This window comes from Strix uralensis, chromosome 17, assembly GCF_047716275.1.
Source record: "Strix uralensis isolate ZFMK-TIS-50842 chromosome 17, bStrUra1, whole genome shotgun sequence".
Classification (NCBI taxonomy): domain Eukaryota; kingdom Metazoa; phylum Chordata; class Aves; order Strigiformes; family Strigidae; genus Strix; species Strix uralensis.
In genome coordinates, this window is record NC_133988.1 from 7971335 (window position 1) to 8197486 (window position 226152).

A 226152-nucleotide genomic window follows, 5' to 3' on the forward strand; every position below is an offset into this window, starting at 1 on the left:
CTTCACAGCAGTTTCCAGGCACGCAGTGGCCCTGATTCATCCTTTCATGGCACCAGCAGTGTTATCATGTAATGTAGGTTATCAGGTCTCACCAAAGTCAGTGGAGATTTAAGGGTGTGAAGTGGTGTAACCATCCGGGAAATGAGACCATAACATATACTAGAAAGTGTCTTAAGATGGAAGTTGTCTAAAGCAATTGAGCTTTTGCAGCAGTTTCCATATGGAGAGATACACTTTCTAGTGTGCAAAAATAAGGGACTGACTCTTCCCTGCAGGTAAGTGGCTTGTGTTTCTGTTTACACCTGCAGGTAGAGAGCGATCACAGTTACCAATTCAGGCAAATGACAGCTTACAGACAAAGCAAGGGTATGAAAATGAAATAAAGAACTGGGCCCTGAAATTCCCAGTTTAGTCTGTGCACTGTGAAGATCTTGGCCACACATATCCTCTGCTTATGCCAGCTTTGCACTTGGAAAAAATTACTTTTCCATAAAAGAGATTCACTCTGCAAGTGTAAGCAAGTAAGTGGCAGTGTGTCAGTGTGAGAGGGAAGGGGATGCAGCAGGTTTCCTTAGGACACCATTTTGGGTTTGATCTGACAGCAGCCACAAAATGGGAGTCACTTGGACAGTGTTCCATAAATGCATCAGATAGATACTGGCTACAGACCAGGCTGGATCTGAAGGAGTATTTTAAAGTATTGCAATTGGGTGCAATTTCCCAGCAATCGTGTACACCCCAGATACCACCTGCTGAAACTGAACCACGAGGAATGGCCATCGCTGCTTTAGAAACATGCACAGCTGTGCTCTGGCTGCTTGACATGCAAAAACTAGCACAGGGGTGTACTTTAAGTGTGGGAGGAGGATTTATTCCATCAGCAGGTTCCTGCAGGATTTGTGCATAGCACACATTTAATGTCTGGTGATTAGAGCATTCACTAGCAGAGTGCATGCAGCGAGAATGAAGCACATCTTACAAACATTCCTTTATATTAAAGATATAAGACAATGTGTTTGGATGCAAGCCCGGGCACAGTTCTGTGTAAGATCTTGTTTACTCTTTTATCATGAGCATTCTTGCAAACTGCTGTTTTCTCACATATGACTAGTTTTCAGTTTTACATGGGGGGACTGTAAGGCGGGTTTCTGAAAACACGGAGGTGAATCAGTGACCTCGTAGTATGCTGTAACTGCCAAGAACCCTGTGGAGAATATGAACACAATTAACCATATAAAGAGAGATATTATAAGGGAAGCTGCATGTAGATATATGGCAAGGGAGTTAGCAAGCTGTAAAACAGGGACTTGGGAAAAGCCATCAAATGGGAGAGAATTCTTCATTTTCTTGCTCACACCTTTTCATCAAGAAATGGTGTGGCACCACAAAGAGGCAGGTAGCACAGGGCAGAAGCAAGCTGGCCTGAAAAATGATGGCAGGAGCTTCCAGCCTGCTCCCCAGGTCCCAGTGCTGAGTGCCCTGGCAGCACAGCAGCAGAGCAGCAGCAGCAGAGCAGCAGCAGAGCAGCAGCAGAGCAGCAGAGCAGCAGCAGAGCAGCAGTCTCCTGACATCTTGTGGCTTCGCTGCAGAGTACAGCGATCCCTTCCCCCACAGCCTCAGGCACGGGTGTCAGCTGGAGCTGACCTTGGCATTAACCGCAGGCACTGGAGATCCTTATATATAGCTGCATTCCTCTCACAAATGCAGGGCCGCTTCTTTTTCCCTCCTGTGCAAGAATGAATGTGTTTGGATGAGCCAGTGTTTTCCCAAGTGCTTGTGTATGAGGTTTACCCTGATTTACACCAAAGAGGCACCTAAATCTATATCGAATACAGATGAAGTCTACCTAAACTGGATCCCAGATTCTGCAGCTGTCATTCTCCCTTTAACTGGTGGAACAAAACCCACATACAAACATCCCAAATTTGCTATGATCTCCCTCAGTCCCACCAGCTCACTGATGCTCAGATCGGGGTCTGCTGATTGCAATGAGTCATTTCTTTCAGTCGCAATGGCCCAGCTCAATGCTAGTCATGCATGATCTCTAGAGGAAAGGACAGGAATTTTAAGTATTTAATAAGGTGTATTTATTTTTAAACAGCGATTTCATTTTTAAGAAAACATGGCCATGAAAAATGTTAAATTTACACAAATACAAAAATCCATGCAATGAAGTCCCAACCTCTGTCATCTAAAAGTATTGCCTGGTTCTTGAAATTTTCATGGAAGAGTCTTTTGTCTCCTCTAAGTAGATGAGGCTGACTCTGGTATTTGCTTCAGTTACTCCATTTCAAAACTGGGAAGATGATGAACTACACTTGATTTTATAAGCAGAGAAATAAAGTCATTTTCCTGGTGGTGTGTCCCATGGAATCTCCCCCCAGGTTACTCATTACACCGGGCTCTTGCTCTGTGCTGAATTTGCAGTGGGAGGGCAGAGGACAGAGCTGGAGCTTTTGAACACCGTGACTGGGATTGGTGTTCTAAATTCCAGCTCAGGCTGGAGTTTTGGAGGTGCTGAGTGATGAGGAAGGCAGAGGAAATGAGCTGCGTCTCGGATATTTTTTGCAAGTGTATTTCACACATTATGTTCCACACATTGGCAAAATACTGTGCCAAGGCAAAATACTGTGCACAGCCAGTAGTGACCATTCATTCTCTGGCAGCCCTGCATGAAGGAGTAACTTCCACACCCCACTCCCTTCCCTCCTTCAGGAAGTGTGGTTCAAAGGGGGAAGGAAATTAGTTGGAAAAGGGGCAGAGAGAGCTCACTTACTCATGTGGAGCAGTTCCCCAAGGGAAAAGCTGTGGCCAGCAGTAGGGCTAGAGAAAGATTATCACTGTTTACCAAGAAGCTTAGCAGGAAATACATGGAGAAAGTCATATGGTCAGTTTGTAAGATTTTAGCCACATTCCCATTCTCCTCCCATTATTTCACAGTCTGGAAGTTAACCTCTGAGAAGACCATGCTGCAGGGATGGCAGCAGAGGAAGACAGAGCGGAGTGGCTGGGAAGCCCTTTGGGAAGCTGAAATTTCATTTTTCTTCATGTCTGTGGGAATCCAGGCAGATCTGCATCGTAGGGAGGTAGGCATACTGCTTCGGTTACCACCGAGCCCTTCCGCTTTGCCATTTGGATGCACACATCTCCAACAAGGGCTGTTATGGGAAATTCAAGGTATTAAAAAAACCCAGCTGGACAGTTTCAGTTTGGAAAAGTATGAAATGGATGAAGTGGCACTAACACATGGGAGGTTTCTCCCAATCCTCACTATTTTTCAATGCACTTGAAGCTTGTAATTTAAGAAACAAGCAAAGGAGCAAACTTTCACACACTTCATACAACGTCTTTGAATTTGTCATGGTCTTGGCTGAAAATAGAAATGGAACTAATGGACAGATGCTATATTCTGTGACTAAGCTATATTCTTGCACGAAGATTTTATAAGATAAATTGCCCCTCACTTTGTGTTACCAAAATTATGGTTGTGGTTACTCTAGCAGTGACTGCAGTATAGACATACCATTTCCAGTTCAGCTCTATCAGTCCCTTTGTTAAAGTCTGCTGCAAGTAGACAATTGACTATTTGTGGCTTGTGGCTACTCTCTCAAGAGAAGTTATAAACTGAAAGTGATACCAAGTGTTATACAAGGGGGAAACAAGGCACAAAATGAAGGCATTAAAAACCTAAAACATCCCCTTTCAAATATATGTAATTATATATGAATGTGTGTGTGTACACACACCCACATGCAGAACCACACATATGTGCAAACAGGTTTCATTTAACAAAAGAAATTACATTTTTTAAAACATATATTCAATATTTTGTTGCTGCAAACCAAAGTCATCTGTTTATCTTGAATGCTAAAGAGGGAGACAGCAGCTGCAATTTGAGCTTCTCTGCACTGGCCAGCTGGTAGCTTAAAGCCAGCAAACAGGGAGGGGGAGGTGAACTATCCCCACTGGTTGGTCTTAGAAGTGGTCACTGTACAGGATAGCTTTGAAATTACAAGGGTTATCATTCACATAGGAACTGCTGGGCTAATACTGTTACATACTTCCTTAAGCCCGAACGGTGGCTGTAAGCTCAGCATCAGGTAACCTCCAGCACCACACACTGATTCAGGGCCACCTGTACAGAAACAAACGCATCGCTTTTTCTATACCTCCCATTTGTTTCTCTCAGTTGTCTTTGAATCACTATAACTGTCAAGATGCTGTAAGTGGTATTGAATTACACCAGGAGTATGGGATCATCATTAGAAACTGGAAACATCAAGCAGGTCAGGTCCAACTCCTTATAGCTCCAGAGTGTCTTTAGAGGATGCCCTACACTTCATGTGTATAGGGGAGCGAGAAATGTTACCTTGCTTCAGCAGCTGCATGTGGAGAACTGGCACAATGGCATGTATAGGGGGCTCATTTGAATGGGCAACAAGAAGAAAGAGAAGGGAGGGGGGAATGTGATTTATATCCATTTCATTATTTTCAGAGACAAAATGCTGAATATAAGCCGGCTACAGCTGGATTTCTTCAGTGAGCCCAAACCCCGGTGTGTACGCAGCTCCCAGATTACCACGTGCAATACCTGGGTGTGTGAGCCCTCGCATATCTGTGCGCTTTAATAGCAGCGTAAACTGTTTGTCACCACTCTGAATTGGCTGTAGTGATTTCTACATTCGTCCTTTTTCTGCACCCAGATTTTATGATTTCCAAACCACAACGTAAAAGCTGTACAGCTCTTAACCAGCCATGTGGAAAAGCAATGTTGAATATATATGCATGCAGCGTGTCTGGAAGCATTGCCATATTTTTCTCTGAAGAATTTGTTTAGGTTACATAAAAGAAACAGGCAGGAACCCGTGGGTTTTCATTTGGTGGTTCTCCCTCTGTTCTGCTTGGCTTCTCAGCTTTCAATAGATCCCAAGGTCAGGCTGTTATTTGTTGCTAGGCCAAAGTGGCAACCTCCCACCCTAACAATGCTACTATCTTCATATCATCTGAGCTATAGGGGCCACATTGTGATGCTTTGGCAGTGTTGCTAGGGAGGTTGCTAGGTTAGATTGATGTCACTATGTGGGTTATAAATTGCCTTTACCCTGCTGGCCCTAACTTGGCCCCTAACACAATGATCTAGTAGATGGCATCGAAGTGTTCAAATGATACATGGGAGCAACATCTTCGGACCCTGAACTTGGCAGCAAACACATGTTGTAGCTATTCAGCAAAGGAACCCACTTGTAATCTAGAGAAGAAAATAAACAATTGCATAAAGTGAATTCTTTCATGTCCAGAAATTAACAAAACTGGTGAAAAGTACGTAGTTTCTGACCCACATACATGCACTAAAAACAAGGCTTTTCCTTAACACAGTGTGCCCTCTATGTGCCCCACTGTTGAGAAAAGGAAGGAAGTTTTATAAAAACGAAAGTGAGAGCTGAGGAAACAAGGTAGGTGAGCTGAGAATTTCCCAGCTTTGAGTACCACATGTCACAATCTCAACTCTGCTAAAATATACCACCAATGCCTTTATTATCACACCTGTTTATTCTAGCACAAAAGTGCCATTCCACATAGTCAAATTACTTGCATGTTTCTGGTTTGCGACCTCAAGGGACATTTTAATCTTGCCTGTTGCAAAAAATAATAATAGCTGAAGAATCAATATATTAATATACAAACATTTAGAAATTCTATGTTCTACAGAATATAGATGCATGTGTGCATGTGCGTGCGTGCGCCTGCACACATGTGTGCATTTAATTTCTTTTGAAAAGGAATAAATAAAAATAGATAAACATGCATGCCCTTCAGAGCTGTTCTGGTTTAATAAGTAAATACATCATTAGACAGGCTTTTCTTTATGCATGATGTCTTGATATGCAGGGCTTTAGCTGCACACCTCTCATTAGTGCTAATGAAATTTATGTAGCTGAATCCCCATGCATTGTGTTGAACATACACCTTAGTATATTTGTAATTATTTTTTAAAGACTGCCTTCATTTCAAGGCAGACCAGAACACAGCTCCTACAGTGCCATGTGAATCCATAGGGTGTATACATATTTATAAATGTTTTAAAAATGCATATTATATTTCGCCCACAGAGCATAACATGTCTGCTGGCTGGAAACATGTATTAAAGAAGGTAACAAAAATCCAGAGGAAATGTCTTTGAAAAAAATAGTTAATACACATGGGCTACAGCTGCCTTTTAAAGATTAATTTCTTGGCCATTTACAATGTGGTTTTTATTATCAAAAGCCAATGGACCATATTACAGAAAATCTTGCTTTGTAAATTCCTTTTGCGCTTCTTGGGCCTGATTCTGTTAGACAGAATTCAGTGCTTTTCTTTGCAGACTTACACTATAGTTTGCTCAAAACTGGACTTGGATTGTCACAGGGTTACTACTTGTCCTCCTTAGCTGTCACTAGAGTAAGCAGCATTCCCTGTGCATGTACTAGAACAGTTAAAGGAAGGTAAAAGACAGAGATCTGAGTCTTCATTTAAAATGTGGCTTGCCATGCTGCAAACATGAGCATAACTTTGCAAAGGTAAGCCATACGCATGGGTGTAGATACTTGCATGCATTAAATATGTGGAAGAGTTTAGAGAGCTGTAATCATACTTTTAAAAATGTGGTCTTATTGAAGCTGCACTAGTTCTGACTGGATTATTTATAATTTCTTTCAGTTGTTGATTTCCTGTAGCATTTGAAAATGAACTGAAGACTGTCTCAACAACACTTACGCCTGTTCTATATCTTATTTTTCCTTCTCCTGGCTTTCCCTTTTTTTTCCTCAAGACATACAGAGTTTAGCTTAGTGCCATGTGCTCCTCAGTTTCAATATGAGACTGGACAAAATGGAAAAGCACACACCTCTGTGTACACAGCAAATCCTGGCCTGTCTCTGTTTCAACCTATAAGCAGCAAAATTTCTGATACACAAAGGATTCAGGGAGCCCATACATGGGCTCTCTAGACTTCCCCAGAGCCAAATCCAGACCTTTTCAGTCTCTTATTAAACCCATAAAAATCAAGGGTGGAAGTGGGTGGGGAGGATGAAGCTAGTAACTGTTAAATCTTGCCAAGTAGTAGCCCCACGAAGACAGAAGAAACCACAGGCTCAGAGCTGTGTTAAGGATGATAAATTGCTGTTACTCCTTAGCAAGCCATGAGAGGATGGAGAATCTGCTAGGGTGGATCCCAGGCATGGGCATGAGTGCCTTTCCCAGAGCGGAGGCTTGTCCCTTGCGACCTTGGGCAAATCATTTAACCTCTCTCCGTATCACTGTTCTGTTTCTGAAATGAAAATAAACGGCAGTAGTGCACCAGGAAAGCTAAATGTGCTGGTGATTATGAGGGGCTTAGATGAGGATGGAGGTGAGATAAATATTTTAGACAGATAAAAATAATCCTTACTCAACTCCTATAAAACCTTCATACATTAAACTCAGATTCTTGGTATGAGAGACAGGATGTATCCTTCAACAAACAGGATGGCTTGCATTTTAATTATTGCAGTGTAAGTAGATGAGTTTTTTTCAGGGGACTTTTGTTCTTATTTCTGTGGTAGCACTCAGAGTGACGTTTCCATATTTGCCACACAGGAGTGCAGGGCGCTACAAGGTGACATTTCAGTAGAGGACTCACGCTGACTGGAGCCATTGGTTTAGGTCTTTATCTGATGATATTGTGTCTGCATTAACACTGAAATTTTCATTTCTTGGAAAGTGTTAAAATCTAATACGTAAATGTTGATTTTTTTTTAATGTGCTCCTGGGGCTTTTTCATCTATGCCAGAATTAAGTGCAAAGGGAATTTTTACAGCCGACTTGTAAATTCCTGACAAGAGGAGTTTATAATAGAAGTGTTGACATAACCTTAACTACAGTGACAACTGAAGCTGGTTTGTTAGGAAAGCAGCAAATAATTTTCTTGCAGAAAGGCAGGAGTTGGGCATAGGAGGTGAGGCAGCTAAATTTTTTCCCCTGAGAATCCCTGGAGGCTATTGTGTGAGACAGCACGTGAAATGAAGCTGAAGCAAATCGCATAGCAGGCAGAAGAAACACTCTGGAATTTGCTCATTTTCATGAAGGAGAAGGTGCAGTTATCCTCTTATAATTTTTTTTACAAGCTGCGTTTCTCCCCTCAGAGGTAATCACGAGGGTCTGATAGCAAGTCAGTGCTCGCTTTTGGCCTTACAGCTGGCTCTTACTTCATTCTTTGTCCCTGAAAACCTAAAGCAGTCAGGAATGAACTCTGGTGCCTCAACTCCATGCCTTCAACAGGAGCAGGAACCAGCCCTTTGTTTGCAATCTGTCTGTGTCTCTTACAAGCAATAATTTTTTTAAAAGTCACTAAATCAGATTTATTTCCTTGAGTCACCTGCAAGAATTCAAAACCTGAGAACTTAAACACCCAGCAATAGATGCATCAGCCTTTGTGCAGTGAGGTTGAGCCACAGTCTGAGCTATTGGCCCAATAGACATTGCTGTCACTTAAACGAGAACCAAACTCATCAATAGAAAGAGGTGATTTTAACTGAAATCTGAAGCCAAAGGAGCATATGTAGAGCTGATTTTTAATGCCTTTGTTTTTGCAAAGTCAGCTGGGCTTTGTTTCATACCTGTCACTTCTCTCCTGTGGCGAGGGGAAGGGAATTTTTTCAGCTCTTCTTGCAGGCATAAAATTATCAAGACGAAATGGAGATTGTATGTGCATCTCCATCCTGCAGCACAGTTCTACACACAGACCCAGGCCCCGTGTTACTTAGGCTGGGTAAGTGTGTGTCTCCCATCCACTCTCCCTCATCCTTCTGCTGGCCCCGACCCTCCTCGAATCTTTGGGATTAACTTCCAAATGACATCTTATTTCCCAAAACATTTAACAAAGTCTTTCCTACATCTTTGTTGTGATGTTTGTGTGTGGAGAGGCAGTTAGCTCACTGGCAAGCAGCAGGAAGATTTATTGTGTGCTGGCACACTTCAGAGCCACGGGTGCTGGGAAGGAGGTGCAATGCCTGACTTCCTCCCTGCCCAGCCTCTGCCCTGCCCCGGCATCTTTAGCAAAATCCTAAAGTAACTTTCCTGGAAAGGTAGAAGGTCCAGGAACAGAGTATTCAGCATAGAGTAAATAGAATATTGAAAGCAGAGAACAGGACAGCTCTGAAATGGGAAAGCCAGAACTAAATCCCCGCAGTACTTCCTAATTATTTAGGGGCAGCTATGGCCTGTGGAGCTTGCAATCAAAGCGCACAAGGTATTGATGAGGGACAGTACAGTCCAGGCAGAGGTGACTGGGCAGCACTGCTGAATGCTTTCTGTGAGCGCTGATGGATTTTTAAACCTTAGCACTGCAGTATGGTTGGAAGGGCAACATGAGCTGGTCTGGCAGGATGGCAGAGAGAGATCAACCAGTAAGCAAGCAGTTTGCACAGAAATGGAAAGGAAAGGCTGCAGATTCCTCATTTGCCTTCTCCCTTCCCATTAAAACAAGATTCTTTTACCCTTCCCTATATTCTTTCTTTTAATAAATATTGAAATATAATCTCCAGCTCTTAGGCACTGCCAGCAAACGTGGCGGAAATACTGCAGCTGGAGCCACAGCCGTGAGCTGGAGGACATGGAAAACTATCACTTTTTCCCCTGGCAAACCAAACACACATTGGAGAGCAACGAGCAACGTGCCAATGAATGTCTCTGCTTTTTTCCCAGAAAGCTCATTTTCTGTCAGGATTTCCTCTCTCGCTGAATCCCCCTGTGTGAGTGGAAAGCGAGCAGGCCAGTCTTTGAGCCGCAAACCGCCAGAGCGAGATCCCAACGCGGCCTCGCCCCAGCCACCCAGGACATCTCCTGGCGCTTGTTTAGGAGTGCCCTCTGCCGGGTTCCCAAACGGAGCCCGGGGCTGGCCTGGGGCTGGAGCCATGGTACAGGTTAGCAACATGCTGAGCTGCTGCAGAGCTTGGGTCTTCTGCACTGCAAGTGCACAGGAGGTTGCTGCACTGCAGGCTCGAGTGCCTTTATGCTCTGTGCACCATTATGCTTTTCTCAGGGCTGTTAATGGAGATGGCATTTGGCTGTGTGCTCTTATCTCACTGCACTTCAAAACGGAGTAATACTTCCTTGCTCAGATTCAAGGCTAAGGGATGTGTCTCAGTGATATTTATATACATTTAGCCCCAGGTCCCTGCCTCTCACAAAAGGATATAGCATGTAGAGTAGATTTATACCAAAAATTAAATGACACACGGAGCAGAGGCTACTGGAGATAAGTAGGTATTAGGACTGTGTTTTCCATCCCGTATTCTTAAACGAGGGTAGTGACACAAAGCATAGTCAGCAACAAATTGGCAACATCCAGCACTGCTGTGTTTTGATCTGTGCTTATGGGACTATTGGGACCGGTTTCTCCAAATAGTCTTTTAAATTTTGAAAGGGCCTGCCTCTATAGACAGCTGCTGTGTTTTGAAGCAGTTATCTCAGGATACGGAGCCAATATCTGGCATTGTTACTTAGAAGTATTTTCCTTTTTCGATTGCCTTTTAAGCTTCTTTCTTTATGTTTCTCTAAAACTGTCTTCCGTACCAAGCTGATGCAGCAGCAGTGTGTGGAGGAAGGCAAAGGCTTAGGTGGCAGCTCTGGGTTTGCCAGGGGGTGCTGAGGCATTCCCTTGATAGAGGTTTTCAAGAACAGATTCAAACTCAAAAATCACTCACTGAGGAAAATGTAGATACATTTGAGTCTATCTCAGAGTGGGATGGGCTACCATGAGTCCTCTTCCAGATCTTTGTTCTGAGGCGCAGGAACTTTTTATGGAAAAAGCTTTCATGTTCTGTCCAGACACTCACTTTCATGAAACATATGGGAACATCATAGCTTTGAAACAGTTTTCCTTCAAACTGGCCATCCAGTTCAAACATTACTGGGACAAGGAACAGACAGATAATGTGGCTGCACAATCCTCATTTTCTTTGGAAGTCAAATACTGAGCGGTCATTGGAGTCGCCATCCCTGGAGGTGTTTAAGAGTAGGGTCGACATAGCGCTGAGGGATATGGTGTAGTTGGGAACTGTCAGTGCTAGATTAACGTTGGACTAGATGATCTTCAAGGTCCTTTCCAACCTAGATGATTCTGTGATTCTGTGATTCATTGCAGGTTTGATTTAAATAGGACAGGAACTCTGCAGTTTGTGTCTGTGAGTTTGTCATATGCACTGGCATGTTGTATCTGCTGATGACAGGGAGAAGGGAGTCTGAAACGTTCTTGGCATTTCCTGGTAATTCTGTGTTAAGTTCTCCCATGAGAGTTTTCACAAACTTCAGTTTATGCTCCAGTTATGGTAAGGCCAGCACAGCCTGGGTCCGCTTCTTCAGTCCACTCTCTGTTCCCACAAGTCAAACCTGTCTCCAGTTCTTCTCCCCACCTCTGCACATGTGTTTGCTCCTTCCGCCACCCCAAAAGCCATTGGGAAGGAAGCAATGGGAACATTGACCTGCAGAACAGAGCAGCAATGGGGGCCTGGGAAGGCATGCAGGTGATGTTGTGGATATGTGAAGAGATGGAAGTAAGAAAGAGACTGGAGGAGGAAGGAGGGGGAAGGAATGTTAAAAAAATTCATTAAAACAATTGTTTGTGGATTTGACATTTGGCTGGAAGGATCAGGCACCAACGTTTGTACAGAATGTAGCTCTGTGGGGTAGATCTGACAGCTGAGCAGTTCCGTCGGAGGGCACGCTCTTTGGTTATACAGTGGAAAACAAGAAGTATGATTTCTGCACAGACTTGATCACTGCTCCCTTTTTTGATTCTTGGCAAGCTACTTCAGCTTCTCTACGGCACCACTCCTTTGTGTAAAATGAAGACAGTGCAACTACATGGATAGGAATGAGAGCAGAGACTGTTCCAGACCGATGACAAATCATAGAACCATAAGGCTGGCAGAGACCTGGAGAGATTGGCAGTCATCGATTTTTTTTTAATCAAAGGACTGCCCTGGAATTTTTTTTAAAAAAAACTGTTCCATTGAACAGTGCCAGCACAATGGTTTGAATCTAAAAGTATCCAAAAACTTTATTTTCTTCTTTAAATTGGAGAAAGGCCCATGTTGAGCGAAAGTTTTCAAAAAAATTAAAGCCAGATCTACTTATACTTTAAAATAGGCATAAGTCCCTTTGCTCTGATTAGTTTTATCCTGACATCACTTATTTTCATAGATGCTTATAAACATTTTCCTTGCTAGTAAGTCCAACTTTGTTGAAATGTAGTGGAATCAATGTGTGACCTGGAAGCAGCGGGATTCCCTAGAGATCTCCCAGCAACACTACCAACTCCATCCTGATTCCAAACATTGCTTCCCTTATTAGTCACCATCATGATGTTAGCATCATTTTTTCCTCCATTTATTTGGATGGTCATACAAAGTTCCTCCATCTGACCAGACCTGCAGTGCAAATAACAATAGCAATTATAGCTCTGTACTTTAAAAAGCATACTGTTATTGGGAGCAACAGTAGAAAAGAAGCCCTGTTAAGTGAGGGATATAATTACAGAAGAAAATACCAATCAAAGATCATACTTTTTCATAATTAATCCCTATGTGCCTGAGCAGAGGGTTGCATTCGTCTACACCTCTCTGGCTCAGTCTGTTGAAATGTGCAGAGTAACACACCACCACAGCTGCTCCACAGGCAGCAGAGCGCTAATACAGTTTTGTAATGATGATGCTATGTGGTCATCTTCTTCGTATTAACTGATTCATATCCTGTACATCCAGGAAGCACTGAGCATTTTACTAGAGCTGATGAATGTACATTGACCACTCAAACACAGTATATTCACAAATGCATGAGTTACTGTGGTTTCATTCTGCTTGAGAGACTTGAGAAAGGTAAAGGGGTAAATAGACAATATCTGTTGCACATAGGCAGTTTGTGCCATCCTAGATTCTGGTAAAAGATCTGCCTTTAAAGCAAGAAATAATTACAGCCTTCTTTTGAATAGAAAAAGACTGGATCCTCCTGTGGAAAAAAAAGAAGTTCTGTGAATATCAGTTTGTCAAGTAAGCAAGTAGTTAATCAAGTTACCAAGTAATTGATAGTGTTCAGGATTCTATATTTTAGTCCCACTAAAACTTTAACTTGGTAGTCTGGGAATGACCAAGAGAAGACTGAAAAAAGTGTCAGTTTCTGAGTTATAGAGCATAAAAATAAACCTGAGTTGTTACTTCATTTTTATCCTGAGCTTCCCTTGATGTACCTCTGTTTTTCATAGGTGAAAGAGCCATACTTCTTTCAAAATGTGACTCTCAAGTATGTTCAATTTATGACGCAAAGGGAGAGTATTCTCTATAGCTGTTTATATTACAGATGTTATAAGATACTCCGTCTCTGGAAACATAGAAAAAAGTCCATGCAGGATTGAGCGTTATTGACAAGTAGGATACTGCAGTACCTGGAATAACTCCGGTCATTTAAGTTTGCTATAGCAAAAGGGGATGACAAGTCTTAAGTGTCAGCTGAAGTTCCTATAATTCAGAAAATGTCATTTTATCAAGGAGTAATAGAAACTGAGAGAAGTTACTGAAATCATGTCACACATGAATGTATATACTCTATCTGCACATTTCCCCTGTGTTCCCCCATAAGAGCAGTGGAAGGCACATATCTGTGGTAACCACTCATCAATTTACCTGGGCTTATCCCCATATAAAGTACAAGACCCTAAACCCTGAAGAAGGTCGTGGATTGTGAATTGTCTCCCATTTCTATGCTGTACATGAAAGTCGGGGTGAGTTTTCTTCTCCACAAGCCAGCTGCCAGGAGGGAGAGCTGGCTGGATGGAGAAATCCTGAGTTAGTGGGAAGCTGAGCAATCCTTATGTCCCACATGCCAAAATTCTGAACCTCATCAGGTTACTTAAAAAAATCAGTTTCAGACTATACTTTTATGATTACTATTTTTTTCTCCTTGAAATGTACACTTGATCCCCCCACCCTTCCTTCTAATCATATATCACAGAGAGGGGAAAGCAATAATGTTTTGTCCATACACACCAGCAACCAATTCCTTCTTGAAAGCTCCAATTAAGGATGAGGTAGCCTGAGTGCTTCTTAAATACACTGCCCTAGCTCAAAAAAGATTTACACCAAGATTCATGGGTGTAATTTATCTGGAAACAAAAATTAAAAACCCAAACACATCAAGCGTGCATGTAAGCAAAGCCTCCCTTTGTGTGCTCTCAGAGGGTTTTTCCCCCCCCAACACATGCACACATGCACACGCACACACCGCCCCCCGCCGTAAGAGATCCATTTTATAGATTCAAGGACAGCTCTTTCCAAGAGAAGAAGAGACGTTGCCAAGATACCAGATGCGGTTCCATTCAAGACCACTCATAGGAGCAATTCAAGATGAAATCAAATTAGATGTGTTGGTTATACATAGCGCAGCCTGCTCGGGATACTAAATGACAGAGTTTGCCAATAATTAAGTGAAATCTCAGAGATGATGAGTCCCCAGAGCTCTCTAGGTTATGTCGGTCTAATTCTAAGTGTCATCATTATAGCAGCAGAGCAAAATACTCTGCATAGGCCACAGAGCTGGAATTTTTACTGTGGATATTAGTTTTTCATAGTCAGTGCTACAGGGCAGTACTGAGCTTCATTACATGTCTTCTGCTATTACACTTGCTTAACCTTTCCCTGTTATAAAGCTCCTGAAACCTGACTCCCACTTAATAATTGATAGTTAGCACTTGCTATCCATAGCAGTATTCATATTCAAAGCACTTTACAAAGAGCTCATTAATCTCTCTGAACCCCCTCCCCCTTGAGGTGTCCAGCACAATTACCCTAATTTTGCAGAAAGGGAAACTGAGGCAGAAAGGTTGTGACTTAGCCTGGGGCTAGAGGACAGAGTTACAGCTGGCACTAATGCTCAGGTGCTTCTTTATGGGAGAGCTGGCTGAACTTCTAATGTTAGGAAGCAGATTGTTTTCAAATTCGATGTGGGGACAGAGGTGCAAGGAGCCTTCCTCCAGCCCTGGAGAAGTCCGCAGGGAGCTGCTGAACGTTCCCATTGCCTGCAGGCAGTGAGGAGCCAAAGCAGCCTCTGCTGTTGAGTGCTGCAGCCTGGGTGAGCCCCGCTGCCGGTCTGCCTGGGTGGGTCCTGCGCTGGGAGGAGGCTGGAAGACTGTTCAGATGAAAAAAGTGCTACCTCCTAGCATATTGTCCTGCAACTTGAGCTTCCCTGGGAGCCTTACCAGAGACCATCAGGATGGACCCACTTAACACTGTTTGTATCTTTGCCTAACTCCATCCTTACAGTTAGGGGTGAGCAGATCTGCTTACGGAGCACAGTGGACCCACTTTGCACAAGGATTCAAAGCACAAGACAGGCCAGGATTGGACCCAAATGTTTCCAAAATGTGCTCCCAAGGAGGCCATTCTTCACAGCCCTCCCACAGCAGGACTGGGCCCTGATGGAATCAGGTTACCAGGAGTTTTAATGTTTTAATGGTGCCCGCTTCATTATTACCCCTTGCTCTGCTCCCAGAAAACTGAACGCCACAGCCAGGTTCAGAGGGCTAATGGCTGTTTCCAGCTTTGCAGGCATTCACTTCAGATTGCTTGGAGTTGAAAATGTTGCACTGAATTTGTGATTCTGGGAGATCACTGGCTGAACAGAAACCCTCCTGAAACACGGGAGCTGATTTAAAAAGAAATAACCTAAATATTAAAAATAAAGTAGTTAATGGAGGGCAGATATAAAAAAAGTCAGTCTGAAGCTAAGGCTTCCAGGAATAGGTTGCTCAGAATTTAACACTTGTTATGTACAAAGAGAGGGAAAAGTCTTGGGGACTGTGGCATCAATGTTGCTATAACCACTAACAGCAACACAGGAAGGCAAAATCTGCACTCGGTTAGCCCCCGGCTATAGTATTAAAAGTGGCAGGGGTAGCACCAAATCCTGATTCAACAGTGCTGCAGTACCTCTGTTGGCCCCACTTGGCCCTGGCTGCAGACGCTTCTTCGATCTCGCTGCCGAATGACGCCTGCAGCCCTGGCCACCCTCCCGCTGGCACTACACTGTTGCTTGAGAAGGTCTGCAGAGCTCAGCTTGCCATCAGCTCTGCGCCGTGCTCCTGACAGATTGACAGTGCAGAGAGCTGGGTTTATTCACAATGGAAAACAGCATCTTCAAGATGACTAGGAGGAAGTTATAAAATTTATAGAAGGTTCTGATAAAGATCTTGGATAGATCTGTTCATATTGCTAAAAGATTCAAACCTAAGAGGCTTTTAATTAAAGACTGGGGCACTCAGAGATATCTTACCAAAGAAGTAATAAAATTATTGACTAAATCACTAACAAAGGCAACTGAAGCAAGGAGTTTAAATGATTTCCAGAGACTGTTCTCCAAGTGAAGGTTATAGTGAGAGAGCCAGCAGTGCAATTAAACCAAATGAGGTCAAGCATGTTGGGCCTTAAGGCCTCTGCCTGCTCCTCAGATTTCTTTTGTTCTTATAATTCAATTATAAAGACCCCCCCTCAAGAACCATTTAACTGTCTCGTAAACCAGTTTGTAAACTTTTTTATTTTTCTGTAAATTGTCTCCTAAAAGTGGCTTTCAGCATTTCAGGCAGCATGGAGCATATACGGGCTTCACAGTGCCTTTTGTTCTCATTTGTGCATTGCATGCACATGGGTGTTCACACAGGCCAGAGCTCTCCCAAAGCATCCTCAGCCCATGCAAAACATCCACGGCTGGAGGTGGCAGCTGGTAAAAACTGTGTGATGGAGAGCTGGAACAACTGTGTCTCTCATTCTCTCTTGTTCCGTCCCCTTCCCCCCCAAGTTTTCTTTATCCTGTTTCTATGTGAGGCAGAAAGAGGGAAACTTTTGTGTGTGTGCCTAATTTCCTGCCCACTAGGTCATGTATCCCAACCCTTAACATCATAAATGAGCAGGAAAGTCTGCTGGCCAGCAGATGCCTATGTAGATCCATGCACATATAATTAAACACTTTTAAGGTGTAGGGATTTTTTTTCTTTTTACCTTTTTTTTTTTTTTTGTAGAAATACATTTGTAGAACAGAGTTAGGTGGAAGTTAGGTAGCTTCTAAATGCAAAACTTTTGCAGACTGCAGTCCTGTTGTTCACAGTGTTCACTGACCATAAGGGAAGCTCCCATAATTTTGAGAGCTTGTAGAACTGGGTTTCATGGTGCAATTTTTCCTGTGTAGAGGTAAAACCCAGTTATTTACTCCTTTCAAGAAAGAGAGCATTTGAAGAATGAAACCATTCCTGATTCACAATAGCATTTAAGTACTTATGGGAAGAGGATAGAAGTCCAGAAGGGATTAAAAAATTTTCTAAGCAGTTTAAGCACAAAACTCCTGTTCAGATCATGGCTTTAGAGGCTTACATGACTCAAGGGTCTTGGATTCCTGTCAGCATCATGAGGGGCCTTGATATCTTTGTAAATCAGATCCAGGGTGGTTGTCTTCAAATGAGACAGAAGTGAGAGGCTAAACCTCATGCCTAGAAATGTTCTCTTTTAAAAATGCAGACCCACAAGTGGCAGCATCCTTTCTGTCCTGTGAAGTTCCAAGTGACAGATCTCTGCTCACAGATGAATTGAATGCTAGAAGTGACTGTAGCAGGAAGAAAAATATTTATTTTTCCTCTCTATTTCTATTTAATTACAACTAAGACAATTTGGTTGAGACATTGGAAGCAGGACTGACAGCTCTACTTTCTCAGGAAGAAAAGAGAAAGTGAATGTCTGCGAGGTCCTGCAGAGACAGTGTGATCTGTTCCCTCACTGCGTCTCAACAGGAGCTGGGCAGCTCAACGGTCTGAAATCTGTCAGCCTCTGCTCTGCGGGTCCTCACAGATTTGCCAACCTCTGTTCCCCTAACTGTACAAGAGGGGGTTTAATTGGGTGACTCCTCATTTCCTGGAGAGAGGAATACTTACCCTGTTAGCAGCGATACTGAAATGACCACAGGTGTTCGAGATGAACTCAGAACTCACTCTGTGACTGGTTACAAGGTTAACGTCTTCTTTTTCAGTTCGTTAAAATCTTGTGCCTTCTTCCCCAAAGGAAAGAAATGTCAATACATGAAAGAGGAAGATAAGTTAATGCAACTTTCAGGTTGCAGAGCTAGAGATTTTGGAAATGCTGAGGTAAGATGCCTGTATCAGTGCTAACTCAGCCACATTGCACACAGACAGTATAGCAGCCTTGTTTCACTGGGGACGTGCATAGATTAATGTAATTACCTTTATTAAAATATATCCCAAAGTATTGCTTGTTACTAATCTGTCAAATTCTAGATGTGGCCAATGATTGTACTGTGGTGGCATCTGTCAGCAGTCATGTAGCACAATGCCCAGAACTACTGTTCTCTCCAGTCATGGGACCTAGAGATTTACTCGTATGCGTCTAAACTAGCTGCAAGCCCGGTGGCACTTGCTGGATGGCAAAGGAGATTTTAGCTGAGAAAGTGCTTTTATTACTGTAAAAAATTAATGCAAAATGTCAAATATTTCACACCCAAGCCGATACTGGCAAAAAGCCAGAAATATTCTGGTTTCGCTTGGGGTGTGAATATATTTGATCATCTGTAATTCAAAAGCTTTTATTTCAAAGGAAAGAGACAGTGTGTTGCAATAGACTTTGTAGTGATAAATATCAACTGTGCCACTTCTCTTCCAAAAGGGGTTTCCCACAGTTCTATAGTAATATACAGTTCAAAAGGCCATACTGAGATTTATAGAGCTATATATTCAAAAAATGGCATACGAGTCGCTTTGCTCAGCTAAAGTGGATTTGACTTGCAGCCTTCACAGTTCTGCACAAGTGAGAAAGCAGCCACAGGTCCAGGGTGGCAGCAGGCCCGAGTGATTAGTGAACATGTGGCAGTTGGGTCACTCAAATTTGTACAAGCAGTTAATCTAGCAAGTCCTCAGTTGTGTGACTAGATATTCTGGAAGCTTGCAAAAGTATTTGGGCAGGAGATCTGGTCGGGTTGGAGTAAAAGGACAGAAATTCATTTAAATCAAGAGAGTGAGAGCAGCTGATGACAGCAGTGAATTTGTCCCTCTTCATGCATTTATTATTATTGTTATGAACTGCTCTTACATTGTCTAAAGAACATTTCTGTTCTATTCTATTCTATTCTATTCTATTCTATTCTATTCTATTCTATTCTATTCTATTCTATTCTATTCTATTCTATTCCATTCCATTCCATTCCATTCCATTCTATTCCTTACTCCATTTAAAGCCTCACCCCAGTTCTAACTCAATGGTATAGCAATAGCTTTTTCTTGTGAATGTCCATTGAATGCCCCAAAATGCTTTCTCTGAAGACAGTAGGAAAATTTCCACTGATTTTATTAGGGACACTGTTGGGCCCTTAATGAAGGGAATTCATACCAAAAGACTCATTCTATAATAACCTTAGCAAGTGTTTGAAGCCTCTGGATGAAGAACCCTCTGTAGACCATGTTCTGAGTCATTGCCCATTCAGAGATCAATGGAAACTTTGACCGAGTATGAACCAAGCAAGGACTGCTGGCGTTGGCCTTATGTTGCATTGTTCTAACCTAATATACCTTCTCTGTATTTGAAAATGCAAACCTCTCATTTTCTTGGGGGGGGAAAAAAGAGTTTTCTCAGCTTTAAAAGCATATGGATATTTTAAAAATATTTCATTAAAATCCATTACTGACCTGAAAGTTATTCTTGCTCCTGTACAGTTTAAATCTTTGGTAATGGGATTTTCTCCTACCAGCAACCACTATTTACAATGTTGCTTTTTACAGGGTTCTGCAAAAACAGAGAAAATTACAAAGAAAAACAACTTTATAGACTTGCCTTCATTCTCAGCTTCATATAAAGAATATACATTGATCCATTAGTGTTCTACATATCTTCTATTGTTTAAAGATTTACCCTTACAGATAAATGCAGTATCTGTCTGCATCATTTACAGACTTCCAGTCCAATTTTAACTGTGCCCCCTGAAGGACCTTGAAGTGCAGGACTTCAGGAGCCATATGGAAATATTAGATTAGTTAAATGGATTGAAATTACTGGCAGTAAGTTTCAATAGCAAATGTCTGAATTCAAGTATCTGTAAACAAAAGCACCTACATTTTCAGTCTGTAGGTTTTCAGACATTGGAACAACATGTGTAAGAGCAACAGAAGTTTTGTTATTGAAGAACTTCCCAAAAATTTTGTACATAAAAGACAAGACATAAACCAGGACTGCATAACATCTGACCCATGAGTTTATGTAGCCTGCCAAGAACTTTCTTTGACCCATCATAATACTCTAGTAAACAGACTTCTCTGGACTGCCTTCTTACACTTACCATAGTACACAGCTGGAATGATGGTGAGCCTGCTTGGGGTTGGGACACATGGAGATTTTCTAACTCTCAGCCATTTAATTAACTTTAAAATCAAGAATTATTTTTCCTCTTGGTTACTTGTGGCAATACTTCAATTCTCCGTGAGATAAATGCACAGGAATGTAGTGGATCAGTAGCTGGATGGCATGAAGTGTTGTCATCTATCACAGACTGAATGTGTCTGCAAAAAGCACATATGGAAATAGAAGGTGATTGCTCTGCTCAGTTTAGCGCTTGTGAGACTCGAGCCAGATTGCTGCATCTAGTTCTGGACTCCGCAGTTTGAAGAGAGCAAAACCAGGGAGGGGCCAGGGAGGCAGCAGGGGAGAGAGAGAGGAAGCAATAAGAGATTTAGGAAGCATGACCTGGGAGGAAAGGTTGAAAGAACTGTCTTTGTTAAATTTAGAAAAGTAATGAGGGAAGCTACAAATCTCCAAAAATGTAAATGATGCTTTTATTTTATATTTTAAAATATTAATCATCACTCCTTAGGTTCACTAACAGGGAATAAGAGATAGTTGGCTAGTTTACAGCAAGGGGTATTAGGTTAAATAGTAGGGCTTCATTTCTGAGTGTGTTGATAGCACACTTGAGCAGTGGAACAGGTTATCAGTGGAGGATGTGGAATCCCAGAAAGGGAAAATGTTTAGACTAAACCAAACAGTCATTTTCCAGGTCCAAGCTAACTATTATTTTTATTACCCTGTTTCCCCCCACTCTCTCTCTGTTTGTACAGGTAGGTGGGATATGGAAAACCTCTTCTTGTGTCTCAAGAGTCACCACTGATCATAGCTTACAGAGAGCTCAGGTGATTGATACATCTTGAGGATTCGTCCAGCCCTATGTTTTTAGAAGTCTTTGAAAAATGCCCAGACTTGTGATTCACAGGATGGGATATGTGGAAGAATCAACAGAGGTCTGCAAAAAATTTGCTGATTGCTTAGTACTAAAATAGTTACTTGAATCATATTCTTGGGAAGACTGAAGTTTCATGACCAAATCTAGCCCACCTGAAATTAAAGGAAAAACTCAGTGAGACTTAAGATTTTAATACATACAGTTGCCATTGCTTTTCCTCTCATGAAAGAAGAGAAAAAGCAAAAACAAATAAACAAACCCAAACTGCTGCCTTGAGCCTGAATTTAGACACAATCCTTTCTATGGTTTGCAGAAGATAAGCACGATCTCCTATTTCTGTTTATATCTTTGCCTCCTGAAACTGGTGAGATCTTGATGGCTTATTAATGGCCTCCCTGAAAGTGGCCTCAGCCTTCATGGACTACCCCAGAATAACTAGAAATTAGTTAATCAAACATCCCCAACTGATCTAGAATAAGAACAATTGGCATCAGACACAACAGATAAAAGTGCCAGTCATAGTTTCAATATTAAAAATACTTTGGAAATTCAGGGGTTCTGAGAGTAGGTATCACCCACCACAAATCTTTAAGTATTTTATCTTGAGAAATAACCAATTAATAGTGGGGGGTTTTAAAGCTGTTTCATATCTGTTACAGAATTCCTGTAAAGAGATGTGGGTGACAATAGATAAGTCAGCACAGCAAAAAACAATTTCAAAGTGTCCAAATTCCAGCAAGAAATGTTTCAGGCTAGTTTCTCTTTGGTAAACAAATAGTAATACTCTGAATCTACCATGAATAACACAGTTAAACTAATTTTTACTTGTTGACTCTCAGGTTTCCTAATTTGGTTCTCCAGGTTATTTTCAGTTTACATGTGTAGAGTTTGATATCCAGAAAAGCTGAGCATCACCAGCAGAGAGTGAGATGTGAAGCACTTCACAGTTTTCATCTTTGTTTATTTTTGGATGTTGCCATCTTTCCATTTCACTTAAGATGGCACCCAGCACAATTCCTGTTCTTTCAGGGGTTTTGAAAAGCTTGCTGATGCTCCAGCATCCTGTTTTCTAATGAAGCCTGTCATGAAAACTCCAAAGCAATGAGACAGTTGATGTTCAAAATTGTGCTTAGAAAGACATTTTAGAGACACGTGTCACCCTCAAAACCACAGTGAGCAATGCTTTGTCTACTGTTGGCAGAAAAATGAGATTATTTGATTATTTTATATGAGTGTCAGTGTCATGCCGTTCCACCCCTAGATGCAGTCACATACCTATTGGCTTGGCTGCTCTATTCTGATTATGTCCTAACAGAATCATAAACATACTGTATTTACAACATGCCACCACTTGAAAGCATACACACTGATGTTGGGAATAATGTATAAAATGGTTATTGCCATAAAACCTGAGCTTATTCCCACTCCTCATTAAGAAACATTGTAAAAAGTACTTTCAGAAAGTAGTCTATCAATCAGCTCTTTCACAGTGACTCTGAACATTTGAAGTCGGTAATGGAAATAAAAATTCAATTTCTTACAAAATTTACTTTACAAAAGAAGTTTGTCATTTTTATTCAGAGTATCTTGGATTTCCAGAGCTATCTTTAATAAAGGCCATTCAGACAAGTACCAAAAACCTAACATTGCAGGATAAATCATATTGGGCACAGATGAGTAATGCATGAGGATTAAAACAAATTTGCCACTGTTCCAAGCACTAAGGACGAATCCTGGTCTGACTGAACTTGCAAGTAACAGGCCCCTGGATTTCAATGAGATAATAATTTGATCCATGCGATTGCTTCTGTCTCTTTCTTTGATATTGCTGTAATTGCCTCTTCTTCTTTAATCCAAAACAACTGAGATAGAAAGGAAAAGCCACATATGTTTTTATAAGAAAAGGGCAATACATAATGTTAAAAAAATGTTTCATCAAAGGTGCAACCATTTAAAATGCAAAACAGATACTAGAGAGGTGACAAATTCAAGTTCTTAGTGTTTTTATTTAAGATCTTTCAAGTATTCATTTGCCAGGAATACTTGTTTAAATTTTTTAATGTATTCAGTTAGTCATATTCAGTTCTCTTTTATGTCCACTTCTCATGAATCACTTGACAGATGGACTTCTACAAGCACATCCCTTTGGGAAAAGTAAATTTTAAGTCATAATAAGAACATAAGACCTGCCATACTGGATCAGAGCAAAGGTCTATCTAGTCCGTAGCCTGATTCTGGCAGTAGCCAAAAGCAGTATATTAGATTTTAACAGTAATGGCTTTGATCTTTCAGTGAGTATTAAGTTGGTGACTAAGCAGAAAATGAAAAGAAATCCCAAGAGCAGAGCATTCCAAAACTCAGAAGAAACAGCAAGTGAAACCATTTCTCCCTGTGCCTTAAAAGTCCCTGTCTCACAAGAAACAGGTATCAGGCTGCTCAGCTGCAGCAAAGGTGTTACCCTCACAGGGAGCACTGGCGTTGCTCAAACTTAAACATAGTGTTGTGTACCAGTGGCATTTATTTGGTTTGTTCTCTTGCCTGCTAGATACAACTGCTGTGGGGTACTAGGGCCAGTTTTTCTGTTACAAAATGGAAGTATGTAATTAAACTTTAGCAACATGAATGAAACACGGAGGGAAAAGAAATGGCTGGAAGAAGGTAGAATGCAGAGCAGACATCAGGAGATAAGTGCCGGTGCAGTTTGACTGTGAGTAGTGGTGAGTAGTTCTACCAAAAGGCATAGTTTGGGTTTAGAAATTTGGACTTGCACATTGGCAATATCTAAAACCTGTTCTGCTCTCATTTCTAGACTGAGAGTTCCATTTGTTCCAGTGAGTTTGTAGTTAAAAGTTCTTAGGATTTAGCTCGTCTTTTTAATTGCTGCTGTCTCAATTAAATTGCATCTGTGATAACAACAGCTCTCCTGGAGACCCAACAGGAATTTGAACACATTGTGAGTAAATTAAATAATTGTGTGAATTATAAAGTTTACATCTACTGGTTATTGCATAAAAAAATTACATATAGAGCACATACTTTTCACAACCTTCTTGCTTTAGGAAATCTTAGAAAAAAAGTGTTTAACCTGCCAAAAATCTACAAGGATCACTGATAATTTGTTGATCAGCATTAGGTTCATTAAATCTATGCACTTCATTATCTGATTAATTCAGAGGCAGGTTTGTAATCAGCGATGAAATGTTTAAGATTCTTCTGCTCTGGCCTCTACAACCTCCTGCAGCTCATTAGAAAAGCTAATCAGATTGAATTTTCCACCATGCTGTTTATTGTAGCTCTAATGGAAGACAATCACTTTAAAATTACACACTTGGCAGGTAATTTCTAAAAGCTATAAGCCATGGAAACTGCGTTCTCCCTTGACTCTTTGTCTTTCTTTACTAGGATAAGGTAAGTAATAGTGATTTCTGCTAGAATTTGGAGGGCTATTTTGCAGTATAGAATACAATGTAAATACTGCTGAAACAAATATTTGTTTTTACCATGTTTCTTGTCACCTGGCTGCTGTTTCAGAGATCATCAGTAAAGTGTGATGAGTTTATTTTAAAACTTAGATGTGTTTCCTACTTTGTGATTTGATTACTCAAAGCATTAAGAACTTTATGTGCTCTTATCTTGGGATGAACAGCCTTAGTAAAAAACCTGGGACATGTTGTGTTTCACAGGTCAGTTAAACCTTATTATGCTAGAACATTTAGTGAAGAAAAACTAGAAATGAAGGTGACCTAAAATATCGAGTATTCTTAAATTTTTAATAATTGAATGTCTGTGAATTAAGAGAAGAAGTGACAGCAGAAGTTGATAGTTACCTCTTGTTCTATCAATGCTCCTGCCACTTCTCTGTTTTTCTGAAGGGTAGATGAATTTGGGAATGCAGCAGGGATAGTCAACAGCTGAGAGGGAAACACTGTTATTCTACCTATTTTTAGAAAAGATCCTCTCAGTAAAGCGAGTGTGAAGAGCCACAGACTGGGAGCCAGATCCAAGGTGGCAGAACAATCCCTCTGGCCCTCTCTACTGCTTTCTCCATCATGTGGATGAAAGTCCACTTGTGGTTCAACTGTCATATCTGTTAATCTCTTCTCTTAATACATGAAAGTCACATCTCCTGTGACTGGATAGGCACCTGTGGAGACATGGGCTGAAGGCATTTGTCCCCTAGCATGTAACCAGAAGTGAACCTATTCTACAATGAAAGATGCCAGCATTTTGGCTGGGGATATGCTTTGGGTCATAATGTGGGGAAGTAAGTGACATAAGGAATAATTTTCTTTAGTGATTTATCATAAGAATATCCTAATCTAAATCTTCCCTGCCAAACCACGTTCATCACATCTTTACCTACAGGCAGCAAGGGATATGCACCATGAAGAAGGTGCATACCTAATACAGATGAATCTTTTTGTCCACTAGCATGCTCTAAATGTGCCAGCCTCAAGGGCTGGATCCTACTTTTGGGATCTGTCTTCCTGTCACAGGCCTGACTCAGTGAATAAGCAGCAAGTTGCTAATGCCAGCCCTACTTCCTCTTTCTACATGGATGTGACAGCTTGAATAGCAAGCACCAGTTGTGCTTGGGTCATGAGAATGAAATGTGCTACACAGGAAAGGTCAGGGGTAAAAGTCATAGCAAAATAGATCCCCTTCAAGTGGATGACACTTCTGCATTTCATTGGTTAGAATAATATTAGGATTTTTGAAATACTGAAATCTGATAAAATTGGGCTTGGCTTAACGTGATGTTATTCCACAGAGTCTGCTCCATCAAATGTGTACAGAGGTAACTGAGCTAAGAATAGAGGAATATTGTAAGCTTCGCTTTGGAGGGGCACCCAGCAGTGCATCTCCAGCCTGTGTCAGCTTTGCTCTAAAAGAGTATTTCTTGTGGTGAGGCAAGCATGAGTGTTCTGGCTCCGTTTTATGGGGTTACCTTGTGGACCACCCTGTGGGCTGCTCTGTGTGTGTCTGGCAGCGCCCCTCATCCACCAGTCTGTATACCTGTGTGCTCAAAGGGCTGAACTTCACCCATGCCTGAGCCCATGCTCAGAACCTCACAGCCTGTACAGTAAACAAATCTAGTTTTGAGGGTGCAGGTAAAGCCTCAGTTTAGGGGTCTGGACCATTTTCTCTGATTCGGGCAGGAAGTGTGGTTCCTGAGAGAGATGCCTTTCTTCAAAGTTGATTTATTAAAAACTGTGTTCAGCATTCTGGTTCATTCTATTACCCCTCAATAGTTCTTCAAGTTAAAATCTGGATATGAATGAAATACACCTTATATAAAATTGGGGGTTTACAGCCTTATTTAAACATAGAAGTTAGACATGAAAATAATAATCAGTCATCTAATGCCACCTCCCTGTGAACATGCAGTTGCTTTTGTAGTATTTTGAGTCCTTTTGATTAGTCTGGCTTTGTGCATCTTGAGGAAATTTCAGTCATTTTAATTAAAAGCAACACCTCCTGGAGTGTAAGACCTGCCAGTTATCCTTTCAACACCCTTGAAGTCCATTGCCAAATGATATCATCTTTGTCCTTCATCTGCCTAATCTTTCAGTGAATTTGCAGGTCACATGTGGGTGGTGATATCCAAGACAACTGTACTTAGTGATATTTATGATGCCATGGAAAAGTCCAGTGTTACATCTATTACTATATTACTTTCTGTTTCAGCCTGGCTCAGGGACCACTCTGTGTGATCTGTGTCTGATGAGCCAGGATGTGCCCTCCACAGTGGCAGGCAGCCAGTTCACAGCTAATCCTCACCAGAACAGAGCCACCTCACTTTCCTGCTAGTTGCTGCAAGCTGGTACCTAACCTGATTTGTAGCTGATGATCCATAAGGTCATGGCTGATCCGGGCTTTCTGCAACTGTAGCGTGCCCTCCCTCCTTCCCAGAGGTGCTGCTAAACACGTTGGCTCCTACCATCCCCATGGCTTCCCCACAAATGGCACAGAAGCCACCTCCAAACTGGCCCTGATACTGCCCCCTTGCCTTCACCAAGCCCATCTTCAGGGGGCCACTAGATTATTCCTGTATCTGTTGTTTCCCAAACTTCTAGCTATACAACTAGACAAACAGCCTTTTGACAGTCCCCTCAGCCTTTCTATATCACTTGAGCTCATACTATCTTTATGTATACTTTATCTTTAGTGAAGTTTATTGTGGTAAAAGATGATGTCCTCTGCCAATTAGGGCAGTGAGATTTCAACTTTTTTTTGGTCACAATGAAACATACTTTATAGTAGTGCGAGGAAGAATTGAAGTATTTTAATGATTTGAAACAATCTCTCTAGAGCTTATTTGCTGTAAAAAGAACTTCACTTTTGCTTTTAAGTGCCTGGAGTCTTGTAATCTGGTCCCTTCCATTATGTTCAAGTTTAGATATTTTTTTGTAACATTGCAGGCAGTCAAAAAAAAAACAACCCAAAAAACAAAAAAACAACAAAGCCACACACCAAAACAAATAAACCCCCCTAAAAAACAAACAAACAAACAAAAAAAAAACCCAAAAACCTTTTAAGTACAGTAACATTTTGGTAATGAAGTATTCCTAAATAGACTTGTCTGAGCAAAGAACAGTAGAAAGTCAAGTTTGGCTCAAAATTGAGGCTTGCTTTTAAATAAGCTTTTCCAAACTGGAGCCAGATCTAAAGGTGTGCATAAACTAAAAGAGAAAAAATCACTTCTCATAAAATAGAGATCTGATTACTGTTCAGACTATTGCAGCTGTGAGAAATGCAAAAAGTAATGTAACACATCGATGAGGAGCAAGGGTTTCGCTTCGAGTTCTCCCTCCCCTCCGGCGGAGGCGCCCCTGGAGCCGCCCAGGGCAGCGGGGAGGCCCCGCCGCCGGCCCGGCGCCGTCCCGCGGGCTCTGCCGCCATCTCATGGCTTGCTCGGCATTTCCGCACGCAGTCAAGAAATCGGTTGCTCTCTGCGTGAGCAGCACTACTTTGATAGCAAGTGTTTTGTTTTGTTTTCTTTTTCGTTTCTCTCATTGATTGAAGAAGTCTAGAAAATGACTGAAGGTTAGAAAGAAATATCGTTTCTTCTGATCACAGAGTGGATCATTTATGTTAGAGCAGGGGGTTATGGATTACTTCTAAGATCACAGAATCATAGAATGGTTGGGTTGGAAGGGACCTTAAAGATCACCTAGTTCCAACCCCCTGCCATGGCCACAGACACCTTCCACTAGCCCAGGTTGCTCAAAGCCCCGTCCAACCTGGCCTTGAACACTGCCAGGGAGGGGGCAGCCACAGCTTCTCTGGGCAACCTGTGCCAGTGTCTCACCACCCTCACAGGAAAGAATTTCTTCCTTAGATCTAATCTAAATCCACCCTCTTTCAGTTTAAAACTTTTACCTCTTCTCCTATCACTACCCTCCCTGATAAAGAGTCCCTCCCCAGCTTTCCTGTAGCCCCCTTTATGTCCTGGAAGGCTGCTGTAAGGTCTCCCCAGAGCCTTCTCTTCTTCAGGCTGAACACCCCCAACTCTCTCAGCCTGTCCTCACATGGGAGGTGCTCCAGCCCCCTGATCATCTTCGTGGCCTTCTCTGGACCCGCTCGAGCAGGTCCATGTCCTTCTGATGTTGGTGCCCCCAGAGCTGGACACAGGACTCCAGGTGGGGTCTCATGAGAGTGGAGTAGAGGGGGAGAATCCCCTCCCTCGACCTGCTGGCCACACTTCTCTTGATGCAGCCCAGGACACGGTTGGCTTTCTGGGCTGCGAGCGCACATTGCTGGCTCATAGGCAGTTTTCGACCCACCAATACCCCCAAGTCCTTCTCTGCAGGGCTGCTCTCCATCCACTCCTCGCCCAGCCTGTGTTTGTGCTTTGGATTGCCCCAACCCATGGGCAGGACCTTGCATTTGGCCTTGTTGAACTTCATGAGGTTGGCACAGGCCACTTCTCCAGCCTGTCCAGGTCCCTCTGGATGGCACATCCCTTCCCTCCAGCGTGTGACCGCACCACACAGCTCGGTGTTGTTGGCAAACTGGCTGAGGGTGCCTCGATCCCATTGTCTGTGTTGCCAAGATGTCTAGCAGTAAATAAGGAAAGCAGTCTTAGGCCAGTAGAAAGCTTGAGTTTTCTGTACTCTGTACCTTCCTGTAAAACTAGCTATAGCTCACAAATTGAAAAGATTAAAAAAACATATTCTAAACTACTGATGGGTCTTTGGGTACTTATATAGGCAGGACAAGAGTCAGAACAGTTCCTCAGACAGTGTTAATGTATAAGATGTAATCGGCCCACAACTGTCCCAGAATCTGGGAGGTACAGATTGATTTCTCCACAGAACCCACACTAGACCTGTTACCTTACATCTGCAAAATCCTCTTCTCGTCAAAGAGATTCATTTATGAGTTAACTGTGGAACTAAATACAATGCAAGGGCAAAAATAAGGTTTTACACATTTATCCTTCACTAAACAGTGGTTTTAAAAGCAAGTGCTGAAAACCCACAAGAAACTGCATTATCTAGACATAGAAAAGAACTGGTACATTAATCCTACGCTTTAGGAGTCAAAGACTACTTAATTGAATTGGAACAGGAAATGGTGCACTTCTTTGTTTTTCTAAATACAGATAAACACTATACACATCTAATGGGGGAAGAGACTTATCTGTGTTAACAGTTGAAGTCAGAGAAAGTTCTGTTTTGTTTTTTAATTAAATAGTACAAATTTCCTAAGTTCTGTCCAGATAAAATGAAATTTAGTGATAACAACTGTGTGAGGTTTTCTTCTCTTGGTTGAAGAAAGGAGTGTCTTCCGTAATATTAAACTCTCAGATAAACCACCAGGGTACTTCCAGTGTTGGAGAGGCAATTTCTGTCTCTCTTTGTCCTCTGATATCCACAGCAGTTGTATTCCTTTGGAGGATCCTCCAGGATTGACTGTCCCTGCTTGTCAGCTGGTAAGCAAAACATCCACTGATGGGCCGGGCTCCACCTGAACATCAAGTAGAGCATGAGGTACTTGTGCAGATGGAGTAACAAATCTCATTGTTGCTGAATTTTGCTCCTGCTTCTCTTGGTTAATGTGCCATTTCATGTCTCTTTAGGCCACACTTTCACTTTTGCTTCTTGCTGAGTGTTGGGTTGCAAGTTTGGAAAGTAGACCGGTAGACTTCTGCCTTTCCCACATCACAGTCTGACTAAAAGGTACACAGCTTGCAAATAATTGCTGCTTGGCATCCAAATGACCTCTGTTGAAATAGGAATGATGTTCCTAAGTTTCAAACATTTTGGAGCTATTTGGAAATCTTTCCCTACTAGGATAGTATGCTGCCTCTTACCTGAATTTCCTTTTTTTGTTACACTTTGAACTAGAATTTGGTAGGTCTGATTTTTTTTTTAAGTCCAAGTCTTCAATCACTGCTTGTGTCTGAGCTGAATCTCACATTCTGGCTATATAAACTACATTTGGTATCTACACAGCTAGCACAAGTAGAGGCTCCTGGCCAATAATAATACTTCTTGCAAATTATTTGATTAGAGTGAGATTTCTTGGATAAGGTACTGCTGCATGATTAAGAGGAATCTCTGTGTCTCCTAGTCTGTCAGCCAACACAATGACACAGATTCTTTTGTCAAGACCATCCCTTTTTCCTCCATTGCTAACACTGCTGCATAATCTCACTTTATGATCTGCATTCTGCAAGAGCTCTCTTGGCTCTGGAGGCTCAGTAGTCATGTCATGCTTTGAAACTTCTATCATGTTAGAGGGGACCTGTTCTCCTCTGCCATCAGTCAGCTCTCCCTCAAAGAAACCATCCTCATCCATTTCTCAGAAGATATAAGCCATATTCTCCAGTATTTAGAGGGAACCCTGCTTCAGGATACTTATTAGGACCACCAAAAGGGTCATAGCTATGTTGAGCTAAGGATACTCTAAATTTTGCAGATTAGTGTCTTGAAGACTCTAGGATTAAGGAACATTTGCCCATTACTGATTCCTATGTCTCATTTAGTATCCTCATCTGAAAGAAGTCCAAGACCTGATTCCCTTGAAAGTGGTCTTGTGTAGTTGCCTGGATCTTTCTTCCAGCTGCTTGGAGTGGAAGCAGTTTAGCATTCTTCTGCTTGAGCTGCTTTGTCTCCTGCCACACTGCCAGAGATCTTCCCTTCCTCAGCAGGCAGTTCTTATTTTGAACGGCATTGCAGAGTCTCTCCAGGCCCTTTAGGGCACTCTGGGGGTGGCTGTCCCTGCTGCCAGGCAGCCAGTCCTGGTGCTGCCCTCCTGCCTGCTGCCCTCTCTCCCACAGACCCACCGCTTACTCCCTTTCTTCTGGCAGGGAGTCCAAGCCATGCAGCACCACATCTTCAGCCACAGTCTCTGGCAGAAACTTCATGCTGTTCCCTTCCTTTCGGAGGTGAGCATCTTTTAAACCCTTGCAGGTTTTCTTTTGCTCTGCACTGTAGCTTTTGGGGAGGAAAGAGTATTTTCTGTAGCACTGGTTGGGAAGACTGAGGCTGCTGGCCAGGCTTATTTTTTTCCTTCCTCTTTCCTTTGATTATTAAACTGTCTTTATCTTGACCCTGGAGCTATCTCTCTTTTTCTCTTCCTATTCTCTCCCCTGTCCTGCTGGGGAGGAGGGAGCAGCTGTGCAGGCTGCTGTGTAACCCTCAGCAGTGGCATTTCCAGGCCCAGACCCACCAGGGACAGAACCGGCACAGAGCGGGAGCAGAGGTGGGGTGTGATGGTTCCTTAACAAGCGCAGGTAGTGCATGGCCGTGGGAGTCTTTGTGCGCCTGGATATTAAGTTTAGCCCAGTATTGGTGAACTACCAGATTTGCTGTTGTTCAATCCAGATAAATGTGCTACTGATTAGTATTTGTTACTGTACTGTTATTTAGAGATAATCAATGTATCTGTGAAGCTGTTGGTCTGGTGTCTGTTAACTGTATCCTGAACTGTAACTCAGCAGGGCCACCAAAACCCCTTACATGAGGACAGCCCTCCCACCCCCCAAACTAGGGCAGGGGAGCAACTCCTCAGGCACTGGGACCTGCCTGGCCTCAGCATTCAGAGAAGGCCCCAAGATAACTGCCGCAACATGCAATTAAATGGTCTTCCAAGAAATGGCACACATTTATCAGCTGTCCTGTCTCCTGGGTTATTCTGTGAGGGATGCACCACTGGCTTCTCAGGGGTTTTTTTGGTGAGAGACAGTCTTTTTCAATGCAATATTCAGAGTTTCTAGCACCATGAGACCCTATCTCTGGTTCAGGCTAACAGAAGCTAATGCAGCATGAATAGAAAACTCACATACTTGCAGCATAGAGTTTATAGTATAGTTGCTGTAATTGTACATTCCCCTCGCCATCTGTACATCAGTTTCCAGCAGCACACTTAAACAGTTGCTGTTGAAACACAGTGTAATTTGGCAATGATTTTATTAAAGATATTTTTAAATGTCTTTCTACCAAAATCTTGTTAGCACAGTTATGCAGTTATGAGAGAATGTTTTTCAAATTGTTTCGTAGCACTGAGGAACTGTGGAGATGCTGGGGCCAGGTGAGGTCTGAGCTGAGCTCTTGCCTGCTGAGGAGTTCTCTGTATTTTCTCTGCTTTGTGCTCGTTTATGCAGCGCTGACCAGGGCCTGGGTGAGAGTTCGCCCTTTCTTGCATGCTGCTGTGTTTTGTTGCAAGGCAGCTAAAAACAGTGATATGCATGACTCCTACATAAGCAAGTTCCTACATAGTCCATTAGGTGTTATGTGATTATGGATGGAAGGGGAAGCGACTCACAAAGTTAAGAATGAAAGAAATCAGCTATCAACTTGTATTTCCGTAGTACTAAAAGAGCTTGAGAATCTACTAGGGCTTGTGTGGTGTTAACATGAGCTGCAGTCTGTTGTAGGTTTACTGTTAGTACAAAGGAAATCAACAGAACTCCCTTTTTTTTTTTTTTTTTTTTCTTGGAGGCAAAGGGGACTTAATGTATTTAGTTTTTCATAAACAGTTAAGAAATACTGCATTCAAGTGGAAAGGGGTCTGTTAGGACAGAATCACTTTAATAAAATACGTGACATACAAAATGCAGGTGGAAGAAAATGAGTTTATAATTCTATGGTGGATGCTTACCTGATAGAACAAATGTCAGATAACAAACATCATACGTAATTAATTGCTTTAAATGCTTGATATTAGAGAGCTAAGAGACTGAAGGAACAAGAAAACCTATATAAAAACTTTAATTTGTTGGCAATTTTACAGAATGTAGGATGGAGGATTGTCAAAAAAAAAAGCATGTCTTTTTTTTTTAATCCATCTTAGCTTTAATGGTTACAATGGAGAGGCCTATAATGATTTAAGGCATTAATTATTTTTATGATTTTTTTTATCTTAGTTGCTCCTGGAGATGAACTTTGCCCTGGTGGATTACAGGTAGATCCCTTTAATGTGTTTTGAATTAATTAGAATCTGTTTGAAATCTGAATTCTGTCTATATTCTGCAAACCAGCATATCCAAGGAATCCTGAACATAAGAAGTGTCCTGTTGGACCAGAACAGCGGTCCACCTAGCCCACTACTCTCTCCTTGTCCATGGCAGTAGAGGATGCTCTATTTGGGGACCAGCATGCAAGCCCATGGTCTGTTCATCTCATACTCCCAAGCATCCATAGTTATGACTAGGCATCAGTTAGAGATGTTAGATGATGATTCCATGCCTATTCTCTTTCTTTTTTTTTTTTATCTGTTTATAGACCTGTTACCCAGTTTGACTAGTTTCTTTTTGAACCTGCTGACTATTACCTTTACTACAGCCTGTGGTAGGGAGTTCCAGACACTAATTACCTGCTGTGAAAAAGGGTACTGTCTTTTGGCTGTTAGTCGTGCCTGATTAGTCTCACTGTGTGCACCTTCATTCTAGTATCTGATAAATAACAACTTCGTATTCACCTTAGCCGCTGCCTTTATGATTTCGTAAGCCTTGATCATATCTTTTCTCAGCCTTCTCCTCTGCAGGTGAAGGAGCCCCAGCCATTTTAGCCTCTCTTAATATGGCGTTATTCCACACTCTTGACCATGGCGTCTGCTCTTCTCTTTACCTTCTGTAATTCTGTTGTATTTTCTTGAGGCGTATAGACCTGTCCCTCTTGTAAGTAAGATGTGGGGGTACTAGGGCTTCATACAGCAACAAAATTATTCTTACTCTTTCCTCCTTCCCTTCAGTTTTCGTGAGTCTTTTTATTTTATTCCAAATGGCTACTTCATAATGGTAAAGAAGCAAGGAAATTTTTTTTTTCTAAAGTTTTCAAGGGTTGGGCTGTGTTGTGGCTAACCTGTTCAGAAAGTCTGTTTGCACAGTTTCTTTTTTTGAAGTTGAACAGTTATGTTCCCTAGAACAGTGGAAATGTGATAGAAAGTTATTTTTGAGAGTGGACAGGCATAAATGTAGTGTCCAGTCGCTTGAAGACATCACAGGATAAACACTAAAACCTGTATTCTGGACACTCTTAATTGTCAAGTAAAATAATGGACACAACCTAGAAATCACACCAAAAAGAGGTTAAAAAATGCAGAACCGTCTGCAAAACTCAGTATAACTCATAGGCTGGGTCTTGTTGCTAACAGGAAAGTAGGAGGTATAATTGATGAAATTCTGTCTGAAAGGAAATTCCTGTTGCTTCTTCAAGACGGTATGGCAGCACATCATGACTGTCAGTAACCAGCATCCAGGTGAGATCCAGCAATATGAGCATGGTTGCACAGCCCCTGTTCATAAACAAGGTACACATCAGTGTTAGTACCATAGGATCTGCTCTGGATCCGATCTGAAACTGGATGCTGGAAGGATCCAGGATACTGGGGGCAGGTACATGAAATGTGCCTAGTTCTGTGTAAACTTCTCGAACACCCTGCTGTAATAAAGGATTTCAACATTAAGTGGCAATTTGTGAGAACAGCTACACTCAACAATGATTTCTTAAGAACTGGCTGGGCTATTGTTATACTGTGGGTGGTATTTTTTTCTTGTCAAAGGAAATGTGGATTATCTCATAATTATCCCAGATACTTCTGACACTCTCTTACAAGCTATAAATTCATGGATTAAAATTACAGATAGTAAATTCAGAATTCCCTGTGGTGCTTCCAGTACTGTCTCTTGTGTGTGGTGGCTATGTGTCTCAGCTGTATTTTGGAGAAAAAAAGTGTTTAGAGAATACTCGGAGACATGTGGTGGTCTTGGAAAAATTATGCAGTCGAATAAAGATGAGATGAAGATATGAATATAGTTTTGGCAAATAAGGAAATCAAGATAGTATCTGAAGCAGCTTGTTTTTCATATTTGTAGACATCTGGAAAATAAGTTGTAAGAACTGTTCTTCCAAGTTACCATGGTATCAGATTTAGGTATTTCTGCATTTCAGAATCATATAATCTGAACTAGCCCTTTTATCAGAGTAGCCCTTTTATTATTTTTAAATCTTGACCACCAGCATCCCATTTCAGCAGCACATCAAGAAGCCTCAGAGAGCTTCTGTTTTCACACAATGTGTACCTGCCTGGCACGTGTGTATCCAGCCAGCTAGCACACATGCTTGCTTTACATCTCTCTGCTGCTTCACCAGGAGGGTCTGCCTCTTTCATTTCCAGTTTCCTCTGATCCATTTTCCTTGAGTAAAACAGAATAATCCTTACATATCTAATAGAATAAAGTTATCATGATCTTCAAATATGTTTAATTTTATAATTATTTACAAACTATTTAATAATACCCATATGAAGTAGGTGAGTATTAAGTTGGTTCCTGTACGTGTTGTAGAGCTTACTTCATTAACAAACATTGAGTTTTGGAGCAATAAGCACTATATTAATGCAAAATATTGATTATCAAATAGCTGTTCAGAGAATAATTTTAAGATAGTGTACTAGAATCCTGTGCTTCATAATTAACAACTTTTGTTGCATTTTTATGAGTTTTCAAAAGCCTCTTGTAATAACCACAACATTTCCTTTTTCAGGCTGTCTGAGTCTGTAAAGCTTATTTTAGAGCTTAGAACTTTTTCAGGTGACTTGTTCTATAGAACCAGTGTTAGATCAAGTGAGGATGTTAACTGACATGAGGGAGGGGGAAAGGGGAAATAAGGCCACACATTGGCAGAGCAGATCTTGGAGTGATTCCCAAGTACACTGGGTCAACGGAGAATGTTTTAGGAAGCAAGTCAGGTGCCTGGACACAGATGTCATATAATATAGTGACTTACGTCCCGTGCCATATCTGCTAGCCCTGTGCCTTGGATACCTTAGGGCACCTGAAATGACACTGGGTGCCTACGGCGAGACATCTGAACTGCTCCTACAGTGGTTGCTAGAGGCCAGCTGGGGAGGATCAGAGCTGGAGAGCAGTTACAATTAGAGCTCCATTAAAGAGCTAAAAAGCATATGGCAAATTACAGTCTTGATTAATACTGACAGTGACTTTATCTCCTCTTCCACAGCTTTCTTTAGGAGACTGCGGCAGGGCACCACAGGCTGGAAGCTGGGGGACGAGGCTGGGCTGAACTGGTCGTGGTAAGGTAAGGCCAGTGATGAACTGGGGAGATGGCTGTCATCGGACCAGCGGGTCTGGGATATGGTTTCTGGGAGGCAGGTACCGCTCCTGGAAACTCCCTCCCCTCTCTTTTCAGAGTATTTTAAGAAACTGAGAAATAAAGGTTATGAAGGGCTCTGAACATAATGTGGGCTTATTGATAAAACCTGTAACTACAGGTTGTCTTCTCTTTCCCCACGAGGAAGATGATACCTCGTTTGCGGTGATGCCCAGTAAATAAAGTAAGCCGCACCAGCGTTTTAAAGCATGGATCGATGATTTAAAAAATACGCTCGGAAAAAAGCCATCGCCGAGTGCTGGGGGCAGGCAGGCAGGCAACCAGCCTTCGGGGTGAGGATGCTCCAGGAGCCCTCAGCCGCCGGGCCGGCTCGCAGCGCTTCCCGCCGCCTCCCCCCGCGGGGCGAACCCGTGCGCCCCGCACAGGCGCTGCCCGAGCCGCCGAGAGGAGCCCGGCCCGGCCGTGGGGGGGCAGCGCCCCGAGGAGCCCGGCGGCGGAGCGGAGCGCGGCAGGGCGGGCCCGGGGCGGCCCGCGGGCAGCCCGAGCCCCGGCGGTCCCGCCCCCGCCCACCGCCCCAGGAAGCGCAGGGCTTTAGCGCCCTGCCCGCCGCCGCCATGCATTGTGGGGCGGCAGCAGCAGAGCCAAGATGGCGGCCAGCAGGAGGCTGATGAAGGTAACAGCCAGCGCCGCGCCGGGAAGGGCCGGCGGGCGGGCGGCGGCGGGCATCCCCCCCTCCGCCTCGGCGCCCCTCCGGGCGCGGGGGCGGGCGCATCCCCTGCCGCGGCCTGGCGGGGCGGCCTCCTGCCCTCCGCTCGGTGGCACCCCGGGCTGGAGCGACCGGAACGGGAGCAGCCGGCACCTAGGCCGCGGCCGTGAGGGGCCTCGCTGGCTTCCCCGCCGCCGCCCCGGGTCCCGGCAGCGCTGCGCGGCCCCCGGCCGCCGCCCGGGGCTGGGCGGGGGCGCTCGGCGGGCGCCGCGGGCCGCCCCGTCCCCCTCCCTCGGGGGGGGGGGGGGGGCTCCTGCGGTGACTAAGCAAAGAGGAAGGGCTGGGGGGGAGGAAACGCCGCTGCCGGGACGCCTCGGCTCCCGCCCGGGGCCGGGGCAATCCCCGGGGCGGCGTGAGGGGTCGCCCCGCCGCCGGCGCTGCCGCAGCCGCGGCGCGGTCCCCGGCCCTGCCCGCGGGGAGGGCTCGGCCGGGCGGCGGGGAAGCGCCCTCTCCTCCCTCCCCCCTTCCCCGCGGGTGGGGGTTCTCCGCTGCCCCCGCTCTCTCCTCGGTGAGGAACCCTCCTCAGATGCACCGGGATGAAATAATTTCGTTTTCGTTGTTTCGGAGAGTAACCTCTTCCTCGTATGAGTAAGAGGTTTATCACACTGAAATATGGACCTGGGTTCAGAAGTTTCCTCATTCCCTGCAGACGTGGTAATGTTTTTGTCTTCGCTCTGTTTATTCTGAAGTGTGGATGATACTTGTAAACTAGCCTCAGTTCGGTTTTAACCGAGAGCACATACAGTTTAATGTAAAACACCGCTTGGGATCGTTTGTCATCATTTTGCTCGAGGATTAAGGTGGTACTTAGAAAGAAAATTATAACCGTTGCCCCCAAAGCATACAAGTTTATTTTATGTGTTGTATGTAATTGCCGATTAACATCACAAACTGCATGCGGTGGGGTTTGCCTAGGACATGTATACGTAGTGGTGTAATATTTAGTCATCTATAAAATGCTATGGCAATACCCTACAGTATTTGCACGCAGAGTGCCTGTAACATAAATCAATGAACTTCACAGGCTAGTCCTGCGAAACGTAGGGGAGAGACCCTGTAACTGTCAGGTGATGTTTCAGCCTGATTAAAAAGCCTGTCCCTGTGGGGTGCAGTGTAACCGTGCACTAGGATTTGACAGATACATAGGCAATTCTGTTAATCTTTTAATATCAGTTTTACAACTGGCTTCAATGATGTGAACCCCTCATAGGGCTGGGAGTTCACTAGGATGTGTAGATCGTGGGTTTTGAAGTTGCGTTTCCTTAATTGTGCAGATACATAGTTAACCATTATAACTTGGTTAGTTTTGAAGAAACTAATAGCTCAGCAGTTCTTTCATAAGGCTAGTTTTGTTGTTTTAAATGTGCTGTGGAGCGATTAAAAATTAAATAGTAGATACATTGTGTGCAAAGTCATTCATATATATTAAATCAGTAGGCATAAACCATTAATCATCCTTAAGGATCCTGATGAGATGGCATTCATTTTTTATTTCATTTTTGATAGCTGTTGTGTTTTCTCACAGCTTTAGTATCATGATCAATGTGTCTGTTGCTTTATACTCAAATAAGGTTCCCCTTAGTTTCAGATAGTAAACAACCATTTAATTTTATATTTTTTGTAAGGCAACTTTTCTGCCCGTTCTGAAAAAAATGCATTAATTGTTCAAAAGCACATCATTACTACTTGGATAGGAAAAATTATATTTCCAATTATTCCTTCTTTTTAAGTTTAAAATAAAACATAAAAATCTGAAAGGCAAGAAAAATTGTTCTTAATATCTGCAGTGCCTCTGGCTTTTCAGCCCCCCTCCTCAGTTTCCTTATCCTCCTGAAACGTTAGTACTTTAATCTTTCACTAAAATGATAAAAATTATTTTTGAAAACGTGACCTCCTTCTTTTCTAGAAAAACGGTGTGGCAGTTGCTTTTCAGAGGGAGTGGTGTAGGAAGGAAGGAGACTGATAACTTCCCTCTTACATTTTTACTTTCATTTTTACTGCCTGATGCTTGTGGGTTGTGCATGTTCTGTGCATCTTTTATGCCAGGTCAAGAGCTGTGAGATGCTGTATCACACGACTTGTAAAGGCTATTAAAAAGCAGCTACCTTTGTGTGTTTTGGAGAGTCGCATCAGCCCAAATGGCTTTGAGTTTTGCCATTCATCTCAGTAGGAACACAGTACAGCTCTCGGACAGATGATGTAATCTGGATTGCTGCAGCATGATGTTTCGAAGGTCCAAACTCGCATGTGTATCGACCTAATACCATTGTTTAAGTTCCAAATTCAAAGATTCACATCTAGAAGTCTTTCACTGTCGAAGTTTTGCAATATAGAAGAGTCTGCGCTGTGTATTTCTCAGGGTCATAGAATGATGAGTGATTAAAGGAAATAAGAGTTTTTCAGTGTGTCACTCAATTATGTTTAAAATAATTTAGGATAAAGGTTAAATGTCTTTTATTTGAGCTAAATATCAAGTTTCTCTTTGGTAAGTGAGAATAAACTTTGAACCTTTTATAGGTCACATAAAATAAAGCAATTCTCATTTCCTTAAGGTCTTGCCAACATTTTGAAGTACTGCATTTTTTCTGGACTCATGTCATGCATCATAGTTACTCATATTAATCACAGCAGCTCAAAGAGACTGGATGGAGTAAGTTCATAATAACATGCTGTCTGCCCATAGAAAACGGGGAGTATGAATATAGTTTCCACCTTCCAGGTGGAAATGGGCATCCTTTTCAGATTGTGGAAGCCATTTGTATCTTCAGTTTGCAAACCTCCTTGTGAAAGAAGTATTACAAATTTTGCCATTGTACTTGCACAGTTCAAATTTAAACATGAAGTCAAGTTACAACAAGAATAAGATTGTTTTATTATCTCAGGCTCTATTTGAGCAAATTACATTTCCGAGGCCAAAGACCTTATTTATGGCCTATTTTTGCAGAGCTTTATACCATCAAGTAGTCTAACTGCAGTTTACTCTACTGATTTACAAAAAATCAGTGGAGGTGAGCCCTTTCCAGGAACACACCTAGGTTAGCAGAAATGTGAAATAAACATAGCTAGTGAATCATATTCTAGCGACATCTGAGGTGGAGTTTTGATCTATGAGCCACCATTACACCTCTTCAAAGAGCCACAGTTGTCAAATCTTGACTTCTCATGAAATGTGAGAGGTGGGAATAAAGCAGTCTTTGTCAAGGATATGTTGTTATGGATGATCACTCAGGGTAAAAACAGGCAAATACGGAGTAATTATATTTAGGAAAGGACATAAGGCTTCTCTTTTAAGGGAGTTACTTTGCTTCATGACCCTTTCTCGTAAAAAAACAAATGGTCTCCAAACATGTATGATTGGGAACATAGATCTCCAAGAGACATGCCAGAGATTTCAATGAAATGCTTTTCACAGTTGCCACCCACTAATGTAAAACAAGCCGTTTTCCAGGCGAGATCCGTAGCTAAATGCTGTGCAGAGAGGTAGTGGGTAGTTGCAAAAGGAAGGCTATTTCAGTGCTGGAGAGTCATAGTGCTTACTTGGTGGTGTAGTAATGTGTGGTACTGAGCTGCACCTTCAACAGGCGTTTGTAGGTAGCGATTGGGAAGGCTGTCCTGTCCCATGCGTGGAGCTACTCCTTCCTGTGTTCGTCTGAGATATGATTGAGCTAAGGTGTCTGCAAGATCCACGCTTTTGTTCCCTGTTTTTCAGATGTTCTAAAGTATCATTAATATTAAACACTGAAAATAGACTTAAAGAGTAAATAATACTTTGCGTATTAAGTGAGGTACAGAGACAATTATTCTTACTGTTTTTACTCTGCTTTCATAATTGCATAGTCAAACGTTTGTGCAACTGTTGAACTCCATGATAAAATACAAACACAAGGCCACACCCAGGCACCTGCTGTAGATGGCCTGCCATCTCCAGCATGCTGTGGTCTGGTAAACACCATAGCCCTTCCAAATAAAGGGGTTTTAAACAACTTTGATATTTGAAAAACAGTTCCAAATAGCTCCAAACACAGTTCTCAGTAACAAGGGAAATAGGGTTTTGAGCAATGTATGATTGTCCTTACGCGGAAGTGAGAGTACAGATTCATTTTCCCTTTTTGAAACTGAGAATTGACAAGAGGTTTTTTTAATCAAATGAAAATACTTTGCCAACAAGTAGAATTACTCAGTAAATGAAAGACATGTGAGTATACGGGGTTGTAATGCTGCAGAGGAAACTTAATAATAGTTCTTATAAGAGCTAGAAACTATTTGGGGTTTTGGCTGGTTTTGTGGGTTTTCTTGTAAAATTGCATTTTATTTTAAGGTGTTTTAACAGTTCTCTGTACTGTATGAGATTCAGAAAGTAAAACTGGCCAGTTCCTCATCAGTGTCTTGGAGTGTCACACTTCTTTCAGAGTATTTGTAAACAGGGAAACGTAAGTTGTAAACAGTAGAGAATCATGGGTTAGAGTTATTTCAGTAGACCTTTGTTTTTCTTTGTGCATTTAATAGCATTTTGGGCTTGATGTAGAACTTACTGAAGTCGCTATGAGCTCTCACACTTGTTCCCATATTCCTGGGTTGCACTCTTACCAGCGTTCGTCTTCACTGCATTTTCCTGTCTGGCTTGTTTCTTGAAAGATGCATGGGCAAAGCAGTTGCAGGGTTTTTAAAAGACTTAAGCTGATGCCACTTTTATTTTTAATTTCAAACATTTAATTTTTGCTTTGGACAGCACAACTGATTACACAATATTGAAAATTTTAAATCCTTATTGATTATATATGAGAGGTAGTATGTACTTCTGTGACTGCCTTCAGCATTGTACTTGAAGATCAGATACCATCTCTGAAACGATGTTTTCTCCATTTCATGTGCTGTGTATAACACTTTCTCTGAACATATCCAAACAGCAAACATCACGTCTCAAGAGTGTCCTGGGAAATAAGACATCTCTCTTTTACAAATGGGGAAACCAATGCAGCGAGGTCATGGGCAAGGTTGATGAGAGTGGGGAATGAAGACCGATTGAAATTCTTACTGCAGTCTTCTAACCTTTAGTTACACTCTTCCTGTGCTCCTTTAATTATGTTACTTCACAAAATTAAGGGGTGGAGGACAAGAAAAGGAATTACTCTATTTTACTGTCTGCCTAGAGTCTTAAGTATTGCATTGAAATAAATACCTGGACTATATCCTTTTACCTTGTGAAGTAATTTTTGTCCCTTTGGAGTTGCTCATCCCATGTTAAATGCAGTATTAACTTTTAATCTGTGCTGTTTGAAAGTATTTAGTAGCTCATTCACGTTTTTAACAGTACCTTTACACTGTAGTTGTGCTGCCTCTAACTCTGAGACAGATCTTTATTATGGGTTTTGGCAGGTGCCAGAAAAAAAAAACCAAAACAACCCCCACACAACCCTTAAATTGTGCATGGTGAATCTCTTGCCGCTCCTAATGCACTAGACACAAAAACCCTGAAAGCATGACTTGTGAGTATAGTATTAAATTGTTTGTGGGGATAGGAGTATGAAGAAAAAAAAAGTCTATTTGTAAATAAGTCTAACATGGGAGCTGATTAATTTGGAGTGACTTATGCAATCCTAAATACTTCTAGTATAAGAAAAGTAACTTCTCTTACAAATTGGAATCTGTCTTGAGCACATTTTCAGGCAAGTCCTCTGCTAAGGTAGGCTTGATGACCTCTGCAGTCCTGCCTCTGTGAGTAAAAGAATTGCCTGGTTTATCCTCATCTATCTCCTTTTTCGGTTGTCAGTTACGACTGCAGGACCAGAGGCAGCAGTACAGGGTATAGTCCTGATACACTGTAGTAATTTACCACTTTTTTTGATTTTGAGAGTGAATTCCTGAAAAGGCTTCACATGTCAGTTTAAAGAGGAAGATGTCCTGAATAATTTTCGGCCAGTTCTTTAGTGTCTTCTAGGCTGTTTAATTCCCTCTCTCATGTGGTGGACTTGAGGTGAAATGGGGAGCTATCTGCATATTTGTTTTAAACTTTTCTTTGCTTTCATATAAAGTTTTACAATTTTGTAATGATCTCTGTACTGAATTCTTGCATTTCTTAATTCAGCATCCAATTTTTTAACCTGAATCTAATTATAAAATGTAGGTGTTTAATTTTCCAGTAATGTGAAGCCATGCTTTTCTAATTTGTGTTATTAGCTTAATAACATACCTGAATTATAGAGTCATAGTCCTCCCTTTTTCTGTGTCTGGGCAATTGTTCTCTGGGCCAGAAGCGTGTAATGCTATCATCTGAACCTTCTGCATGGAAGCTGCTCTCCCACTGGGGCATTATGGGGGATATTTCTGTCGTATGTATAATGTTTTTAGTATAGTAACTAAAATATTGTCTAAACCCATTTTCCTTTCCTTGTTTTAGAGTGAAGGCACTTGTGATGCATGTTTATCATGCTTAAATACCTACAGGTTAATTAGCTGATTTTATTCCCAATGTTTGATGTGTTACATCTAGTGTGGAGCAGGATCTATCCCTTTTACATGCTGTGGAGTAGTGGTTTGTCAGGACTTCACGGTTCTGCACGGGCAGAGTGAGCTGCTCAAAACACTGTTCTGAGTTACTCTGCTGACCCTGCGAGGGCAGAGTCAGTCTGGTGTCAGTCGGACTCTCCCGGAGCTGCTGCTTTGTGCTCTGAGCACTCAAAGCCAGCTGTAAGGCACTGTGTGGGTTTGCAGTTTCAGTGATCGTAAAGGATCTCTTATTGCTGCAATAACAAAGGTTATTTTATTTTGAATATTTTGGTTTGCTTTGTATCCCTATAAATGTGCTTCATGGGATTATTTTTGTGTGATTTGTATGTTTTCCTGCTTTAAGGAAATAGGATAATCCTCTTACCCTTTTTTCCAAAACCACCCAAACTGTCTGTGATGTTGTATAAATCTAGCAGTGGTGGAATTTGGGGATTAATCCACAGGTCTAGACTAAATAGTTGGGTTTAGTGTCATGAAAACTGTGTTGGGCATCAAGTCACTATCGAAGACTCCAAGGTTAAACTTCTGTGTTCTGACTGCTCTTGCTTGTAGGTGCAGTGGGTGGGAATGTAAATGTTCATCTTCTGATGTGTGACTGTCACGTGATTTTTTACTACATTTGCATTTGGAAATCTCGTTTTCCCTTTGGGTTTGCATTTTATCATGATGCTAAGTTTATGCAAGAGAATACTGCAAGTGTTAAATCTCTGCCAGTTAGATGCAAAAAGGTTTGATCTAAGATGAATGTAAAGCTATTTTAGAAACAAAAAACTGAAATAATAATAACAACAACAAAAAAACCCATCAACAAAAGAACCAAACTAGGGACAGTACAGCACTTGTACCAGGAAAACTGATCTTTTTTGTTTTTCAGTGTATAGTTCCTTTGCTTGTAGTTGTGTGTTTTTGTCATAATAATATACAGTCTAGTTTTGCAAATATGCTAGCACCCAGTGAAGAACTGTGTGCTGCCAGAGTGCACCAGTGTTGCTGTATAAGCAACATTTTTCCTAACCTATGTAGACACGCAGGCATGTGCTTCAGTATTGAAAGCACTGGAAAAGTTTTATATTTCACTGTGGATGACTTGACTTTGAATTCAATTAAATTCTCTTTTAATGATAAAACTGTTGAATTAAACAGCAAAGGACTATAATGGGGGGGGGGGGGGGGAAGTGGAACCTTGAGGTGCTTCTTTTTAGGTGTTTTGAAATATTCCAGGAAACAGTTGCTACACTAGGGTTTATACATAATTTTAAATATAAAAATGCTTAAATACTTGTTTTGGTGATACTTGGATCACTAACTGATCAAAAATGGTTTGTCTGGTGATTGACTGGTGCAGAAAGATACCTTGTTCAAGAGTGAGACAGCTATAAAAAGAGGCATCTTAACATAAGATGTTACTTTTGAGGTACAAAATGGAGATAAAGCTGTATCCTCTGGAGTTATCAATCTAAATAAGGCTAGTTTGGATTAGATTTTTTTTTCCCTAGGTTTGCATCCATTAAAGTTGGTCATGCAGGAATTTGTTAGTTTGCAGTTAAAGTAATTGGCCTGTTCAGTGACTTTATTCATGTTGAAAATTGTTACGAAATAATTTTTCCAAATCACTTTTCTTTCAGACAAGTCCTAAGATGCACTTTATTTGTTTCACAGTTACCAGTAGTGTGTTACCAAAGGCACTGATTTGCATTTGAGATATAAAAACATTTTAAGTGTGCTTTTGTAATACTTCTACTTCGTTGTGTCTGTAATGATGTTTATAACAAGGCACTTCTGTATTTTCCTGACATACCAAAAAATAAGGGGTTTTTAATACCTTGTCTCAGAAGATTTTACTTCTCACAGGTGGGAATTTTTATTTCTTATGTGTGTGGGTTGCCACCAGTAAAACCTCAAGCTTCTTTAACATTAAAGAAACCCACGTTGACCTCTAAGCATTTTGAAAAAGAAATGTGAGCATCTAGCTTAATACTGTCATTAACTTACACTTTGCTTGCTTTTCAGGAGCTTGAAGAAATCCGCAAATGTGGAATGAAAAACTTCCGTAATATCCAGGTTGATGAAGCTAATTTATTGACCTGGCAAGGGCTTATTGTTCCTGTGAGTATAGACTACTCCTTATTCTAATGAGCTTTAAAATAAAATGAGGATCATTTGTATCTCATAAATCTACAGTTTAGTAGCGCTGCTGGTGACCATGAGATAATTTTTACACCCTGACAAGCATGTGTTTTATAAAACCTGGCTTTCAAGAGTTGTGGGTTTGTGCAGAAGCTAGTTGTTTATAAATAAAATGTAAATTTATACAGACTATACCACAGCATCTTAAACATACTCTGGACAGTGAATTGTGCTCCTGGATTTAATTCTTGAGTCTCTGCAGACATCTCATGTAATCTTGGACAAATTTTTCCTGTCTTATTTTTATTTTGAGTGTCTTCTGTGTTTTGTTTTATCAAAGTTTGATAATGTTAGTAGATGTTTCTTATAACTAGTCTGAAATAAAATCCATACGTAATTGAAAGGCGTTCTAGACTTCTCTGATCAATACCCACCAGGATGCTCCATAATTGTAGGCCTGGTCCAACATGTGGCTGTGGACTCAGTGATGGCACTGAGTTACTTGGGAGAGTTGGTGGTGGGGACGGCAAATGGAATTTGTAGTTTATTGAATTAAGCTTAAAGTACAAAATCTACATCATCATAAGAAAAAAAACCTGAGGTATGAAATACTTTGTTTACTCCTTAATAGTGGGTTTTTTCTAAATCAACTAGATTTATTACTAGGATAAAATTGAGTATTGGCAAAAGTTTGATGCAAGGAAAAGGTTTGGATTTTCAGAAGTGAGCTCTTTAAAAGAAAGTCTCTTTATTCAGGCATTAATTAATGCCAAAAAAAACCCCACGAAAAGCACTTTAATTTTATAAAAGCACTACAATCTTTTAAGGGAACGTTTACTAAAAGTAGGTAACCACTGCATAGTCAAATAGAGAGGGATTTGTTACGAAGGGGAAAGCAGGGAATCTAGTATGTTGAATTCCTTGGTTGAAGTCACTTGGATTTTCACCTCCCTTATTTTCCACTGCCATGGCCCCTGCTCCCTTCACTACATGAGATACTTTTAAGTTTGCAGCACTAGAAGCTGTGCCACTAGGGCATCAGTTCTGCTTTCCCTCGGGTGCTACCTAAAAGGTCCCCTGACCAGTGTAAACCTGTCTTTTTATTATAAGACTTTGAAACACCTCTTGACCTGTGTCTCAGTTTGTTAGTTGGAGGCCATTCCCAAATTCAGATCGCACAGACTGAGATAATGGCTGGGCCTTTGCACTTTGAATACTGCAGAATACGTTTAGTTTACTCTATGTACTTATATTCCTGCAAGTAATTCCTCTGAGTGATTGAGGCTATTCTTGCAAATAAAGCAAGCAGGATTTGACATTAAAACTTGACAGAGCTGAGAAACAATACACTTTAATGAGCCACTCTGATATTTGTGGTTTGTGTGTAACAGTTCACTGCTTTGATAATACTTTGAAGCAGTGTAAGGCTGGTAAATATGACTAATAAAGCAAAACACCAAAATACTTGTTTATGCCTGTTAAAATTAGCAATATGTGGTGTACAGCATCTATTTTTAACAGTTTCTGCTCACAAGAGTATGAGCTTAGTGTTTATATTGCAAAGGTTCACACCACCACGAGTGTTTAAACATTGATGCAGTGAACTGTGCTTCATACCTGCCTTCTGGTTTCTAATATGCCCCGTTACAAGGGAAATAGCCTTAAATTCACTACTGGTATAGTTAAGAGGGAATTTTGTCATGGAATTATACTTCCTCTAGTAATTAATAAAGTGTTGTGCTGTACAAGCTCAAAGAGTAGTACAGTTTATTGTTTTGAGAATGAAGTGGATGGCTTAATCTAACATACAAGCTGGTTACAAGTTTGATTTTTTTTTTTTTTTTGCTGAGTTTTGCTTTTGAAGCTTTACATGGTGCTTCCATTTTAGAAAATGTTCTTGCTTAGGGTTTAAAGACATATTACTCATACTTCAGTAGGACTAACCAGTTACTGATTATTATACTCTATAACTAGGCATTATTTAGTCATCTTAAGGTGTGAAAGATACAAAGGTTAATATTTTTAACAGTGTTCACACAGAATTACTGTGAAAGATACTGCTTTAAAAGTTCTTATTGTACATAACATTTTATTCTTTGGAACAACTTGTTGTTTGTTTGCTCAGTTGAGAGCAAATTGGAGATGGCTTATCAACTTCTTTTCCTGTTCTGAATCGTAGAATAAGATAGTTTCTGTACAGCATATTGGAAAAGTACACTATTTGTTTGATTTCAATGTCAAAACAAGATTATCTCCCCCAGGCTCCTTGTTCTTGTAAGAGGTACTGTTGGAGTATCATGAATTTCATTTTACTTAATCAAAACTGCTTGCTATGGACAAACTTCTGCAAAGCAAAGATACTCTGGGTGAATGAGTCATGTTTGCCACTTGTGTTTCGGTCTTTAGAATTCTCGTTCTTTCCTTTTGTGAGTGTCAAAATAAATATAACAAATAATTGGAAATTAATTGCTTGAATATTCTGTGTTTTGTCTATTTAAGACATGAGAAACCCTTTACATACATTGGTAAAGGGTTTATTGGTGAGTTATAGTGAAGAACTGTTCTGACTGAGAGTCAAGCAGAATACGGATGTTTTTAGGCCAGGTCAGTTCCCATATCAGTTCAGTGAACATCCTCACAAATCATGGCACATGGCGGAGGCAAGAACAAGCGAGCCATGGGGGGAGAGGGCACTAACTGCTTAAGTTGTCACCACCACCAAAAGTTATTTGTTAAACTTCCAAAGCTTTTAGGATTGCTTGGTTAAAAAGTGATTTTAAAGCCACCTTGGTTACCTCTTCCCTTGACTGCAGAAATTGTGCTGTGTTTCTTAAGAAATGCGCAACCAGACTTCTCCATATGGATGAAACTAAAATTAAATGTTTTCTGTTGAAGGATACTTTAATAGAACACTCCCCACCCCCAAATATTGGTAAACCCTTTTTAACTTCTGGAGTGGGTTTGATTGCAGGGGATGGCCAGGTTGCTGGTGAAGAATGTGTGATTATACTTTACACCAACTGGAAACTCTCATCCTTTGATTCTTGTTCCCAGAGTGTTTGGAAAGGCTTCATGCCATAGTTACTGTTTTCAGTGCAGAATGCTATTTTCATAAGCTTTAATGTAGCAATGGTTTATTTTTCTTCTGCCTTTCTTCTGCAGTTAGTATTTGAAGTGGTATCAATAGTCTAGCAGCTTTTCTGGGCATTGTTTTTTCTGTTTCAGCATGAAGAACTAGTTTGCTTACTTCACGGTTCTCTCACCATGCTCCTTCAAAAATGATCTGATAAGAGTGGGTGCTAAAACTGCATACAAATTCAGAATGTTCTGATCAGCAGACGCAGTGAATATCTATCTTTAGTACCAATGAATGCTCAGCAGATTTTTGTGTAGTCAGCACAAAAACATTCTCAGCACATATAGGGAAATCTGACAAATCAAATTGCTTTGCTGTTCGTACCACCATGTTGCGAGACACGTAAAATAACTAGGTTCAGAGAAACCAATTTTCCTTGTCAGGCTTCCTGTTTGTATCTCGAAAAGTATTTACAATGTTTTTTTAAATACAAAGTCAGGAATAAAACTACTTATTAGATAGGACCTTGAGTTTGGAGTGAAGGGGATTGGATGCTTTCTTACCAGTAGGAATGTCAGCCAGCTTCAGAACAATGGTAATCTGCTTTTTCCAGGATGAATACAAACGTTGCAGAGGTTGTATGGCGCCTCTCTTACCAAATAGGTTTTGATGTTTCCTGCCACACAGCAGTATGCGTTGGAAGAAGGTGCCTTTAGAAAACGTCATTTGCTAGAGCAAAGTCTGGACAATGCTTTTTCTTAATCCATTAGAATATGCCAGATTCCTGACATTCTCCCTTGTTGTTGCAGGACAATCCTCCGTATGATAAAGGAGCCTTCAGAATCGAAATCAACTTCCCAGCAGAATATCCATTCAAACCTCCCAAGATTACATTTAAAACAAAGATCTATCACCCTAACATCGATGAAAAGGGGCAGGTTTGTCTGCCAGTAATTAGTGCTGAAAACTGGAAGCCAGCAACCAAAACTGACCAAGGTAGGACTCCATGTGGAGAAAGAACTGGATATCGAGAAACTTTGTGTTGTGTTTCAATTTAAAGCTAACAACATTGCAGCTTGTCAGCTGGTCACTGCTCTTATGGTATGTTTGTTGTCATAAGGTTTGTGTCATGAATCACAAGTTGTGAGCAGTGTGCCACTCTCTTGGAATCTCATTTTGTTACTGGAGCGTAAGGTAATGACACTGACGCGTGGCATTTCCACCTCCAGGAAACCACAGAACTCTTGGTGACTGAAGAGTTTATTCAGGTAGTGTCCTTGGCATACTTAAAACTTCTGGTGGTAGTTTGTGTAGGGGTGTTATTTTGTGTTTCTTTTCAAACAGTGACTTTATAATCCAGAGGTGTTCAGTACACTCCTGGATGTTTGAAGGAAAAGGTCTAAAACCTCAAGACTGTATATTTTATAATCTCTGCCATGTGGTTCAGTGATTTGAACATATGGTTTGAAATATCTAGGGAGTCATAAACAAAACCTGAAATCATAACACAAATTAACTCCTAGTTCTTAAAAGATCATTGCTGTGAGACTTCCTGTGTAGAGTGTCTTTGGATAAGTATTTAAATATTTTAAGGAAAAAAGTTTCATCAGGTTCTGTGGCAGACTGAGAGTGTGATCTGAGTAGTTTTTTTCTGTAGTTGCTCCCATTAGTTTTTGGGATGAGAATTCCACATTTTCTGGCAGGTAACGATTAGTTTAATATTAAGCATTTATTATTGTACATGAAGAGCAAACATCCTTGCAAAACCTGTGTATTTTTTAATACTATTTCAAATGAGTAGTAGTTTAGTCCAGTGCAAGAGCTTTACTGACACTGAAATACCTTGCTCTGTAGGAGAAAGTATTTCCTTCTTCCAGACTCTTTAAGGTTGTTTTCACTTGAACTGTGTTCCTGATAGTAAACAATGCTATATTTAAGATTTCTTTTTTCTGTGTACTTCTGAATGCTAATAAAACTACTTACAGTTTGCATGATCTTGCCCCAAAGACAAAATAGGAAAATTGCTGTAGTTGTTCTGGAAAAGCTCAAGCAGTTGAATCTTCTGGGAAAGATCAAGCAGTTGAATGTTAGGGAAAGCAGAGATGGCAGCAGAAAGAACCTGTTAAATAGATCAGTGAAGGTCTTACAATTTGTTTATCCCAGATTATACAGGACAAAGATCCCTGGAAGAGATGAAACAGAAACAACGTGTAGAAGGTTTCTGTTAACCTTAGCAGTTGTCTTAATCTGACGAGCCTTCCTGAGTTAAGTAAAGGAACCACACGTCTCTACCTAGCCTGAAATGCAAGGTGGCATTAGTTGGAACTATTGAAGCAGTTGTTTGCATGAAGGAAATAGTCCGTGTCTCCCTGAGAAGTAGCAATTCCCTCTTTATCTGAGAGAGGGAATAAAAACTATACTAAAATCAGAATCTGGAACAAACTCTGGGTACCAAAATATTGCAATATCTCTCAGTTTCTGCTGTTTTGTGGTCTGTTGTCTTTTAACGCTTTCTTCTTCAAGAAGTTGTTTTAGTGTCAGTGTCTGTTGTTACAACATTCTTGTATGAACCTCCTACAGTCTTATTACAGCCCTGCTTAAGTGTCTTTTCCTTTTTCTCCAGAACTCATCTGCACTGAAAAATAAACTTCAGTCTGTGTGCTGCTTGGGCCTTTTTCAAGGAAATAATGCAACGTTATTAGTACAGCATCAGAGTGATTGGTTTTGATCAGTCAGGTGTCGAGAAAGTAGAGAGAATAGGTTTATCATAAATCATTAATTCGCCTTTCATGTACTAAATGTGCATCTTACTGGTGTACTTATTAATTTATGCTTAATATTAAACTGTTGTGACAGAGTAGTTTTAAAATGCTGTGGATATTGAGGCAGCTCCTGTTATGACAATCTAGGGTTTTCTTCTGGCTTGTGTGTTAAATAAGCTTAATAACACTAACACTTTCTGTATGGTGTTTTAGCATGTTTTACTAGTGAAAAGGGATTGTCACGTGCAGTACTGATGCTAGTTTTCTAAGTAGTCATTAATATGATGGCAGTTGTCGTAAGTCCAGGACTGGTGAGTTCCTGTGAAGTAAGCTAATATCAAGTCTACATTCCTTAGCTGGCTTGTTCAGTTTAAACTCTTTGTGGTAAGAACTGTTCCTGCTTAGCAGTAATAGTGACAAGTGTGCTTCTCTGGATTTTGAGTATTTGTGTTGAGGTATGTTCCCTGTTTCTACTACAGAATCATAGAATCATCTCGGTTGGAAAAGACCTTGAAGATCATCCAGCCCAACCATTAACCTCACACTGACTGTTCTCAACTCCACCAGATCCCTCAGTGCTGTTAAACCTGACTCTTAAACCCCTCCAGGGATGGGGACTCCACCACTGCCCTGGGCAGCCCATTCCAATGCCCAACAACCCCTTCTAGAAAGAAATACTTCCTAAGAGCCAGTCTAACCCTTCCCTGGTGCAGCTTGAGGCCATTCCCTCTTGCCCTATCGCTTATTACTTGGTTAAAGAGACTCATCCCCAGCTCTCTGCAACCTCCTTTCAGGGAGTTGTAGAGGGCGATGAGGTCTCCCCTCAGCCTCTTCTACAGACTAAACAACCCCAGTTCCCTCAGCCGCTCCTCGTACGACATGTGCTCCAGACCCTTCACCAGCTTCGTTGCCCTTCTCTGGACACGCTCGAGTCATTCAATGGCCTTTTTGTAGTGAGGGGCCCAAAACTGAACACAGTCATCGAGGTGCGGCCTCACCAGTGCCAAGTACAGGGGCAAGATCCCTTCCCTGTCCCTGCTGGCCACGCTATTGCTAATACAGGCCAGGATGCCATTGGCCTTCTTGGCCACCTGGGCACACTGCTGGCTCCTGTTCAGCCGGCTGTCAATCAACACCCCCAGGTCCCTCTCTGACTGACAGCTCTCCAGCCACTCCTCCCCAAGCCTGTAGCGCTGCTGGGGGTTGTTGTGGCCGAAGTGCAGCACCCGGCATTTGGCCTTATTGAAACTCCTCCAGCTGGCCTTAGCCCATCGCTCCAGCCTGTCCAGATCCCTCTGCAGAGCCTCCCTATCCACGTAAGGGTGGAACAGTGTATGAGCATGAAAAGGTTGATGCTCTGAAAGAAGCCACTCCAGTGTTCTAGCATCTGCTGGAGTGATATGTATTGTAAGAACTTATATTGCAAAACTAGAGAGAATCCGGTTAAACTGCCAAGTAGCAGGTTCAGAACAAACAATAGACTCTGACTTTGGGACCGTGTGTAGCTGAGTTGTGGAACTCCCTGCCGCTGGATGGTGTCACTGGTTTATGTGAGTTCAGGAGGAGGCAGCTGGCTCTAGTGTGCAATGTCTGAAGTTCAGAGTTTCGTTATGCTTGCTTTAAAAACTCTTGGGGTGCTGCTTTATATTCCCATGGTAGCCCAAACTTACCTCCAACAGAATGTTACTAATATTGTCATACAGGGAGATGCTTTTTCTGTGTACCCAGTTTCTGTGGACTTGCCCAGTTACACATTTACCTTTTAGTGGATGGATATGAGAACAACTGATTGTTGTGACCTGTCTAGCTTTAAATGGTCGTGAGAATGTATACGAGGAAAATGTAGCAATAAATGCCATTGTAGTGTGTGAAGTTCACTGTGTAAATGTCAAGTACAGTTCAGTTATTTTAAGAATGACATTTCCTTTGAAAGTGATAGGGGAACAGTGATGAAATGGCTGTCAACACTGGGGAGAGAAGTGTCTTGCAGTTCTTACCCATTTGCTTGCCTGGTGTGACTCTACCAGTGGATGCATTTGGCAGTTTAGAATAAATGGCAAAATTGTCTGCTGTTTATAGGGGAAGTAAGAGTCACAGAAAAATAAAGCTGAAAAAAACATTTCCAAAAGCAGGCCCAGTTATAGCTGCATCATGGTGACAGGTGTTAGGAAAAAATGTTTCATGATGGAAATTCCATCTTTACACAGGCCTTTTTAGATGAGCTTGTCTGCGAAACCTAGTTCCTTTCTTAGCCATAGGAGAGAATTTCAGATAGGATGCCAGTTACATGGGAAATAATTTGTAGTGTATTTTGGTCTCCATTCAAGTTGATTTTGTTTACAAATACAGTTTTCTGGTGTTCATTCACGGTCATTGAACTAAATCTTGGCATATTGCTATAGCTTATTCATGCTCTGCTTTTGAAAAGACCCTAGATTTATGGGGATGTATTTAAATGCAATTAAAGCTCTTTTCTTACTGGAGAATTTTGCTTACATTTTGATTTTTAAAAACTAACCATCTTTAGTCTCTGACGGTATTTATACTTCTTTTGACAGTAATCCAGTCCCTCATAGCACTGGTGAATGATCCACAGCCCGAGCATCCCCTTCGGGCTGACCTAGCTGAAGAATACTCTAAGGACCGTAAAAAATTCTGTAAGAACGCTGAAGAGTTTACAAAGAAATATGGTGAAAAGCGACCAGTGGACTAAAATCTGACACAATTGATGTCAGCAACGTATGATAGAAGATCGGAGCAGTGCATTTGAGACACCCCGTAAAGCAGGACTCTATGGAAAATTGACAAGTGCCACCTTTCGGTGTTAACTTGTGGCTGTTACTAACTTTCTACAGTTTTCTTAATCAAAAGTGGGCTAGGTAACCTGTAAAGAAAGGATTAAAATTTAAGATGTTCTAGTTCTGCTTTCTTTGTTTAAAAATCACTGCTTCAATATACTTTAAAGTATGCTGTTTTCTTTTTCTTGTCAGAATTTATCAAAAATATCTTAGACTTATATTCTGCCCTTAAATTGAAAAGGTTGTGGCTGTCATTTCTTATTTTTCCTTGCAGTTCCCACTATCTTGAGTTCATTTAATTCTTCATTGAATTTTATCCCCCTCCTCAAACTGATGTCTTAGAAAAAATATCCCAGTTCTGGCAGAAAATGATTGAGTGTTTGGCAGTTTTGTTTACTTTTCTTTTTAAATGTTGCACTGTGCTTTGTGGGACTTGTTGGCAAGTTCCCCTTAACTTCAGTTTGTAACATATTAAGCAAAAACCAAACAAACCCCACAAAAACAATCAGAAATAATGTCCAGGTCTTATGTAAATCTGGCTGATGTTACCACAAAATGTTTATTAAACGGGGAAACCCAAGTTTTTGTGTGCGTTGTTGAATTAAAATATGGCTTATGTCCTGCTTTTGGAAAACTTTGGAAAAAAAATTCTGTAGCAAACGAGTAGTGGAATGTGATTACAAACTTCTATCATGTCTATTCTTAAGAGCTATGCAGAGTAGCTAGGGAAACGTGCACAGAACAACATTGCAACCCGTTTAGAAGAGTTTCAGAAATTGGGGACCAAGAGGTACCAAAGTGATAAACTGTTTTTTGAGTTAAAAATCGGTATTTTGGAACTGTTGATTTTGAATTCTGGTACTAAATCTGACAGCACTGCTAAATCTGACAGCACTGCTAGTCATCTTAGAACATTTTTCCATCAGAATGCGTAAGAAACATCTGTGTTTTATGGGTCGGCACTCGTGCCACTTCCCAGCCCAACTGCTGTACAGTTCTCACTGAAGATGGTATGAGACCAGGATTAAGCAATAACCTGTAACAGAGAACGCCTCGCTACTGCTCTTCCTATGTTTTAAAAACACACAGGTTAGATGATTTAATGAGTACTTCAAGTATCATTCTATCATTCTAACTTAATCAGGCAGCGCACTCTCCCCGTTGCTGCAGGGCACACCTACGCATGCTGAAGGCGGCCCTTTCTGTTCAGAACTGAGCATCCTTTACTGCGGCTCTCTTGCTTTTCCCCGACTGCCTGTCTCTTTTCCCCAGTCTGAAGCGTGATCATAGCTCCACAGTCAAACTGCCATACAATCAAACTGCCGTCTCCTCCCCGCCTGTCGAACTTGGGTATGTTATTGAGCAAACAGATTTATCTCCCGAAATCCACAGGTATCTGGGAGCACATATCATTTTGATGTGCAGGAAGCAGAGTTAGAAAATCCCTCACACCCTTGGGGTTGTCTGTACTCCTCAATTCAGTTTTAATACAGCCTCTGCCTTTGCAACCTTTCAGAACTAGTGTGTCGAGCGGTAGGTCTCTTTTGGTTTTAATGTCTTGTATATTTGCTATTTCTTCATTCGTCCCTCTCATCCAGCTTTCATTTCCAATTTAGTGTAAACAATGACAGCCCAGTACCTCACCTCTGTTGAAAGTAAATTTTTTTATAAGTTAGGGAGCTAAGAAATTTTATGTTTAAGTGTTCTTAGACAGATTCTTTGGCAGGTAAATAAAGTTAAACCACGTTCACCTTATTTACAGAAATTTGCATTTCCTAAGTGTTTTCAGGCTTGTGAGAGCACTGTCTATTACCAAATTTTCACATCTTTGTGTCTTCATTTTCAGAAAGTTGGTACTGATTTTGTTTCATTCACGCTCACTCGGATTCATAATAAAATAATGCCAAATTATCTGTCAAACTGAAGTGTGTAACTTCCGCATCACATGAGTCACTGTACCTTTTGATCATGTCTGTTGGCATGGAAACTTGCCATTCTCTAAATTTTATTTGAAACAAACCTGTAGCACTAGTTTGCTGCCCTTGTTACTACTAACTAGTCTACTTTCTGGTTGTAAGCCTCTCAGGGCAAAGACTGCGTTTATCTGAATCGGTGTGACTTGGATGCTGTCGGAAGGGAGCGGGAAGGGCTGTGCGATTCCAGGAGCTCCACTTGGTGGGTACAGGCCTGCGGCAGCGCTGCACCGGCCCTTCCCCTTTCATCTGCAGAGGTCACATAGAAGACAGATACTGCTGTCGGTTCTCTTGGTGTGTTCTTCATAGTTCAATTTCTAAACTACGAGATGTGAAACCTAAATGATGGCTTTTGTTCATAGGCAGCCCTCTGGAAAAAGACAGATCAAATCCTGTACTGTATGGTTGAAGTCTGAGGAGAAAAAAAAAATCAAAAGCGCAAAGTCCTATGTTAACTCAGGAAATCAAGCTCTTGTTCTCTCTGGTTCCCTAAGCCATGCTGAATTCTAAACGTGCAGTTTAATGTCCAAAATAAAAACAACGTACTGGTGAAACTACACCCAGGAGTACTGGTATAGGCTTTCTGCAATTCCATTCTGCTACCCTAATAAAAATTGCTCTCAAAGGCTTTGTGGCATGGATTTATTTTCAGAGAGAGTTGGGGTTTAGACTTCTTAAATAACCTGGTGCAATGACATTTGTAGGTAGCGGTCTGAAGGTGGTTTTAATTTGAACTCAGTGTTGTCTTTAAAGCTTTCACAGAACCACCGAGAAACTTCCTTCCTTACCTCCGTATGTCTTACGTAATTGAAAGGTTCCCTGTTTAGTAGTCTTTTGGAAATTCTTTACTAATTTCTTCACTTAGAACTCTCTTGCATTTAAAAGAAAATTTGGGGTTTAAGGCTGTTCATTTAAAAATACAGAATTTGCAAAATATATTTTTTCTTCAATACAGAACTCGGGTAGAACTGCTGTCATGTTTCCAGCGTTCAGCCGGCAGAAAACGCAGACAACTGTCAGCAGGTGTGTAACGCCCCGATGGGTGTGACCAGAGCAAATTCATCGGTTAGAATATGGAGCAATTTAAACGTTAAAAATAAGGGTAAAAAATATCCATTCATATATGGTCACGTTACATAAAATGCTGAGATCTGGTATTAAGTAACTGGTGTTGCTGTCAGGCTTATCCCTGCATGTGAATAAAATATCATCGGTCACTAGATGGCACTCACGGGTCTCACTGTGCTCTGGAACTGCAGCCGCTTCCTGCAGGTCTAGTGTCTCGGGGTTTTTATTCTCTGTTATCACACAGCAGGAACTTTGCCGCCAAATACCGCTGGGACGAGCTTCAGAAACCGAGTTGTTGCAGCCGGTGACCCCTGCCTGCTCCTGTCTCACTCGGCCGGGGGGCGCAGCGCTTCCCCAGTACGCTGGGTGGGGACTTTTAGAAACATCAAATTAATTCTGTGACAGTAATTTAGGAAGGAACCTGGAAAAATGTTTTCTAAAGCACCCTTGATGTTGGTTTTCATATTTGTACAGAACAAAAACTTCCTCAGCTGTTTTACAGGGAAGGTCAGACGGTTCCCGTTAACGATAGGAAGAGCCGCCCTTTCAGCGCCCGCGGGCAGCCGCAGGAGGAGCAGGCAGGTGAGTGGGTTCCTTTGCTCTCCAGCTCTCACTGAAACCAAAACTCTCCTGAAGCATTACAGTAGAAAAAGGCCTGAGTTTATTTTTCACTTAAAAGGATGATGATCATACTGAAATGTTTAATATTTTTAAAAAATTATTAACCAAAAATGATTACATTAAACAGAGCGCTTTTGCACAGAAAATTAGCACAATTAATCAAAAATATTTTTTCCCATGTGAAAGTTATATGTGACAGGGCTACAGTTAAGAACGCAGTTAAACGTATCCTAGTGTTACCAGGGCTTGTTGGAAGTTTGAATGCATTGATGACAGGAATAAAAATGGACAAATACAAGGACCTTGTGCACTTGAAACTTGCGCAGAGTTGGTACACAGCCGTCCCACGCGTTTTTTGTGAGCAGCAGTGGGCAGCGCAGGAACAGTTGCTGGTGAGCTCTCATACGCAGCAGTTCCTGAAATAGCAGATGGGCCAACAGTTGCTGTTCTTGCAAAGTCATCCAAAAAAAACAAAAAAAAAAAAAGAAAAGCCTCTCTGAAAGGGCTGTGTCTGATGTTACTTTGCTATGGTGGCTCAATGCCAAGAGGCAGCGTCAGTAGGAAGAGCCGTGACTGCCTCTGGCTGAGCGATAGGTGGAATACGGCAGCAGAGCCCACCGCGCTCAACCCGCGACCCGACTGCTCCAAGCAGAGAAACGCTCTGCGGGTAACGTGCCCCTGTGCCCCTGCCACCGATGGGCAGGTACGAGCGCAGGGGAAGGGACCGCGACCGAGTGCTTTCAGAAAACCACGTGCAGAAGGTTGCCAGGCCTCCCACGGGCAGCCTACACCGAGCAGTTGCTCCAAAGCAGCACTTGCTCGCCAGCGTGGGTTTTTGCAGTCAAGTCCAAAAAGAGAAATGATCAGAACCCTCGGGGCGCCCCTGTGCTCCTCAGTCTCGCAGCAAAGTGTGTCTTCGTGCTGCTCGCCATCGTGTTGGCAGGAGCTGAGCCCTGGGAGGAGGGCCGGCCCTCAGCTGCTGTGCTGCACCGGAATGGTGTGCGAGGGGGTGACACAGAAGAGGTTTGTCGTGTTCAGAGCAGATGCTGTGGCCTAAAAACTGCCACTCGGGGCTCTGGGGCACAGCCTGTAGCTGCTCACAGTGTGTTGCTCGTCCATGAACATCCTGACACCGCCCCCAGGCTGTTCCTGGCCCCTCTGAGCTGTACCAGGGGTGTCGCACTGATAACAGCGGTCTGGTTTCTCGGGACGTTAGCAACTGCCTGTCTTCAGAGTAGGATAAATGTACGTACATACGCTTGTTTACTTAAAGATCTTTGAACGAACAAAGCTGAATGTTCCTGGTTTTGTATTGGCTCTGCAGCTCTGGCTTAATTAATGTCTGGAGTTCATGGAGGCGCTCCCAGGACTGAGAGAAATCGTCTGGTCCTTCCCCACAGCCGCCGACAGGCGGGATGCTGGGGTACCCTGGGTGCACCATCAGTTCAATCGTTACCGTCCCGCGCTGCGGCGTCGGGGGTGAGGGCTCCTTGCTGGCGAGCTGCGCGATGGCAGCGTCGATGGCGCTCCAGATGTTACTGACGGACATGTTCTTGCCCATGGTGCTCAGACCTATGTAAATGTCTGGCCACCTGCAGCCGGAGGAGGGAACACTGATATTAATGCTAACGAGGTGGTTAGAAAAGAGCGTGTTAGGTCCAGTGGATCAGGAATCAAAATTTACCTAAAACTTAAGATAGAAAGGTGAGGGTGGATTTTAAAGCTTTTAACTATAAACAAAAGTAAAACCAGAACTACAAGCTGGCAATGCTCTTTCTTTCCTTGTTGAAACCAGGATACTATTTCAAGCAGCTGTCCTTCAGCCTGACAGAAAGCCCCCGCAAAGCCCCAGTACCAGCACTGCTGCTGTTACTGTATCTACGTGTGCTGTGTCACAGCACAAGGGTTGTTCAGCATCTGTGAGCTTGCAGGTGCATTTTGTTGGCACAAAAAGGAAGAGCAGAGCTAAACCGAGAAATGCCACCTGTCAAAACAACTTACTATTGCTAGGCTAATTAAACCCTGAATAATAACCATCTCTAGATAATGACCCTCGGCTATTTGGAAACACAAAAAGTGACTGAAATAAAATGGAAACCCCTGCTAACAAAGCATTCTGCTAGAATGTATCAAAGAGCCATAATAAAGACAAAACACTGGACCAAAGATGAGGCAGTGAAGAGGACACCAGCTAGAGGCTGTTTCCTATGTAGCTTCAACACAATTCTTTGTTCAAGTCTGGCTACAAACCTCAATTCTTCCAGCGTGGCAACGTACAAGCCCAGGAGGGCTGTGCAAGTGTATGCAAGGGCAGAATGAGAAAGTTCTTGGAAGAAACCAAGGCTGGAGTCTTGACTTGCGTGATCAAGGAGGAGCCCAGCTGAACACTCAGCTCTTCTTGAGAAGAGTTTGTAGGACTTACTTAGAAAAAGAAGTTTTTACTTTTTTTAACAACTGACTCAGCTTGCCTTGTTGCTATGCAGTAAGCACAGTCTTGCACTCTCCCATGTTATAAATTAACTCGTGGGGCTCAGCGTGGTACCTCTTTGCACAGATGCTGAAATTGAGTTGCAGAGTTGGGTTCCCTGTGACTTCAGCTGACCCCACTCTTCTCGTTTTCCTGGGTTTCCCCGTGTTACACATTTCTTTTGTAACAGTCTGTCCCTCCTCGCCTCCCCTGATGCCAGGGGATGAGGTGGAGTGTGGTGTGTGTCCGAGCAGCAGCGGCTGCAGCTGCAGGCCTGGTGTGGCAGTGGGTGTAAACGCGAAGGTCCCGGGGACGGCCCCACAGGTTCCTCCCTGTGCCCCCGCAGAGGTGGATCACCGGAGCAGCGGCTTCTCGGAGGTAAACCGACACCACCCCTGCCCCTTCGGTAGCGTGGGCAGCCCTGGAGCGTGCGGGGCTGCCACGAAGCTCCCCTGCAGCGTCCTTGTTGTGAAAGCCCTGGAAGGAGGGTTACTCTCTCCTGATGAACTGCTCTGTGAGTTGCTGTGCCCGTCTCTCCCTCAGAAATGGGCTGTTCTAGTACAGTCTGTGTGCTCCGGCGGGAAAGAGCACGGTGAAATGCCCGCCTGCTGCTAGTGTTCAGAACAACAGATACCAAAAAAATCCAAGAATTTTTTCAGTAGATTTAGGAAGTAATAAAATCTGCCCCAAAGGACAGGTGACTGCAAGGGTGTCAAATGAAATGTCTTTAATCCATAAAACACTGTCTGAGATTTTAGGAAAAATATATTACTGGGGGAAGGGCTGAGCTTTTTGGGTTTGGCCCCTGAGGTGCAGGTCACTGGCAAGACTTTGCTTAGAGCAGCGATCCCCTGCTGGGGCACCGAAAGAACAAACAGTTGTTTCTAATTAGTCTCTTTCCTGCTACTTAAAACCCTTTCTCCACTCTTCCAGGGAGATGAAAAGTTATTTCTTGAAAACTTTCCCTCGATCGTACTTTTAAAATTCCAGTGGTGATGCAGCACTTCAGCCTCCTCCCATCCCAGCTGCCAGGCTAAGGCAGCTTCACTAGAAAGGCTGAAAAACACACCCCGAAAAGAGCAATCCCTTTCAGGTGGGAAGTGAGTCATCTCTTCAAACAGAACTTCTTACTAAACCCTAGTGCCCCCAGCACTTCTGTACTCCTCCTGAACTTCCTTGTAAGCCCCAAAGTGGAAGGAGAAAGGTGGTGTTCCATTCTGAAAAGATGCTATCAGGAACTGATAAGATCTTAAAGCTTTACTACAGAAAGGGTGAGTAATGCCTGTCTTACCTTATTCCATGCCTTGTAAACACATCGACTGTGTTAAAAGAATCTTCTTCTACTCCCAGATAAAAATCCATCAGGGACTGTGGAATCCAGTCACAGTTATGAAGGCCTGGCTCTATTGGGACTCGTGTGTACTTAATCCCATATTCCTCTAACACCTCTGCAAATACGTGCCTGACCTCTGTAAGGAAGAACAGAGACGCTGTAGTCAGGAATCAGATAACCAGCTCAGCATGTCCCCTGCAAGCTGTTAGCACAGAGATGTCTTTCCTTTCCATGTTTTAAGCAAATATAATCCCATTTGTCTTATCTTCTGCTGAAATGGTTTTCTTCACCTGGCCTGGAGTCCCCTTCTATACCAGGAGCATTACTCCCTCAACATCTGCTAGAAGTGCCTCGTCTTCCCTTCAGCACTGAGCACTTAGTCCAGCAGCCCCTGCTAGGTTAGTGACTCTGGTCCTAGAGTGCACCAGAGGTGACTGCACTGTCAGAACAAGTTCTTCATCAAGTCCCTGCACAGCCAGATTTGTTGTGAGGGTAAATCGCTAAGAGCAATGTTGTCCAGACCGCTGGAGTGGGGAAATCTGGATTTTTTTTGCTCCCTTTTTGCTCACTCTGTACCACAATGACCTTATTTGCAAAACAGAGACAAAAGATACATGTCCATCTCTGTAAAGCATGCTGAGACCTGCAGAGATTGGTCTGGAAACATGACAGGGTGGTGTTCTTGTAGCCCCTGAAAGAGCTACCAGCTTTTGCAAACTCAAGCATTCCAGTTTAAACTGGCCAATCTGCTGCTGGCCCCGGTCTGCCTCCATCACTGTGGGCAGCAGCATGGAATTTAGGATGCTGGGGTGAATTCTCAGGTTTATTGCCTAAACAGGGAGCCGTGGCGAAGCGAGTCCCCTCTGAGCTCTCTGACTCTCTCACCTGCTCAGCGCCAGGAAGAAGAGGACTCCCTTCTTACCTGGGAGGACGTGGATGTGCTGGTGCCCGTCCATGTGAGGAGGTAGGTGACCCGTCAGCTCGCGGAACAGCTCCACCTGGGCCTTTAGCTCCTGCTTCACCTGCGTGGCAGAGGAGGGTCAGAGCAAGACCTGTCAGCAGGCCGGGATCAGGAGAGCATGGGGGGGCTGCTGGAGGCCTCGCTGGCCGCTACTCGGGACCTGGCCCTGGGAGGCACAGAGTGCTGTGATGTGTGAACAGACATGCAGTGCTGCTGGGTGCCCAGAGCCTCCCCTGGGCGTGGGTCCTTTATGGTGCTGCTTACATGGATGGTGATGATACTGGCATTTTCTAAAATGCATAGGATGTTTGAATACTCGTTTCCCTTTAAAATGAACGGGGAAATGGGTGCTCGTATTCCGTAGACAGTTTTGATCCCCTGAACACATCCATCCTTGCTCATGGGGCAAAACCAGCCATCTCTCTCGAGAACGGAAGCCTCTCACAAGGTGATGAAAAGCCTACTGCCTACTAAGCACTTCTCTGGAATTTTCCCTTCACCGATCTCTAGGTTCTCTGTAAATATCTGTTCCAATGCCAGTTCTGCCCCCTCAGATAAGTAGTTAACAGGACGTTAGCATGTGCAGGCACTGAAGCAGGGAGGAATGAGTACTCAAAGGCTGCAGAGCCTTTGGCAGAATTAGGCCCAGGACCCAGAAAGTCAGCTCCAGGTGCCCAGGCAACACAGCAAAGATTCATCTCTAAGCTTACTCACAGCTGGAGCGGGGAAGGATCTGCAGCTGTTATGCACTGGCATAAGTGCAGGCTGGTCTGTATCAGGAAAGCAAGTTGCACAGTTGTATGGGGCTTTCTCCTACCTCTGACATATTCAGGAGACCTTTTGATAGGGCTGTTCTGAATCCCATTTTCCCGTGGAAGAATCCATCTTGGTTGAGCAGAGAAGAGTTTGTCTTAAGCACCTCACATACAGGAGAGCCCTCGGAGAGGTTGGCATGCAGGCCTATTGGAATGTTGTGTCTGTAACAGGAATGAAATATCTGTTAAGCTTTGCACCTCCCTTACTGTGGCCAAAGGGGGAGATTTCAGTGAAAGATCTAGACTGAGCTAAAAAGTGGTGGTGTACTCACTGGAGTAAATCTTTGTATCTCTGCTCTTCTAGAAAGGAAAGCAGAACGACACTAACCAGAGCAGAATATCTCCAAGTAACAGCCCTGTGCAGTCTGCCAAGGGCCAGTCTGTGAGACTCCTCCAACTCTGTTCCCACCCTGACTCATGTGGAGAGAGCAGCCACGAGGTATCTTGGGCTAAATTCTGTAACTGCACTAAATGCTATAACTGCATGCTACTAGCAACTGCCCTGCAGTCACTACTAACAGAAAAATCTGGACCTTGCAACCCTTTTCTAAAGCACTTCATTAGCCCTTGCTAGGTATTCCTTTGAGTTGTTCACCCTACTAAAGATGCTACATTTATGAGACATTTGAGTTTTACTTAAACTTCTAAAGCTGCCCTTAAGTAGAATCCATATATAAACAGTGCCCAAGTCAGCTGTTATGGCAACAGCATAGGCTACAAGTGTAAACACTGTCTGAGTTTAAGGGTTTCCTGGTCCAAGAGGCTGCAGCTGAAATTGCCCGCAGTGGCCAAGTTTCTGTCTACTGGTGCAGATGATCCCTTGCTGAGTGACAAGGCTAAGCTGTACCAAGTAGCATCTCTCCCGCACAGACGAAGCATTACTGCAGGGAGGTGGGCAGTGGAAGTGTAGAGCCTTGCTAAGGAATCACAAGGGTACAGTTTATTAACTAGTTGTGCTCTGCAACATTAAAAAAAACAAACAAACAAACTGGAGCTAGTGTATCTGCAGAGCTCCTCTCAGCCACGGGGCTTTGCAGAGTGCTGGTGTTTCCTTCTTGGTCTGTGCTGTGGATTCCGCTACAATAAAAACAGGACCTGTGAGTGCTCAGATTTGTGCTGAATTTCGTTAGCACTTCTGGAAGTCCTCAGAATCAGTGGCCAAAATGATGCTTTGAAACTTTTTCCAAGACAACCCCTGGCCTCTGGCTGACCCAGTAAGTAAATGACAGCACTGCAATGTTCCTTCTGCGCTGCCCAGTCTGAGTCATGGGGCAGAGTTAATTTCAAGGCAACAAGTCTGTGATGCTTTAAATCCTTCCTGGAACTTCTGCATGGAGCTGCTAAAACTGGGCCTAGTCTGTCCCTGTTACATCCCTTGTATCACAAGGAGGATAACGAAAGTAATCTCCATTTAGGCATCTTCCCCTTCTGTCTGCTGCCCTGAAGCTGACTAGTGAAGCACCACGTTACTGGAGACAGAAGGGTTGTGGATGGATTGGCCCGCGTCAGAGTCACTGAGCTCCTTCAGGTCCTAAGGCTTTGGCCCTTGCAGCACTGAAAGTCTTTTTTCCTGGCTCCTCCATGTCTTGTGCTCCAGGTGGATGGTGTAGTCTGTTGCTAGGTACTGCTGCTTCTCAAAGACATAAATGTTATGAGTCAAGTTGTATGGACAGCTCTGTGAAACAAAATGAGTCCATGTCTTTCCAGTCCACTCTGTGATTAGGGAGCTTGAACATTTTCTTAATGGAGGAAAACTGCTTCTGGAAAGAAAGGTCCTCTCTGGCTTTTCTGATTTGGTGATTTCTCTGCAGCAGGGCCTGATTGTATAATTGGTGATAAATGTTCATCTGGTTTCATACATGGGGCCTGAGCACACAACATGTGCACACTAACTGCTTGCTAACACAGGCACTGGAAGATGCTGTCATTGGGAGGGGGGGCCCTTAAGTGGGCAGCTGATGGCAGGGCAGGAGGCAGCTACAGTGGAGAAGGGGTGCTGTGGCAGGAGGGCTGCCCCTCTGCCCCGTGACCTGCTGTGTACCCTGCATGAGCCCAAAGGCAGAGGGGGAGCCTGTGGTTCTGTTTTGGTTTTTTTTAGAAGCCCACCCCAGATTCTTTAACATGTCTCTGGGAAGCTCTGACTGCATCAGCTGATAGCGCTGTTTGTACCACAGCCACTACCATCTGCAAGAAAAAGGATTCATGTCTTACCATGAATCAGCAGATGGGAGACACTTTTTTTTGTTGAGCGCTCTCCTTCTCATGTGTTGTGGGAGGGCAAGAAATGAACAGCTGAGCCTCTCAGTGTTGTCTCCCAGGAGCATCGAATGAACTACCTCCAATTGTGCCGTGCCTCAAATGCTGCGAGGGAAGCTATTTCCAGGAAAAGGCAAACCCCTCCGACAGGTGTGGGACACCGCGGAGCCAAGCACTGCGCTGCGTAACATTAGAGCCGCTCCTCCGCCTGAGCTGAAACCAGCCCCAGCGCTGGGGAATGTGCAGAATGTGGAAGTGCAGAGAGAGACGGCCTTGTTCTCGCTGTAAGGGGAGACTCTGACTGTAACATTAGAGAGTGTTTCAGAGCTTTGGCTAACACCAGCTGAATATCTTAATAGTTTTCTCTTAGAGTTAGTCCTGGCTGGTTTGACAGACTGTCCATGCTGGGGCATCTGAAGAGGAACTGCTAGTGTTTAACGGCTCTGGGATACAGGGACTGAAACCAAACCTCAAAATGCAGCACGTGAGAAACTTATTCAGAGATATTCATCTGTGGGAGATGCACAGAAGCAGGCATGCTGGGAAGGCTGTAAGGATATGGGAAGGAGGACAGCGCAGCAGGCACAGCAGGGTTCGGCTGCTAGCTAACATTCTCCTGTACCTAAATACATGTTTCCTCTGAATGCAATGAGCCAGATGATGCTCCTATTCAGCACCAAATGTCCTGCTGCCCAGTGTTCATTCCTAACACTCATGCAGTGTCAGGACTATCTGAAGTCCTAAGTGCAATGAGATGAAAACATGAGCAAAACTTAAATCATGGTAGTAATTAGCTAGGCTGTACTTCAGGTGAGAGGGCTCTGGTCAGGCTCTGTCCTGACCAGAGGCTTTGGCTTTAAGACTGAACCAACAGGCTTTTTTCCCCACTAACTGCTACACACACTGGACTAACTCTTGCTCCTGCGTGCCTCTCACCACCAAAATGTAGCTTCGGCAGCCAAAGAGCAATGCCAAAACATGCTGTACTGTAAAAAAGGCAGGAAGAAAAGTCAAGCTCTGGGAATATCCTGGAAGGGCCCCTTTTTCAGAGATCAGATGATTGTTTCTGCTACACAAACATACTTTATCATTGCCCACATCTCTTCAAAGACTGTAAAGTATCTGCAATTTTACTGGCTGAAATACTGCAGCAGAGGCCAGCAGCTCAAGCAGCTTATATAGCATGTGATGCCTCACTGGGAACAGAGCTCAGCTGTGTGGGTTTGACCTCATACCTGCTCCTCTGCCCAAGTCCTTTATAGATGGGACAGGGTGAGTCCTGCTGGTCATTGCCAGTCACATCTAACTGCCAGTTGCTCCACCCAAGATTCAAAATAAAAGGATTGGCATTGAGCTTCAAGCAACAGTTTAGTTTCTGCGATAAAAGCACTGCAGTAACAGCTACGTTGCCAAAACAAAATGATGCTGAGGAATCTGCTTGGTGTCTCTCAACTCATTTTGGTAGTTGTTTTAAGCAGCAATGACCCTTCCACAATCTGTCTGCAGAGGCCTGCATCTGGGTGTTTGCAAGTCTGTCCCACTGCCCTGGAGAAAGCACAGATGTGAAGCAGGATTTAGCACAAGGGTTCAGTTCACTCCTGATAAAGCCAAAGGACAGTGTCTACAAATGTGTGCTCCTACAGTGGAAGGAGCATTAGGCTGGGCTGTCTGTGAGCTTGCTGAGAAGAGGTAGCTTCTGCAGTCACTAAGGTTAGTCCATTAGTGACCTGTTTCCACTGACAGTTGGCTGTTAAAGCCAGCCTGGCTCTGCGGTTCTCTGCTCAGCATCCCCTGTAGAGGTAGGGGAAAAAAGGAAGATACCCTTTACAACAAATGCTACAAGGGGCAACAAGGAATTCAGTCTGGAAAGATTTCTGAGTCAGAAGCCCAGTCCAGTTATCAAATAGAGGAAATAAAATCAACTAAACTGCTTCCTTTTCAAGTAGTTGCTTCTTTTGCCACAAGTGCTCTGAGCAAATGTCTCTGCTGAGGCAGTGAGCTTTTGTGCGGTTGCGATCCCTGTTCATTCATATCCGGAGCAGTCAAGGGTCCCTGGAGACCGTTACTATACTGAGTCACTCTTTAACATGCCCCCAGCTTTGCACATTTCTGAGCTTGGTGGATGCATGCCCCACATCCTGCCTGGCCACAGCATGGTCCCTGTGCAGCCCCTGTGTTCCTGGGAGCAGCTGCGGTGGCTGTGGGAATTAAGGGCTTTGCCGAGCACAGTCCCAGTTGTCTTGCTGAAGGCTGCGTGCTCTGGCACAAGCATGGCACCTACCCTGCTCCTCCATGGGCAAACAGATCCCACCTTCAACATCCTGTTTGTATCCTTATCCCGGACATTACTGGTTCACCGGGTTTCAGCTCAAGTGTGACACAATTAAGAGCCTCGTGTAAATATCTGTATCTAGACATCCTGCTTCAGTAATCATCCAAGTGTCTGAAGCCAGACAAAGCAAGGCTGTGCTTTGTGTGAAAAAGTACACTTCTTAGTTTTTCCATGTGGGCATTTGCATACTTTTTTTTCTTTCCCCCCACTTTTACCTTTCAGCAAACTGTAAGATCTAACTGTCTTTCATCAAATAGCATCTTGTCTTGCTCCATTACCACTAAGGACTTATTTCTGCTGGAAGAAACACTCCAAAGCCTCTACAGTGTTAAGAACTGTTACTGTAACATAGTTTAGGGACGTGACTTTCTCTTTAATTACATCTTTCTATCAAAAATGTATCTGAAGCTCCTGTATCCCTGATCAGCAAAAAGTGCTGCTGTCAGTAAAGTTCTGGGGTTCTAGTTTAAGGCCTCAGATTGGGCCCCACCCCTAATCCAAATACAGTTCAGCAGTGGAACTGTCTGCTATGTGATTAACAGTCGGATAAAACAGTGATGAGAAAGCAGGAGAGATTTCTAGATTAGTCACATGTTGACTGGGAGGGTCAGAATTAAGTCACAATTTATACACACATTTTGCAATTAGTGTTGATGGGAAAGGAAGTGAAAACATAGACAGCAATTAAATGTGGTTTTGTTAGATTCTTCTGTTAAATGTACCCAGATGTTGTGGGGGCTTCAGCTTTTGTGTAGCTGATGTGCAGCATTTAAACTGAAAAAACAAAACAGGAAGACTGAGATTGTGTTCTAAAAATATGTCACTCTTCATCAAGTATTTCGATATAATCATCTGGAAAAGGGTCCTAATACTCACAACTGAGCTGGTTGACAAAAGTTGGGAAAAATATGGCAGCAAACAATCTTAGGTCTCTCTCTGCTTATTTCTAAGGAAAAATTAAGGGACCTATTCATTTCAGGTAACAAAATAACCCTTCCGATCTCTGGAAAAGGCTCTGGAATAATCACCAGGAAGACTAGCTGACTTCAAGGTGGAGCCTGTTAAGTAGAAAATCAAGATTATATTATATGGATAACCAGGAAGTCACAGTCAGTCTATGTCCCATAAAGAGAAAAGTTTTGAGTTACTGAAAAAAAAAAACCAACCCACAATGGAAGTCTGTTCTCCCGCCTGCTGTTCTGGTTATGTACTGCTCTAGCAGTTGCTATCAATAGGTTTGTCACTTGGTGATGAATCAGGCCTCTGCTGAAACTTCTCTTTTGCCTGAAGTGAGTGGGTCCCTTCTTTTAGCCCAGTTGTGACAGTGAATGAGAAAAACCCAAGATCCAGAACCTAGATGTAAAGGAAGGTGTATTCTTTACTGCTTGGTTCCGCTGTTTTGCAATTAGTTTGCATTAGAGCTGGTACAAAGATCTGCTGACTACTATTGCATTTCTGCCAAGGCTTCTAATCAAAACACAGGACAACAGATGGTATACCCAGAAGCCTACAGAGTTATTGTGAAAATGAAGGGAAGAATGAAATACCAGAAGAACTGTGTTCCTTTCTGAAGGATGCTGAGTCCTAACATTGCAGGGCAGCATGAGGTGCTTAAGAAGGACTATCCTGCAAGAAAAGTTGTCTTGTTACTAATTAGCTTGCCTGTGTCCAATTAACTGAAAACCAGGTGAGGAGAGAGAGCTCAAGACCTGCAGTGACATGGTTATGTCACAGACAATTAAGAACCACCCAGATAATCTCCACAAGCCATATAAACAGTCCAGCACTCTGACAATCCTGGCACCATGTGTGCAAAAGTCCACATACCACAACACTGGAAAGTACCACAGGAAAGAAGAAGCTACTTGCTTCACGCCTCTTCCCTCAGCTGGTGAGAGATCCAGTCTCCCTGCGTACACCACTGGTCAAGGCTGAAATGTCTGCTATGGAGTTAAGCCTATATGCACGTGTGTATATGTATTGTATATATATAGTACTTGCTTAGTTGGGTGTCTGTGGGGGAAGACAAACATGGGGAGAAAAAAACAGAGCAGGGTTTAATCCCATAAAACACAAAATGTTGCAAAGCCTCAATATTCACAGTGGGATGGGAGACAACACCGACCAGGGGGAAGAGCAAGTGACAGTGGTAAGGCAGTCAAGCAACTGGGATACTTTCCCATTTTTGCACCACAAGATGAGGATGACTCAATGACATTTCTAGTAAGTCTGACTTATCTGTATCTAAAAAGAAGTTTGTATGAACCTTTGCAATAGAAGAACAAATATCTTAGGGGTGACACGAGTTTGTTTACATGCACGGGTGCCAGTTAAGTGCACATGTACTAGCAGCACCTGGGCTTGCATTAGAACACGACCAACCCTTTCCCCCAAACCTGAAATGCCTCCCCCATGCTGAATACAGTAGGGCTGAATACAGCTGCAGAGGGTTACACAAATGAGGAACTGCAGAACCCGGGCTGTTGAGCTTCAGTACTGACAGATGTTCCCAAAGTCACCCTGCTTATATTCTCAGAAACACATATAAAACCATTTCATTCACATTTACAGTTCAAAACTACTCCCCCCCCAAAAGATGAAACTGTAGCAGCAGGTTGCAGCTTCTCCTGTCACCTGCCCTCCAACCTGGCTTTTCACACCTGTATCAGCTGTCAGCACAAGTGTTATGACCTGGATTCAAAGATGTTTTTTAAACCTCTGATTACATGGCCTACTTTCTGGCTATGGAAATGAGGCCAGGTGGATTCTATATTTAACTCTGCTAAAGACCATGGCTAAAATAGCTGACAACATTACCAGAGCATTGGGACTCAAAGGGTTTCACGGTGCCTCTGTGTCTGAGAGAAGGGGAGGCTTTATCTCTGTGTTTTACATTTCTTTTGTTTCATTTACTAATAGGATTTTAGGCATCTCAAGAGTGTTGTGTCCTTCTGCCTCTCCCCTTATCATCCCAGAGGCAGTTCTCTCAATGTTTGTGTGTAATCTCTAACCTTTTAACAGAAGAACAGTTTGCCACTAATGCCACACCCTGGCTTTTCTGTGCCACCCAAAACCAAAGAAGCTACAAGCAATTTCCAAGTACCCCTAAAATCACAGCCAAATGGGGAAAGATGTTCAAGGAGAACAAGGACAGCATGACTCTCATGAAACTGTCCCCTGCAGCAGCTGTATTTGAAGCATAAGGTCTTAGTTCTTCTAGTACCAGTACAGCTCCTTTCCTTTTCTGCTTTCCTAAATTGTTTCTCAGTCTTGCTGCTCTCTCTTATCAGGACATACTTCTGCTTTCAAGTGCCTGCCCACACTGGAGCTGATGCATTAGCTGAGTTTTACCTTCTAAATGCAAGTAATGCTTCCTATTAAAGGATTTGATGGGCAAGTCCATGAAAACAACACATAGCACTTGATTTGCTAGGGTGCTAACTGTGCCAGCAACCTCTGAAAAGTTTGTGGAGTAGAGGTGGTAGGTACAAGGCATTGTCCATCTCTTTATGTATGCAGGTTTTTACAAATGGATTTATCAAGCTTAGAATTAATTGAAATATTGAGGTGCTTTTTAAAAAAAGGTTTCCACTGCCCAGACTTATAATTTAGCTGTCACAGAATCACACCTTTCCCTGATTCTGCAATGAACCTAGCTGACCCTGTGTTCAGCCTAGCTGAAATGCATCAAATTAGATGAGATTTAAAGATTTGTGCTTCTATGCTCTAACAGTTTAGGGGTAGCAGCTTGGTCTGGGTATATAGCATGGACTTTCATTCTGATGGTGCATCTTTTAGAAAAGATGTGGGAAGAGAAAGTCCAACGAACCCAAACTCTACTAGTCAAATTATGTTAGTGGCTTTCTATCCTGCGGAAAAAAAGGGGTGCCTTTCTATTCCTGAGGAAGAAATTAGCAGTACAGTGGCTAATACTAGAGAAAGAGCCATCATGGGTATGGTTGGCAGGTCACTTGGTTTACTATGAAGAGTCTTAGTAAATCTGCCTGGAATTCAGTTTACTTATACCAGCCTGGGCTGTGATACAGTGTTTATACTGGGGCTTACAAAATACTAAATTTTACAGGCTTAGCTTTCCGCGGATAGCCTTTGGAGGCTGTCCACAAGGGAGCTAAAGAAAGTAGCTTACCTCCTTGCCAGCTTGGCTGCATCTGCTGCAGCACTTCCGTTGACTAGAAGGGACACGTTAGATACCGCACCGGCCAGGAAACAGTCCACGATGCCTTGGTTTCTCCGAGGACAATAGCCAAAGTCATCTCCAGTTACTATTAGCTTCACCTGAAGCATCCTTAGAGGTCATCCCTAGCAAAAAAGTAAAGGAGGGAAAATCGGAACAATCAGCAGTCTGCGGATGATGGGCAAACAGGAAAAGACGGGCTCAACAGGGGCGAACCCCGTCGTGACTCAGCCCCTGGCTAACTCCTCCTGCTCCACCTCAGCCTGCCGCTGTCTCGCAGCTCGCACAGCAGCCGGATTTGCGTGCGGCCGCCTGGCTCGCCCCGTACCTGCCCGCTCCTGCGGAGAGCGCCGGAGCCTGCCTTTCTCTGCGGGGCAAAGGCCGGCCCGCCTGCACTTTGGACTGTTGCAGGTGAGGGGTGTGCAGGTCAGGGACTTCGGGGGCTGATTTAATCGACTGAGGGCGCGTCAGGGGTTCAAATTCCTTTCCCCGCTGCACACCCCCGGTGCCCGGTGAGGTGGCACCTGAGGTGGCCCCGCGGTCGTGACGCCTCGCTGTCACCGATCCCCGGCCCCATCCAGCACGGGGCCGGGGGTGCGGGCCGTGGCGCGGCAGACCCGTGTCCCCGGGGAGAACCGGCGAGGAGCGGCCTCCGGCGGCGCGGCTCGGGCCCTGCCCTCCCGCTGCGGCGGGGGGGCAGAGGGGCCCCGCCAGCCCCGGGGCGGTGCGTACCTCCGCTCCTGCCCGCTCCCGTGCCCGGCGCCGCTCCTAGCTGTGGGCGGCTGTTGGCGCAGCGGTCTCGGTCGCCGCTGCCCCGAGGAGGGGCGGGGGGGATGCTAGCCCCGGGAGGGGGGGGATGCTGGCCCCGGCGGCGGAGCTCTGCCCGCGCCGCCCCGCCGCGCATCCGCCCCCCCATCCCCCGGTGCTGCCGAGCAGCCCCAGCCGGGAGCTCACCCGCGGCGAGCGGCGGCCCCGCCGCAGAGCCCGGCGCCTCCGCAGTGCTGCGAGCACCGGGGCGGCCGCGCCGCTCCGCTCCGCTCCGCCCCGCCGGCGGCCCCTGGCGGCCGCGACTCGCAGCGCCGCCCGGCCCGGCCCGGCCCGGTGGGGAGGCCCGGCGGGGTGTGCGCGGGCCGGGCCCTTCCCCGCCGCTCCAGGCTCCCGCCGCAAGGATGGGGCCGTCCCGCTCCAGGCTCCCGCCGTGAGACTCGAGCCAGCAGCTGCAGGTGGGATAAGCTGCTCGGCTGGTGCTCCCTGGGTGCTTCAGGGCAAAATGAATCACCCCCACAATGCCGTGAATATAGAGGCCCTCGATCCGTGACCTCCGCAGGAGCCACGTGCTGGGTTTCCCCCCACCACCGTTTGCTGGCAGTGTGAGCTCGGTGCGAGTTTACAGCTGCAGTTCAGTAAACCCGGGTCAGGAAGTCTGCACAGCTCTTGATGCTGGCCAGGGAGAACAGAAGAGAGATCCAGGAAGGGCAGCTTCTAAGGTGCTGTCGTTCTGTGCTGGATGTCAGCCAGTTCTCCATCAGGCTGCATGTAAAATCCTGTTTGTCCTGGCATCAAACTGCTACTTTTTCTTACTGCAGGAAAGCTATTCTTGACCTACCAGAATGAAAATGAAAGCACTGAGTAGCTTAGAAATGTTGAGTGGGAGACACTATCAGCCTGTTTTTCACCTGTGGAAGAAGAAGATGAAGTTCTATCAACATAGAACACACCCCTTCTCAGTCTGTAATGTTATCCCAAAATACTCATCCACTCCTGCTATTGCTCTCCTGCTGCTGCAGGAGAAGCAACAAACATGTTTGGGACAGGGAGAGACTGATAGTTCAGAACGTGCCAGGGTAACATGGCCATGGATTCAGGGTAGCTGTCTTGGTGGTTGCTGTTAACCTGTCCCGGGAAGCGGGGATCACGCTGGGACTGGGACCCTTGCATGGGTGATGGGGACTTCCATGTCTGAACCTGTGCCGACATGGAGGTAAGAGAGCTGGGGAAGAGAAGAAACAGCTGTCAGGCCAAGCACGGGCTGCTAGGAAGAGCAGCTGGGGTGGAACAGGCTGGAAAAGGCTTCAAGGGTTGTTTCTGTGGGAATAGAGTGACCATCCTGCTGCTTAATTCATGGCTAAGGTAAAGTCATTTGGGCTAACTTAGCTCCTTCATTGCAACCACAACCCTATTCTCAGTTCTGGGCAGTCCTTGCCTGAAGAAACCAGAGTGTCCAGGTGTTCCCCCTTTCTGCAAATTCAATTCCTAAAAGACAGCCAGCATACCCAAGCCTCAAAGTCAAGGAGATGATGTGCAGGCTTAACCAGAGACTGACCGTCCTTCTCAGCAAAGGAAGCACCATTAGTTTGTGGAGACAAAGCAGCACAGTTCAATGGAGGGGATTCCACCACTTTCACGCCCGGAGCTGAGGTGTGAAACATCTGTGTGTGGGGGCATGAGCACCTGTGTAGCCAGTGGTTCTCCATGTCTGTTCCCTCACATTTGGGGGATTTGGAACCAATGAATCAAGGTAGGCTGCAGCCCTGTTGATCTTTAGGCTCCCATCGATTGCAGTCCACATAGCAAACTGCTACAGAACTTGGGGAGGGGAATGCCTCTGCCTCCCACCTCAGATGGCTCTGCAGCAGAAAAAACGTTTCCGTTTGCTTGAGGGCACTTAGAGGGGCAGCTAAGATTTGGAAGATTGTTTGTGAGAGTATTTTGATACTTTGAAGGAAGAAAATAAAAGAATGGGTGGTGGCAATGTTGTTTATGCAAGAATTTGGTTCCTAGGCTGTGCTCTCCATATAGACCCTGAAATGGGCAGCATGGAGATTTCTGCTGGATCCAGAGTGAACATCAGCTGTGCGTCACTTTCGAGAGCTTACTCCTCCCTGACATGTAACTGAACACTGACAACAGGAAATCATGGTGAGAGCTGGAGACAGCCTTCTGCCCCCTTAGTGACTCCTTTCTCATCGAAAAATTATTTGGAATGAAATTCCAAACAAATCATGCTAACATGCTGTAGAGATCTTGCTAAATCTTCATTCTAGCAATTCCTGTGAGCATTTCCATCATTTAATAGTTGTATGTCTCTGTTACAGAAAAGTTTTTGATGCTCTGTAAGGGTTTCCAGTGCCTTTGGTATTTCAGAGTGGGTATTTGTGCAACGGTTACTTGCTTCCCCTTCTGGGAAATGAACCTCACAGCCTGCCCACATTCCCCCAGGGCTTCACTTACTGATGAGAGCTATTACTGTAACAGATGAAGTCAGCACAACTCTGAAGTAATGTCATGAATCAAAACCAAGTACCTCCTGCCTTTGCCAATGCAAACTCTGGGGTTTTCTTGCCTCTTTCTAGTAGTGTCAATGCTGCTTACCTCTGCACAGGTGAGAGGCATTACATAAGAATCTGAGACAAAGCTTGGCATCTCAGCCTTCTTAACCTTAGTATGTGTATAATGCTATTAAGGTAACATTCTTCTTAAATATTGAATAGAGTTCCTGGAGGCTTTTCTTTTCTGATGTTATTCCTGTTTATCTAGCTCTCCTTCCCATGACTGGAAGCAAAAACTCCCCAGCAAACAAATCTTGCCACTGTGCCGCATCCCCCTCAGATACCAGCACAATGTTTCCTCTGCAGCCAGCTGGCTGACAAAATAGCCCTTGCAGCCAACCCCCACATAGTCCAGAGGAAGGTCTCTTACAAATTCAACCTGGAGCTGAAAGGCAAGGCAGGCTTCCTCTGGCTAATCTCTCCTCTCCGATGAAGACATGAATGAGAATACTGGCCAGTGTTTCTGGTGGAGCTGCATGAGCCAGGACATGTACTAAGCACAGGTCACATCTTCCAGCTTAACTGAAGGGTCGACGTAGTGCTGAGGGATATGTTGTAGTTGGGAACTGTCATTGTTAGGTCAATGGTTGGACTAGATGATCTTCAAGGTCTTTTCCAACCTAGATGATTCTGTGAAACAAAACATAGCTGTACCTTATCTTAGTCATGGAAGCCAGCAGAAGCTCTCTTCATCCTCAGATGCCTCACTGGTTTTAAGCTTGAATTTCTTTCCCTGAACTTCGAGTTATTAAGTAGTGGATTTAGAGGTTTCCTGTATTTCACAAAAGCACTTCCTAACAATTAATGCTTCCAACAAGCAGTCTGTTGACAAAAAATGTATTTTTTTTTTCTTGTTCCCTTGGCTGCAGTGAGTTAGTTCATTTGGGATTACAATGGTAGCACAGTAGGACTTGATTTGTCTTTTTCTTGCATGAAATTTTACTGAAAGTGTGAATTGTAAAAGATGTTTGAATGAGACAAAGTAAAATCCTTTTTTTAAATTAAAGGATGATAACATTTTCTTCTCTTCCCCAGCCACAATTATTTACAAAATCTTGGAAGTTCAGTGGCTTCTGTAGAAATGCTTAAATTGAAGCCTTTTCATTCCTCTACTGAGGTTGGTTTTCAGAAGAAACAAGACATTTGTGTTCACACTGTTGGCGCCCATCTCAGTCTCCTCTCAGTAGCAGTGGGATGCCTTGGCCAGTTCCAACCTCCTTTGCAGCAGAGGTGGAGGTCCTGCAACAAGCCAATACAGCATGTGGCTCTGGAGCTGCAGTCCCCAACATAATCTGTAGCCCAGGGGCAAAACTGGCTGGTCCAACTGCCCTGGCCAGGGCAGATGGAGGGCACTGCGGTGAGGTATAGCACAGAAGGGAAAAGAAAATGCGTGGGCTGTTGCAGAGGTTGAGGTAGGCGACATGCAAGAGTGCTGGAGGAGCATGTGTTCGTTAGCTGTGATTTTCAGCATCCGAGTTGAGTGAACCTGACAGAAGTGAAGAAATGTAGCTATGAGGAAAGCTGGGCTGCAAGTGCCCGCATTTCCTAAAATTCACAGACATGACCAGCCTTGGGTGAGACAGAAAAGCGAGTTACCTCGGTCCTCCAGGAAGGTCCTGTGCTGTGTGGGGCCAGGGCGGGTGTGCGGGGGCGGGCCCCGCTGTGGGCAAGGCGCGCGCCCGCCGCACTACAGCTCCCGGCGTGCCCCGCGGCGGGGGCGGCCGTTGCGCCTGCGCAGCGCCTGGTCCCGCCCCGGCGGCGGGCGCGGTGCTGCCTGGGTAGGAGGCAGCCAGGCACGTGGGCGCCATTTTGTGGCGAGAGAGAGGTTTTCTCTTCTCGTATAGCTGGCAGGAACGGTAAAGAGAAGCCCGAAGGAGAGCAGCATGTTCCCGTTCCCCCTCCCACCCAGCTGCTGAGCACCCCTTGAACTGTTGCGGGCTTCCCTGCCAACGTGGGTCTGCCAGGAGGGCTGGGCCTGAGCTCAGAGCAGGATGTGCAGCTGTGGGACAAAGCAGGGGCGCTTTATGCTCCCAGCCCTTCCTACGACACCCAGATTAGAAGGCGACTAGAAAGAGCAGTTTATGGGCAAATGGGTGTGCACAATGGCAGTAATGCTAGACGGTTGCCCAAATCCCCAGTAGGGTGAGGATGTAGCAGGTGGGTTCTGCCCAGAGGTAGCTCTTCTGAACCCTGGGCACAGGAGCTGTTACCTGAGATGAAAGCAGCAAAAAGCATTGCTCCAAATGGACTCAAAACTAATCGTATAATGTTGGATAAACACACCAAAATCCTGTGGTTAGACCCCTTACTTGTGACTTGCAATCGGTTCCTTATAACAACTTCCGCCATCTTGCATCAAAAAGGGTTGAAATCCCCAAATTCTAGGGTACATCTGCTAAGAGTCGAAAGGCTTCCCTGCACGCCACATAAGACCAGCTAGGCAGTATACCAGTCACCTTCCCTCTTCCTTTTTCTGAAATCACCTGAATTTACACCAGCACAAAATAATGTCAATACCTGACAAGGTGCATGGTGCTAGCAAGGTGGCTGAAAGTGAAAGGCAAAATTTGCCATCATGACCTTATTATTGACACTTGCATTAAATTATGGTGTACTATTAAAGTACCAAGTTCAAATCCTTCCTGATGCAGATAGCAGGCCTCTGGTCTTCAGTGAGACTATGTATTGCTTATTGACAGTGAATTTTAATTCACCTTCCCATTTTTCAGAGAGTTATTTTCTCTCTGCTGCATTTCCTTCAGAGCGTCTAATGTGGAGTAAAAAGTAGTATTTGAATATGAACTAAGCTACAGCATCTGTGATTTCTGACTGGGTTTGAGATGATGTAAAGCCTGCCCATTCCTATTCCAGATGCCTCTTTGCCTGATGTTGAGGTCTATTAAATATACAAAGATGCCTGGTCACAAAAGAGTTGGGACAGGGAATCCTTCTACTAGTCTACTAAACGATGGGTCCAAAATAGGTATTATTCAGCTGTGGACATTAATAGCTTAACCTAGGCTATCTGATTCCATTAACTGTTTGATTGCATCAAAACTCAGTACTTCAGTTTGCCCTCTCTGGAAGTTACACTATCTGGAGCTCATTTCTTGGTATTTATGATAAAGGTACCTAGAACAAGTTATCTCTAGGCAGAATAACATGTTTACTGAGGTCAGAAATGGGCAGATTTTATAAAAGATGCATAGATGTTCAGTGGAATTTTCATGATTACATGAATATTTACCTACCATTGAGACAGACAGATATCTAGAAGTTCTTCAAATCTCATGAACCACAGAATTATTTTAAAAGCTGCCTGAAATGATGTAACATACATTGCATTTTTATATTCTCAGACTGAAATAGAAAGTTAGTCATCAAAACTACAATTCCAATCCATATCTACAAATTCAAAATAACTTCCACAGTTTCAATTTACACTGTCTAAGCATGAGCAAGGGTTAAGTCTGAATCTGATTTTGACAAATGTTGATCAGGAGCCATTAAAATGAATTAAAGAGATCAGGGGCAGGTACTCATGTTAAGGAGAAAAAACCAAAAAAGCTACATTTTACATATAAAGCATTAATGCATAAAATCTTTAATCATTGTCTTTGATTTATTTTTTTGACAGCTGGAAATAGTTTGCACTTTCTCTACTTCTAAGCACTCTGCTTCCTAAAGGGGTGGAGTGGGGAAGCAAAAAAAGTAAAGTTGGGAGGATACAGGTTTTTCAGAAGTCACGAGGAGATTGTTGAGTCTCCCGTTGAAAATACAGTCAGACACACTTTTATTTACTGTGAAAAAATACTTTCAGATTGGCTTGGATTTATGTTTGTTCCTGTTACAAAGGTACACCTTGACATGATGTTTGGCTTCAAAAAACTGAAGGGCAATGGTGTAAGGCTATCAGCACAAATATGGCTGAAGCAAGTCAAAAGCTTACATCAGAAGTGAGGGACAGAAAGATTTTACCTAAACAAAAGGTGAGTATCAGCAAAGTAGAATTAACCAAGGAACCCATTAGCCAAAATATCACTCCTTCCAGAGATGACAGAACTACCACCTCCAAAATTCCCTGAAAATCTACCACAAGAGGTAGAAGACTTACTAAAGCAGGCTACTGATGAACTTTTAAGACAAACAACAACCTCTAAAAAATCTAGTAGTACAAATGATAGCCAGGGAGAATCACCTATTTTGTCAGACATGGAAGAAGAGACAGCTGTAGAACCATTAGTATTCCTTGTCATCTCAAAAGAGTTCCTTCTACCAAAGAGCTCGTGTTATCAATGAGAACATTGGGAACTCCTCAGCAATGTTACTACACATGTAAATTAATCTGGCAGATCACTTACAGTGATTGTTGTCGCTTCCCAGCATCACTGAAAGCACCTGGAAAATATCAACTGATTGAATGGAAATGCACGATAATTCTTTTGGAGCTCTGAGGGGAGATCCCATCTCCTTGAAGGACTAGCATCAGTCAGGAGAGGAGCTGAGAGATGCTGACAATGTTACCGGACACAGATCGCCAGGACTCTGCAGAACTTTCAAGGAAGTCCTCTCTTCCTCAAAGACTAGAAACAGAAGACAGCAATAAAAAAGTCATCAACTGTTCTCCCCCACATGAAAAATTCTTCCATTTAAATATTAATATATTAATAATTTTTTGTCAAATGTCTTCTGCTTATTTACTTACTCTGCTTATCTTACATTATATCTACTGAATGCAAAAATCTGAATAGCTGATTTTGGGTCTCTAGTCCTTAAACAACTTGGGCTGAGTGATAAAAAACTGTAATTCTATAAATTTTTGGCAAGCCATCTTTTTTGTCATTTCAATTTCTCCCTGGGTAACAACATTTTATTGTTATTACTAGTGTTTACTATTTGTATTATGCTTAGGGGTCACAGAAGAGCTCTGTTGTAAGGTATGCCAGTGGATACAAATGTTTGATCTGAAGTGAGGTTTATAGCCATCAGTTCATCAGTGTGGGGTGAAAAGAGACAGAAAAAAACATGGAATGTTTACAGGCCTTATTCTCTACTGTTCCTCCTTTCATTTCAGTACAGTTTATCCTTATTGATATCAGGGAAAGATCCAGATGCAGAGAACAGTCAGTGGAAGAGCTCATATGAACTTATTTTTGTATCAGGCACTAATATCTTCAGAAGTGTGCCCTGTCTATTTTGCCTAAGGTTAGTGACAGTCTGAGAAAGTATCCAGGTGACGTTACTGCAGTGTTCTCCACAAATCAAGGGCTGTCTTAAGATGCACCAGCGCTTTTTGGGGTGTATATCAAGCCCAGGAGTTGCCTGCTATGCTACCTTAGTTGTCAGTCACTGCTTTTGTCATGCAAAGCAAGCAGAAGGCTTAAAGCATGTTTAACAAAGGCCAATATAAAAAGGAGGAAAATAATTTTCTGTAATATGTTGCTTTGGGCCAGCATATGCCCTCTGAAATTTTCTTGTACCACAGATTTCTCATTTCTGTATGCTAAAAGCATTTGCCACTGCCAAATCCGCTAAAACCTGTTTTTCAGGGAGGGACAGGTTATAGCTACAGGTGCATCTGAGTGGAAATGGTAGGCTTTTTCAAAATCCTTGAAAATCAAGTGTCCGTAAGGACTGCAGGGTTAAGTGATTGAAGGCAGAGGCATACTAGTTACATTCTCCCCTTTTACAGCACTGTTGAATTATTTTGTGTGCATAAACAAGAATCATAATGAGATTCCTATCAAAAAAGCTGATGTTTCTGTTGCCAATGTGCACCGTCACATAATTTCTGAGGCAATTTTACCTGTAGCTTACAGTAGTCTACTGGAAACAATAGTGGGCCCTGTAGCAATGAGGTAGCTGTTAATTGCCACGGGTGTTTGGCACTGATGGGGTTCTATGTTGGCAACCGTTCTAACCCAATTATGTTTCTAAAGTAGGACTGAAAAGCATTGTAGGGAGCACCATGTAAATGGCACTAAACGCACAGAGACTGAACGACCTCCCAGAAAGACAGACAGGTGCCAGCTAAAGCCCCATATGATTGATTTTCCACGGCTAAAATGGCAGCCACAGACATCTGGTTTTGCCCCATTTATAACAACAGCAGCAAATGTGAGCTGTTGTCTTAGTCAGAACAGCAAGGCTTCTTACAATGACATAGAAATACAGCATTTGACTATCAATGGGTGATCTTTTTTAGCTTTTCTGTGAGCAAACATTTATACTTCCGGCACAAGGAAATGAGGTTTTAGTCCTCAGTAAAACACATTGAGTGTGTCTGTGTGTGTACATGTGCACGTATGTGACTGAGTAGTACTCAGGCTTGTTTTAATGCAGGCCTAACATTTAAGTCAGAGATTTTTCTTAGATGTAGGTATAGCTATATGAAATGGGCCAAAGCCAGCATAAAGAAAACTAATAGTTCAATTGAGTGGTATCACATGGGTAGGAAAAAGCCTCGCAGATCCAGGTCTGGTGGAAGAGATAGAGAGTCAGCTGAGCATCTTATGATGTTTCTGCTAGCCAGCAACACTAATGTGCTTTCTAAATCATCCTATAATAGAAAGTGCAGTGTTTCAGTTGATTGCTGTTGCACATGCAGAATACCATTGTTACAAAGACTTAAGTCCCAAGGCAGGTGCCCTTCTACCTGTTCCCTTGCTGCTAAGAAGGTCAAAAGCTTTTGCTCTGTTAACTTTGTATTCCTGGGACTGTTACACAAGACTCACACCAGACTGTGATGTGGTATATGGGTCAATCCAATGAGCTGTTTCAGAGGCAAAAGCTAATGGACTGTGTAGGAGTTCCTGTGTCCTTTGCCCATGGTTGCTTCCTATTGATAAAGGAGACGTTTGGGGCGGGGGGGTGTGGGTGTGTGTTCTTCAGTCTGCAAAACTATGCAATGAAGGACAGTACATATGTTAATTTATGCAGCTTTTATACAGGATAGAGCTTAATAATCTCTTTCCGTTAGACGAACTTCACAAAAGAGACTGAATCACAGAAGGTGAACTTCCAGATCCAAAAGCAAAGATGTGATCACTACAATGATACACCAACCATTGTTAGTTCTTCTTTGTATTTATGCCCTGTCATCAGAAGTTCTAATATAATCCAGAAATGACTGGACCAGTGATGTATTATCATGCAAGACAGTTCACTACCATGAATTTCCTTTGTTTTTCACCATTGTTACATTTGTCTGTAAGTCCCCCAGATGGGTACATATTTACACAACTTAAGAACCAGAACTGCAGGGAGGAGCAGACCTGAACGTGCCACCTGCCAGCTCTGAGCTAGAAGCGGCCTGAATGCAACAGCACGGGCTGATTGACCTATTTCTGCAAAATTCTGACTCCCTGAGGCTTTATCTAGGCCATCCCCTGCACCTGGGTTAGTAACCTTAGAGCTGGTTTATGGCTGACCTGCTCTCACTGGGAAGACATTTGCTCTTCTCTGGCTCTGATGATAACTGATAACTGACAGACCAGTCCTACTTGCAGCATGTTTTCTCCCAAGGCCCTTAACAACAGAGTGACCTGGCCGCTATTTTTCTTACAGCTCAGACTACACGTCAGACGAGAGGGCTGCTGTAACGAACCTGGGCTGCTCTCCTCCGACATACACCAGTTCTCAGCAAGAACAAACTCCCAGTGAGAGAAGCACAAGGATTCCTGTCAGCGCTGTCCCGGGGGCGCTCAGGGCTATCGCCTGCCGGAGCGCCCGGCAGCCGGGGCTGACAATGCCCCGGGCCCGGTGCGAAGGCACCCAGGGGTGGGGGCGGCGCGGGCCCATGCGGGCCTATCCCGGGGTCCGCGGGCTCGACCCATCCCCAGGACCCGCCTGAGGCGTCGCTGAGGTAAAAGCGCCGCGGTCCCCCTTCGCGTCCTGCCCTGGGAGGTGCCACGCCGCCTGCTCTGATTGGTCACCCATTTCCCATTGTCCAATGAGCTTCTCCGCTCAGAGGCTCCCGGCGTTGAGGTCACCAAGCCGTGGCCCAATGCGGGAGCGAGGCCGAGCAGAGGGCGGGCGGGATTGGCCGACCGCGGCGCTGGCGCGGGGCGATTGGCTGGGCCGGCGGAGGGGGTGCGGAAGCGCGCTCTGCTGAGGGCGGTGTCGGGGCGGCGGTGCCGGCCGGGCTGCGGCGCGATGCGGGGCGGCTGCCGCCTCTTCCCGCTCCTGCTCCTGTCGCTGCTGCGCGGGCTGTGTCACGGCAGGGAACCGGCGCCGGGCGCTGTTACCTGCGGCTCGGTGCTGAAGCTGCTCAACACCCGCCACAGCGTGCGGCTCCACTCGCACGAGGTCAAGTACGGCTCCGGTGAGCAGAGCCGGGCCGAGGGACACCGCGCTGAGGGGCTGAGGGCTGAGAAATGGCGGGCGGGAAGCCGGGGCGGGGGGGGGGGGGCTGGAAAATAGCGGGAGCTGGAAAGCGTTGGGGGGACGGGTCGTGAGAGGGACAGGAAAATGGCGGGGGCGCAGGGAAGTGGCTGTGAGGGGAGCAAGGAAGTGGCGGGGAGGGGGGGGACAGGCGATGAGAGAAGCAGGGAATTGGCGGGATGGCAGAGAAATGGGAGGGGGGACAGGGGAGGAGGAGGAGGTTAGAGGTTGCTGAGGTCCGTGTCCCTGGTGCAGAGGGAGCAGCAGGCCAGGGATGGGGCGGTGGGGCGCACTGGAGGCCTGGCAGGGAGAGGAGGATGCTGAGTCCCGGGGTACAGGAAGACGTTGCAGCTGTGCTCTGCGGGTCCTGGAGTGGGGATGTGATGGGGATGCTTTGCCCTCATCCCTGAGGTGAGCCCTGTTCTGTTGCATGTGGGGCCTCAGCAGTACCTTCCCAGTGTCTATTCTGGTATCAAGGGTGCTGGTTTGTTTGAGGACACAAAGAACTTGGTAGTATTTTTGAGAAATGCGGGATGGTGTGAATAATAGTCATCATGGATCAGATTTCCTTGTCGTGTATTCACCATGAACTTTGACAGTTTGCATCTACTAACACATGCTGCGAGTAACTTTCAATCTGAAAGATTATTTGGTACCTGCATTCCCATTGCAGTCAGTAAACGGACTGTGAGAATTAAACATCTCTTAAACATGAAGGCATTAGAACATTAAAGCAAGTTGCTTGACTTCTGTCAGGACTTTTTGAACTGGGGAAGTGGGTTAAGTCTCCTGCCATTTAATTCTATTCAAACAGGAAGTGGGCAACAGTCAGTGACAGGAGTTGAAGCTTCAGATGATGCTAACAGTTACTGGCGGATTCGTGGGAAAAGTGATGGCAGTTGCCAGCGCGGGACACCGGTGAAATGTGGACAAGCCATACGACTTACCCATGTTAACACAGGAAAAAATTTACACACTCATCACTTCCCATCACCACTCTCCAATAACCAAGTGAGTTGTTTTAAATCTTAAGCTTTTGTATAGATAGTACATGCTGTTGACTGCAGTTTCTCATGTTTTTGAAGAATCAGGCTTGGGTACCAGCTGCCAGAAACAGTATGTCTGTGCATATCCAGAGTTCAAGTATATGCTTTTCTGCATCTTGGAATAATCTATTTGACAGGTGTAAAATTTAATATGCACCAGTATCGGTATTTCACAGTAGTTTTAACAAATCTGCATTTTTTTATTCTACTAGCAAGACTGGTATGAAATGTTTAGCACTTTCAAGGTGTAGGAGGCTGGGCACCTCCCTCAACATTGTGAAGATTGCTCAAGAGCAAGGCAACTAATCATGTGTTAACACCACTAGGCATTCCTATATCCAAGTTCCTTGGTGATCCAGTCTATTAGTCTCAGTCATCTTCTCGCTATCTCTATTTTGGTCCTCCTTCCACAGGAAAAATGAATCTGCTCTCACAATCATATTTATTTATCATTTTGTACATATCTAGAAGAGTGTAATTTCTAACTGTAATTAGGTGCCAGTATCATCCTTGAACAAATGCTTCTCCAAGATTGAAAATCTCTCTTAAAATAAATAATACAAACTTGTTGGAAGTTTGTCACTAGTTAGTCTTTCAGGCTATGTAGATAGGTCATTTCGTTTAAAGTTGGAAGACCTGACTCTTTGTGAAAAAAATTTGTCTTTTACCATGGGTAAAATGGCTGAGGCAATAAGGTCCAGTTTTGTGTAGGGTATCTAAGTGATCTGGTTATTAAAACAAAAAAAGTGATGGAAAAAATAGCATTTCAGAAGAATTATTTAAAGAATAGATTGACTCTAAAACCTTCCCCCAGTTTTCATTTGTTGGTTTAGACAATTTATATAGCATTGGCATTAAGGTAAAAATGTTCAGCAGCTGTCGTGTTTCTTTGGTTTTGCTGTGTTTGCGTAGTATCTAAGTGAAAGGCAAGTGTGCATGACTTTCCAGAGATTGACAGGACTGTGACTTATGACATTATTGAAATACGATGTAGTTATGAACACAAACTTTTATTTCATGTTCTTTACATCATCTTTCACACATTTTGGACTATGTAAACTTGAATTAACATGACCCTAAAATTTTAGGGTGCTAGGTACAAATTACTGCAGTTATATTTTCAAGTTGTTCATCACTTCTAATTATCAGGTTTTTAAGAATTAAAGGCTGTCTAGAGTCCTAAACAGTTGGAGCTTAGTCTATCTGGTTTCTGGAAATGCTTGGAATTTTTTTTGGTGCATAATGAAATCTAATCTCTAATTTTTGTTTTAGCAGGAATTCATTTGCTTTAATGGTCTTCCTTATTCTTTTAAAGAAATTCAGCTATCTGAAGAAAGAGTGTAAACCAGATAGTTGTTGATGCAATTGTAAGCTTGTTATAATTAAGTAAAAAAGGAATAAGCTTACTTAACAAGCTCAATTGTTGGGATAAAAACACATGCTGAAAAAAACCTGCTGCAGTGCTAACTATGAAGATGGCATACTACAAAACTAAATGTCTACAGTCACAAACTCTTTCGAGTGGGGAAAATTTGCATCAGCATTAGAGTTGTTTCTTTTGCATTTTTCTTAAAGGATCGTTCTGATCTCTGCTTAAGTCCTCCTTTGTTTCATTTGTAATGTATGTTGGGGTTTGTTGGTGGTTTTTGCTCACATTACATGTTGGAGTTTGTTGGCACTTTGTGTTCAGATTGTAGCGGTACAAAGTTCCTGCTTCTGGATTTGATAGCTGTTGACAAAGCAATGCAACAACACTTTTTCTTTCCTCTCCATCCTTGCCTTCATACTCTGCTGACTTCGTGGTTGATATTTTTGTATGCGTATCGGAGGTGTTTGCTTACATTTTCACTGCAGGAAGTTTGTGTCTCTAACAGGAAGTAAGTGCCTTTGGTGATGATGGCGAAGGAGATGACCTCGATATATGGATTGTGCAATGCAGTGGGACTTACTGGGAGCGGGAGGATGCAGTGCGCTTCAAGCACGTGGGAACTGAGGTGTTCCTTTCGATAACAGGGGAACAGTATGGCCATCCCATTAGAGGCCAGCGGGAAGTTCATGGCATGCCTACTGCTAATCATCACAACTATTGGAAAGCAATGGAGGGAGTCTTCATCAAACCCAGTATGGACCCTGCAAAACATGATGAGCTCTGAATTAACAGAGGATCCAAAATGCTTCAGCTTACTCCAGTGTTCGGAGATGCTAATCCTTGGTCTCTTATAAGTCCCGCCTTGCCTAAGTGACTGACTTTCTGTATTACTGAAAGGCATTAGTTCATTCTAGGAATGCAGCACTTCTGTGGGGAATGGCATCTGCCAGGTTCAGCCATTGAAATTTATTTGGTGAAACCCTTTCTGAATTTTCAAGCTTAATTGGTGAAACTAGTTCATGCATCTGTTAGTTTTCGTTGTCATTTGTTTTGCTTGTTACTTTTTCTCAAATTTGAAGGAAATGGAAAAACTGAAGTAATACATTTCTGTAGTCCCAAGTACAATAAAACTTTGTATTTTGTAGTCTTTCCAAATTATAATTAAATATTTCGAGACTGATTTCTACTTCTTAGTGAGATAATGTTATTAACGAGGAATTGGAGTAAGTCTAGAAAGGGAAACATAGTTCTCAAATATGGTGTCTTTTGAATGGCTTGAAGTCAGCTATTCAGCCTTCCAGAAAAAAAATGTGGTCCATTTGAAAATTGCTTCCAATGTCTTTTATGAGTTTCATTGTGGACTGTTTTGGAAGAGTTGAATATACTGTGTATGCTGGAGTAAAAAGACAAAGTTTTAATTTATTATCTTTCTCCAAAGAAGTTTAGATTTTCTGGTAATGGTGATACTGCTAATTGTCGAGTGGTAAAACTGCTCTGCTCTGTGAACTGGTGCAGAAAGCTACTGTTTGTTTAATATTGGAATTTTATAAAATTCCATGTGGTGCGAAGAAACAGTTAAATGTGACTTATGTTGTACTTGCACATCACTCTGCAAGACCAGTATGAGAATCCAGGTGAATAAATAGTGAGGCATACACCCATGTGGGCTTTTTTGTGTGAATCCAGAAGAAGAGACAGAAGAATCTTACTGTTCTGGATTTTTGACAGAATGGTATGCTCCAGAGTGCTAGTAAGGGATCTTCACTGAACAAGTTCTGAATTGCTGTGTTTCTCTGTGAAAAGAGGAAAAAAACCTAATTCTTGAATGTGTTTGTTACTTGCTGTCACTGGAAATACTGATTAAAATTCAAAGTACCATACATTTTCTATTTGCTTTAAACAGAAAAGCTCACAAAATGAGTGTGAAAAGTCAGAAAACGTGGATGTTCTTGTCTCCATGTGTAAATAGTTTACTGATTACGGTCTTAATTAGTCAATCAGTTAAAGAAGCAGGAAACTGATTTACTTACTGCTTTTACAGCTCCAGTCACATGCTGCTGCGTTCTAGTGTTGTGTTGAGAAGGTGCAACAGGCGATTGCAGTTAAGCTTTATGGATATACCTGCTGCTAAGTGCTTCGTGATGCCTCGTGCGGTTGTGCTGTACAGGCTAGCTTCAGGTTTTATTTAAGGGTTTACTACTAGTGAAGATCCTTCATACCCTATGGAACAAGGAACCTCTGTAACAGTTGTTTTGTGTACCTGATTATTTTTCTTTGAAGAAAAAGGTAAGACTGTTTTTCTATGAATTTTAGTTGTGTGTGGGTATTTCATGATTATGAGCATTTTGAAGAGTAAGTAAACTAGCTTTTGCTGTTTTGTGTTTGAAGTAAACTTTTGTGTGATGAATGTTTCAGGCTCACTGATACTCCTGACTAATTGGTATTGAAGTTGTAGCTATAAAGGATAGCTGTTTAAAAACAAACCAAACCTTCTGCATAAACAAGCTGACTTTTCCTTTCCTTTATTAAAAAGGAGGGCTTTTCTTTTGAAGTTGGTATATAAGTAAACACAAAAAGAGTGGTAGCATTTGGCAGGAGGAAGAAATAAATTTGGCAGTGAGCTCTCTGTCACTGAGCGCTAAAAGCTTTATGTCTAAACCGTATGGGCTGAATGTTTGTGCACCTGTGGAATAATGAGTTGGCGGAGAAGGAGTAGAGCTGTGTGGCTCATCTTGGTCTGTGTGCCAGGTACTATCCCTACCCAATGTTATCTCTGCCTGGATGCTTCTGTCCCTAGCCAAGGTATTTATCAGTCTTATTTATTATGCTTGAGTGGGATCTCACTAGACTTTCCTCTCTGTTCTGGATTTGAGCCAAATTGGTTTGGTGAGGCTGAGAAAAAAATTACTTTTAGTTCTTACTGCTTACTTTCTAATATGATCTCAGTTTTGAAAACACTTGTACCTTCTGTTCGTAAAGAACCAAGCTTCTCCACACACATGTATCCATGAATGCCTTATTTAAAGACATATTCAACAATATTCCTGTGAACTGAGTTTCCTTCACTTTTGGCTCTGAACAAAATGTAAAAGTCATTTGGCCTTGCCCATGTGTCACAATAGATTATTTTTTTTTTCAGTTCTTAGCACTATAAAAGTTGTGCCGAAGGACTCTTAAATAAGGGCAGTTGAAATACAGCTTACTTTGGAAGGGTCTGTTATAGTACTAAAATAACTATTGCGTGCTAAATGCAGACTACAAAAAGTCATAAGTAGGACGTGCAAAACCTTATAGCTGCAAAAAATGATGGCTTCTGCTAATGTGCTTTCTTTTCTGTATAACTTCCAGATTTACAAGACTTGTATTAGTATCTGTTTAATGTTATATTTTATGCTTTAAACTGGAGTATTGAGATTTCAGAATCTGATTTGGGTGTTTTTATTTACTTTGGTTGCTTACTTCTCAGTCCTTCCCCCACAGCTGAGGACTAGAGACTTGGAGAATCCCAGGTTTTATATTGTTGCATTTTGTTGTTGTTTATTTTACATATGACTTTTATCATCTGCCTAAAGATGGTAGGACTCTTGGGTAAAACATGAAATACGGAGAGATGTACATATGAAAGTTCAGAACACTGTTTTGCTTCTTTCTTCATTTTAAGGTGGCAAATTTTATAATACCTCTTGTCAAAATTCTCTGTATGCTTCAAGGTTAAGTGAAAACTTTATTTTGGCTTCTGATGCTAGCAGAAAATAATTATTTCACATAACTGACAGGTGCTTTCCAATTTCTTGCTCACTACTACAAGAACTCTTTGAAAAGGTGTGCCGATGTTACTCTTCCTTTAATAAACTAGAAAGGCTTTGGGGAAAAGAATTGGAAGGATCCTTATTTATAGTTGTTCTCAGTGGGAATAATTGCTAAAGACAATCTACCTACTTTAAACTCTCTACTTTGAAAAAAATCTGTCAAATACTGCATTTTACACATCTGTATACATCTAGTTCAGTGTAAAATGACAGAGATCCTTAGACATGTTAATTTTGGAGGCAAGTGAGTGTGTCTACAAACACTTTTACTCTTTGTTTCCTGAAGCTTTTTAAAGCTCTGGCACATGAACACTTGCCACATGTTTTGACTTCTCAGTCGGTATGAATGAGAACTGGGTTTAGTTCTTCGAAAGTGGTAGAAGTGATGTACTGCTCACTGATTCTTCATTCTGAATGTTGAGGCTAAAGATAAACCAATGTTTTAATTTTATTATGTTTGTGTGGGAATACTAATTGGGTATATCTGTTCTTATTAAATTAGTATATATTTTAAAAAATCAAAACAACAAAAAAAAATTACAATCAAAACAACCCTGTAACAGTGATGCTTGCTCAGCGGTTTTTTTAAGCCTGTTAGTTTTGCTGACTCTTCTTTCTCGTCTGCCTCTCTTCTCCAGCACTGAAGCACTAGCTGTCAGCGTACATGCACCATGTTTCACACCTGTACTAGACAGAGGCTGAACCTTAGCAATATTTCCTTCCAGCAGCAATATCTTGCTAGGTGCCACTCCCTGGTTGGCATCCTTGCTGGCTTTTTGGTTAGGTTCCCTGCTGGCAGCTGGGAAACTGGCTAAGAGCCTGTGAGAGATTAGTGTATGCAGCATGCCACGATGCTGCCTGACCCTCTTTACCACTTTGCCCTCTTTCCTACCTTAGAGTTCTCATCTGTGCCCTTTTGATTTTGCAGTTCTCTCTTCAAACATCTCTTCCTGTAATCCAGTTCTGGGCTACCATTCAATTATCTTTGATAATTAATTGGTTCATAATGTGGCTGTTTAATCAACTGCCTTTCAGGAACCCATGTGTTTGGGCTTACAAGATAGCACCCATGGTTGTGTCATTAAGCTTTTTAAGAAAACAGTTTAAAAAAAAAAGCTACCCTTAAACAGGAATACTCAGAGCTAAGGTAGTGCTTTCTTCCTGTAGTCTGCTTGATTCTCTCCTGTGGGCTGGGAAGCACAGGGGATGGTTTGCTTCCTCAAGAAGGAATACAATGTTCAACCTTACCAACGTGGAGTTGCATTGGAAACACAAGGCAATTCAAGCTTACCTTAGGGTATGTGGCATTTATTATGTATGCAAGTCACAAACACTAATAAACTTCAGGGTCCTAAGGTTATTTTAAATACTTAGAGGAATAAATATTTTCTTCCTCCTCCCACCAACATTCTAAGTGTCTCAGTGCTCCCATGTTTATACTTTAGCAGGACCTTGAGTATTTACACCTGAGAACGTATTTTTACTCTATGAAAAAGACAGAACACCAAGGTAAGCTCCTTCTAATCTGTTTCCTTAATCACATTTGCAATAATTTTAGCGATGTGTGGGAACTGATTGAGAGATGTCAACCAATTCCTCTGAGGGCAGTACTGAGTTTAGGTGTGTATGAAACAGAGGGAATATAGTAGACTGAAAGTAGACTTTAGCAGTTGCACAGTTCAATGCTTCTTTCTGTTTAAATTGCAGCAAATTAAACTGATTGTGAAAACCTGTTACTATATTTGGTATTGTACTAATTCTAAATTAGCATAAAGTTCACAGTGGAATCCTCCTATGACAGTGCTGATACTGATTCAAGCTGCTGTTTTGTGAGGAATTCAGCTGTCTTCAATCCTTTGGGAAAATGGTGTCCTGCTTCATTAGGGTTAGAAGTCTTAGAAGCTGTATGACATCTCAAGGGTACCAAAACCTCATGAAACACATTACAAATTAATTAGAATGTGTGCAAGCTATAAAACTGCCTAATTAGTTCCTCTATGCTTTTTTAAACTATAAAAATAATGTGCAGGTGCTGGCTTTGAATGTGTGGAGGACTGTTGAGCTTGGACCTAAGGCTCTTTGCTTGATCTTCGTGATGGTCATGGATTTATTCAGATAAGCTTCATTTTCTGAGAGTACTGAGCGGTAGTAGAAGTGCGTGCTGTGCTGAGTGAATCTAGCGTAACTCAAACCATAGCTAAACACAGAACACAGTGGGTACCCCATGTTGGTATTTTTCTTCTGTTGATGCCTTCTCGGCCCCAGCTCTCCTGCCCGGCCGCTGCAGGCTGGAAGGGTCGAGCTGACTGCAGATACCTTCCCGCTGCTCCCTGGGTTGCAGGTGCCCCACACGGAGCCACACAATCGCTGGGGGTTGTTTTCCGCTCACTCAAGTCCGGGTGACTACTCTGTCCGGCCTAGAGCCCTTTAGATGATCTGTATAAAAACTTGGGTGGCATAGATGCGAGCAGGGGCCGTTCTGAGGAGGAAGGGACGGGCACATTTTTCCCCTTCTGTCCGCCGGGGAGCCGGCCGGTTGCCGGGGCCGGTGGCCGCTAGTCAGCGCTGCTCCTCCGCCTTGGCGCCCGCTGCCCGAGCGCTGCCGCTGCCCGAGCGCTGCCGCCCGGCTCCCCGGGAACCGGGCGCCTTTGGCAGCCCAGCAGCGTCTCAGGCGCGTAGCTTTGATCGCCAGCAAATGTATATTCTTCGGGGGGGGAACAAATAACAGCCGCTTCCCCTGCCTTACAGGGCGAAGTCGATCAGCTGCTGTAACCCCCCTGCGCCGCCGTGTCTCAAGTGCGCTCTGCCGAGTCAGGTACTACTCGGTTCTTTGAAAGGGAAGTTTAAAACGTTAGCATGGGCTATAAAGCGATGCTTTAGGCGTTTCTGTTTACTATCTCTCTGTAGGATCGATAAAGTGCGGCCAAGGCTGAAGTCTGTTTGCTTACAGAAGACATTTAAGCCAATTACCTGTATCATAAAATTAAATACCGGTTTCCGCTCAGTGGGGGGGAGGAAAGACACAAAAGGGTCGTTAAACAGGGAGCTCTCTTCTCCTCCTGTCATCTACAACAATCCCGTTGCATTTTGCGAGATCTCGGAAGCAGAAGCTAAAATCAAAGATCTGTTTCTAGTTGCACGTCAGTGGTAATACACCGGGGACAAGATGCGTTCATGTGAGTAACTCACCCGGCTCCCCTCGGCTCTTGCGTGACCGTGGATCCTGTGCCACCCGCCGTGGGTTCCCTCTGGCGTTAGGATGAAAGCCGAGCTGCTATCTCTTGCCGAGGCGGCAGCGGTTTGTGAGCCGCCGGGAGGCTGCACCCGTCGGCTTCTCCCCGCCATCCTGCGGGGCTGCAGCCCCCGCTGGCTGCGTGGGTCGCCCACGTCGCGCCCCGCCAGCCGTCCTCGGTGGGGACCGCGGGCTGGCGGGTCCCGCTCCCATCCCGGCCAGCGCCGTTGTTGTCAAGGGGCTTCGTTCCTTTGCCAGACGGACGTAGATTTTCCTGCAAATCCTGCAACTTTGGTTTCTCAGCATCAGCCTCCTGCCGCTATTCCTCCGTTCCTAGCGGAGAGACGACCCTGAACGGGCACCTTCTGCGCTCCCGGGTACCAGTATGTGCGAGCCAGCCTCTGCTGCCGGCGATCCTCGGGTGATGGCAGGAGGCTTCCTCCCAGACCCGCTCTCCCGCAGCCGCAACTGGCCCTCACGCCGATCTCTGCCCCCTCCCCTCGTCCCTCCCCACCCCTCTCCGCTCCGCCTGGCACGCTCGTCGTCTCTTTATTCAGCCTCGCGTGCTGCGGCGGACGCGGGGGGGTCCTGCCGCGGGTGCGCAGCCAGGAGCGCGGGTGCCGGCGCCGCTGCCAGCCTACCCCCGGCTGTGGGCAGAGCCCGGCAGGAGCCCTGGGGAGGTCGGGCACGCGTGGGAGAGCTGCTCGCCGTGGCAGGGCTGAATGCCACGGACGGGGTTGCGCTGGGCAGCGCCGCCGCCCTGTGCCGGGGCGGGGGGGCGCGCGCGGCGAAGACGGGGATCCGTTCCCGGTTCCTTCGCTGACTCCACCCGACTTCCTCGGGCCAGGTGGCAGGTTTAAAGCCCGGTAGCTGAAGGCTACAAACAGAAGCGTTGGGCTGGGGAATTACAGGAGCGCGGTGCCTCCTTGTGCCGAGGACCGACAGCAGCGCCTCGGTACCTGCCCGGGAGAGGGAGCCGAGGGGCGCCCTGAGCGCTTGTCCCGCACCTAGGACGGGCCGTCCGGAGGGCTCCGTGCTTGTAGAGACTCTAACTGTGTTGCTGCAGGGCTTATGAGAAGGTTTCCAGCCCTGTCCGGCTGCTGACACTGTGAGGGAAACACGCCTTGATGCCCCTCCGGTAGTTCCTGCTACAACCTGATCTAGCTCGGTAACTGCCTTCGATGGGCACACGGAGTGCGGTGTGATAAATAATTGTATAGGCACTTGTGTAATCACCCGTCTACTCCACTTGTATCCTCCCTGCTTGTTCAAAACGGGAAGGCTCATGATTCGTGCCAGCAACATCTTATACTGGGCTTGTGTCGTGTGTGCTTGTGACTCCGTCGCCAAAAGAACCGCTGTTGTAGCATTAAACCTGTGCGGCTAAAACAGACATCGGAAAGTGCAGAACGCGAGACTTCTGAAATTGCACCCAAGGGAGCACCATCTGCTGTCTCTCTTGCAAATATTATACTTTTGAACGCATTACTTCTGCCTTCACTGGGTGCGGGTGTGGAGATGATTACTGTCGAGCTGGAGGCGATTTTCTGTAAAGCTGCACAGCAAAACACGTTGATGTACTGCATTTCCTCAGCAATACAAACCCGGAGTGGTGAGGGTGACTCTCAGTCGGGATTAGAGACTTCAGTCTCCGGGGCAAAACAGCTTAAAATGTTAAAATCTGTGTCTGTCTCCCTACATGGCCGCTGATTTCCCTCGTGAGGTGGGAGGCTGTTTACTGTGAGTGATTAACTGAAACCTTGCTTAAAAGTCTCAGCAGCTTCGGACCCCCCCGGTCTCGGCTCTGGGGGGGTGAAAGTGCTTCTTCGTGTCGCCCCCGAGGAAAGCTGCCTGTCGGGGCTAACGCCGGGCGCGGAAGGGCGGGAGGGATGCTGCTCGGCAAAGGGGGGGGACCCGACCGGCTAGAATAGGTGCATTTGCTCCTTGGGGTATAAATACTCAGCTGGGAGAGCACAACTTCCTTCCTCCCTCCCCAAAAAGGAAGAGGTAACTGATTTTTGGAAGCGGCAGCTGGAGTGGGACACCCTCCTCCGGGAGAGCTGTGGAGGGTAGCGGAGAAAAGCCTGAAATCCCTCCCGAGACTGGAAGTTTCCCAGCGCAGCTTTTATAGCTTCCTCCCCAGCGCCCCCGAAAGCCCTGCCAGGGAGCGAGCCCCGGCACGACGGGATGGCGGCTCGTGTGCTGTGGGGAGGGGGTGTCCCGAATGCGGAGAATAGCAGAACAAAGTGTATGTGCATGTCGGGGACGGAGAAGGAGGGTTTCCGAGCCCGGCGGTCCCCAGCAAGGCAGGGGCGCGGACCTGGAGGCGAGCGGCGGTGGGAGGGGGCCGGGCAGGCGGGCGGGGGCTGCGTGGGGCAGGGCGCACGCGTGGAGGGGATGTACAGTGAGAGCCGGCCGGGGGAGGGTGCCTCAGCACCCTCAGCCCTTCCCTGCCCGCCGGGGCAGCCCCTGGCTGGGACCCCGCGGCGGGGCAGCGGTAGCGGAGCTTCCGCCGGCTGCCGGGAGCGGGGGGGCGGCGCTGGGAGGACTGGTGCTGAGTGGGACCACTGAAAGGTGCTTTTGAGGGGAAAACAATAATGCAGAACGGCTCCTCTCTTTCCAGGCTTTCTGCGCTCTTCTCCATAGGGAAGTTGCCCGGTTAGATCGTTCTTGTCAGAAAACCACCTTGACCCTAGGTCATATTTTCTTCTATGTCTTAAGAAACAGAAGAAAAAGATTATCCGTTGTCCACTCTGAGACACTTTCATACTGAAAGAATGGCTTAATATTTAACCTAAAAAAAGATCCATCCTAATAAAGTGTTAGCTAAAGTCGAGGGATCTTTTGGTAGGAATCGGTGGAGCTATGCTTAAGGTACTGGACTGGCACTGATGACCACCACTCGATTCGTGGCTTCAGAACCAAGTAATCCCAAGCAACGTGTTGGTACCTCTTTGTCCCACCTGGAAGAGAGAATCAAAGGTTTTCTGTGCCCTGTGAGCGGTGGACTGGGACCCGGGGTTGGTGTGCGGGAAGCCAGCGGGAAGGCTGGGTGACATGCCCTGGGCTGTCCGGAGAAACCCCTGCCCCCCCCCCCCCCAGTGTCCTTCCCCCGCAGCTCCGCAGAGTGGCAGAAGATCCCCCGCTGCCTCTCTCCCCTGGGCCTGCTCGGAGCAGGTTAAAATGGCGACGGCCACCCTGTCCCTCGAAGGCAGCAGCTTCTGCGTGGCCCTGCTCGACCGCCCAGGGGCTCCAGGGTGACGGGGGGCAGGCGGGACCCGGGCCACGGCCGCTGCCGCCGCAGCCCGGCTGGAGAGAGCCCGGCTGTCCCGCCGGGAGCCAGCGCCCACCCGGGGCTGCTCTGGCCCCTGCTCGGCACTGCGGGGTGTCAGGGGTTCCCTGCTCCTCGCCACCCCTCTCTGCCCGGTGCTTTCCGCCCTTCTGCCTCCAGGACCGACCGGCGGCGGGCGGGAGACCCGCGGCGCTCGCTTCTTTGCGGGAACCGCGGCGAAATCCAGCGGGGCGGCGGCGGGGTCGCTCCGAGCCCCCTGGGGTACCCGAGCGGGGCTCGCCCGGCAGCACGGCCGGAGCAGCAGCGGGCTCCCTCCACGCTGGTCTCTCGGGGCGTTTATGTGCATCAGTGGGCTTGCAATTGAACAGAGAAGAGCCAGGGAAGGATGTGCTTGGATTTCAGGGCTATTTTAGGCAGAAATAATCGGAAATGTGTGAGTGAAGAGCCTGAGCAATACTTACTGAACAGTCTCTCCTGCTCCATGTCTCTCTCTTCCCCCCCCCCCTATTTTATGCGTGCCCCCAAGTTAATAAAAATATTTCATTCCAAGACGTCTGTGTCGAGAAGTGGCTTTAGTCGGTGCTCCCCTCGCACCGCCCTGAGCCTCCCCTCCCGTCCCTGCCAGGGCCGGTGGACGTGATTTTTTGCGTCAGCCTCCCACGGAGGGGAAGGCTGGTTCGGTGCACACCTTCCCCGAAGGAAGGCGGGCTGCCCTTCACCCCTCTGTCCCGGGGCCGGGGGAAGCTCCTCCTTGGGCGCCTTCCCTTTGGACAGAGCCGTGCGAAGAAAGCGGCGGGGCTGGCTGTCAGCGGGGTCCTTTCAGGAGCCACGAGCCAGAGACCCCCCGAAATCCCCGTTCAATCCCTTTGCGGGGGTCGGTTTCGCTCGGCAGCAGCTGCGGTGCACCGGCCCTCGATGAGCCCCCAGCACTGAAACCCCTTTCCTAACGCCGGCGGCAGCGCGGCTCGGCGCTGCCCGTCCCGCTCGGACGCTCGCCGTGCCGTCGGGGCAGCGGCGCGGAGCCCGGGCAGAGGCTCCCTCCCGGCCCGGGGAGCCCCGGGGAGCCCCGCCGGCCCGCGCCCCCTCACCGCTCCTCAGCTGCTGGCTTTAACCCACCTGCGAAGGGTTTTCCCGCTGCAGTGCCAAGAGCCATTCAGCTGGTCGAGGCTTTAAAGATCCCTTACCCCACTGGCTCCCACATACACGGTACAAATGGAAAACGGTTCAGCTTCACTTTTCCCGATATAAATATCCCGATTCCCCCCACCCCTATTTAAATTCTCTCCTGCTTTTTTTTTTTTTTTTTTTTTTTTTTTTGGTGTGTGTGAGATGTTTTTTGGGGGATTGGTGGTTGTTGGTTTGTTCCTTGTAAACATTCACCTTTCATTAGGGATCTCTGTGTGTGAAGAGGGAAAGGAGGGGAAGAAGGGATCGATTCCGATCAGAGAATTTGGCCAGAGATTCAACCAAAACTACACTTTCACTTGCTCCAAACACTGCTATAAATGGCCTAAATTAATCACTCGGTGTTTGGGGGTGGGCAGTGAGGAATCCTTAGTTTTGCTGGTACTTGGTGCCTGTAACAGCTTGCACGTGAAGGTGGCCTCCATACTTCTCTAGGGCTGTTGACACATCCACTTTTCCTTCAGAACGGGAAGGCTTTCATTTTCCACTTCTCTTGGAGTGGAGTCTCCCTTTTGTTTGAATTTTCCAAAATTAATTTAGAGATGTGTTAAAGGTGTAACCATTGTAAAAGGAAAACTAAGCAACAGAATTTTCTGCTGGTGGCCTGTGTAAAACCAGATTGCTGTCACCCTAAACTTGTTCTGAAATATGATGGGGATTCACAGTGGAGGAACAAACCAGTTTGTCTTCTAGCTCTATGTGATGGTGGCTTTCATACTCAGTGTAAGTCCCTACTGATTTTAATTGGGCAAACTGCTCCCAAAGATGTACTGACTCCTGGCAGAGGTGTTGCTTCTCAGCAGATCAGTGTTTGAGGGAGGCAGGGGTCTGCCATTTCTTGTAGTAGTAGCAGGGTGACTCTTTAAAATATTTGACTTTTTACACCCATGCAAAATGGTACACTTGAGTTTGCACTGTGCACAGCGTCTTATCGTTGTCACCTGATTACTCTGTGTGTCTAAGGAGGTTTACAAGACAAGGGCTTACCCACCTCCCAGGTGAGTAAGCAGGATTTTTACCAAGTCGGTGTTTGATGCTGAGCCCAGGCAGTGTACCTAGTTCCATGCAGTGCCCCAAAGACTATTTTGGTTTGCCCCAAGGAACTTCCATTCTCAATTAGCCACCCACCTGCTGTTCTGCTAGCTCGTTATGGCAGAGATCTCTGCCCGTGGAGCTTCTGGTGACAACTAAAGAGAAGAGCATGGTTTTAAAGCTCTGATGCTTTGAGACTCTTCTTCCCATCTGTTCACTTCTGGGCAGAGGGATGGGTCCTTTGCAAGGACGCAGGGCTACTAGATCCAGGCTTTGCCTGGGGAAGCTTGCCATTCCCAGGAAGGGTTTAGCTGGAATCTCAGAAGTTGTGTACAGATTGAGCCAGGCTTCGGCTGAAAAGCTGGGTGGATAATGCCATTGTCAAGCCTCCAGTGGAGCAGTTTGGCCACCTGCTACTCCCTTTGGATGGGAACAGGATGCTTACTGGCTGGCTTATCAGGAAGGGAATATACTTCCAGGTACCCCATGTCAGTGGGGTTCTCTGGAGGAGTTAACAGTGAATACCTTTATCCTGATCAATCGTAGCTAGGATTTAGATTTTTTTTTTTAATATGCTTCACCTTCTTTCTTAGCACTTAGTTTGTCATAATTGCCAGAACATACCCTGTCGTCAGTCTGTGCTGGGATGAATCCTGAGGACTGAATGTGGAGCAGTGGCAGGATATGGTCCTAAAACCGAGCAGCTTGTGCTTCCTGTAGGGAAGCCTTCTAGAGGCAGCGTACACCCCCACTGCAGCAGAGTGAGCACAGTGCTGACCAGCAGGTCTAGGGAAAAAATTCTATTGTGCCTTGGTTTTCAGTAAATATGCCATGAGCTACCTAGTGGTATTAGGTCTAATCATAGGAGTTTTCCCCTCAATGCTGTGGCTGGATTTATGTTGATCATTTTAAAACAAATCTCACAGATATATTTAGTAGAAGAATGTGTAAACCCCCAACCCCCAAATGGTATTATGTAACCAATACAGTATTTAAGTGCCCCCTGTGTAAACTAACTGAAAAGCCTGCTGTTTGCCTTCTTTGCCTCTGTTGTGTATTGGTCAACCGAAGCCGGGCGCTCTGTTTGCTGTTCTGATTACTATTTTAAAAGGAAAGATCCATAGGATCATGTTATCCAGAAAGTGAAAAAGACTTAAACCCCACTCACTGGGCTTAGAGAGGGCTCTGGGGCTGACTGAGAGCCCTCTCGTGGGCTGCCCAGGGGTGTGGATTGCCAAGAGAGCTTGTGCCATTTGAAAGCGAACGCACATCATGGATACAGCCCTGCACAATGTACTTTGTTCCTTTATTTTGGCATGTGTGGTGCAGCCGTTCTTGATGGCCTCTGCAACCTCAGCCCTAGGGTTCAGCTGAGCTCAGCAAAGATGAAGATGTGTTAGTGTAGGGTCAAGGAGATGGTGGGAGCTAGTGGGCCAACTGGGAACATGTTCCCGCTACTACATCTAGAGCTGGTATCAGTGGAAATGAGAGGTGGATTTCCTCTTCCTTTAAACCAAGAGGAGTTTGTAGGCTTTCCCCCTAATTTACTGTTATTGATCTGCTATCAGCTCCTTGCCCAGTTAAATCCTTTATTCAAGGTGCTGGATCTTAGGAGCACAGTGGTTTCCCATTATTGTTATAATCTTTTGGCAAAGAGAGATTCCCCTTTCTCAGTAACGCACCAAAGTGGAAGTAATCGCTCTTTCTTCTTCTTGCATTTGTCCTTTCCTGTTTCATTCACCGATTGAAAAATGGCTAAAGAGCAGCCCCCATTTCACCTCCCCTTTTCCCTGATTGACTCAGCAGCTCCTGGGACAGAGAGAGGAAAGGGGCCTCGAGGTCACAACCTTCACAATCTTCAAAGCCCCTGCCGCTTCCAGCAGCTGTCACAGCTCTCACTGACCATATCCCCAGAAGGTCAGCAAAAAAATAAACACTGGGGCCCGACAGGTCCCCTTCTCATGCAAACTGGCCATTTCCCTCCCCAGCTCCCATTCCATGCATAGCTTACACATAGGAGACCCCCTTGGATTTGCACAGAGCTATGCAAGAGCAAAATGCCACAGAAAATAAAAGCAGAAGGGCTTCCTGGGCAGGCAGGGTGGGAAAAAGAAAAGCAGCTTCCTGAGATCTCCATGCCCACCCACAGGCTGCTGCAGCCATTTTGTGTGCGCAAAGCCTGAAGGTGAAGCTGGGGAGGGGGCTGACTTTTCCCTGGGAGAAAGACTGCAGGGAAGGATTCAGCTTTTATATCTGCTTGTGCATGTGAGAGACAGAAGAAAGAGAGAATCCAAAAGAAATAGGAAATGAAGCATAGACTGTAAAAGCCTTTTCATCAGGATTAGACTGCATCCCTATCCTACAGCCAGCCTGCTTTCTGCACTCACCTTCCTCTGCAAAAAGTCACGATGAAGCAGAAACAGTGCCAGGGAGAAGAGCAGGTTCAAAAGGCCAGAGTGGAAAGGTCCTTTGCTAAAGGAAATACCCTTCCCAGACCTCTTTTATAGAAGTATCCATTTCACCATGGCCACTACTAATCAAAGGGCTATTTCCTGGCCTTCCCAGCACAGCTCCCAGATGCAGAGCACTGTTCTCATCTCCACTATTGCAAACCCTTCCCCTCCCACCCCAGACACTCGCTCCCCGACCTGTGCTCCCCCACTGCTGAACCCGGCACTAGGGCAGGACTTAAGCCCGTGTTTCAGGCTCCACGGTGAAGGAAGACGCTCGTTTTCCTATTAAGCGTTTTCAACCTCTCCCCACAAAGACCAAACGGGCGACTAAGCACACCGGATCGCCGGACAAAAACCCGTCGAGGGGATTTTTATCTGCATGTAGCTGCTGGGGGAGGCAGGAGGGGCTGGTGACCTGCAAGAAAACCCACCAGGAAGAAAAGGCAGCGACAGGGGACGTGGGAGTCACTTTATTTATTTGGTGGTGGCCGGGTACAGCAGCGGGGCGTCCCGCCCCACGCCCCGGGGCAGCGCGGACCGGGTTGGGGGGGGGGGGGGGGGCGGCGGTGGCCGCGGGCCCGGGGCAGGGCGGTGCACGGAGCCGCTCACCTTGCCCTGCCCCTGCGCGCACACTCTCCGCCGCTGCGTGTTTAAACAAAGAAAGTTGCACAACCAAAGCCTCCCCCTCCGTTAAGGTGGCTCGGGGGGGGGGGGGGGGGGCGGCGGGACGTCCGGTCCCGTCCCCGCACGCTGTCACCGGCTCATCCCCGGCTCTCGCCGCTCCCCGGCGCACTGACGCCCTTTCATTATTGCACTGCTCGCTGCGACCGTGACAGTAGTGCAACAGGGAAAGAGGGGCAGCCCGCCCGGTGGTCCCAGCGCTGGCCCAGCAGCCGCGGCCGCCCCTCGGCCTGCAGCCCGGCCGCCGGGCTGGGGGGCACGGAGGGAGAGCCCGGGGCGGGGGGGTGTTCCTGGCTTTGTCCCCGAGCTGGCCGCCTCCTCCCGGAATGATGCTGGGGGGCGTGGGGGGTGTTACACCCCGGGCGGCGGCAGGGTCAGCCGTACAACGGGCGGGCACGGCCCCGCCGGCGGGCTCCGGGCCCTCCCTCCCCGCCCCGCCCGGCCGCCGCGGGGAGACGCGCCGCAGCGGCCCCACGCCGCCCGGGGACCGGCTCGGAAAAGCCCCGCGGCAGCGGCTCCTCCGCCGCGCCCTGATCCGGCCCCCCGTCCCCTCCCACCGTCCCTTTCCCTGGGCCCCTGAGGTCCCGAAAGGGACCGCGGGGACCACCTGAAATGGAAGGCAGGGCCACCCACTCGGCCATCCCGGCTGCTGTCAGCCCCCAGCTGATCCCTCACAAAGCAGAGAGGAGATTTAACACCCCCGTCCCTGCTCCGTTCCCACGTACCTCAGTGAACAGCTCTCGGGAAGGGCCGGTGGCAGCGCCCGGCCCCGGAACAGCCCCCGGGCGGCAGGGCCCGGCGCAGGAGCTGGCGGGCCGTGCTCGCCGGGCAGAGGCATATGAGCTTTGTTTCGAGGAGGTTATTGGGATTAGAGCCTCGGCCTCTTTGTGCTATGCTCGGCTTCGCATCGCACTGGTTTTCCGGCTGGGATCAGGCACCGAAACAGCAAGTGTGGCTATGTATCTCCTCCCATCCCTTGGTGGGTGTTTACATCATTATGTAAAACAGGCACCCTTCAAACGTCTCGGGACTCACACTATCTTAAAACGGAGCCATGATGGGTTTCTCCGGTTTCAATCACTGCTTGTGCGTTTTAAACACGAGGCCGTTTTGAATCCTGGGTGATAGCATCAAAAATATGTCCATTACTCACAACCTGAGTCACCACAATAGCACGATTATTTGTCACAAATAACATCTCTGCACAATTACTTGCCTATCTAACAACGCTCAGCATTTCACAACTTTTCCCTTAACTCGATGGGCACATAGGATTAATTTTTCCTGCTGTGGCTTTCTTCTCTCCGTGAAGAATAACCCTCAAAAGAAAAGACCCTATAAGCAATATTGCACTACTACCCTGATCACAAAAGCAGAGGCAATATTGATAGGGTCTCATCCTTAAGGTTAGGAAGCTGGATAATGTGTCTTGCGGCAGGTGACTGGAGGGAGCTTCATTCCATGCCTGCAAATGGGGAAGGGGTAAAAAGTTAGAAAGCAGTGCACTGCCCTACGGATCACAGCACCGTGTGCTCCCGGGAGGGTGGGGGGTGCAGGAATGGAGTAAACCTCCGACCCCACAGAATCTGTGCATGGGCGTAGGCTACCCCTTTCTCCCAGGATGTATTTAACTCCAGTGTGGATTTTATCCAGGTTTCTGTACCTCCATCCCCAGTTCTCACGTTCTTATTCTGTGTAAATTTCTCTCCTTTATTAATAACCTCAGTCAATTAGCTGCCTAGCTGTTAGAGGCTGAGAAGCACTATTTATTTGATTTAACTGATAGCTGTATTTTGAACCTCTTAGTAACAGGCATCAAGCCCTCAGAGAACTTCTTTTCTAGGGCTGTCCTACTTGGAGAGCCCAATGTTTTAAAATATCCCTCCCTTCATTGGAAATCACGGGATTAAGTACACACCAAAAATTAGAAAGCGAAACAGGATCTCCAAGGCTGGCTCTCCAGCACTGGCTCTCCAGCACTGACTTCACATTAATGCACACAGATTAAACAGTGTTTGGAGACGCACGCGTGTTTTGCCCTAGCTTGTTTTGTTTGGCTTTTTCTTCTCCTCTCCCCCCTCCCCAGCACCTTTTCTGTCCTAGGCTGGAAGGCACAATCTTCAGCTGGGGCTGGGTTAGCACTGAACACACCAAGAGCCACAGAAATGATTCCCAAGGAGGGGCCGAGACACCTCCAGCTTCAGGGCTGCTTTGTCAACTAGACTCTTCTGCTGCAATCTGGCTCCCAGTTAACCTGCCCCAGTGCGTTTGTCACGTAGGAACACTTGAGAGTCCAGAGGAAGAAAACGTCATTCCCAGGCCATCCCAAACCAGGTCATGATTTTGACACTTTAAGCTTCTCTTTCCACAGCCTACTTTCCAGTGGATTAAATAGGAGTGTAATGGAGAGACAATCCCTTAATTCATGGATTCCTGGCTAATTTATGCATGCCACATTCATCTGGTCTTTGCCATTAGAGATCCTTGGCGTTTGGCATGCTGGTGTGAGGCAGCCCTGCATCCCCTTTGATGTTGCCTGACTTGCCCAAAGCAGCCGAAAACCGAGGACATGCCAAAGAAAAGGGAACAGGGGAAGCTCCATTAATTGTTTTTCTAATGGACTGATAAACAAAATCTACAATCTGCCCCAACCCCTCACTCTCCCCATCCTTTGTGATGCTTGTTGGAAGCAAACAGGGATCTTTTTTCCACATTATTTATTTGTATTAACCTTTGCTCACACTAATTAAAAGGCCATGTTCACAGAGATTGCTGTAAGCAGCTCAGAATGAGTTTTATCAAACTTCTGTATTCTCGTTACCTTGGCAAAACTTCAGGTTTAATCCTGCCACTGCTTCTCAACAATCCCTGCAACCTAGACATCCAGTTGGACTGAGAACATAAAAAAAGACACAACTAGATTCAGCCTTACCTTTCCATCTATTCCTACCTTTCCATCTATTCCCGTCCAGTCTCTATTTTGTTTATTGTTTACCATGTCTTTTCCACTCTTCAGCCTCGATGTTATCTCAAACAAGGCTTACACTTAATACACACAATTTAACTTCTCCAGTGGCCCAAGAGACAAACCCACTGGCAAGTTTACAGTGGAAACGTACAATCTGCACATTACTAATGCATCAGTAGTGGGTGTGTGTGTGTGCACGATTTGACAATTTCTACACAACTTAAGAATTTCAGTAGTTGCAGAAGCTACAACTGGCAGGAGAGGGTAAGGGATGTAATTAGAAACGTCAGCCACAAGTTAAGATCCAAGCAAAGGCAATTAAGTTACTTTATGTTTCTGGATCTGTGCTGAGAGCCTAGACGTGTCTCAAAAATTTCCTTATCTCCAAATGGTGTATTGGCACAGGACGCCCCACACCTTCCCCCCCTTTTTTTTTAACAAAACAAGAAAAATAAAGACTGAATCGATCTCCAGTATTCCCCCAGTTTGCAAACAATATGCAAAGCCTGGGCTGCGTTATGTCCTATAGCAGGGAGACTCTCTGGAATGTATATGGGGGTTATTTTAAAATAAACATTTAAACACGAGATTATGAAATGCATGCTATTTATACACCAGGAGGCTCCGCATCTCTAGATATGTTTAGAAACCTCTCTCGCCTTTAATCACAGTTATAGAAACTAAATGGAAATGTCACCCAGACTAGTATGGAAATAACACTGTATGTTGCTCAATAATGGAAGCTCTTTTTTTTTTTGGCAGTATGTGGGGGGGAATCTTTTACTGTACTGGGGTCATTGCTGTATGTTTAAGCTCCCTTTTTCTGACGTTAGCAGACAAATAGACTGAATTGTCCTTACAATGAAGTTTTGGGATAAATAAAGTAGTGAGCTGACTCTCTGAAGCTCAGAGGCCTCTGTCTCCTCATGAGATCAGACCTTGTCTTCCCTGGTTTAGTTTAGGGAGCCATTTCCCCTTCCCTTTGTTGCTGTTTGTTTGTTTCTTTTGTGGTTAAAGATGCCACTTGGGGCAAGCGTTTGGGTGTTTTTTATTTTAATTTTCTTCTCCATTGCAACCTCACAAAACATAGCAGGGCAACAAAGCTTCAGTCCAGCCTTGTTTCCCTTGTTACAGCCATTTCACTAGCCTGAGGAAAGGACACCATTTAAAAACCATCTTGCAATTAAATACATTATATAGTCTACGATATATTTTCTGCAGAGGAATTGACACTATTACCAAAGGTCAGAGCAAACACTTTGGTAACAGCTGTAGGCTGAGAGTTGATTTAGAGTTTTCCATCCTATTTAATAATTTTATCATTGTTTTAGAACTGGAAAGTGTTGCCTTTTTAATTTTCTCTTTTTCTTTCTTTTTTTTTTTTTTTTTTTTAAAGAGAGAGAGAAAATTCTTAGCATTCCAGTCCTGGCTCCTTAAGTCTATCTAGCAAGTTTGTACAAATCCGTCCAGAGAAAAAGGGGATTCTTGCTTCCATGCAGGAGTCAACTTGTCCAGGTGTGAGAGACTCCAGAGAGTACGGGTTGATAATCCTTTCTGAAAACACCACCTTCCCAAGTGTGTTTCACCCACCGAGCTTGGGGATTCTGTCACCCACAGCCACTTATCAATACATTCCCCTTCTCCTGAAATCAGGAGGGATTACACTCCAGAACGTCCTGCCATTTGATTCTTGCTTATAATATTTAGTTTGTGGGTTTCAATAACCCTTTTCTCAGCAGCAACATTTCCTCGGCTGGCAGAAGCCAGATCTGCGTCAGTGAGCTCCATTAAAAGGAATGACAGAGCTCCTTAAACAGCCTAGACTTTGTAACCCCACAATACGGCTTTTCTGCATGGTGTTTACCAGCGCTCTGCTGTCTGATGGAAAAAAAAAAAAAAAAAAAAAAAAAGACTTGTGGTACTAAATGCAGGAGCAAAATAGGGCTAAATCCTATCACCTTGGAAGTGCCGATCCCACTTCTGGCCCTGCATCTAGAGCAGGGCAAGTGAAAGGTCTTGTAGTTGCCTTGGCTAGGCAAGGAGCATATGTGGGGCTGATCTCAGGGTCCCCCAAATAACTCTTCCCCCATGGCAGGGGACAGGCTCCCCTCATTACACACCCCAGCTCCCCACAACCCGCCCATCCCCTTGCCTGCAGGGGTAGGGGGTGCGATTTCTCCATGGGCCCCCAAGCCCAAGTCTCTAGGGCCGGAGCCAGGGGCACCGCAAGAGGGGAAGCAGCACCTCCTGCCCTGGCCCAGCCACCTCCCTTCCCCAAACCACCCAAGAGCGGCGAGAGCAGGAGCGACCTTAACACAGATCTAGCACTCAATGCAATGACTCAAAAAGTCCCCCAGAAAAAAAAAAAAAAAAAAATCCCTCTGAAAACTTAAACCATCTGATTTCACTTTCCGCTCCAATTGGTTGTGTAGCCAGGGCGCAGGTCTGGCCTCCTCCGCCACACTAATGCCCTATGTGCGCTGCCGCCACAGAGGAGGGCTCTTTTAACAAGTTTATGCAACAACAGGATGGAGGCTCTGCCGGAGCCCTTCCCCCCGCAGCCCGACCTGATTCCCCGCATTCCTCCCGCGCCCTCCCCCTCCGACCCAACTGGAGACAAACTCTGGCATCTCCACACACATGCAAATGGTTTCCCTTGCACAAATACAGACTCCTGAAGGGGCCTTTGCTTCCGAATCCCCCCCTCTCTTTTTTTTTTTTTTTGCTTTCCTCCAGTGCTTTTTTTTTTTTTTTTTTGCACTGTTACATTCCTCAGCCAGGCAGGGTTAAAAAAAAAAAAAAAAAAGGAGAAAGACAGAGTGGGGAAGGGAGGGTTTGGAATGTGTAACCTCCATCCCAGGCCCAAATCTGCAGGGAACCCCGTCCTCGCTCTCCACATCCCCGGGGCCTGCCTGCAAGAGAGCTGGTGCTCAGGGAAGGGCCCTCCGTGGGCTCCATTGCCCCAGTCGGAGCCAGGAGGCCTCAGAAGGTGTCCCCTCACCCTGTGCAAATGGGATATAGTCCTTGTCACCACACAGGCCTTTCCCTGAACCACACGCCTCAAATCTCCCCCCCCCACGCCCAGGGGAGGTTTTCAAGTGTAGCGACCATATTATTTTTAAAGACATAACTTTACATAGGAAAACAAGTATGCATCTATTCCCCCTGTGATTTCTCCACCTCCAAACAAGGCAGGCTCACACGTCCGAGAGGCCATCTTACAGCCCAGCATCAGCCCCACCAAGGCTTTCACTAGCACTTATTTCCACTCTCCGATGGGCTCCATGAGTACACACACACACAGAACAAAGCACTGCCCCGCTCCAGGGTGGCTTCCAGCTCCTTGCTGGTCCACCCTCCTTCCTGTCCTCCTTGGCCAGGGGCAGCGAAGGGCCCCTCACGCTTCCACTCTGGTCACTCTTGCGCTCCTATTGATGGCGGGGGGGGAAAGACACCCCCCCCAGCAGAGCCCTTACAGATTTCACTCTCTCCTACTTTTTAATTAATCAAAAATTAGGAGGAGAGGAAAGTGCCAAAGCTAAACAGGCCTCCCTGTTCCTTAACACACACAAAAATGGCAACCGTGCTACAATGCAGAGATGGATGAAAAGAAAAGCTCTAGCGAAAGGGAGCCATGGCGGCTCAGGTTACCTCCACTGAGGCCTGGAAGCCGTACCGCATCCGCCACCAGCACCGTGCCTCCGGTTCAGGCGCGGAGGCTTAGCCTTCTCCTCTGGGCGTGAAAAGGAGACAGGCTTCAGATCCTCACCAGAAACAGAGGGACTGAAAAGGTGTCTTTTGTTTGCTCCCTCATTCATTGAAGAACTGGAGCGCGTTATTGAGGATTCGGCTTCCCCGTGTCCCTCTAAAATGGGACACACACCCCTCCCCTCAGGATGAGGTCCTCCATTTTCTGCCTCCCCATGGCTTGCTCACTAGCACACCCCGGCCTGGTTTGGGATGTGCAGTGCAATCTGAAAACACTCCTTTACCTAGATTTGATTTCCAATATGACGGCTCTCCCCACCCCCACCCTTTGCTCCCAAGGTAACAGCTCAAGGCTTCAGGGGAAAAAAAAAAAAGGAAGAGAGGAAGGTCCCATCCCCCAGCCCTCCAAACCCCTTTCTTAGCAGCTGCAAGCGAAAATACCACATCTGCCTCCAACTACACCACGAGTGACAGTCACCAACATATTGTTATTTAAAGATCAATTCTGAATGCAATATTCCTGTTCCTAGGCCTACATCATCCCTGCGTCTCTCAGACTCACTCCACGTTGCTATTGGGAAGTACAGGGAAAGACTGTCTTTCAAAACCTATTGATTATTATTTAGGTGCCTTCTACTTTTTTTTTAATGAAAATGAAAGTATCAATATTGCTTTAATCTTAACAGTAATTCCTCTAAAAGTGAAATACGATGGAACTTGAAAAATGTATCAATAGGAAGCAAAAATTAAATTGCCTGTGAATACGTGTATATATTAAAGCCACTGAATTCTATACACAACAATAACATCCTTAGGTTCATAAAACTCTAATTTTTAAAGCAGTGGAAAGAAAATATTCAAACCTGGTCAGGATATTTTTAAACGTGGTGATTGCTCTAAAGGAGGACAAGAGGGCTTTAAAATGTGAATAGGCCAGCTTTTTATTTTACAACTTGGACACACAAACCCATGCTAGTGGCAGAAAGGGCAATCCATTTTGTACACTGAAGCAGTCAAAAAGGGGAACAAAACCCAAGGAATTTCCATACAGACCACTCAACCTAAACACAAAACAAACAAACAAACACAAGGGTAGGGATTTTTTTGGCAATTTCTACATGATCTTGACATTTTAACGCTCGCTCAAGCCTTTGCGGTGGGGGGAAGAAATCAGAGTAGGGGGCTGGTTCCCTACTAAAATGTATTAAATAACTACAGAATCCCATAATGTCAGGGGCTGGGTGTGCAACAGTAACTGATCATAAAGGATGTATTAGGACTGGAACCAAATGCTTTGACAATATTATTGCACTGCTTTATTTGTGCAGACAGTAGTGCAACATTGTCAGAGCCAGCGATACCAGCAGCCACTGTCACGTTCTGCACAGCTGTCCCTGCATCCTTTTGTAAGGGACTGTTACATTACAGTGTTAACCACAATAACGTTTTTATGTTTAGCCCCAATAAAACTCTGCATGATGAAGTTTATTTGCAATCGTAATTAGACAAGGTAAAAAACCACCAACAACAAAAAGTTAGTTTTAAAAAAATGACAGAGAAGAAAAAAAAGAGAGAGAGAGAGAGAAAGACCACTGTTAGTATGGCTTGTTAAACAAACCATTCAAGTCTTGCTACATGCCCAGTATATCTAGGCACAGTACGTTATAAAGGTTTTATACAAATTATTTCGTTACAGTAATGGAGAATAGAAGAACAAGGGACATAATTCAGCATCCCCAAATGTATGTGTTTCCACAAAACCCAAATTGGTCAGTCAATGAATCTGAACTACATAATTTAAATAAATCACAGAAAGTGCCAGCCCTTTCCTGTGCCTTCAAAAGTTTTCTTAATTGTGCTGTGTATTTTATGGTGGTTGACCAGTGCAGATGAAAAAGGCTGATGTGTGTGTATATAGAATGGTATAAATACACAGTGCTTTGATTTGCTATGGAAAATGTTACAGAAATGATGAGACTTGCGTACAAAAATACCTAGCGTCTGTGCTTCAATCTCACACATATCTGTGTGTCACCACTCAAAATTCACAGTATAAACACCACAGATTCTTAGAAACAAATCAACATCATTAAATCCCTATAGACATTGATAGGGACCACCTTAAACATATAGGGGAAAGTTTCTATAAGGGGAAGAACTATAAAGAAATCATTATAAAATTTCAATGTAGATATTGTATGGATGTGTGTAGAAATTAATAATTAATTACTCACAAGTTATTGGTAAACAAAGCAGATAATGTGATGCCTTGAAAGCTCCCAGAAATGTTTGGAGCTTATGTTTTAAATGGAATGTGTTTAAATTATTCCAGCCCATTTCTATAGAAAGACATATAAAAATGTATAACCCAGAATCTCTCTCCTTATTTAAAACCACTCCCACATGTATAAAACCTTATTTCACACACGTGCATAAATACACTGGAGGAGGCATCTATTTTAGGGTTGTTTGCCCACTCTGAAGAGGGTGGGCTGCTAAAGGGGGTCATGTTTCTGCCAGCCAATGCCCTTTTAATATTGCACTGCTCATCATAATTGCCAGTAGTACAACAGAAAAAGGGCTCTGGACAACAGCATACTTCAGAGACTTTCCAAAATAAATGATAAATCAGTTAGAAACTTCTCCAAGTGATGGCCTTCTGTGCATGATTTACTCTAAAACAGATTTGTTACATTCAAAAAAAAAAGGAGTTTTTTCAACAACCACATTGATTCAATGTCATTCTTTAAAATGAGATCTTAATATTTCACAACTGCATCTTGAATTAACTTCAGCAAGAACTTAGATAAGCTTGTTTTAGGGACTTTTTTTTTCTTCTAAAGGTAAATGTGTTGCATTAGAGCATGTGAAAGCAAAGACCAAAATTGGGATTGTCCTCCTTGCATTTCAGCACCCCAGTATTTTACAAAAGTAGGTGTAATGAATTAGATTAAACATTATCTTAAAGACACAATGGAGGAGAAGTTCATATCCTTACTATTGCTTTCCTCTGAATCATCTGCTAAAATATTTGGTATTTATTACATACATGCTTGCTAGTAGCTTAAATTATTTTATTTTTAATTGCTAAGGAAGTCTTGCGATTTTACACAAGCATCTAAACAAGCTTTCAAAACAACTGCCATCCAGGAGTGAGAGACCTTTAAAAATCATCTACTTGCATCATGAAAACATCACTACTGTAATTTTTCCTTTTTCAAAAAGAATATATGGGTAGTAAGGAGAAAACAGCAGTTAATCATTACAAATCAGACATTCCAAATAATTTTAGCAATAAGTAACATTTAAAAGTCAACTTGTTAGTCTTTAGGCTTCAAACTGTTTACCATTTGTTTCTCTAAACAATTTCAAACTTAAAGCTGGAAAATGTAACTGTTAAATAAGAATCACTTGAAAAATTATAAAATTCTTTGATTTCAAACTTCAAACAATGCAAAGAAATTCTATGCAAAGAAATCCAAACTTGAGAACAACTTTCCATAAACTGTATAGACAAGTAAGAATTGTACCAAATGCTAAAATGAATTAAACTGATTCAAGTCTGGGGGAGTTTGGGCTAAGTGAGAAAATGCACTAAATGAATTCTAGTTGTCAGTTTTTCATAGTAGTATTAACAAAAAGCCAATTGATTTGGAAATGTCCCAACCCAATTGGAATCTTAAACTGTATCATTATTATTTTCCGATTTAATTTTTCCTCCTTTTTTTGTACAATAATTTATCCCTAATCCAGAAACCTAGACTAGTGTGGAAATGTTTAAAAAAATAAAAAAAGGGAAAAAAAAAAAGAAAGAGAGAAAGGAGGAAGGAAAGAAAAAGAAAAGAAAAAGAAAACTAGAAGAAAGAACGTGCTTTAGACTTTAGGAAGTTTTTTTTTTTAATTCCAGAGCCCCAGGTTTGTGTTCGAGGGTACGAGCTTTCCTTACACAACTCGAAGACCACACACTGGAGGGAAACGGAGCGGAATTGGGGCAAAGTGCAAGAATGCCAAAGAAACACTTTGGGCTGCGCACCCTGGTTTATTGCAAAAACTCTGGACTATTTAAGCAAAGCATTAGTTTTACGAGATTTAAATATTAAGCCAATATAAATAGTGGCTGGAGATAGCATGTGACTTATTGCCTCGCTCTTTGGGGGTTTTAAGGAAAAAAAAAAAAAAAAAAAGAGGGGGGTTCTAAACCGGGATCGTTTAGCAAAACAATTCTACACGGTATCTAGAGACAGGAGTTTTGCTGCGTTTAAAAACGGGAATAGTATTTTCCACGAGGAGCTGTGTGGCACAATGAGCGGGCAGCACACGCGAGCCCTCCCGTGAAACACAATCCTCGGCGCGGGGCTGGGGGTGGGGAGGGAGCGGGCTCGGCTCCGGCGGCCACAATTTGATTCGTGGGATCCCACTCAATTTCTCAGAAGTGTTTGCATAGGTGAAATGTTTGAGAGAGGAGGGGAAAAAAAAAAAAAATTAGCTCACCACTATCTAGAGATTTTCAGCCAAGCCTGCCAGCAACCGTCTCTCGCAGTACTTCTGCGGCACTTCGCGCACGGACGATGCAGACCCGCACCCGTCCCCTCCGCTCCCTCCATTTTCGGCGGACACAGACAGCGATTTCCCACTTCTGCCGCTCGCAAGTTTTATTCCCGGCCCCGCTCCCGCCCGAGGCGGCTCCGCCGCTGGCTCGCTTGAAGCCCTCGGATCGATCGCACGCCAGAAAGCAAACCGACCGGCGAGAACTTCGCTGGGGAAACCGCTACAGTTGGGAAAGGGGGAGGAAAAGGCTCCCGCGCCCGCCCGCTCCGCCGGGAAACCTCTCCGGGAAGCGCCCGGCCCCGCCGGGGAGCCCCCGCACGGGAGGAGGGCGAGGGGCGCCGCCGGCAAGCGGGGCCCCCCCCTCCCCCCGCCTCGCTCTCTCCGCCGCCGCCCACCGCCCCCCTCCCCCCCGCTGCCCCGGGCGGGGGGCACCTCTCGGCCCGCTGCCGCTCGCCCCGCGGGCCATTGTCAGAGCCGCGGTGGCGGCGCGCCCCGCCGTCACCCCGCAACACCCCCCCCCCCGCCCCGGGGCCCGCAGCTCCCGCCATTTCCGCCCGGGCGGGCGGATGCGGCGGCGCGGGCCGGCGGGCCCCGCGGTACCTGGCGGCGGGAGGGACGGCTCCCCGCGCCGCGGGGGGGAAAGTTGCCAAAAGAGGCGCAAAAGAGGTGGCGAGAGCGGCGCGGCTCGGCGCTCCCCCCCACCCCCCCCGCCTCCCGCCGCCGGCCGCCGCCGCACCGGGCGCGCCTCGGCGTCGCTCCCTGCTCGATCGGAACGTGGGCAAATCCTCCAGTACCAACCTCATGGCCTCCCCGCTCCAGCCTCCATCTTTGACTAGTTGACATTCAGCTCCTGCCTGACCAACTCCTCATTAGCATACCTCCCCCGCCATTGGCTCGCCCCTGCGCTAGTCTTTGCCACCGCCTCCGCCATTGGCTCCCGGGGAGGATATTTAAAAATATTATCCCCTCGCCCATTGGCGGCCGGGTGCCTACGTCACGGCACGCTCTTTATTTTAACAATGAATGCACAAACACATTCTTCCATTCACAAATTTTTTTTTTTTTCAGTAGTTTGCCCGCCTTTTCTCCAACTACATTTTCATTGATTTTTTGTTTCAACTGAGGGGGTCCCGGTTGTAAGCAGATAAATCAAAGGCGAACAGAGGGGGGACCTGAGCAAATATTATTTTCTCTCTCTTTCTCTCTTTTGTTCGGCAGTGCTGGTGTTGGGGGAACAAAACTGATCCCCAGCGGTCCCGGACCGGAGAGGTGTGGTCGCGGGGGGGCTGCTCTGCCCAAGAGGTTGCAGCTATTTTGTGTCTATTTCGGTTTCAAAGCTCGACCCTCTTTCCGAAAAGCAAGCTCTGTCCGGGCTAAACAAATCGCTAAATTTGTCGAATTTAGAACAGTGATTCTTGCTGTAGTAGGGGAGCGTTTGCTGGGGGGGGGGGGGGCTGGGTGGGTGCCTGCCCCCGGGGGGCGGCTGCTCCCCTCCCGCGCGGACCGGCGGCGCGGATGGCCACGCTCCCCTCCCGCTCCTCCCGCAGCCGCGCTCGCCGCGGGCTGAGCCAAGCAGGGGATTTAATTGTGACCGACTAAAACACACCAGGTCACTTCAGTGCACTTTCATGACAACAAGAGCTTTTCCTTTTGTACACGCGGTTGAGCTGAAATCAGGCGATATCAAAGTTTAAGGGCTGGGGAGGGAGCTCTCTAGTATTTCTCTTGCCCTGCAAATTGTAAAACACAGGAATCGTTGAAAAATGAATAAACAAAGACTGAGGGAGTCATTGAGAGACAGTCTCTCTCACAGGGAAATGTCTTGGTGAGTTTCTTTTCCAAAAAGATTTCTGCCATATTGTTAACTAACAAACTCACAACTGTGCAGTTGCTTCCCCTTTAAAATACACAGTTCCTTCTGTGGATCAGCCCTTCAACAATTGATTTCAACAGATGTTTGTAAAATGAAAATGTTTTCATACTCCAATGAGACAAACTTAACAGCAAAGGAACCGGGTAAGCTGTGAGAAAGCAATACACTTTCGTGGGTAAAAAGGCTCTTTTTTTTTCTTTTCTTTTTTTTTTTTTTCAAAAACAACCCTGTATTTACTGGCATTTTACTAAGTAATCTGTCTTTGAAAAAAAGTATATATCTCTCTAAACTGTTGAATTATTTTAATTTAAAAATATCTTTTCCTTTCAGTTGTTAACTACTTTCATACCAAATCCAACCCCAAAATATAACTTGTGTGCGTGTGAACTAGAATTTACATTATACAAGAAAAAGGATATTAGCTATTTTTAAAAATAAACTAAACTTCCTTTGTATCTATTCTTGGGCTTGGGAGTTGTTTCTGATTTGGATATTTTCTCCATATATGTATGCATACATGTGCATAGCCCCCCGCGCACAAATATTGAACCCAAGTTGTAAATGCTGGATCTGGGTACTAATGGGTGGGGACTTGGAGCAGTGGATCTCTGGCAGTGTTTTTGGAGATGGGAGAGAAGGGCAGTGGGCTGTGAAATCACACATTCCTGTCCAATGGAGCTGAAATAATGGTATTGTTCTCTGGAAAAGAGGTTGCTTTTCTCTTCTCCATTCTTCCCCTGATCTGCAGGGACCTGATTGTGCAGTTAATCAGCAAAAAAGCGTTTGATGTAAGGCAGGGCGTGAATTCAAAAGGGCCAGGGGGGATTCAAGAGGGATTCTTCTGTCTATTAGAAAATGTTTTTCTGATTTCAAAATGGTAGACATTTGAAAAGCTGTACTGGTCTCTCTTCAGAGATCCGAGTTCGTAGTAGGTACCAGCACTAATTATATCGCTTCCTTTGTGGGTTTGACACTTTACTGCTGGAAAAAAAGTAGATATCTTACAGCAAAAAGAAAGATGTCCTTCCTGGAGCAAAGGTGAGCCCCTATATCCCTGCAGTTAATTCCTTCAGCTTGCTATCAGTCGCCAGAGAGTCTCCTTATGACTGCCTTGCTAAATGTTTAGCATCACACGACTCAGAGTAAAATAAAGCCCGTGGGGAGCAGGTAAGAACTAAGTTGGTTTTGTAGCTCTTTTTGGTGACCTGTGTCCTGAGCATGACATCCACCTCCCCGAATCTTTAAACATAGCAGCTTTCCTGTCCCACACTGACTTGTTCGTAAATCTTTCCTTGCCAGCCTTGTCTTGAATGCCAAGAATATTTGAAGCATGTTTCTTATTTCAGTGTGGTCGTTTCCCAAACTTTTTAACAAAATGTTTTCTGCCGAATTCTGCTGTTGTATATACACAACATCCTGCTATCTTTCCTGTGCACAGCATCTATACATATGTAAATATGTAAATTCATTGCTATCCCTTTACTTAATATATTATTATAGCTACACAGGAAATGACACATCCTAGAGAAAGGCAACTGCCTTGGATGTTTACGTGAAAAATGTGTAACTTTACAGCAAGCTCCGAACGGGTTTGTCAGTTTAATTTTGGCCAAACTGTAAATAAAGTTAATGGAAGGTCCCCACCGCCAGTCCTTGGTCCCCAGCCCCAGATCTGTCGCTTGTGTACCACAGCCCTTGCCACGGGACTCCTTCCCACTCTTCGAAAGGAGGGTTGCTCTGCTGCGGTGCTGGATTGATTGATTTAATTTGTGTGTTTCGGCGCTGGGGGACATTGGGGAATTCCTTGGATGTTTTTTGGGTGTTGTTTTGCTGCAAATGTGCAGTTGTGCTCTCCCCTCCCTTTGGAAAGGAAGGCTGAGAAAAGACATTTGTTCTGCTGTTAGTTTGCTTTAAAGAAGGGCTTCTTGCAAACATCCAATGCTGGAGAAGAATGGCGTTTTTATCATTTTTAAACATCAAGGAGGGGAGGGAGAAAAGCTGATTTTTTTTTTTTTTTCTCCAGATCTTGGGGTGTTTTTGCAGTGTAACTCAATCTGATGTCACTGGGGGTGGAGTCTCCGCTGCGTTTGCTTAATCTGGAGCTGCCTCAGTTCAAGGCCTTGTGGCTGAAAGTTCTTAAATCTGTGGCAGACAGGCATGACTATTCCTTAATGAGACCCCTGCTGCAATAACGCGTTTTTTATTTTAATCAGCTTCTTAATGCTATTAATTACGATTTCTTTCATAACACTCTTCCCATCTGCAAGGTTAACGTAGTGCCGCACGAACAGCACAGTAACACACTTCACCGTTATCGTCTGTGTGAAAACACATGTACAAACTCATATAAAACCTTCTTAATTAGGTCTTCAACATACATATGCTTTGTGAATGTGGGTGACAGACAGAATCAAAGAGAAGAGAGGAGGGCAAGAAAAATTTCACAGAAGTTTCCAAAGATATTTACAGAGGCTGTTATAAATTAACTTTAAAATCCATCCTTGTGGAAGATTGCTACATTTAGGAAGGATAGATTTGATTTTTGTGTTTTGTCTTTTATTCCCAACTCCCTAGCTGCAAACATTTGCTCCTGTGGACAAAACTATAAGGCTGGATTCAAAATGAATTGATAAAACTCCATGGGAGACAGGAACAAATAGATTCATAAAATGTTCACAGGGCAGCATTGACTAGTAATGTTTAAACTTAAACAGATTGGACTTTTGGTTTGCCTCAACTTCAGAAAAATCACTGCCACTCCTTCAGAGAGGCTGGAAATCAAAGTCACCTCTGAGCTCATCTAAAATCATAATTCTCTTCTAATTTAGCACTGCTACCATGGCTTTTCCTTTTTAACACACAAACTTGAAAAATGAAGGGGATCCTTTATTTAAACAGTGATCTGAATGATCCTAAAACTTGCCCCTAAAATATGTGAAATTTCACCATTCCCTTATTTTTACCCAAGTAGTTTACAAAAAAGTTTTATTTGAACAGGCTTTGATTCAGACACATGTGAATAAAACAGTTTAAAGTTACTCTATGTATGTGTATCTATTCACATATATGTGTCTATATATCACTCAAATTCAAATTGTTCTTTATTTTTTTTCCCCCAGATTCTTATAGTTTTTCAACAAATGCAGCTGTTAAAGGATTTTTTTAAAAGAAAAAATATTTTTAAAAGCACTATTCACAACAAAAGGCATTCCCTGAAACATTTTAGTAATTTAAAAGCTGTCAGAAACGATTTCTAAAAGTTTTAAATGCGCCCAAACTTACCCCCCCAACCACATCTTTATTTAGATGAAACAATCGTTTTAGTGTGATAAAATTGCAATATTTTCTTACAGACATTTTCTTATCTGCAGGACTGAAAATAAGAAAGGCAGAGAAATCTCCTTGTTCCTTTCGTTAAAAATAAATAACCTGAATCATTTCCTAGCTAGCAGATGGCCAAAAATACCTTACGTGTTTCCATAAACATATCCAATCGATAGCTTCAAAAGTGATTGAATGTAATCAAAATGCAGTCAGCCCAAAGAGCTCAAATCTCTGCTGATCAAACCTCTACAAAGCAGGCTCTTGTGCTCGGTTTGACAGTGTCCGAGAGGGAGGGGAACATGAATGAGAAAAACAGTCAGTAAATGCAAGTTATGAATGAGGGATTGGATGGGAGGAAAAAAAAAAAGAAAAAAAAAGGAAAAAAGAGAAGAGACACAGCTAATGCAAAACTCAGTTTAATTCCATAGGTTTTACATTGATGTGAATTTTCCCTCGGATCCCACCGCCTCTGCGGACTCGTAGTTAAAAACATCTCTAACCCAAACCCCAATAAACATCCTCGCTGCAGGAAAGAGGGGCATTGTGCTTGTTGGCTCACATTTTCTTCTCCCCCCTCTTTACTCGTCCCCCATCTCTCCCCCCTCCCTCTTTTGTAAATCAGAATGAGGAGGTTTTATAGTGAGTCTAATTCTCACTCCCTCCATTTCCTTCCTTTCTGCATTTTTTATCCCCCTTCCACCCCGCCCCTCCCCTGCCTGCAGCCCTGGTATTGATTAACCACTTCGCTGCTACCCCTCCGCGCCGCAGCCGCTGCCTCCCCCAGCCCAGCCCCGCTCCGCACCGCCCCGCTCCGCTCCGCACCGCGGCCCGGGGGGGGGGGGGGGGGGACGCGGCCGAGGCCGCCCCGGGGCCGGTGAGGACGACGCGCCGCCGGGGCCGGGGCTGTCCCGGGGAGGCTTCCCAGCGCCCGGAGCCGGCCCCGGCGCTCCCGCCGCTCCCGGCCAGCCCTTTGAAGTCAGTTGTACTTAATGGTATTTAATGAGGCTGGTTGCAACGCCGGGAGTGCCCGGCCGGCTCCGGGCGCGGGGAAAAGTGGTAAAACAAACGGCCACCGACCCCAACGGGGGGGGGGTGGTGTGTCATCGGCGGGGTGCAGCCCCCGCGGCTGCGGAGCGGTAGGGAGCGAGAAGGGGGGGGGAGACCCGAGCACCGAAATAGTTAATGGCCCCTGGATGCATTGATTAGTATTGATGGCTTTGGTAGTTTTAATGGATTTGTTGTTTGTGGGAGGTGGGGAGCTTTTGCCTTGCTTTGAATTCTAACCCCCTGGCTGGGAGCTTGCTCCTAATTGCATGCACAGCATTCCTTCGGAGTGGGTGGTATCACCTTTTACTGCTGCTCCCTTCCACAGGGAAGGCCTGTAAAAAATCCCTTTCATGTGCCCGAAAATCAATACCCAGGGCTCTGGATGGCTGCTGTAAAAACAAAACAAAATCCTGTCCCTCCTCCGCCAAAAAATTATATATATATATATATATATACATGGAGAAAGAGGGGGAAAAAAGAGCCCTGTAAGAGCAACCCCCTCCCTGCAGACAAACGCAAGGGGCAGTTGGCTCCTTCTGCCAACCCAGGGCCGAGGCAGTTTTGGGCTGGTGTGGAGAGAGCCCCTATTTTTACAGCTGCTGGGGGCACTTTCGGAGGAGGCTGCAGTTGGGAGCTGGACGTTTCAGTCTGGTTCTGGGCAATAAAATGGATGTGGCTTGAAAATGCCTGCTCCAGTGGCAGGGAGGATGGAGGGTCAGGAGCAGTGCTTAAAAGGTTAAAAAGGACTGGGTGAGTGGGAAGTTGCAGAGTTATGGGTGGAGTTACCCACACTTTTAAAAAAAGCACAACAGAGTAAACAAATTGATCTTTCAGTTAGTGTCAGGAGGAAGGTAAGAATGCAAGGGTGCTATGCCTTGCTGTGTCCAGCACCGGGCTTTTGGAAATAAAAAAATGAGACATTTTACTAGGAAACTATTAAACCAAGTTTATTTTTCATTCTGTCCCCAAACTGTGCAAAAATGATACCGGTCTAACTTACAAGTGAACTTCATGTTCACTTCTCTCTCTGCTGGATCTTAATTTCTTTAGTACTGAGGGGAGAAGGAGTGATTGTTAAGCATTTAAAAATCCATGCAAAATAAATCAATGTGTTTCTGCCATCTACATTTCAATTCAATAACATCGTTTTCATAGAGCTATTTCATTAGTATGGAATAACTCACCTGTAAGTAATTACAGCTGACTTGCTTTCTAGCAGAGACCAATACAAGTCCAGAAAGGGGATAAAGGTTAGCTCAAAGAAATACTGCAGAGGTTTGGCATGGGTATAAAAGCAAATAGCTATGTTCTCTCCTTAGAAAGCAAGTAATTCTTAGTCATCATTTAAAAGAAAATTCATAGCTGTGCCTTGAAGTTTCAATTCAATCTCAAATTTAAAAACAAAACCCAACTTGAAAGTGTTCCATCAGTAAAATGTAATGTCACTGCATTGAACAGAAAAAAGCTCCAAATCAACAAACAACCCAAAGTTCCTATAATAATTGTTTGAGAAATCCACCTTTCTCAGATTTCACACAGGCTCAAACAGTCAAATAGTTTGTTTGATATTTGTTGTTGTAATTTTGCTTCTTGTTGAAATTGTGTGTTGGCACTGAGTTACATTTGTTTGAAATTAGTTTATCAGTGTAACACTAACTTAAGAATGAGTTTACTTGTTCAAAAGTGCACTACTTTGAATGAGATAATTTAAGTGGAGCTGTACATGGAAAAAAAACCCACAAACATATTTTAAATGTTTCTTTTTCTATCTAATACTCACTATTAGAATTAAAGAGCATGTCTTTATGGATAGTTTAGTGTAAAGTTTTATTTAAATCATAATTCAAATGCTTCCTAATTTTATGTAATTATTTTTATTTAGAGCAAACTGCCCAAACAATTTGTATTAATACATACTAATATGCAATGCTTATTTCTGTCTTGTCCAGAATATGCAACAGAAAGGTTTCCAGGACATTTTCTTTTTAGAGAACCCCAGGTTTCCTAGTAACAAACAAATTTTAAACAGAAAGAATTTTTTTCAGGACTAGCTAATTTCATCCTTTCACCATTGTACAAGCTCTTGTATGTACATGTTAAAACAAAATATTTACAAAATAAAATAACCTTCCTAAAATATGTAGGATGTACTCATCTCCAAAATTCTGTGGATTTGCACTTTAAACAAAAGTAAAAGGGTCATTTTGCTGTACCAAACAATTAAAATGTGCTTTCAGATAGGCAGGGAGAGGAGTTGTGCTGTGAAAGATTTGTAGCGTTTTTTTAGGAGTGCACTACAGCGACAAAACCTACACTTGAAAGTATTTCAGCATCTCACTCTTTGTTTTAGTGTCGAGAAGAACATTCAGGTTTTGTTTTATTGTTGTTTTTTGGGGCTTTTTTGTAATAAAGACAATCCACAAAACTTAATCAGAAGCAAAAGCTGGAATTTAGTTCTTACCTTCTTTCCAAATTTGTTTCTTAGTTTTTTTTCCAAATAGTTAAAAAAACCAAACCAACCTAAAACAAAGTGTATGACCTGCAGTTCAGAGAGCATGAAAAAAAGGATAGTTATTTCCTTCATTCACTGAATTCACCTTAACAAACTATTTTGGAATTTCATTTGTTTGAAATCTGCAGCATATTTATCTCCCAGACATTTTAGTGCACTAATCTGTTTGACATTCAAGAAAAGTAACTGAAGAAAAAACCCACCTCTTTACCCCCCCAGCAGAGTTGCCAATTAATATGATTCTGTTAGCCCTGACCAAACGGGAGGAATCAGCAGGGTATTATGGGAGATTTTTCTAGGGGTCACATCTCATTTCTGAGTTAAGAATTTAATATGAAAATAAATCATTATAAAGGTTTTCTCTTTCTTATGGTGTCTGTAAAATATGTGCTAAACATGAAGATAGTTGTGTGTTTGTTGAGGTGTGAGTACAGTCTCTGGGTGGTGTTAGCAGAGCTATTTGTTTCTCTGCTAAATGTTGAAAACAGCCTTTTCTTTTTTAACTCTAAAATCCCACCACTAAAGAGTTGTGCAGATGCAGTTAGTATATTTAAAAGGAGCTGATCTGTACAAAAGGAATTATGAAATTATGGTTTGATTATCAAGCACACAGTTCAAAAGGCTTGTGAAGCTTCAGCTTAAATTTGAGGGGTTTAGAGGGGTGAACATGTGGCTGTGCTCTTAGTTTGAGTATCTCATAAACTGTCTTTTCAAAACGAAATAGAAAACTGCAGAAAGAAGTGTTCACAGTTTTGCTTGGCATGGCTACTGAATTGCATACTAGAAATGAATTGAAAACTCATTTCCATTGCTTTTAGCTGTTAACCAATATAACTTTGTTTTAAGCTTGCAGCCTTAGTGAATGCTTCCAAAGTTAAATTTAATCTTTGTATTGCTCACTAGCACCAGTGAGACTTAATTTTAAACAACATTTATTAAAAACTTTGTTTCAAGATTAATTTCCCCTTACCTTAAAACTTGTGTGGTTTGCTCTTCTCACAAATCCAAAACAATTAATATTGGCATTTTGTTAAATTATTTTCTCTCAAGCTATATGTCAATTATTCAAGCCCATCAAGGATTAGTGGTTCAATTATATTTAAAATATCACTTGTTAGCTCACACCCAGTTTCCAGGCACCTCTGCTTAACCAAGCAGAGCACCTACCTTTAATTATAATCTAATATTCCTCATCACTTATAATGAAAGATACTGAACTAGTTAAGCAAGACTTTGTTGGCACAAGAAGAAAATGAAAATAAATGAATTAACAAGCCCTGAAAAATAATCTTTGCAATTACAGAATTTCTTTGGTTAATATCTCACACACATTGTGCATTTAACCACAGCAAAGTGGCGGGTGCTTAAGGTGTAAAAGACCCTTTAGAAATATTTCAGTCAACACTGCTAGCTCTTGAGCATGTTTATGTATGCCTTTCATGTCAATGGGGGAAAAATAGCAATGAAATTTTGGTGTTTATACACCTAGAAGCTGGGAAGTCCTGGTTAAATATACCAATCTGTAGCTGGGAACATTTATGTGAGAATGAGAGCTTCTTCATGCTAATTGAAATCTGTACCTAGAAAATAACAACCCGCAAGAAGAACTAATTTTTCAGTGAGAACTCGAACCTGTTAGGAGCCCGGGACCAAACCGAGGACAAATTCAGATACGGTTCACTGTAAACACTCTCTTAGAGAATAGGAGCTTTTTCTATCAGTGAAGATGGAATTTGGATTGTAGAAGTCATCTGTTAAGATCAAACAGATAGCAGTGTCTTTTCAAAACATTTAAAAATATTCCTTATCCACAATGTTATCTTTGTGACTAAATGATTTTAGTAAATGCTGCAGGGAATATGACATTAACTAACAGAGTGCAAAGGGTCCCTGTTTGTCTCAATCCTCTGAGTATTCCTTGTAGTGGACTGAGTCCACATTTAAAACATTCAAATGCGTTTCCCCAAATGACATCAAAGACTGTTTAAATCGGTATTTGGATGATCAGGGAGCAAATGTTTGAATTTGGAAAGGGAGGGGCAAATGTAGCCTGTGCATGGTTGCTGTAGCACATCACACACGTTTTGAGGTGGGCAAATGTTGTCACATGGCAAATCTGCTGTAGGAAGGCAAGAAAAGGACCACTATTCAAATGGTCGGAGGATGTTTGAAGGATTTCATGACTGGGCAATTCCACTGGGCAGAGAAAAATTGGGAGGAATTAACAGTGCCATCAAGGCAAGGTTGGTTTTTGTGTGGACAATATTAACAGGGAACTAGAGAAATGTACAAGTAACTGCAGGGCAGAATCAGTTCACCAATTCTTCCAAATACTTGATTTAATATTACCAGTGAAGGGGAAGACTTGCACTTTGTGGCAGAAATCAGAGATAGCACATTTTTTTGACCTAAGGTTGGAGGAAAGCTACTTTGGTGTTGTGAACACCACCAAAATCCTTTAAAAAGTCAAGAATTTAAGAGAAAAACTGCTCTGTTAAGACCTGGCAATGGAAAATTCAGGCATCATTATGTTTCAGCTCACACAGTTTTTCTCTTTCCCAGGTAAAAATTTAAGAGAAGAAAGGTGTAGATCAACTGTGATTTAAAAAACCACAACCCACACAGTAAAAACACCTTGATAATATTTAAAACAAACTATTAAGGTTTCTTCCATGTACATATAAGCTTTGTCTAACGGGGTAGACTCAAATACAGTATAAAGTTCTTACCTGGCTCTTGGCAGACCTATCTTGGTTTCAGTACAACTTTCAGAGGTCACTGGCACCCTGAAATTGCTATTTGTTAGCCTGCTGGAAACCAGCTTTTCTCTGCTGCTCATATAGGGGATGTGCACTTTCTACTTCACAGTTTTTCATTGGAATTAAACATTTAGTTAAAAGATATCACCAAAAGAAATCCCTAAAAACTTTAGGCTCATTATGTGACAGGGTATTTGTTTTTATTAAGGGTATGTTAAACTATTCTGATCCAAATAACAATCAAGATAACATCTCTTTAAGCTACATTAGTTCACACTCTTAAAGGCCAACATGTATATGGCAAAATGTGCAAATTAATATGCTAAAGGATGTTGTGCACTTAAACCACACTTTGAAACAACAGACCATTCCAAAGAGATTGTATGCTCCCATCTCATTTAACTGAAATTAATCAGAATTAAACAAATTCTCAAAATGTCAAAAGTGATTGTAAAAAAACAATGTGCATTGCAAACCCCACCACCTAAACAGTCATTATGTTTAAAGGAAATCTGTGATCTGCAACCAATTAGGAGCAAAATGGTTGTAAAATATTTAATTTGTGAGTAGCATTTTAAATTCAGTAACAGCTATAACAAAATGGGTAAGTAAATGACATTAATCACTCCTGATACTAAATTATCCCTATTTTGCTTCTAAGACAGGAATCAGACTGGGCGATGTTTTCTATTAGTTAAATACATCCATAACCCAATGAAAGCCTAGGAGGCCATTTAACTAATGGGGATTCCAACATCCTTGTTGTTCCTTTATTTTGTGTACATTTTAAAGGTCATATAACTGTTTTAAAGAGTCACCCCTTGATTTTTCAGCAGAGGTAGTGAGCATTATTTTCCTGATAAGAGCTATTTCAGACAGGTAGAGCAATGTTTCCTGCAGTGAAGACTAAACACCAAACCCATTTGAAATGATTTTAACAACTTCATGGCCTAAAGGAAAATACTGCTCTCCAGCCTACAAGACCAGTTTTTTTCTTTTTGGTTTTGTTTCAAAGAAGAAGAATTTTTGGGGAGTTATACTAAATAAAGCAATAAAATGCAAGTGGTTATTTTCCACAGTTGAGCTATTGTTTCATTCGAAATCCAGTATCTTGTTTGTTTTTAATAAATTGATGGCAAGTGAAGCAAGTGGGTGCAAGTGCTCAACTCATCCATCCCAAAACACTCCTGCCTGGTGTCTCCTGCATGGTCTTAACAGCCAGAGACATACAGTCTCACTCTCACCTGTTTTCTAGTTTTTTACACCCTCTGGCTGTGCATTTCCATGTCTCATTTCATGAAAAGTAAAGTTATATTTTGATTATTTTTTTTTTAAAGAAAATAGACCCATTTTAAAAGCCCATTTTAATTCACGAACATCTCAGATTAGATTCAGCTTCTCAAGATGAATTATTTCCTGCTTTTCTTTCTTGTAAATATCTTCCACCACCAACCACCTTCTGCAGATAAAACTTTACCAATTAGTCATTTACAGACATAAACTCACAAGGCAAAAAACAGCCTTTGCAGCTCTAGGTCTCTTTGATGATGATGATGATGTTTACAAATGCTTTCACTGCTGGGCTAGTAATGTGCACTTTGCCATTAGCTCTCTGAAACTGTTCAACACACAAAATGTGCCTTTCAGTAAGGCAGATGGTAAGAAAGATTGTTCCTTTCATTATATGCAGGACACTTATAAAATAAATAGCGGCTGGGGTGAACGTACCAATTTCTTCAGACTGAAAAAAGCTGTCTTGTTGTTCAAAATGATTTCACTGGCTGAACGGGTCACTCGCATAAATATCTGTCCTGGTGAGATTTCCGCTATTCCTGCATTGCCACCATGCCTCCCAGCAGCAGATGAGGTGGGGGCTTCTGGTGCCAGGTGCTTTTCACGCTCATTGTAAGGCAACCCTTGTGTATGAGATGTGACTGAAATCCTTCCTTTCTCTACTGTTGTTTCTTCAGCTCCTATGAAAATTTGCAGTTCCCTCCTTCCTTAGATGTCAAGTGCATCAGGACACATTGGTTCCTGACAGCACTGTTGTACACAACAGAGCAAAAGTTTTACATTTGATGAGGATACAGGAGCTAAAAAGGGTTAAGTCAGGCAACAGAGACATGAATAATCTTTGCTGTCTGAACAGAAGCAGAAGTGGGTTCCTGAACTGTGTGGCTTGCAGGAAGAGTAAGTGAAAGAAATGTCAGAGCCCAAATAGCTTGCACCGATTCGGGAGAAGAATAGCTGTTTTGATAAAGGAGACAGTGGGCAAAATTTATACTGTACAAGTGTAACCACAGGGGTTAGAGCCCTTTTATTGTTGCAAGCACCCTCGGCTAAACAGACGAGTGTCCATTTGGAGTCAGACAGAAGAGAACATGAGGTATGTCAGCTCTGCTCCTCTGTGCCAGGGTACATACTCTGTGCTCTGGTTTTCCTTTGATTGTTGACTGGGACCAACCATTCCCATTTCTGGGACTGTTTTAAAGCTCAGGCAAGGAGTTTATCCCAACACAACCAGTTTTTGCTTTACAGGTGACCAGGACAGCACACTGATAGCAGGCAGCATGTTTTGCTTCTCATCTGAGTACCAGACACTTAGAGAAATGTGGAGGTTAGAAAGATGAATCAGCTACCCTCTCTGTTTGCTTCTCCACAATGCTCTCCTGTGGTCCACAGGATTACCTAAGCACCAGCTGAGTTTTAGGTTTGCTTGAATATCTACCAAAATATTTTAATAGCTAACTTTGCTATTGCAAGAAAGAGAAAGTAGCTAGAATAAATTGGATTAAGTCTTTAACCTTGTGTTGCAAAAACCTCTCTGTTAGGCTTCTAATCACTAAATTAAAATGAAAGCCAGAGATATAGTAATCAATACTAAGAAAAGAATAAAAGCTAGGGTAGGTAAGAGAAGAATGCTCAGGAAGGAGGGATGGAAGCATTTCTTCTAGACCAGCCTAAAAGCTTTCATACAGTTACATGGAGAATAAAGACTTCAAATGTCTCCACAGAAGGAAGGAGCAGGCTTCTAAAACTGTTCTCCTAAGAAAGGGCAAGAACTTGGGTACTCCTTGGAGAGAAGCTCGGTTTGCCTTTCCCTGTGCTGCACAGCCATCATTGGCACCTTGGAGCAGGCTCCGTTGGGTAGAGAGGTTCTGGAGGGGAATGTTTCCCCAACTCTCCTCCTGTCCCTCCATCCATCTCCCCGTGGTAGAACATCATTCTTGCAAGATGACTACAGCTTGGTTGTGCATGATGTTTGGATGCAAGAAGAGAAAACGTTCTGAGTAATACTGGATTTCTGTGAGTTTGTCACTAGGAATTTGTTTGCTTCTCAGAGGATAAAATCACAGACAAGTCTTACCCTGATCCATCCTGTACTTACAGATAGCTGGGCAAAGCAAACATTTTGATCTTTACTCCTCATATCCATGCCATCTGGTTAGGTGTGTGTGGGGCATACAACTCTGCACTGTGGAGAGAAAATGGGGGAGAGAGCTGAAGTTTTGAGCATGAATCTTATGATCTGTCTCTTGGTCAGCAGGAAAATAAATCAGAGGATTCTCAGAACATGGATCTGCTTAAATACATATTCTTAGCACATGGCACTGAGATTGCTAATGATCACAGTACCTTGATGCTTTTGTAATCTGGCGTGTCCTTAGTCCAGGCGTCTTGGATTTCAGTTATATCCTTTTGTCTTATGTTTGCAGCTAATGCAGGACAGGAGTCCTGTGGCTGAATTCCCAGAGAAACTTGTCTCTAGAATTTGACTGAGACACTGGCTCCTCTGGGAAAGGTAACTGAGGGATTCTGGGTTCAGCTGAGGGCTGGACAAAAATGCGGTCCAGGCTATTTAATGACAGGTTTTGCTTGCCTTCCCTTACTTTACATTGTTTCCTAAAACCTCATGGAAGTTAAACAATAAAATGTTCTATTGCAACGTAGAGTCTGACACTGTCTCCACTGATGTACATCTGTGCAGTGGGACTGTGGATCAGCACTGCTGCCGAGTCTGTGAGTACTACTGATAGGAATGACAGATATTTGCTAGTCCTTGGGAGGATCCACGGAAACTCCTGCATGATTTCTGTGGTATCCTGTCATCAGAGGAACATAGGCATGGCCACAGTACATCAAAAGAATAATCTACCTAGGTTTGTCCCATAACAAGATACTGATCTAATTTAATGTACTCATAGAAACTAGGGATGGGGAAACCTCTCTTAGTCCCTGTAGCCAAACTCCAGCTATTGCTGGGAGGTCCTCTGCACTGAGGGATGGAGATTGCTTTTAAGAAATCTCTCTGCAACAGATGGGCATTATGAATGAAAAGCAAGGACTGCAAAAGCCAGGTTTCATTTCCCATAAGCTATTCAGACTGTCAGTAAGGTCAGATCTGAGAACTGACCAGATTTATCAGTAACATCCAATGTAAAGGAGTTTCTATATTACTGTCTGTGTACCAGCTAAATGCTTTTCTGTACAGTCTTGTTTTATACACTGTGTTTAGAAATGGTTCATTTGTCATGTTTTACAAGACATAGAGTATCACTGTTTTCAACTCTTTGAACATGGAAGGCTGATTAATTTCTAATTTGGACACTTAATTAAGAATAAGAGCTTGGAACAGTTTCCATCTGAAAGCAGTGGGACTTTTGCTGTTGACATTGAATGCAGGTAGAATTACACTACTGGGCTGTGTTGGTGCAGTACAACAAGTGCACCGGAGTGCTAAAGAAATAGACTTTCCACTAAAGCCCAGAACTGATCTCTGGAGAGCTTCCAGTTCCTATCCAGCCAACAGCATCTTCTGTTGAAATCATTGATGTGGATCAGTGTGAGGATTGAAACTCCGCTTCTGGATGCAAGCGTACAGCTTTCGTTGGCTCAGCTGGAGGCTGCGTGTGTGTCTCAAGGGAGAGAGTATCTATTCAAAGGCACAGGACACCATCCTCAGTGCTTGCTACAAGAGGATTCTTTTTTGTGCCAAGACAGAGACCAAGATATTGGTACCTTAGTCCAGCTGGCTGGGGAAGGGCTCCCCAGGAAGTAAAAAAAGGATAAAGAGGCTTAGATCACGCCCTGCCAACAGGAAGGCAGCACTCGCCAGCTACAAACTCTTGCCACATTTCAGGGCAGTGTCTTGCTGTTCCCTGTGCTCTCAAGCAGGGAAGAGACACCTTGCTCCCATCCTCCTGCAGAGGAAGAGCTCCACTCTTACTCCCTGCCACGGTTACCCCTTCAGCCCAGAACAGGATTATTTCAGTTGAGGACAGCAGGGCAGCTGCCTGTGCATCCACCAAATGCAGAACCCCCAGAATTAACTGCAGCGTGGGGTCAGCAGTGGGTAGCCACAGCTACACTTCTGCCCCAAACAGGGCTGCACTCTGGGAAGGGAGGAACCAAAGTCGCCCCTTGGCTCTGCCCCTGCCGAGAGCTGCATTGACAGGCAGGCAGGAGCTTCCCGGGACAGAGACCATCCACACAAACCAGCCCAGGAGCAAGTACATAAAGATCAAAAAAGTTGATTGGTCAGTGATTCCTTATATTCCTTTTTCTCTTTTCAGTAAGCAGTGTTGTGCCTTATCTTGCCCATGCTTTAGTATCACCTGGTGTTAGTGAGCTATTCATTACAGCAGGCAAACCCCCTTAGCACTTCTCCAGCTGCACTGAGCCTCCTGTTATAGGAACTCCCTCCCCAGAAAGCCCCGCTGTACTGGGGGTTAGGTTTTAAGTTTGGTAGGTCTAGGGCACTTCACTTTTATTCCAACTGTTCCTTGCTGCAGGTTCCTCTCTGTTTGCTGGTGAGTAAGTACCTTTAGCCTGTGTTATTTCTCTGTATTTCCTTTTTCCTTTTCTGAAGGCAATGTTTATCTCTTCATAAGCTGTTGTTATCCAGGGCTCTCAAAACGCATGCCACTCTGTAATAATACCTAACACAGACACGATATTGCTAAAAGTAGCGGCTTGCAATTGTAAATCTCAAGGCATTTTATGAAGGTGATTGTTGTATCTACTTTGCAAGTGTCATTGCTAAAGCAGAGAGAAGTTAAGTTGCCTGCCCTCGGACACGCATCTCATCTGTGACAGAACAAAGATTAGAGTGCGCTGATCTCAATTGCACTTGCTCTGTTTGCTCCCTTGGCCTTATTGTGTTGTGCTTATGCTATGTAGCACACAAACAGGGTCCTTGGAGTGAGGTAGGATTGCAAAACCCCTGACACCTACAGATGGGAGCTCTAGTTCATTCTCATTCAGAGTGGTGATGGGCACAAAGTTCAGGTATTCTTGCAAGGAAAGCCCTGCGGTTTAGTCCTGAGAATTCACGTTTTGTGCCAAGTAGTTTTGTCATTTTCTCTGCTTTCCTCAAGTGTTCATTCTTGCAACTCTTACCATCACCATAGACCTTACTGCTGTAATCGCTCTGCTTCTTCCATATGTTGCTGCAATTCAGTTTTCAGATGAGAGTGTGTATCAGGTAAATGAAGAATGGTTGTACACGTGCAGGGTCTTGTTTTAAAATATCAGATGGAGTAATGGTACCCAGCTGAAAGCTAACAGGACTTTATTGTGATTATTTGAGTATTTTCCTTTGAATGAAAGATTTTCCAAGCCCATCAGCACTCGTGAGCAGCAAGAGAAAATGATCAAATGACAATGTATGCTCAGTAAAACAGCTGCTCTTGCTATAGCTATGACTCAAAGTCTGTTTTACTGCAAAATTTCATTGGAGCCAACTGGAATTTTGCCTGAGTAAGGTGCTCAAGATTTTTCTTTGAGTAACTTTACAGTTACTCAACATGGAGAATTGGGAATCACGTGACATTCCTAACACAATATTATGTTTCCATTCTTACTGCATGAACATACTTATCCGAAGATTAAGTAGAACTTGCACTTACAAAAGTGCACGCTCATGCTGAAGGCAGACAAAGACCTTAGAGTTGCTGTGTTATCGGAACTCCAGTTATTTATTCAACTATCCACCATGGCAGGAGTTTTTCTGTTAAATATATAATTCCCCACTTTTTTCTTAAACAAGAGAACCAGAGGGTGAAAGGGTTGAAGATTAAAATGTAAACAGCAAAATTTATTATAATTACAAGAGTGTTTCAAATTATTTCCTTAAACTGCAACATAATTTACCTCTAGTCAAGGTCTCTATTGGTGGTGAAAGAGGAAACTGCTTGACCTTGGGGTGACCTCTGGCCCCCGGGGGTCAGCGCCCGAGGAATGCGCAGATGTCACGGTTCATAAGCAAGGACAGAAACTCTCAGGTTTCCCAGGCAGAGAGGCGCCAGTTCGGGGATGGGGCCAACATGTGCACCTCCCTTTGAACCAGCCACTCATACCTGAAATCACATTGAAAGCAAGCATGCACTGGGCTGGAGACGGGAAAAGTCCAGAGCCGCCCCGGATGGAGGCTTGTTCCAGGAATGGGCAGAAGCAGCACAGTATAATGGAGGGAAATGTAAAATTTCACTAAAGGCGGTCAGTATCTGCACTACCTTGTTAGTTGTACTCAAGGAATGCTGCAAACAAATATGATCTGAAATACAGATCCATGTACAGTGCTTGACAAGGATCATTTAGAGGAGCTTTGGCTGCAACCAACGGATGCAGCTTGTTGCTGTTGCAAAAGCAAATGTCCTGTACTCTTAACAATGCAAAGAAAGGAGAGAGAAATGGAAGGATTTATTGCCCATACTATATTAACAAAAACTGTGCATGGGCTGAATTAATGCAGTGCAAGTTGCTGCTAGGACTTTTGTAATACCAGGAGAGATCCTCGCAGTAATCCAGGTCTGGAGTCAGTCGAGCTGCTGCTTGGCTGCCTTCTCTCTCTGCCCTGCAAGAAAGCGATTTGCATTGCCAACTCATGTTCTTTGAACAAAAAAACCCCAAACAAACCAAACAAAAACTTCCATGACTGAAACCAAAATAAAAACAATACTTGGGAAATTCTTCTTAATAAAAGCAAATGAATAAAGAAAGTTAGGTTTAAGCTAAAACAAATTGTGTGGTAAATATTAAGCTTAGGGAGAGAAAATTATACCAGCAATAATATTCCAAGAAGAAATGGGATGAGGGGGAAAACAAACACAAGGTTAATTTTAATATTAAAATCATACCTTATGTATCAAAATAAAATTTATATTCGAGGAAATTGTGAACCCAAAGGTTCCTTTCAACTATTTGCAGCCTACAAACCACAAGTTGTGCTAAGCATGATCAAAGTACTTCACAATTAGTTTGGTTTTAAATCACTATAATTGTCAGCCTAGGTTGTAATCAGAGAAACATTGTTTTGAAGCAGCAGCAAACTTGCCCTGGTTGTAATCTGGAGAAAATTCGAGAAAAACGCTGGGATCTGGTCCGTTAACAGCAGCACAGTGTTTGGTGACAGAGTCGTGTTAAACATGTTAAACATCAGAGAAACTGTCCCGGGTTCACGAGACAGCCCGCCTGCCCTCGTCCGCTGGTGCAAAGACCTCTCAGACTGCTGCTTCTCTGGTCAGCTCCCTGCCTCGGTTTCTCCCTTGGGAAAAGCAGGCGTGACATTGGACGGTCTTTATAAAGTGCAATTCATGAAGTGCTACAAAGTACCTGTGCTTCAGGTCATCCTGGAAGACGCTTGTGGACGTTAGTTGTGGAGATGGTAGGAAGAGGCACTAGTGGAATGAGCGGCGCAGAATACTTGGATGGAGGAGCCTGCAGGAGTGCCAAGAATGACTGCAATGCGAGTATGAGCCTGCTCGAGCATTGCTCTTTTAATAAAGCTGGCAGCATGTTATCTGGAAGCTGTGATGGGTTTCCTAATAGATTCCTTGGAAGTTTCAGGTTGGAGAGCTCTTCCAGGGGCTTTGCCAACAACACAACAGAATAGAGGATGAGCTCAAATGCTTTTGTAATTAGGAACAGAGTATTTCTTGCAATTAAAAAGATCTTCCAGGAATACAGGAAATAAAGCCAGTCTTTGAAGGAATCATGCTTTCTAGACATTAAAAGAGTAAAGGTACCTTTAATCTGACTCTGCTATGGAGAAACTGAAGGAAATTTCCCCACTGGAAGCCTTGGAAAGAGAATTTGCTCAGCAGTACAAATGAATAAAACAACAAGGCTTTGTGCTTGAGGATCTCAAAGCGTTTTCTGCTCTGCACCAGGAAATGTAATACCTCCTGGGAGCTGTGCTAAATTGGAAACAGGGACCTTCTAACAGCTAGCTCAACTCTGCTCCGGCTGAGCACAGCCATGCTTCTACCAGCGTTGGTGGAAAAGACAAGTGATGTTTTGACAACTTGAGTCTTCAGTCGTGACTTTTCTACAGGGATGCAGGAGATTAGCAGGCAGTGTAGATTTAGTGAAGAAGCAGCTAAGAGAAGGGAATTAAATTTGCCACCTTGCATCCAGCCAAGCCAGAGGCTTTCCTTGGCCTCAGAATGGCAGGAAAATCATCACTTCAGGTGTTTTTTAACAGTGAATCTCATTGCTTCCAGAAGAATGGGGGCAACATTGGGGTGGCAGCGAGGGAATGCACATGTTAAGGAGGCTCTGCTTTGGAATGACAGTTTTCCCAGCTCTGTTTCAGAAGAAATGCAAAACTGAAGGAAGTTCAAACCCCGTTTTAGTTTGTATGAATCATCTCCTCTGCTTCTGTTTTCTTCTAGTCACCAAAGAGGCATAGGGAAGAGATGACTGAACCGTAGCAAAGGGCAGACAATGTGACTGTGAAAGTGGAGGGGAATAATTAGTGGAAGAGATGAGTGCCGTAAGGAGCAACAGGTATCTCAACTTTCCATATGGGGAAGGTAAACCATCTCCCAAGGACCCATTTGGGTTCAAGTGGCGCTGAACAGAGAGAGCCCAGAGGTTGTTGCCGGAAAGGAGGTGACTCTAACAAAGCAGAGTGGCTCATGGAGGAAGGTGTATGTGTATTGTGCTCTCCTAGTTGAATGGAAATGCATTGTAGCTGTCTTTTTGGTCTACTTTTGCAAAATAACTTATTGCAACTATTTATTTAAAGAAATCTCACAATTAGAGCAAGTAAAGGAAGGTAGCTCAGGTGGCACTATGTGCTGCCAGACCTCCTGGCAGCCCAGGTTTCATCCAAACCAGGCATGGCCACGTGGTTGTGGTCCTGCTGAATTACCCAGAGCATCTGGCAGAGATTTTGCTGATTTTGCTGTGTGACACCTGACACAGCACAAAGAAAATAGCACAGACAGGTGATACCTGATCTGCCCTAAGAATTTGTAGATTGAGTTTATATCAAAGCAATGATTTTTATCTGGTTGTGCCTTTTCTGAACCCGTGCTGAAAACCTCCTAACTAGTTTCCACTGTATTACTGACTTATCTAAGGACTGAGCGAGACCTTTTGGCTCTGCTGTCAATTTATGCATTTGGAGCTGGATCACATCATCTCAGTTCTCTGTCATGGAGATGGTATGAGGATACCAGCTAAGGTGTGATACTGTGACTCGTTGCCACAGTGGTTTTATTTGTTTATTTTAGTGTGGAAAAAAAGTCTGTTATTTTCTTGCACAATTTTGAGTATCCACACTAACCAATGAAATAGCAAACGCATCAGCAATGCATGTGTTTGACTCCAGCCTCTAATCATACACCGCTGGTGACACACGCAGGCTAATGCATCCCTGTAAATTTGTCCTCGCATGACTCAGCCCACACCAGTCAATAAAAGATAGTCCATAAATCTGATGGGTGGGAGTAACAGGGTAATAAAGAAAGGGAGAAGAGGTGAGCCAAGACTGATTCTGGGATTATTTTGTTGTTGTTTCCCTTTTTCATGAGTGGGTGAGCATCAGAGGCAAAGAGGGACAGTTTTTGGAATGTGGTGACGGAAAGATTCTCCCATTGACTGGATTGACTGAGCAAACAAAATCCTTCCCCACCTGGAGCCATGCAAAGCAGAGGGCACAGAGGGAGAGCGGTGACAGTGAAGTTGCACCCAGCCCTCTAGCAGCAGCGAAAGCCAGATATGGAAATTGTTCCCCATGCAGACAGGACTCGGAGTTGTTTCTTTAGCTTTTCTTTGGCTCTTCTAAGTTTTTTTTGCTGTCAGGAAGAGCTAGGTGAAAAGGGCGGGGAGAGGGGGGGGATTTGTGCAGTTCTTCCACTTGAGTGTAGAGAACAGAGAGCAGAAGGTGCGGTGAGAAGCCTTTTAAAGTGGTCGTAGATGTGTGAGGTCTGATTCTGTTTTCAAAAACGTATCTGTTAGATGTAAGTGCATGGGAGGTCATTAGAGCTCTGCTGCCTTTCGGGGGGTGAGGCAGGAGGGAGCTGGGCTGCAGAACGGACAGGCAGCAGCACCGTGCTGCCGGGAGCGAGAGCCACCATGCGATCAGCAGGCTCTGGCAACAGGGACAAGAGGGGAAGGAGGCTGGTTTTTACTCTCCTCAGCTAATGTCATTGCTAGCCATGGCCAGGCACTTACGTTTAAAATCACACCAGTTGTTTGTGATTATGCTAAGGGTTACTCTGGAGATGAGTACAGCTAGCTGGCAGGGTTTTAAACAGTGCAGTCCCTGTCTTTGGTGATCACCTAACATCCTGTTATTTACTGCATCTAAAAATAAAGCGTGTTTTCCCAGAGCAGAGAATCTAGCCTTTATGAAAAGGCAGGTATTTCCAAATTGCTTTCCTTATGGTGGGTATCCCTGGTTTATCCAGCGACCCTTGCTTCTCCCCTAACTCTCCTCAAATCACTGCTTACCTTGGATGGATGGGAACCAGGGGTTTTTATTCAATAGGAAAAAAAAAAATGGGTAGCTGTGTGTAGATTTATTTCTGAGGGAGAGACAGATGTAACACTCCATGTGATAATTTTCTGAGGTTATAGGAACAGATATGCTCCCAGACAAAAAGAAATGGTCTGATCTTTACCCTGCACAGACACAATGTCTTGCTAATAATCATTCTACTCACTAATATTAAGACTGTTGTTGCATCCAAACTAATCCGTGATACGTCTGTGATGGACTACAAGTAAAGACAAAAAGGGACAGATACGAAAGGAGAGATGTGATAGGGTCTCAATTTAAGGCTGGCCAAGGACTGTATATGACATTCTTGTAAGTAAACTGACAGTGTCCAGGTTTATAATAGCTAAACTCCTCAGTTTCCTTTATATAAACATTTCACTCTAATGGAACATTATACCCAGGACCGTGCTTCAGCAGACGTGCATGTACATGAATTGCGTAAAGATAGACCGATAGATAAATAGATATCTGGATTTAGTAAACACTCACATTCTAACACTAATAGGCTGGTGAAATCTTACAGAGAGGGAGAGAGAGACTGAAGGAAAATACAAAATACTGTTGAGAGTTTACAGACTGGCACAACTGGAAGCACTCAGCATCAAAAGAATGAGGGGAGGGAAAGGCCGAGATGGAACAGACAAATTCTACATTAATAATGTTCTCCCATCTTGTGGCAAGGGATGGCGAATGAGCCAGTGAGGTGGGTGCCTGCTATTTCTTCAGAGATGAAATCATCATCATCCAAATCAAAGAGTTACAGTTATGAACTATGGAAGCAGAAGAATTCAGATATGTTTTTCCAAAGTTAGAGGATCTTTAGGAGTTTATTTTCCTTGAAAGTCAGGTAGGTGTTTTGAAAATTTTATCTTTGACTTCTCTTGGAGGTGAGAATGCTTCTCCAGTAGGGAGAGATTTTCTTCAGGTTGATCATTGTTCTGTACACACTTCTTGATGTTTTCCCCACTATCATTCACCAAAAAAGGGGGGAAGAAAAAAAAGCACCAAACAAAATTGTCCATTCCCTATCCCCTCACAAAGAAATATCTCTTCCAATTCTTGCTCTGGGAACCAAAATCTTATAACAATCACAGCTCTCCACTGAAGTTGTTGAAATTGTGCCACTTGTCAGAATATGGCCCTGACGGATGGATGGAAAGCAGGAGGATTCTCCGTCCGAGAACCTATGTGGGAGGGCTCACATGATCCCCTTCAGTTATTTCCCATGACTTCAGAATTCAAGGTAACTAGGTGAGAAGAAGAAAGAGCTTCCTGACAGTAAATGAGCAATGAATCAAACAACCAAAAAAATTTACTTAAACTGGGAAAATTAATTTCTAAGTTCCAGCTTGCCCACTCAGGTCTGTCTTTTAAACTAGCATTGTCTATTACCCAAGTAAGGTCAACGCAGCTATTACCTCAGCCCAGACACCCTTTTTCACTCTGTTTTTACAGTGCCTGGGTTTATTTTTCTTTCCTTTATTTGGCTCCATGCCATTTCGTTGGCTAACATTCACCTTGGCTGGATATACTGAGGAAGGGACATTCATTGCTCCATCTGTGGCGTGCCCAGTGAAGCCCACTCTTCCCAAATGGCTCATGCCAATGATTCTGTCTGCTGTCATGTCAACCCACTCCGTTTTGGGGAGCCAATGACTCCAGAAGCAAGTCCTCTTTTTAGCTGTCTCTAATTGTTGTTCTGAGACAGACTAAAGAAAATATTTCCCTCTTTTTCAAAGAAAAAGCAATAAAATAAAGGGGACTGCACAGCGCAAAGCAGCCAGAAGAGCACAAGTGGAGCCCCCATACGCGTGCGGGCACCGCGTACTCTCCCACCAGGGATCTGGCAATCTTGCATGCATGAATTGCCTTGCAACGGCCACTCGGCTGTCATTCTGTCAGGCCCATTTACAAATCGCATAACAGGTTTAATTTTGAAATCTCTCCCCCCCCCCCCCTTATTTTTGCTGAAATGGATTTACAATGAAAGTATTTGAAAAGGAATAATTATCTATATGAGCAACAGCAACACAATGCCTGCAGCATGGGGGTGGGGCATGATGAGAAGAAATGAGTCTTAAGTCTGAAATCTGCTTTTATATATGTCTACATATTTACAAAGAGCTAGATATTTGTAAATACGTATAAAAGATCTGATGGATATATATATGACATGATTTTAAATTGTGTCTGTATGCATCAGACGTGGAGCCTGATTTCAGCTTTTGTTTTTCTAGTGCTAAACACCACATTTTAAAATAAGTCTCCAACCATATGACTGCGTGCATTTTATATCTGAAGTGATATTCACCAAGAAATTGGTTACCAAAACCTTAGAAATGCTTTCCAGAGCATTCCAGACCAATTTATATTTTAAAAAGGGTGACCAGCTTGCTCTCTGAAAGTGCGGGAGAGCCCGTTTTATGCAGTAGTGGACATGAAGCTGAAGCTTTTTCTATAGTCTCTGTCCATTTCTCTCAGTGAATTGAATCCAGTCAAAGGTCAAACTGGCCAGAGGCACTTTTATTGTCATGGTAACCATGACTTAATCAAACAATCCTGAGATTCCAGGTTTGTGGGAACAGGCAAAGATCTGAAGAGACTGGAATTAATCAATCAAAGGGGGCAGGGAAGAAAATCCTAAGATATATGACTTATCCTTCCAAATCTATTACTCTGTCCTTAAACACACAAGAATTATGCCTTGGACAAAGCCTCTTTTCAGACCAAATACCTCTGATTTTTGTTTTCTTGTCCTTTGCATCAAATTTCCTAACATACCTCTGTCCTACAGCGATCAAACCTCAGCCCAGATTTAACCAACAAGAAAGAAAGAGGGGAAACAACAATTTAGGAAAGATGAAGATTATTTTGTAAAAAAACTACTTAAAGAAAAAAAAAAAAGGAGAAGGAAAACCACAGAAAAATTCAATCAACCACCTTTGATTTGAAATCCTGTTTAATCTTGTTAGTAGTGATCTAGTGCAGATCTACAGGCAATAAATGAATTTTAAAGGTTGCTCTGCTTTATGGCCAACTGCTGCATCTTCTTGGGATTCCCAAGGCTGTGGGGCTTGCTCTCGTCTCAAGCACTGGAGTCATTCAGCAGTGCTGAGTTCATACAGCCTCTGCTCTTTTCTGAGAGCCTGGTTGCTTAAAGACTGTTTTGAGGCATCTGGTGAGTGCTGGGAGTTGGTTAACCTGGAACTCATCTGGGGCTAAGGCTGCTCTGTTATAAGGCTATTTTGTGCATCTTTGTTTTTATTTCAGAATCAATTTGCATATATGTCTCACCTCTTGTATTTTGCTTGTGAGTTTAATGGCTGTGTTTCTTGGTTGGAGGAAGAGGTAGACCTTTAGGCTCTGCTCCACCACCATATTAATGGGGGGAATGTCTTGTGTTTTTTGGGGACCTGACTGCATGCTATGTCCACTTGCCATTAAACCCCCAGAATAACTCTTACTTTGCTTTCTAATAAAGTTAACCTCTCACTTTGACTTCCTCTGCTCAGAGAAGTGATAAATAAAATAGTAAAATCATGGGGCTATGGCAGGAGTAGGAGGGCTTTGCTAAAGTGTTGGTGGCAGTAGGTTTGACTTGTCATACCTGGTTATGTTGTTTTCCAATTTTAGGGAAGAATTAGCTAGAAATGTGAAATGTGTATTTGGTCTTGGAGGCTTTGCTGAAATCAGGTGTCTGGTGGGTGGGATTGGTTTCATAGTATGCAAGCTCAGTTACACACCCTGTGATATACAGTCATGGCAACATTGAAAAACTTGGCTGCTGTGCTGTACTGGAAGCCTGGTTTTGTAATGGCATATAGAGATGTTCACCTTTCTGCCCTGCTCTCAAATGTAAGGCAGGCTGAGAAGCAGCCACCTATTGTCCAGTGACTACTCTGTCCTAGGGAGATTGCTGCTGAAATTTTGCTGTATTCATGTTATATAAGGAATGCAGGTAATTACTTGCAAACCCCAAACCTAACTATTTTAATGGCAATCAGAGCATGAAAAGAACTGATTGCTTCTTGTTCTTAATGTAGAGGTATCCTCTGGATGCTATTGTGGGTGATCTCAGCAAACAGACTCTAATGGGTGAATTGTCCCAGAAAACAAGCTCCTTTCTCACTGCCAGATGAGCAGGGGGTCACCTGCAGAGATAGTTGTTGGTAGTTAAAATATGCAGAAAAAAAATGTATAATAGAGCATAGCAGATGGACAGAACTCCATGGAGTGCCAGGATACTGGCAGGACAAAAGAAAAGTTACTGAAACCTGAGCATCAGGCTCATGGAAGAGGGAAATCAGTAGTTGAGGATGCCTGGAAAGAAGGAAAACTGTCCTCTGTCCAAGGAGGATGTGATCTTCAGGTGTGAGAAGAGAAAGGTTCCCTTTTGGCTTGGCTGTGAGGAGGCCACTGGTACCCCTGAGAGTGCTTGTGGAAAGGAGACATTTGAAGCCACATGGGAGGAATGGAAAAGGCACTCAACATGGAGGAATAGCAAAGTTTAGAAAACAACAGGAAGGAGGCAGCAGAAGGCTGCTCATGTCAAGAGAGCGCCCTTTCCAAGATCTGCACATATAGGGGCAAACAAAGGAAACAGAAAATAACAGTGGAGATGAAATGAGAGAGAAGGACAGGGAGATCAAAAATGGGAATTAGGGGTTTGGATGAGCAACCAAATGAGCAGAGAGAAAGTGACATTTCTGACATGGGGGTAAGGCTTACTTAGTGGCAGAACAAGAAAAAAGTTTAAGAGAAAGAAAAGCTGTACAGGGCCTGCTCTGAGGAAGAACAGGAGCTATAGTTAGAGGTATTGATAGCAACAAAATTGAGGACAGGGTTGATTTTTTTAATAAGGAAAGGCTTTTCTTAATTTATTGTCCAGTGTTTCAAATAATCTTTGAAGACCAGGGCAAAGAACAGCACTGATAGAGATTGATTGTTGCCTCCTGTAGAAATGCTGAGCACCTTCCTATCAAAACTACTAGGAGCAGCAGACACTCAGCACCACTGAGAAAGAAGCCTTAAATCCTCTTTGCTCCTAATCTGTTGATCTTCTCAAGACAAGACTGAGGAAATTAGTGAGACAAGGGATCGTGGGCAGCTTATACGTAGAGCCATCACTGCACATGACCTATACTGAAATGAAATGCAAGTCTAGGAGGTAAAAGCCCCTGTAAAACTCCTTTCCCTTTACAAAAATACACTCTAAGTTAGCTTTAACACTTAAGTACCATGGTTCCTGAACGCTACCTTTAAAGGTTAAAGCATTTAAACTATAGGAACAGCCAGGGGCAAAAAGAGGCCCATTTCAATTTGATATGTTGAGGTCCTGCAGAAAGTCAGACTGGGGGGTCTCTGAGCTCTTTGTGCTTTCCTTCCCTCCTGAACCTGAGATGGCTCTGAGGCCCAGGCTGGGCTGTGTTTCACTATCCTCCTTTCTTTCTCTCCCTATGTTGTAGTAAATTACCAATTTCCAAAGGGCTCAAGCAGGGGGGGAAATTCTCCATCCCTGACTTGCATGCTGCACGGGTCTGCTTTGCAGGAAGGAACTGAAGTAGATCAGGAAAGACTGGTGCATGAAAAGAAAAGCTGTTCTTCTCCCAAGGTTTCAAAGCTTTGGGGAGAAAAGCAACATCCCTCTGCCACCATGACCGCTGCCAGGGATGGGTGGGACTGGCCCCAGGCAGCATCACTGTCTTCTCAGGGGGGAACTCACCTGCGTTTCATGGTAGATCACAGGACACCTGCCTTCCCTGGAGGGATCAGGATCTGTCCCAGCACACGGTGATGGACAGCAGTTTTTTCCCATTTCCCAACCTTTATCTTGTCCCTGTTCTTTGAGGCAGGTGTAGGCCTGACTCTTACTGTTTTACACAGCATCTAGCCCCGCTCCTGGTCAGTCCGTTAGGTGTTACTGCAATACAAATAGCAGGACTGTCCTGGTGTGCGATGAATGTTTAGCTTGCAGAGATATGAGAACACCCTGTGGACTTTACCCCACACTGTAATTGAAAGAGTACTCCTCAGTTTACTCTAGCCTAAGCCTTTCTGCAAGCTGCTGCCTTTTACTGTATTATCTAGTATGATAGCAATGATATTAATAGCAGGAACCTTCCTTGCAAAGAACCAATTGCAGCTATAGCGTGGCTCCCATTGCACCCCTTGCCTGCACTGATATCTCTCTGTACAAGAAAACACTTCCAGGTTTACTCCAGTGGTTACAATTAATGGAGATCTCCATCCATTTATCCTGCATCAGCATAAACAGTCCTATCTGTAGGTGCTGCCTGCTGTCAGCTCCCACCCTTTAAAATGATGCTGGAGCTTCCTTGTACTCAGAGATCAAAGGTCTCCAACACTTTCTAGGCAAGAGCAAGGCTGAAGGTGACTACTGGGGAACAGAAGTGTAAAATCTTCTTTCTGGGAGTCCTGCCACAGAGAGGTCTTCTACCATTGTGCTTCCCTCTTTTAAAACCTTTACAAATATATGGAGGGATTTGCAAGTGATCATTTAAGGGATCAGGAAAGCCCAACTACTTGATAAAGTTCTTTTACCTTTGGTAAAAGAATGTTAATACTGGAAAGCTGCCATGTGCTCTCACAGGGTTGTCCTTACAAAGAGATGTCTTAGAATAGCTGCTTTTCAGAAATGAAGAATAGATGTGTCTGACCAGGAAAGCTTTCTGAGGGTCTCTTCCAAGGCTTGCTTTTTTTTCATGGGAGCAGATAAAGCTCTGAGAGCCACTTCTCCCTTACCATAATAGCCCTCATTCCTACTGCTATAGCTGTGCACATGGGCAGACTTCAGTCCTTTATAGGGTAGATGAGTATCTCTGGTGGTGAGAAGTCTGGATAATGCTGACTATTGTGTGTTTAATAACATACTTTCTGGACTAAATTTTTGTGGGGAAATGTTACCTACACCAAGCAAATCCTGTAAACTGCATGTATACCTCCAGAAACTTACTGTCCAAGTACTTGGAAGAGACCACTCAGAGTCCTACCAGATGAGTTTTGTCATATTCTCCATCAGATATTCGGTATCTCCGTTCTGCCCTCTGTACAGCCTGGGACTGTGGCTTTGCTGGGGAACTCTGAATTCCACAAGTTTCTGCTTCCATGTTATTAAGCTCCAATGTGACATTTCTCAATGGCATCTTTTGAAACAAGATAATACCGAGATATACTCATTTCTTTGTCAGTCTTCATCTGATTTATAAAATAGTTCTAAATCATCACAAATTCTGATATATAGCATTGAACTAAATCCTACAAAAGTCTTTTATAGACTTTTCATCAGATGTATTAAGGCATAGAAGCAACATGCAAAGATGATTGGAAAACTTTGGCACGGAGGCATTTTCTTCCAAACGATGGATGTGCTGAATCTTTTGTTATGAATCTTGAACTCCCTGAGGAAGGACTAAGTGGATATGTCCAGGAGGTCTTGCTAGTTGATGGAAGGAGAAAGCTCTAAAAGTTAGTTCCAAAACTCTTGTGTGTGAAGGTTGGGGTGGAAAGCACCTGACTTGGTTCAATCAGAGAAGAATGTCTGATGCCTAAATATAAATCAATTCATCCTCTAAAAAACAAAGTAACATCCATTACATATTTTTTAGAGAATAAAACTGATTCTGCCTCCCTGCATTTTTAGTTTAAAAAAGCCTCAAACCCTTCCAAGCTCATGAAAAGAGAATTATACTGCTAGACAAAGCCTGGAGTCTTATTCTGATCTCACTTTGCAACAGCATGTGAATATGAAGTTCAGTAGAAGTTGATGAATTTACACCCCTTAGTGTCCACTTGCAGAGTATGCAAGTACTGAATCAGAGCCCCAGCGGTGTGAGACATGCAAGCAGGAAGCTGCATCAAGCTGCTTTTGAGGAAATAACACTTTTCAGATAAATATCAGTCAGCTGCAAACATTTTTCTCTCCAGGATGTGTGTGCTTTTCTAATGTTTAGAATAAAAATGTGGTGTTAGGAATTGGGAATATAGTTTTCACATATTTGATTACTTCAGCATTAAAGCAGCATGATAATATTAGTGGTAGCCTTTAACATGAACTTTGTTCTGTAACTTCCAGGCTTCAAAAACTAATGAGGAGTAAAATTGGGGAAAAAAAATTCTTCCGACAAGCTGGTCTTCAGCACCTTTTTAATGGATAACAGATTTGCCGTCATCACATATCACTTGGAATACATTATGACAAGACACACAGGCTAATATAACACATTGTCTACAAAAGGCTACAATATATTAGTGAATTTCTCTTTAACTTGATAGAGGATGAATCAGTTCCAGTTACAGAAGCTTTTCAATAGTTTTCTCTGAAGAACTTAAACTCAGAGTCTCCCAGTGCTGATACCCAATGTAATCAGAAAGCATCAGATGCTTTGTTACAGAAGTTGCAAAATGGTCTCTTTGTTACTGTGAAATTTGGAAAGCAAAGCATGAAAAGAGTTTTTTAACTTTCAGAACTTAAGAACAAGTTTTCAGGAAATCACAGGACCCAGGCAGGCAATAAGAAATGTCAGTTTTTCACTGTACTGAGCTCTGTTTCCAGAGGTGCAGTGAGTTTGATGCACCCTGAGTCTGGCTCATTTGAATTTCCAGTATTCAGATGTGAATCCTAGATGGGTGTTTCTCTAATCTTTCAACTGACTGACTGTTGGATGCTTGCTGCTTTCATAGGTTTGGCTAGCAGGGGAGCACTTTAGAGAGTGTAAAAGCATCAAATGTTCCTTCCCCTACGGGGAAAACAGGGTGATGAAAGAAATGTAAACCTAAAACTTAAAACCAAATATTTTGTGTTATTAAAAGACTAGTACATGCAAAACGGTTTTTTTAATTTAAAAAAAAAAAAAGTTTGATCAACAGAGCAGTATTAGCTGATGTGAATGCATGCCTCCCTGCAGCAGGCACCACGATTTCTCTAATCAGCTACTGTCAAGACTCCCTCTTCTGCTCTGTTTCTTCCCTAGCTGTAAATGGAAGATCTAGAAATATATCCCACTTCCTTGTCCTGGTTTTGCCTTTTCATTCAAGAAAGCATAGTGCACACTTAAAACATTTTTAAAAGTGCTCTTCAAACTTCTCCAGGCAAGTCGATGGATAGTTGAAACTGGAATGACCCAGGAGCACTGAGTCATCTGCTGACTTTTTTTTCCTCCTCTCCACTTCCACAAGCAATGATTTGTTTTCCTCCTTCCTCTTGATTAGCTCTGTAATACACTCAGATTGTAAAGTGAACTCGATCTTGTGTCTCTTATATTATCTGTAGTGTCTCATTAGCCTTGGTACCGTTATAACCCCTCTCTGAATCATCATTTGTATATGGATGTTTGACATATCAGCTGATTGTCCGTTTTTCTCTTTCCCTTCCCATCTCTTCTGAAAAGCAATGAAGCTATTTCTGTTGATACTTAAATATCACAATTTCTCCCACTATCACTAATAGCATAATGACATTATAAAGAACCTTCCTGCAGTGCATTTTTGTGTGAGTAATGCACACAAAGTGGAACTCAACGAGAACATAATTAAAAGTTACCCTCTTCAAATTCATTAAAATAAGAACGAGCAAGAAGTTTGGACCAAGCAAATGTTGCTTTTCAGGGACTAAGCATTGAACGAAATATTCCCAGAACATCTTCAGTCAGGGCAGATTTGACATGGGAGAAGGTACTTTAATGTTTATATGCATGTGACCATAAAATAGCCACTAGCACACAGAAAATAGGTGTCTACATGCCACTGCAGACCACGGTCACAAAACTAGTCCTGTTTTCACCATTTTCATAGGGTGTGGTGAGAATAATTTCCCTAGGGTTTATAAACATTTCTCCAGATATATGCCAAAATGGGATTTAGTGTCTCCTGCTTCTATATATTGGACAATCAAAGTAATGTTAAGCCCCCTTGGGCTTTCTCTGCTCTGTGTGATGTAGTATGAGATTTTTGTGTGCATATGGCTTTATTTTTGTTTTATTGACACCCATAACAGCAACCTGGGTTTTTTTTCTTCTGGAGACCTTTGTACAGGGAGCTGCCACGTTTTAAAAATAAAATAGTTAGAAACATTGTTACTTTTTTTCCTTCCACGCAGGATAACAAATTTTGGCAGGTTTTTAGTACTTAGTATCCCACAGGAACTAGATATTCAAGATCTTGTTCCATCAAATATGACCTGCATTTTTTTAATATTTTTCTTTGCTCAGCTTCCCTGTTGTCTCGTTCCATGTGGTCTCACTTGAGTCTTGATTTAACTATGATAAGTTCTTTTGTTTTCCTATTCATCTTATCTTCACAACCACATTTATTTTTCCTATTTAAGCCAGGCAAAATTTTTTTAATGTTACAGTGCTGATGTAGTGGTACCCAGAAAGCCAGAAAATGCTTCGCAAGAAGCATGGCTTGCATGTACAAGTGAAATTGCGTGCACACACAGCATGCACTTTGTGGGATTGGGGCTTTTCCTTGATGCAGTTTTGCAATGTGTTTGTGCAATTATTTTGTTGCAGCAATGGGATACTGAGCTGTCAGGCTTTCCTCCTTCTGTGGTCTCCTGAAAAGGCAAATGATTAGGAACCATCTTAGAAAACTACAGTTCTTTGCTCTACAAGACTAGGAAACATTGAGTTCAGTTGGTATCCTTGATGGATTTTAGTTTTGCAGAATTTCATTCTTGTGGGTAAAAAAATTTATCCCTAATACTTAGGGCTCAGTTAGGGGCTTACTTGAGAGAAGTAGTGCTTGGTGATGTCAGCCTGCCTGGGGGTATCGCTGAAAGACCTGATGCTGCTGCAGATCTGCTGCAAAGGCACTTTGGTGGCCCTCTGGCCAGTGCTGCAGTGCCAGGGCAGGAGAGCAGTGGCTGATGTGTTGGTGCTTGGAGAGGCAGTGGGCCCTTCTGCAGAAATATTACTGCCCAGCACCTGGCAGGCTTCATTTTCTTCTCTGTATGTCGTGGAGAAAGGAAAAGCACTGACAAGCAGGACAGTGAAATGTGGCAACAAGCTCATCTTCCTTTGCATGGGTGTGAAAGCAGGTGGCAGGCTTGAATCTGTACTTTTCCAAATGCAATGGTTTTGTCAATGCATCCCCCAGCAAGTAGCTCATTGGGGAGATTCCTGTTCTTACTTGGTTAATTAAGCATTAACATGTAAGTGTTACCTTGCACAGGTAGGTCAGGACTTGCACAGAAATTAGAAGGCTCCTTTTCCATCACTTGTTTTATTTTAGTTTTTAGAATGGGTGAGGATTTGTTTTCCTCTCCCCAGTAGTCATGCTGTCATGATGGAGAAGCTGAAGGGCCCAATTACCCACTCTGTGATGTTGTTTGTGAAGCAATTAGAACTGACAGAGTGTGATTAAAACCAAGAAGCTATCACTTTTTTCTTGAGGCAGGAGGGGTAACTGTTTACAGATTAATATGCACCAAATCTACAATGGGAATAATTTCTTCACCCACTATGTAATCTCTACTTCATTACTGGATGAGTGTATACAGCTACATAGATTTTTTTGCGCATGAATTAACACTTGTAGCTAATAGCAGTAAACTCACAAATGGACTATTACTTTTTATAGCCTTTTAGCAGAGTCAGCCTAATGGAGCAAAACTGTTAACAAATTAAGATACATTTGACAAGGCTTCAAGCAGGAATCATAACCCAGGAGTCACTGTTTGGGACACAAATGCAAAGTTCTCTGCAGAACTAGCCTGTATCTCAGCTGTGGTGTGGTGGCAAGTGCCAAACCTCAAAATAAAAGAGTTAAGGCAATAGTTCTCTGTTCTTGGTGAGATTTTCAGAGCAAGGAACTGACTTTCTTTAATGTTTGTAAAGAGCCTGTCACATCTGTAGTGCTACAGGATATAAAATAATTACAACAACAGTCATAGTAAAAAAAGCTGTATTTGTCCACTTATGGCACTGTACATATTTTAGACACTGTATGATTATCAAGCTACAGGAACATCTGATCTTCTGTGGAGAGTGTCTTTAAGCCATGGACAGAATGTATCTGTGCAAATGCAGGGCTTGAGGAGTTGGTTGCCTGAGCATGAAACAAACTGGACTAAGAATGGCCATAAGAGCTATCAGATATGTTCAAAACAAGATGTCTTTTCTAGTGGCCACCCTGCTATAGCCTAACAGCCTGCGGGGATTCTGTGGCTTCAGCTCCGTGTTTGGGGGTTTTTTGGGTTTGTTTTTGGATTTTAAGGAGTTTTTTAAGTGAAGAGTGGAGGTGACTGGGCAGGGACTGTGTTTGGAGAGCAGCTGGATGTGCACTGGCTCCTCTGGTGTGTGGGAGTTATTAGAGTATCTGCCCACCTCAGAGCTTTCTGCCTCTCCTGGTCTGTGGCTTTCAACCCTGCCAGTCTGCTTTTTACTGGGAGTTTCATAGAGTATCTAATATCTTTTACCTCATCAAACTCCATCTCAAAGACAATCTTTCAGTCAGCTTTAGCTCTTCACTTGTTTTGGAGCTGTCTGATGAGGTGCTTGCATCTGACATTGGTTCATTCTCTGTCCCACTTTTCCACATCTCAATACTGCATTTGGTAAAACAGAGATGTGACATACATCTTGAAGCCCCAGCAGAAGCTATAACCTACCAGGGGGCTTTTCTCCAGTGCATTCTTATTGGAGCTTGTTGACTATTCACAGCATCACATCATGCACCTGTGTATGCTCCTATTGAGGAGTTCAGTCTATGCCACCAGCTCCCCGACTGCTATGCTAATTAGTAACTCAAAACCCAAACTTAGAGACATTCAGGTTGTTTTTACTCCTCTTTCTCGATCTTGAACCTTTGCTCTCCCTAGGCTTGCTAAAACTTCATTCAATGTAATGTGAAGGCTTGTTCTTCTCCTAATACCTTGTGATATTCTGCTAAGAACATCCAATGCTACAGTTCCAGCATAATTATATTTCCCCATAGATGTAAAATGTGTCTGCATCAATAGCTTATTAAAAGAGTGTAATAAAAAATACGACCCCACAATTCTGCTATTAATATAACAATTCAGAGCCAAGAAAACTCCCTGATCCTTCTTACGCATCTGCTGTAACATGGTACAGGAGTAGAACACCTTAAGCCAGTTTAATCCCTTCTTTTCACCCCCTAGCAATATACATTGGCCCAAGAGAGTAACATGAATTGAAAGTTTAATTTATTAATATGCAATAGTGATAATGTCAAAAGAACAATATATAAAACCCACACAGAACAGGATTACACAGTACATAGGGAAAAGCCTAGAGCTAATATTTAATATAGCAAAACACAGCCAAAAATAACTTCTCATCCAAGGGGCAAAAGAGGGAGAACTCTGCAGGTGCTGGAGCAGAGGAGCTGTGGAAGCTGCCTCTGCCTTCAAGCGTGCAGCTGGAGCCAACCAGCCCTCCTCTGGCTGAGCCTCCTCTCTGCTGGAAACCCACAGAGATCGCAGCGCTTTCCACGAGTGTCGACTTTTGGGGCAGTGACTGAAGTTCCCAGCTATCACTTTGTCTACCTTCAAATCTCTCACTGCTCCAATTTAATGGTACAGACAAGAATCAGAGAAGCAGACACAAGTGGTGCACATGGGGAGCAACCCTCATGCAGTGCACAGCAAACAGGGAGCCTCGCAGCTCAGAGCATTTCAGTAAGCGAAGCATGAAACCAACCGGTCACTTCAGCTAAATTGTTCACTTAAGCTTGGATGATTAAACTTTCACCAGTAGCTAAAGTATCCTGCAGCCTTAGAAGTGGTACGGACACATTAACGTTTCACTAGCTTTGCCATAAATGAGCAATTTGCCCTATAGTCTTAAACACGCACGGAAAATGTTTCAGCCTCCAAGTGACTGGCAGGTTTCAAACACTTTCTAGAGTTTTCTCTCCTTGCCCCTTCCCTAAAACAGGGGAGGAAAGAATAAAACTCAGTACTTTCCTAGCATTACTGAGCATTCAATGTACAGCCTTACCAGGAGAGCAGAACTTGCTCTTTAGAGGGCAAATTGAGAGGGATGTGACGGGGTGGGGGGGTAGATGCCAGTCAGGACCTGGCTGCCCTGCAGGTTTCCTGCTCTGCCATGCATTTCTTGAGTGATGGGCTGAGGTCCAAGCTGACCATCTAGCCTGCCTGCTGCTGGGCACTGGTGCATCCCTGTACTTGCACACCAAAGAAACTACAACAGCAAGTAAACATGTGATCAAAATATGGGACCTACTTGTCTCTGTTGATTGAAGAGTCTGAGTCTGGCAGCTAGGGCTCTGTTAGCTGTTGTGTCTGTAGATTCATCCCCTCTCTGATTCCTCTTCCAGCCTTCCCTAACTCTGATCTACTTGATGTCCTTCCTTTTGCTGGAGCTGGTTGCTCCCTTCATGTCACAGCGTGGATTAGAAGAGCCAGGTCAGCTCAGTCAAGCTCTGCTACTTTAAACTAACTCATCTCCTCTTGAACGAGACACAAGATGCTCTGTTCTCAAATAGCAATGATCGCTAAAAGGCAGAAGGAGGCTGTGGAGATGAGAAATGAGGGCAAATCAGGAGAGCTACCTCTTAGCTGAAACACTGGCAGCTGGAAGAGGTGGTGTGCCCACAGCCTGGCTCTGCTGCATGTTGTGGATCAGAGTCCACGAACACAAGGGAAGAAGAAAAGGAGAAAAGCAGTTGGGATTGCCCTTCCAGCCCCTTCCTCCCTGAAAGCTGTAGATAGAAGATGATTGTAGCAGCAGTTCTTGTACAAGTTAACAATCATCTCCAAAACTTTTCTCTCTGGCGTTTCTCAAGTGCCAGAGCCTGGGCGGGTTAACACAGGTCACAGCTGGCCTGCGCCGAGGTTTCACGTCACACTGCCTGCTCTTATACATGGGGCTTCCATGATTTATTTGATACTTTTTTCAAAAGCTTTACTTCTAGCTAGCTGGCTAAATTAATGTATTTGTTGTCATCCAGAATGGGTGACTAACTGCAGGCTGGGCCCCCGGCTGAGCAGAGGTGGGGAGTTTTCTTCCCTCTGCAAGGAGAGAGGAGTCAGGAAGAGCCATGTCTCTGCCCCGCCACTGCAGCCTTTCAAGGCCTTTGTGGTACTCTCCTGCTTTCCTCTTGTGGTTGCCATTCCTCTGCAATTTCCTGCACTGTGGTAATTTTTTTTTAGTTTTATTTTGATACTTGTTAAATCAGTGATTATATTTTGCTCTACTCAGAGATTTGTGTGGTGCATGCCAGGGTTTTATTAGCAATAGCCTCTGCATCAGACTGCCATTTACCTAAAGGAAATTCAGGGCTGCAAGGAGGAGATTTGCACAGGGCTTTGCATATAGGGTGTGGGGCAAGTCACAGTGTGGCTGTGGGCCAACACAGGACCAAGTCACCTTGAAAGGGCAACTTTAAACGTTGTGTTTATGGTAATGCAGTTCAGAGCAGGACAAGGGGTCAGGCAGCAGATATATGGCCAACAGCAGAATTGTATGGAGTGAAAGTTCACAGGTCCCTTGGCATCTGAGCCCAGGGCATAGCTAGGTGACATGCCCAATCCCTCTCCATGGCCTTATATGCTGGATGATCAGTTGCTGGACCTCAGACAGAGTGGCTGCACGTGCTCCATGGCCTCACTGACCAGAGGAATGTGAGGATGGAGGCAGGTAAGTGAGTCTCACTGGTAAAGTGAGTTTTACATCAGTGGCTCCCCAGCTGGCTTCTGCTCTGCCATTAGGGTAAAAACAAAAAATCTGTTTGCACAGTTTCTGTGATTTTTAAATATCTCATTGTATTACATCAGTCACATGTGGGGATATGATAGATGGGGTGAAAAAAAAAGTGCAAAACAGAAAATGAAGAAAAGTGCCATCCTGTTCAGTACAAATGATTCTGCCCTGGGCTGAAGAGGGCAGAAGGAGAGAATGACAGACAAGTGCTCAACCAGCAGTTGAAAGGCAAACCTGAAAAAGAGCTGGGAGGAAATAGGAGGGAATGATTCGGTAGTAAAGGAAAGAAAGATTAAGATCTGACCTAGATACAAAGATCACTCCCATCCTGCCCCTCATTTGCTAGGTCAGGAGAGGTAATGAGGAGAGCAAGACATCCCAAGGATTGCTATGAAATTCCTCCCAGGTTTTGAGCCCACATACGGAGGCTCAGCAGGAAACACTGGGTAGCTTGTGCAGCACCATGTGCAAGCTGGTGTCTGTCTGGGTGCTGGTGAGGTTGAGTGCAGGGGAAATAATCATGTTTATTGTGTGTCCCCCTTCCTCAGCTCCTCCCAACATCAGGTAAAAGGCAAGAGGTAGAGGATGGTGTGTGTGGAGCAACAGGCGAGCATTATGTTAGCCTGCAAGGGAGGTGCTTTTACTCAATGCTCAATTTAACAGCAGCATCTCAGCTCCCACTGTGTGCAGAATCTGACCTCCTCATTTCTTTTTATGCTTTTCCCCTGCCCTGTGAAGGGTCAGGCTCTTGCCATTGTCCATCTCGAAATAAGGGTGTGTAGCTCAGTCGAACAATGTGATCTAATGACAAACTGCCAGTAGGTGATGAGTTTAAAAATATCAAGAGATATCGTGAGAAACAGCTGAAGAATAGAACTAGGAGTAATAAAATAAGGTTGATAAAGGAAGAGTCACCTGAAAAGTCTCCTGGGAGGTCTGCTATGCCGAGGCATGGCCTGCTGGGATACATGTGAGCCTTCCTATGAAACCATTCATAAATTATGGGAACTGTTTGCTTTTAAAAGCCTTGTAGCAGACAGCCATCCATATCAAGTCACCTGTTAACTCTTGATATTTCCAGCCTCTCTTCTTTGCCTGTTGCCAGTACACTGATTACAAGGCTTTTTCACACTGATGAGTTATCCAGTCTTATCTGTGCCAGCTCTGTATGGAGCTTATTCACAAGAAATTCAACAAAAATATTTCTTGCTCAAAATTCAAGCTATTTTACTTGAACATTGATATACTGTGTTTGTATCCTGGACTTGAAGTAAGTTTTTTTTAAGTGCTCAAAGTGACTGTTAAATTCTAGTTTAATTTTTAAAAGAGAGTTGGGTACCTCATTCATGGGGAATTCAACCCACTTGGATTTGGGTCCATTTAAACTCTGGACAAGGTTTGGATCACATATCCCCCTGTCCAGGCTTGCATCTCTGATTGTAACTGAATTCAGACCTTTGTGCTTAAATTCTCTAGTGTGAACTGTGAAGGAAGAACACACATGTGGACTCTGTTGATAAAATCTTTGGGCGCTTGTGTGAGATGTATTTAAGTAATGTTAGAGGGTTTTTTTGTGGAAAAACATATTTGACATTTGTTTTTTACTGGTCTTTGGAGACTGACAGTGAACACAAAAAACCCCCATGTGTAACATGAAAATAAATCTTTTATCTGCTGGCTTTTCTAAATATGGTGCACAATGCTTTTTTCCACTCCAGAATTTGAGAAAACATTGATTTGATCCATTTAAGTGATGAATGCCCACAAAATAAAACCTTTTTTCTGGAATGATGACCTTGGGCAGATTAGAGCAGCTAGGTAAGAAATCCAGCAAGTATTTATCAAAGGCTTCTAAGACAGTGCAAACTCTAGTGAGTTCAAAAGCAAGAGACTTTTAGTCTTCATACAACTGACAGGGTCATAACGTTTCAAGAATGCCAGGAATCCGTGTGGCTGTTCCATTAAACACCCCTGATTAGTGAACGTGCTGATAAACTTCAAGAGTCAGAGGTCAACATTGTGGAGCCGAAGGTACCCCAGGTATCTGAAAATGTCTCCAGGATTCACGCTCCTCTTGCCCAGTTAACCCCTTCCATCACTCCACCCATGGAGGCTCAGAAATGGAAAGAGAGTATGTGTCTTGGACACAATATTTTCCAGACAATTCTGCAGAGATGTTGAGTTATACTGAAAACTATGGAAAAATGACCTCAGGCACCTCTCATGGAAATGTTCTCGGCAGCTGGTTGTTCTTTGATTTCAGCTTGAGCTCATAGTTAATATATGTGTAAAATACCACATTGCCACTGGCTCATCCAGCCTCTCTCCCCTCAACCTCAGGTGATACAATGATGGCAGCAGGCTGTGCATTAAAATACCTCCAGAGCTATCAAATTGCAAACATGACTGCAGTTTCAAAATACTCAGGACCAGTCACACCACCCTGTCGCGGTGCAAAGCTCTCCGCTCTGTTAAGGTTTTGTTGCAAGAGCTACAGCTATACTCCCGCCAAGTGCCTGTAGCAAGCAATTGGGAAATCTGTGAAAATATGGGCTGTGTGCCTGACCATCACTTCTGCAGGGCATTGGTTTAACTGCAGCACAGTCAGGAGGGTCCCAGGAAGGCTGAATTATCCCAGCAGCTCCCTGGGGTGGTAGCCCATTTTGCAAGCAGTTACCCTAACTGGCCAGTCCACCCCAATGCGGTATGGACACTGCTTCTGCCTCAAGCTCCCAGGCGGCAGCGCGGAGCTCGGAGTTTAACTGGTCCTGCAATATATGGCTTTTCATTCCACGCTCTGCTTATGAGCTGCTAGAGGTACTAAGGATTCATGTCCGCTGAGGGCCACAGCGTGACCCCATCAGTTTCTCTGAAAATCAATAGGAAAAATGTTGGAGAATGCAAAGGAAACAGGAACAGTCAAAGTAAAGACAAGTGATGTCCTGTAATGGCTGTAATGATTCTGAAACACGCAAGGTCACAGATAATTAGGAACCTAATTCTCCTTTGAAAGAATCTGTCAAGTTACTTCCCTACCTCAAAAACAATTGCTGATTGATGTTATTTATGGGCTAACAAACTCATTGAAGGTAGTCTGAATGGAGGTTGTACAGCCTTTACTATCCAGGTGGAGTTAGGTAGCCACAGCTGTAGAAGAAAACCCAGGTAAAGAGGTTTTCTTTGTTGTAGTAAAATGGTCTTGGTAGGACGTATTTAATGAAGGTGCCAACCCTGTTGCAAGTGAGAGCTGCAGTGCAGCAGTTCTGTTAATCAAGCTCTCATCAGCTTATGCTAGAGAGATCTCCCCATTTGGATGTTTCACTGTGCTGCAGTTGTTGAGAAGTGTTGTGAAGTGGGGAGAAAAGACCCAGGAATGATGGAGCTGCCTTGGGACCAGGTAAAAGTGTGGAGAGAGCCCAGAGCAGGCAGGGAGGCTGAGCAGGCACTACCGTGAGCTTTGCAGAAGGAATCAAAATTCAGGGACTCAGTGTATATTGCAGTTAAGGCTTCAGGAAGAGGATGCAGAGGTCTCTAGGCTGTACCTGGTACAATTTGGAAGCCAGTTTGTACCAATGTAGGCTACAGTGTGCTGCTTAGAGCTGCAAAGCAGGGGAGTCAGTAGCTAACACTAAATGTCAGACTCCTTCCTCTCTACCACATTTCTACCCAATTGGTTTTGGTTTTACTTCTAATTCTAAAGAATTGAGGGAAGTGCTGGTCTCCTGTAGGAGAGAGGTAAAAGGTTTTATAATAAGCAATCGGGTTGGTTGAGAAGAGGGGTTCCTTTTCCTGGATTCTGTGTGTCCCTGGAGCTGGTGGTGAGGGAGCTATGGCATAGATCCAGACCCAAAGCAACTTCCAAACAGTAGAGATGCAAGGCAAATTTGGACTTCAGCACAAGCGTGGGTGTTAGCTCAAAGTGTATAACGCAAAATTGACTCACAGCTCAAAGGCCAGGGCCACAACCAGTGAAACAGCAACCGTACAACTCACAGACAAAATTTTGGGATTAGGCTAGGTGGCAGAGACAGCCAGCAGAAGGAAGAGGCTATATGAGCCTCTCAGGTATAATTTAAAAAATGCTGTACTTATGAACTGCGTTCTGAGAGCTTTCTGGTAATGAGGTGTCTTAGTTATTTTGGTTTTTTTTTTCCAAAACTGGTTCTTCATTTTTTGCACAGCTGCTTCAACCTCAGCAAGATCCTAGACTTGAGGGGAGATGGGTGGTCCTTCCCAAAGAAAGAGCAGTGTATAACTACAGTTATTTGGATCATTTTAACTTCAGAGATGTGGGATGGGGAAAGGTCATAAGAAAATGTGGTTGCCACAAGAAGGATAGAGCATATAAGAATATGGTTAAGTTTTCAAGGTCCTGAATTCTGCCCCATCCTGGCTGGAGTGAGAGGTGAAATTTAGGCAAAGATGAGGTTTTGGCTGGCTCCACGTGAGTTCAGCTGGTGGAGTGCTCTCAGCACTGAGGATTGAACCCAATTCAAAGCAGAAATTCCACATTTCAAACCCAATAAAAACTGTAGTTCAAAAACTAGCTGAGATTTCTGCAAAGTGACACCTAAGAACTTACCTCACCCCTAATTTACACAACTCTGACATTTAGAAAGCAGAGGCATGAATAATTAGGCATACAGTAAAAATTATATGGCTATCTGAACCTCCCCGTATGGTTCTGAATTACAAATTATGTATTTCTTCACATCCAGGTATTATTTTTTTGCAATGGGGTTGTTTATGGCATGCTATTTTGTTATCTAGATTTGTATCATTTGAACAAGAACTTCAAAACTGCAAATATAGTCAATACCCAGTACAGGCACAGCGTGGCCAGAGCACGTGTGAGTCTGTTCTGCCAGACCAGTGCTGGGTTTCTGACAGGTCAACTTGAGTGTCTCTATATTGCAGTACTGTAGTTGGGACTGTAGTTTATGTATAGGTGGGGGGACATGGAGCAGATGTGAGCAACTCCACATGATCAGCTCAGCTGGGCAGTTATTAGCCTGGTGTCAGTGCCAGCCCTGCCTGAGCCAGTGTAAGGGAGGGTGGGCAGCAGTAGCTGATCTTCGGGGTAGGAAATAAGAAGCTCCACAGTGCAGGGCAGAACAAAACCAGTTTTCTCAAGTGAAGCTCAGCCACAGCTAGAAAAACCCTGTGCAGGAGTTGGGGAGCTAGCTCAGCTCTTGGGACATTTGCACATGGGTGTCCCTGTGCCAGAGGCTTCCCTGATGTGTGACATGAAGACAGCGTTGCCACCCCGGGAGTGCTGGGAGGATAAGCTCTCCTGAGATGGTGACATGTGCTGAGTGTGCTGATGGCAGATGATCTCGGGGAATGCCTACACCAAAGTGGTGAGATTTGCAATTTATGCAGATCTTTCTACTCAGACAGGCTTCTGTGTGGGCTGCACTACCCAGGTCTCAGCTACTTGCTTGGAGGTTGGGACCTTGTGTGGCCATGGCTAAATTGCTGTTAATTTGCAGGTAACCCCCTGAGAGCAGCTGAGGTCTGTGCCTTGTCCAGCCATAGTCATAGGTCTGCAGTACAATTATAAGCACATAGGGGCATGAGTTTCAAATAGCCTTTGGGTTTCTTTCTGCCTTCGTTTGTTTGTTTGTTTTATTATCCTACCGGGATTATGCATTATTGTGAATACCAAAACTGGGTTGGATTATACAGTGGTTGGAGCAAAATCAAACCTGAACAAAAGCATGTATTTGGTTTCTCTCGCTCCATCCCTGTGGATCCACTCCCATTCACACAGATCACTTCCACATCTCTTCTTCAATTTACGGTGGCCTTAAAGTGGGAAGAAATGCTGCATATGATAAATGGGTGCTTTACCTCCACAGTCTCTTTATTCTGATATTCTCCCTGCCATCCATTTTAGTAGGTGAGCCTTTGTTTCCAAGCAGTACTGCACTAATTGGCAGATGTACATTGGGTATGTATGGGACTGGATGTTTGCTAACACAGAGCTTTGGTTATCTATGAACTTTTGCATCTTTATTTGAGCAAAAGGCTACTACTTCAGGGGAAAACAGAGTCAAGATCCAACAATACATCATGTGTCGTGTGTGTGCATGTGTGTCCCAGCAACTAATAATATCCTCTTTCATCAGCATTCACCCTCTTCTTTCCCTTCTATTATTCAAAGATTATTTTTGACAATTTCTTATAAGGGGCACAAGCATAACTTTCACTCCAGCACAAAACACTTCAAGTGCTCTTGTTGCTCTGTATGTGGCAGGCTCTGTCTCCTTCCCAGCACTAAAGTGTCTGGAGCCCAGATTTGTAGTCAAGATTTCAGGCACATTTTTGTGGCCTCATAGTTCTTATTTAGTTTTTAAAAAGAAAGAAAAGAAAAACTACTTTAATAATTTGACCTGTATTTTCATCATTTCTAATGTCTATGGCATCCTTCCAGATGTGTTTCTGCCTGCCTGACCCTCCTGTCCATACTTATTAATTTCATGGTGATCTTTTCAAGTGTGTTTGGAAACAAACAGGAAAAAGTTACTCTAAGGTCAAGAATGAGCCCAGGGAAGCAAAAAAGGAATGATCATGCTCCCTACAATAGTTTATATTTCTGTATTTTTTTCCGCCTTGCTCTTAAAATGGGCTTTACACATACAGATCTGTAAAATATCCCTGAAGAGGGAAGTTGCTACCCGAGTCCTGCAGGTGATAGGAGGCATCAAGGCGTTAGTTACCAAAGTGATTCAGAGAGTCAGTGGTAGAAGGAGGAGGTCCAAGGCTCTAACCCCTGCGCAATCTCTTCTGGTGGAGAAGTGAGACATGGGCATCTTGGTCAGGGTGAGAGCTTTGGCTACTTAAATAACCATTCACTGGAATAACCTGGGGCATAAATGGTGTTGAAAAACTTGAGACTCTACAGGCAGCAGGACAGTGAGGTCAAAGTGTCCTCAGTGTGAAAAGTACTTATCTAGAGCTGTAGCTTTCTTGATTTGATATGCTTACCAAGTCAGTGTAAAACAAAATCTAGCTAATGATTTAAACCTAGAAACAAAACTTGGGTTTCTCTGAGAAAACTGTAGGGGTGGCTACTTGCTTTGATTTTTCATTATTCTGCCCCATTCATACAGCTAGAGAGCTGTGTTTATGCCCCTCAGCTCTTCAGAAAAAAAAGTGAAGAAACACCAGCCAGAGCTGAAAAAAGTAAAGGACAAGAATGTCAGTTGACCTGGATGAAGCTTGCCCCAGCACTGTGGGTAACTGGTGGTTTGGCAAACGTGTCCTCTTTTCCCCAGAGTTTCTCCTGGTGGGAATGAAGAGCCTCCCTGACCTGGGTGCTTGACACAGGGACAGCTGGGTCAGGCAAGATGACTTCTGAAGCCTCCTCAGTACAGTGAGAAGTGCTTCTAACGAAAGGGCGGCCAAACCTGAAAGAGCAGTAACGCAGAGAGGAGAAAAGCCCTATGAGAGGAGTTCACATTGGGAGCTGGGCTCTCCCGGGCTGTCGCAGCGAGCAGGAGCTGATTCCCAGGGAAAATACGATGCAACTTGGAGTGAACTGAATTTACAATGTCCTGAGACGTCCGCGTCCCTGCAAAGTGCTAGTGGGAGCTCCTGCTTCCTGCCCTGGAGACCCCCACGGGGGCAGCGGTGGCTTGGGCAGCGGCAGCGGGTGCTTGGTAGCATTCGGCCCTCGCTGCGGGCACCCAGCCCAGCCCAAGAGCTGTGCCAAACCTGCGCTGCAGGGCTGCGGAGCCCCTGTCCCCAGCCCGGCTGGGTGATCTGGTCCCTTCGGCAGCGGTGGGACTGATGCAGCTCCACACTGGAGGATTAGGGATGGGGTTGAGGCTTTCCCAACCGCAAAGGGCTTTCCAAAACTGCCCTCTCCTGGTTGTGAGCGCTTCAAAGCGACTGTTGTGACCTGATGTCCCAACGTGCTTGTGGGTTAGGCCAAGGAGGGCTGGTGTACGTGGACTGTCCAGTAAGCAGGGGTTCCTTCGGACTGGGAAAATCTTTGTGGGGCCCAATGAACCAGCCATACATGTGTCTGTGCCAACACAGCAGTACACGGGGACTCAGAGTGCCCCGAGTCCCTCAGCTACGTATCGGAGAGACCCGACTGCGATTTCACAGGTAAGTACAAGTCTGAATTTGCATGTTATGTTGCACATTCGAAAAGAAAAGAAGGGTTGGGTTTTGTAGAGGGCTTTTACTAGAGGAAATTGAAAAATATGTATCTGACATATCTGAAGGCTTGGTTTTAACTTGCATCCTGATTGTTCCAGATGTTCCCCAGATGTCAAATGGAACCAGGCATTGAAACAGCAGAACACATTTGTCTTAACAAGTTCTAGCTTCAGTATTGCCAAAGAATTAAAAGCCCTGGGTTTGTTTTGATTTTTCTTTCACTGGTAACTCTATTATCTATTAATTGTCTACTGATCTAATTGAAGGTGAGTTACTTCCTTTTTATTCCAAACTGTGAGGTTGATCCCGGTTGATCCCTGATCCCGGCTGCTTCCCAGTCTCTTTGGGTTTGTATGGTACTGAGCAGCTCCTGGAAAAAACATGCTATAAACATTGGCAGTGATCGATGCACACCACAGGGGTAAAAATAGAGAGCTGAGCCCCTCCACAAAGAGCTGATAAAGCTCATCGACTTGGGGCTTCCCTCCTTAGCACTTTCCTTGACAGAAATATTCTGGGGCCCGTGGAAGAGCAGAAGGCTGCAGGAGAGGTCAGAAACTGCCCCAACCCACCGACAAAACCCCCTCAGCAGGGCTCAGCGTCCTTGGGGGGTGGCAGCCAGGGCACGGGGGTCTCTGCTGCCCCTCCACGCCCAGGGACAGGAGCTGCAGCCCTGGGGGCAAGACCTGGCTGGGGAGAAACACGGGGTGAGGGAAGGGTGTGCTGCTGCCTGGGCCTTCCCTTCCCCCTCTTCTTTCCCTCCTTTTTCTTTCCAAGTGGGAAATCAACATTCAACTAAAATTTAACATGCAAAAAATGCATTTTTCAAGAATTTATGATACAAATTCAAGATCATTCAAAACATCAGTATTATTTCCATTACCTTCTCCAGGTGCAAGGGAATCAGCTGCTCCTAACACTCCTAGGACAAATTTCTTTGCATTCAAGGAGATGCTGTCAGGGCAGAGACCTTTAAGTCTATGGAAACTACGACCTGAAGTACAGACTGTGCGCAGGTGCGCTGGTTTAAGACGCTGGAATAAAGCAGATACCTTTGTGGGCATGGATTTTCTTAGATAACTTTGATTCTGTCTGTTTTCTGCGCACCTTTGATAATAATCAAACTCGAAGCAGAGGAGCCTGCGCAGCGCTGGCCTGGCGCGAGGCAGGGGGCGCAGAACGGGCCCAGTGGTGCCAGCGGCAGAACTTTGCGCATTTCTCTGGTGCTCCTGTGTTCGGGCACGTATCAAGTATCGATTCCTACGGCGAGCTTTGGCTTTGTTCGAGTCCTTGGAATAAAACAGCAACAACAGAAAAGCCAGGGGTGAGGGGCGCGCGCCCCGCCCCCGCCGTTCCGCCGCGCCGCCAGGGGGCGCTCGCGCACGTGGCCGCCGGCGGGGGTGGGGGGGCGCGCCGCGCGCGCGCCCCGCGGAGGGGCGGGGCGGAGGCGGGAAGGGGAGGGGGGGAGGGGGGTGTGGGGGCGCCGCGCCCGTCCCCGCCGCTTGGAGCCGGCGGAGCCGCTGTCCCGCGCCTTCCGGCTCCGTGACCCGGCAGTGCAAGCGGAGGCCATGGCCGCCTGCTGAGGTGCGGAGCGGGAGCGGGGCCGGGCGCTCCCGAGCCCGCAGGGCGCGGCGGGGCGGGCGGCGCGGCCTCTCTGTGCCGGCAGGCCCCGGCTGTTACCTGCGCCTCGGGCTGCCCCGCGCCTCGGGCCGCCCCGCTGGGCCGGGCAGGGAAGGTCTGGCGCGGCGGGCCCGGGAGGCGCTGCAGAATCGGTCCCTGGCTCTCTGGTTTTCCTGGCTATTCTTTATGGAAGGGGCTGTGCGGTAAACCTGCTCTGTGTGTGCTCTCTCTCGTCAGGCTGAGGACTGGCTGTTGCTCGTGAGCGGCGTGCCGTGGTCTCCAGAAAGCCCCGTCCGTACCGTTAAGCCCTGTGGCGCCTCGTGTCTCGTCAGCTGAAAATGAAGACTGTCTTAATGGTCGCGGAGAAGCCTTCTCTGGCCCAGTCCATTGCCAAGATCCTCTCCAGGGGTAGGAAAGAAAGCATGTCGGTTCAGCCCTTCTGCTTGTTCTGCCAGGGGCAGAGGCGAAGCGCTCCGGAGCGCACCGCCCGGCTGAGGAGATGCGCGGTAGCCGCGTAGAGGCGAGCTGCCTGGTGCGGAGGCTACCGGGTCTGGCTGTAGATGAAGTGAGATGTAGATGAACTAACCCTGGTTAGTTACCTGGTTGTCTTGGGGCTGCTGCCACCTGGGAGTGGTGACTTAGGGCACGTTGAATTCATAGAAGAACTGGATGGCCCTTCACATTCTGTTTATTTTTACGTGCTGATGCCTATTCAATTCAAGAGTAAAGAAATCTGGTTCTGATATTTCATGTAGTTGGAGTGTGTGTTAGTGTATATGGTTTCTGCAAAGTGCCAATCAAGTAGCAAATTGCTGTTCTGAGAATTTTAAAGCTATAGTAAATATTTTATAAATCGTGGAAAACAGAATGAGTTGATTATAACTGTGCTGGTCTAGAAAAGTAGTTGTATTTTCATAAGGATTTGTTCGTGGGAGGAAAAAGATGGAGGAGATAATGGATAGTTTCAAGTGAAAATGAAATATACTTTAAAAAAGGTCTAAAGTGATAATTAGCTGAAATAACAACTTGATCAATGAGTAGAATTTTGTGTTCAGGAAGACCCTAGCTGTAAGATCTAAGAAAAGGAGGGTGTCATGTCACACAAAATAATTTATTTAAATAGGTTTTTTTTATTCTGTTGATATTTCTGATCTTGTTTTCACAGGAAACATGTCCTCTCGCAAGGGACTGAATGGTGCATGCTCTGTGCATGAGTACACTGGATCGTTTATAGGACAGAGTGCCCATTTCAAGATGACATCTGTGTGTGGTCATGTCATGACTTTGGATTTCATAGGTATTTGTTCATAAAAAGTGTTAGCTGATATGGGTTGTAAAACCGTGAAGGACTTCTAATAGGAAAATACTCATTGTGGAAATAGTTCAGGAAGAATGTTAGATCTAGAGAGGAGAGGACGATGAAAAGATCACTTGTGGTCAACAGTTCTTGATTTTTGTTTCTAGTTCTCTGTCTGACTTCTTGTACAACTTTGGGCATATGACACTTAGGTTTTCCGTGCCTGAATTATGTCCCTGGAAAATAAGCAGAGAGGAGGCTTAATTTGTTAGCCTGTAAAAGTGTTTTGGTACTTTGAATGAAAGGTGATTAAGAAATGCAGAGTCCAAAGGGATATTCTCTAAAGCATTGTAGCGTATTACTGCAAAATAGAGACATGGTAAGGATAATGTGCCAGGAATCCTGTCACTAACTTGCTTTGAAGTGTGGGACTAGTCATATGACTACTGTATGTCGTCTGATGTTAATGACCTCACAGGTTTTATGAGGGCTAAATTTTGAGTTGTTTACACAGTGCTTTGAAGAGGTACAGTTTAGTGTAATTGCTAAGCAGTATTACAAACAGTTACTTCAGAAAAATGGAAATGAACAAATACATTGATATGAGAAGGTGACACAGGGTGCTCTGTAGCATAACCAGGCTGAGATATAACTGGTCATAAGTAACGAACAGTAAAACAGAGTGGAGTGTGCACTGTGAAAACAAGGAGAAATTCCTTCCTCCCCCTCACCTGATCGATTAATTGTACAAACAGAAGGTCTTTTAATAGCTCATGTTAAAATTTCTGAAAGGTGTGTGGTATTTTTTTTTTCCTTCATACGTTTCAAAATGATAGCTGCTATTCACATAATGCTAAGGGCTCCCTTGATATACGCTGAAGTGAGATGTATTAGGGTAGAAAGGCTTCTGAGACAAATCTTGAAAGCCAGGTGTTTTCCAAAGTAACTTTTGCTGTTGGTTGGTTGTTTTTTTTAAATGTATATTTAGAGCTATACTTCTGCTTTTCAGGAAAATATAACAGCTGGGACAAAGTGGATCCAGCAGAACTTTTTAGCAAAGCTCCCACAGAAAAGAAAGAAGCTAATCCCAAACTGACCATGGTGAAGTTTTTACAGGTATTCTTTCTTGTGAGATTTATTTGAGATGTATCTTTTTGCCTTGACATTCTTTTTCACCTGAAGTATATTTCATCTTTAAGGATTTGTTGTTCTTATTCTTCCTCTGTTGGAGAAAGCAATAACACCTGGTTTTATCCTGTCAAGAAAAATAAGTGAAATTATTCTGTGGTTCTGGAAAGCAATAAAAATGATTAATGAATTTGAAAGAGCAGTGTAGCATTTTGCTATGAATTAGCCTTGCTTTTTTAAAAAAAGACCCAAACAAATTCTTACAGGTTAGCTAGTTTTATTTAAGAACCAGAAATAGAACCTTCTCCCAGCTCTTGGAGTAGGTCAGTGATTGTCGCTCTAGTATAAGAAATTGTCTTCACCACAGATAGTTTCTGTTTGAGGGTAATGCCAGAGCATTTCATGGCCTTCAAAACGTTTGTTACATATCGTCCCTCTAGGGAGGGGAAGACAGACGGACAGGCCATCTGAATACACTGTTTCTCAAACTGCAGGTTGTTGAATGTTTGATTTAGTAGGTGTATTCACCTGCTTCCCAAAAGTGGGCAGTGTTTGGCAATATGCTGTACAGTATGCTGGAGTTCTTCTAGGGTTGAAGAGAAAAGAGTACAATCCTAAATAAGGATTTTTCTTCCCTGCAGGAAACAGCTTTTTGTCAAGGTTAGATCTATTTTGTTAATTTTACTGGTTTGTTCACTATCTGAAATCTTTGCCTCATTGAATTCACTTTTGCCGTTGCCTTGTAAGTTTTTTGACTGTCAATATCCTGCTTCTTAAAATTGGAGCATTGGATGCATGTTTTGCTTCTAACAGCAAGTGCAAGGCATAGCATGTAAATGCTTTCTTTAAAACAAGTCTTTGGTGGTTATTGTTCACTCTTCACATGTGCCCCTCTGAGAGGATGGTAGTTTGGTTGCTTTTACAAAATAATACTTTCTGAAAGGCAAGTATATGTGGTGTAAAACTGGTAGCTGTCAGATAAATTCAGACTTCATGGTATCTTTATGAACTAGGAAAACTTTTTTTTTTTTTAATGATGTGGAGATTAAGGCACAGAAAGGGGAATGGACTGTGCCCAAGGCTGCACACACAGACTGTGGCAGTTTAAGGAAACTTCCACTGCTATAGAGCTATGCTGATTTTTTTTCAGGTTCTGCAGAAAAACGTCTTGTAGGCGGACTTCTGGTCCTGTGAAGCACAGCTTGCTTCTCTCTCTGACCACTGTTTAAGTACCTGCAGACTTCTTGTCACTTCTGTATTCTTCCAGTCATTTTTGCACCAAATAAATTACCTCTAGTACTGTAAAATAGAAACAAAAAGTGTGCAGTTATTGAGGACGTAGGTCTTTTTCTGAGTTGCTGAAGACCTGTTCTAATTTTTCTCACAGGTGGAGGGAAGAGGCTGTGATTGTATTGTCTTGTGGTTGGATTGTGATAAGGAAGGAGAAAACATCTGTTTTGAAGTAAGATTTCAATTTTTAAAACTTACAATATCAAAATATTTGTCTGTGACATACAATACTATCTGTATTGTTTTATGGGTATACACTAAAATTCAAACTAAGTTGAAGAAAGTTTTAAAAACATGGAGGGCCTTGGTGAAAAAACGCGTGTGCTTTTGAACTCTTAACATGTCAGTTAAGGAGTATAAATTAATGTCATAGCTGTTGCTCATCTGAGACGAACAATAAAGTCTCTTAAATGTTTGAACATTCCAGTGCTTTGAGAATTGGTCTGTACTTCACAGCTGGAGTAGTTATTTTGTTGTCCTTATAAAACTTGATCTCTATTATCTTCTGTTCATTAAGCAATTAGACTCTTTTGAGCATAGAGGCCACTTTTAAGTGTAGGCTTACCACAGGAATGTGGACTCTGCACATAAAAGGTATAGAACTAAAACTTTGGTGTGCAAAGATATTTTTTTAACATCCTATTCCCAGAAGTCTACATGAAGAGTATTTTTTTGCTTTTGCTTAAAGAAGTACATTTTATCAAGTAATTGTTTTAAGTTCTTTAAATACCACTGTATCATAACTGGGCCCTGGCAATACACAGAATAAACCCAGATAGAAACTGATACATATTCATCAAAAGGTGCTGCAGCTGCACTGGTGAATGTCTTTGCACTTAGCTAAGAATAGTACTTCACTGCCAGCAGTTGCTGTTTAATGAATAAATCCTTCAGTTTTGCTAATTCCTAACACGCTTCTGAGTGGATGACAAATACTGCTTTTGCTTATCACTTAGTTTATTGGCATGACATCTTACTGAATTAAGAAAGTGGTTACATATCAGCAAATATCTTCTGGAGGCTGGGGTTTTTTTCTTTAGAGAGAAAAACTGACTTAAGCCCTTACCTTTCAAATACTCTTAAAATATGCTTCTGATCTTCACTAGGTTCTTGATGCTGTTCTTCCTGTTATGAACAAACCTCGTAGTACCGAAAGGACGATTTATAGAGCTAAATTTAGTTCTATTACTGACACAGACATCTGCAATGCCATGAATCACTTGGGAGAACCCAATCGCAATGAAGCTCTTTCAGTGGATGCCCGCCAGGAGCTGGATCTTAGAATTGGCTGTGCATTTACAAGGTGACAGCATAGATTACAGACAGTTTTATGGAAGGTTCAGGTATACTGCTCTGTCCACAAAATATGTCTTAGAACTCTAGTGGCTGATTCTGCTCAGCACCACAATGAATGATTTTATCCACAGACAAATAAAAAGAAAGAAAAAATTGTGTTATGTCTTTAACTGAGGTTAACTAGGTAAAGTACTATCAGCAACTATGGTATGATCTGATTTTAAGATGTTCTCCCACGTTTCTTTGGAAGTAAACAGGATTCAGTGAGGCAAAGTAACTATGACTTAATTAGCTGTAAGAGATAGTATTTTTCAGAATGCTTTTTTCTTAATGCCTGTATGATTTAATATATTACTCATATTTGTGTGTATAAGTTAGTGAAAACTTCTACTTTTCATGGGAATGAGGATATTAATGTATTTGTTCCTGGTTTCTTTTTTTTCTCCCCTCTCCTAGGTTTCAGACTAAATATTTTCAGGGGAAATACGGGAATTTAGACAGCTCCCTCATCTCCTTTGGGCCGTGTCAGACCCCAACACTTGGATTCTGTGTTGAAAGGCATGACAAAATCCAGTCATTTAAGCCTGAGACTTACTGGGTGTTGCAAGCTAAAGTAAGTTTTACAATACTGGTTTGTAGATGAGGAACATATATTTTTGCCAAAGAATGCATTTATATTTTTATTTTGTTAATTCATAAATTTGTAGCTGCTGACAAGAATTCACAATGCCTACAGCTTACTCATGTGTTCTTGTTCAGTTCACATGTGTGTCACCACTCTCTCGAGAACAGATTCCAGGATGTCAGTTTTGTATTAAAGTGGTTATTGTCTGCTGCTTATAAGAATTCTTCAGTGCTAACCATCTAAGCTTAGACTCAGCCAAAAAGACTACTTAAAATGGTTTTCTTTTGTTCCCTGGGGTCCTTGGACTGACTGTGTTGTTAATTTGAATCCAGGAATTAATTAGGCTGCCAACAAACATTGGCATTGCTGAGTACTGGAATTTTAAAGCAAATAAAATGCTCATTGTGTTAATTGGCAATTGAGTCCTCTGAGTACTTTGGCAGCTTATAGCAGTTTTATAGCCTTGCTGCTGTCCAAGCTCTGAGAGCAGACTAGCATGGTTTTACTGCTTGTGATCACAGGGACTTTTTTAAACAAATAAGGGATAGATGGTAAAAAGTTGCCATTTTTAGATTTTAAAATTACAAAAAGATGAAATCTGGTGTCTACTGTCATCTCTTCTCTGATGCGTCTCGTGTGTCATGCTAGGAAATGTTTGGTGCCTGTTTTCAGAGAGTTTTGTACTCTCTCATATTGTTTACTTCATATTTATTTTTGTACATGGGACTTAAAACATGACCTAGGCATTAATACAAATGATTGATTTTGCTAAATCAAAATGGTAAACTTTGAATTTCTGTCCATTTCAGCCTTTACTGTTCCCAGCACTAAAACCAAGAATAGTATTTCAGTTAACTGTGGGAATAATTCCAGTCATTCCCCTGACCCCAGAACTCAAAGTGCTCCATCCTTCTCAAAAGCCCCTGTGAAAAAGAGTATGACTGCATGTTTGAAGCACTTGTGTCCTAGTACAGGTATTATTAGGATTTGCTTGCTGGATTGTCGTTGGAAATGTTCATTCTCACACTTCTGGTAATAGAGTTGGTGGGAATTAATATGTCTTTTTTTTGTCCAATAGGTGAACCCTGAAAAAGAAAGTTCTCTCACTTTGGATTGGGATAGAGTGAGGGTGTTTGATCGTGAAATTGCTCAAATGTTCCTGAATATAACAAAGATGGCAAAAGAAGCAAAGGTAAGAATGTTTACTAAGTGTCAGTAGAGCCATATTTCATATAAAGGAAATACCATTTAATATTTCATTTGCTGCATATTTTTTTTTTTGGTTTTGTTGAGTGTAGAATATCTGTATCTTGTTTTTTTACTCCATTCAATTTTATGTAAATGAAAATAAAAGGCAAGAGATTTTTTTATTGTAGTTATATTATGCTAGTGTGGTCATCTCAGCAGAAGCCCCTTAATATTGACTTTGGAAGTGATCATCACTCATGATAGGAAGTCTTCATTACTAAACCTGCTAAGAAATACTGTTCAGATCTCTCCAAGCAGACCTCTTATTTCCCATGAGACATTGTATAAATCAGAATTTAATTACTTATGTGGCAATATTCCTGCAGTTAAATTTTTAATCATGTGTATGGTACAGTCTTTATAGCCAATTAACTTCTAATTCTGCTCTGTTCAATACTTGTTTGACACTATGTTTGGATTTAAGTGCTTATAGCCATCAAGGTTCAAAGACTGCATGAAGCTTTTAAAAATCTGGATCCTTAGAGTTAGGACCATTACTTGGAATAAGCACTAAATCCTTGTAGCACTGAAAGTATGTGCTGCTGAGGTAAATGGGAAGTAAAGATAGCAATAAGCTACCTCGCTCCATTCCCAGTTATAGGCCTCATTTAGTCTGTAGCACAAAGGGACCTTAGGACTGCAACTTCAGAATTTGGTAAAATTACCTTCAGTCAGAGATACTTTTCTGAAGTATACTTTACTTTTCTAAAGTAAAAATATATTGGTGGTTACTGTTTTAAGAAAACAAAACAGATATGACAAGAATAGATAATGGTAGGTATGCCACATGTTTGTAGGCATGATTGAAATTATACATTTACCAGTTACCAAACTTCAAAACTTTTACTGGGAAAATGCTATTTTCTAGGTAGAATCTGTGAGTAAAAAAGAGAAGGTGAAGCAGAGACCACTGGCTCTGAACACGGTAGAAATGCTACGAGTGGCCAGTGCTGCTTTAGGTATGTGTAAAAGTTCAGATTTTCATACTGTTTTAAAGGAAAATATTTTGGCTTCTCAGACGAAATAATCAAGACAGTATCAAATATAGTTGGATACCCTCCTCCCCCTGTAATATATCATTTGGGGGAGGGATCCAAGTTCAGAAAGCTTGTCAAAAGTGAAATGCTGGGTAAGATCAAGGTGACAAAAGTTTTACGGAAAGGACAAACCATGATTTATTTAAATGCTTCAGTAAGGTATACTTTCAGATGCAGCAAACAAATCATAATCACAGTGATGTGTAGATGATTTTTGTTTTCTCCTGTCCCATCTTAGGAATGGGTCCACAACATGCCATGCAAATAGCAGAGCGTCTTTATACTCAGGGTTATATTAGCTACCCTCGAACTGAAACTACCCATTATCCTGAAAACTTTGACTTGAAAGGATGTTTGAGACAACAAGCCAATAATCCTTACTGGGCAGAAACTGTGAGTACATGAAGCAAAACCTGTACTAACAGATCATTCTCTACTCTGTGTTTTAGAATATCTTACTTGGTATATTATAACCTATAGGTCTTCAGAAACAATAAATATCTGTAATTGCTTTTATTTATGGAAATTGTATTGTTAAGGATTTGATCTGGAAAGTTTCTTAACCTGTAAGAGAGACCTGTTATCCACTTCAGCCAGCCTGTTTTCTCTCTCTTCCTTCACCCAGGTAAAAGCATTGCTATCAGAAGGCATTAACCGTCCAAGGAAAGGCCATGATGCAGGAGACCATCCTCCCATCACCCCAATGAGAGCTGCAACAGAAGCAGAATTAGGTATAGGCAAATTCAGTAGCGTTGGAACACAATGTGAGGAAATTAGTTCCTTAAGGTATAGGAGCCAGTTTGAAAATCCCGGAGTTTCAACAAAAAACATAATAATTTGAATGGCAGGAAGTGAAGAGAGAACAGACTATCCTGACTTAAACTACTGGTGACAGTGGAGTTCAGAGCTGGTCTGCTCGTCAGTAATTGATCCCAGGGACCACAGTACTGCAAAGGAAAAGGAATAGCCAACGTAACAACTCAATGCCTACTTTTCTCTAGGAGAGATTTACCCCAGAATAGTAGCTTCCAAGTATTTGGAATTTTGCTGTATTTTTGCGCTTGTAAGTCAAACTTCAACTGCATTTTAATTTAGTCTCTATGGTTTGTGAGTTTTGTATTTAAATGTAACATTTGGCTTTCTGTACACTGATCCCTCAAAAATAGATTTTAAGTTTATAAGAAAGTGTAGTGAATGTATTGTTTATTAGGAATAGCTAAGATTGCTAGATAACTGATAACTTCTGATTTTCATGAATTGGTGAAATAATCTCTGATAGAAAAATAAATGCTTTAAAATTTTGAGTAACTGTACAGGGTACTGAATGGACATGTAAGATTTTTTTTTCTTTATCTACACAGCAAGATGAAATATGCGAAGCACAGGATTAAGAATTAGAAGCTGTTCATAGCAGTATAACCTTTCGACTATTCCATTTCTTCTCTGTAGATTGTGAATAAGTAAACTTTGCTTTTGAAATTAACCTATATTAGTGTTAATAAATACTATTTTAGAGAGATCTCTTGCAGGACTTCAAGCTGCCCAGTGTGGCAGTTGCCACTAGAATCCCATTTTAGGATTTAGATTAGGGTGTTGTCTCCAGTGGCACTAAGCAGTAGATCATTTTATTTTTGTTCCTGTCTGTTTTTTTAGTTTTTCTAAGCAAAACAGAAAAGTCTTTTCTACTTTACCCTCTTGTTCAAACACATTGCAAAACTGGGAGATGGGCTGTCTAAATTGACAGTCCTCCAAGAGCATCTGCACGCTGCTCATGTTTCTGTGACATGACGATTATATAGGCAGGAAATTTTGAAGGGGAAACTGGATGGACTTTTGAATTCTGGTTTTTTTTAGATACGAGTATTTCCTGTGATACCTGTGGAAATCTGGTACCTTTTAACGCAGATTTTACATAGAGCTGCAGGACTTGAGTTTTGTGGGTAAGATGTTGTTTATTCTCAGGTGGAGATGGATGGCGACTGTATGAGTATATAACTAGGCATTTCATTGCCACTGTCAGCGCTGATTGCAAGTACCTACAAACCACCATTTCCTTCAGTATTGGCCCAGAACGTTTCACCTGTATTGGAAAAGTCGTAACTTCACCAGGTAAGACTAATCAGGGAGCAAGTAGTTAGCAACAGATTTTATGGTTCTTTTTCCCATTAATGCATTGAATGGATATCAAAGTGAAGCTTTGGGGTACAATTTTGAAGACGTTTTTTGAGCTATCAAGACTAGAAACCAAATCTTTGTCTTCATTTCCATACTTCAGTTACAATAAAAACCCCCTTATTTTTCATGTAGTAGTCTCAAAGATTTAACGCTACGTTTGCCACTGTGAAGACCACTCTTTTTACAGACTGCAAATTCTTTTTGGGCGATATATTACACAAGGACAGACTTTTTTCTTGGGCCTCTGTAAAAAGAATGTAGCACCACCACTGAGCTTTTTATGATAAGCTGGCCCAGTAGTTCTTATTACATTAATATGACTTACTATTTGTATTTCCTTTTTAAGAAATTCTTCCCATCCATTCTGGCACTGTGCTTTCATTTAGGGAGAGTGTTTAGATTTTTACATACATCAACCTGACTCAAGTCACACACAAAATAGATCTGATGCAGTATAGTGAGAGATAGTCTTGTGATACCGTATTTCTTCAGTATTCCTAGCCTCAGATATTTTCTGCACGATACGGCAGACAACCTCTTAACTTTGATCTGTATAATGCAGCCCATGTTAAAATTAGAAACCTATACCTTGGTCTTTTGAAAGCTGTGAAGATAAGCTCTCATTATTTTTGTTTGCTTATTTCTTTACCTTCAGGGTTCACAGAAATTATGCCGTGGCACAGCATCCCATTAGAAGAGAGCCTTCCCCATTGTGAGAAAGGAGATCTTTTTCCAATTGGTGAAATAAAATTGCTGGAAAAGCAAACCAGTCCTCCTGATTACCTGACAGAAGCAGAGCTTATCACTCTGATGGAAAAGCATGGCATTGGTAGGAATTTGCTAAACTTAAAATTATCATGTAATATGTCCACCAAGAGTGCAAAGAGTCTGAATGGCTCCTTTGAACTTTCTCTGTCAGTAATGACCTTTCAGTATTCATTTGGATAGGTACAGTAATTATCTCTTTTTCCCTTCAAACCACAATGCCTGTAGCTCCTCTTAGCAGATGGTAGATTGTCTATTCCCCCACATTTCTTTCCCTTTCTTATCCTTATGCCTCGTTTCTGGCCAAAGCACTATCCTTTTATAACACATCCTTGTCACGTCTCTGTCAGAAAGAGCTGATGTTGTGTGGAAGAATGCACCTCCCCATTCTTAGGAATGATTTCTTGTCTTTACAGCTTGCTTCAGCTTTGCTGACTCCAGTAGTCCTTCTGTATATTATTATGCAATTTACCACAATTCTACTTTTCTTTTTAAATCTGACTTGTTTCCTTTGATGCATTTTTCATAAATTTGTCCGGTCAAAACAAACACAGTTTCTTACTGCACTGTGTTTTTCCAGAATAAGTGATTGTGAGAATAGGTGTCTTCCCAATAGTAATTCCTTGGAAGAGACAAGAGGATTAATGTTAAAACATATGTTTCAGACTTCTCAGAACCACAAAGGAACGTAAGAGTTACTAGAGAGACAAGTTAGCCACTGAAAGTTGTGTAACAGTAAAAAGGTATCTGAATTTTAAGCAGTCTCGGGAGCCCTACAGTTTGACATAAAACCAGAGAAGTCAGAAGTGAGTAATGCAATGAAAACTTTGTTTTGTTCAGAATGGATATATTGTTTTCCTTTGTGTGGCAGGAACTGATGCAAGTATTCCAGTCCACATTAACAACATCTGCCAGCGAAACTATGTCACAGTGGAGAGCGGTCGGAGACTAAAGCCTACAAACCTTGGCATTGTTCTGGTTCATGGTTATTACAAAATAGGTCAGTTAAATGCTCTTCCCTTTCCATCTTCTTACCTTCTTTTCCATTCAGTATGTCAGGGGTTGTTGTCTCTGTATAAGTAGCATTGCTGTCTCAAATGATGCATCCAGGGAAGTATTATTAATTCCAAAGTCTATAATAATTAAAACTTGTTTTTTTATTTTGATGTTAGTTTATGTATGGACAGTTTTCTACCCCCATTTTTGATCTTTCATTCCTTCTGTCTCTGGTTTTCTGTTAAGATGCAGAATTGGTTCTTCCTACGATCCGCAGTGCTGTAGAGAAGCAACTCAACTTAATAGCCCTGGGTAAAGCGAATTATCATCAGGTCCTGGAGCACACCCTTGACATTTTCAAAAGGAAATTTCACTATTTTGTGGATTCTATTGCAGGTAAAACTTTTTATGTTTGAAGTGCCATACAATTACTTAATTGTTGCAAAGGTGCTAGTAGAAAATATTTATGTATTAGGTTCCTTTCAGAGGTTTAGGATTACTGAAAAATTGTGCCAGGACTGGAAGTTTCCAGACAGATTAAGTTGCTCTCCAAAAGGAAATGGACTGAATCGTGGCTCCAAAGCTCTACTTCAAATTTATTTTGTGACTGTGTAGTGGTGAGCTTTCAAAAACTTTAGACTAGCTGAAGTACTTAACCTTGTGTGTTTGCGCACGCTCAGTGCAAAGCGCTGTGTATTTAAAAAGTCTTCATAAACAATGAAGAGCATTGTGAATAAAATATTTTCATTCTCCCTTCTTTGCAGGTCTTATAGATGATTTTGTGCAAGGTTTCCTCTTAAGAACTAGAATTCTAACATAAATGTGATTATCTCTTTCACAGGTATGGATGAACTGATGGAAGTGTCTTTTTCACCCTTAGCTGCCACAGGTAAACCTCTTTCCCGCTGTGGCAAATGTCATCGTTTCATGAAGTATATTCAGGTAAGTTCACTTCATGCTTGGAATTTAAATTTCACTTGCTGGGGTGCATTGAGTAGAAACCCCTTTTCCGTTACTGAATTCGGATTTAAATGTGGTTGTCAAGAGTGCGTTTCTAAAAAAGGCCTAGTGGAGTTTTTCCATGGGGAACAAACCAGAGAGCAACCCCAGTTGGATTTACTACAGGTTTTGAACTCTATTGATGCTGCAGTTGTTCAAGAGATTTATATTTTATTTCCAGGCCAAACCAAGTCGTCTGCACTGCTCTCACTGTGATGACACCTACAGTCTCCCACAGAATGGTACCATAAAACTCTACAAAGAGTTGCGTTGCCCCCTAGATGATTTTGAGCTGGTGCTGTGGTCATCTGGATCCAGAGGAAAGAGCTACCCACTCTGTCCATACTGTTACAACCATCCTCCCTTCAGGGACATGAAAAAAGGTAGGAATTATGTAAACATGCAGGGATCAACCTCGCTCGCATACAGTGTGCTCTTTACTAGTTTTTAGTTGGTGTTGCTTAGTATAAAGTGCTACCTAAAATTCCTGTCAAACTCACCAACCAAAAGTTACTAGTTAACTCATTTCTGAATACTTTTTCTTTATAAAAGAAGAAATTAATTTACCTGCATGCATAGTGGGTGACCTTTGTAACACTCAATATGCAGTGAAAGACACTGAGATTCTGGCACCTTGCAAATTGGAGTACGCTTGGTACAGACAGGACTATAGATTAAGACCAGGTCTTGAGAGTGTTTTGATACTGATGATGTGTCAAAAGCTGTTGAATGATATAAGAAGGGGTAAAAGTTGCAGTTAGTTTGGCAACTGTCAGACCAAAACTTACTTAAAGTAGTGCTTTGAAGTTCTGACTGTCAGGAGTCTTTTGGCATCTTTTTATTACCATCATTTATTTAAAAGTGTCTTGTACTAACAGTGTATAGTGCAAGTATAAAATATCAGTTAGTTAGGAGCCATACATTTAATTGAAAACATGTAGTTTTCATCACTAATGTGTCCAGACTGCCTGTACTGTACACTGGCAGTATCTGGCAATTCTGAAAGCCATTATAGAAAATTTTTGAACAAGGGATTATTCTGAATCTGTGAAAAGGCAAGTTGCCATCTGGGGAGTGGTTCCGTTCTTTAGTGATTTAGAAAACCTATAATATACTAAGCTGTCTTTTGACTTCTGTGTCTTGCTTCCTCCAAACTGGGTAGTGTGGGGAGTGATATAAAGGGTTCCTTGTGGTATGGTTTTACTCTTCTTCCACCAGGAATGGGCTGTAATGAATGCACCCACCCCACGTGCCAGCATTCTCTTAGCATGCTTGGAATTGGGCAGTGTGTTGAATGTGAGAATGGGGTTCTGGTGCTAGACTCGACATCGGGTCCTAAGTGGAAGATGGCCTGCAACAAATGCAATGTGATTGTGCATTTCTTTGAGAATGCCCACAAAGTCCGAGTGTCGCCGGAGACCTGCGACTTGTGTGATGCAGCCCTTGTGGACGTAGATTTTAACAAAGCCAAATCTCCTCTACCTGGTGATGAGACCCAGCATTCAGGCTGCATATTCTGTGATCCTGTGTTTCAAGATCTGGTGGAGCTGAAACATGCAGCCATGAGGCACCCCATGCACCGTGGGGGACAAGGAAAAAGGCAAGGTCGAGGAAGAGGTAAAGGCCGGAGGCCTGGAGGAAGACTCAATCCAAAGAAACCCAAGGACAAAATGGCAGCTCTGGCTGCTTACTTTGTATAATGGCCACACAAAAGAAAAATAAACTTCTTATAAAAGTTTGTTTTCCTTTAAGTTCATTTTTAAATATTTTTGATCTTCACTGCTTTCATGTTCTTAGAAAAGTTAAACACCTTAGACTGTTGTACGCCTTGGTTTAATCACAAAACAGATTCTTCTGAATGATCAGTTAGTAACTGAGTAAGCCTTTAAGCTTTTAATTGGAATTCATTGGTTTAAGTAGAGCTCACAAACAGTAGGGAGTCTCAGGAAGTCTACCTAGACTGTTACCTGTGGCTGATAGAAGGAAATGAAATCTCCCTCTTCTGCTGTTTCTGGGGCCTTTGTCAGCAGTACAAGTGCCAGGAATATAAGAGACAATTAAAATCACTGTTATGTTGCTGTAGTCTTTAGGTGTGGAATGAGACTTGCTTCATCTGACTTTGAATCTTCAAAAATAATAAATGAGAATCTTCAAAAATAATAAATGATTAGTAGCTGTCAGATTTTCAAATTAAATCTGCAATAGCAAGACCACTACTTCAAATCTGTCACTCTTCTGCATAAGAGACATACAAAATGGAAATTATAAATATGAAGGGGAATATCTGCCTTGAGCGGTGATTTCCAACTTACGGTCTGTGCAGCCAAGTTAGTATCTTTTGGTCAACGGGCCCCAGTTAAATTAAGACCTCCTCTTGCCACTGGAAGTCAGATAGAGTACCCATGCTCTTCTTTTCCTCTGTGTTCGCATAGCTGATCATACCTGATCAAATACTGTTTGTAGTGTCTGCACTCCAAATCATCATTTCAGTGTTGGTTAGTTGTCAAAAGGAGGGTGTCCTCGTATTTTTATATGGAGCTGTGTATAACTGCTGGGTGCCACATTACAAAATCTAATTGTACAAATATATAATACCCTCTCCTTTCCTTCCATGTGCACATAGCTGATCATGTCTGATCATCCAATCAAGTACAGTTTGTATCATCTATACCCCCAAAACAGTTTCAGCGCTAGTTGTGTTTGGATGGGAGGATGCCATCGCAGTTTTACGTGGTGCAAAGGCTGCTGCATTTGAACACAGAATATGCAGAGAGCAACTTGACACGTGATTCACTGGCAAAAAAAGGAAAGACAAGTCCCCACAAAAGGTAATGTACAACTCTGCTGTTTTAATTGGCACAGTGTGTGCATTTACTGAACAAGAACATAGACAAAACACCACAGCCCTAAGCCTGTTCCTCTGATCAAATGTTTATACAGTTACAGCTCAAACATGAACTGTGTTTTAATAGTATTGCTTAACAGACCCAGCGATAGGTAGAAGTTTCTTTCCATAGTTCTTGTTTGTTTGTTTTTCTCCTAAATATTAAGAGTTCTCTCTGGTGAAAACAAACTGTCTTTGCATGTGCCTTAACCTGGAGTAAGTAGATTCTTTTCATGTTTTAAAGTTCATCTTGCTGTTGTGTCTCAGAGCCATAGATCTTAGCATAAACTATAATAGCTTTCAGGGTGCTTGTATTGATTCAGTTGTTCAAGTCCTCTCTTACCTCTGTAGCTGGCTTTGGTACACTAGGATACTCCTCTGAAAATACCTGTGTACTCAGCTAGCTTCTGCTGCTGTGTATAGCACTGGCTTTTGGCTGGGATTTCTGTGATACTTAGAGAGGGTGGCCCTGGAAGTGTGGGAAACCTGTCATTAGTCATTCTTTATGGCTTTTGAGCTGTGTGAGAACACTTGCTTCTTTCTCTGAGCATGCCTTTTATTTTGGCCATTTGCAGACAAATTTTCACTTGTAAAATCTCATTGCTGTAGTCCCAGTGGAAATAAAGTGCTGGGAACTTTCTCTCAAGTACTTAGAATGAGCCATTTATGTGTTTTGGCAGATCTCAGTGGCTCCCTTGTAACTACCACAAATGGCAAAGTTCTTTCGGATACAGATACATTACACAATCACACAGAATCATCTAGGTTGGAAAGGACCTTGAAGATCACCTAGTCCAACCGTTAACCTAACAATGACAGTTCCCAACTACACCATATCCCTAGCATTAGGGTAACTGCCAACAGTCATTTAGAACTGTTGGTGCCTATATCCTGAGGAACGAAGGCATTGGTTTTGTGCTGTACTAGCAGCCATGGAAGCTTGTTCTCCCTCTGCAGCTGGGCAGCGCAGGGTGGCCACGGCCTGGGAGAAGGCTGCATGGTGCAGGAGGTGCCACAGTGGGCTCTCGGTGCTGTGGCCTGGCACGCAGGCTGGTGGTGGCAGCTCTCTCCAGAGTGGAGTGGAAAGAATGCAGAGGTGATAAGTGCTCTCAGTTGCTACTTAAAACTTAGAAGTATGTTCCTGGGATTGCTTTGAAAGGTACAAGACAGCAAGAAATGTCTTAAAATGATGAAGTCCCTGGAAACATCTGTCTAACACTAAGGTGAGCGCTGCGTGTCTCATGTCTACAGTTCTTAATGTAAAAAATAAAGGAATTACGGCTTGTGAAATAAATCTCTTCTACTTTCAGTTTATATTCCATGGGAAAAGCTCAGGGGAAAGCTTTTATTATTTAGGAAGTTACCTTTGAAATAGCATCATTCACTCAAGAGAGGAGATTGATTTGGCTCCCATAGCTAATGAAAGAATAAAAATGAATTGATCTACTTGATATGGCTGCACACTTGTCCCTGCTGAGATGGCCCTAGTGTGCCCCAGGAAGCTTGCCTTTGTCAGCCTGGGGAGATGGAAGTAACAGTCTCACTGGAAAGTTGGTGCCAAAAGACTGATAGTGCAGTGCTCATGATTAAGAGGAGTATCAAAATATATATTTTTAAATCTGATAATTATTTTTGTGTGGAGGGAAAAAAAAGGATTGTATCTCCGATAGGAGCAGGAAAAGAATATAGTACAGACAAAAAGCATCTGTCTGGAAGTGATCAGTTGCCATTTTAGGGCCTACTGAAGGGGTGACTTCATTCTGTGTCTAGGGTTGCTCTTTCCAAAATCATTCAACTATTTTAAAACAAGCTTTGTTCCTGGAACTGCCAGTAGGGAGTGATCATAGCAGGGATGTTGCAGGATACAGGCTGCTATAGTTTAGCAAGGGAATACAAAGGGAAGAGGTGGGATAAAAATCTTAACTTTAGTGGCTTAGAAATCTAAAGACTTCAGCAGACTCTGTTGCTGAACACAGTTAACTTTGTGCCTGATGCTTCAATCTGTCATGAATCCTAAACTTGTGTTAGGTTCAGCAGGAGTTTAGAGCACTCGGATCCTTCACAAAACTGAGCATCCAACCACTGAATTAAAAGCCTGCTTAGATCAGTGTAATAGTGACCTTCTTTCACAACTTATTTTTATGGGGTCCTCTGAAGTATCTCAGTATAAAAAAATAAGCAAGTTTTGAAAGCATTAACTGTGCTTCCTCTCTCTTTTCAGAGATCTCTTGCGATTTAAAAAAGTGTGAAGTATATTGTGTTTGCTAGCTTTTTCGCTAGAATGGGAACGGAACATGAGCTAACGCTCTGCAATAGAGATGTCTGAGAACACGGAAACAAGAAATCAAGGTACTGCAAATGGTTGCAGCAATATTATTTCACTGAACATGTACTAGTGCTTCTGGGCAATGTGTTCTCTGTCCTGGCTTTGCAGCATCTGATATTTTATTCCTTCCTTCTCTAAAAATGTTCTATTTTATCCAGTTACCGCTGGAAGATGTTATAATGTAAGGACAGAATCCTTATTGCTCTCGTAATACCTGAAGTAAAAAGGTATTTCTAGCTGTGCATGTCACCTGTTCATGTCTAGATGTTTGAATGTTGAGAAGACTGGGAATACAAATAGCATTAAAGATGTTGTCTTTGGGGCATGAAAGAGTTTTGAGGTCTGTTTTGGTTTTTTTTTCCCCAAACTTGAACATTCAGGTTAATGTCTTGATAAAACTGTTTAATACTTCCTAAATGAAAGGCCCATGTTTTACGGTATTAAAAATCGGAAAGCCGGTAGTCAAAGTAATAAACTAGAGTCCTGTTTTTGGGAAAGACTTCTGCTGTTTCTTGGTTGGATGAGCTAAATGAATGACATTGTGCTTTGGTACCACGCTTCAGCAAAGTTACACTGCTACACAGCACAGCTCTGTAAGGCAAGAAGGAAGGGGGTTTTAGTTGATATGCTGTGAATACCCCAAAAATCTAGGAGCAAGGTCAGTGCAAGTATTCTAGATGCCTGTGTCCTACTAACCTCACTGGGGGTTTTGGTACTGTATTATTTTGTGAGTCTAGGATTCAGGATTTTCATTCACTCTTTTCTTGGGAGATTCCAGTTTGGGACAAAGATTGTTCCATCTAGTTTACTGCCACTCCCTTTTCTAAGCCAGAGGTGCTCTTAAATGAGCAAGAAAAGGTTATAGTTGATTGGTGGACATAGTTAACTACAACTAGTTTGAGACAAACAGGTCAACTTGCTATCATCTTCAAAAAGTGATGGCATCTTCTATTTTTGCCTGTGATAAGGTTTTAAAAGCTAGCACAGGTGTTAGCTTTGAATGAATTGTGCACAGCAAAAAAAACCTGGCAAGGCTACAAAATCAGGTCTTCTGAAGCCTTTTTTGATGGGCATTTCCGTGGGAATGGAAACAAAAAGGGATTGTGAGTAACAAGGGGGAGGGGGGGATTGTCTCGGTAAGTTTGGGAGAATTTCTAGGCTGTGCTCCCTTCCCCGCTGCGCATACCGCTGTGTGTGACCCGTCAGGGCGTGTAATTCTTTTATATAATAATGTGATGCGGAGTCAATTAGCGTTTCAGGCCGGCGGGGTGGGGGCTGCGCCCCGGCAGAGCTGGGGGGGAGGTGTCACGTGTCCGCCGACACTCCCCCCCCCCCTTCCCGGGCGGCGGGGCGGGGCCGGGGGCGGGGCCATGCGCCTCGCGCCGGGGAGCGGGCCCCGCCCCGGCCCGCCACCTCCCTCCCGCCCCGCCCCGTCCGGCCACGTGGCCGCCCCGCCCCCGCATTCCAGACATTGTTTCTGGCCCCGCCCCCGACGCCTGGCCCCGCCCCTGCGCTCTGCTTAAAGGAGCCGTCACCGCGCCCTCTTCCCCTCGCCTTCCCCTCCCCGGCCTGCCCCCAGGCCGCCCGTCCCCGCCGGCGCCCGGCCCGCTCCCGGCGAGGCGAGGCGGCGGCCGGGCAGCGCGCCTCAGCGCGGCGCCGCCATGGCGCTGGAGGTGGAGGCGGCCGGGGCTCCCCTGAGCTCTTTCCTGAGGGACTTTCCGTCTCCGCTGGGCCCGGGGGAGCCGCTGCCGTGGAGCTCGGCGGGGAGCGGCGCCCTGAGCAAGGCCGAGGTGCCGGGCGCGCTGGCCGAGCGGGCGAGGAGCCTCCTGGGCGGCAGGTGAGAGCCCGGCGGGGGCGGGCAGGGGGGCTGTCGCCGGCCTCCCCTCAGGGGTGGTGCCGCGCTGACAGCCGGGGGGAGCGGGGCAGCTGGGGGGAGCGGGGCCGGGGCAGGTGCCGGCGGCGCGAGGCGCCGCCTCCTGAGGAGACTTACCCGCCGCGGCCGGGCCCGCGGGGCCTTACGGTGCCGGCTGCTGCCTAGCGCGGGCTGCGCCGGGGGAGACCCGCTCAATGTCTCCTAGAGAATTTTAGCTTTTTTTTTCTTTCCCTCTCTTCTTAATGTTTTCGGAATATTCTGAAAGATGGGCTTTTAATAGCGTGCTTCTGTCACAGGCCTCCTGCCGAGATCTGTGCCTTTGTAGTAATGTTTGTGTGCTCTCAAAAATATTTCTCTCCCACTCTTGGTGCATGAGAGATTAAATTACAATCCTGCAATTAGCATGATAGGGCGATTCTTGTGGTAAAGTGCCAATAGTCTGAATTCAAGTCCCTAGGGGCACCTGTGTGGATCTACTTGAAAGTCTGGAGAGGGAGGGAGGGAGTCAGTGAGCTGCAACCTGCCTTGCAGGGCTGTCAGGCGTCAGAAGCAAGCCAGCTAGAAAAGTATTCAGCTCCTTTGTCACTCTTCCCAGCCCTCTTGAGTTGTCCTGGTGAATAGAATGTGCTTGTGTGGGTTTCTCAAGTTGATGTTTTCTCAAAACTTCAAGAATGTAGTCACACCACCACTGGAAAACACAGCTCTTCTTTCAGTGATGTTTCTGTCATCTCCTGATTTCAGGAGAGAAATTTTACAACCTTTGTCCTTATTAGTTTAGACTTTAACACTGCTAAGAATTTGGATGGGACTTACTTCTTCTGGCAAGTTAGTGCTTCACCAAGAACAAGTTATCTTGCTCTAACCTCTTGTCTCCTGATGCTCTTCTCTCTTTTGTGTCTGCTTCTTGAAGCACTCCAGCAGTAGGGCTTGCATGTTCTAGGTTTTACAAAGTTCTTACCACGGTCTGCTTCATCACTGTGTTTGTTAAGAGTCAGGAACAGGGATGGTGGATGGTCTAAAAGAATCAAAGTGGAGAGCTGACTTTGCTGCAGTACTGGGGATGACTAGTGAAGACAGGGAGTTAAGGGAGACTGATTCTGTTAAGGCATCTGCTGAATGTTACCTGGTTACTAGAGGAATTTGATAAAGAGATAAAAAACCAGGTTTGAGTTACTTGTCTCTCTAGCTACTATCTGATGAGTTTATGAATACTGAATAAATACAGATTTTGTTCTTGTCAAAAGTGTATAGGTGGTTTTTATGTACTTAAATTGCCTTAAAAAAAATCAAGTTACTTCTATGCGTTGTATTACCGAGATGCTCCTGGACACAACATCATTCAGTTAAACCTAAAAATGAGAAATACATACAAAAAAATTAGTTTTTTAGGCTGTAGTTGAAAAAGACCCAGATGATCATTGCATTCCTTAGTTGTGCTTTGACTAAATTGTTCTTGAACAAAACACAGCTGTTGCATTCCTAAAGGTGATTGCAAATTCATCATGTGCACTGAATCTTTGAACTCTGTAGAGCAAGAGTGGTTCTGGATGAGCGCTTTAAAGAACAAAGTAATGACAGTCTTGAACAAATACTTATCAAATGGCTACCCTCTGCCACGTGGGCCAGGCTAATGTTTTCTAAAACTGTTTTAGAGAGGAACGTATGAAGCTGTAGAGATGTGGGATAGGTTCTTCAAACTTCAGTGATTTTTAAAACAGTATGTCTGAGTAACATAGCTGTTCTCTAGTGGACATGTTAACAAGTGGAAGCAGAAAAAGTGCTGCGTTTGCAATGCTTTCATTTCACCTGTCACTTCTGGTGTTTACACAGAAAGGAGCCTGCCCTGTCAGAAGCTGCATTTTTCACATACCTGCCCTGCAGCCAGTTCTGATTAGACAGCCAGTTCTTAAGTCCCGAGCTGGCAACAAAACAAAATAAAAGCAGGGAAGGATCGCTAAAGAAAGTAAAGCAGAATAAAAGTGCAGCAATCTACTTACTTATGCTTCTTTTCACAAAAAGTACCTGAAAAACAGAAATACGTAAGGAAAGTGTTTTTATGAATTTTTATGTCTGCCTGCAGGCAAAACAGTGAGGCAGCCCTCTGTGAAGCTTTGTGGTTGGGTGTAGTGTAGCATACCTGAAAGGTCAAATGTAGGGAACCCAGCAGATTTACAGCTCAGTTTTGGACTCCTATGATGAAGAAAAACCTCATTTTGCAGTTGCAAAAAGGCTGTAGTTTCCTGTTGGGTAGCATAAGTTCTTGCATGTGGAGGAAAAGACTGGTAGAGCCCAAGACCAAGACAGAACTCTAGTATTTTGAAAGTGCAGGCCCTCTTCTCGTAATCCATGTAATTAAGGACCAAAACTAAAGTCTCTGATTGTGTGAGAAGTTGCCAAACATTATGCTTTCTGTCCCATGTTTGCTACTGTGGATCAACTCAAAATGCAGTTTTTTCAGTTGATCTGAAACCCTCAAATCCTTGATAAAATAGATCAGGGAATGTAAGGAAATAGGAGAAAGAAGGATACTAAAGGTTTTAAGAAAAGGAAGAAGGGGAGGGATGACACTTACAAGACATGTAAACGTTTGTGTAAAAGCTGTTGAAGATGCAGAAGTGATGCCCGATTAGGAAGCAAGTTCGCGAGAGGTCACTGTAGCTTAGATCCAGTGATCTGCTGTTGCAGGCTGTCACGGTAGCATCCCTGACACACAGATGGCAGCTCAGTGGAAAATAGGCACATTCAGATCTTATTACAGTATTGGTATAACCAGGTTTAACACTATGAAGACGTTACTGGATGTACCTTTCTGACTTCTGGCATTGATGCTTGCTGTGTATTTCCTCAGTTTGAGACTTCTCTAACACTCCAGCGTTACAGAATGTATTTTACATGGTGATTAGTAATGATGAAGATCTGTAGATCAAAGTGTTACTGGGAATTGAGTTCGGCACACAGTTCTGCAGTTCTGCTTCTTATTTCTGCATTGTCAGATACTTCATTCACACCCACACAGATGTGTGGGTCATGCCTTAAGGGGCCCAAGCCAGTAAAGGTCCAACAATATCCTTGGCTCATGAGACAACATATGGTGATGTTTAGCTTGTCCTTCCAGTTGCTTGGAGGCAGAAACCTTTGTGTCTTTGCAAGGACAAGAATTTTTCCTCCACCACCAATCAGGATTGCTGTTGAGAAGAGAGTGGGGTAAGACATAACATTTGTTAGGTCCAACAAGGAGATTCTGAATGTTACTGCTTCTCTAAGGCTACACACATCTCTTACATGGAAGCAGTTGGGTATCTCAGGCTAACCTCCTTGAATGTCTTGATTAATCTAAAATGAATTATTTTAACAATCTTCTGCAAATGCAGGTAACAGCCAAACACTAGCTAAAGCAGCCAACCAACCACACTTGCTTCCTGGCAGGACTTGGGCTTAAATCGTTAATCCGGTGCTTTGCAGATGTTTCTACTTTGAATAATTAATTTCAATCAGTGGAACTGCCTGCCTTGTATGGAGCTAAATACATACATAAAAATCTGACGAACTGGGGCAGATTTAAGTAATCTTGTTTCACAGAATGTTAATTAACATACACTTTTGGGTAAGAGCTATGTGCTCCAACAGTCTGTGGAAATGGGTCAGTGTGACTGAAGGGTCCATTAGTTACTTCCAAAACTTTAGAAATTAACCTGAAATTTTACTACCTTGTACTGAAACAGAACATGAGATGAAATCAGACCCCCAAATACAGAAATATCTCTTTCCCCTTGATAAGACCTGAAACTTGTATGACCATCCTGTGACATAGCCAAAGAACAATGTGAAATTCCTGCAGCCTTCCCGTTTGAGGAGACTTTACTACAATAACTTTGGCTTCCTGTTCTGCCTCCTCCCAAACGATCCGCTGTGTTTCATCTCTCGGTTGCCTCAGCATCCTGTTTTGTGTCTTTGTGTTTTACACTGTAATGCTTACACCCAAGGTGTGGCCCTAGCATCTTATTTTCAGTATTTCCCTGCTTTTTAGAATAGTTAATTCAGCAATTCTGATATTTTGATGTTTCTTTTATGGGATGTAAGCATGGAGAGGGGGGGAAAAAAATTTACCCTACCTCTGGTTTACCCAATCTCTTCATAAAACTCCCTTTAGTCTCTTTCTCTGTGAAGAGTAATACCCTGTCTACTGTGACCTCTGCTTTTTAATAAATCCTCTAAAACTTCCTTATTTTAGTTTGTACCATTTAGTGTACATTATTGTAATGCACTAATACTTCTCATTGCTAGGAACATATTTACAGTATCAGTGATCCATTCACTTCAGACAGGAAAGTGAATTTCACATGTGATTGCAAGCAAACAAACTTTGTAGTTTTCACGGGACCAGTTGTGCTTGGCAGCGAAAGCAAGCATGGGAATAGCAGCAACAGGCTATTGGGAACACCAGTGTTCTCACTGGTTTATGATTAATAATGTTAGAATTGGAAGCCTTGATAAAGTTAATGCACAAGAGGAATGTGGCACTTCTGCTGTTTACTAGTTAGTTTAGCAAATGGTTAACAAACTGGCTCTGGTAATTTTGGGTGGTGGTCAAAACTACCTTGTTTTCTATTGTGTGTGGTTTGTCCACTGCTGCTTCTGAAGCTGATGGTGGGATGATGTTGCAGCTCACACTGTGTATGTGTCTGGATAATAAAGTTTTTGACAGTGCTGACCTGCCTCCAACTATATAGAAGCTGAACAAACTGTTACTTTTGTGATCAGTAAATGGTTTACCAGAATACATTTCTTAATTTAAAACTCCCAGGGAGTTTTCCCTGTTACAAGATACTCTCAACAGTAATTTTGGGAAAGAATCACTTTGCCTTTAAAAAGAAAGTGTATGTGTGGGGACAGCTGCAATACAAGAATAAAAACTTGATGAAATGCCGAAAAAAAGATCAAATCTGTAATAATGGGGAAACTTTTAGGGCTGGCTTGCTGGTGTTTAAATCAGTTTCTTTGGTTCTGCTTGGAAAACTGCAATTGTCTTTCCCTAGAATTTGCGTATTTTTCTCTCCTAATCTGTGTGAAACACCCTTTCTGTTGCTGTTTGAATGGGGCATCAAGATAAGAAATACTCAGTTTTGAAACAACAGGTTTGGGGCTCAATTGAAAAGTGTCTTTTGTGAAATTAGGCCTCTCCTGTTGTGCTGTGTGTTTTTTCTTACTGCTGAGAATGAAATGGGAGTGGCAGGTGACTCTCCATTGCACTGTTCGATGATAAGTGAAGGGCCTGAACAGATGGATTCTGGATTCTAAAGCTACTGCTTCTGGTAGTTTCAGAAGAAAATCTGGGAAAAACTGCTTCATGGAAAGATGGAAACATAAAAGACTGAAATTCTGTGTGTGGCATTGTTGATATATTTGTTTTGCTTCCATCCTGTTCATCTACTGTAAAAACTTGATGTCATTACCACAAGAAACAACTTCCTACGCATCGTAGGATGTCAGATGTTCTCTCCTTCACAGATACACATTTGTACTTTTCTGGTCACCAGCACCCTGGGAACTCTGGGTGCTGCTGTAATAAAAGCCAATGCTTAGAGCCACTTGAGTGGAAACATTCTGTAGTTGATTATAAGAATAAAAAGGGTGGAGGGAAATAAAAGTAGCAGATTGGGGAAAAAATACTGAATACAAGCAGCTTCTGTTGATGAGGAAACTTGTGACCTGCTATTATTCTAGCAGTATGAGAGGATCTTTCACTTGCTAGAGAACTGCTAGCATTTGCAGATCTGCACTAAAAACGCTTTGCTGATATAGCTGTAACGTGCTAGAAACACACACCCGAGTTCACAGTGACAAACTTCGCTTCACTGACAAAGCTGTGCTCGATGTGATCTTCTGGTGTTACAGAGCCTGGGTAGCAAATAAGTGCACAAATATATCTTTCCTTCCATATAAGTCAGCTGCAGCTAGTTATGTTAGAAGCTTTTGCTAGCAGATATTGCACCTCTTCATTCCCCAACATATGCATATATATATATATATATGCATATGTATGTATATGTGCACTCTGAAAGGGAAAGAGGATCATACAGTGTGCTCTGGCCTGCAATACCATGGCTGTCTTGTTGCCATGACTTTAGTAATAATACCTAGAAAGAATATCATGCAACCTTTTTTCTAAAAAAAAAAAAGGTGACAAGGGATCAACGAGTTAGCCAATACAGTTAGTATTGTGCTTCTCTTTATACAGAGATTTCCTGACAGTACTGTGGGAGAATGTGTGTGTTTGGAGCGGTGGTATGTGGATTATTTTCCTTCCAAAAAGCATAAATAAAAATTCAGCAGGCTTTGCGTAAACACTGGGTGTTTGGTATGTCCTGGTGAGGCTTTGTACCATTCTCCACCAGGTTACACAGAGCTTGCTTCTCTCTGTTCAAAGTGCTGACAAGCAGCTGTTCGGAGTCTGCCATCTGCTGCACTACTCTGCTTTCTCAAAGCTGCTGTAAGCTGTGGGCATAGAGCACAACAGAAAGTCTGTCATCTGTTTTCAAGCCTTTGAAAAAAGTGTAGTCATAGTTGAGGCTCTGGATGAGATGTGGTGGCCTGACCTTTGATGCTCTGGATGCTTCCCACTTGCCCACAAAGCTGTTTACCAGAGACTTCTGAATATACCCTCTTAAATTTGAGGGGAAGAAGAGGTGGGGGTGTCTTTGAACTGGTGACTTTGTTTGCAGTACTCCCTGCAAGTGTACTGGGGATTTAATGACCCAAATAAAACCAAATAAGAAGTGATCTTGCTAGGGTTTCTGCTTCCTGAAGGAACTTCTGTATACCCTGTCTTTTCTTTCTGAAGGCTGATATATTTAAGGGGTCAGCAACAATCTTATGGTTGATCTGACAATCCTGAATACACTGTGGCTGTGATGGCATGACAGCTGGTCTTTTAAAGTGAAATAAAATAGAGAACTAAATTGTATTGCAGAAGAGAAACAACATGAACAAGAAGAGAAGTAAGTTCTGTTCTGTAACTCATGCCAAATCTAAAGTATGCAAAATATCATAATTGCTTTCTACTTCCCTGTGTAACTTCATTTTGGCCCACAGGTATGTATATCAACACAAGCTCTGTACAGCTCCTTTTCACAATACTGTATGTGTCCAGTATGGGATACTTCAAGGAGGAGGATGGCATATAAATTTAAGTGTGTTCTTTATTAGCATAAATACCACTTTACTCTTTAACTTACTACTTTTATCTATCCTCAGGTTTTTAAAATGAGGCTTGTATTTTACCATGAAGTGTCTGGAGGATATGAACTCCACGCTCCAGCCACTGGTGATCTGACTTTAGCTGATGGTGAAGCTACAATGCCCCATCTGCACTGTTACAACACGCATTAATTCTTTTAAAATATTTTTTTATTGTGGTCAAAACACACCCTTTTTGTTAGCAAAGAAATAGCCTGTAGCAAAGAAATTCTAAGTCTGTTTACTACTAGCCTGTGTATACTGAAGCTAGGTAATTAGTGTTGCATGTGTCATAGAAATGGGGCTGACGCGTTTCTTCTAAGACTCTCCTAAGAGAGGGTAACATCCTTTCCACGTAACACACCCCGCCAGCTTCCTTCATCTCAACACAGTTGTTTTCCCACTTAAGAAATGGCTACAGTATTTCTTCTGATTCATGAAGACTAAATTATCCTTGGTTCAGCCTGTCAGCAGGGTGTCTTGGGCTTCTTTGAAAGGAAGATTTTAACAATAAGTGGCATTCTTCTTTGCTTACAGAAAAGGTTTGAAGTCTGTTATGGTAACTGCACTGGGCTTCTACTTCTACACTGGTTGCCATAGGTACTGTGCCTGCTTTCCAGATACTCTCTAGCCAAGTGAGACCTTGTAGCTCTCAACTAAAGAAGCAGTCCTTACTCTAATTATGTATTTTGTTAACTCTTGAGGTCTCAATTTAGAGGATGAAATTAGAACCAGTAAACATCTAAACTGAATAGAAGATACCATTGCCTTGGAGCTCCATTTACCTGTGCTTCAGTAAAAAACAACAGGCTTACCAATATGGTAGTACTAGTATTAAGAGTCTATAAAGTAACTGACAAATAATGTTCTGTTTGAAACTGAGGTTGAACTAAATACGTAGGGTCATTTTTCAGGCTTTTATCTTTTGTCAGTGTGTCAGAATCAACTGCTCAATGTTGTTGCTGGCTACGTAACAAATAAAATCCCAATAAGCAACCATTTTCTTTATAGATTTGCAAAACTGGAGGGGGAGGAAATGCATAGGAAGCAAAGCTGAATGAAGCGTATCAGTACTGAGGAATCTCGAATTTCCTTTTTAGTAACTGGGTGGCAATCGGAAAAAGTTGGAGGATGTGACGTAATAACTCGTAAACCTTTTCTTTGTTAAAGGCATCCTGTAAGCAGAGGCTTATACAGGACTTGTGAATTATAGCACTCAGTACATTGCCTTTTGTTTAAGCTTCTTTTTATGGACTCAGTTCCACAAGTCAGGGCTCTGGAAGGCAGACTAGAAAGTTTAAAATCAAAGCGTTAAGCCCTTTTCTGATACCAAGCTGGAAACCAAGGGTAGATTGCATTTTTCCTCCAGCATAGCAGACAATTTCTGAGGATGACTGAAGCAGGGGCTCTCACTGTGCACTTAAATGCATAGCAGATTCACTTAATGTTTTTTGTCTCTGTTCTTGGAGCTGAAACCTACTTTAACTAAAGCTTCTGACTTTCAGCAGCATCAGTTACACACCTGACATTGTTTGTGTGTCTTGTATTTTCATACTCCTTTATTTTCCACCTATAAGAGCAAAAACAGGAAGCAGGATTTTTTTTGGCAGGGTGTCATATCCACTTCAGATATTTCTTGCCTGACCTTTTAAAAGGTTGTTTGTTAGTGTCAGAGTGATTATAAGCAGGCATTATTACTTTTAACTTGAGTAGGAAAGCAACTCACTCCCCTAAACATATTAGCCTTAAAAAAAGAACTAAAAAGCCAATTTCTGGCTTCCCTTGATGTGATATGACTGCAGCTAGCACTGAAAGGACTGCAAACATGTTGCCATCTATTTGAAGTACCAAAATGACTCATTAAAGTAGGCCATCACTGCTACAGAATGCGTAGCATAAAACACGCTTCTGTTAGCAGCCTGCTGACTAACACAATGCTTTCTGTTTGCTGCCGCAGGAGGTACTCGTACACGGCTGTGAGGATATGACAAGGCCTCTCTTTTCAGAAACACAATGGCAAAATGCATTTCAGCTTGTTGTCACTGGGATCTAAAACCTCATGGTCTTCCCCTCCCTGCTCTTCTGTACGCACAAAACCAGTCATCTCTGTTGAACACCTACACAGACCAGTTGCTTCCACCATTTCTTACTCTCCAGCCAACCAGTTTTATGCAGGACTTTCTAAATGTTTCCTGGCAAAACAAAGTCTTGTGCTTGACTTCTGCAGGTGCATTAATGTGTTATTTGCTTTGGTTGTATAATTTGATACTTTGGGTATCAAATGCTCCATGAACAATGGATAAAATGCTTTTTATGGACGTCCACGCTTATTCTTCATTGTGCTCATAGAAAATGTCTGGAATGCATGTTATGTACTGTAATTGTTAGTGCCTGCCATGGAAATATAGTGAATATAAAAGAGTTATTTTCTAGTAGCCCCATTTTAAAGTTGGATGGGGCTTATTTGTTTACAGATTCAAAAGCATTATAGCAAGTATGTTCTTCCTATAAAGCACGTAGCTTGCATAAAGCACTGAGTAAAAAGTAGAGGGTGAGTAGAGGGTGAGTAGCTCGTGTAGCATTATTGTCTAGGTGCTTACCTAAAAGCTGCAGCTGAATCACAAGTCTTGGAGTCTTTTCTTATCCTAGTTCCCAGTGCCAACTCTGCATCTTCTTTCTGGATGATTTCTTTGGGGAACTACCAGTTAGGAGAAACTGAGTATTAAAGGGCTGTAGGTTAGTATTGAGCATGACTTTTCTTGTGGAGGGAGGGGAACTGGAGTCTTAAGTAACCTGTTTGGAGATCTGTGTGTACGACAGTGGAGAGATCTCGATACTGTCTGTGGTGAGACAGTTGACTGCAAGCAAGAAATGTTGTGTAGTGAGTAGAAACAAAATGTTTGTGTTCAGAGGCTAGAATTGAAGGTAGCAGTTCCCATCTGAGAGCTCAAGAGAAGGAGGTACCATCTGCGACTGGAGTGTGAGGCAACAGTTTGAAAACATGATTCATACACTTCTTCCTCTTTGCGTTCTTGGGAAAGCAGTTGTCTAACTGAAGATCTTACTGAAGATTTGTATGAATAAATATTGAACATATGGTTTCCTCTACTAGTTTACTAATGAAGTTGGAAGTATCGATTGTATGTAATGCTTTCTAATTGAGGTCACCAGCCATAAACAGTGAGGTTGTAGCTCAATTTAAACTAATGTGGTCTATTTTGCTTTCCCTTCTTTTTCTCACCAGCAGAGGTGTTTCACCACTTCTTGCAGCATCGTTGATCCATGCTGCAGTTGATGAAGTCCTCCAAACAGACTTGACTGAATTTAAGCAGCAAAGTGTGGAAACAGAAGGAGTTGGAGATGAGGAAAGGTTCACCTGTAAGTATACTTTTTTCCTTCTGTGGTTTTCCCAGAGGCTGTCTTTTAGAAGACTTCAGTGTTTTGAAATGTTTCCCAGAATATTTGGTTAGGCTGTCTGGCAAGCAGCAGTGAACAGAACTTTATTTGTTCCTGCTGGGTATCTGTGGGATGAAAGGTAGCTCTGCGAGTTTTGTGGCCAAGATGCAAACATGGTGTCTGGAGCCCCGGACTGATCATGTGGGTTGGCTTTCTGGAAGGGGAAAAGAGTTTCTCTTCCCAAAAAGAATTAATTACTGTGTTCACTGTGCTTCCTGGACTGAACTAGTTAAGAATTTTTCTCTTCCTTATTGGATAATTTCACTTAAATTGAACTGGGTCGGTTCCAACCTTAAGTTGATAATCTCTTATATTCTTGAAGTGCACTTTTCTTTTTGGTAGACCAACCGTAGCTAATTATTCTGATGTTTTGACATTGGCATCATCACAGTTGCTATTGTGCAGCCACACTGACACCTTAAATTCATCCATATAATCCATCTTGCTTTTGTCGTTCTTGGGAACCAGATATTTGGGACCTGTGGCCCTCCTACAGCCTGAACATCTTGAAACTCCAGATCTTGTTCTTGGCAAGTTTCTCAATAGTCTCTGTCTTTATTGATTATTTCTTCTCTTCCCACTCCCCCTATAAAGATGGGATCTTGAGGGATGAAGAACCTGATGCATGTGTCTTCTGCCTGATGCCTGTATTTTCTCCTGAGTGAATTGGAGAGAGAACAGACCTTGGTGACTGAGTACTGGGACTGTGCCTCCTGTAACAGATGGTCCTATTGCATTTACATGCTGAAGTGTTTTAACATTAGACTTCACCAAACCTTCAGTCCCAGTGCCAAGAATTTAAATGGAGCAGGATGCAGGCAGAGTCGGAAATAAAAATGGAGGAGAGATGTCTTAGGCAAACTAGTCTATCCTGTAAGGGGAAATACTTGCCCTTCCATTTCTCTGGGCTGACTTGAAAGGCGGTTCAGCGTGCCCCGGAGGATGTGACTCCACGCTGAGCCACGCTGAGCTCGGGGGCCAGGATATGACACTTCCCAGAAGCCTATTTCAGTATTCACCTACAAGTCTGAAACGGCAGGAAGGGGAACACATTTAAGTCTTGCTGCACCCTAAATATTTCATCCCTTGCCTTAATGCTTGTAGCCTTCCTCTGTCTGGAGAGATTTAGCAAGTTTCCCGCAGTTTGCAGAGGAAGAGTTGGCCTCGGATCAGCTGGGCTGGGCTCTCCCCCTCCGGCGCACGCGGGAGCGATTCCGCGGGCGGTGCGGACGGGCACTGCGAGCAGCGGGGAACGGGGCACCGGGCCACCGGCCACCGGGCCACCGGCCACCGGCCAACCTGCCCGGCGGGGGCGGGACCGGGGGCCGGGGGGCGGGGCCGGGGCGGATCGCGCCCTCTGCCGCCCCCCGGCGGAGCTGCGGGGTCTCCGCCGCGGCTGGAGCGTCCCAGCACCTCCGCCTAGAAGCAGCTTGCGAGTACGTGCCGCGGGCCTTCAGAGATTCTCGCGGGTGCCTCCTCCAGTCGCTTGGAGCTCAGTGCCTGATTGCCACAGTCCGGGCTCTGCTGGGTCTGTGCGTGGCTTTATGGCGGGCAAACCAAAGGAGATCAACGTACTGATCTTCCATAACTAGAAGCTCTATGTTATGTTTGCAGCAATGACTCTGAGGCATGTGGTAAGATATATCATTGTCAAAAGTGATATAAAAGCATCTTTCTTATTGTCTTCCTTGCATCAGAGAGCATTGTATCTGTGTTGTGACTTTGTGCTCCAGTAGCATATGTTTATTTGCTATTGCTCAACCTTTACAGGAAAATAAGGAACAACATATTGTAACCCACGTGATAATTACATAGGTTTTCAGCACAAATATTTCACAAAGCAGCTGGAAACTGGTCATCAGAGCATCCTGCAGTCACTCTGCTGGGGAGTCTTCATTGACTCTCATGTAATTATCTTTGATGTGAACTGTAGCAGTAATATAAGATGTGAACTGCTATGTATTTGTGAGCCTAGGTTTATAATTTCTTGTTCTGCGAGTTATGAAAACCTTGGGCCCACAAACCTTCAGTTAGTGAACCTCATCTGAATGCTAAGAAATTATAATGTCCAGAAACAGTGAGTAATGAAGATCTTGATAGGACAGGGACATTTTCTTGGTCACAAGCACCTACTGTCTCTGGAATCCTGTATGGTTATATTATACTGGTAACACTTGTACAGTCATTCATGCTGCTGTTTTACTTTAAAGACTATAAAGATACAGGGTTGGAGTGGATTAAGATAGCACAGACAAAGTCAGAAAATCCTTGCATGAGCTCCATCTTCAAGTAGTTGAGGTTCTCTCACTAGTCCTTGTTGACAAATGCCCCAGAACCTTCCCTGATGGTTCTGATGGTTGAAACCTTATTTAATTTCTATTTTATATGTTCTTGTCTATTTTATGTTTGTTCATTCTTGTGTCACCATTTTCATTTAGATCAAATTGCTATTCACCATTCCCCTATTGAACATTATGGAAACCTGCTTACTTTTCAGGTGTTTGCATTGCCTGATCTCAGCAGGGAATATCTACTTTAGAGGCATTCATTTCTCTGCACGTTTGGACTGTACTTGTTTTCCCTATCTTGTAATTGCTATTGCATCGCTTTAACTGTACAAATAGGAAGAAAGATATTCCTTGTGCTACAGCACAGTGTGGACTCTCTCTTCCTGCATTGCAATAATAACTCTCAGGCAAAAAAGCATTCTTGGAATGAAAGAGAAGTGATTATATAAAAGTAAGGTATGTACGTGTGCCTGTATGAGTACCACTGTTTGGTGTGGTGTACTGCAGAAGAATCTCTGGTGTTAAGGTACTAAATTCTGTGTCAGATTTCACAGGCTTAATATTTAAACAGCAAAGTGTGTCAAATTCTCAAGACATTTACAAATATGTAAACTAATAGCTGTAGACAAGGCTGTTTAAGATGCTGTCCTATTTAATTGTATTTGTATACAGAATGACTTAATATTTAAAGGTTTTAATATCTTGTGCATTCATACCTGCATATTAAGCAAACCAAAAGTAGTTTTGGTTAATATGTAGTGACTGCTAATCAAAGATCTGTGTTTAAATTTAAGCTTTCAATTCTCCGGGTCCAGAGATGCATCTGAAGCTGGCCATCCAGTGTTGCTGAGAAAAAGAAATGCTTGAGAACCACAAGTTATAAAAAGGAATTCTGAGGAAACTTTAATGCTAGCAGTGTTACTAGGAGTCAGGATAAAATAGAACTAGGAAAGATAGTTCATGCACGGCGGTTCTTTAGGAAACACATTAGTGACCAGCAAATTATTTTTGCTCTATAGATGATCTTTTCAATGCTTTTTGAACTTAGTTGATTTAGCATTGAGGCAGGGTTCTTACTCAAATTACAAAACTTTTAAATTATTACCTATTCCGAGAGAGACTGCATTGCAAAGCTAGACACAATGCCAAGCACCAAACCATTCAGTCTGATGAACAATAAGTTTGGATTAATTGATCTTTGGGACCTATCCAGGAAAGGATTTGAGTGTCTGGCCGGAGCTTTTCACACTATGCTCAATGGGTGTTTACAGTTCTGCTCTGTAATGACAAAGCAGGAAAGTGGCGGAAGTGTTCTTCTGTCCCTCTAGCTCCTACAACCATGTGTATTTAGAAAGATAAAGACAACAGCTTAAAATTCTAATCTGTTCAGCTCAACTATGAGTTGAGCTATTGACCTCAGCAAAGCATTCTCAGACTTCCTTGTTGTTTCAGTGGAAGTGGTTCAGTAGGACATAACCCGACCCAAAGCCAGGCTAATGCTTGTTCAACCCTTGGGTCCAAGACAACAGCAATCTCTTATCTTGAAGGCTTTTCTGCCTGCTTGTTCCCTTTTTTTTTTTTTTTGGTAGGGATGCACTCCTACCACTGTATGTTGTGCATTTTACTTACATAATAACATTTCTGTCTAACATGCCAGACTGATTTTTGGGTCTTTGTTACGATTTTTGTAATGTAATCACCTACTTGATAAGCCTCTGTTTTGAAAGAGAACGAGTAAGGAGAGAAGCTGCTCTCATCCTTAATGTTATACTGTTTTCCATTGCAACTTTCTCTCCACGTTACTCTCAGGACCCTATTTTAATTCTTGCAGAGCCTGTAAAGGCAGAGTGCTGTATATGTGTATGTAGCTCTAAGGAAAGAAACTTGAAGGAAAGGCTGAAAGATGGGGTAATGTAGGAAAATGGGGCCCACAACTTACTGCTTTGTCTTTGTGCTGGCAGTGCTGGATGGAGAGTCATTGCAGCGCTGCTTCTTTAACAAGCTTCGGGATGTTTGCTTTGAGTGGCAGAAACAGTTGCCACCTCTGAGACCACTGAAGCGGTTCCTGCTTGTTTCCATCCACGCCATCCGTAACACTCGACGGAAAATGGAGGACCGCCACGTTCTGCTCCCAGAGTTCAATCAACTCTTTGGTTTATCAGTAAGTCTGGACAAAACCGGGGAGGCCAGTTTGTTAGCTTTACAACATTCCTGTAAACACAATGACCTAGTGATGGATGATCTGTGAAATGGTAAGAATTTGTTGGCACAAGTTATTTATCATGTCTGTGCTGGAGCAAGGACTTACTGACTCAGATTGGTAGGGGCCAACTACTGCCCTGATAAAGAAGGATCTTGTGACCTTGGGGTTCATGTCAAAAGTGATATAGGGAGATGGGAAGCTCACCTAGTGTTACGTTGCTGGAGTTATAATGTTCTTGTGACTGAGGTAACTAGCATACTAAGAAAAGAAGAGGGTAGAACAGCAGTTGTACAAGTGCCAATTAATGAGGCTGCAGTGGGACTGCATAACCAGCTGTCTGCTGTTTCAATTCCAGATTATTTTCAAGGATATTAAATGACTAACACCAAACAAAGAAAAGTAATTCCCCTGCAAAGTACCAATTTTATCCATTTTGTGTATGGACAAACTGACTTAAATTGCCCTTACCTATGCAACATTGTATGGAAGAAAGCCCAGGATAAAGCATCTTTACTTGCTTGTACCAATCTATGAACTGTTTTGTTTTTGAACACGAATATGTCTTCCTCTGTCTCCCTCCCTGCAAAAGGATGACATTGATCGCGCTTACTTTGCGGTATTTGATGGCCATGGTGGAGTGGATGCTGCCAATTATTCAGCAACCCATTTACATGTAAATGTTGGGCTACACGAAGAGATTGTTAAGAATCCAGCTGAGGCCTTGAAATGCTCTTTCCAGAGGACAGATGAAATGTTTCTTTTCAAAGCCAAAAGAGAGGTGAGTGGGTGGAGATTAATGCCATTGTATTTAAATAACACTAAAAACTGTTGGACAACGTGGTATTATCCAGAAAATTCTGGCAGTACAGTTTCTTTGAATCACTGACTTCTTTATGAAATTATGCTACATGTAAAGGTTTTCTTTGATCACATTATTTCTTTTTTTGAGGAAAAACAAAGTGGCAGTGCTTGCAAAAGAAATGTTAGGTGGTTTAAATGATCCTGACATACCAATTATTTGAGAGAACACTCTGCTGCCTCTTTGCCAAAATTAGGCAGCCTCTAGATGTTCTGTTGTCCTACCTCTTACCTGGAAAAGAGGTTTCTTGCTTCCCAGTAATACAGTCATTGTCTTCCTCTTTCTTGTCCCACCACTGATGTCACAGGTGGTTGTAAGATGAAAAATGTATTCTGTGATTTAAATCAGACTCTTCAGTTCATTCAGCTTATTGATCAGCTCTGAATCAAGTTGGTATAATGAACGTTCTTTCTTCAAATCTATATAATGGGAGGATGTTGAGTGAGAACTCTTATTATAGCAGTAACTGAATATGGAAGTATTTATTGTTTATATCTTCATTTCTGTCAATGAGGCACAAAAGAGGGACCAGCATCTTCATGAGGTCTGACTCTCACTAATCTTTACAGGGAATCTAGGACAATTAGGTTACTTCCTTTGTTGACACCCTCAGTTAAATACCCAAGGATAAGGGGGTGTATGGGAAGCAAGATGTCTGTAGTTGCTAGTGGTAGAGAATGTGAAAGGGATTGGGGACACCGGTGTTGGTATGTGAAATGTTCATACTACTGAAATTCAAATCCTCTTTCTTTTCTGTGTGCGTCTCTGTGTTGAACAATAGAGGTCTTAGTCTCCTAGATCAGTTTGGAATTAATAGCAGAGAAGGAAGAACATAACAGAGACACTGTTAGCCATCTGCATGTTAGAATATTTAATAGTTTGTTTCAAGTCTGGCTAATATCTTGTACCTTTTTTTCAGGTACCTGAATTATGATTGTCAGGTCCATTCTGCTGCATTTAAGTGTGATCAAGCCTAAGTTTACAATATTTCCATGTAACCTAGTAGGGCTTGTTGAATATTCAACTCTAACATACCCGTGTTCTTTTGTAGAAGCTGCGGAGTGGTACAACAGGTGTATCTGCGTTGATTGTAGGGAACAAGCTACACATAGCATGGCTAGGGGACTCACAGGTAATGCTTGTGCAGCAAGGAAAAGCTGTGACATTAATGGAACCTCACAAACCAGAAAGAGAAGTAAGTCTGACTTGGTTTCTTCTCTTGTGTGTGTTGTCAGAGTCTCTCTTGAAACTTTTTGGAATCAAGCCACCTTAAGTGTTTGGTGCTTTACATAATTACAGGTATTGTATGGTAGGATTCAGAGAATTGACAATTTCTTTTTTTCTATCCCCTCCTGTGTTCTGAAAAGGTGATCCCTACAACTATGCTCCTTTGGAAGTACTGATTGTACTGGTAGTCCTGACTTCAGTTCCTGCTTAAGACTCTTTTCAAAATTTGTAGTAATTAAAGACTTCCACAGGGGTTTTTTTGTGTGTGTGAATTTAAAACTGCCAGTTATAAATTATTATTAGCTTACTAATTTGAGATTAATAGCTATGTAAAACATTAGCATAATGCAAGTCTTTCATAATATGCTATACTGGCATTCAAAAGCTAATGATAATCTACTAGCCTAACTGGCTTAAGGTGTATTGCATTTTCTATATATTTTAAATAGCCAGGTATTTTATTACATGAAATTTTATGGAGATCTTGCAAGTTTAGATAGCATTGCATGACCCTTTGCCTTCATAGCATGAATATTTGAAAAAATTGAATAGTTAAAGGAGTATCAATGCAAATGCTATTGTTACATAGTCTAGTCATCTTGTATTTTATTCCAAATATTTATATATTTATGCGATTGCTGTATGGGATGGGAAGAAGTGGCAGGAAAGGGTACTCATCCATATGGGAAAGAACATGATGATACAAAAACTTAAGAATTCAGCTTTTTTGTGGGAAAGCCATGGTATGGTTGGAAAGTAGGTGTGTTGTTTCCAGTAATCTTAAGTGCATGTTTCCAAGCTAGATTCTGATGTATGTGTTTGCTGTATTCATAGTATAAATACAGAAGCTGAAGCAGGTCTTGGGTTTGGGTTTTGTCTTTTTTTTTGTCTTTGATAGAGTAACAAAAATGTCAGTAAACCATGGGTAGGCTTTCCATATAAAAATTGTATTCCACCGTTTTTCAGGATGAGAGAGCACGTATTGAGACTCTGGGTGGTTGTGTAACCTATATGGACTGCTGGCGGGTTAATGGTACCTTGGCTGTTTCCAGAGCAATTGGTAAGATAAACCATCAGAATTAGTGTAGTTCAGATTAAATTTGATTAAAACACACCACCTGAGACTGTATGTTTACTGTAAATGACATTTTGCTCAGCATCTTTTCCTTCTTGTAAATGTCTCTTGATACTGTGGTATTCTACAGTAGCTTAACAAACGCAGAGTATTTAATTTGTAAAAGTGGAGGAAGTAATAAATGTTCATCTAGCCTTCTTTGTGTGTCTGAATGTCTCCTTTGTGGGTTTTTTTTGTCCACTTTAATATTAATATATCTTTCTCCTCACTGTAGTTCTTAAGTCACATTGCTGCATCCTCCTTCAGACTACACATACCCAGCAATTTAGGGCACTTAAATTGTAATGTTCCAGAATCTTATTAAATGAGCTTACTTTGCTACTCGCCAGTTAGGGCAAAAAGAGAAAAGACCCTGGGCAAGTACAGTAGATAATTGTACCAGTGGAAGCAAATTAGTATAAATTTGTCTATCTGAATCAATAGCAACCCATGTTTAATAAGTATGTCCATATGAAACTGATGAACTAAACACAATGAGCAGATTCTTATGGCATTGTGCTGCATGTCTGGATAGCTAAGAAAAATCTTATTTTCATAGCATTCTGAAGGCTGTACAAGAGACACACCTGAAGAATGAAGGTCTGACTATCTCCTTGCACAAATACATTTCAGAGAGAAAAAAACTTTTGAAAGAATTTCCTTATTTTCCCTGCAAAATTAGGAAAGTGTGAATTAAACTCCTTGGAAACCCACTGGATTTAGGCAGGTTCCAAGTGTTCTTAAAGAAACGAAGGACTCCCATGCTTATTCCATAACTTTCCACTACTCTTGTCCTGCATCAGGTACCTCTGGAATATGATCTGACTGTCCTTGAGGATGGTAAAAGCAATGGGTGGGTGAAGAAGTAACTGTTCACGTTTGAAGTAATAAAGCCTTTGTTTTGATTGTTTGTCTTAGGTGACATATGTCAGAAACCCTACATCTCTGGTGATGCAGATGGAGATTCATTTGAGCTGACTGGTTCTGAAGATTACTTGCTCCTAGCCTGTGATGGATTCTTCGATGCTATCAAGCCATATGAGGTTGTAGACTTGGTCCTAGATCATTTAATGGAAACCAAAGGAGTGGGTCTCAAAGCGGCCGAAAGACTGGTGGCTGCTGCAAAGGAGAACGGATCCAGTGATAACATCACTGTTCTCGTGGTGTTCTTGAGGGATCCTCAGGACATCTTGGCAGACTGTCTCAGAGACCCTAAGAGCCTTGGGGCTGGTGATGATACTCGGAGCTCACCCTTTAATTTCCTCAGCTGTGAGGCAGCAGCCACACAGTGACAAAATCTGCTTAATCCAGAACGTTCAAATAAGTTCATGTAAGGAACTACTTTCCGCTGAAGAAGCCTCTAATGCAGTAGGCAAAATGTGTCAGGAAAAAAATGACAAATGGACAGACATCTAGCAGAAAGGCAAGACTCTTTTTACTGAGTTCCCATTTGTCTTTTCCTTACTTCCCCCTCCCCTCAAAAAACACTGAGCAGATGTGGAGTTTTGTACAGCTATTTCATCTCTGGGAGCAGACTTCTGAAGTGTGTCCCAGGGCTGCTGGTCATATCCCTCTGCCCTGGAAGTGGTAAGAAACCATAATATGTATAAGCTAATGGGTGAGAATACCCGTTTGTGAATTCTGAGTGAAAATTTAAATTAGTGCTTAAAAAGAATGATGTATGTGGTATTTAATTGTGATGTTACTTTGGAGATTGGGAGGAGAGAAGATGTCACCATCACAGAAAACCTTCTTACTGTGTGTGGTCTGTAGGAACAGGCTTGGTGTGTGAGAGACTGGGTGACACCATTATGCTCTGTAAGTTGCTTTTGTTTTGTACCAAAGACAATATTACAAGAATGATGCGGCCTCTTTATTCAAACAGAGACATTTAATTTTGTGTGTATGGAGAGGAGAAAATGAAACTGAATGCTCCAGAAAAATAGCAAGAAAGCTGATAAGAAATATCCCAGGCAAAGTGATACAAAATCAGCTGCTTTCTGGGATGCTCTGGTTTATAAACTGGAATCCAATATTTAACTGCACTGGATTATTTCTCCCTTACAAACATGCTTTATTGGCTGTTTGGCAACCTGAAAAGAAAGGACCCTTATTGTTGTATTTGAGAGAGGTCTTTACAGTATGTATGCTCTAGCAGTTAAATATGCTGTGTTTCTGCCACTTTTTTGTGTACTATAACAAATGAGAATTTTATTTTTATTCTAAGTGTTTATTTACTGAACTTTACAGTTGGAGGAATTTTTTGCAGTGTTACTTTATTTTGTTGTGGGTTTTATTTAAATTAGAATTTTAAAGTGGCTGTGTCTTTATTATCTGGTTTTAAAAACTGACTACCCTCAAGTGCCTTAAATATTTCACCCAAGGATTGCTGGCTTCCTGCCATGTCCTGGTGAGCCCGTTTATAGTGTTTTTAAGATGTGACTTTTTTATTTCATTAATACTAATGTTTAATGCACTTAAATGTTTCATTTTTGTGAATGATTTTAGTGGAAACTCGGTTTCAAGGAAACATCTCTTTCATTGTTGCCAAATCTTGTGGCTTGTAGTTAAAAGCTTCACAATACTTACTGTGACTTACCCCCTGCCCCATGCAAAAAGCTCTATTTAGTTAATCATAAAGTAACAATCTAAGTTGTCATGACTTTCATTTAAAAACAAATGCACTTCTGACCTTCGTGAGAAAATTTAGTAATACAAACTAGAAACAGTTTAGTAACAGTTTTTGATTAATAGACTTTTGGGGCCTAAATAACTTTCTAAGGAGATGTGAAGCTAAGGTGAGGATGAAAGAATCTTAATGAATGTGTATGTTGTGCGACTGTTATATCCAGTACATGCTACAGCCTCTTGATGTGTTTTGTCTTGCCTTGCTAGCCTGGCTAGCAGGACTCAACAGGATCTGAAGGCTCAGTGGTAAATGTGTTGGTAATTTCTGTATCTAAACAAGAAGTGCTTTACATCTGGCAGCAAGATTGTATGCCTAATTTAGAAGCACATGGCATTGCAATATGTCAGTCCTGTTGATTAAAATGTGTTGAACATTAACGTTGCTTAGGGATGAAATTCAGGTAGAAGAGTTGAGATGGCTAAAAGGAAAAACACAGCAGCACTGTTTACGTCCATAGCGTCTCTGAATCGTTTTGTGTGGGGCAATGCAGTTACCTGAGCAACGTGAATTTTTTGCTGGATTACTATTGATGATCATACGGTTTAACAGGGAAACTCCTCAGTGAGCTACCATCTCATTACATAGCAACTCAGACAGTGACTTCCTTGTTTTGCTGTGCAACAACAGCAGCTTTTCCTCTGAGAAGGTTGCAAGCGCTTTTCCATCCCACATTTTGCTGTCCTAAAATATGTCAGGAAGGCTTTCTGTGGTGGCAACCCGGGAGGGTAGGTGTGGAGAACCTACTTCTGTTAAGGAAGCCTTTAGACTTGTGTAGTAATCCCTTTGTGTTTACCATCTCTTGATTTCTAACCCAGCTCTTCAGTGTCATGCTAAATTCTGATGACCACTACTGCCTCTTCGTGTCTTGGAAACAGTTCTCATTATTAATATAGTAAGAATCATACAGAATTGTTTGATTTCACTGCTATCTGAGGTTTATCAGGAGAGGGGGAAGCTATTGTGTTCATGAAGGGAGGTGTGAAATGTGGTAAGTTCATAGTATGGTTTAGTTTCTGAAATTTGCCAAATTTTCTGAAACACGGAGGACACTGAACAAGCCAAATTCTTTGTAACAATCCTTTTATTTCAACCTTTTTTGGGCAGAGGAAACAAAGTCTTAAGTCTTTTTCCATGGATATTCAGCTATGCGAGAATATCCTTTTTTGTTTAAAATTTGATAGATTTTTTTAATGGGAGCTAAGTAAAATGGGCCTTTAGAAAGCTGTCTGTGGTAATTAAAAAATTTAATTCTCAAGCTGTGCTCTTGGGAAGAAATTCTGCATTCTGAGAAGCTGTTCCCTTATATAGATGTTTTCATTTAGAATGACCTAGTGCCTCATTTCTTTGAGATGTAAGTGGATAGGAATAGCGTTTAGGAACTCATACAGATTTCAGCAGGGATTAAAAAAAATCTCTTATTTTCAGAGACTTCTTACTAGCTTTGAAAAGGCTGGTCGGGTCTATAGGAGTTGTAACTGGCTCAAAAGTGGCAGTTTGTATCCCATCGGTGGAATAAATACGTCTTAATGTGTCATCTACAGTAAAATTCAAAATACTGTTTGGGGGGAAAATTGGTTTTGGAGATGTCTTATTCTATTCTTGACAGCCTGATCAAAACCTAGGGAAACTTCTTTTTTGCCTTTTTAAACTGAAAAGCCAACATTTTGATGTTAAATCAGTAGCGGAAGTATGACATGGGATGCAAGTATGGATTTTAGAAGTGCACTTTTAAAATTCTGTTGAAAATGGTCATCAGGATGGCCTTATCCTTGGGATGGCAAGGCAACCTGCAATTTTTGTTTCACTTGTGACTTTGATACCACTTTTAGAAGCCACCCGCTGTAATGCATAATAGTTACAAGAAGTGTCACTAGTATGGGTGGTGAGGAGAGAGGAGAGCTCTAGCAGAAGGTATAAAGTTGCACTGAATAGTCCAAAATACGGAATGGTGCTATGTTTTGAATTTACAGTACTAATCTGCTACATTAGCTTTTCTTCTCTTTCCTCTTAAAACTTCTTGGATTTGTGGTGTTGGCTGTTCTGTTCTATTTTCCTTCCCTCCTTTGGTTACAAATAATATGTAATTTTGGTGAGAGAACGCTCTTGCCTCTCTGGGCCTTCCCAGTGTCACCTACAATATATTAACACTTGTTAAGCAATGTCAAATGACTAATGACAAAATGACTAATTTGCCTGTTTCCTTGTTGTCTTTCTGATGGGCTTGCAACAAAACCAATTCTTGAGTCTATCCAAAATCTTTGAACCTGTAGAGGTTAGCTGAAGGATTCAAGACAAATGTTGAATGAAAATGAAAGTATTTTCATATTTTACTAGACTCCAAATGGATGTCTGCTGCTGCATTTTAGCACCCAGCATCAGAAAAATTGCTCCTTAAAGGAGACTGCATTTTTAAAACCGAGTGCACTTAAATTCTTGTATTGTGCTTGATTGAAAACTAGCTTTAGTCATTCTGCTTAGTGGGTATCCAACATCTCTTTTGCTTATGGGTAAATTCATACTTCTACCTTTCCTTCCCTACCCCACCCTCTCCTACAAAGAAACATACCTAAAACAGTGAAGTATTCTGGGTCTGACATAGACAAGATTACAATTTTACAAATTACATTTGTTGTGGGGTTGGTTTTGGGATTTTTTTGAGAATACAGAGGATAGAAATGCTGGAAAATTTTTAGAACAGAGGGAGATTAAGTAAAATCTACCCTGTGAGTGATGGAGGAGTGAAAGAGAGAGACAGGAATGCATTTAAGTATTATTAATGCCTATTTTAAAAAGGAAGTGGGCTGGAAAATAGAGCTACAAATGTCAGTTCTTTAGAGTGAAATACCAGTGCTTGAAAGAATTAGAAACACACCCATTAAAAAGGCAAAACTCAGATGTGGTAACTATGTCTTTAAACAGCCAAGGAAGGAATCACAGTAAAAGCATCCAGGGTGACTTACTGTGACCCCTTAATACTGTCTTGGAAGCTAATGCTACTAAATGTATTTTTCTAAACATCCTTATGTGTAGGGTGGTGCTAGGAGGGAGCATTCAGTATATGCAGCTACTGGTCACTGTGCAACCGCTGCCATGAGTAAATGCCATGAAGTGTGTTAATGAATCGATACGGCTGGTGAGCTCTCACAAGATGAGTAATTGGGCACGGAGTGGTTACAGCAGAGTTGGCAGTTGAATAGTGTTAATCACAGTGATGACTTTAATAGCATTTAATAGACACTTATCTGAATTCAAAGTCAGATGAGATACTGCTCTTTTTAAAAGCATTTCCAGTGCTATTAGCTTTCTGTCATAAAAAGCCACTAAAATTTCCATTTTTTTGTTGGATGTTGGGAAAAGTGCTTCTCTTGCTTTCCGAATTCTGGAGATAAGTTGGCAGTCTGCACTGGAAAACCCATTTTCAGCTGATAGCTTAAAGCAGCTGTTTGGGGTTGAAACTTCCCTCCCAGGCAATCCTTTAAAAACTAACAAAAAGGTGCTTCCAAAACAAGTGGCTGAGGAACACAGATATTTCTAAATGGCGCTGCACCAAATACCCTCAATCTATAAAGGGCATAGATAGTTAGTTGAGCAGTTTAAAGTCTAAATTAAGATTGCAGCTCTACTCTTTGTGTAAGTGAGACTCTGTTGATTAAATTACTCATATTCCTGTGGATGCAGGTACTTAATGCACAGCACCAGACACAATCTATTTCTATTCTTATAATACTGAAGTATCAAGCAAATGCTTTAGGGAGAAGGTGGGGGGATGTTAGCCACAACAGAGCAGATTGCAGATGATTCATATATAATTTAGCTGTAGTTAAGCCTGAATTAAATTTCCCTGCTTAGTTCTATTACTGTCCCTTTTACAATTCGGCCTGTGCCGTCAGACAAAATCCTACCAGGAAGTAATGGTCCGTTCCCCCTTCTTGAGGAGCAAACAACTCCTGATGGACAAAATGTCATTCAGGAAGGGTTGGAGAAAAAGAAAAATGATCTTTCAAATGAGTGCAAAACTTCCCAATATACGCTAAGTTATGTATTCTGTAAACACACGTTTATAGCAGGTCTGGTTGCATTTGAGTAGTTGTGCTGGAAAGCAATCGGTTTTCTGCCAAGCTAGTCATAACCTTTAAAACTGACAGCACTAAAACCAAGAGGCTAGTCCTCCCTGCTTTCCTAAATCGAGCTGCTAAAAGTCAGCCCTGTTGAGTATTTGTTTTGCAGCGTTGACAGCTCTAAGAGCTAAGCCAGACACTTTCTGCATATGTTTTGGTTTATTTTTAATGTATTTATTGGATTTTACTTTATCTAAAGTTATTTCTACTGATATCAGTCATGTCAGCTGAGAAGTAATCAAATGGAGACATGAGGGAGTGACTGGACCTGAACACCTATCTCTAATAGACACTTCTTAAAATACTACCTTAAAATGAGCTGGTAGGCTCCTGTGATATCCTTATCTCTGAATACAACAGGAAACCAAAATCTTACAGAGAATCACTTAAACCTTTATTTTGGTGTGACCCATCAGAGGCTGAACACTCACAAGCCTTCCCCACGAGCTGTTCAGTGTCACTAGTTTAATGTGTTTTCCAAGCTGTGCGTGCTGCTGCTGGTGCACACAAAAATAAACAAAAGCCAGCTGTGTTGGCAGCACAGAAAATTTAGCAAGATGCAGCTTTTGTCAAACAGAAGAGGACAAAATCAATAGGAAAAGAAATGTTTTCAAGCTTCTTGGAATGCAAACAATGGAATTAAAAAAAGCAACCTAGAAGAGTTGGCAGTGTACTGTCAGCTTAAAACCACTGTTTTAAGCAAATGAATTTGGCTGCTTTGTAATGTCTGCTTTATTTTGTTAACAAACTCCTCTCAGTCGGGGTTTCATGTCTTGTTGATATGTGCTTTTTAGTCTGAAGAGAGAAGATATATTTAACTTTCCAAGGAGCTGAATGTAGCTGGGCTTTGTGACTAGTTAGATTATGATTATTGAACTTTTAACTATTAAGCCTGATTACTAATTTCCAGGAGATATTAATATAGCAAGTACTGAGTTTACTAATGATTAAATGGTTCTGGATTTCCATGCACAAGAACTTCATCAGCCTTTCCTGACCTAGTGGATCACTTCTTGAAGTTATTATCATTTGTGTGGCAATACAGTTAGGCATGTGGAAGGTTTGTTGCTTTGGCAAATGGAGCTGGAAGGTGTGACCATCACTCCCTGCAGGATGTATTTATTCTTTTATCTGAGGAGTGATGGTTCCTTTTGGACGTCTAAGCATCAAGAGATAATAGCTATGAAACTAGAGAGATCCTATGGGGACCTTCTCAGGGCAATGAAATACTATGATTTCCTCTTTTTCATGTTGTCTTTTCTAACTTTGTTAAAAGGCATTCTGCTTAATGCTGGATGATTAATGCTGTCCTTTCTTTTTCTTTTTTTTTTTTTTTCTCTTCTTTCAGTGTGTTTAATAATAGCAAGATGTTTGTTTTGATGGGGGTTAAAACTTTATACTGGAAAAAAAAAAGACCAGTATAAAGTTTTAACTTTAAATACTTTTAACTTACTTAACTACTTTAACTACTTTTATCTTCCTCTTCTGAAGGTCAGTCCTGCTCTGTCTCCTCCTTACTCTCTTCCCAGTTTTCTTTTTCTTCTGTCATTTATGTCCGTTTATATTGTCAACCCCCTACCCAAAATGCTGCTTCTTAGACTGCAAACTCCATTGGCTGTAAAGTCAGTTTAGTTGCAACTTGATAATTTTAATTTTGTCTGTATTCATACTGAATGTGGTCTGATCTTTGGAGGCCTGTAACACCAAGAGTGTAGAAAGTACCATGTCAGCTAGGAAGATAAGAGACTACAACAACTGTTGTGTCTTTGGCATTGACCAGTATTGGATGTGTAAGAAGAAAATCCGGTCATTTGCATGTTATTCCATAGGAATACTTAAGCTTATTTCAGGTACCAGTAGCTCTCATCCTGAATACAGGACTTCAGAAATATACTTGTCTCTGTAGTTCCTTGTTCCTGCAGACTGTGTTTTCAAACATTGGCACTGTTTAGAGTGGGGAAAAAAGCCTTCTGACTTCCTTCACCTCTTCAGTCCTCTCTCTTTCTTACCCTAGTTGACCGAATAGACAGGTCGGTAACTGCAGCATACCATGTGGTTAATCAACCTCTCGGCCGGTGTAATTCTTCAGTGTCTGCTCTGTACAATAACTTCAATCCTGTGCTTATTTAGTGGTAAGTTAGACCTCTGTAACTACTCCTGCTAACTTAAAAATATGTGTTCTTATCAGTATTAAAATAGTGCAAGAGCAGAACTGTTGCTTTAGGCACATTTCTTGCCACTGTGTTGGCTAATGAACCTTGAATGAAAGTAAGAGGGCCAGTGACTTTGAAACACGAGCTGTTAGCCAAGTGTTGTAGAATCGTAGTCCTTATTTATTTTGTATGCTAATCTGCACTTGTGACCCTGAGCAGAAAAGTTGTAGTATACCAGGTTTTATAAGCTGTGGCTTAACCAGTTATCTAGTATCTTAAAACTCTTATTTAAGCTGACTGGTTTTGTGCACAGGTCAGAAACCTGTTGTCATTGATCATTAAATGCTATGCATATTGTACATTCATTTACACGGATTGTTCTAATAGTGCTTGTGTTTATTATGCTACATTACCATATTTTTTTATATATATCTATGTATGTGTTGCATGAGGTTTAATTGTTGGGGTTTTTTTGTATTGTCTCTTTGTATTCACACAGTGCCTCATGTATCTATTTGCATATTGCAAGAAGTTGTTTCAAAGCAGTGATTGGAAACAGGTGGGGATAAGAAGTCTCCACAGTAGGATCTGACGTTTCTGAAGTATTAATAAAGTATAGTGATTCGAAGCATTGTTTGTTGCTTTTCTTAAATGTATTTTTTGTTCTAATACTTCAAGTATCTGGATCCACAGTGGTCATATTGCACATTTTTGAGTGGTCACCCTGTCACCAAATCTTACCTTCTTCCATAGGGCCTTTCTGGGAAAAGAGACCAGTGGAAGCACTAGAAGGAAACAATCCTAGGGATCACGGAGCACACTTGAAAAGATGATGTCACTAAAATCATCTTAGAAATGGACTGCCTGCCTCTTATTTGTTCCTTGATCTAAGTTTTCTTTCATTCTTTTTACCAGCTAACAACAGTAATAATGCAAGTTAAGTTTGGCATACTACCTAATGTCTTACAGTCATGGGATAACGATCTGAAAGACCCTGTTGCAGCAGAGATTGTGATAAATTGTTGTTTACTTGCATACTTGTTAAAGAAGTGGTCTTTAGCCACTGAAGTGGAAGGATGGACAGTGAATTCTTGGAGTACCTTAGAGTTAATTTACTACAGAACATGGAAGTTTTAAGGATGGTAACTTTCAAAATATAAGTATGGCTTGAAAGTTAAGCTAATCTGTGTCATTGTTTCTGAAATGCTGGTGTTCCTATCATCAAGAAAGGAAGATGTAAGGAGAGTAGGACAGAGTTAAAGAGACTCAACATAAAGCAAGCTTTAACAGTCTTCGGAATCAGAGAGATACAGTCTTTTAGGCAGTTTGTCGTAATGCTATTGTATTTATCCTAGTGAAGAAGAAAAATAAAAACCTAGTAAGAGCCCAGGATGCTGCATCAGAGGGAAGCAGATAAGGCATTTTTTGAAATACAAAAATAAGGATAACCATAATCAATCATCAGGTAGATTCTGTTCAAGATGCTGTGGGCATACTTGAACCTACTTCAGATCAAACCTCAAATCTCTTGAAAATATCTTCTATTTCATGGTTCTAAATGTTTTGTTGGTTTAGGTTTGTTGTAGTTTTTGGGGTTTTTTTTTAACAGTAAGAATTCCAGGGGTGAAAAGTCACTTGTAATAATCTCTTGAAAAGTAGCAAATTCTCAGAAAAGTGTCGGTTGGGGATTTGCTTGACTAGGTTTAGCAGCAGTTTCCTAGCCTGTGATTCACTTGGCGCACCAGGGAGCATAACAGCTAACTGCTGCTGTTCTTTCGTGATTGTTTAAAGCAACTGTGGGAATCCATCATCCAGGTAACTCCACAATCCAAAGGCAACTACAGCAACTCTTTGCTGATAACAACGCAGAGCCAAACAAAATCATTCCAGTGTCTTGTAGGCATCTTTGGTACTTCCTAACAAAGCGTGCCCTCTTCCTATAGATGACCTGAGCCCATTCCAGCTGCAGTAGAGAACAGGACTGGATGTGACTACTGTTTCTCCTTGCTGGTGTCCAACATTGGCTGTACTGTCTCCTTCTGATTAGTAGGAGGTGAGATCCAGACGTTTCTGATTCTTGTTGGCTGTGCTCTCTTACTCATGAATGTTTTCTTTTTCATCTAGCAAATCTCCAGTAGACCATGTGTTCAACATGGGGCTCATAGCCAACCTTCTGCTCTGCGATATCAGTCATCTGCAGTCTCTGTTGCTTGTGGGTTTGAGCAAGACACAATCAATAAGCCCATGGAAATGAATGTAAAACTTTGATTTAAAGCTGCATGAAGCTAAACTGAGATGCCATTGATGGGGTTCATGACACAGAAGCATTATCCACCTCAATCGTTTGAGCAAGGAATAACAAAACTTCCATGTCCTGTTTAACCACACCCATTTGGTATATGTTTCTTTGCAGACAACGTGCTGTGAAATTTGTAGCTGCTCGTTTCCTAGACTGTAGAAAGTCATGAAATAAAGAGTGGTGATGATGTTTCTATTTCAGCCTGAATTAGTGACTGCTACAGCACAAATGAGGGCTATTTAATTCTTGCAGCGCTGCTCAGTTTACCTTGACTAGTATTTTCTGGTTTCATCCAGGTTCTCTAGGAAACTTTACTAGGAGTTGCTATGCAGAAATGAATTTTTCAGCTCTGTCACATCAGTCTGGAAATTCCTGTCCTCTACACTGCGAAATGGAGTGAGCAGAAGTGCTTCTTCAGAGACTAGGAGAAATTTAAGAAATATGGGCTCTCCTCTAGTAATGCAGACTTCACATGTCTCTGGCAAGGGCCAGACAAAACATTTTCTGCATCTAGATCAAGTTTGCTATTCAAGTAGCACTAATGTAGATTACAGGCTTTCATGTCGAGTATAACCTTGAATATGTCATGCAGAAAATTGCTTGTAAAATATGTATAGAGACTGTAATGGGTTTTTACCTGTTTCACCAAACTGATAATGCAGTTTTGCACATGTAACTGTGCAGATGTCTTACAGTCAACATCCCTTATATAAAAAAACCCAACTTGTTTTTTCAGTGTTAAGCTGTTCTTGAACTTTTCTGTTTTGAATATCCAACAAAATCTGTTACCTGTTGCACTACAACTAATTCTTAATATCTTGTTGGAGGCTTTTTGATTTTGGTTTTGGTCTTTTTTTTACTGGAGTTAAAATGTTTTGAAGTTTAGGTTTGTCACATTCTCATGTTATGTTGAGCTGTTTGGAAAGAATCTTAAGTTCTCATTAGAATGAGAAAATATTTAAATGTTTAAACGGTGCAGCTGTTATCTAGCCTTCAAATAGAAGTAGCTCTTGGAAAGAAATATTTTGAACATGCCTTGACAAACATAAACCTGCTCATTTTATACAAGAGTTCACTGTATGCTTGAGGCATATAGTAAGGCAAAAACAACTCTTTTGCATAGCCTAAAAGAAAAAAATTCTAGCTATGTTGTGGTGGGCCAGACTAGCTACAGTACTTCAGTCTGCAGTTTGGTGATGTTCCCTGAAAAAGGTTGCACAAACAATAGAGACGAGACTTACTTCCCACATCATATTCTAGGCTGCAGAGTAAGCACTTCCAGGAAAGAGCCTGTGACCTTCTTCTACCCAGCCTGATTTTTCTGCGTAGACCTTCAGCTTCTGAGCCCTTGCACACGGCAGGAAACTGCTCCTATTTCAAGGTAAGGCAGGAGGGTCTCGGTATGGAAAAGGCAGATGATTCTGCAGGTGTCTGAATACTCCTTCAGGGCTTTGTGTTTCTACCCCTAGAGGGCTCCCTCTTTCCTTCGGCCAAAGCAAAACAAAAAGCGATAGGAAAAGATCCGTGATGCTGCCCATTGCCACAAATGGTTCAAAAGAGCCCTCTGCATATTGTCTCATTCCCGTAATATTTTCATCTTGCAGGTAGGCACTGGAAAGCTGAGTGGGAAAAATTTCTTTGCATGATAATACCCTCCTTCCCTCCTTCCCTCCTTCCCTCCTTCCCTCCTTCCCTCCTTCCCTCCTTCCCTCCTTCCCTCCTTCCCTCCTTCCCTCCTTCCCTCCTTCCCTCCCTGTATCTTTTAAGAACTTGCAGTGTTTCTGGCACTAATTCTATGTTTTGCTTTTTCCTGGTTAAAATTCAAGTGGTTGGTTCAGTCTGGGGTACAACTGTCCAATACCAGATCTCTGACAATGGCCTTCAGCAGTAATTTAGGGAGAGTGCAAAAAGCGTTTTACATGGGAGGCAGGAAAGAAGTAATTAATATAAAGAGTGGGACTAAACAAGTACAGGTTAGAATAATATTTCTTTTTGCAACTTAGTCGAGATTAAAAAAATCTGAAGCCTTGTTTCTCTTTATATAAGACATAAAAAGTATTTCTCTGTGTGTTTATCAGGCTGTAAGAGATACCTCTCTTTTAGTCTACAGCCCAGTTCCTTTACAAAACCAAGTTCTGGTGTCAGTGTAGGGAAAGGAAAAATATTTTTAACAATGGACTAGAAGGCACTTCAGGCTTTCTGTATAATTAATTATAGTCTTTTAAAATCTCGTGCAAAGTCTATGCTTGAAGAAGTTCTAAGTTATAATTAAGCCAAGCTGCTAATGATGGATCTAAATGTTGGGTTACAGACAGGCGCAGGTAACGTGAATTGGGCCACAGACATCAGATATTTCACCCAATTGCTTTCTGTTGATGCAGCTAATTCCACACAACTGTTCCAGCAGCTGGAATGACTGGCATGGGGTGAAGCCTGAACGCAGTCAAGAGTTTTTCCTGACAGACTTAACTGGCCAAATGTCACTGGTCTTTAAAGGTACAGTGTCCTTAGTGTTGGCTCTTAAAAGCCTCCCTGGAGCACAGCTGCTTTAGCACTGCTCCTGTTGAACCCCTGCTATTGAGGGACTCTAGACAGGAGAATGAATTAGATGCTGAAATGGCTCTGCCAATTCCCCCTTTCTATCGTACCAGTCACCTGAAGTCTCCTATCTTTCTGAAGAAACGAAACGTTGCCGTTGAGGCAAAGGTCAAATTCAACAGTGTAGGCAGGCTTTGTTGTTGCACTGGTGAGTCTGCTTTTAAAAACAAAAAGTAATCCTCGCCCTCTCTCTGTCCCACCCTTCAATGGATTTTCATCTCTTCACTATGTTAGAAATATCAAATCACACATGGACAGACCTTCCTCTTGCTACAGATCTAAAGCTGATTGCCTGTACTGGTGATTGATGAGGATTCTGAAGTAAACATCAAACTCCAGACGTTAAATATTAAGGTTACATTTGAGGTCTAAATACTGCGTGTTTGGAAGTTACCTGCTGAACCATCGAAACAATGTTCCTGCTACACAGTGCAGTGTATACTAACCAGAAGATTATGAAGAAAGCATATCAAGTGCTTGGTTTTGGACTGACAGTAAAACCTTTGAAAAAATAGTTTAATCTATTTTTTTCCCCCCATTATGTTCTTGCTCCTAGAAATGTTTATAGGGTTGGTTTTTGCCTCGATTTTAGCATCTCAGTTTGTGTCTTGTTTTTGTCTGCCTTCTAAGGTAAAGAAATTATGGATCTGTATTCTCAACCTTAAGGCCCTTTAACTAGTGGCTTTTACTTTTTCATTTATTTAGTAATGCTAGCAACAGATTGGAAAGTGACTGTTTTCTGCAAGGTAAAAGAGACAGAGGGGATCCAAGCAATTTAGTATTTTTTACTTTGAAGTAGTTTAAGGAAAAGTTAATGAATAAATCCTAATACAAATACTAATTAAAACTGTTCATTTCTTCCCCCTACTAATAATCACCTTTTGCAATGGGAAGATACGTTGCAAAGGCCTGCCCCTACCATTAGAAAATTGTCTTCTAATATTTTCTTGTTAATGAAATTTTAAGTCAATGAGCTATTCCCAAACAGCAATCGGCCAAGCCAGGATGTGCATTAGCAGGCTAATGGCAGGCATCCGGCATTGCTGAAGGCCCTGTGGCTCATGGCAGTCCTCGAGGAGTTGGCTGCATCACTTGGAGCACTTAATACTGGCTCTGCTAAAGCACTTCTTGTGCTCCCATTGCCTCCTTTGGGAGACTACTCCATTGACTAATAGATCTTACTGTCAGGAAGTCTTTCCTGTTCTTCAGTCTTACTGATCTCAGTTCCAATATACATAACTGTAACTTCTTTGACTACTCTTTAATGAAAAATTAAAAAAGAAAAGCAAAAAGCCATCACACGTGTATAAAAAATTGGAACTATTCTCGTTTTCAGTCTTCACTGTAAAACTTGTAGAACTTGGATTTTTAGTTAAAAGCTGCCTGCGTACATTTGGGTTGATGGCAGCAGGATCTGGAAGCTGGCTAGCATAAACCCCTGCAGAAATAAAACTGCCGCGACTTTGAATCCGTCAGTGACCGGTATGTGTGCCTGTGACATGTACAAAAGCTGGCAGCAAATGAAAGCTGAGCTGAGCTGCTCAGGGGAAGTTTGTGAGGTTACACAATGCGCTAGTTGAGATGTCACAGGGAAGCCAAGGGCTGGGGGTGTGGAGGAAAGACCACCGGGGCTGTGTTTTACAAGAAAAACGGTGTCAGTACAACAGCAGCCTGCAAAGCTCCCTGGTTTGGGCAGTGGGAGCTGCTTGCAGCCATTGCCAGCCGTGGAGAGAGGCTGGGGTGCAGGAAGTAGCCAGCGAGAGGTTTTCACAAGGACCTGTTGTTTGGTTGCTCAGATTATATCAGTGTTCTGACTATTGAAAGGGATTTGGCCTTTGGATTTTGCTTTCAGCTTTATTTATTTTTGCCTGTTCTCAATTCTCTTTGTGAATACCAATATTCTGAGTCACCCAGAACGATTTCTGCCTTCATTAAAGATTCCTTCCAGCTCCCCTTCAACTGCCTGTAGGCTGTTGCCTGCCCCTGCCTCCCGCTATGCACTTTGCTGCACATATTTAGCTCTCAGTATTCCATCACTCGTCAACTCCTGCGGCTCCGGCACTTGATTACCTTCAACTGTGTTAAACTATATTGTACCTTTGGTTCTTTGCACAACTTGTGTTCTTCACTTGACCTGTTCTGTCCTCTCCCTGCTACTTCTGAAACATGAGTTCAAGCATGTGAGATACGGTATGAGGCCATAGTTTATCCTAGTCCTACAGCAGCTCTGCTTAGAGCTGATCGAGTGAAATGGTTAAACCAGGAAACTGGGCATCCAGACCCTTTAGTCTATTTCTGTTACACTGCGTCCTTCTGTGTCACCCTGGATAAATCCATTTACCTATTTGTGTCTTTTGTTTCTTTGATATACACTGATGTTTAAATTGTCTATGGTATCTACATCAAATAAACAGGATTATGTTTCTATAAAACCAAAATTAAAAGATGCAATATCAAAAAGAAGTAATAGTATATTTCTTTAATGGGGTATTCCCACATGAATTGCTGAGCTCTGCAATGCTTTAAAGCTTGCGTATAAGAAATTCTACAAATCAATAAAGAAAATAACCTGGAAAAGGAGGATGGATCTCTTATTACAGCACTAAGTGTCGATACTGTAGATGTCTTAATGCTAGTTAATGACTGTCCCTAATGGTATTCAAACAATGTACATTTGCTTTAGCTTTTTTCAAAGTCCAGATGAGCTGCTCAGAGCTCTCTTAATGATGCGAATTATTTAACGCTCATTTGTATGCAGTATGCTCCTACTTTGAAAGTACTTCACAGAATTCAAGCCAAATTCAGCCTTGCAGCTCCACTGAAGTCAGTGCTTGCCTGTGCATCTGTTGGTTGCTTTTCTTTTTGTTTTTGCTTGAAGAGTTAACTTCTTGTTATGTTGATTTTATTTTTTTAAATGTAATATCTGCAAAGTGGTTTTAGTCACCCTTCTCTCCTCCCAAAAAAGTAGCCTTAAGTACAAATGCAGTTCTGGTGATTCTCACATCTCCCTCTTAACCCCTGCGAAAGGAGGACACTAAGAATATAATTTTTTTGTGTTCTTTTCTTTCCTCTACTTTGCACCTCCTAAGCACAGTTTCGGTGATATCTGGCACTTCTCCTGAAAATCATCCTGCAAAGAATCTCTGCCATCTGATGTACGCAAGATACTGAGTTCCTCTCTGTGGCCCATTTCTGGTTTAACACAACATGAAATGATGGAGGCCCAAATCATGTACAATTCTGCAGGTTAGTTATGCTCAGTATAACAATGACGATGTCAGGATGCATTTTCTTATGACTGAGAGCAATATGGCATGGAAGCCTGGCCTGACATTTTGAATTAAAGTAGCTGCTGAAAGGTGGAACAGACATTCTTAGTTCAGACATATACTCATTTTTTAGTGTTGGACTTCGTAACCACAATATTTTTGTAATGTAATTTTTAACTCTTCCCAACTATGTTTTTAACATACATATTTGAAAGAAAAAATTATCTGCAATCATATCATTTACTCCCCCTGGGTAATGGGTAGGGGCGTGATTTTCAGCTTACAGCACAGACCCACAACCATCTACTGCCTGCACAGAGTAAGTGGGAGTAATGGAAAAGCATCCTTTCTAGATGTGCATGTCACTAGAATGGGCAGAGATGTTTCTTGTCAGCTGTTAGATATTTGTTGGCAGCACAGTGATGAGTGTTGAGACGTGGGAATAATGGGTTTGTTTCCAAGCTCCACAGCGGATGAATCTAGATGCCCTGTTGCCCTATTTTATATCATATTGTTATAGTATATGACTGTTTCCCTTTCCTCCAGTAGTGTCCTCCAGCTCCTGTCTATGTTCATCTTCATGTTCTCTACAGCCAGCTCCTTTTCCCTCTCCCCTCAGCCCCTCCCTCCCCACTGCTTGCCCATCCCTTTTGGCCTGCATCTCTCTTCCCTCTCTCCTGCTGGGGATGGACGTAATCCCCGGAGGAATGTGGCCCACAGGCCTCTGCAGGACTTGGGCGTGTGACTTTGGAGAGCCTCTGATGGTGAATGCAAAGCAGGAAAAAGCAATCTCATGTCACCTGGCAGCACAGGGAGGGAAGAGCTGGATGTTTGTGGGCTGTTCAGTGTGCCTGGCTGTCCAGCCAGCTTATCAGACAAAAAATAGAGGCTAGACTTTTCGGCTGCATATGCTATTTCCCTATTCATTGTGTCTGGGTGATGTATTCTCTGCCTGTGGTTTTAATAAATATCTTTCATAGCTACTTTCTGCTTCAGTCCCCTTTGGGATAGCTCTTTCCAACTGAGCTGCACCAGTGTGCTGAAGATGTTAAGTCCAAGCGTGTGGAACAGAGGAAAGAGGAGAGAGGACTTCGTGTAGAGCATCTAAGAAAGCTTTAACTTTAACCATATCTCTGTGAAGCTGCTGTATATTACACAAACTTCACCTGCAGTTTAAGTTGCACAAAGCTCTCTCACTTAATTGTATTAACTCTTCTTACCTTTCCTCTTTGTATATCCACAGAGATTCAAAAGTGTTCGCAAGGAGAATCCCAAGCTACTGCTAGGACGCACACAAACTTGTGCTGTTTTTTTAATAGCCTTGCATGTAGGATGTTGCTGCATTTTAGAGAGTATCCTGGAAACTTCAACAGGGATGTAGGGAAAAATAATATAAAAATCACAATTCTGTGTTTGGAAACTGAGTTTTGTCCTGTGTAGTAAGCACCCATCTTAACCCTGCTAGAGCAGAACAAACCCCCTTTTCTAGCAGAAACCAGAGTTGTTGTTAATTAACGTCTTGCTGAAAACTAAGCCTTTGCCATCTGTTCCGCCACCTCACTACGAATGCCACTCTCATTATGTTGATTATGTAATTAAAAATGAAAATATATTTTGGTAGAGTGCTGCATAGGCATCTGTGCTGATTCTTCTCCTGTTCCTATTTACCATTCCCTGCCCCCATCCCATAAGAAAAGGAAAAGGCGACAATTGTTTGACTCCTGGGTAGCTTTATCCTGGAGCGGAGGTGCTAGCTGCCAAGCTGGTGCCTGTCGTGGGAGCAGCCACTTCAACCCTCCTGCGTTTGAGCTGTGAGTCCTTTGGAAACCCTGGTTATTAGCTTCATGAGAAATCCGTGGCAGGAAGCTGCCCCTTAAACTGAAGCTGCTTTAAGTTCTTGGGAGGGGTTAACTTGAATCCAGAAGAAGAAAAGTGAAAAGAAAGAGGCCCGGTTACTTCATAAGTAATAGCATGACCTCTGAGATCAGCCAGGCTGCTCCTGTTACAAATATGGCCTCTGTCTATCTAAGGGTGGAGGAAGAGAGAAAGAGGAGGGGTAGCTTTCCTGTAAGTGGGTTAGAGCAATTACTGAGGTCTCTTACAGCAAATGAAGTTGTCAGTGTGAGTCACATTCCCTTTTTTCTCTCACTGCCAAGTTTTAGGCAGTAACCAGACAGAGGGAGAAAAAAAAAAAAAAAAGGGAAAAGCAACAATGGAGAAAAGTTGAACTGAAACAACCCTTCATTCGGAGTATTGTTTGACATTTTAGTTCTGACTGTACATAGAGATAAAGGGTCTATAAATATCCTGTCTGCTGAAATTCCTTATCACAACATCGCCTGTCAGCTGAACAAATAGGTTAGGTTCTCCAAATCATTTTGTATTTACATATGTAATTATGTATTACTGATTATATCCCTGCACCACATGGAATGAAGGCCTAATCACTGGAAAGGACATTAACCTTTTCTGTTTTACTGAGAGATGCCCGTCTCAGGAAAGCAAATGGCACATACAGCTGTTACTGCTGAATCAGTGTGAGCTCCAAGACCAGGCTGAAATAAGCAAGTAGATATTTTTCTGACTGACTAGACTAGATGAAAGCATCTTCTGACACTTTTTGAAAGTATCTTGGCATTTACTTCTGTTTCACAAATGGCTGGAAGCTTTTCTACTCTGCTTTAGAGCTTTTAATGAAGCATTGTGATTCCCATTGTGGTCAACTGTTTGACACTTTTATTATTACTGGTATGCATAGCGTTTTTTAATGTTTGACAGCTGGAGAAAGAAGCATTTTGTGCATTCAAACTTTTAGCACAAAGCTGCTGTTTTCCATTCTGCCTTTGTCTTTTATTCTTGCTGATGCAAATCAATGAAAGACAGAACTGATTAAATTACGTTTGTTTACTTTTTCCTTGATGATAATAAGACACAGCCTGGCTTTTATAAAAGACAGAAATAGAGGATGTGAATGTTTCTACAGTATTTCTAGAAAAGTTCTTTTTTTCTTACAATATAAAGGCATTTATTTGTTTCTTATGTCTTGATTTATCAAATAATGCACACTTCCTAACGTATGTGTTGTAAGAATAGAGCAATGAACGACAGTTAGCAATGGATTCCATTTGGAAACCTTCTATCGCGTTGTTTTTATTAATTCAACAGTATAAATGATCAGACCACATCACAAAACAAACACAGCAAGATACTTCTGTCCTTCACAGTAAGGCTGCCTCTGATCCTTACTGTAGCTGTACAAATAAGTCCCCTCCATTGCAGGCTTTAGGTTTATACATACGCAGTTGTTTTTGGGTCCTGGCTTTAGTACATTGGTATGATACTGGAAAGAAACAAGCACTGAGAGGCAGGGCTGCAGAAATAGGATACCCATGATTGTTTTGGTGAGTAATGCGCATGTCTTGTGGATTGTGTAATACTTTTTTTTTTTTTGTTTGAATGCTTGTCCTGAGAAAGGAGACCTGTGTTTGCGAGGAAAAAGATCCTGGATCAGGAGTGCATTTCTAGAGGTCAACAGCTGCTCATGAGATGGTAGGACAAGGTCACCAGGAGCATGGAGGATTAGAGCAGAAAGATTTTGGGAAGCGTAAATGGCAGAAACAGGAGAGGAGGAGGATGAGCAGAAAGGAGGTGTCAAGGAAGTCACTATAAAACTGCCCTCATTATTATTTTTTCCTGTGTTTTTCAAGAACAGAACAAAGGATGGCAAAGGCAAAAGAAGTGTCTGAAGGCTTCTCAGCAGTGTAGTCAAACCTCCCTGTTTCACGGTTGAGACTAGTCTTAGGGAGTGATATCACATGGCAGCTGAGCCAAATCTAATGGACTGCTGGTATCAAAAGGACACTTCTGCTCCCAGCCCTCCTGCTTTCTTTGTACAGGTCTGGTGCTTGTCTGGCCCTTTGATGAGCTCATGCAGCTCGATAAACTGGAAGAAAATGAATTCAGTAAAAAATGTACCAGCCCAGGAAAGGAGAAGAATTGGACACTCTGAGAACAGAGACTGGAACTGCAGTGAGTGGGAGAAGTACGGACATCAGATTTTTGTTGCAAATTTGGGGTGTGCTGGGGGATGCCTCACTGCTATTCCATGCCTAACCTCCCACTTCACCTCCTAGGTGGTGCTTCCCTCAAAAGGGCAGAAGATGAACATGGCCTGATCAAGGACGCTGGCTGGATTGGCGAAGGGAGGCCATGCAGCAGCGCCAGCCCACATGGCAGAGAAAGGAATGAACAGGACTGCAGGAGCCCAGGAGGATGTTGTCATGGGTAAGAGTAGAGGAAGGGGAACCAAGGAGGAAAGAGGACATGTTCAGGTTGCTGCAACAAGCACCAGAAAAATGCTTGAATACAGGGCAATGGTCCCATCTTCCATATCTAGCTCTTAAAAGCTTTATTCTCGTGTATCCATGTAACTGTCCCTGAGGGAGAAGTCCTGTTTATGTCCCTTATTTAGGTATACATTTCTCCAAATTGGGATTTGATAAGAGGACAGCTGCTGCATTTTTATTATCTGTGACAAGCAGCAGTAAAAGCTGTTCAGTGTTCACGATGGAAATGTATCCATATATTGGCATTTATCCAGCTGCACTTCACAAAGGTAAATGGGAAATGAGAGTGGTACGCTGCCCCCTTTTAATCCATTTTCTATAGACGGGGGCACTTTGCCTCTCTGCGTGAAAGGCCAGCACAGCTACTGTGCTAATAAACACTCATTTCTCACTGCAGCATATGCACTTCCCAGACTCATAAATCCAGGCAACTTGTAGTTGAATAACAATTAAATATCCACACGCATTTCCATACCACGGTCTGGTGCGCAAGGCATAGGCCTAAGTGGCTGGACATCTGCTGTTTTCTCTCCCACACGTAGTGTTTGGCAGAGCATAATGACTTAATCTTACCCTACCGCCATTAATGGTATCTTGAAAATTGGATGCAGAGCATCATCCTGCAGATATTTTGCCATACCCTTCAAAAAGAGCGGTGTTCTCTCTCTTGCTCTTTTTTTTTTTTTTTTGAAGCAGTCTTTATTGTAATAGTAAAAAATACTTTTCCTTGCTGTTGGTTCTTCTCTCAGGATTTCCAGGCCAGGGATTCAGTTTGGCTCTGTTAACATCAGTTGGAAATGAGATATCATATTGAAAAGTTAGTTGAGATGCAGGATGCTGATAGGTCCTCACAACAATTTTGTGTCACTTGTACAAAACCCAGAGACTCAGTAATGCAGTAAGATAAATGTAGTGCTTGATTACAATGGATGTATTGCACTTCTAAAAGGCATCTCTTATCATTAGGCTCTGCATATCTGCAGTAATAACCACCATATGTCAAGTAAGACAATGGTAATGTGAGCCAGATAATTTTCCCATTGTCAAAACTTTCAAATCCAAAAAGCTACAAATCTCTTAATTATTAATTCAATTTAGCTAGAACTAGTGCTGGTGGCTGGATGGAACATCCTTCTGAGGTTCAATCTTTCCCCTGGTCCAACTGATAACAGTCTATGTGGCAGAGTTTAAAATGTTATAGCCATTTAAAGAAGTAAGAATTGTATACAGTTGTTACCCATCTTGAATTTCCGTGCAGCAGGATTACCACAGGAAACTGCAGTTCAATGTTCCCATTTGTCCCAGAAAGCTTGAACAAACACGTGAGTTTGCTCTGAACTAACAAGCTTCCTTCAATAGTGAAGCTGTATGAGACACAAGGCTTGTCTTTGCATTGTTGTTGTTTAGTTACCTGTCAAAATGCTTATTGCCTATAGAACTGGCAGAAACCTTGAATTTCCTCCCCGAACCCCACCCCATGTGCCTGTCATCTGCAGAGCAAGTCCTAGCCATGATCACAAGAACATCCTGAATTGGTCTCAACAATTTGCATTTCCTTGCCAAAGATCTTATCTGCTGGGGGTGCAAATTGCACCATCAAGGTTGCTGGTGTTGAAACATCTGCACCCTTCTGCTCCCCAGCTCTACCTTTTCAGGATAGGTTAATTGATCCAGAAGAATTAATCGAGACAACAAAGCTGTCAAGTGAGAAAGGCCACACAGTGAGAGAGCACTGCTCTGAACATCTGCACAATTTGTATTTTTGATTAGGTATCTCAGCACTTGCTGAGGTATTGTTAGAAGTAAATCTTACTTTTGCCATTTTCATATAAAGCTCTGTGCTATAATTCTGCAGATGTTCGCTCTCTATATACCCACATTATTTAAAGAAAAGACAAATGCTGATAGTAAAAATTGTATTTGCTCATTCAAACATCTTGCTAATTTACATATAAGAAAAATCATATGCTGGGGTCCAATCACCTAACAATGAGTTGCAGCATGGACTTCAGCGGGAGGTGGATGGGGCCCTCAAAATTTGCTTCTCTCACACAAATAGTCCCCTGATATATATAATGAAAACCTCCTTTTGTTTATAATGACAGATGCCACAGGGGGTTGTATATTTGGGCATTATTTTTTCTCTAGGAGTGTTTATTAACAAATGCTTGAAAGTTTTATGATGTGGTAAAAACTGTATCTCTCATGATAAACAGGAAGCGCTCGGAGGTATTGCATTACCCCTGTAACGCAACACAGATTCCAACAGCTTGACTCTTTTTTTTCAAACTGTGACACCACTTCCTTCAGGAAATCTCTCTTGTCTGCACAACTCTTATCTGCTATAGATATGCAAAATTGCAAAAGAAATGGTTGTTTTAAAAATGAATGATGATTCATCAATTTCGGACTGTAGAAACGGATGTCTGTAACTTATATAGTATCTACTAAAAATATACAGTACAGACTCTTTGGCCTCTCAGGTCAGTGGATTGAACAAAGTGCTAGAAGAGACTGATATCTTCCACCCCTCCTGCAGCACAGGTGCAGCTTAGAGAGCAAAGATGCAGATTTGCCTGCAGGTGCTTGAAGTGTGTCTCAGCCATAAATCTGGAGGCGTCTCTTCAGCAGTTCAGTGTCAGCAAGGCCAGTAAAGGAGAAGAGGCAGTCCTGCTTCCTTGTTATCTGCCGAGACTGGCAACAGGAAAGCTAAGTATGACAGTTCCTATGTGGAACCTTATATTCCGAATAACTGTGCCATGCCCTCCAACTTGTTCATAAAGGCTGTCACGCACTTGTCATGTGATGTTGTATCAATGTTGGCTGAATTCTGAACCCTGGTGACTTTATCTGAAAATCTCAGAATCCCGTTAGTGTATTGTTCCCTATCCCTTGTTTCCCTTGTTTCTGTTCAGCTATTGCCCATCATTTAGACTAAATATAATATCAGCAGACAACTAGGAAGTATACCTGTGCCATCAGAAAATCATTGGCTACATGTGTATTTGTGATGAACATCACCCCAGCTGACAACAACAGCCGTGAAAGCAAGTCCTGGTAAGCTCTTTTTAGGAGGTCTGGCATCGTTCCCCAGACCAGTTCCCCATGAAGGGCCTTGTGTGTCTGCCAAGTACTTCACTCGCACAAAGCCATATGCAGTGGGGTCTGGATAGCTCCCCTCCAACTACAACCCTTCTATTCCAATCGCTCATTCCCACTACTTGTGCATTTTACTTTAATTTTACATTCTCCCCCCCCCCCCCCCCCCCCCATTCTCTTTTATTCTTTCCTTCATCATCCTTTCTCCTCTGCCCTCGCATGAGCCAACCACTTCATCACAAATGTTCCCTAAATTTTTATCCATGAGCAAGAAATATTAAGAAGTTACTGCAATATCTGGACAACGTAAATCCCTAATAATCCTGTTTCTACATTCTTTGACTTCTGCCTCTGTTGGAGGCATCACTTGTCCTGTCTACAGCTGAACTGAGAACAAGTGGGGGAAACAGACTGCATATTTTAATATTTGTAAATTACTAGACTTCTGAGGTTTTGTAATAATCTTATCTCCTTTTTTGTATTTTCCT

The 226152-nt window shown here is 43.1% G+C and overlaps 5 protein-coding genes and 1 long non-coding RNA gene across 14 annotated transcripts; 4 read left to right on the forward strand and 2 right to left on the reverse strand.

Moving 5' to 3' along the window:
- The first annotated feature begins 37477 nt into the window (after nt 1-37477).
- On the forward strand, nt 37478-56831 carry UBE2L3 (ubiquitin conjugating enzyme E2 L3). The gene is made up of 4 exons (XM_074886822.1): nt 37478-37548; nt 46159-46254; nt 50161-50347; nt 54672-56831. The coding sequence occupies exons 1-4, from the start codon at nt 37522-37524 to the stop codon at nt 54824-54826; spliced, it is 465 nt and encodes a 154-aa protein (XP_074742923.1). The 5' UTR covers nt 37478-37521; the 3' UTR covers nt 54827-56831.
- Nucleotides 56832-58590: 1759 nt separating this feature from the next.
- On the reverse strand, nt 58591-84163 carry YDJC (YdjC chitooligosaccharide deacetylase homolog). Of its 4 annotated transcripts, XM_074887096.1 has the most exons (7): nt 83868-84163; nt 80623-80844; nt 72885-73057; nt 64152-64311; nt 63296-63395; nt 62332-62509; nt 58591-60165 (listed from the first exon to the last, which is right to left on the reverse strand). In XM_074887096.1, the coding sequence occupies exons 3-7, from the start codon at nt 73040-73042 to the stop codon at nt 59841-59843; spliced, it is 921 nt and encodes a 306-aa protein (XP_074743197.1). In that variant the 5' UTR covers nt 73043-73057; nt 80623-80844; nt 83868-84163; the 3' UTR covers nt 58591-59840. The 4 variants fall into 4 exon arrangements, with proteins under 4 accessions (XP_074743197.1, XP_074743199.1, XP_074743198.1 ...); XM_074887098.1 differs by lacking the exons at nt 80623-80844; nt 83868-84163 and adding an exon at nt 73887-73995; XM_074887097.1 differs by lacking the exons at nt 80623-80844; nt 83868-84163 and adding an exon at nt 73665-73841.
- A 194-nt stretch (nt 84164-84357) lies between these two features.
- Nucleotides 84358-88238, forward strand: SDF2L1 (stromal cell derived factor 2 like 1). Its single transcript, XM_074887100.1, has 3 exons — nt 84358-84584; nt 85458-85654; nt 87564-88238. Exons 1-3 carry the CDS (start codon nt 84416-84418, stop codon nt 87840-87842), a joined length of 645 nt encoding a protein of 214 aa, XP_074743201.1. The 5' UTR covers nt 84358-84415; the 3' UTR covers nt 87843-88238.
- A 146-nt stretch (nt 88239-88384) lies between these two features.
- TOP3B (DNA topoisomerase III beta) lies at nt 88385-178609 on the forward strand. Of its 4 annotated transcripts, none has more exons than XM_074887090.1 (18): nt 88385-89344; nt 163009-163179; nt 163937-164068; nt 165078-165184; nt 166584-166658; nt 167593-167789; nt 168239-168395; nt 169486-169599; nt 170524-170614; nt 170931-171085; nt 171318-171423; nt 172655-172801; nt 173523-173696; nt 174504-174632; nt 174875-175024; nt 175470-175570; nt 175809-176010; nt 176846-177365. In XM_074887090.1, the coding sequence occupies exons 2-18, from the start codon at nt 163110-163112 to the stop codon at nt 177325-177327; spliced, it is 2589 nt and encodes an 862-aa protein (XP_074743191.1). In that variant the 5' UTR covers nt 88385-89344; nt 163009-163109; the 3' UTR covers nt 177328-177365. The 4 variants fall into 4 exon arrangements, with proteins under 4 accessions (XP_074743191.1, XP_074743192.1, XP_074743190.1 ...); XM_074887091.1 differs by lacking the exons at nt 88385-89344; nt 176846-177365 and adding exons at nt 162631-162735; nt 178310-178609; XM_074887089.1 differs by lacking the exon at nt 88385-89344 and adding an exon at nt 162631-162735.
- On the reverse strand, nt 102517-114799 carry LOC141951241 (uncharacterized). 2 transcript variants are annotated; one of them, XR_012631303.1, is made up of 3 exons: nt 114765-114799; nt 103959-104207; nt 102517-103859 (listed from the first exon to the last, which is right to left on the reverse strand). It is a non-coding gene; the product is annotated as an uncharacterized LOC141951241 (long non-coding RNA). The 2 variants fall into 2 exon arrangements; XR_012631302.1 differs by having other exon boundaries at nt 102517-104207.
- Nucleotides 178610-182401: 3792 nt separating the features above from the next.
- PPM1F (protein phosphatase, Mg2+/Mn2+ dependent 1F) lies at nt 182402-210681 on the forward strand. 2 transcript variants are annotated; one of them, XM_074887094.1, is made up of 7 exons: nt 182402-182674; nt 193191-193324; nt 197652-197851; nt 198483-198671; nt 199804-199947; nt 200946-201039; nt 202012-210681. In XM_074887094.1, the coding sequence occupies exons 1-7, from the start codon at nt 182499-182501 to the stop codon at nt 202383-202385; spliced, it is 1311 nt and encodes a 436-aa protein (XP_074743195.1). In that variant the 5' UTR covers nt 182402-182498; the 3' UTR covers nt 202386-210681. The 2 variants fall into 2 exon arrangements, with proteins under 2 accessions (XP_074743195.1, XP_074743196.1); XM_074887095.1 differs by having other exon boundaries at nt 193194-193324.
- The last annotated feature ends 15471 nt before the right edge of the window (nt 210682-226152 follow it).

Bases quoted from the DNA above. Each gene is read 5' to 3' on its own strand.
- YDJC (XM_074887096.1), bottom strand. From the start codon at position 73,042: ATGCTTCAGGTGAAGCTAATAGTAACTGGAGATGACTTTGGCTATTGT. The intron at 63,396-64,151 runs GTAGGAGAAAGC...TCTGCCACGCAG, and splicing joins GTCTCCTGAATATGTCAGAG to GTGAAGCAGGAGCTAAAGGC. The intron at 62,510-63,295 runs GTAAGAAGGGAG...TCTTCCTTACAG, and splicing joins GCACATCCACGTCCTCCCAG to AGGTCAGGCACGTATTTGCA.
- TOP3B (XM_074887090.1), top strand. From the start codon at position 163,110: ATGAAGACTGTCTTAATGGTCGCGGAGAAGCCTTCTCTGGCCCAGTCC. The intron at 164,069-165,077 runs GTATTTGTTCAT...TCTGCTTTTCAG, and splicing joins CATGACTTTGGATTTCATAG to GAAAATATAACAGCTGGGAC. The intron at 170,615-170,930 runs GTATGTGTAAAA...GTCCCATCTTAG, and splicing joins AGTGGCCAGTGCTGCTTTAG to GAATGGGTCCACAACATGCC.
- SDF2L1 (XM_074887100.1), top strand. From the start codon at position 84,416: ATGCGGGGCGGCTGCCGCCTCTTCCCGCTCCTGCTCCTGTCGCTGCTG. The intron at 84,585-85,457 runs GTGAGCAGAGCC...CTATTCAAACAG, and splicing joins CGAGGTCAAGTACGGCTCCG to GAAGTGGGCAACAGTCAGTG. The intron at 85,655-87,563 runs GTGAGTTGTTTT...TGTCTCTAACAG, and splicing joins CACCACTCTCCAATAACCAA to GAAGTAAGTGCCTTTGGTGA.
- UBE2L3 (XM_074886822.1), top strand. From the start codon at position 37,522: ATGGCGGCCAGCAGGAGGCTGATGAAG. The intron at 37,549-46,158 runs GTAACAGCCAGC...CTTGCTTTTCAG, and splicing joins CCAGCAGGAGGCTGATGAAG to GAGCTTGAAGAAATCCGCAA. The intron at 50,348-54,671 runs GTAGGACTCCAT...TTCTTTTGACAG, and splicing joins AGCAACCAAAACTGACCAAG to TAATCCAGTCCCTCATAGCA.
- PPM1F (XM_074887094.1), top strand. From the start codon at position 182,499: ATGGCGCTGGAGGTGGAGGCGGCCGGGGCTCCCCTGAGCTCTTTCCTG. The intron at 193,325-197,651 runs GTAAGTATACTT...TTGTGCTGGCAG, and splicing joins AGATGAGGAAAGGTTCACCT to TGCTGGATGGAGAGTCATTG. The intron at 198,672-199,803 runs GTGAGTGGGTGG...GTTCTTTTGTAG, and splicing joins TTTTCAAAGCCAAAAGAGAG to AAGCTGCGGAGTGGTACAAC.